Here is a 288,358-nt window from a genome sequence, read left to right on the forward strand (position 1 = left end):
TGAGAAAACTGGGTGGATGGAAATTTTTCTGCAGGAAAAGGGCACAAAACAGTACAAAAGAAAACTGACTCAGAAGGTTATTAGTGTGATAATTTAGTGCACAGTGTATGCTAATATTAATGTACAGTATTGTAAATAATTTAGTGTATAGCAGAAGTAATAATCGCCTCCCATTTATGTACCTAAGTTGGGAAAATGAAGTTACTTTGAAAAGCTGAGATGCTGATAATTGTTTTCGTGAGCTTCCATTTTAAAGAAAAAAGCATTGCTGAAGCTGGAATTGTTCCAATGAAAGAGAACAATCTGGATGAGTTTTATGAATTGGATGATGATGAAGAAAACCAATTATGTCTAAATATAAATTAAACCAATTCTTAATGGGTACAATAAGTACAGAATTACTCAACAGATTAGCCCCCAGGATGTTACCATTTTGTTCAAAATCATGCTGGTATGCAAGAGAGGCTAAACTTTTGGGTTAACAATTTTTATTGACAGTTTTCTTTCTCAAGGCTCTGAACCTGGGCACCTTGGCTCATTTATAAAGTTGATTTTCTAAGATGTTAGAGATTTCAGTGCTGAGACTGCGGGTGAACCCCACTTTTATGGACTGATTTGTGTCCTCTACAATCCCTATGTTGAGACCCCAACCCCCCAGTGTGACTGTATTTGGAGACAGGGTCTTTAAGTAATGAAGTTTAAATGAGATCATCATGGTGGGGCCCTAATCCAATAGAACTCGTGACCTCTTCTTTTGAGAAGAGGAGGAGACACCAGGAATGCACATACACACAGGAAAGGCAACATAATGACACAGGGAGAAGGCAGCCATCCGTGAAACGGGAAGAGAGGCTCACAAGAACCCAGTCCCGCCGGCACCTTGACCTTGGACTTCCTGCCTCCAGAACTGTGAGAAAATAAATGTCTGTTTTTTAAGCCACTCAGTCTTTTTTGTTATGGTAGTGTGAGAAGAATAATATACCCACACAGCAACAATTCTCAAATTTGAGTGTGGCTAGTTCATGTGCCTTATCATATGCTAGTATCACTTAGCATTCTTCTGTCAATCAGTAGAAAATGTTTCAAGATAAGTGAGCAATGGCAGGGACTCCCAAACTCTAACTACCTTTGGGTGAATTTTAAAATAAGTGATGTGAATTAGGTCTGACAAGTATCCTTCTCTCCTCAATTTAATTTTATTGCATATCATTTGCATTGATCTATATGTATTTCCTATCTGCCTCGCTTTTCTTTAGACTGAAAATAATTTTGTTGCCTCTTAGAGTTGCTATTTAAATAACATTTAAGGGGCACCTGGGTAGCTCAGTCGTTAAGCGACTGCCTTCGGCTCAGGTCATGATCCCGGGGTCCTGGGATCGAGTCCCGCATCGGGCTCCCTGCTGGGGGGGGAAGCCTGCTTCTCCCTCTCCCACTCCCCCTGCTTGTGTTCTCTCTCTCATTGTCTCTCTCTCTGTCAAATAAATGAATAAAATCTTAATAAATTAAGGCCTCCCCCCCCCCCCCCCCCCGGGATCATGACCTGAGCTGAAGGCAGTCGCTTAACGACTGAGCCACCCAGGCGCCCCTAAAAGTATTTTTATAAGGATTTGCAATATCACAGGAAAAGCTTTGGTCTTTTAATTTCATAATGCCTTTGACATTCATCTGAGAAGAGATGATCTGAGGACAGTGCGGATGAGACATACATAATTTTTAGGTTTTCTAGAGCTCACTAAAGCATAGATGAAATAAAGATGTCTCCAGGTATACATCATAAGGGTGTCTATTCTTTCAACACAGTTTTTTTAAGCACTGATATTGAACTGACGTTACAGAACCACCGTAGGCAATTTATGCAATTTACAAAGTACTCAATTAATCAACCCTAAGCCAACCCCTCCTTGACCCTTTAGTTTCTCTAACCGACTTTCAAAAATAACCCAGCTCCTTTGTGAGTGCTTAAAGGGAGGAGACTTTTTTTTTTTTTAAGATTTTATTTATTTTTGTGGGAGAGAGTATGTGGGAGTTGGCGGGAGGGGCAGAGGGAGAAGCAGACTCTCTGCTGAGCAGGGAGCCCCACACGGGACTCGATCCCAGGACCCTGGGGTAATGACCTGAGCTGAAGGCAGACCCTTAACCGACTGAGCCACCCAGGCGCCCCTAGACCTTTTTTTTTTTTTTAAATCTTATTTCTGTGTCTCCAGAGCCTCATATTTATTACACACTCCAAAATATGTATCTTGAGTGGTATTGAAATCTGACTGAACTAATTAATATCTTTTGTCCCTTAAAAACTGGATTCAATAATAAGACTACAACAGAATTATAGCTGTTTTATCCTAAGTGCTTTTTAAAGTCACATTTCTTTTATTCTTTGAGACCCAAAGAGTACATATAGTTCCCTGGAAAATGGGGCAACTCTGCAAATGCACGACGACTCCTTCAAACAAAAGAAGAGAAAAGTGGATCAGTTTAGCCAGACAATAAAAATTAAGTTACTTCTATTTTGACTAAAGAAAACATCTTCTTTTATGGGAGAATTTCAAAACTGCAAATTACAATTTAAAATGATAGCCAAAGGGCATAATCTACAGGAAGGCAATTTTTGTAAGATATATTAAACTTGAACTTTTCTATTATATTTGATGAGATGTAGAATCATAGCATTTTAAAACTTAAAATAAGGAAGGGGCCTTAGAGAGCTCCCATTGAAAAGCAAATCTCAAAAAAGAACCCTTGTCCATGTGTAAAAATGCAAATTTGCCTTTGAAAGATGGAGCGGCATTTCCCCAGAGGTCCATGTGCAGAGTGATTTTCTTTTTTTTTTTTTTTTAAGATTTTATTTATTTATTTATTTATTAGAGAGCGAGCGAGAGAGAAACAGCATGAGAGGGGAGAGGGTCAGAGGGAGAAGCAGACTCCCTGCTGAGCTGGGAGCCCGATGTGGGACTCAATCCCAGGACTCTGGGATCATGACCTGAGCTGAAGGCAGTCGCCCAACCAACTGAGCCACCCAGGCACCCCAGAGTGATTTTCAAATAAAGACACCAATGATAGAAAATTTTGTTCTCTTAATATCTGGTTTGAAAAAAACCCATACACCAAAAAACAGGCATTCATCATCTAAGGTGCCTCTGCTAAAGATACTGCATGTTGCCATGGCACCACAATAGGGCTGCTAGCTAGCTTGTTCACCTGAGAGAAACCTTGCATTGCATTCTTCATACCTTCTCAGTCTTAAGTCCCAACATTTTGTTATGCTTCGTTTTTCCCCTAATTTTCTATCCAGACACTAAATAAATAATTGTGGGGCATCACAATATAGCAGAAATAACAAGTAGTTTGGAATCAGACACACCCAGGTTTACTGTGCTATTTATTTACTAGCTAGGTGGTCTTGGACGACAGCTTCTTTACTCTCATTTTAACTTGAATGATGGAGGATGATGATTCCTGCTTGTGGCATTGTTGTAAGAGTTAGAGATAGTATATCTAGTCTAGATACTGTATCTAGTACACAGTGGGTACTCATTTATTATTATTCAGTTTGTTCATGGAATTGGCCAGTTTGTCATCTAGCTGTAGTTTCTCAGTTTCGGTCCAGATTTAATTGTGACCTCTGTTGTTTTATTTATGCCCTATGTAGATCCAAACTAGTTTGGATCAGGTCACGTGAGAAATAGTACTAGACATGTTCACCTTTATTCTAATTCAGAATCAGTGAAAGCCATGATATCATAAGATGAGGGCAAGATTGTCCATCAATCAGAATAGTCACACACACGCACACGCAAACCTACTTCTTTGAGCAATTTATCCATCCCTAAGAACTATTTGCTAAATGCACAGGAGTTACTTACTCTGATGAATATCATAAGCAGTTAAGTCTAAAAATGGTTACAGAAAACTACTCTGTGTCAGGCACTTTACAAGATGTCTGGGTAGCAGCATGAACCAGATAGTCATAATACTGGACTTCATGGTATCGAAGAGAAAACTGAAATTAAAAAAAAATAAAAATACTTACAAGACCTCTTTCACAGGATTTTTTTACCCTTCTTTCTTCCCATGAAAATTTAATAACCAATTTCCTCCAAGGCTCATTCTCAATTATAGGACACTATTTCCTGCTAACATAATAAGGCTCTAAGACCATACATATATTTGTATTAGTATGCAGTACTCTATTGCCAAAAAAATGGTTTGATAACTGGAGCGAAGATTTTTGAGCAAAGGAGAAAAAGTGAAGGGGAATAGAAATTGATGTCACCAGTTGACCCAGGGGAAATGTATGTAGTAAATAATCTGTCACAAAATGTGTTCTCATCCTTCTTATTGATCAATTTAGTTATAGAGAGTGAATGAACCCAGGCATAGCCATTATGTGTCTTACACATTTGGCCATCCAGGCTGGGCCTATTAGCAGGAATGCACTGGCCAATCTATACGAGGAAATTCTGGATTTTAAACATGCAGGTTTGGAAAGAGATCAGATGTGTAGTTATCAGAGATGGGGATGGGGGAGGCAATCGGAGAAAGGTGGTCAAAAGGTACAAACTTCCAGTTATAAGTAAGTACTAGGGATGTAATGTACAACGTGATGACTATAGTTAACAATGCTGTGTGAAATATATGAAAGTTGAGAGAGTAGATCTTAGGAATTCTCATCACATGGAGAAATTATTTTTTTACTTTCTCTTTGTTGTACCTATATGGGAAGATGGATGTTAGCTGAACCTATTGTCATCATTTCACAATATATGTTAATCAAACCATCATGCTGTATACTTTAAACTTATACAGTGATGTATGTCAATTATTTCTAATAAAACTGGGGAAAAATTTCAGATTCTAATTGGTATTGTCGACACAAAATGAACAAACCTTTTAGAATTTCTAAAAAAAAAGAGTTTTATTTGAGCCCAAGTTAGGACATCTGCTGGGGATACACAATCTTCAAAAGAAGAGAGTGCTCCCCTCCAGTAAGGGAATATTTGGTATAGGGTTATATACATTTTTAACATAAAAAGTTACAGGTTATTAGACAAAGAATATTTCAGAAAGTTGCAAACCTTAAGTTTCTAGTATATGCAGGGCATATGACTTTAATCTTATGGGAACCAGGGAAGTTTATTCCTTTTTCTTATTTTTTGTGTTCAGAATCCTCCTTTTTGGTTATTTTCTTTAATGAAGCTGATGTACAATGTGTGCTCGGGGCAGAAATAGAGATTTGAGGTTTTGCCACATCGTTTTGACCTTGGTAAATGTTAAAGTATAGCTTCCCTGGGAGCTCAGGAGCAGGGCCCACAAATATTAAAAGTTGAAGATTTCCTTTATCAGTAGTATTATTTTGGAAAATTCTTTGGCTGTATCTACAAAAGATAAATAATCATGTACCCTCTGATCTGGTAATTTTGTTCCTAGATATGAATTCAACAGAAATGCATATATGTTTTTTTTTCCCTTATTTTGTAGATTATCACCTTTGGTACTAGTTAAATTACTTTCTCTAGCCCCACATGGGAATGATTTTTATATCTACTTGGGAATAGTTGTTGATATTTTTTTTATTATGTTATGTTAGTCACCATACAGCACATCATTAGTTTTTGATGTAGTGTTCCGTGATTCTTTGTTTGCATATAACACCCAGTGCTCCATGCAATATGGTGCCCTCCTTAATACCCATCACTGGGCTAACCCATCCCCTTATCCCCCTCCCCTGTAGAATCCTCAGTTTGTTTCTTGGAGTCCATAGTCTCTCATGGTTCATCTCCCCCTCCGATTTCCCCCTCTTCATTTTTCCCTTCCTTCTCCTAATGTCCTCCATGTTATTCCTTTTGTTCCACAAACAAGTGAAACCATATGATAATTGACTTTCTCTGCTTGACTTATTTCACTTAGCATAATCTCCTCCAGTCCCATCCATGTTGATGCAAAAGTTGGGTATTCATCCTTTCTGATGGTTGAGTAATATTCCATTGTATATATGGACCACATCTTCTTTATCCATTCGTCTGTTGAAGGGCATCTCAGCTCTTTCCACAGTTTGGCTATTGTGAACATTGCTGCTATGAACATTGGGGTGCATATGGACCTTCTTTTTACTACATCTGTGTCTTTGGTGTAAATACCCAGGAGTGCAATTGCTGGGTCATAGGGTAGCTCTATTTTTAATTTTTTGAGGAACTTCCCCACTGTTTTCCAAAGTGGCTGTACCAACTTGCATTCCCACCAACAATGTAAGTGGGTTCCCCTTTCTCCAGAACCCTCTCCAACATTTGTTGTTTCTTGCCTTGTTAATTTTTGCCACTCTAACTGGTGTAAGGTGGTATCTCAATGTGGTTTTGATTTGAATTTCCCTGATGGCTAATGATGATGAACATTTTTTCATGTGTCTGTTAGCCATTTGTATGTCTTCTTCAGAGAAGTGTCTGTTCATGTCTTCTGCCCATCTTTTGACTTGATAATTTTGTTTTTTGGGTGTTGAGTTTGAGAAGTTCTTTATAGATCTTGGATATCAGCCCTTGTCTGTAGTGTCATTTGCAAAAATCTTCTCCCATTCCGTGGGTTGCCTCTTTGTTTTGTTGACTGTTTCCTTTGCTGTGAAGAAGCTTTTTATTTTGATTAAGTCCCAAAAGTTCATTTTCACTTTTGTTTCCCCTGCCTTTGGGGACGTGTCTTGAAAGAAGTTGCTGTGGCCGATGTCAAAGGGGTTACTGCCTATGTTCTCCTCTAGGATTTTGATGGATTCCTGTCTCACATTGAGGTCTTTCATCCACTTTGAGTTTATCTTTGTGAATGGTGTAAGAGAATGGTTGAGTTTCATTCTTCTGTATATAGCTGTCCAACTTTCCCAGCACCATTTATTAAAGAGACTATCTTTTTTCCATTGCATATTTTTTTCCTGCTTTGTCGAAGATTATTTGACCATAGAGTTGAGGGTCCATATCTGGGCTCTCTATTCTGTTTCATTGGTCTATATGTCTGTTTTTGTGCCAGTACCATGCTGTCTTGGTGATCACGGCTTTGTAATATAGCTTGAAATCAGGCAACGTGATGCCCCCACCTTTGTTTTTCTTTTTCTTTTTTTTTTAAAGATTTTATTTATTTGACAGAGAGAGACACAGCAAGAGAGGGACTACAAGCAGGGGGAGTGGGAGTGGGAGAGGGAGAAGCAGGCCTCCCGCCGAGCAGGGAGCCCGATGCTGGGCTCGATCCCAGGACCCTGAGATCATGACCTGAGCTGAAGGCAGACGCTTAACGACTGAGCCACCCAGGCGCCCTTGTTTTTCTTTTTCAAGTTGTTGATATTTTCTGATGAGCACATTGAAGTATATGTTTTAAACTTTAATTTGAGAAATAAATCAAATATGGAAAAAATTAGAGCATATGCCTATTGCTCTGAATCAATTTTTTAAAAAAATTTGGTTACATGGGATTCATGCATTCAATATTTCTTTTATTTTGGATAATGTCATTTATTTATTTATTTATTTATTTATTTATTTATTTATTTATGTGGGTGGCTTTATTTTCTACCTAACACTTTAGTAATCTGACAGAGAAAGATGACTATCAGACAGAAATACATTTATGCTGTACTCACTTTAATGAATTCAATAGAAGTGTACACTGTGTTTACCAGATAACATGTATAAGAATTTTCATGGCACCACTACTTTTAATAGGCCTACACTGGAAACAACCTATTTGCTAATCAATAAATACTAAAATGACAAATCAATTGTGACATATTCATACTATACCTTATGACACAGCCATGACCATGAGTGATCTACAACTGTATACGTCATGGATGAATCTCAGGAACATGAGGCTGAGTGACAGAAGCCAGATACAAAAGTGTCCTCTGAATGATTCTCCTTATTCTTTAGCAGGCTGGACTAATAGCCCTTGGAAGGGTGGTCACTGGAAATTTCTGGGCTGCTGCTGCTGTTCTATTTCTTGATGTGAGTGCTGGTTTTATAGATGTACTCACTTCATAAAAATTAATTTATGATTATTATTACAAATTAATTATGATTTGTACTCTTTTCAGTATATATGTAATATGTGTATAGAAATTTTCAAAAAAATTTCCAAAAAAATTTTAGGTCTCTCTCATAACACATGGAAGTGGGGAGAACTGATCAGAAAAATCTCTCAGAAAATCAAGTTCAATATAGTCATTGTATCTAGAAAGATCCAAGATTTAAAATTTTTCCTTTTGGAGATAATTGAATCCAGTGGCTAATGCCAGGGAGCCCTAGTAATTGAATCAACATTTGCTTGAACAAAGTTCTGTTATTGTCCTCTTTTAATTGTTTGCATGCCCTATGTCAGTGAAATGGACAATGCAACATTTTAGCTACAAGCCTCCCAGATTATGAGTAAACTATGGCTCACCAGGGATTGTCTAGTTTAAATAGAAAGCAGAATCTGAATGAATGACTTTGTTCTTCCCCAAAGAAGACCATTGTCTCATGTAGGCATTGATTTATGCATCAGTCAGTCATAAGGCACCTACTATACTCCAGGCCCAGTATTTAAATGCTGGGGACAGGAAAAAAAAAAGTGACATGCGATCCCTGTCCTCATGGAACTAATGATCTAGCTGGGGGGTTAACTCATTTAACAAATACTTAAATGATGGGCTATACCACAAGAGTGAGTTATACAAAGGACCTTGAAACAACAGAAAAAATGAGTAACTGATCCTTTCTAGGGATCAAAGGAGACTTTATGGAGACAATTGTGCTTGGTTGTAAAGAATAAGGTGGAGCTTTCGGAGAGGAAAGGGGAGTCCAGCTCAAGGGAACAGACTTTGCAAAGTCATTGCTGTGAGAGTGCATGCTTTGTGATGTGCCTGGGGAGAGGAAGGGGAGTTAAGGACAGCAGAAGAGTTTGGGGTTGGATTATAAAAGCATGTAAGATTCTTTTGATGCTCTACCCAGGTCCCCTTCCTCTAGCTGCTGTGAGTGTTGACTCATTTCTTTCCCTTTCTCCAGAGAATTTCCCTTAGACAAGAGCCACCTCACCCAGAAATGCCAAGAGGTTATAGAACCTCACCTACCGGGGAAACCTAGAGCCAAAAGTTTACTGATCTGGGAGTATGAGAGCGTGCTCTTTGCTTCATGATGGGGCAACACTGCAGTGCTGTTCTTGCTCCAGAGCTTGCAGAGGATCGGCTGAGACCACATCCTTGCTTAGCTCCTTCCACCTGTCCTATTCTGCTTCCCTTGTCTCCCTTCATTTGAGGGCACACCTCACTAAGTTGCAGGCAAAAGAATCCCAGTCTCAGACTCAGCTTTTAGGGAGCCTGCCTTCAGACTGCAATTTTGATTCTATAAATAATAGGGAGCCATTGAAAATTTTAAGTCAGTGGAGTGACTCAATCTGAATTGCATTTTGTAACATTAACACGGTCATAATGTTGAATGTGAATTGGAGGATAATTCCCTGCTTTATTTTTAATGTAAAAAATACTACTTTTAAACACTGTTCTGATATAACTTCTTGATAGCCAATTTAAGGAGGGGTGTGTATGTATGTGTGTGATTATAATTCTGTGAGGAGAATGTGATTATGTGATTGCATCTGGGAAAAGTGGAAAGGGAATTTTCTCTTCGTGTTTCTTATTTTATTGTAATTGCATTCCAGAATTTTCTGCTTTATTTAATTGTTTGCTGATAGTGGTTTTATTATTTTTTTTTGTAGCAGTAATTACTTCTCATTTCCATGTACTTTGTTTAAAAATCATTCTTATCCTATAGTTCATTATTTCACAAAATTATTAGAATTAGAGCTTTAATGATTGATCATGGGAGAGAAAGGTGACCAGTTCTCATTAGTGACCTGCGAGGGATCACTTGAATAATATTATAAGGTTTCTTTCTTTTTTCTCTTTTTTTCTTCTCCGTCCCTCTTATTCTTCCTCCCTCCCTCCCTTTACTGGATAACTCAACATATTAAGTGTATAACAGTTAGGCTACTATCACTTAGAGTAATTGCCTTTTAAATTCTGTTTTATAAAAATCCACTCTTGCTAATTAGTTGACCTTTATGAATAAAATATGCACGTTTTTACTCAACAAGTGCTGGGGTGATGTAGGTGTTTGCTGTAGAGTGTTTCTCGAGTCACTGGAAATATAATTACCTTTACAAAACTGTAAGTCTAGTCTTAATTCTTGCCATGTGAGGAGGAGAATTTATGTATCTGTATAATTTCTTCTCAGTAATGAAGGAAGGGGATAAACCTTTATTTAAGATATTAAATACATAAGAAAGCCATTGAATACTTCACATGAAGAATTACTTATTGAAAATAAAGATGTATGATCTCTTTTTATCTTTACCTGAGAAAATCTTATTTAACCTCAAGGCTAAGAAAGAATATTACTTCTTCTATGAGAGAGAGGCTGAAGGAGATAACATTTATTCCTGGTTTTCTAATCCAGAAGTCAACTTCCTTTGAATTCCCATAATATTTAGTTCCAGCCCTCTTAAACTGCCATTGAATGTCCTTTTAGATTATAACTACATAAATTTCAATTAGCTATTACTGCATAACAGACTCCTGATACTCAATGGCTTAAAATCTTAAAAATGTGTTATCTTTCCTAAGACGATGGGTCAGCTGGTCTCATCTGGGCTTACAGATGTGTTTGTGGTGAGCTGTAGATTGGGAAGTAGCTCTGCTCTTCTTCGCTGGGATCTCCCATGTCTGGGGCTCAGCAGGCTTTAGGTGGCCCAGGACAGCCTTGGACGGGACAACCAGGCTGTCTTCCCTGTGGTCTCTTATGATTCGTTCAACAAGGTTAGCCCAGGCCTGTTCACGTGGCAGCTGGACAGGTTCTGAGAGAGAGTCAAAGTGTACAAAATCCCCTTGAGGCCTAGGCTTGGAACTGGCACATCATCACTTCTGCCATATCTTATTACTTAAGTAAATCACAAGGTAGACCATGTGTAAGGAGTAAGAAATTGGCCCTACTTCTTGAAGGGAGGCATTGCAAAACCCCATTACAAAGAACATGGTTCAGAGGAGGATGAAGAATTGAGGACCTTTTGCAATGGAAGCACACACACACATATGTTTGTATACATATTTTCTATCAGTCTAAAATCTTGAAAATAAGCCAATATTTTATCATCTTGTATTCTAGTATTAATGGTGTTGCTTAGAATATACCTCTTTTGGTTTTAAGTTTACAGCATCTCTCCTTTTCTACTGAGAATACTTATCCTTTGGCTTATCCTTTGGCACTTTCCTCCACTCCCATCCAGTGTGGTCCTAGGGAGTTTATCAGGTTTTGATTTGGGTGCCCTAGCTGAAACAACTGATCAGGGGATCAGAATAAAACTAAGACTGGGACAGTAAGAGTTTTTCTGTCAGAAATTTGATCTGGCAGATCCATTTAAGGAGAGAATTTGGGGGACACTGGGTGGCTCAGTTGGTTAAGCATCTGCCTTTGGTTCAGGTCGTGATCTCAGGGTCCTGGGATCGAGCTCTGCATCGGGCTCTCTGCTCAGTGGGGAGTCTGCTTCTCCCTCTCTCTCTGTGCTCTCTCTCTCTCTGTCTCAAATACATAAATAAAGTTTTTTTTTGTTTTGTTTTTGTTTTTTTTTAAAGAAGAGAATTTGGTTGAAGCTGAGGTTTCTTGAAGCCTGATTCTTTAAGTCTGTTCTCCATTTTAAAGCATCCCGGTAAATATCCTTTATCTTTCTTCCTAAGGCAAAACATCTAGCAGTCATAGGGACCTTATATGCTCCCAACTCTCAAAAGTTTGTTGAGTGACTGAATGAAGGCAGGGATCCTATAATCACTGACTATCTTTATCACGTACGAGTATTTAGCATATACTCTCCTAGGGCATGGACAACTTTCTTTTGGTCTGCCCCACAGCCCTTTCTTCAGGAACTGCTCCTTTCCTCATCCACGTGGTTGATGAGGAGCCAACAATTTACTGCAAAGGCACCTTACCTGGTGGTCGAAGTATATTTGATTGGGGTGGCCACTGAGTCTCCAAAATTTGGAGACAGTCAGGCAATCTAAAAATATGTTAAATTGTCATGCTGTGAAACATATTCCCAGCCACATACAGAGATCTTTCCTGTGAATGTATGAATTTAGGCAAGTCACTTGACCTCTACAACTTGAGCTTCCATAGCTACCACAATTATCTACCACCCCCCCCAGGGCTGATTAAAATATTAAATGTGATAGTGAGTGTGAAGAACCTTGTCTAATTCCTAGTAGCGTCCAGTTTAGTTTCCTCTTATTGTTCTGTGTGGATCTCCTTTCATAAAATACCTGATGTGGGGGTCCCTGAATCATTTTTACCACAGATTCCATACAAAACTACTCTTACGTGCCAAGTATTTTCTTAAGATTCTTATTCAGTATGAATAAATACTGAATTCTTATGTACCACCATACTAAGTGATTTGAATATATTGACTGATTTAGTTCTCCTAGCAATATCCTGGATAGATACTCTTACCAATTTACACATGAGGAAACCAACTGAAGACTGAGGTAAGATGCGTTCATGTCAGTCTCTTACATCTCCTTCCTCTACTGTCCTTGCTCAGAGCTTCCTCAATCTTGTGCACTTTGGCTCACAGCAAAAATGATATTTCTCTGGCCCACAGAGGAAATGGATGAGGCTGCTCCCAGCTGGAAGTGACTGGACTTTGGTGCCCTGCTTGGCTCACACCCCACCTAGCACCCTCTTGTGGCAAAGAGTATAAATATTTCAATTGTCCATTTGCAGATGTGCAAAGGTATACGGTGTAGGGTGATTTTAGAGTGGTTTTTGATAATAAGGTTTGCAGGAGGAAAACAGTTTTCTGATGAAGATTCCCAGGTAACCAGAATACATGGCCTTCCACAGTTGCCGTAGAAAATGGACAGAGGCAAGGTGCAAAGCCAATCTCTAGCATTATGACATTTTACAAAGCAAGGCTGATTCTACTTGTTAAATTTATTTCTTCCTGGTGTCAGTATGTTCCATTGTGTCCTTTCCTTATGTAGTGATCAAATGCCTAGGTTTCTAGGTCTCTAGATTAGCAATAAACATAAAATTGTTTTAGAGTCTATCTCATTTCCTTACCTACTTTCTCTTTTCTTTGCCACGGTCAAGATTCTCATAAGAAAACAAAATGTTTTTGATAGGCAGCCGATGTTTGATTCTGGAAATGAAGTGTTCTGCCCAGCATTGGTGAGGAGAGCACTTTGCCTGGCTTTGTTTTTGCAGTGCCTGTGAAAGAGAAACATGCTCATAGCTTTGTTATTGAAGAGAAGGGCTGTTTAAAAATATGTGAATAATTGGGGCGCCTGGGTGGCTCAGTCGTTAAGCGTCTGCCTTCGGCTCAGGTCATGATCCCAGGGTCCTGGGATCAAGCCCCGCATCAGGCTCCCTGCTCGGTGGGAAGCCTGCTTCTCGCTCTCCCACTCCCCCTGCTTGTGTTCCCTCTCTTGCTGTGTCTCTGTCAAATGAATGAATAAAAATCTTAAAAAAAAAATATGTGAATAATTAGCTCTATAAGGAAATTCGAATGGAAGGGAACAGCAATAGATCTGTATGTAATGAGAAGCACATCCAGCAAATCATTCCTTGAATAAGCGAGGAAGGAATATACCTACCAGTAAATATTTAGAATTGACATGAATCATTAATAATGAGAGGAGACTGGAAACTTTCACAGAAGACCTGCTATGTGACAGTCACTATGTTCTCCTAATTTTACAATAAACATGAGTGGTATTTATTATGACCCCCATGTAAGAGATGCTGCTGCTGGTTCCCCAGTCTCAAGGTGGGATCGACTTTGGTATAATTCTGGCACCAGAACTGAAGCTTAACTTTCTTAGCTCTTTCCCCTGCCCTACCTTTCTTTCCCCACTTTCTTTCTCCTGAGAGCACATTCAATAAATTGCTTACACAAAATCATCCCCCTCTCAGGTTCTGCTCCTTGGGATGCTGACTCAAGACACTCCATTTTATTGATGGGATATGGACTCTCATACAGGTCAGAAACTGGGTGAGGACAACATAGCTCATATATGGAAGAACTGGGATTCAAATCTCAGTTTTTCTAACTTGACAATCAGCTACTTCTTAATGTAATTTTTATGCAGAGTTAGTAGCTGAGAAAATTAAAATACTCTTTGTCTCTGTGCATTTCAGTACCAACACCATACTTATAACCATATGCTGGTAACCATGGATCAAGTCTTAGATCTGAATTACTGGTTCCAGGTTGTTGATATTTCTACTCGGATGTCCAAGACATCTTGAACTGGGCATACAAAACTGAGCATCTTATTACCCACCAAGGCTGCCTTTTGTGCACCCTGTTACAACTCAGCTGATGGCACCTGCATCCTTCTAGCTGCCCAGCCCCAAATCCTTGGATGCACTGCTGATTGCTATTGTTCTCTTACCTCCAATCAATCAGAGAATCAGTCCTGTTTTAATCTACATTCAAAATACATTCAGAATCTGATCATTTCTCTCAACCTGCACCATTACCACTGTGATCTGAGCTGCCATTATCTTTCGTCTAAATTTGTGCAAAAGCCTGTTAACTGGCCTCCCCATCCTCTTGCCTCCAAATAGCTAATTCTCAGCACAACAGCCAAGAGAATGCTTTCAATGTGTAAATTAGTCAGACGCTCTGCTGGCTCTCATTTCCTTTAGAGTAAAAAGCAAGGCTTAAATTGGTCTACAATACCCCATCTGATGTGCCCCGCCCCACCTCCAATACCTCTGATTCCTCTCCTACTACTCTTTCCCCTCATTCAGTCACTCCTGGCACACTGGCCTCCCTGCTGTTCCTCAGATGCACAGACATGCCTCTACATGAGGGCCTTTGCGCTGGCTGTTCCTCTGCCTGGGACACTATTCCTCAATATATTTTCATGGTTCCCTCTCTCACCTTATTTGAGTTTTTGCTCAAATATCACCTTTTTAAAATTGCACCCGAACCCTAACTAACCATCAGTTTCCTTTATCCTACTTTACTTTTTAAAAAAAGATTTTATTTATTTGAGAGAGAGAGAGAGAGCAAAGAGAGCACAAGCAGGGGGAGGGGAAGAGGAGAGGGAGAAGCAGACTCCCCGCTGAGCAGAGAGCCCAACATGGGGCTTGATCCCAAGATCCTGGGATCATGACTTGAGCTGAAGGCAGACGCTTAACCGACTGAGCCACCCAGGTGCCCCTCCACCTTAATTTTTTAATAGCATTTATGTTCTTACAATATACAATGGTATTGATTATTAATTAGTTTATTCATTTATTCATTTATTAATTAGTTTATTCATTCATTTATTCATTATTCATTTATTATTAATTAGTTTATTCATTCATTCATTTTTCCTTCCTCTCTCCCCACTAGAATGTAACCACAAGAGGGGAGGGATCTTTGTCTGGTTTTAATCACTGAGATATTCCATAGGACTAGTAGCACTCAGTAAATCCGTGTTGAATGAATGAATGACACTTAGCTATTTCAGTTTGAGTATCTGTCTTTTGATCAGAATGGGAGCTGTACAGGATGACATGTTGGAGTTGAATGACTGGTGGAGTAACTTAAGCTGAAGTTGTCTGAGTATTTGATTTCATGATGTAATTTCACTGAAGTAAGGACAGCACACGTGCAAACACACACATACACAGCCATGATTTTCATTCCTGTTATCAAGTTGTTCTCTATCCCTTTTATGTGGGATTTTCTCTTTAAGGTAGGTGGGTCATCACTGAGGCATTGAATCAATCAAGGAGTTTGGTAAATTCTCTTTTGTTTGATTAGCAACTGACCAAAAACACAGTAAAAAAAAAAAAAAAAAACAGCAGTTCTTTATGAAATTGCAAATGAAACCATTCAGATAGTCTGTTTTAAAATCAGTTAACCATCAGCTCTTTCTTTCTTTCCCCCAAAGTTAGCGTTTTTCACTCTGTCAAATGACATATTATATTTCCTATATCAAATGGGGATTCTTCATAGTTCATGGGGTGTTACCAAATCCATGACAGCAGGACTGAAATGTTTAGTTTACTTATACTTATCTTGTTCCTTAGTCTAGTCCTAAGCTGCTAAAGGAGGAATTATATTATAACAAGCCTATTCGACCTCATAGGAATACATGTAAGCATATACATGCATAAGAGAGGACTTGTCAGAGTACTACAGGGTTCCCTCTGAGGGGCAACGCTCTGGGGCATTGATATCAGTTTCCCATACATACTTCTTGTGAGGATTTCTACAGGCCCTGGAACATTTTGTGTTTGGTTAGAAGAAGTTTCAATCCCCTTCACTAGTCCTTCCTCAGTTTTAAAAACGAGGATGTTTCGTCCAAACTTTAATATTCTTTCATCTTAAAGAAGGAAATAACACAAATATTCTTAAAGTATTTTAAAGAATATTTTATTTTATTTTTCTGGACACTCATCGTCTTTCAGTTATATTTTCTTCAGTGACTCATACAGCTGTGAAGTTTGGTCTTTTATACATTTCCGAAAGGCCATGTTTTTACAAGGGACACAGTTGTTCCTTGCATGGTACAAGCTCTGATCGTTGTTGGAGGGTTAGTCAGTTTTGATATCCTCAACACTTGGTGATAAATTCTGAGTTGCCCATTGGTGATCAACAGTGATGACTACCCCCATGAAGATGAAGTCCCTGACTAGTCCAGTACAATATTGAATCTGAAACTTTAATGTGTTCTTGGCTCCTCAGCCAATCAGCATTTGCCCCAAAATACCTTTGTGGAAAATAAGTGATTACTGACTTGTGGTCATGCCCCATAAATATTAGAAGTTCTGGGCTGCAGGCATGTTTCAGATTAGAGTCTGGAACTCCTCAATTATTGGTAACATCTTTCAAACTGCCAACGGCAGCAGGCCTTTCATACTAATCAAAGTTTAAGACAAATAAGGTAGTTTACTTTTTGACAATGCTTCTTTTTGTGGATGCAGCATTTTGCAAATTCCAAGAGCTTTCAGTTTATATCGCAGAGGAACACAGTGAGGGTGATCTTGAAAATATCGCTGAATTTGTCCTTAAGCAGAAGGAGGATCTCTCTGCATCCCACAACCCCCCCCCCGCCCCGCCCACGTCCCCATGACATTCTAATAACCAAAGGCTTCAACAAGATTTAATGTGAACTAGACAGGGTTAATGATAGCAGGGGGGAGAGAGAGTTAACTACAATCATTAATAACGAAACTTTTAAGAAGATGTACGTACACATATTCTGAAGTGGCAGTGATTGTACGGGCAAATCAAAACCGGTAGGGATTTTTGTGTTTTGTTGAAAGAAAAGCAAACTGTGAAGATCCATTATGTTGAGCTAGATTTAGAAATAATCAACTTGAAAAGAGAAGTTTATTTCTTGTATATGACCTGGAATTCTTCCCATCTGAAAACAGGTGCAGGCAGAGATCGCTACATCTTACGTGAGAGGCATAAACATAAAATGTTTCTTGAGGGCATTTTTCTTCCCTCTCAGATACTTGTTTTTATTTGAGATTGTTACATTGTCATTTAAATGCTAACTTCGGTTCCATTCTTTGCTGCAAGGAAGCGCTTATTCATTAATTGGAAAGAAAAGGAAAGAACCCACAGCTGCCCAAGTGGTTAAACTAAACACTTTCTGTTTTCAACATCATCTGCCAAAAATAATGTCTGACCTTATGAGAGGAAAAAAGATAAATACATTTGGAGATTTGAGAAAAATCACTTCATTTTAACATTACATTATTTTTTATGAGAGAGAAAGAAAAAGCCAAAGAAATGTTGGCATTATGTGTGTGAATCACAAACACATGTATTAAAATATAAAATGTTTCCTTATCTCAGTTCCTGAGTTCTGCCTTAGCCAAAGATAGTTTCTCCTGGAAGATGTGTAAAGACCCTTGAGTTTCTAGAAAACTCTTCAGTGAATATGTCAGTACCCTTAATAGGACTCTGATGGTTCTCTAAAAGTTACAACTACTTCCTTAAATTACTATTTTTTACTTTAGCAAGAACATAGTTTATGCATTAAAAAAGACGTGATTTCAAATTCTTTCTTAAACAATAGCTTTCTTCTTCTTTTTGCTTTGTAACAACTACAAGGGAAAAACAATTTTGAAATTCTATTAAAACAAATTTTTTTACAGCTACTTCATATTGATTTAATTAGCTAATACATACTGATTGCATACAGGGTTCTACCTGAAAATAAAAATAAAAACTATAAAAGTCCTCCATTTGTATTTAATTGGTCAGCAGTTTGTTCAACAATAGAATATTTTGGCTCCTTAGAAGTAAAATTGCCAATTGTGTCTTCTTCCCTGGCTATTTCAGTGGCAAGCAGTTATTCCTTACAATTCAACTTCATTTTCCTCTTCTTTGGTTCTCAGAGCATGGAACTGATCTGGTCACAACCTCTGTAGGATAACACTAATAAAATGTTTCCTAGGACAGAAGTAGATAAATTTTTGATTTACGTTCTTCCATGGCATTTTAAAAACTTCTTCTGTTTTCCTAGAATAATGTATTCCAATATTGTCACATTTCCAAATTCTTCTCATCCTCCAATTTTAGCTCAAAAGCCATTTTCTCTCGGCAGCTTCTCTTGGCCACCTGTTCCTTCCCCCACGCCAGCGTGACTTCTCTCTCATTCATTGTTACAACATGAACTTTAAAAATGCTTGTTGCATAGCTCTAACTTCCTCTTATAATTTTTGGCTCTGTTTCATTATGTGTATGTTCGTAATATATCACACACTTTGGGAGAGGCAGAGCACCTGTTTCATGTGTTTCCCTATTCTCCTTTCTATTCAGCAAAGTTCATCATATAAAGGAAGCCCTCCATATATGGGTGAAGAACAAACATATTTATAGTACTCATGATGTATTTTTATTTTACGTATACCAATACACTGGGGATAAGATCAGGTTAGATGTCAATGTTTTCAATTAAAACTGTAACATTTCATGTAGTCTTAATATTCTGTATTTCTCAGGGTAAAAAAAAAGGACACGAAAGTTAAGGAGACAAAGGGAAAGTAAGTTCAGGATACACAAAGAAAAAAAGGAAACTCCTAAATGCTGTAAACCTCAATCATGTTTTGTTTGTTTGAAATTTCCTACTCCATAGTAACAGGAAAAGGACTAGAACCCAGAGTCCTTTAGAGATAGAATCACTTCCCAGTAAATATAAGAATGTACCCTCAACTTCTTTAGAATAGTTTTTAATGAGTAATGAATGTCCTTGAAAGAATACACTGCAGTTTGTTTTAAGCACAACTGAAATATAAATAAAAACAAATGTGTTGTATTCCTTCTGTACTTCTGCCCTTTTTTTTTTGTCCTTTTATTAGGAGAAAGGGAGATGTGGAATGTCGGGAATTGTTTATAAAATTAGCACACATTGCTCCCATGAACATGGAAAACATCTGACCCACGGCTGCCCCACTTTGTTCAACATCGTGGATACACTATGGATGGCTGTTCTTCCACAGCCTCTGCTGGAGACAAAACTCTGGGTAAGCAAAGTTGGACGGTTTTCAAAACTGTCATCCTTAGTAGATTTACAGACACAAAGAGCTGTCACTAAATTTAGTCAGTGACCCTGAACTTGGAATAATCTGGAGCTGGTACTCTGAGCCAGGGCTGTACTAAAGTCTAAGGAGCAATTAGGGGCAAATAACAAGATTGGATTCTGACATGCGGGGTGAAAGGTGAGTAGAAAAGAATTGAAATGCTGATTGGGTAAAGTTAGAGAATTTATATCCAACTAAAGAATGATTTCTTCTTTGCTGAACAGTCGTAGAGCTACTGGGCAGGGTCAGCTGCCAGCAACGTTATTATAATCAGTGCTTCTCAATCTTGGGTGTGCATAAAAATTACCCGAGGATCAAGTGTACAACAGTGATTCAACTCTATACATGATTCTGTGCTCACAAGTGTGCTACCATCTGTCACCACACAATACCGCTGTGTTTCCCTTCGCTGTACCCTTTTATTCCTGTGACTTATTCATTCCATAACCGGAAGCCATTGTAACACCTCATGTTAACTATACTCAAATAAAATAAAATGAAAATGTAAAGAAATGATGGAAGGGAATAAGATATATACATTTAAAGGGGGAAAAAAAGACATATCTTGTGTTGATGTACTTCTCAGCATTTGTTTGGGAAAGTCTTTACATTTTTATTTCTCTAACAGAACTTTGCAAGGTTAAGAAAAATTTACCTGAGGATCTCAGTAAAATGCAGGTTCTGGCCTGGGGCCTGAGATTCCACATTTCTAACTGGCTCCCAGGTAATAATGATGTTACTGGTCCTCAAAACACACTCTGATCAAATACAAAATTACCCCATTTAAAGTGCACAATTCAGTGGTTTTTAGTATATTCACATGGTTGTGTAACCATCACCACTACCTAAGTCCAGAACATTTCATCACCCCAAAAGGAAACTCTGTACATTTTAGCTATCACCCTCTCTCATTCCCACTTCCTCAGCCTGGCAACCTACTTTCTAGGTTTTCTTTCTAAAGCAAAAGTCTATTTACTTTCTTTATGGATTTGCCTATTCTGTGTATTTCATACAAATGTAATCATACAAAACGTAATATTTTGTATCTGGCTTCTTTCCTTTAGCATACTATTTTCAGGGTTCATCCTGTTTTGTAGCATGAATCAGTGCTGCATTCTTTTTTACGGCTAAATAATATTCTGTTGTAAGGATCTACCAGATTTCATGTATCTATTCATCTGTTGAGGGACATTTGGATTGTTTCTACTTTTTGGCAATTATGAATAATGCTGCCACTAACATTCTTATACAAGTTCTTACATGAATGTATGTTTTCAGTTCTCTTGAGTATATACCTAGGAATGCAATATGGTTGGATCATATGGTAACTCTATGTTTCAATTTTTGAGGAATTGTCAAACTGTTTTCCAAAGTGGCTGAACCATTTTACCTTCCATTGAGCAGTTCATGAAGGTACCAATTTCTCTATATCCTTGCTAACACTTGAACCAATATTAATATATTATGATTAACTAAAGTCTGTACTCCATTCACATTTCCTTAGTTTTCACCCAATGTCTTTTTTTGTGTTTTAAAATCTTATCCAGGATACTACATTACATTGGTCATATCTCCTCAGGCTACTTTCTGCTCTAACAGTTTCTTGAACTTCCTTGTTTTTGAGGAGTACTGGTCAGCTATATTGTAAGATGCCCTTCTATTGGGATTTGTCTAATAATTTTCTGATGATAAGGATGAAGTTATGGGTTGGGGAGGTAAATCACAGAGATAGATCATCACATCATATCAAGGGTACATACAATGACCATATTTATCACTATTGATGTTGACCTTGATCATTTGGTTAAGGCAGAGTTTTTCAGGTTCTCTATAATAAAGTTATTCCTTTTTAAAAAAAGTATATTAGTAAGGACCCATGGATATTTATTTTATACTTTGGGTTATAATCTAGCACTATTTTATTGTGTTTTGCCCAAATTATTTCAAGTTTAACCATTGAAGATTCCTTCAGGTTGACATACTCTCCTTAATGTGAGGTTTGTTGTTGTTTTGAGCACATCTTTACTTTCTAGCACTACAGAATATCTAGGCTCATCTTGTATATTCCCCTCCTTAGTTGTAGAATTAGACACTTCTCCAAGGAGCCCTGGCTCCTTTTATTGTATAATGGTATTTGAAAATAAGATCTGGGCATTATGTTGTTTATTTGGGATCTTTCTTATTTCTTAATGTAGGCCTTTATTGCTATGACCTTCCTTCTTAGAACTGCTTTTACTGCATCCTGTAATTTTTGTAAGTTGTATTTCCATTTTCATTTGTCTCTAGACATTTTCTTATTTCTCTTTTGATTTCTTCTTTGGCCCACTGTTTGTTCAGTAGCATGTTTAAGTCCCCTACTATTATTGTATTCCTGTCTATTTCTCCCCTAAGGTCTGTTAATATTATATATTTATATATTTAGGTGCTCTTATGTTGGGTGCATAAATATTTATGAAATTATTTCCTATTGCTTAACCCCTTTAGTACTATGGATTTTATTCCAAGTGTGATGGGAAGCTGATAGCAGGTTGTATTTTCCAAAGCTGGCAACAAATATATCATCTATCCATGTGCTCTTCCAGCATGTGACCTTGCCCCTCGCCCATCAGGAGGGGGAATCAAATTTCCCATCCCATGATTCTGGGTTGCCTTTGACTGTTTCAGTGAATAGAGTATGGAGGAAGTGATGCTGTATGATTTCAGTGGCTGAGTAATGAAAGGCAATACACATTCTGCCTGGCTTGTGGGAGTGCTTATACAAGCATCCCCAAGTCTATCGTACTATATAAGGGAGCCAACCTACATGGAGAGACTACGAGCAGGTGCTTTGGTCAGTAGTCTAATCTTCATGTCACACCAGCTCAAATGAGTGAATGAGTGTTCCTATAATTCCAACCACCAGACATCAAATCACTCCAGCCTTTGGGTTTTTCCATTTGAAACTCAAGACAACACAAAACAATTAATCCATTCCCTTTGTACCCTGTCTGATTTTCTGACTCACAGAATCTTTGAGCATAATAAAATGGTTGTTTCAAGCCGCTAGGTTTGAGGGTAATTTGCTATGTAGCAATAGTAACTAGAACAGAGCCATTGAAGCCATTTGACTTAGAAAGTGATATGATTGTACTTATATTTTAAGGCTTTTGACTTAGAAAGTGCTATGATGGTACTATTTTAAGAGGACCACACTGACTGTTCTGTGGAGATCAGGCTATAACAAAGCAAAATGAAAATGGGGAGACAAATTAGGAGCCTGTTATAGTTGCCCAGAAGAGAAATGATGGTAGCTTGGGTAGGGTATTATTGGTACAAGAGAGAAGATGTGGTAGGGTTCTGAATACAGCCTGAAGATGAGGCCTACAGGACTTTGCAGATGGAGCAGGCAAGAGGCACAAGAAAAACAAGTCACGGATGGCTCTAAGGATTCTGGACTGAGCAACTGGGTGATAATAGAGGCATTTCAATAAGGTTAGTAGTGTTGAGAGATACTTATATGTGCCTGCAGCTTAGGGTAAAAGTAGAACTGGAAAAATAAAATTGAGACATCACAACATAAATGATACTAAAAACTGTATCTTTTGAATAGCATAATTTAAGGACTAATTATAGTTAGAAAAAAAAAAAAGATGTATTTAGACTGAGCCCTCACATGCTCTCAAAAGGAAATGGAAGAGCAGACATCAGAGGAGATAACAAAGTAGGAGGAAAACCAGGAGATTGCAGTGTCCCAGAAGCCATGTGAAGAAAATGATTTACAGAGCCCTGAGTCATGGAGTGATTCAACTGCTGCTCATAGATCCAGTAAGTTAGGAAAGAGAATTGACCATCGTATTTGACAACCTAGAAGTCATGGATGATGTTGACAAGAGTGATTTAGTGGATTGGCAGGGATCAGGGCCTGAATAAGAGCAAGGAAGTAGAGATGAAAAGTGTAGGTAACTTTTAGAGGGCAAAAAGAAAATGGTAGTGTAGTTGAAGAGAGATAGGGAGTTAAAAAACCTTTCATTGACATTGAAAGATGGTACAGCATGTTGGAGAATGTTTGTACACTGCTAAAAATGGTTTAATAGAAAGGGTTTAATAGAAAATTGGTGATGCAGGACAGGGATAAATACCTGGAAGCGCAAGATCCTTAGGTGGGAAGTAGTGATTAGGTTAGGTGTCCATGTGGAGCATAGACAAGGAAAACATCTTCCAGTAGAGGAGACAGAACCCATAGGTTCTGAGCAGAAAGGTTGTAAATTGGATATTGTAGAAGATGGAAGTTCTCTTTGACTGATTGTTTGTTTGTTTTTCTCAGTGAAGTAAGAAATAACCTGGTGCTGGGCATGAGAAAACTGGGGAGGTGTGAATAGTTATCTCAAGAAAAAAATAACAACTTTACTAGGGAATTGTAGAATTTGGGCATCAATTAAGTAGTACTCAAGGTCAGTGTTCATGAATATAAGGTGAGATCATTATAAAGTGAGCAGGGATTTTTCTCTATTCATTTTTAAATTTTTTTGAGAGTGAGTTCAGTGAATTTAGGCGGGTTTTTTTTTTTTTTTTTAAGTGATTTCAATAGAGGAAGAGAGAGATTAGAGTTGAGGTGGGATGGGTTGTATTACTGTTTCCAATTCTCACTTTATCCAGTAAATAGGATTGTACATCTACACTCCTTAACATGTGACTTGCAGTGCTTGCCACTAACCACTGTCTCATTGACCTTGGGTCTGACGATGTGACTTGTTTTAGCCAATGCAGAATGGGAGCAGACGTCAGGCTAGCAGAGACTTGAAACATGGCTTGCGTGATTTGACTGGTTCTGTTGAGTTCTTGCCAACGCTGTGAGGAAAGCCCGCTCTAGGCAACTGCCGTTCTAGAATAAGGACATGTGGTCCACAGGTTTATGACTTGATGCAGAGCTGCTTCAGCTGCCCTGCAGATGCATGATTCAGAAATCTGCATCTATAGACTCCTCTTACCAGCCACTGGGACTTTGCATCATTTGTAGGATTATTTCAGCAGAATTCTTATTAATACATGAGAATGTGATCATGCATACAATAATATGAAGGTGTTATCATAATGATGAATGGAATCTAAGCCAGAGGAGGAAGAAAGTGAAGCATAAAGAAGGAGATAAACAGTGACAAGGTGGGAGAGTAAGCAGACTGGAAGTCACATAATAGAGGGAATCAGGCTTTTAAAAAGAGAAGTAGGAAGATAGGGGGTAGTGGTGAGAAAATAGGGTGCTTGCACTTGAGATTCGGAGGAAGTGAAGTTATTGGTAATGTCAAAGAAATGGCAAGGTCCAGAGATGACCATGGTAATGTGTGGCTGAAGTAGGGCGAGGGCAAGGGGCAGCTTATGGTGGATGAAGAGAACAAAGTTCTGGGAGGTCAGGGGGATTGGATAAATCTGCTATGTGGCCATTGAAATGACCAAGAATGATGACTGGAATCCTTTGGAGCTCTGGAAGTAAAGAGGTTGTTAAAAAAACTTTAATAAATCAGAAAATTTCCAATAGACCTGTCAATGGCAGCAACAAGGAGAGATAGCCAGCTGGTGTAGCCTAATGGCAAGAGATTCTAAGAAGATGGAGTTGTTTAGGGAGAAGGAAAGACCAATTATTTGGAAACAGTGATAAGGAGTAAGTTTCTTCTAAATTTAATAGTAAATGGAGTGAGAATCAAATAATTACAGCCAGTACTTGGGATGGCTGCAGGGAGTCATATCCTTAGGGGAGACTAAGGTTCCAATTAGAGTCAAGTGGGAAAGGGTTCATTTCAGAAAGAAGATGAAGATATTGGGGGTTCTGCTGACAGTGCACCATATGAGTTCAAGATGATGGAGAGGATAAGTGTGAGGGGTCAAGAAGGGGTTATATTGGGTTAGATCAGAGGATAAACAGGGTTAGTTAAATATGAGAGCCGTGGACATGTAGGATAACTGATACACCTTTGGTGACTAGAGGAAAAGAGGAAACATGGCACGATGGGATTATTTCCAACATCTTTAGGGGCTGGTCTCTCAGGCAGCTTTTAGTGGGGAGTGAAGAGTGACTTGCCAGGTATTAAGGAGGATCTGCGGGGTCTCCTTAAATCCTCTTGTATATGTTGTTGAGGCAGGGGGCAGGTGGACTTATCAGGATCTCTTGGCTTTCTGGCAACACATCTGAAATTATTCAAAATATGTCTGCACCGATCCTCACTTAAGCTCTGTGTTCACTTCTCTGTTCTGCCTCCTATTTCCATCTTGACTCTCACTTCTGCTATCTTTGAGAATTTACTTTTTTTTTTTTTTAAATACTCTGATCAAAGAAATGTCCTCAGGACAGGATCGGAAGATCAGATATTATTAGTTGTTGCTGTTATTCTGTTATTATGACAAATTATCAAATACTTATTAACATTTAGTGACCATTTACTGTAGGTCAGGCATGGTGCTTACTGCTCCACTTAAACCATCTCATTTCCCTCACTACTCGATGAGGTGGGAAACAAGGATTGCTCTCATTTTACAACAGAGGAAATTGAAGCTTTGAAGACTGAAATCACTTATCCAGGGTCACTCATTGGGCATGAGGCTGAATGATGATTCACATCTGGGATGTGGGCTCTGAATCCTGAGTGATTCATTTGTCCAGTGTGTGACTGATTGCTCAGTGGAAGTCTGTGGGTAAGGCTGAACAAGTTTGGGCCTTAGTAGCAGTGGCAGGCTAGTCTTTCCTCTCTATTGTTCTAGCATGCCATTGATCTTTTTCACACTAGATTTGTTTTTAAGTGGCTCAACTTGTGGTGGCTTCACCTGCATAGGTATCTTTCTTCTTTGAACCAAATGGTCTACTTCCTCTTGGTCACAGCATCGGCAAAATGCTTTGCACACAACAGATGCTTAAAACAATATGTTGGTTGCATGAGTTAAGAATTAACCATGTGTCTGTTTAAGTCCTCAAATTAGGCATATATTAAAATGAACTGGGGAGTTTTAAAAAAAAAGTCCCAATGCTCAAGTCATACCCTGGACTGATTAACATCACTGAACCTTGGGCCAGATGGCAGTATTTTCAAAGCTCACCAGAGGATTTCACTGGGCTACCCAGGTTATGAATTACAACTCTGTGGGAGTAAGGTCCTAATATTTGTTGGTTCTGCTTAAGATATACTTATATTTCTGTGATATGGGATTCAGGATGCAAGAAGGAAGCATTGGTATCAGAAGACCTGGAATCAATGACGGCCTTTCTCTCTCTCCATACTGCATCCTAGAGCAAAGCTGTCATGTAAAAGGCTATTTATTCAATTTGGTTTATCTTCTCTCTTCTCACTTGTGTTTGCTACTTTCCTCCAGTTTCTGCATCTAGCTTTCACTTGATTTGCATCCAGTTCTGCCTCTGCTGAAATGAGCTTATTTGACTGCTTAGTAGACACAGCAATCACTCCCAAGAATTGCATTTGAAAGCAGAATGAAATCTTCATAATTTGCACTATCCCAAGATGCATTCATCCTAATGGAGGTGACTGGGTCATTTAGGCTGAATTTGAGAAGCATTCTTGGCTTTGTGTTCTGAGTCCTTCTAAGCCACCTGGCAGTTAGTGACTCTCTTCTGGCAGTATTAGCTGATGTAAGCTGACATGGAGCCTTGAACAAAAAAGGAACCAAAGTCAACCTTTGCCATTAATATTCTCAGGTGTTTGTCCAAGGGAAATGAGAGAAAAGAGAATCTGTATTTATAATTTGTGAAAAGGAATCTTAAGCACAGGTGGTAGAAAAACACTCAACCAAATATTGGGGGATTTATTTCTTTGCTACCTTGAGCTTTATTTAACTCTTTATAGGCCTTTGATAGGTGGATTGCAAAAACTTGCCATAATGATGCACCCTTCCCTGTAGCCACATTACTTGCAAGACTGTGGGGCTCCCCCCATCAGAAATGGAGTCCATTTCCCCACCCCTTGAGTCTAGGTTGGCCATGTGACCTGCTAAAACCAATAGAATTCAGAGGATGTGACCCTGTGTCAGTTCTGAACTTCCCTTCAGGAGGCCTTATACACTTCTGCTCTCCTTTCTTAGAATCTTGAGCTGCCTGCTTGATGAGAAACCACATAGCAGAGACCACAGTTGTCCCAACTCAGGCCATTCTATTTTTTTTTTTTTTAATTTTTATTTATTCATGAGAGGCAGAGAGAGAGAGAGAGGCAGAGGGAGAAGCAGGCTCCCAAGGAGCAGGGAGCCCGATGTGGGACTCGATCCCAGGACCCTGGGATCATGACCTGAGCTGAAGGCAGACGCTTAACCATCTGAGCCACCCAGGCGCCCCCAACTCAGGCCATTCTAGAGCAGCCAACCTGTGGATCCCAAATACACAAGAGGGCCCAGCTCTGCCCAGCAGAGCATCTACGTGACCCTGTTTAAATGTGTGGCTCCAAGCAAGATGCCCAGACTCAATATTTCTTATTATTTTAAGCCATTGTGTTTTGGGGGTTGTTTGTTACACAGCAATAGTTAATTGAGAATAGCCTCACCAATATCATCTTTAAAGGAAGAATTGGTGGGTTGATTTCCTAGGCACTATAATTTTAACTGAGGCTGTGCACAATAATCACCTGTGGATGTCAGTCCGGCAGCTCTGTCCCTATTCCAGACCCACTGAATCAGGGTGGCTGGGCCCTAACGTCTGTATTCTCATAAAGTTCACAAATGGCTCCAGTGTACAGCTACAGTGAAAAAACTCCTTCAAAGTTCTTTTCTGACACTAAATGTGTCCAATTCTCCCACAGGAGGCCGCCTTTTAGGGTTGCAACTCATCATAAGAAGTAAATGCCCAGATAAAGTCAGACTCACATTAGGTCATCCTAAGAACAAAAGGACCCAGACTCTATAGTGAAACTCTGAAAAGGCAAACAGCAATAATCCCTGGGCCTTGAGCTTGTTTACCAGCCTCTTCTTTTCTCTTGAATATCTCTGTCTTGGCCAGAAATTATTTTCTTATAAGAAACAGGCACTCTGAATCAGTAAGGGAATTTATTACGGAGATTGAAGGAATTCTCTACGGATACACGACAGGAAACACAACCCAGCTTTACCAGGCATGGACTTGGAAATGAATGGCATAAGGAACCAAGAATGCCTCGGTTGCTCTTGCACACTCTCTCCTTCTCCTTGCCTGTCCCGCCACAAGAATTCCCTGATTCTCCTGTGAATATCCTTCATTCTCCTTTCTTCCTTTTCATACACTGTACTGAGTAGCTCCCTAAAAAGAGGAATCCTGGAATTTACCTGACCTTCCAATTGCATATAGCTTCATGTCTTTGTGTCCTAATTACAAACTGCTAGGAAGAGGACTCTGGTCCAGTTTCAATCAGAGGTCCAAACCAGGTCAAACCACTTACAACAGGAGGGGGGGGGAGGTACCATGTTTCATGGGGCTGCCCTTTCCGGGGCTGAGTATGGATTCACAAAAAAGGAAAAGTGTGGAATTGGGGGGAAATGATTCCTGAATATAGTAAGTGACTTTTCTGAAACAGTCTATCATGTTTACATTTGCTCATCAGGTCAACACATGTAGAAACACATTGACCAAGTTTCTGAAATACTTAAATTTGTTTATACCAAATCACTGTTAAACACTATTGCATGCATATGTTTCTACAGTTTTCATTATAATTTAAGTTTTTGTAAAAGAGGGAAATACTATTTATGTCGAATGTGTAGGTAGTGCTTCCCAGTTGTCAGAATACAAATTTAACACTTTGCTTTACTCATTTTTGGCGCAGACTTGAATTTATGCTTTCCCCCTATAGAGGATGTAGGGAATCATTTTTAAAATGACCAAAAAATAAACAGAAACTTTCAAGAATAAATTTACTAGCAATCTGGTCAATCTGTTTCATGGTTTTATTCCCGGGGCAAGGCATATGTGCTCCATTAAAGAGAGGATTTGGCTGATAAATTTGGAAGGCAGAGAAATGATTGCTATTTTGCTACATTTATTTGAAATGCCGTTTTTAAAAAATGAATCCAGGTACACAGTACCACATAGTCATTTCATTTAAGTTCAAGATATAAGAAATCTTGTATTCAAAATTAAGTAAAATGGAATTCATTTTTCTTTTCTAGTTTGGTAAATGTTTTAGGAAACCACATTGAACTTATAGACATGACCTCTGACATCATGGAATTTTATAGTTTAGTGAGGGGTGGATGTTAATTAATGACACAGATAATTGTTAGTTAACTTACAAGGACAGTGATGGAAAATTAGAAAGCAGCTTTGAAAGCATAAAACTAGGATACCCCGTTATAATGCCAGGGGATTGAGAGGGGTGAGGAAGTGATGTTTGAATGGTGATCTGATGGATACAAAGAATTGAACTAGGCACAGATTATTTGACATAGAGGGGCCCACAAGTGATAGGCCTTGTGATGCGCAGAAGCACAGCTTTGGAGAAAGTGATGGAGAGCCAGCGTGGTTGGAGCCAGAGTGTACAGGGGAGCTACATAAGGTTGAAGAGAGAGGCAAGCTCCACATCCACATGGCTCAGAACCTTACATACCATATTCAGGAAGTCCGCCTTTGTCCTGAGAGCAATAGGAAACCATGGAGTGGACTTGAGCAAATGAGTGGCAAGAGTAGATTTTCTTTTTAAAAGGATTCTTCTGACTGCTGTTTTGAGAATAGTCTAAGGAGCAATGGAACAAGAAATATGTGGGCAGAACAGTCAGAAGGCTAAAGCCAAGTGGTCCTAGTGACCTGAAGTGGTGGTAGGAGTGAGAGAGAGAAAATCGGACAGATGTGAAAAATATTTCTAAGGTGGGATTGACAGGTCTTGTTGATGGGTTCGATGAGGAGGCATGGTAGATTGATCACAAACATGACCCTGATCCTTTGCTCTCCTTGCATCCACCCGCTTTACCATGTAACCGTGAAGTGTCCTCTGCCTGTCTCTGGACTTGACCATGTACCTATTGGCTTTGGCCAATAGAATAGTAGTGCCAGTGCAGTGGTTCCAAGTTTATGGCTCAAGAGGCCTTGCTCTTCCTTATGTCTCTGTCATCTCCATGAGGAGAGGCCTGAAGTAGCCTCCTGGAATGTGACAGATACACATAGCAGACCAGAAATGCCCAGTCAGCCCAGTTGAGTGTGGTCTAGGTCAATGGACAGCCAGTGGGCACAGCCAAGTGAGCAAGCCGAGTGCCCAGCCAAAAGACACAGAGAAGGTCCCCTGACCCCTGACACGTGAGTAATAAATGCTGATGTATTATGCCACTGAGGTTTTGTGATTTTTTTTTTTTTTTGTTACATAGCATTATTGTGGTAATAGATAACTGAAATAGGAGCAAGGGAGAAAAATATGTGGAACACAGTCATCCATATACATTACTATGATAGCAGAGTTTCATATATTATAATAATGCAACATTTGAGAGAATAGGAAATAGGATAAGTACATTTTTATGGGAGGAAGATGTTACCCTGAAATCTTCCTAACACATGGTAAATAATCAGTCAACATTTTTCAAAAGTTGGATTGATAAAAGTGTTGGTCCTTAGTGGTGAATGATACTAAAAAAGAAAATTTCAAAGGCACAGTTTAGATTTTTCACTTATTTTTCATAGTCTATCATATGCTTACTGTCAAAACTTTTTTTATGTGTTCAATCAACCATAATTCTAAAAAGGAAGGTAGAAAATCATATAGCATGGCAGTGCATGAGGGAAAAAAAAGTAAATTAAGCTGGCCAACTCCTCTGATTAGAGTGTTTCCTGTTTCCTTGAATTTTTTTGTTAGTTTCGACCCTATTTTTGCCCTGGCTCACCAGAGCGTCATGGAGAGAAAGACACAATTTATGGCAGGCACAAAGCAGTTCCCAGCAGCGACACTGTTAGTTCAAAGTTGCATCTCCTCAAAGAGGATGAAAGAAGAATTTGAACAAAAAGTCCGTTCCTGGGGTTTGACTTTGGAAGGGAAGCAGTTATGGACCAGGCTGCTTAAATGCAGTCCTGATCTCTGTTTATTGATGGGCATTGAGTTCTCACACTTAATTGTGGCTAGTAAGGTGAGGGCTTATGGGAAGCTTTCATTTCATATGAGAGAGGAATTCAGAAAATCAGAGGAATAAATGGTCTCCTTTTCTTTTCTATTTGAACTGTGATTTCTTGGTATTACTTTTGGATGCTCTCAAGTGGCTTTGAAATATTAGTGTGTATAAGAATCATTAGGGAAGTTGTTAAACCATAGATCCCTGGAGATTCTGATTCAGGTCTGGGGTGGGGACTAAGAACCTGCGCTACTGGTCTCTGTACCACCTTTGAATAGCAAGACCTTAGAGACTGGAGTACCTCTATTCACGGTTCCAAAGAGAAAATCACAAGAGCATTCTTGTAGGCAAATTATTTCCATCCTTTTATTATTTTTTGGTCATGTCCTATAAGTGGTCTTAAATAATGGGTCCTACTTTCTAATGACTGCCCAAAAAGCACGAGTGCACATCAGCCATGGTAGGTTGGAAACAAGGCACAGCTCTTCCCAATAATTTATTTGCAAATAATACAAATTGGTAAAAACCTGCTATTGCTTTTCCCTCCTTTCTGGAATCCTTTGCCTCCCAGGATTCCACGAAGTCAATCAAGCTGAGAAACCAAAAAATCATGAGTCTTAAGTGAAAGGATATGAAGAGTTTTGTTATATCCCTTCTATGCCTGCAGTGTGCTGTTTGGAGGCAGGCAGCTTAATGCTACAACATAAAAGAAAACCCATGGGTGGAAAGAGTCAAGAGCCTCCTCCTCAATGAAGTCACATTTTCCATTTGTTGGTAATCAGCATGTGTAGAAGGCAGAGCAGTGTGCTGCCCGCTCCGCTGCAGACTTTGCTTGTTGAGCGTTATTGGGACTATTCAATATTTTCCAGTTTCTCACATGTCACTGACATGGTCTGAGCATGTGACAAGGAGTGTGGGCGGATGGGAAAGTGTTTTCTGGTTCCTGATGTTTTTTATTAATTCTTCCTAATGTTCTTCATATTATTAAATGAGGATGCGTACCTTGTATTAAATACAGAAAAGTATAAGGAAAGAGTGGTTAGGTCCATTCCCCAGAGAAAAATCACTGCTAATGCTTAAATTCATTTCTTTCCTGTAGCTTAGGTCTGTACAGATAAATATTTCTACAAATTTGAGATCACATTTTACAGGTTTGAATCATTGTTTTCTTTTTAATGATATGGACATTTTCACATATTATTAAAACACTCTCTAAGAAAGCAAGATTTGTAATGCTGTAGGATTTTTCATCTTTATCATATATGATATCTTATTGTACTAATTTCCTATTGCTGGTTTAAATGTTAAAATCAACATTTCTCTCTCCCTCTTTCTCTCTCTCCCCACGTATGTGTGTGTGTGTGTGTATGTAAATGTATATGTCATACATTCCTGAGCTTGTGGCAGCCTTTTTTCTAAGGTCAGAAGCAAGCAAGAGAAGAGTCCAAAGTTGGAGAATCTTAAAGTGCTAGAAACGATGTTTCAATAAGGGTATTTGCACTTCCCTAATTGCCTGGAGCCCGAGTTTAAATTGGCCACTCACAAGGCAGACAAAGGACAAAGCCTGGAACCCCAACAAGTGAGAAAGCAGAGCCAAGCCCCAGGGAACAGGGGCTGTACCCATAGAGGAAACATTGAGGATACTGCTGCAGTCTTTGCTCTTGAGTACCAAGTAGTGAAATATATATATAGTGCCACCCTAAAGTGCAGAGCCTGTGGAGAACTTCTGCTTCTAGGTGCCTATAATATTCTGTTTCTTGATATGGATGCTGATTTCACAGATATGCTTAGTTTGTGAAAATTTATTGAGCCCTTTACTTATGATATGAACACATTTCTGTGCATATATATTATACTTCAATAAAAAGTGAAAAAAAAATCACATTGCCTATGTGACATTTCCCCCAAACTCAGTAGGTGAACATTTGTTTTAATTTGTGCTGGGGTGGTAGAGTTGCACATCCCTGGTAGAAGAAAATGCTAATTTGCCTAGGAGAAATATAAATTATATCCAGAGTTTTCCCAAAGTTCCAAGCATTAATAAATACAAGAGGAAATAAGCCACCATAGGAGATAGTCAGCAGAAACAACACATTTCAGAATCATGCCTATAATGACAGTCAGTATTGTAATTACCAGGTAATGAATATGAAATGTGTGATGGATATATTCAAGGAAATAAAGGAGTGTTGAAAGTGTGACTGAGAAGTAGAGAATATCAATAGTGCCTTTACCAGTAAAAAGATTGGAGGGCAATTCTAGAGATGTAAAATAAATTTTAAATTAGAAAATCAACAGCTTTTTAAATAATATGTAATTTAAAAATACCTATTAGAAACAGAAAAAGGTGGAAACAAGTGAAATTAATTTTAATAACATATTTTACTTAACCCAATATATCTAAAGTATTATTTCAACATGCAATCAATATAAGATTATTAATGGATTCACTTTCATTTTTTGCATACAAGTCTTTGAAATCCAGAGTATAATTTATACTAAAAGTACATATCGATTTGGAGTAGCCACTTTTAGACTATTCTGTCTACACACACACTGGAATTTACATTTTTCTACTATATGTAGATGGGCATTGATCCAAGTTGGAGTATATGAAGCAAAACCCTTGATTCAGGTGGTCATGTAGTGTTAATTTAATTAAACAGATGTGTGTGATTTACTGGACCATTTCCCTACTGAGAGATAGTTAGTTTTCTCTCTTTTTTTATATCAAATAAGGCTACAAGGAACATCCTTTACAAAAACCTATGTGGACTTGTGTATTTTCAAGGCATAAAGTTTCAGATATGGATTTGCTGTCCAGTGGATGGTTTAGCAGCAGATTAGACACAACTGAAGAGCTATTTAGTGAACTGGAAATGAGAGCTGAAGAAATTACCCAGAATGCAATACAGAGAGACGAGGGAATGGAAAATATGAAAGAGCGCTTAAGACATATGAAGGCTATAGTTGCATATATTTAAACAGAGAGAGAGGAAAGAAGGGGAGTCACAGTATTCTTAAAAGATAATGCTTAAGATGTCTCCAGAATTTTTTTTTTTAAAGATTTTATTTATTTATTAGACAGGTTGAGAAAGTACAAGCAGGGAGGAGTAGAGGGAGAGAGAGAAGCAGGCTTCCCGCTGAGTAGGGAGCCTGACGCAGGGCTCGATCCCAAGACCCTGAGATCATGACCTGAGCCGAAGGCAGACACTTAACCATCTGAGCCACCCAGGCGCCCCAAGATGTCTCCAGAATTGATCAAAGACACCAGTCCTCAGATCGAAGAGTTCCAATGAATCCCAAGAAGAATGAAGAAAAAAGAAACTCACCTAGACACATGGTAGTGAACTTGTAGTAAATTGAAGACAGAAGATCTTACAGTCAGTTATTTTTAAGAAGAAGACAATTAATTTACAAAAGAATAACGATTAGACTGATGGCTGGCTTCTCACCTCAACAATTGAAGGCAGGAGTCAGGGAGTAAGATCTATAATGTGCTGAGAGAAAATACCTGCCAATCTATAAATAACTTGAGAAAGAGCAAGCATGAAGCAAAGATATTTTTAGACCAAAACAGACAGTTTATAAGCACAAGGGAGCACATCAGGAATTTATTCAGGTAGAAAGAAAATGATTCCAGAAGTTATGTCTGAAATGAAAACATTGATTAGAGGTAACAATAATAATATCTAATTTGGGAGGTTAAAAAAAATCAAGATAGACCTAAATTCTGGACAGCCAAAACTAACTTGAAAGGACAAGTGCCTGGAGCTAAGTACTTTAATGTGCGTCTCTTATTTAGGAGAAGGGTTAAGCTACTGATTAAACATCTTAAGCTAAGAATGCATTTTAAAATTTACAGAGGAATCCCTAAAAAAAATAGAAATTGAATGCAGAACTTCCAAACTAGTAGATGTTTAAAAAATGGAATAGGGAAAATAAACCTCAGTTCAAGTGACATACAGAAAGTGGAAGCAAACACATCAACAAAGAAATAAAACACGTGGGTAGAAAATAACCTGAGAAAAATAAAAATCAACTTATCAGTGCTCACAATCAATATGGTAAAGAACTAAATTCCCAATGGAATTCAAAGTTTTTTTTTTTTTCCTGCTAGGTAAAAAAAAGGAATGCCTTTTGAAAGAGGTCACAAAAATTTGAAAAGTAGAAGTATAGAACAAATATATGTCAAATACTAATTAAAAGAAAGTTGGTAAGGGTATAATATCGTAAGCAAAATTGAATTAAATAAAAAGCATTACAAGAGAGGAAGAGCCTCATTTACATATTGGCCAAAGTTTTTTATTTACCAGAAAGGTAAGTTATAAACCTAATGGGTCTTGCAAAATAGACCTAAAATAAACAACTGAAAATTTATAAAGCCACATTGGAGGAAGCTAAAAAATCCATCAGCATCTTGAGAGATGTCCACACACCTAAGTGATTAATAGGTTAGTCAAGCAAAAATAAAGCTATGGAAGTTTTGCTTTTTTTTTTTTTTAAGCTATGGAAGTTTTGAACAACATAATTAAGTGATAAAACGGATATGTTTAAAATATTGTTCCCGGTAACACAGAGAAAATTTGTAAAATTTAATGATATGCTAGGCTAGGAAGAAAGTCTCAACTTTCAAAGATTTATAATCACAGGTACCATTTAGTCTTAACTTCAACATAATTAAGTTAGAAATGAATAACAAAGTGACACCAAAAGGAAGGAAGGCACGGGTTAAGCTATCCAAGACTGGTACCCTGAAGAATGACCTTGCAGAAAAGGAACTGGCCTCTTTCAAAGCTTCGTGGAATCTGGTCCTGGTTGAGCCCTTAAGGGGTCACCTGACGGCTTGGACCGCAGACCTCGGGTCGGGTCATGCCAGGAGAAGGGTAGCTGCCACAGCCCCCAGCTCTTGACTCTGAGCTGACAGGAAAGGCCTGGAGCCAAGACTCTGCTACATCTTATTTTTCTCGTGTTGGAGTCTGAACATACGAGGAGAAACCCTAGTGCTTCCTCAGGGGTAATTCCTAAAATCCCTCAGACCAAAACGTGGGAGTTTCTCTCCCAGCATTGGCTTCTGGTCATGTCAGTTTGCTGTGTGCTGCCTCAAAAGGTGATGGGAACAAAGAGGAGACCCTCTCACCCAGACTGATCCGATCTCTGTGAGTTGCCCCGGACAGAAACTCCTTCACCAGGTGTGAGGTGTGCAGTTAGGTGAGTAGCCCTTGTTTGCAGTTCATGGAGCAAAGGGACTCTCAGACATCAATGGAGCGAGGAAATTGGCAAAACCACTTTGGAAAATAAGTTGGCATTGCTAATCCAGTTGTATGTGCATAGCACCTGTGTCCAGGACATTCCACTCCAGAGAAATGTGCACATAGGTACACTGGAAGCTCCTTGCTCTGCCATTTTAAATAAGGCAGTGGGGTGGCAACATGTGACAAGTTACCATTGCTTGTAGAAATGCAGCCCTCACCGGCAAACAGAGATCCGGGAAGACCTTTTTACTGCTCTTCGTATTGGACCACAGAGAGCCAGCTTTAGGGCATGAAGTTCACAAAAGCTGGCCTCATATGGTCTGTGTAAATAATCAAGCAACACTTTTTCCTGTTGACATTATGGTTTCCAACACTTTAGAGAGATGGAAATAAAAAAAGATATATCCCTACAACCCGTTAACTTTCTATAGTATGCACTGTGCCCTTTTGGCCCCAAATAACTTGATGATCAGCATGATTTTTCAATTTTCAATTATTTGCTTTGTTGTAGCTACCCAACCAATATTTGGGGTTTGAGAATTTAAACTTTCCGTGTTTTTTGTTTTAATTTTGATTTATTTTTCCCAAAATTATCCTGTGAGGTTATGGTTTAGATATAATGAAGCTGATGTAGGCATAGTACTTCAGACAGTATTTTTTAAAAAGATGTATTTATTTACTTGAGAGAGAAAGAGAGAGAGAATGAGAGGGAGGGTCAGAGGGAGAGGGAGAAGGAATCTCAAGCAGACTTCTCACTGAGCCCGGAGCCCCACGTGGGCCTGGATCTCACGACCCTGAGATCATGACCTGAGCTGAAACCAAGAATCAAATGCTTAACCAACTGTGCCACCCAGGCACCCCTACTTCAAACAGTTTTTTAAGGATTCCTTTAAAAATTCCTCAGGAAGCTAAGTTGCAAACACCAGCATTCTAACAAACAAAAAAGGGGATACACATACCCATATTTAACTAGATATCAAAATTGGAAAACCAGTAAATCTTTGTGTTTCCACTTTATAGGTAAATTAGAATTTTATTTTGTTAAACTGATGTCCTTTAGATTTATATTTGTTTATTAGGCATAATGCTGTCATAAAAGGTATCCTAGTCTTGATCTGAAACTTACTTTTCCTTTGCTGCATTTCCCTTTGAGCTATGTACCATATGGAGAAGTAGCAAAACACAGCTTTAGTGATCATTTACATTCTTGTGGACTAGAATCCCTTCAGGGATCCCACAAACTACACATGACTTTTGTCCAAAGAAGTCAGCAGAATACACTCACAGATCAGATATTCGTCATTTGGGGCACATTCATCCTTACCTTCTTTTAAATCTTACTGCACCGGTTATGTTGGTAGCATCATGACTGTTCATCAGCACCTCCACTTTCAGTTGTGCAGGACCATTACGTCACCCCTCTCCCTTGAAGTTGGCACAGCCATGTGACTTGCTTTAGCCAAAGAAATGTGAGTGAAGTCATTTCTAGATAGAGGCATTAATTGGTAGGCTAAGGAGCCTGGAATGTTGAGTTGACACCTGTAGGTGTAGGAAAGCTGCCCTTTAGAATCATTTGTACCCAGAGGTGTACTTTCTGAAAGCAAGAAATAGGCTTTTGTTATGTTAAGTTGCTGAGATTTGGGGGATTTTTTTTGTTGTTGTTGTTGTTGCAGCTCAATTTAGCATTTCCTGACTAATAGAATATGTCATCTAATGTACTTGAGGGAGAAACACTTCTACTAATAAAAATTCTATTAATGACCCATTTCACTGACAAATATTTTGTTATCAAAATTAAAATACATTCCTCTACTGACAGCCTATTATTCTTCCAGTAATTCAGTCTCAAAATCTTAGAATTATCTGTGATTCCTCAATCTTGATCTTCACATTTAATGATTTGTTAAATTCTATTGATGTCAGAAACAAAAGTGGAAAATCTGGAAAATTAGTGAGTGTGGTTCTATGCTTTAAGTTGCTAACAAATGTTTTGGGGCAAGAGGCTTAACATCTTTGTGTTTTTCTATATTATTAACATGAAAGTTGGGCTATAGAATCTTAAAATTAATTATCAGATTTAATATGCTATGACATTTGGAATGTTCCTAAATGACACTTTTGGTGTGTGTGTGTGTGTGTGTCTGTGTGTGTTTGTAATTTTGTCACAGCTCTCCATCAGCTCATGTCCTGGGCTCTTTCCCACTCTGCATCTAGTACATAACGTTCCATCTTATATCTCACATGTATGTCCTGGAAAAGATTTTAATTTTCCTCTATTATACAGACCAGTTGCTAAATGCTATGGGCCTTGTAGAGCTGGATTTTTTAAACCCATAATTTTTTTTCAACTTTCTGACAGGTTTTGAAACCACAGCTCTGGGGCAGAAATAATAAATGTCTGCCATCTCTCCCCTGGCATGTGCCCGTGGCAGACATGAGTCATCGATGCTTCTGCTCTCCCCAGTGTAACGGATAAAAGTGCATCATAAACTAGTGTTCCAAGTCCTGCACAATCAAGCTACGTATTTCCTTCTCCACTAACTCACCCCGTGATCTGTTTCATCTTCCGTAAGGAGTTTGTTGTGGCTTCATGTTCTCACTTGTTACTCCCTACATCTAGAATGATTTCTGTGAAAAAAAAAAAAAAAAAAGTCACACATATTCCTCCAACACAAACTCAGATTTCCTTCACACCCACTGCCTTCTCCAGCCATGCCAGCCATCCTTGTTGGTACCAATCCTCTAAAAATGTTTGCTGGTATTTCCTTCTTTCTGTGTGCCAGCCCTTATGACTGTAGTTGTCTCTCTAGAATTTACCGGCAGAGTATACACATAGAAGTATATAGTTACTATTAGTTTCTGGAGGATTTTAAAACAAATATTTTATTAATCACAGCTGCACCCATTGACTGGAAAAGTGGAAGAATTTATACACACACACAAAAATTTATTCAGTCTCCTGACATTATTTGGTGCACAAAGGAATTGAAAGAAGTCTGTGACACCCCACTAATCTATGATCAGAGTGGAGAAGCACTCCATTAAGTAGTTCCTGGTGCTTTCCTTTCTTATTGGGTTATATATCTTCAGGTTGGGAACCTCACCTTATATTTTGGGGGGCATACCACCTTTCCCAGCCTCCCAGCATCATCCTTAGCTGGTTAGCCAGAGAGGAAAAAAAAAATTACTTGTTTTACTAAAATGCTGCTGTTAGCACACTGTTTAGAAATGCTGAGATATGTTACAAATGCAAAATACGGAGAAAGGCAAGGCAAGAATGGTTGTTCTATCTCAGTGCTTCTCAAAGTGTGGTCCACGGACTGGTGCCTGGCTGTGGCCAAAAAAAAAAAAAAAGTGCAGAAGTCAACAGTAAGCATTTGGAAACTTCTGTATTAATTTTCTTCTGTTATTCTTATTTTTTTAAATAAAGATTTATTTATTTATATGAGGGGGTAGAGGCAGAGGGAGAAGGAGAGAGAGTCTTCAGCAGACTCTGTTGAGCATCGAGCCTGACATGGGGCTCAGTCTCACAACCCTGAGATCACGACCTGAGCCGAAACCAAGAGTCAGTTGCCTAACTAACTGTGCCGTCTGGGCACCTCCCTGTTATTCTTTTTTCTGATAATGTTCATTGCAATGTTATTTCTTTGACTGTTGAATCCAATAATGAAAATCTAGGCTTGTAGTTTGTATGTCTTTGCTTGCTTTTATTTCACTTTCTATGAGTCATTTTTTTTATTATTATGTTATGTTAATCACCATACATTACATCACTAGTTTTTGATGTAGTGTTCCATGATTCATTGTTTGCATATAACACCCAGTGCTCCATGCAGAATGTGCCCTCTTTAATACCCATCACCAGGCTAACCCATCCTCCCACCCCCCTCCCCTCTAGAACCCTCATATTGTTTTTCAGAGTCCATAGTCTCTCATGGTTTTCTATGAGTCATTTTTATTTTATTTTGCAAATATACACATCCTTGACAGATTGGAAATTGAAAACAAAATAAATTGGTCCTTTACTACAGACCATTTGATAATTATCTATCTATCTATCTATCTATCTATCTATCTATCTATCTATCTACCTACCTACCTATATCTGTCTATCTATCTATCTATCTATCTATCTATCTATCTATCTATCATCTATCTGTCTATCCTGATTTTGTCTGGATCACTTTCCTATATGATTAGGGCCCTAACTAGCATTAAAATCCATATTTTGGTTCTTTTATGAAAACAGGAAATATTATGTCTTGCAGATTTCTCTTAGAGATAAGTTAGTTTAATAATTACGCAGTTGTTTCTCAGCTTTTAAGTCGGGACTGAAGCAACCTTACCTTCCCTCCTCAGTGTGTTATTATATTTAGAAAAATGAAGAAAACTGAATAGTGAATAAAACACTGTCCAACCGAACTTTTGAATTTCATGCATTTAGCTAGCTTTAACTTTAAATCATAAATATTATGAAACATAGATTCTTGTCCAAGAAGAACGAATAATAACTGTTATATCCTCGGAACAGATGATATATTGCACTCAGAAATAGATATCCATCCACAAATGCTGACATTTAGAGGTTACTAGCTGTATTTAGGTAGAGAAGCTATAAAGCACATTACAGGAATATAATTTTAGAGTTGCTGAGGTCATATGGGGATTTGGCTTGCCTACATTTTCACTTAAATTATATCCACAAGTAATGCCATTGTGAATGAAGTTATATCATTAAAAGTGTCAGACACTTTAGACTCCATTTCTATATGCCCTATTATATGAAGACCTGCAACTTGAAATTCTCTCCAGATTAATCTGAGAGGAAAATATAGGCTCTCATTCTGAATACATCCCAGAAGGGATTAAGTGACCTGATTTCAAGAAAAAAATGGAACAAGCTATGCAATGACTAATTTGCCTCCCAGTAAAATAAAAGTGACAAACAACAATTTTATTCATAATAGAAGTTTCCCCCAAAGCAGACTTTTCTGCTAACTCTGGCATATCCTATTTGCAAAATATTTTTAATGTATCTCATGTCATGTGCCTCTGTTTGTGAATTCAGGTTTTCTCCTTGCAGGAGCATAAAATCTAACAACTATTTTAAAGTAAACTAAATTTAAAAAAATTAAATATTTGTAGAAGGTGTAAGAAACATATCATAATGAACACATAATTTTCCTGGAAATAGGAACTCTGAATCTCTCACCCTTTAGAACACACATCATAGTTATCTAGTGAATATTATCAGTAGATTTGTATTTAATATGCAATCTATTTGTTTTATTGAACATGCTCTGATTTAATAATGAAATGAAAACAAATAATTGTGGCACCTTTCCAACTGAAGTAAAATTCTCAATATACAGCATGATTTATTTAGGAAACCTACTAATTGAAAAATAAGTATGTGCCTAGTGCTATCTCCTCTTTATAGCCCTATCATCTGGGACTGTCTAAAGTAGTTTATTTTATTTTATTTTGAATATTCATTTTAGAGAAAGAGAGAGAGCATGCACAGGGGGAGGGGCAGAGGGAGAGGGAGAGAGAGAATCTCAAGCAGACTCCCCACCAAGCATGGAGCCCAATGTGGGGCTCAATCCCATGACCTTGAGATCATGACCTTAGCCAAAACCAAGAGTCGGATGCTCAACCGACTGAGCCACCAAGGCACCCCAGAAAATAATTTACTAATGCAAAATGTTGGGGTGCCTTACTGATGATTTCATTTCAGTATAATAAATCAAATGAAGTACTAGTTAGTCCTGATTTAATAAGTTTAAAATGAATTATCTTAATCTTTTGATTTGGAAAATGATTGCTCTTTCCCAAGACTTTCTCTCAGATTAAGAAATCTTAAATCATTACTTTTAAGTGAGAACTTTGAAGAATGTGATCATTTTTTTAATTCATTAGAGTCTTTCAAGAAAAAGGGAACACAAAAAAGTGAGAAAGAACAGACCAAAATAGGACATTGAGTTCATACTTTAGTCTGAAATATTATTTCTGAATATATTGAAAAATTGGGGGTGCTTGGGTAGCTCAGTTGGTTAAGCAACTGCCTTCAGCTTAGGTCATGATCCCAGGGTCCTGGGATCGAAGCCCGCATTGGGCTCCTTGCTCAGCGGGGAGCCTGCTTCTCCCTCTCCCTCTGCTTGCTGCTCCCCCTGCTTGTGCTCTCTCTCTCTGTCAAATAAATATATAAATAAAAATCTTTAAAAAAATGACTCATCCTTCTAGTACTGATACCAGGAATGAGGTAATAACACCTGACAGGCTCCCTAAGATCTGGATTTATCATTATTTGACATTTTCAAGTGCTTTCTGAATTGTTCCTAATGACATTATTAAATGTTTTAAAAGTGGTAGTGATTAAAGACTGAGTTTAAGCAGTACCTAATGCTTTCTCAGTCGGCACCTTTGATATGTCTCAATATCAGCAGGGATTTCTAACATGGCATCTGATAATAATCAAGGAGCGAAATGCCAAACTAAAGGATAGAAAAGCTGAGAGTCTGGGGAAAGAAATCCAAACTCATCATCATTTTACTGTGTCTTGTCACAGACAATGACATGCTTTGAAAGTGATCCCTAGGAGAAGACAAATCCTGAGTGTAACAATGAGATTTCAGGAACATGGAGAAACTGAATTGATGGCTGAAATCCACAGAATGTGAAATCTCACTCAGTCAATGTTCCTTAGAGGAACTCACTGCTGGGTCTTGAGAGTGTTGTCACATGTGTGGTTATGCCTGGAGAAATATATGTGCTTCTGTGCTACGCATTGTATGTAAACATGGAATTCAGTATCTTACATTTAAACTTGAAAAAAGAGCAGAGCAACTCATGCATATACCTGGAACCGTAAGAAGGGCTTTCTATCTTATTGCTGAACTCTCAACAATCCCACCCTCCCCCATCCCATAATATTATATATATATATATATATATATATATATATATAAAATGTGTGGGCATGTCCTAAAAAAAAAATCTCACTCAAAATACCCTGTTTTGTTGTCTTTTGAGTTGATTGTTCAAATGGAAGAATTTTTTTAAAAATGAAATATATTTCTCCTTTCTTTTTTCTCTTTTCCTTGCCTGTTTTTGGGGAGCTATTTTATGCAATCACTAGTTCAAACTGCAAGTAATTTCACCTTCCATTTTAGAACTTCTGAACCAAACATGCATTTCTGTCCCATTTTCCCTGAAGTAAATTCCACAAAGATATACCCAAAAAGATTTAACCAGATGAGGAAAGAATTGAAAAGCTAGGGAAGTCCATTTTTGGGTCACTAATTACTAAGGCTAAAGGAGCAGCAAGGGCATAGGTAAGAAAATGTGTTCTTCTCTCTTTAGGATGAGATTCACTCAGATATCTCAATATATAGTAGAGGTTCCTTACAGATTGGGCCTAAGAATTAAATCTGAGCAAATTTATGGAATAAGCAACATTGTCTTTTTCTTTATCCCCTTGGGGTTTGTTCTCCTCCTCCCACTTCCCTCTGTGATTCAACATTCTTTTTCTCCTCTCCTCCTTCCCTCATGCACATCCCTAAATATAAATCCTAAAAATCTGCTTCTAAATCCCATTCACGCTCACACTCTAGAGGAGATATGAATACTTACAAGCGTTTCTTGTAGGGGTATTAATCGTTTAACAGGCATCTCGGTTAAAAGTAAGGAAGAGACTGTGGATTCCGTGGTGGGAGGAATGTTGGTGGGGTTGAGGCCAGTGGGGTTTCAAAGCCCCTTTTGTTGAATCCATTGTCTTCTATTTTGAGTGAGATTTTTTTCTGCTAGACATTTTTACTAGCACTGGCTAAAGGAAATAACCTCTTTCACTCTCTTCCACAAATAGTATACATTATCCACAATGAATATTCCCATCAGCCCATTTAAATGGCTTTTTTTTTCACTGAGCACAGAGGGAAAAAAAGGAAAGTAGAAATTATAAGTTTCAGAGTTGCTACTCTGTGCAAAGCCTCCTCCATATTAGCTCACTTAAGCCTCATTAAAGAGTTACAAAGTGAGAATTACTATGTTTGCTTAAAAAAAAAAACAGCAACCATTATTTATTGATCTTCTCCTATATGATAGCCAATTTCCAGTTTATTGTCATATTTAATTCTCGTATTGACCTTGTGAAATCAGCATTATTAGTACCCCTGTTTTCCAGACAAGGAAACGCAGGATCAGTGCACTTATCTTGTTGAGCTGTAACTAGAGAGCTGGCGTATATGCCCATTTGCATTTTTCATAGAATTAAACAATAGCCAACGGTTATATGGATGGGAAGTGGGTAAGCTGAGATGCAAACTAAGGTTTGCATTGACCCCAAGCTAATGGCAATGATATTGTGTTTATGTTGAGAATGAGTGTGTGTGTGTGATATATATATATATGTATATATATATGAATATATATGTGTGTATATACATTTATTTATTTATTTTAGAGAGAGAGAAAGAGCGTATAAAGGGGGGAGGGGCAGAGGGACAGAGAGAATCTCAAGCAGACTCTGCACCGAGCACAGAGTCTGATGTGGGGCTTGATCTCATGACCCCGAGATCAAGACCTGAGCCAAAATCAAGAGTCAGACACTTAACTAACTGAACCACCCAGGTGCCCCAAAATAGATATTTGTTTTATTAATCTTTTCTGACTTTCTAAATTTTTAGCCTTTTCTCTGAACTAATAAATGATTAATTTAAAAATAGAGAAATAAAAGGATAAAAGAAAGGAAGGAAGGAAAGCTTGGGAACAGATATTTCTACAAACAAAACCAGAACACCATTAGGCTATAAGAAGAATAAGGCATACGAGCTTAGATAGTGATCAATAATACCTGTCCATGGCATACTAATGAAGTGGTAGGCATTGCATTTTGTTAGATTTTCACACTTAAGCCTCCAATAATTACATCAAGTAGATCTTATTATCTCCATTTAACACATGAAAACAATATGATAGAAAGGTGTTAAGTAATTTACCCAAGGCCAAACTTCTAGTAGGATTCTGGGTGTATACACCAGCTTTTTAAGGTTATTTGATACCCATCTCGTTCCATCTTTCCCCAGGCTACCATATCAATCCTCTCTTCTTAAGGAAGGAAGGCAATGCTGAGAAAGAGTTCTGCTCGTTTGGACTCAGGCTAGTTGAGATAATATCATTTTCCTGTGGGCCAAAGTAGGAGAGGAGGAGAGGCCCTTGCTTTCCTGAGGGACAGGTGAGAGCACAGAGACTCTAGGCTGCCAAAGGGACAGAGTGGGGAGCTCAGAATGCACTGCCTTGCCCATCCAGGGCCATGCAAAGCACAGCTAACCAGATCATCTCAATGTTATCAGTTGATATGGAAAGATAAGAAAATAGATTAAAATATTTAGGATAAAAATTATCATAACATAAGATTCCATTTCAGAAGGTAAAATGGAATTTGATATGTTTTTATTTTTATAAATGATATCCTGAATTTAATCTTTGATAAATATACTTCTGCAGCTTGTCTCTAAGGAGGCCTTCTCATATTGGTTGTTTTTATTTAGTCTAGACTGAAGAGACTCTTCCCCTAAAGAGCTCAGGATCTTAACTGTGTCTTGTTTATAGGAAACCCAATTTGGAGAGAAAGTGCTATAAAAATATGGAAAAGATATATTTTTTATTATGTTATGTTAATCACCATACATTACATCATTAGGTTTTGATGTAGTGTTCCATGATTCATTGTTTGCATATAACACCCAGTGCTCCATTCAATACGTGCCCTCTTTAATACCCATCACTAGGCTAACCCATCCCCAGACCCCCTCCCCTCTAGAACCCTCAGTTTTAATTTAAAAGTCCATAGTCTCTCATGGTTCGTTTCCCCCTCCGATTTCCCCCCCTTCATTTTTCCCTTCCTGCTATCTTCTTCTTCTTTTTTTTTTTTTTTAACATATAATGTATTATTTGTTTCAGAGGTACAGGTCTGTGATTCAACAGTCTTACACAATTCAGTGCTCACCGTAGCACATACCCTCCTTGAATAAAAAGAAAGCAAGCAAGGGAAGCAATATTAATACCAAAGGAGAAATTAAAAGTGAAAAGTATTAAGACCAAAGGAATCTAATATAATCATTGATTAAAAGCATAGCTCCCAATAACGATGTAACAGTCCAATATTATTATATAGGGCAATTAACTATACTTCTGTTAAAAAAAGAAATATCTGGGACACCTGGGTGGCTCAGTTGTTTAAGCATCTGCCTTCGGCTCAGGTCATGATTCCAGGGTCTGGGACTGTGTCCGGCATCCAGCTCCCTGCTCAGTGGGGAGTCTGCTTCTCCCTCTGCCTGCCACTCCCTCTGCTTGTACTCTCTCTCTCTGACAAATAAATAAATAAATAAAATCTTTAACTGGGTGATGGGTATTAAGGAGGGCACATGATGTGATGAGCACTGGGTGTTATATACAACTAATGAATCATTGAACATTAAATTTTATCAAAAACTAATGATGTACTAGATGTTGGCTAATTGAATTTAAATTAAAAGAAGAAAAAAGAAAACCTAAATAAAAATAAAAAAAGAAATATCTGAGGCAAAACTATTAGAACAACAAGAAAATTTAAAAATATATATAGTGAATGTATATATCAGTTTTTCTAGATTAATTAGACACAAAAATAAATCTAAATGAACTCATTGATATAATTTAATGAACAGATACTGAGCAGAATCCAGAATAGATGAATGCATAGAGTAGATTGAATACAACAATGAAGTGTGCATGTAGAAATTATCATAGTGAAAGTGGGGTCAATAGACCTTTACAGTTTATGTAGTAAACACATCCCCAATTCATAATGAATATACAAATTAAGTAGGACTTATTTCAGGAATATGAAAATGTTTCAATATCAAGATATTGATTAATATAATGTACATTTTCGATAATACAATGAAAACAAAATTGTATGATTATTTTGATATTTAACAACATTCTCTTGATAAATTTCAGCATATGCCTCAATTAAAAAAATTATAGGCTAGAATATGTATAGAATACTCCTTTAAAATGAGTTTTAAAAATCACTATCAAACCATCAGTGTTGGCATTCATTCATCCTAGTTGTAATGCACTGAGAGCACCTCCTGTAGAATTAGGGAAATAATAGATAATATAATTTCCTTTATTATTGCCGTAACTTACCTTTAAAAAAATATATTCCATTTAGTGTAATTAAGATAGCAAACATAAATCATTGATAAGTCATTGAGGAAGGGGAGACCCAATTATTATTTGTAGATGATTTGATTGTCCATCTCAGGAATCCCAGAACATTGATACATAAATGATTGAACTTATGAAAGGGCTCAGTAATTTTCCTAGGTACAAAATTAAGTGGCCAAAATCTATAGCTTTCTCCTATAGCAAAAATAACTGGTCAGAAAATAAAATGGAAAAAAATAAAAGATCTTATTCACAGTATTAGTGAAAATAGAAACTAGACATATGCAGGTTCTATTTTAAAAAAAAAGAAAATTATGAAAACCTAAGATACAAAAGAGAATTGAATTAAATGGAAACATACAGCAGGTTCTACATGGAAAAACTCAATATCGTGAAGTTTCAGTTCATTCCAAAAGAATTCTAAAAGTTAATGTAATTGCAAAATTATACCAAATCAGGTTAGAAGATGATTAAAAATCCTAAGATTTACTTGCAAGAATAAACAGGTAGGAATTACAAGAATATTTTAGAAAAGCTGAATAATAGGAGCACCTGGGTGGCTCAGTCGTTCAGCGTCTGCCTTCGGCTCAGGTCATGATCCCAGGGTCCTGGGATCAAGCCCCACGTCGGACTCCCTCCTCTGTGGGAAGCCTGCTTCTCCCTCTCCCACCCCCTCTGCTTGTGTTCCCTCTCTCACTGTGTCTCTCTCTGTCAAATAAATAAATAAAATCTTAAAAAAAAAAGAAAAGCTGAATAATAGATGTACTTATAGCAATTGTCAAAATAAAATTTAAAAAAAAATTTTAAATGATGTGGTACTGATCTCAGGAAAATGTAGACCAAATTAGATAAATAGAAAACATAGAATAGACTTCAAAATTGAAACTGAAAGAATCAAGTGATTTTCTATAGGCTTAGATTGTCCCATTAGAATTGTATACTTGAATATGAAATCAAAGCCCTTGTTCAAAATGAAGTGCTGCTATGTTGAGTTTGGATTCCTTTGTGCATTCATTTCCTCTAGAGAACTAGACATATGTATCAATTATCATCATCATAATTGTTATTGTTATCATAGCTAACTTGTATTTAATGCTTCCTAGTTGTGTCAGAAACTATTCTAAGCACATTGCATGTATTGTATCATTTAATAGACATAATAACTTTATGAAGTTGATATAATTATTTGCCACAATTTACAAATAATATATTGAGACTTAAAAAGTTGTAGTAAAAGCCCATAGAGAGCTGATGGTGAGGCCAGGATGCAAGCACAGGTAATCTGGTATCAGAGCCCGGGTTCTTAAGAATTGAACTGTAACTTCACATGTACACATGTGCTTCTATTTTTAAGTATTATTAGGTAGCAGGCCAAAATCATGACATAGCTGCGCTAAAATAGCAATGCCAGTTTTCTTTTGGAAATGATCATTTTATTTTCTTTATACCTGAATGTTCAAAAAAATTATATAGTAAGCATTACATTTATAACCACAGAACAGAACTTTTGAAAGGTCACTTCAGCCTGGTGATTTCTTTAATGAATAGCTTGGACAAGCCTGCCAAATCAATACCATTCGACTCATTAACTCTCTAACTCAAGAAATCAACATCCACTTTTTCCATAGTGGCGACCAGAGATGCTGCTCTTTACTGCCACCATCACCACTATAACTGCCACCCCAATTTGAATAACTAGAATGTTCCATCTCTGGAAAATGCTTTATATACATTCATTCCCATTTTACAGAGGATGAACTAGAGCTTGGAGTAGTTATAGGTCTTGCCCAGGGTGACACCAGCCCATTCTTGGAATAGGCAAGGTTGCATACAGGTCTGCTCAACTCTATAGCCCCTACTATTCTGCAATACTATTTCACGAAGTTTCCAGTTGGGCCAGATGGAAACCCTAGAGGCTAAAACTAGTGTTTTAATGCCTCATTGTTGTCATTAAATTTAGGTGAACATGTAATTACCTTGTTCAAATACATCAAAAAAATTAAGAGTGAGTCTTTTTTTTTTTTTTATTATGTGCAAACTCAGTCTCTACTTGGTATTTGTGCATCTTCCTTTTCTCTTCCAATAATCTTAGGAAAATCACATTATTCTCAAAAGTCTTGATCAAATTGGAGGAGGTAATTGAGAGGCTATGATCAGCAGTTGTTCCGAGAGCTGAACCTAGGTAATCAGAGGCTCCTCACCTCTTTCCTGTCCTTGGAATGTAAGTTCTACATGCTGTTCCCCCACTAGGGGACATTTCGAGGATGCAGCCTTAAGAGAGTAATGTGTTGTTGAGACCATCTTGATGGTATATGTGACTGAATCTAGTTAAGTCCTCCATATAAACTTTTAAGATTCTGGTGGGGAGGTGTGGAAATCTGCTTATCTTGTGGCTGCTAAAGACAAGCCTCCTGTGTAAGTTCCCTTACTTATTAAATCTACCACCTACCAATCTGTAGTGGTCTGCCTTTTTGTTTGGGCTCTCCTTGCCCTCCATGTACAGGGGGCCAATTTATGAACCAACACAAATACAGATACTTGGTCCCCTCTGTCCATTCCAAAGGATGTTCCATATACCAAGAAACAACACTTTCGCTTAACTGATATGTATTTATTGAACATCTACTATGTGTTAGATACTGTGCTAGGCATGGAGAATAGAATAGTGTTTTATCAGGGCAATGCTAGCTGCCACAACAGATAAACTCCTAAATCTTTGTGGCTTAACACAATGAGAAGCCCATTATGGATGTTTTGGGTTGAGTGAATTTCCTCCTGTTTGTGTTCCCCCCATCTTCAAGACATGATTTCCAAGATCTTTCTCTGTTCAGTCAGTTTAAGGAAAAAGAGTACAGAGTATTGCATATAATTTTAAATTGGTCTGTTCTTGAAGTGGTCTATATCACTTCTACCCACATACCATTAGCCAGAACTCAGTCATATGGCCACACCAAACCGGCTAGGAAATATAGGCTAGCCATGTGCCCAAAGGATTAATAAAACATACTTTCTTCCTGCTCATTCACCACTCACAATATCATTGGAAAGGTGGACATTAACTAGATACATATAAAACCAATGGACAATTTCAGCTGTGGCAGTTATTTTTATGGAGAGGAATATAAGAGGGCCTATTATTTATAGGTTTTGATCTAATTAGAGAAAACAGGAAGGCTTCACTGAGGGAGTGAGACTTGGATCTCAAGGATGGGCAGGTGAAGAAAGGAGGGAAGAGTGCAAGGGACCTGGGGAGGAGAGCCCATGGTGAGCAGGTGGGATGAGGAAACAAAAGATAGAGGCTGGAAGAGGCTGGATGAGGCTGGAGGAGTCCTAACCTGTAGGACCCAAGAGCCATGTCAGTCTAAATCCTGTCCAATGGACAATGCAGAACCACTGAAGAGTGTGAAGTTGCGTGCTGGCCTGGTCAGATTGATATCTTGAAAAAAATCACTTGGGCTGTGTTATGAAAATAAATGGGTTGGCATTCAGGGAAAAATAAATGTAGGGAGGCCTTTGGGGGAGGCTGCTGTACAGCGATAATGGCTTAGATGTGGGAGGTGGAGGTGGGAAGAAGTAAAATAACATTTAGGAGGTGAATTCAACAGAATTGGTAATAAACTAGACTTTACTATTTATTTAGTCCTTTTGCTGGATGGTTTGCATCCTTGTAACTTCTATGCTCATACATGAATTTTAAAACTGGACAACTTTGCTGGGAAATGAAAAGCTAGCTTACATTGCCTTCAGCCAGGCTTAAGCAGACAGAAGCAGAGATATAGTTGTTAGTGGCTTAGTATCTTTTGTTACCTTCTTTGTCAAAACCTTCACCTTCTCCCTTTGATTCTACTCTTTCATCCTGATCGTGGGGTCTGTACAACTAATTTGTTCTGCGATGTATTATGTTTCCCCATGGGCATTTACATTTTAAAAGAGGATTTTTAAATATCTACTTAGAAGATATTAACTAAGGGAAATAAAACAATGATGCTTTGAATATTTGGGGAAATGTGATCTTCAAATAATGCAACACAGATACCACTTTCAGTGCCTTTAATAAAGCCATTAAATTTAGTTCTACTGGGGCCTCATAATTCTGGTAGGAGAAGTTTCTTAAGACAGCCAAGACCTGGACATAGAGTTTCCCCAGGATAACTAAGTTAGGTGCTGCTTCTGAAATAAGATCTGCAGCTTCATTCTTCTTTACAACATGACACCACAGGGCAGAATTTGAAATCCAGAGGGATGGTCCATTTCATGCTGAAAATATATGTATGCTAGAATTTTAAAATATTTTTATATATACACAAATTAAAATAAGCAAAAATATGTATTCTATTTCTGTATATGTATACTTAAGGAGGCCACAAACCACTCATGAAAGCTTTATTTATGGATGCCCTTCCACTGTGGTTAAGAATTTGCTGCTCTATTTGAAAGCAGATTATAGGAAATCATGTCCCTTTCTCTCTTACTCTCTTCTTCTATAGCTAAAAATATGGGAGCAGGACTAAGGTCCTGTGAGGTGACACCTAATTTATCCCTGGATGCCTCTACGTGTGTGTATGTGTGTGGGTGTGTGTCTATGTGAGTCAGGCTTTTTGCTCAGCCATCTCACCAGATCAGCCCCCAAGACACCCACACTCACTTTTGAGCAGAAGTTAAAGCCCAGTAAACACAGACCTCTAGCTAGAACTGGGGGAAAGAACCAGAATTTAGTTGCTGGCAGATCCATCCTCTTGGCAGAGAAAAACCATGTGCACCTGTTCAAATAGATCTTGGGTGATTTTTAGCCTTCTAGCATTTGGCTGACATAAAGAGTATAGCGTGATTCTTCATTTATTTTACAATTCAGTGAGCACCAAATTAAGTTTAATAGTATGGGAAACACACACATGCACACATACCTCCCCATCCCCAATTTTAAAAAAGATTTATCACATTCTGGCTAATAATAAACACTTGATTTCTGCTCTTTTTTGTTTTTTTTTTAAACAGCATGAAACTATTTTAGGCCATGTAATGATTATTTAATCATAGGATATGTAGCACTTTTTTTTTCAGGGAGCATTGTAATAATGCATCTACAGCCTGTAAGTGTTGCTGGTCTTTGCATTTAGAAAAGAGTATCTAGGGGTGTTCGTTAATATTGAGTGTGGAACGTGTATGAGGGTAGCAAAAATAGCACATATCCTACAAAGTAACTTAAAGCAGGAGAGTAAGAGGTTGGATGTTTAGGTGTTTGGATTTTTGTCTTTGTCATGGGTTTTGAGAGACAGGTCAAAGATGTCTTTCCCACCAGCCTGAATATTCTCCAAAACCTTGACTATTTGTCAATAGTCACTTTTGAGCCTTACACTAAAGTCAGAACAAAAACTCATTTGATTATGACTTTGTCCAACTGCTACCAATGTACTCAGTGAATGGGTGTCCCATCCAGCTCTTGTAACTTTAGCCAGAAAACATCCCCTCCCATTCCCAGTCTTCTTTCATCCAATATATGCCTGAAAGAGGGTTTAGAACATTGACACCCATATCCTGGGGGTAGAAGGAGAGAACATTTGTTTGAGTGGGGCACTGATGGAAAAGACAAGAAGGAAAATGAAATGAAAGCACTCTATTTGAATATCCCAACCATTATTAATTACAGAGTATTTAATAAAATACAGATCTCCATGTTGAGTTTTATGGTGTGGAAGACTGATGCATCAACATCATTTGGGTTGAAGAAGTTTTCAAACTTCTTTTTATCAGTAGAACTTCTTTTAAAAAATCAGAATTCTATAAAGGATACCATATATAGAACAGACAAAACAGAGTTACATTGGTTGACCTGATGGCAAAGAGTTTGAGGCCCTTGAACCTCCTACTGGAACCCATTTTGAGAAACAACATACACCTGAACCCTTTGCTTTAAAAGATCCTAGTGTCCAGGAGACAGCAGTGAACATCCAGCTATGATGTGGGAGTGGAGGCAGAGAGGGTAGAAGTGTGTCTATATGGAGCCATGAGCACTGACTATTTCAATAGCAGGGGGTTGGTATATGTGGTGGTATATTGGGCCAAACATATATTTGGTCTTCATCAGACAAAGGATTTTTCTCAGGACACAAAACCATCAATGGACAAGTTCGCTCCAGGAGAGGACATGAGAAATGGCACTTCCAAAATCCAGCAATATGTCTAACTGACTGAGCCACCCAGGCACCCCATGGCTTTCCTTTTAGACTTTAGAATGATGGGGCGCCTGGGTGGCTCAGTTGGTTAAGCGTCTGCCTTCGGCTCAGGTCATGATCCCAGGGTCCTGGGATTGAGCACCGCATCAGGCTCCCTGCTCTGCAGGAAGCCTGCTTCTCCCTCTCCTGCTTCCCCTGCTTGTGTTCCCTCTCTCTTGCTGTCTCTCTCTGTCAAATAAATAATAAATAAAATCTTAAAAAAAAATAGACTTTAGAATGAATCTGCAATTGGTTACTGACTCAGTTTCTCCTTCCAGCAATATCTTATTTGCTGTTAGTGAATGGGTAATTATAACTTAAGAAGATATAAATATGGACAAAGAAGAGTCATAATCAAAGCTAAGAAGTAACTTCACAGAATTTCAAAGCTCAGAAGCTACCATGCGGCCACTTCTAGGACAGTGGTTTAAGAGTTGTCCAAAGAGCATGGCTGAGGATAACAGAAAGTTAACTCCAAAAGTTCCTTTGAAAACAGCCTGTGAAATGCTTTTATTTACTGATTTGCTTTTCCTATTTTACAGCAAAAGAAGTAGAATTTAGTTGTGACATGAGAACATTTGAGTCAGAGCATCTCAGTAATTAAAGTGGTATTTTAAAATACAGAATAAGACTGGTGGTGGAATAATAGCTTCTTTCAATTTTTTCTCCCTGAACCCTGCTGACATGAGGGTGGGGAGGAAAGGATAGACAATTAAGAGACCCCCCAACTAGATACACTGATGATTGCTGAAGCCCATGGCAAGAGATAATAAAGAATATTAGCTAAATATGGGTAAATTTGGATAGATTTGAGGGAAGATGTCACAAATAAATACAGAAGCACTCAGATTTAAAGCAGGATGCAGAATTTTATGAAAATTAATTGGAGGATTCTGTGGGAATGATAAAGAATTGGAACACGGTGAGAGTCAGAAAGGGAGAAAAGGGTAAATCTCTGAAATGTGCTATTTGGCTTGATACAGCAGTCATAACAGGGGCCAAAAGGAAGATAGTTGGAACATGATGCTATCTTAATGTTGTTCTTTGTTGTGACCTGCACTCTTACTCTATAGAACTAGCTATGGCAGTGTGGATTCATGACAGGAAGTGGCCAACAGCATCACAGCTATTCATCAGTGTTGACTGTACAGAATGATGCTAACTGGGCGTGTGAGTAGTTGTGTATGCATGTGCGGGGAGTGGGTAGGTATTTAAAGCTGATAGAAGCTTTGTAGGGCAGAAACTAGAAAATTAGTAGGAAACTGTTCTAAAACAGCATAATGACTTTTACTCTACTGGCTGGCCCAATTCATTATATATTCGCATAATCATCCATTGCACACTCCTACCCTATAAAGCTATCTAGGTGTTTTTAAGTAAATTGGATATTGGAAGAGAGTTGTCCCATTCAAAAATTAGGAAGAAGTCAAAGGTCTCTGCATGGGAAGTAGGCAGAGATTCATTGCATGTTAACAACTGAGCAAACATTTGAGCACAGGTAATGTGCCAAGTTCTCTTCTAGGCACTGGGGACAGAGTGAAACAGAGAAGTCATAGCACTTACTCTTCAACAGGGTGAAATGAAGGTCATTTGCAAAGGACAGGTGAAGAATGCTCATGGGAAACTTACTCTGAAACAGAGGGCCCCTTCCAATTAATTAGTACACATCTAGACACTCAAAAAAATGACAGAGAACAGGAGAACTCACCTAGGAGATCAAACAAGAGAAGGAACTAGAAAGCAAGCAGGTAGCATCAAAAACTGAAAATAGAAATAACACAATGGCTGGAAGGATAAGCAGAGGAGAGGCTTATCTCCTACCTGCCATCTGCAGGCTGGGTTGCTGGGAATTCTCAGCCTGGATGTGGACTATGGGGGAGAAAGACCTTCATTGAGGCTGCCATGGGTCCTTCTGGAAGAGTGAGCAACCCTCAACAGAAGGAGGCTGGAGGTCTACTGCTGGCCTCTCCAGAACTGAGGGGGAGCCCTGTGATTAGACATGTGTGTTCAGCTATGAAAATTCGTTGAGCTGTGTATTAGGATTTATGCACTTTTCTATTTGGGGGTTTCACCTCAATAGAAAGTTTACTAAAAACAATTGAGGTGTGTAGGCAATGATGGAGAAGAATGAAATTCTTGGCAGAGAGAACGTGAAAAAGCATAATTCAACTGCTATGTTTGTATGCAGAGTTGGGGTTGGGGGAGAAAGAGAAAAATAGAGAAGGGAAGAGAGAGAAGGAAAGAGGAAGAAGGAAGGAGGAGGGTGAGGGAGAGAGAATGCAGTTCTTTATTCCTAGCATAATGCATAAAATTCATGGTAATCTATGCTTACAAAATGGAAAGTGATAGGCATAGATGTTCAGAAAAAAATTTTTTTAGGTTGCAGGAAATAGAATGACTATGACAAATGAGAGGTGTCAGGTTGAATTTCTTCCATAATAAACCAGTGGTTAAAACTAGTACAAACTTTCAGGTAATGAGAGGCTGTACCTCTCAAGGGAGCCCAGAAGAGGAAGTACAAAAATATTTTGTATCTGGTATTGTCATGGAAAATACCCGAGATGCCTGATTGCAAAGAATAATGAATCTCACTTATTAATTCATTTATTCTAGAAATACTTGTTGAGCCTTTACTGTGGGCCAGACCCTATAGGAGATGCAGGACACGTATCAGAGAAGATATTGTCAGGAGAGAACTGATGGTAATACAGAATACAGGTAGAGGAAAAGGGAGGAGACAGTGAATCTTAATCTTAGGATTAAAGGCTTTAGAAAAGCAGGAATGGAAATATGTCTAAGTGGTAAAAATAATAAAATATGGCTAGAAGGAAAAACCATATTTTCGAGAGTACACGAGACTAAGAGAATGGCATTTTAAGAGTATTGTCTCTGTAATAAAATGCTAAACTCAATGTTTCCTATTGTTTTGGAGCTTGATGGAGTTGCTACAACATCTACATAGGACAAGTACGACATCCAGGAGCCATCACTAGGTTCCTCACTCTTACCACTTCAGGGTAAAAGGGCCAGACCACCAGCACCTGCCTTTCTTGCCTGATGGTTTCCTCAGGCTGCTCATGCCTGCTCTACTTGCACATATCATAGCAGGTTGGAAGTGCCAGGGAATTACCCCACTGCTCACCTAGAGCAGCTTCAATCAATGATAGAATGATTGTATAGCAGTGCATAAATACCCCAGCTCCCTCATCCCCAGGTGGGATAATTCTGAGATCTGTGTTGTACACTGACTCCCAGAGTTTTTGCCCATAGCAGTAACTGGATTGAAAAACACACTCTGTTCTTCTCACTGTCTCTCTCCCTTGTTCCCCAATCTTGCGCTCTCATCTCCCATTGCTTCTAGGGGAACCTAAACTAAGAAAAACATGAAACTAGTTTTTCAGCCCTGACCACATCATCATAAATGGACACAAGAAGATGGAGAGAGGCTGAGAAATGCTCACAGTGAGGATTTATATGGAGAGAATTGTTTGGGGAGCACTTCCTGCACTGCATGGTGGGGAGGGGTAAGAATGGAATTAAGTGACAAGGATGAGGAACACCACCTGGAAAACGTGACCTGTGTTTTTAAAGGTGGGGAGGCACAGGGACTGATGTGACTCCTAGCTGGAGAAGCAAGAGGGAGAGCAGCTGAATGGAGCCAGGGTAAGTTGGGGCAGGCAGCAATAGACACAGGTGGGTGTTTCCTGTGGGCCAGCCATGCATCCATAGGAAGGAAAAAAGACTTAGATAGTTGGGATGCATAGTGGCAATGTTCCTTCCCCTCCTTGTTTTCATATCCTAGCAGTGTGCCTATAGAGTGTCTCCTGTTGAGGCTAGGGTCTATTTCCCCCCTCCATCTGGGCAGGCCTTGTCACTTCCTTCAGCAAATAGAATTTAGCAAGAATGGGGCACCTGGGTGGCTCAGTCGGTTAAGCCTCTGCCTTCGGCTCAGGTCATGATCCTGGGGTCCTGGGATTGAGCCCTGCATCCGGCTCTCTGCTCAGTGGGGAGCCTGCTTCTCCTTCTCCCTTTGCCTGCTGCTCTGCCTACTTGTTATCTCTCTCTCTCTCTGTCAAATAAATAAATAAAATCTTAAAAAAAAAAAAAAAAAGAATTTAGCAAGAATGCCATTGCAGCAATTCCAGGCCTATGCCTCAAGGGGCTTCAAACACTTTGACTCTCTCATGGAACCCTGCCCAGTGGGCTGTATGATTAAGAATGAGCTAGCCTGCTGGAAAATTAAAGACCACATTGACCAGAGTTGAGTCAGCCCAGTTGCTTCTGCCAGATCCCTAGACAGAGAACAGAGCTGACCATCAGCTGACCAAAGATTAATGAGGGAACCTAGGGAGAGCCTCAGACTACCTAACCAAGCCCAACCCACTCCAAATTGCTGACCTACAGAGTAATAGGCTAAATAATTAGCTGTTGTTATAAGCTACTAATTTGTGGTATGGTTTGTTACACGGCAAATTCTTACTGATGGAGTGAATGTTTTTTATTTTATTTTATTTTATTTTATTTTATTTTTGAGAGAGAGAGAGTGGGGGGGGGTAGAAGGAGAGGGAGAGAGAGAATCCCAAGCAGACTCCATACCCAGCACAGAGCCCGACGTGGTGCTTGACCTCACGATCCTGAGATCAAACTTGAGCCAAAGTCAAGAGTCGGATGCCCACTGATTGTGCCACCCAACCAATTAAATTGTGAACATTTAATATTGATGATATTGGATTTTCTTTTCTTTTCTATCTGGAAAATGAGATTATTTTTAACTTTCTGAGAGTGAGCTGAAAAATGTGTGATTTACCTAAGAGAATGTCCAGGTCTGGGGGAAAAGGGCCCCTCAGTGCTAGTCTCTCACCCTCAGTTGTGTCCCTACAGTTACATAAACTGTTATGCAATTTATAGAATCTTACTGAGTGCTAAGCATTTTTACTTTATTTTAAGTCTCTTGAGCCTGAGGATCATGGTTGATCTATCTTACTGGTGAGATAATACAAGCTTTATTATGTATGTATGTGCACATGTATGTGAGAAATAACTCTGATAATTAAAAACTAGTGAAAATGTCCTCTGGCCTTATCAAAACAATTTGTTTCATTTTTCCTCTGAAACGATTGCTTGGAGTAGTAACATTTGCTTCACAACATAAAATTTTAAAATTTGCTGCTATAATGAATATGAAAATATTTTGAAATATTAAAAGAAATGAGAGAGATGCCATGTGTGGACTAAACGGGGTACATGTGAGAAAGATTCTCCAAGAACTGGGAAGTAAGTTACGAACATCAGTATACACAATCCACCCTTTTTGAATTCGAGATGGAAGAAAGAAAGTCTCCTCCCAGACCCAGACTCGGCCAGTAAAACTAAAATGACCCTTGATGGAGGGAAAATAGGGGTAGAGGGTTGGGCATGAAGAGAAGGTGCCATATATAAAAAGGAGAGAGAAATGGTGAAACAGGGTAGAAACTGTGAAAAGTTGGTAGGCTAGGGATATCTTGCTAAAATATTATTCATTTTCACCTGTAGCCATAGAGTTACACATGGTATTTTTTTATGATGATATTAATCTCTCTGTGTCTTGGCTACATCTCATTCCCAGTCTTCATGACGTTTACTTTTGGCTTTTGCTCTTTTCCTTTATCAGAATCATAGGAATTGTATTTTATTGATATTTTCAAGGAATGAGCTTTTAAAATCGTCCCTTCTCCTATTTTTCCCCATTTTAAAAATATATTTAAATTTCCTTTTCTTAACTGCTGTTTAATTTTGCTTTTCACATTTCAGTTTTAAGATGAAAAATTACTTTATTTGGCAGGTTTTGTTAAATAATGAAGGCAATTAAGGCTATAAATTTTCCTCTGAATATAGCTTTAATGTGTTCTGTAGGCTTTGTTATGGAGGTTCTTCTTCAATGCCTTCTAGGCAGGTTTTAATTTCCTTTTTAATTTCCTTTTTGATCAAAGATTATGTAGAAGCCTGCTGCTTCATTGTCAAGTCATTAAGATATTTTTGGTTACCATTTCATAATTTATTTCTATTTTTATTAGCTTCTGATCAGAGAATATAATTTATAAAAACTCTCCATTTACACATTTTTTCTAGTTGTTTTTTTTTCCTCAATGACCACATATATGACCAACCTTTAAAAATGTTCCGTGAATATTTGAAAAAGTACATTCAAAGATAAGGTGACCTGTCCACTTGTTTGTTAATTGTATTTTCAGTTTGTGTCCCTTATTGTTTGAACTAGATCTTTCAGTTCTGAGAGAAGTATATTGATGTTTCCACTGTAATTATATTTCTAGCAAGTTCTTCTTGCTTTAAAAATAGATTTAAGTATTGAGCTTCTGTGGTGGTTGGCTCCTGCCAGTTTTGACTGCTGCTTCTACAATTGTGCCCTTTATCATCATGTGTTGTCCCTTTTGATCCTATTTGGTTCTTTTGCCCTTAAATTATATTTAGCTGATATTAATACTGCCATTTTTACTTCCATTTTGTTTACATTGTCCTGGTATCTCTTTGCTAATTCCATCTATCTTTATGTTATGTTAAAAGCATTTATGAGGGCGCCTGGGTGGCTCAGCTGTTAAGCGTCTGCCTTCGGCTCAGGTCATGATCCCAGGGTCCTGGGATCGAGCCCTGCATCGGGCTCCCTGCTCGGCGGGAAGCCTGCTTCTCCCTCTCCCACTCCCCCTGCTTGTGTTCCCTCTCTCGCTGTGTTTCTCTCTAGCAAATAAATAAATAAAATCTTAAAAAAAAAAAAAAAAGCTTTTCTGAGAGTGTTCTTTAATGTAACATCTGGCTGTGTTTTGTTTTATAAAGAAATGTGTTGCCTCTGTCTTTTCATGGTAGAATCCTATTCTTTGACAATTTATACAGTGACTGATAAATCTAGTGTGTTACTTGGACCTTATTTTATGTTTACTTCTGGATAGATGGTTGTTTCCTCTTTTTTTGTTTTACTTTTCCTGTTTATTCCCTTTGCTAATTTGGAAAGTCTGCTGTATTCTTCCTTGTCATTGATGGTTAATTTCTATTCTCTTGATGTAAGCGATAATAATGTCTACTACTTGTCAAAAAAGAGTTTCCTCCTCTTTCTCAGAAAAAAAAAAAATCAGTTTTTTTCCTACTTTGCTCCATTCCAGTTAAATGAGATTTTACAAACCTACTGCCATTCTTCTGTCTTCCTTTTTTTCCTTCCCCTAAAGAGATGCTAAAATCTCTTTATTGCCACCTTGGTAACCATTTTTCCTAGGCTTGCCAGCTAAAGTGTAGTGGTTATTAACTTTTTAAAGATGAACTTTTTCTTAAGGATGTCCTTCTGTAGTGTGTCACTAATTTTGATAATTACACATTGCTATATAGCCTATTCTTACAAATCTCTGAATCTTACTTATATGTATCTATATAGCTGAGTAACTATATATGCGCTTGTGTATATATGTGTAACATATACATAGACACAATGCATGTGTGTATATGCAACATATTATATATAATCATTGCTCACTCTTTTTCATCTTTACAGGTTTCTGAATTTTCTCATTTGTTCTTGGAATAGAGTCTTCTCAGTGCTTTTCTCAGATGGGCTTCAGAGTGATATTCTTACCAAATCCTTTCCTTTCCTAAAATAGCTTTTGTTTGCCCTGAGAGATCAATGATATTTAAGCTGGATGTAAGTTGATCCACCATCCTCTTTTATCCAACGTTGGTGATAAGACATTCTTTTATAGGGGATTATTTTTTCCATCTTTAAGAGTCTGACATGTTCTTTTTCCTTAGAGATCAGGATATATATTTTTTTTCATGTTATACCTGTGGATGTGTTTTCTTTCTTTATTCAACTTGAATCTTAATAAGCATTTTACATTTATGGGTTGTGGGAAGCAAGGGGGTCTGCACCTCCCTCCACAGGCTGCTGTGTAGAAGTAGGCAGGCTGGCACCTCCCACCTCTTCCATCTTACTGGAGTCTCTCACCTGAAGGAAGGAAATCCCCAGCTATTTGGTCATCTCCCACTTGGCCTTTTGGGGATATCAGCACCTTCACACTGAGTTGACATCAACATTCCCTTAGGGGGCACGGATCTCTATATGCCGTTTCCCCCCAGCATCCTGTGTTTTAGATCCTTGAGTAGGCTGTGATGCTGTTCTCCACTTACTTGCTCAGCTTATGAGGTCAAAAGGCCCACACCTTTATCTATGCTCAGGACCTCAACAGAAACCAGAGCTTCACTGTTCGCTGTTTGGTTTGGGAGAGGCAAAGGGATTGGAGCTGGGAGCAGTGACCCAATAGCATCATGCTCGGAATATCATGTTCCCAAACTTCTTCCCTTCTGGTTTGAATGACAGGTATAGTGTGGGTTAGGCCAGTGGTTTTTGAACTTCAGTGTGTGTATGACTTCCCTCTGGATCTTATTAAAATGCAAAGCTGATTCAGTAGGTTGGGGGTGGGGCTCCAAATTCTGCATTTCCAACATACTTCCAGGAGAGACACTGATGGTCGTCCAACCACTCTTTGAGTACCAAGGCCTTAAAGCCATGAAACAAATGGCTTCTATTTAATCAATCAAAGCAGATGGTCCTATTGAAAATGTAAACAAAGAGAGTTTAGTGTAGTTGACTTTAGCAGAATCTATTCATCAGTGGTGGTGGTAGATGAAGATTAATGTCTAGTAGGAGTGTACAACCTAATAAGATTCCACACATTTCATAACAATTTCTCATAGATGCATCAGTCAGTTTTTTTCTGTATCTTTGTATCATTCTCTCCTGGTAAAGTTTTATTCTTTTTAATCTGTGTTAGAGGTTTTCTTGGCTTAAATAAGAAAAAAATCAGTGATTTTCTTTATGGGATTATGTTATACATGTCATTTTGAGAAACTCTTGTTATTTGTTCATTTATTCAACAACTATTTACAGAGCATTTATTGTGTGCCACAGTTTACTCTAAGCTTTGGAATGGTGTTTGACTAGATTGAATGCCCAATGGAGCTTTGTCTGTTTATTGATTCATTGATTGGCCATTCAGTGTCCATCCCCCTTTCTTATAAGTGGAACCCAATTATCTTCTTAGAAGTTGCCTTCTTTCCAATTCAATACAGTCATGCCATAATGGTAAGAATTGTATCATGTTCTCCTACAAAGAATTTGAAGTGCTCTTTGAAAGCTTTTTCTTTAGCCCGGTGTTTTACAACCTTGGCTATACAATGATCTCTTAGGGTCGGGGAGGATAAAATAGCAAATGTTTCGGTCCTACCTCCACATAGTCTGATCTAATTGGTTTCTGCCATGGCCTAAGCATCAGGTTTTATAAAGCTCCGCACAAGTGATTCTAATGTGCAGCCAAAATCAGACAACCCCTTCCTTAGATCTTCACTCTCACTGACTCAGTACAGTCAAGCAGTGGGACTATGACCTCAGCTTCACCAGCTGGCCTCCCTCCCAGAACCCTGAATCTTGATAGCAGATGGAAGAACCATTTTGCAGCAGCACCCAAACCTGGCCATGCTGCATTCTCTACTCTGTACTTTCTCCGCATCTGTCATTCCAAGCCTTTGAGCTCCCTCATACCTTATCAGTAAATAACCCTTTTGCTTAAACAGGGCAGAGTTATTTTCTATTGCTGACAGCCAAATAATTTCAACAGAGACAACCCATGAGCTTTTCATCCCTCTATGTAACTGCCGAGGGCCCTCAATCTGCCCTGAAGATCATGGTCTCTGAACCTGGTTATCATGCTCCCTACTGCAGAGGAGGAAAATTCCAAAAACAGAAGGCAGGAGAACCACTCAGGCTCTTATCAAAGGTGTTAGGGACTCGGAATTCACATTTGTTCCTTCAGGTGTGTTTCTTTGCTCAACCAATCATTACCACACTTAATAATCTGGTTTTTATTTATTTGTTTTCAGGAAAAATGTAAAGATGACAGAAAAGGTCCTGCTTAATTGGATGGACAAGTCAAAAAGCATATGACTAAGCAGAAGACCTGGGAAACATGCCATAATTCCAGACAAGGAGAACACAGGCATCTGTTTACAGCAGAAACATGCAGAACTCTCTGTCTCAAATACACATTTGCATGGAAACCAAAATATAAATGGGTGAGGAAGATAACGGATAGTAGAAGTTGCTATCTGACATTTATTATTTCTCCTACACACTCATTTGGTGTTTCAGGTCAGGTTCCCTGGATGCACTGGGATTTATTGAAGGCAGGTGCCCTGGACATCCTGTGGGGAGGTGAGGGAAGCAGGATGTGATTGGGCAGGGGAAGGAGCTGCACAACAATGTGGTCACAGCTGGAGTCTGGCCTCAGCCTGATCTCACAGGGAACTCTGGAATGTGAAAAAAATCACAAAGTTGAGGCAAGGGGGCTGGCTTTTTGTGCCCCCATATCAATTTTTCATTGGTAATTTTCTCAGGCATTTCTGGGGGAGCAGGCAAATTCTCTGGAGAAGGGGACAATCCTGAATTCCTAGCCAGCAGTACTCATAGGAGCTAGGAGGTGGGGGCACCTGATGGTGAAGGTCATCCAACAGCAGCTTCTACACCTGGATAAACATTGCTGGTTGCACGGTGCCTCAGTATTTACATTTGTGAGATGCAATAAATAGTCTCTTAGTGCACATAAACTTTAACGCTGAATTATTTTGTAGATCAAGAAATTAACCCTATTCCTTCCTTTGCATACCTAAAAAAAAAAAAAAAAGACTTCTTCTTAGTGCAACGGCTTCTTAAAACTTTGATTCAAGTGGAAATGCAAGGTCTAGCAAAGGAATACCACCTTGAACACTTTAACACACCCTATTTAGCAGAAGGGACATATGTTGATACGCTGAGAGCTGAGAGCTCCAGATTCCAGTTCTGCCTGCGTGGATCTCCAGCAATGTGACTTTGCAAAAGTGCTTCACCCTTTCTGGGTGGCACATTCTTCATTTAGAAAAGTCCGGGCTCAGCGTAAATGATTTCTGAGTTACTTTTGAACTCTAAAAACTTGTCAGTGGCTGATTTGATTTCTCATTTCCTGCAGGGAGGAGGCAGAGATAATTTTTTTTGTTTACAAAGAACAAGTTTTCATCTTGCAGCCTTTAATACAAAAGCAGGAGAAAGAAATGTAATAGCGCCAAGGTAACGGCAGCCTTGCTTTGTTTGGATTCAGGGTCTCTGATATGACATATTGGATGTGTCAATGGAATGTGATTTATTTTGCTTCATAACATTTGGGAACAGATATTTGGTATTTCATCCAAGGAAAGCAATTTGCAGAAACCTTTTAGAAGGTGGCTGCAGCGTCAGTAATCGCTGCCATTTCTTTATGCCAACATTTCCTTAAAGCTCCACAATCTTTCATGTTAATCATCCCTCTCAGCAGGCTCTTTCTAGGGCTTTGGAGCAGGGCACCCACCCCTCAGAAAGGAGGTTCTATTTTTAAAGTCCACCAGCCAACAAACTCCCTATTAATCGTGTGAAATCTGCTCAGATGGCTGCTCTTCTGGATTCTCTCTGTCCCCCCCCCGCCCCCCACTCTCAAGCCCCATCTGCACAACCCTCCCCCAGAAGGTATTTTTAGCTCTTAGCAGCTACATCCTCGAGAATTACTAGGCGGATGCTACACTTTGCTCTCAAGTAAACATTTTAGAGATTTGGGTTTTCATTCCTAATATTTTTCAAAAAGATTAAGAATACTGCTCCCTAATACAGGTGCCTGAAGAATTAGTCTGGACTTTGACGCCTCTATCTACCTCAGAATCCTTCTCTCTTCCGAGAAGATAAATACCCTATTTATTCAAAGGTACTTAGTCTTTTACTTGTGTGAGTCAGCGGTGACTTTGACCCATTGTTCTAGGCAGTCTCTCTACAGCAGCCTTGGGAACTATTTTGGGAGTGGGGAAGTGTGGGATCTCCCACTCGCATACGTTTCCCCTAGGGGTTCAAATCTGACATCAGTAAACACAGCTGCCTCTCTGAGACCACTGTGTTAGGACATAGCAATTATGGTCTAAGAGCACAACATGGTACCCAGGAAGCTACAATCATCACAATATTTTCAAGCATCTGTGGGAATTCCAAGGAATACTGTATCCATAATAAGAATCTGACTAGCAAATATGAATAGCAGTACTTAACTAGCCAGCCTCCACAACAAAAACTGTATTGGTTAGCATGTTATTAAGTGTTTGGTTTGTGGGTTGTAGTCTTTTAAAATGTTTTTAAGTAGGTGGTAGATGCACATGGAAAAAATTTCTAGGAAAAAGGTCAACAGTGGAAATAGTTCCCCTCTTATATCCCTTCCCTGATCTCCTTCCAAATGTTCTTGTGTGTATATTTCTATATATTATACCACATATATAATATTACATTATATTACACACACATATACATATGCGCATTTAAAAATATGCACGTTCATAAGGTGACTCTTCATTGTTTTGCGACAACTATTTTGCACATTGTTTTGTATCTTCCTTTTCCCACTAAACATTTTATCTTGGAGAGCACTCTGTATCAAAACATAGAATCTGTCTCCTTTTTCGTAAACGGCTCTCTTACACGCTAGTACCTGAATGAGCCAGAATTCATTTAACAAATCCTGGAAACTGGCTTCTAATTGGCAAAGGGTACTGCAGGAGAATAAGTGCTTCTTCTCTACCGAGTGTCAGGTTAATTACCGTTTGGTTCCTTAGGGGCTGCTTTTTTGAGTTTCTGGGAATTCTGTTTTTGATCGGGCCACAGCCTCTTCCCATTCCCGTGCTCTTTCCTTTCACTTTTGTCTACGAGACATTCGGCAAATCCAGGTGATTTCTGCCTGGTGATATTGTTGAAAATCAGCCCAAAATGCCTCCGGAAGGTGAGTGCTCCATAAATAAATGAGTAACTCTCCCAATGGAAGATCCCTGATTGTTTAGCTAAGGTGTGTTTGTTTCTCTGGTTCATGGTTCCTAGGGTCTGTATTTGATGGGTACAGCAATCTTCCATTTGTTCTTCTTGTTCAGAGCCTGTGGTGTATTTTCTCTAGTCTGGACCCTGTTCCAGGAACCACAGGAGAGATGCATCCTCACAGAAGCTTTGGCATTTGTCAAACAACGAGCAGTGTGAGGTGATGGAGCCAGGGAGCCCGCAGGAGTCCCGGAAGTGCTGGGTGGCAGCTGTTGGGTGGCCCTGCGGACTTTGGGAGCTCAGGTATCTGTGCCGACTGCGGGCACTGTCTCCTGTCGGGATAAAGTGAGAGGACTCTTCAGTGGAAAAGCACAGCTGGCTCTGACGGGACATTTTCTAAAGCAGCTTTGGCATTCGACTACATTTATCTGCCTTGGTTTACAGAAGGAAATGAGGCTGCTTCTTCTACCCCATTTCCCTCAACACATTGTAGGTCTTGAGTCTTATGTGAATTGATGTCTGGACTGACACATTTTTGGGAAGAGCATCCCCAACACACCAGCAGATGGCTGGCACACCTGTTTTCCTGAGTCTTGGTTCAAAAAACAATCCACTTGTTCAGGATTTCTGTGTCAGATTTTGTACCTTTCCTAGAGACCATGCAGAAAGATAAAGCAAACTTTGTTAACATAAATTATTGTCATTAATAATAAATAATAAAATAATGTATTAGAGTTTCTCATATTTTTCAAATGACAGCTGTCTTAAGTTGGGTTCTTAGAAACAGAACCTGAGCTAGTGATTTTGGTACAAGTGCTATATTGGTAGGGGGAATTGATCTCAGAAGGAACCTGCATAGGAGCAAAGAAAGCAAGATGGGCAGGGAAAAAGTCAGGCATGGATATAGGCTCTACTGGAATCTCTGTTGGCTTGATCTCACCTGAAAGTTCTGGAACATGAAGTGTACCATGTAGCTGCTCCCCTTGAGGTCAGGAGCTAGTCTTTTCTACTCATGTATTGGTCAGTCATCACCTGTCCCTGGAGGGAGGGGAAAACCACCAGGCATTTTCAGGAGGCTCTCCAGAGGGCAGTTCTCCTGCAAAGGGCATAACTGAAAACTATTAGCAGCCAATGGTCAAAGCAGTGGGAATATGGGTACACAAGCCTGGTCAGTGGGGTCTGGTGGAGACCCACAGCACCACTACAACCCATAGTATAGAGGTAAACATTTTGCGTTGTGACCTATACAAATAGAGCTATGTACTAAAAATAAAAACAAAATAAAAAAAAAGATTCCCAAATAATGCTTATTTATCCACTTGTGGGTCAATGTGAGTAATCTGAATACTTTTTATTTTATTCTAGTTTATTTTGATTCATAAAAAAATTGGTAGTCATGGCCCACTATTAGGTGTTGACCTGCAGTTTGTAAAATGTTGGCTTATAGAGAAATACTACTTAAAAGCCAATCACTGGGGCCTGGGTGGCTCAGTTGGTTAAGCACCTGCCTTTGGCTCAGATCATGATCCCAAGGTCCTGGGATCAAGCCCCATGTTGGACTCTCTGCTCAGTGGAGCTTGCTTGTCCCTCTCCCTCTGCCTGCCACTCCCCCTGCTTGTGCTCTCTCTCTCTGTGAAAGAAAGAAAAAAGAAAGAAAAGAAAGAAAGAGAAAGAAAGAAAGAAAGTCTTAAGTAAAAGCCAATCATTTTTTAAAGTGATTTAATTAGATTTTTAATCCTGATACATTTTTAGTGACACTTCTGATATCACATAACTGGAGTGAGCATCTAATTGATCATCCAAATTGGGACCCTTTTATTTACAATTATGCCAGAATAGCAGGCGTTTTTCAGGCCTGTCCTGAAAAAAAAACCAGCATGCATATTCATGCTACTAAAAGTTACTAGAGGTATTTTTTATTAAGTATCTATGGACCACTTATTGTATATATTGAGCTGGCAATAAGATATGAAACAAAATCAAAAGTGTCTTCCTTTGGGGAAACAGACATGAATCAAATATAGTCACATAAGCAAAGGAAACCCAGCAACTGTGTTATGAAGAAGTTGGTTTCCATGAAGGGGATTTGAAAGAATCAGGGAAAGCCTCCCAGAGGAAATGATATTTGAGTCCCCCTGAGATTCAAAGAACAGGTAAAGATACAACCAGGTAAAGGGGTTAGGAAGGACCATTCCAGTCTGATGCAACATCTTATGCAAAGGCCCAGGGGCTGTAAAAAGCATGTTGGGCATGAGCGATTAGAAGGTGTACCCTGTCATTCATTTTATCTGCAGGTCTTCATTTTATATCCTTTATCCAGTAGCAGTGTTCTAGTACCTGGGGTATATCAGGGAATATGACAGATAAGTTTCCTGTTCTCGTTGGGTTTATATTCTGGAGTGTGTACATGCAGGTGATCAACAGGTAATAAAATAGAAAAGAAATAGAAAAGAATATAGTGACAAGAACCAGGAAGAAAATAAAATAGGGTCATAGGATGGAAAGTGATTGTGTGGTCAGGGAAGAGTGTCCCAGAGAGGGGGTACTTGAACTAGGACAGAATGACAAGGAGGGGCCAGGAAAATCTTGGTGCAGAACAGTCTAGGCAATAAAAACAGCCGGTGAAACATCCCTGGGAGGAGAATAAGCACGGTGAGTTTCAGGAAGTGAAGTGGGAGTTTTTTTAAACATTTAGACATTCAGAGCAAAGAGGAGAGATGAGGGTCAGTCATGCAGGGTCTTCAGGCAGTGTTGAGGATTTTGGAGTGTACCCCAAGTGCATTGTGAAATCATGGGAGAGCTTCAATAGTGAAGTGGCAGAGTGAAATTTGTATTTTCAAAGTTGACTGATTGCTGTGAGAGGAATGGATGGTAGAAGCAAAGAGTAGAACCCAAGAGGCTTGGTAAGAGGCAAGAGACCAAAGGGGCTTGGACTAGGGTGGTGGCATGGAAGATGGAGAGAACTGGATGAATCATGATATATTTTGAGGGTAAAACCAACTTGTGGCAGGAAGGAGTGAAATCAAGAATACACCTATATGTTTGCTGGGTCAGATTATCTCAACCTTTTGTATCTCAGGGAGCAAAAGAGAAAGCAGAATTATGGTGGTAATGAATAAAAAATTGGGAGTGTTTCAAGAAGGAAGGAGATTAAACTGTCTTGCAAGCTTCTGAGTGACCATTGGTATTAGCAACAGACAATCATCCTCAACATTGGAAAGATCTGTTTCAGTGGAATGTTGGTGACAAAATGATGACTGGAGGTATCACTCCTCCCTAAGAATATAGATGACATTTTATTTAAAAAAAATTCTTGTTGTGGGGGTGCCTGGGTGGCGCAGTTGGTTAAGTTGCCGACTCTTGGTTTCCTCTCAGGTCATGATCTCAGGGTCGTGAGATTGAGCCCTGCATCAGGCTCCATGCTCAGCAGAGTCTGCTTAGGACACTCTCTTCCTCTCCCTCTGCCCCTCCCCCCACCTCGTGCTCTCCCTCTCTTTCTCTCTCTCTCAAATAAATAAATAAACCTTGCAAAAGATTTCTTCTTGAGATAAAAAAAATACATAATATACTATCTTAATTATCTCAGGTGTACAGTACAGTAGTCTTAGATCTCTAGAACATTTTCATCTTGCAGAACCAAAACTTTATATCCATTGAAAATCATCTCTTCCTTTTACCCCTCCCTCAACCCTGGCAACAACCATTCTATATTCTAAGAGTTTGACTATTTTCAATAATTCATATAATTGTAGAATCATGAAATATTTATGATTTGTGACTGGCTTCTTTCACTTAGCATAATGTCCTCAAGGTTCATCCCTGTTGTTGCATATGACAGGGTTTCCCTCTTGGTAAAGGCTGAATAATATTCCATTGTATATATAGACCACAGTTGTTCTTCCTTTATCATTCATCTGTTGATGGACATTTAGGTTGCTTCCATCTCTTAGCTATTTTGAATAATGCTCCATTGAATATGAGGGTGCAAATATCTCTTCAAGGTCCTGTTTTCAATTCTTTTGGGTAGATACTCAGAAGTGCGATTGCTGGATCATATGGTAATTGTTTTTTATTTTATTTATTTTTTAAATTTTATTTTATTATGTATTTGAAAGTTTTTGAGGACCATCATACTGTTTTCCACAGGGGCTGCACCATTTTATATTCCTACCAACAGTGCACAAGGGTTCTAATTTCTCCACATCATTACTGATTCAATCTCTTTCCTAGTAATTGGTCTGTTCATTTTTGGTAGGTTGGATATTCTAGAAATTTATTCATTTATTCTAAGTTGTCAAATTTGTTGGTGTATTTGTTGGTGCATGTTGTACATAGTGGTCTCTTATGATCCACTGTATTTCTGTGTTTATCAATTGTAAACCAATCCTCTTTCATAATTTATGATTTTATTTATTTGAGTATTCTCTCTTTTTTTCTTGCTGAGGCTAGCTAAAGATTTGTCAATTATGTTTCTCTTTTCAGAGAAACAGCTTTTAGTTTCATTGATCTTTTCTATTATCTTTTTTAGTCTCTGTTTCATTTATTTCTGCTCTAATCTTTGTTATTTCCTTCCTTATACTAATTTTGAGCTTCATTTGTTCTTTTTTCTAGTTCCTTGGGGTGTAGAGTTATGTTGTTTATTTGAGACTTTTCTTGTTTCTTGAGGTAGGCATTTATTGCTATGAACTTTGCTCTTAGAACTGCTTTGGTTGCTTTTCATTATTTTGGTATGTTACATTTTCATTTTCATTTGTCTTAACTTTTTTTTTAATTTCTCTTTTGATTTTTTTCTCAGCCCATTGTTCAGTAGCATGTTAAACTCCCACATATTGGGGAATTTTTCCAGTTTTCTTCATGTAATTAATTTCTAATTTCATGCCACTATGTTTGGAAAAATGCTTGATATGATTTCAGTCCTTTTAAATTTATTGAAACTTGTTTTGTGGCCTAATATATGATCTGTCTTGGGAAAATGTTCCATGTGCACTTGAGAAGAATGTGTATTCTGTAGCTTTTGAATGGAATGTTCTGTAAATATCTGTTAAGTCCATCTGGTCTAACATGTCATTTAAGGCCAAAGTTTCCTTATTGATTTTCTGTCAGGATGATCTATCCATTGATGTAAGTGGGGTATTAAAGTCCCCTACTATTATTGTATTACTCTTTCTTTCTCCATTTAGGTCTGTTAATATTGGCTAAATATATTCAGGTGCTCCTATGTTGGGTGCATAAATATTTACAAATGTATATCCTCTTGTTGAAGTGACCCCTTTATCATTATGTAATACCCTTCCTTGTCTCTTATTACAACCCTTGTTTTGAAGTCTATTTTGTCTTATGTAACTACAGGTACTCTAGTTTTCTTTCAGTTTCCATTTGCATGGAATATATTTTTCCATCCTTTCACTTTCAGTGTATGTGTGTCTTTACATCCAAAGTAAGACACTTGTGGGCAGTATAAATGGGACTTGTTCTTTTCTTTTTTTTTTTTTTAATCTGTTAAGCCACTGTATATTTTTTGATTGGAGAATTTTAGTCCATTGATAAGTAGGTACTTATTTCCATTTTGTGAATTGTTTTCTTGTTGTTTTTGTAGTTCTTCTCTGTTCCTTCTTCTTCTCTTGCTCTCTTCCTTTGTGGTTTGATGACTTTCTTTAGTAGTGTGCTTATATTCCTTTCTCTTTATCATTTGTGTATTTACTATAGGTTTTTGTTTTGTCGTTACCATGAATTTTACATATAACAACTTACATCTTTAACAGTCTGTTTTAAGTTGGTAACAATTTAAATTTGATCCCATTCTAAAGTTCAACACTTTTACTCCCCCCATATTTTATGTTTTTGATGTCACATTTTACCCCTTTTTATCTTGTGTAGCCCTTAACTAATTATTTTAGTTACAGTTATTTTTACTACTTTTGTCATTTAATCTTCATGTTAATCCACTATCTTTACTATATATTTATCTTTCCAGTGAGATTTATCCTTTTTTGTGTGTTCTTTTTACTAATTAGCACCCTTTATCTTCAGTTTATAAAAGTCTTTTAACATTTCTTGTAAGGCCTGTTTAGTGGTGATGAACTTTTTAAGCTTTTGTTTGTCTGGAAAATTCTATTTCTCTTCTTCAATTCTGAATGATAATTTTCCCAGTTAGAGTGGTCTGGTTGGAAGTTTTTTCTTTCAGCATTTTGAATGTGTGTCACTCCTTTTTGGTCTGCAAAGTTTCTGCTGAAAAATCTGATGATTGTCTCAAGGTTTTTTTTTTTTATATAACAAGTTGTTTTTCTCTTGCTGCTTTTAAGATTCTCTCCTTGTCTTTAACTTTTGACCTTTTAATTATAATGTGTCTTGGTGTAGGTCTCTTTGCTGGTATCTTTTTCAAGAGCTCATAATCTCTTTCTCCCTCTGGTGTCTGTCTTCAGTTCTGCAGGTTCTCTAGTGTGAAACCAAGGAGCTCTCTCTTTTTTTCCACAACATTACCCAGACATCCAAAGTATGCCAGATCTCCATCAGTGCTCAGAGTCAGACAAGGTGGGAACCAGTCCCTCTGGCAACCCCCCAAAAACCTAGAATGTTGGACATACATTCCGCTTTTCTCCCTGCCCACCCTCCAAACCCCACCATGGAGAAGCCATGAAGTGTGCATTTATTTCTAATCGTGCTGAGATGTACCAACTTGGGGAAAGTGTTACATGGAAGAGACAAAATGCTTTTTCTAACCATTTCAATATGGTCATTCTTGGCTTTGAACATACCTAGGGTACTGCCACTTCTTAACTGGCTTCTCGAGTCCATGAGGGCTTTTGGAATATATATTGTTGTTATGTCAGCGCCTCTGTGGGAGAACAAAGTCAGGGGCTTCCTATTTTGTTATCTTCTTGTACAGACAAGATTTTAAATGCTGTGACAGAGAATAGAGGGGAAGATAGCTAGAAGTTGTGAAAACCAGAGAAAAAAAATTGTTAATGTAGAAAGTACTAGAACATATTGCATGCTGATGAAAATAAACCAGTTAAGATTGAGAGACTGATAATGCTGTACACTAGAACAATGGTTTTCAAACTTTTGTGTGCATTAGGAACATACTGCAAACTTGTGAAAACATACATTGTTGTGCTCCATCCTAGAATTCTGATTCAGTAGTTCTGGGATGGGGGCCTAGAATTTGCATTTCTAATAGATTCCCAGTTGATGATAATGTAGCTTGTCTAATGAGCACACTCTGGGGGCTACTACTCTAGAGAAGGGAGGGGAATGGTGTCATTGAGAAGAGAGGAGCTTGGATGAAGAAAATATGGATCTTTCTCTCTTGGCTTTTTTGTCTCAGGGTCATCGAGGGTCAATATTGGTCAATGTTGGTCAACAGTGTTGGTCAGTCAACCAACTTAAGTGGTATGTTTTATTGCATGATTACAGAAACTGTAGGACTAATAGAGTACTCATTTTAAACATTTTCTTCCATTGTCTATATAACCATATCTGTTCTTCTCAGATCTCTTCCCATGCAAATACAGAACAGGCGGGCATTTATATATTTCACACAGCTCAGTTCACCCACAGACATATGAAATTCCTCTTCTTTTGCCCAGAATTCTCACCTCTCTCACAACTTTTTCAGATGCCTGTAAAGTCCTAATCTTCTCCTCAGGTAGCAATTTAGAGCAGGAGTAGTGATTTCTCTGACAGGATCAGTGAGACTTGAGAAGAACTCCAGGGACATGGACCTCACCAGCTTGTCAATGAGATTCCAGCATTGGCCATGTTTTAATTTTGTAGCAATTCACACATCAGGGAAACCAGGCCCCTGGTAAGCTCAGTGAAGTGCTAAAAGTTTCAAAAACATGGCTACTGCCCAGGGGTTTTGACAGAATCTGAATATTGCCTTCTCAACCCACCATAGGACGATTACATTAGCCACACAGACACAAAATAAACACAGTAAACCTATGATGTGTAAAGAAAAATGTCAAAATTTTCACACTTTAAAACTTATCTCATCAGGGAAAAGGTTTTTTTTTAGAAGAAAAATCAGCAACTTTTGGTTAAAAAAAATAACCTCTCCCTACGCAAGCTGCATCTGTTCAGGCGTCTGTCTTCTCCTGTCAGATCTGCTTGAGTTGAAATTCCCAATGTGTTAAAGTCCAATTCAAGTTCTTTCAGAGTCTGAGGGTATGGAATGTACTGAGCACCCAACCACAGTGAATTGAAGTGGAAATGAAAGGAAATCCATTTTGAAGACATTTTTCCCTCCCTCTCCCCCACCGCTTGATGTGAAGAAAGGAGCTCAACTTCCAGTGTGGTGATAATGGAATTTCTTTTCCAGTCAGATTCTTTATCATATAATCCAACTGTGTCTTAATCCTTCCTACTTTCTTTATACCCTCTGATGTAGGCCCCATGCAGGGGAAGCCTGCACTGGAAAGAGAAAAGAAAAATAAATGTTTTACATCAAAATAAAGACAAACAAAAGGATGTGGAGTGGAGGTGGGTGGGGAGTAAAAACTATAAAGCCTTTTTTATAGTACATCTCATTACTTCAACTATATTCTAGAAAATCTACCTCAAAAATTTCTTTGAAAAGAAATGGTATAAATAATCACTATTGTACAAAGTATGAAATAGAATTATAATATCTGTTTGACTTTAGGTTATAAGATATCTATATTCAAATTATAAAACATTTACATTATAAAGTAATTATAATATTAATATTATTATATTTTATAGCAATCATAAGTCAATTATATACCATTTATAAAATATATTTAAGTATATACAATAATATTAAATAAAATAAAAGAAATACTTAATATCAGCCTGAGAATGTTGAAGTTGAGTTCTAAGAAATGATCCTGAATTTATTATTTGAGAAAAATAAATCTTTTAAAAAAGATTTATTTATTTATTTGAGTGGGGGCAGAGGGAATCTTCAAGCAGACTGCCTGCTGAGCGTGGAGCCCTATGCAAGGGTGGATTCCATTACCCATGAGATCGTGACCTGAGTGGAAACCACAAGTCAGTCACTTAACCAACTGAGCAACCCAGGCCCCCTAAGACATTTTTTAAATCTCTTCCTTTTTCCCAGTTTATATTTTTGGCATAATGAGATAGACTGTGGAGAAAAAGAAATGCTTTTGAAGGATAACTTGGAAGACCAGTTTCAGTCCTTTCCCTAAATATTATCATTAGCCAACATTTCTAAGGTTAAAATTACCAGGGAAATGGAGTGGATCAACTTAGAACAAATGAACTTGAAATTTCTTTGAAAGTTTTGAAACTCAATATAAATTCAGGTATTCATCATTAAGCATCTCCTACATATAGAACTCTGTGCAAGGCTTTGAGATTTAAAGAACTGTGATCTCCAGACCTGCCCTTTTAGGGAGCTTGCAGTCTAGTTGACCAGAACAAAGAATGCCAACTGAATCCATGGGTGATTAATGATAAAGCCAGTCAGTGGAATGTGAGGTCCTTATCAACCAGAGTAGCCAAAAAATAGCTTTGAAGGGGGTATAGAATTTGAAGATGTCATAGTATGGCTTAAATGGGTTGAGAGAAAGATTTAGGGGTGGCAATTCAGGTGGGTAAGACGAAAGGCAGAAACTCATACTAATTTGGAAGATGTTAGAAGTTAGAAAAGGAATATATTGGCTAAAATCAAAATTGATTTTGCTAGAGATCAGAATCTAATTCTTATTAGAACTATAAGGAAATGGCTGTGCTCTTTTCTAGAATTTTTATGGCTCCAGTTCTCATATTTAGGTCCTTAATCCATTTTGAGTTTATTTTTGTGTTTGGTGTAGGAAAGTGGTCCACTTTCATTCTTTTGCATGCAGCTGTCCAGTTTCCCCAGCACCATTTGTTGAAAACTCAAAGGGTATGAGAATACTAATTCAAAAGGATATATGCATCCCTATGTTTATTGCAGCATTATTTACAATAGTCAAACTATGGATGCAGCCCAAGTCTCTGTGGATAGATGAATGGATATATATATATATATATATATATATATATATATATTCACATCTTCCATGATTTATATAGTGGAATATTACTCAGCCATGAAAGAGAATGAAATCTTGCCATTTGCAACAACATTGATGGATCTAGAGAGTATAATGCTAAGTGAAATAAGTAAGTCAGAGAAAGATAAATACCATATAATTTCACTCATACGTGGAATTTAAGAAACAAAATAAATGAGCAAAGTGAACAAAAAGAGACAAACCAAGAGACTCTTAACTACAGAGAACAAACAGATGGTTACTAAAAGGAAGGTGAGTGGGGGAGGGAATGGGTGAAATATGTGAAGGGGATTAAGAGTATAGTTATCATGATAAGACTGAGTAATGTATAGAATTGTTGAATCACTATATTTTACACCTGAAACTAATATAACACGGCATCTTAATGACACTGGAATTAAAAAAAAAACCCAAAAAACTCTAAGGAAATGGAGGTACAAAAGGCTAAGTGACCTATACAATACCTAATTTTGTGTCAGAACTGAAGTAGCTGAACTTCTATTATCAACTTTACATTTCAAGAGTTTCCCTACTTTAATTCTAATTTCTGCTTGTAATGGCATTTTTGACTGCTTTACAACAGAAATGGCAGATAGATTTAATCTCAGCTATTCATTCTATTTGATTGTTAATAGTGAGTGGCTGCTTAGATCACTTGTTAAGAAGGATTCAGAGGCATTTGAGGCTCAGCTAGGTTGGTATGAGATCTGAGCTTGATTATCAATGTCTGCCATGGACAAGGAAGGGAGGAAGCTGTGACACACGTGCCTTGCATTTTCTATCTTGGCTGTGGGATCCTGGGTAAGACGCTGATGACACAGTGAGAACTGTGGCTACTGAAGTTTGTTCTGAGATACAAGAGAAAATAGTTCAGTACTTTAGTGCCAGAATAAGAGATAGCATTGGGGAACAAGTTCTGGGCAGATAGCCACTACCTGTTGTCTTACCCAAGTCCTGAGGGAAAAAAGAGGATGGTATTACTTATAACATATTTACACATCTTGGGAGTTTACAAGGCATATTTATATTCATTATTTCATTTGATCCTCACAAGGGGCCAGTTATCAATACTGGTATTTGCATATTACAAATAAGGACATTGAGGTTTAGAGAGGGAACATTGGACAGTACACCTCTTTATAAGAGGTGAAAAAGTAGAATGACTTCTTGAGGCTCTGACCATGTTTATTCGTGTTCATTTCCTGTTTATTCATTACAGTATAGGTAGCATGTGTTCTGGAGCTTGATTTCTCATCTTCAAATCCTGCTCCCCTTTCCTTCATTTAAACACATTTTCTGATTATCAAGATAACACATATATACTGGGGAAAACAGGCAAGATGTGGGAAACTGCCGAAAAGAGATTTTTAAATACCCTTCATTTTATAATATATACATTTTTACCTGAATAGGTGAGCTCACATTTGGGTGAGCTGTCGACTGGGAATCAGTCATGGTAATGAGGGAAAATATTTTCAAACAGAATATCTGAGGCATGAACCCAGAGGGTGAGGTTGAAAATGCCAGATCTCAGTTGATTCCTGTGAAATTGCCTTTTCTCAGATCTAAAAGCCAAGAGAATTGCCATAATTTTATGCATCTAAGACTACTTTTTGATGGTGACCCAGTAACACTCCTTTACATGGTACAGCTAATTTAAAATTTAAGCTGATTATAAAGCCAGACAGTCTTCCCCTCTTTGTGTCCAGAGTATTTTGCAGAGATCCTGGAGGATTTCTCTGATACTAACTTGGTTATCCCATCCCACCCATGTGCTCAACTTGGCTGAACCTGGAGTTTAATTTACTCATCAGGTAAAATGTGAAGCCTGTTAAATTATTGAGCATTCATATTCAAAAGCCTTGCCTGTTACCATTTTAACAGGTTCACATGTGTTTCGCAGGCCAGTGTTTTATATGAGGAAACAGATAATTCTTCTGCTTATCATATATCATTGAATCTAAGACATCGATTGTAAGATTCACCACTTTTTTATAGGCCATTAAGAAAATGCTGCCAAATAATTTTAAGAGACCGTCAATTTTAAGATGCATCCCAATTTCAGAGATGTTAAAATATGAAAAACAAGCATCTTAGAACTAATAAAATGTGTAATGTATTTTATACTTTGTGAAGAAATTCTTTGGGTACATTTGATCCTTTGAAGCTTGTACAGATTTTTCTTCAGCTTTACTCCCTGTGGACAGCCTTCAGTTACGAATTATCTTATTTAGAATGGACCCCTGGCTATGAGGGCACATAATGAACCTTTATCATTATCAGTTCATAAGTGAGAAACCCTGGGAATGATCTCCTGGCACAAGAACTAAACACACCCAGCAGCTAAGAATAGAATTATGTTCTTCACTCCCTTTTGTGATTCTCAGTCATTGGGTGTCACATGGAGATAAACAAGTTGCATGACCCACCCCTCCAGCCCCCAACACACATGTAAAATGGACAGAAAATAAGCCTTGTTGAATGTATCTAGAGGGATAAGCTATTGGGAGTAATTTCTCTCTTGTCTATGCTGCCAGGGAGAAGAAAATATGAACTGAACTCCCCCTCCCTACTTTACATGACTGTGACGGTTTGTTTTATGCGTGTACCTGATGGGGCTAAGGGATGCCCAGGTAGCAGGTAAACAAGATTTCTGGGTGTGTTTGTGAGAGTGTTTTCAGAAGAGCCAATCCTTCATGATAAGTCTCTTTCTATAGATCTCTATAAACTCTATTGGTTCTGTTTCTCTGGAGAACCTTGACTAAAACATCACTCCAGAGTAGAGAAGATATTACAACACTTGGAGTATAGCATCTTTGGGTATCGGGAGACAAGATGAAGAAAACCTCCCCCTGGGCCTTGGTTTGGAAGATTAGGCTTATCCTGGAATTACGTTGATGTTTCTGGGAGTAAGAGGGTTACACATTGAGAGGCTGTGTTGTGTTGCAATAAATATGTACAACTGTTTATATCTGTGTCCATGCCCTTTGGAATATGACTATACATCTTGTTTCCACCTCTTGAATCTGGCCTGGTTCTGTGACTTGCTTTGACTAATAGAATGTGAAGGAAGTGACAGTGGGCTTCTTCTGAGCCTAGACCTCAAGAGGCCTTACACACTGCTACTTGTTCTATTGGTGTCCCTATTGTGGTCATGTGAGAAACTTGGGATAGCCTGTTGAAGGATGAGAGGACATATTCCATGTGGAGGAGACATGAATCATTTCAGTTGTCCCAGCTGAGACCCCAGGGATGAGATAGGGTACACCCAGGATTAGCAAGCCTCCTACCTGACCTGCAGCTGACCTCAAATACATGAGGGAACAGAGCAAGACCAGAAGATCCCCCAGCTGAGTTCAGTTCAGCTTGCTAACCCATAGACTCCTACACTAATAATTGGTTATTGTTTTAAGATACTTGAATTGTCCTTATGACTCATTATGTTGCAGTAGCAGGATTGAAAAGAGGGGAACCTGATGAAGAGAAGATAGGGAGTGTCCCTCCATCTGGGAGTATTGGCAAAGCCTTGGGAGTTACTACTGGGGATAGTTGGGGTGGGCCTGGGAGCTCCTGACACACTACTGCCTATTGGGTTCTGATGGGATGGAAGGAGCACAGCTGGAGGCTGTTCCCCCAAAAACCCATCCTTAGGAGAAGCAAAGAGGGCCCCTTGCAGCTGATTAGATGAGCAAGATGATCGGTGCAAATACCTGGCACCTGCAGTCTTCTTCATAGATCTACTCTTGGGCTACTGGAGATGTTCTGCCCAGACATACTGGGAAGCAGAAGTGCCTGGGAGGTTGTGTCCCTGGGGGTCACCAGTAGCCAATGACTGGTGAATATGAAAGCCCAGCTCCTTTGTTTGAAGGAGAGATTAACTCAGAGGGGTCATTTACAGTGGGAGCTCCCCCAGAGACCTGAAATCACCCCCTTATATGGTCTTGACCCCTTCTCTGTCCTGTTTTCCCATTTCTTACCAGTTTCTCCAAGGCCAGGTCCTTAATAAACAACTTACCTTGTCTCAGAGAACTTTGCTTCCAGAGAACTCAACCTAAGATAGATGATTTGGGGGAGAACAAGAGAAATTGGTGTATGAATTACTTTATGCATGTGGCCCTATATACTGGGCATCCGTTTATTCCTAGTTAGCTACAAATAATAGAATTGTATTTATTATTCAAAGCACTTATTACCTGGGAAGTGAGTAGATGGGTAAAGCAACTCTTGGTGCAGTGGGAAAATAGTTTCTGCTCACTTTCTAAGCTCATTCAATATATATTTAAAACATAGCATATATCTTTCACTTTTTTTTTCAATTCCCAATCCATACTATTTTTAAGCTGTTCTTTGCTTTAGACTTTATTTAATTTTTATGTCAAGAACTGTGGGAAGTTCTGTAGGAAGATACCAAATTTATGATGTAAAGATTGCCAATATTAATGATAATATTAAAACTAAAAACATTATTAAACTCATACAGCCTTAGGTCACAATATTCAGAGCAGCAACAATGAACATGAAAATTAGACCGAAAAGGAGGAAATTACATTATTTTTCGGGAGCAGAGAGGAGCTGGGGCTGACTTCTGCTAAAACAGTCCCAATTAACTCTCCCCATTTAAATACATCTAGCGAATTCTTAAGAACATTACCCTATAAATAAGATGTTTAAATTAGAGCTCATGAAAAGTGAGAAGATAATGGATTCGAGAAACAGATTTAATCACAGCCTCTATGCCTCCTCCACATCTCCCTCAGTATTTCATATGTCAAAGATATGAAGAGGAAAAAACAGAGTTAAGGTCAAGATTTTATTTCAGATTAAAATAAACTAGCTCCCGTAAATGTTGATTCAAACCAAGATAAGGCTCGGTGTTTATATGGTGCCACTGTCAAAAATTGCCATTATCTTATTGTTCTTACGTTAGACACAATGCTTGGTTTACAGCCTTATTTGGTGCTGGTTTGTTTTTGAGGTGATACAAATTTCATATCTCTATGCTTCCCTCCCTACTGAAGAGATGAGGATAAACTTTGTTTTATTCTTGGAAACCTAAGGAATTAATTAAGCAAATACTTCTAGTATTATTCTTCGAGGTGGTAGATAAGGAATTCAGGTAACTGGCTCTCCATTGAGTGAAGTCTGCCAAATCAAGTGTAAGCATCACTGCCTATCTGTTACAGTACTTTTTGTTTAATTAGAAAACAAAAGTATTCCTCAGCTCTTGCCCTCTAGTCAGGACTATGTGAAATTCTGAAGGAGTAGAGAAGTATTTTAAGCCTTATCCCTCTCCTAAGTGAGCTTACAATTTAGTGAATAACAATGAAAAGATACCACATTGTGGATTCTGGGATAATGTGAATAACAAAAACCATAAAGGGATGGAATACTAAGGTTTATCTTCTGTGCACACTGTGATCGGTAGTAGTGGCCTGGAGTGTTGGTTAAGTAGGATTCAGAGGTAGTATCTGGTAACTCAGCTTGAGTTACCCTTTTGACTTGCAATGTGTGCTGTGGACAGGAGGAAGTGGTGGCTGGTATGCAAACCTGGGCTGGAAATGGCACTTAATCTGGGCCTTGAAGGATGTGTTGGCTTTAGATGAGAAAAGAAGAGCGTTCCAAGTGAAAGACAGTAGCAAGGATGAAAAATGAACTTACTTGTGTGTGGCTCCGTAAAAGGACCAATTTGAGCAGAGCAGAGAGTGAGAGAGTGAGTGAGCAAGAGGACTATTTTTAAAGAGAAATTAGATAATAGAGGGTCTTGAAAACCAGAAGAAAGAGTTTAGATGTGATATGGTGGGAACTAAAGAGTCCTTGAAAGTTTTACAAATGGGAAGAGAGGCAACCAAAATGTGGCTTAGGGAAGGTGTGTCTGGTGATAGTGTGAAGAAGACAAAAATGGAATGGATTTGGAAGCTGAAAGGACCAGCTTGAAAAAATAACCAGCCAAAGGAGTCAAAAGATGTGTCAGAGATTTTGAGGGCCACATGAAAAGGTTTGGTGGCTTCCTTTCTATAGAAATGGAAGAACCAGCTCTGAATAGATATCAAAGCAGCATAGGAGAACCTACATCTAGTGGGAAATTCAGGTATCAAAACAATCCTCCAAATCATGGATTTTTTTTTTTCCCTTTTGGCAATACTCCCGATTCAAGATTTCATATTCAGAGAGAGAAAAGAAACCAATGAATTTACCTTTGGATGCGTGACAGTACAGCAGCTCTCAGATCATGTTCTCTGACCAGCGGCACCAGTACCACTTGGAAGTTTGTGAGAAATGCAGATTCTCTGGCCCCTTCCCAAACCTGTGAATCAGACTCTGGGGGTGGAGCCTCGTAATCTGTTTTAACAACCTCCTCCAGGTGAGTCTGATGCATGCTCGGGTTTGGGAACCACTACTGTACCAAAGTGCTTCTAAAATTCTAGTGTGTGTCAGAATCACCCGTAGGGCTTGTTAAGGGCAGACTCATGGCCCGCATGGTAGAGGTTCTGACTCAGCTGCTCTGGTGTGTGCTGTCGATGCGTGTGCCTCTCAAGCCCCCAGGTGCTACTGGGGCTGCTGGTCTGGGCTCCAAACTTGGAGGGGTAAGGCTGGCAAGGCCACTGAAGCCTCTTAATGGTGACCTTGATTTGCTGAATGACTCTTTTTCTGCAAAACAGGGAACTTGTTCTCTCTCTTGTTTAAGATGTTCATACATTAAATCTTAGCCATTTGGTGGTGATGGTGGGGGGTGGTAAGGAGGAAAAAAAGCCTCTACTCTGTAACTCAGGTAGATGTAGACTCGTGATCCTTTAGAAATGAGTGTAATTCAAGAAAAGGACTTCTATAAAAGCAGGGGAAGCAACAATTGAAATGAGAAGGGAAAATTTATGTTCTCATAGGATCTCAGTTTTCTTTATTAGCTGTGTGTTGGAGAAGGAAGCCAGGACTGAGGAGGGTGGGAGATCTCTGTTGAGCATTAATGGGTGGAGAATGTGAAGCTCTCCAGGTGCCTTCTTCCTGCAAATACATAAGGAAGAATACGGGTATTGATGTGTACTGGGTCCGATGAAGGTGATTCTGCTTTTAACTCAATTATTTCTTAAACAGTCATGTGAGCCCTGTGGGAACGTGGGAATTTAATGGGTTAGGAATCAGTCTTAGAAAAAATTTGTGACTTGCCCAAATTCAGGAAGCTAATAAGAGAACACCGTGAGGACTCCAGCTACTTCTGCAGGACCCAGAACACTTGTTCCTTCTAATAGGACACTCTAAACTGCAAATGAGGGTCCGTCCAAGCCAACCTAAACTCTTCTAAATCTACTGTGCTCCTAAGAATATTACTCTTTGCCTTGTACTCAAAATAGTAACCCAGGGATCAAAGTGAATTCCTTCTTGTTGGAGAGCCTTCTGATTCTAGGTCCTACAGGGGACAGAAGCAGAATAGAAATACCAGGGTTGCAATAGTAAAGGTGAAAAATTAAAGCTCACTCCAGCCTCAGTGTCCTCAGCTGTAAAATAGGAATGATAATATCTCACAGGGTATGTCTGAGACATAAGAAAAATGCATTAAACAATGGGTATTTTTTATTATTGAGGTATATTTGACATAACACATATTATCTTCAGGTGTACAAATGATTCAATATTTGTATACATCCTGAAATGATCACCACAAGAAGTCTAGTTAACATCCATACATGATTACAAGGTTTTTTTCTTATGATGAGAAATTCTAAGATCTTTCAGCAACTTTCAGATATGCAATATAGTATTACTAATTATAGTCACCATGCTATACATTATGTCCCCGTGACTTATTTATTTATAACCGGAAGTTTGTGCCTTTTGACCACTTTCACCCATTTTCCCATCCCTACCCCCGACCTCTGGCAACCACCAGTCTGTTCTCTGTGTCTATGAGCTTGGTTACTTTGTGTTTTGTTTTAGATTCCACATATAAATGAGATCATACTGTATTTATCTTTCCCTGCCTGACTTCACTTAAGATAATGACCTCAAGGTTCATCCACGTTGTCACAAAGGGCAAGATTTAACAGTGGGTATTATTGTCCTTATGTTTGTTATGGTAATGAATAGGTTGTTTAGTTGAAAGATCTAGGCAGACTGACTTGATATAAAAACATAAGAAATATTATATAGAATTAGGGAAAAATTTGGTGAATGTAGGAAACAGAATGATGCCCCCCCACACCAAGGATAGGTCTACCTCCTAATCCTTGGAATGTATGAATGTTTCCTTGTTTGAAACAAGGATCTTTGCAGATGTGATTAAATCAAGGACCTTGAGATCATCCTGTATTATCTGGATGAACCCCAAATCTGGTGAAATGTGTCCTTTAAAAGACACGCAGAGGAGAAGACAGACACAGTGGAGAAGGTCACATGAAGTCAGAGGCTGAAATTAGAGTGATGTGGCCACAAGCCTAGGAAGCCAAGGATTCCCAGGAGCCACACAAAGCTGGAAGAGACAGGAAGGATTCTCCTCTAGAGCCTTCAGAGGAACCATGGCTTTGTCAACACTTTGATTTTGAACTTCAGGTCTCCAGAAGTACGAGAGAATAAATTTCTGTTATCTTAAGCCACCTAGTTTGTGATCATTTGTTACATCAGCCACAGGAAACAAATACAGTGAGTGAAAGGAATTGAGAGCATTTTGTTTCCTTCCTATAGAATTAGGAGCTGGCGCCCAGACAACTCTTTAAAGTAGGCAAAACTTGTCTTTGGCATATTTCCATCTTCCTAGGTGTTGTGGTGGTAATGTGGATGAAATTTCTTTTCTACTCTCTCCAGACCTCCTTTTTTCTACCAGCACCTATATTCGAGACTTCTGTTAAATATTTTTCTTCTACATCAAGAATCACTTTGTTATTTCCCAGTCTTTTAAGTAGAAGAAAATGCCTGCACATGTCAGTAGTAATGCATGCCACACCTACAGCTCTGCCTTAGTTTGGTTCCCTAGAAGCAGAGGCTGAGATGGGGATTTTTGCCCAAGTGATTTATTATCTCAGGACATAATAAATGATCTCAGAAGAAAGGAGAGGGAGAAGTAGAACAGGGCAGGAGAAAGTAAGCAAAAGATGTGGGTTTATGTGAATTTTAACTTTGGCCTGATTCCACCCAGCATAAATGACACTGATTTTTTTTTTAATTAATAGACTTTATTTCTTAGAGTAGCTTTTAGTTCACAGCAAAATTGAGCAGAGAGTACAGAGAGTTCCCATATAATCCCTATCCTCAAACACATAGAACCTCCCCGACTATTGGCATCCTGGATCACAGTGGTACTTTTGTTAAAACTGATGAACCTACATTGACATATCATTATCACACAAAGTCCATAGTTTAAATTACAGTTCACTCTCAGTGTTGTACATTCTATGGATTTTGACAAATATATAATGACAGGTGTCCACCATTGTATCATACAAAATAGATTTGCTGCCCTAGAAATCATCTGTGATCTACCTATTCATCTCGCCCTCCCTCTGAACCCTTGGCAACCACTTTTTTTTTTTTTTTTACTATTTCTGCAGTTTTGCCTTTTCCAGAATGCCACATAGTTGAAATAATATGTAGTCTTTTAAGATTGGTTTCTTTTACTTAGTAATATGCATTTAGATTCTCTCCATATCTTTTAATGGCTTGATAGCTTATTTCTTTTTAGTGCTGAATAATATTCCATTGCCTGGATGTACAACAGTTTGTTTATCCATTCACCTACTGAAGTACATCTTGGTTGCTTCCAAGTTTGAGCAATTGTGAATAAAGATGCTATAAACATCCATGAGCAGGTTTTTGTGTAAACATAACTTTTCAAGCCATTTGGGTAAATATCAAGGAGTGTGATTGCATGATCACATGGTAAGAGTTTATTTTTGTAAGAAACTACTAACCTGTCTTCCAAAGTGGCTGTACCATTTTTGTACTGTCACCAGCAATGAATGAGGGTTCCTGTTGCTCTACATCCTTACCAGCATTTGGTATTGTCAGCCTTTGGGATTTTCACCATTCTAATAGATGTGTAGTGGTATCTCATTATGGTTTTATTTTGTTTTTTTTTTAAAGATTTTATTTATTTATTTGAGAGAGAGAGACACGACATGAGTGGGAGGGGCAAAGGGAAAGGGAGAAAGAATCTCAAGTAGACACCACACTCAGTGTGGAGCCTGACGTGGGGCTCGATCCCAGGACCCTGAGATCATGACCTGAGCTGAAACCAAGAGTTGGATGCTTAACTGACTGTGCCACCCAGGTGCCCCTCATTATGGTTTTAATTTGTAATCCACTAATGACATATGATGAACGTCTTTTCATATACTTGTCATCTGTATATCTTCTTTGGTGAAGTGCCTGTTCAGGCCTTTTGCCCATTTTTAAAAAATTTTTATTGTTACGTTAATCACCATACATTACATCATTAGTTTTTGATGTAATGTTCCATGATTAATTGTTTGTGCATAACACCCAGTGTTCCATGCAGAACGTGCCCTCTTTAATGCCCATCACCAGGCTAACCCATCCTGCCACCCCCCTCCCCTATAGAACCCTCAGTTTGTTTTTCAGAGTCCATCATCTCTCATGGTTCGTCTCCCCCTCCGATTTTCCCCCCTTCATTCTTCACCTCCTGCTATCTTCTCCTTTTTTTTTTTCCTTAACATATATTGCATTATTTGTTTCAGAGGTACAGATCTGTGATTCAACAGTCTTACACAATTCACAGCACGCACCATAGCACATACCCTCCCCAATGTCTATCACCCAGCCACCCATCACTCCCACCCCCCTTCCAGCAACCCTCAGTTTGTTTCCTGAGATTAAGAATTCCTCATATCAGTGAGGTCATATGACACATGACTTTCTCTGATTGACTTATTTCATTCAGTATAACACCCTCCAGTTCCATCCACATCGTTGCAAATGGCAAGATCTCATTCCTTTTGATGGCTGCATAATATTCCATAGTATATATATACCACTTCTTCTTTATCCATTCATCTGTCGATGGACATCTTGGCTCTTTCCACACTTTGGCTATTGTGGACACTGCTGCTATAAACATCGGGGTGCACATACCCCTTCGAATCCCTACGTTTGTATCTTTGGGGTAAATACCCAGTAGTGCAATTGCTGGATCGTATGGTAGCTCTATTTTCAACTTTTTGAGGAACCTCCATACTGTTTTCCAGAGTGGTTGCACCAGCTTGCATTCCCACCAACAGTGTTGGAGGGTTCCCCTTTCTCCTCATCCCCGCAACATCTGTCGTTTCCTGACTTGTTCATTTTAGCCATTCTGACTGGTGTGAGGTGGTATCTCATTGAGGTTTTGATTTGGATTTCCCTGATGCCGGTGATGTTGGGCAATTTTTCATGTGTCTGTTGGCCATTTGGATGTCTTCTTTGGAAAGATTTCTGTTCATGTCTTCTGCCCATTTCTTGATTGGATCATTTGTTCTTTGGGTGTGGAGCTTAAGAAGTTCTTTATAGATTTTGGATACTAGCCCTTTATCTGATATGTCATTTGCAAATATCTTCTCCCATTCTGTCGGTTGTCTTTTGGTTTTGTTGACTGTTTCTTTTGCTGTGCAAAAGCTTTTCATCTTGATGAAGTCCCAATAGTTCATTTTTGCCCTTGCTTCCCTTGCCTTTGGCGATGTTTCTAGGAAGAAGTTGCTGCGGCTGAGGTTGAAGAGGTTGCTGCCTGTGTTCTCTTTTAGGATTTTGAGGGACTCCTGACTCACATTGAGGTCTTTCAACCATTTGGAGTCTATTTTTGTGTGTGGTGTAAGGAAATGGTCCAGTTTCATTCTTCTGCATGTGGCTGTCCAATTTTCGCAACACCATTTGTTGAAGAGACTGTCTTTTTTCCACTGGACATTCTTTCCTGCTTTGTCAAAGATTAGTTGACCATAGAGTTGAGGGTCCATTTCTGGGCTCTCTATTCTGTTCCATTGATCTATGTGTCTGTTTTTGTGCCAGTACCATACTGTCTTGATGATGACAGCTTTGTAATAGAGCTTGAAGTCTGGAATTGTGATGCTGCCAGATTTGCTTTTCTTTTTCAACATTCCTCTGGCTATTCGGGATCTTTTCTGGTTCCATACAAATTTTAGGATTATTTGTTCCATTTCTTTAAAAAAAGTGGATGGTATTTTGATGGGGATTGCATTGAATGTGTAGATTGCTCTAGGTAGCATTGACATCCTCACAATGTTTGTCCTTCCAATCTATGAGCATGGAACGTTTTTCCATTTCTTTGTGTCTTCCTCATTTCTTTTTTTTTTTTTTTTAAAGATTTTATTTATTTATTTGAGAGAGAGAGAATGAGAGAGAGCGAGTACATGAGAGGGGGGAGGGCCAGAGGGAGAAGCAGACTCCCTGCCGAGCAGGGAGCCCGATGCGGGACTCGATCCAGGGACTCCAGGATCATGACCTGAGCCAAAGGCAGTCGCTTAACCAACTGAGCCACCCAGGCGCCCTTCCTCATTTCTTTCATGAGTATTTTATAGTTTTCTGAGGACAGATCCTTTGCCTCTTTGGTTAGATTTATTCCTAGATATCTTAAGGTTTTGGGTGCAATTGTAAATGGGATCGACTCCTTAATTTCTCTTTCTTCTGTCTTGTTGTTTGTATATAGGAATGCCACTGATTTCTGTGCATTGATTTTATATTCTGTCACTTTACTGAATTCCTGTATGAGTTCTAGCAGTTTTGGGGTGGAGTCTTTTGGGTTTTCCACATAAAGTATCATATCATCTGCAAACAGTGAGAGTTTGACTTCTTTGCCAATTTGAATACCTTTTATTTCTTTTTGTTGTCTGATTGCTGTGGCTAGGACTTCTAGTACTATGCTGAATAGCAGTGGTGATAGTGGACATCCTTGCCACATTACTGACCTTAGGGGAAAAGCTCTCAGTTTTTCCCCATTGAGAATGATATTTGCTGTAGGTTTTTCATAGATGGCTTTTAAGATATTGAGGTACGTACCCTCTATCCCTATACTCTGAAGAGATTTGATCAAGAAAGGATGCTGTACTTTGTCAAATGCTTTTTCTGCATCTATTGAGAGGATCATACGATTCTTGTTCTTTCTTTTGTTAATGTATTGTATCACGTTGATTGATTTGCGGATGTTGAACCAACCTTGCTGCCCAGGGATAAATCCCACTTGGTCGTGGAGAATAATCCTTTTAATGTACTGTTGGATCCTATTGGCTAGTATTTTGGTGAGAATTGTTGCATCCATGTTCATCAAGGATATTGGTCTGTAATTCTCCTTTTTGATGGGGTCTTTGTCTGGTTTGGGGATCAAGGTAATGGTGGCCTCATAAAATGAGTTTGGAAGTTTTCCTTCCATTTCTATTTTTTGAAACAGTTTCAGAAGAATAGGTGTTAATTCTTCTTTAAATGTTTGGTAGAATTCCCCTGGGAAGCCATCTGGCCCTGGGCTTTTGTTTGTTGGGAGATTTTTGATGACTGCTTCAGTTTCCTTAGTGGTTATAGGTCCTTTCAGGTTTTCTATTTCTTCCTGGTTCAGTTTTGGTAGTTGATACATCTCTAGGAATGCATGCATTTCTTCCAGGTTATCTAATTTGCTGGCATAGAGTTGCTCATAATATGTTCTTATAATTGTTTGTATTTCTTTGGTGTTGGTTGTGATTTCTCCTCTTTCATTCATGATTTTGTTGATTTGGGTCATTTCTCTTTTCTTTTTGATAAGTCTGGCCAGGGGTTTATCAATCTTGTTAATTCTTTCAAAGAACCAGCTCCTAGTTTCATTGATCTTTTGGTTTCTACTGTTCTTTTGGTTTCTATTTCATTGATTTCTGCTCTGATCTTTATTATTTCTCTTCTCCTGCTGGGTTTAGGCTTTATTTGCTGTTCTTTCTCCAGCTCCTTTAGGTGGAGGGTTAGGTTGGGTATTTGAGACCTTTCTTGTTTCTTGAGAAAGGCTTGTATTGCTATATACTTTCCTCTTAGGACTGCCTTTGCTGCATCCCAAAGATTTTGAACAGTTGTGTTTTCATTTTCATTGGTTTCCATGAATTTTTTAAATTCTTCTTTAATTTCCTGGTTGACCCATTCATTCTTTACTAGGATGCTCCTTAACCTCCATGTATTTGAGTTCTTTCCGACTTTCCTCTTGTGACTGAGTTCTAGATTCAAAGCATTGTGGTCTGAAAATATGCAGGGAATGATCTCAATCTTTTGGTACTGGTTGACACCTGATTTGTGATGTAAGATGTGATCTATTCTGGAGAATGTTCCATGGGCACTAGAGAAAAATGTGTATTCCTTTGCTTTGGGATGGAATGTTCTGAATATGTCTGTGAAGTCCATTTGGTCCAGTGTGTCATTTAAAATCTTTATTTCCTTGTTGATCTTTTGCTTAGATGATCTGTCCATCTCAGTGAGGGGGGTGTTAAAGTCCCCCACTATTACTGTATTGTTGTCGATGTGTTTCTTTGCTTTGTTATTAATTGGCTTATATAATTGGCTGCTCCCATGTTAGGGGCATAGACATTTACAATTGTTAGATCTTCTTGTTGGATAGACCCTTTAAGTAGGGTATAGTGTCCTTCCTCATCTCTTATTACAGTCTTTGGTTTAAAATCTAATTTGTCTGATATAACGATTGCCACCCCAGCTTTCTTTTGGTGTCCATTAGCATGGTAAATGGTTTTCCAGCCCCTCACTTTCAATCTGGGGGTGTCTTTGGGTCTAAAATGAGTCTCTTGCAGACAGCGTATCAGTGGGTCTTGTTTTTTAATCCAATCTGATAGCCTGTGTCTTTTGATGGGGGCATTTAGCCCATTTACATTCAGGGTAACTATTGAAAGATAGGAATTTAGTGCCATTGCATTGCCTGTAAGGTGACTGTTACTGTATATTGTCTGTGTTCCTTTCTGGTCTATGTTGCTTTTAGGCTCTCTCTTTGCTTAGAGGACCCCTTTCATTATTGCTTGTAGGGCTGGTTTCGTGTTTGCAAATTCCTTTAGTTTTTGTTTGTCCTGGAAGCTTTTAATCTCTCCTTCAATTTTCAATGACAGCCTAGCTGGATATAGTATTCTTGGCTGCATATTTTTCTCGTTTAGTTCTCTGAATATATCATGCCAGTCCTTTCTGGCCTGCCAGGTGTCTGTGGATAGGTCTGTTGCCAATCTAATGTTTCTACCATTGTAGGTTACAGATCTCTTCTCCTGAGCTGCTTTCAGGATTTTCTCTTTGTCTCTGAGACTCGTAAGTTTTATTATTAGATGTCGTGGTGTTGACCTATTTTTATTGATTTTGAGAGGGCTTCTCTGTGCCTCCTGGATTTTGATGCCTCTTTCCTTCCCCAAATTAGGGAAGTTCTCTGCTATAATTTGCTCCAATATACCTTCTGCCCCTCTCTCTCTTTCTTCTTCTTCTGGGATCCCAATTATTCTAATGTTGTTTCGTCTTATTGTATCGCTTATCTCTCAAATTCTGCCCTCGTGATGCAGTAGTTGTTTATCTCTCTTTTTCTCAGCTTCTTTATTTTCCATCATTTGGTCTTCTATCTCACTGATTCTCTCTTCTGTCTCATTTATCCTAGCAGTTAGTGCCCCCATTTTTGATTGCACCTCATTAATAGCCTTTTTAATTTCAACTTGGTTAGATTTTAGTTCTTTTATTTCTCCAGAAAGGGTTTCTCTAATAACTTCCATGCTTTTTTCAAGCCCAGCTAGTATCTTTAAAATCATGATTCTGAACTCTAGGTCCGACATCGTACTAATGTCCGTATTGAGTGGGTCCCTGGCAGTCAGTACTACCTCTTGTTCTTTTTGTTGAGGTGATTTTTTCCGTCTTGTCATTTTGTCCAGAGGAGAATAAATGAATGAGAGAACAAAATGCTAACAGGGTAACAACGTCCCCAGAAAATATACTCTAAACAAATCAGAAAAGACCTGAAGCCAGGGGAAAAGAAAGGGAAAGAAAGCAAAAAGAAAAAGAAAAAGATAAAAACAAACAAAAACAGAACAACAACAACAAAAAAAACAGAATATGATCAAATATGATCAGGCTGGTGCACAGATCAGTGCCACACACTAGATTTTGGGTGTATTTTGGTCTGTTAGAAGAAAGTGCCTCCCAAAATTTTAAAGAAATTAAAACTTATATATGTACAAAAATAAGGGTTGATATGATGAAGGGATGGAATATGACTGTAAAGATGAAAATTATAAAAATTTTTATAAAAGGAATTGATAAGAAGTTGTTTGAAAAAAGAAAGAAGAGGATTTAAAAAAAGAAAAAAAGGGGAGAGAATGTGATTAGGCAGGAGACTAGAACAATGCCATACACTAGAGACTTAGGGTATATTTTGATCTGTTAGAAGAAACTGTATCTCAAAATTTTAAAGAGAGAACAACTTATATATATATGCCAAAAATAAGGGTAACTACTATGAAGGGATAGAATATGACTCTAAAAATGCAAAATAAAAATGTTTTTTAAAAAAGGATTGATAAGATGTTGGCTGAAAAAGGGAAAAAGAAAAATTCAAAAAGAAAAAAAAACAGTTAAAAAAAATTAACTTTGAAAGACTAATGAATCATGGTAAAAAAGCCATGGATTCTATGTGCAGTATTCCCCTAGCACTGGAGTTCTGCCGTTCTCATTGATCGGTAAACTTGGTCTTGGCTGGTTGTTCTTGCTGATCTTCGGGGGGAGGGGCCTGTTGCCATGGTTCCCAAATGTCTTTTCCAGAGGCGGAATAGCCCCGCCCTTGCCTGGTACGGGGTAAGTAATCTGCTGGGGTTTGCTCTTGGGAGCTTTTGTTCCCTGCAAGCTTTCCGTACAGCTTTGGAGGACGAGAGTGAAAATGGCGGCCTCCCAATCTCCGCCCCACAGGAGCCGAGAACTTGGGGCCCGCTCCTCAGTGTGCCCCCAGAGAAAAGCAGTCAATCACTCCCATCTCCCCAGTCTCCGGCCGCACTCCGTGCTCACCCGGTCTGTGACCGAGCATTTCTATCTCTGGCACCTGACTCGGTGTGGAGTCTCCAATCCCAGCAGATCCCTGCGGTGCGCTCCCGTGCCACTCCTCCCAGGGGAGGGAGGGAAGTCTCCCTGGATCTGCTGCTTGTTGGGTCCCTGCTGGAGGAGTAGTGGCCCGACTGTGCCCCGGATCACGGTTTATGACAACCCCGAGCTGAGAGCCCGCTCCTCGGCTCCATCTCTGCAGCCGGCTTCCCCTCTCTGATACCTGGGAGCTCTGCCGCACTCAGGCACCCCCGGTCTTTCTGTGACCCCGAGGGTCCTGAGACCAACTGTCCCACGAGGGTTCCACCCCCCGCTTAACCACTGGAGCAACGTCCCTCAGTGGAGCCGACTTCTAAAAGTTCCGATTTTGTGTTCCGCTGCTCTATCACTTGCCGGTAGCGGCTGACAGAGGCCCCCTCCCCTGGTGTCTATCTTCGCAAATATTGCCTTGGATTCACTTCTCCGCACGTCCTACCTTCCAGAAAGTGGTCACTTTTCTGTTCAGAGAGTTGCTGCTATTCCTTTCTTCCATCTCCTATTGAGTTTGTAGGTGTTCAGAATGGTTTGATCCCTATCCAGCTGAATTCCTGGGACCAGATGAAATCCAGGTCTCCTACTTCTCCACCATCTTGCTCCTCCCCCCTGCCCATTTTTTAATCAGGTTGTTTATTTTCTTATTGTTGAGTTTTAAGAATACTTTGTATATTTTTAGGGGTGCCTGGCTGGCTCAGTCAGTGCAGCATGCAATTCTTGATCTCCGGGTTGAGTTCAAGTCCCATGTTGGGTGTAGAGATTGCTTAAGAATAAAATCTTTAAAAAACATAGTACTTTGTATATTTTGGATAACAGTCCTTTATTAGATGTGTCTTTCATAAATATTTTTGCCCAGCCTGTGGCTTTCATCTCTGTCGCTGGAGACACTAGAGTTTTTTGCACTGAGATTTAAGATAGCAATGCTGTTATACTTATCCCTCCAGTGGGCCACAGTCAGTCACTTGCAACAGCAAAGGGCAATTCTCTTGGGAAGTTCTTCTAAATGGGTATCTGTATCTGCCATCAAAAAGGACTGATGGCATAAAGTGATGGGTGACATAATCTGGAAAAAAGCGTTTGAACTCCATGTGAATGGATGGTGAAGGTTAGAACTTCCCAAATACTCCATTTATTTAAATAAAACCATTCATACTTTAACTTAACACTGCTTAATGGTTGAATCTTCAGGTAATCTGGAAAGATTTATTAGCCAAGATCTTTCCATCATCCTTTCTGTTGTGTCCATCCATTTATTAATGTACAAATATTAATTGAGCGCCTGTTATTTTCCAGGCACTGTTATTTTCCAAGTCATATGTTTGAGCTTCAGTAATCAGCAAACCTAGAAGCATTACATGCTCTCAAACATCCTGTAGTCTAGAAAGGGCAGGAGATAAACTATCAGATAATAATCCTACTGAGTGGTTAATTATATGCTGAAACAAGAGCTCCAAAGGAGAAATAATCAGTTTGAGGTTAAGCTCTAGAAGATGGAGTTAACAGATGCTTTCTCTCAGGAATGGACACTTACATTGATATGAAGGATAAATAGGAGTTTTTAAGTGAGGAGATCATGTGATCTCACATTTGGATTTGGGATGTAAGAACATTGCTCTGTGATGTAGAGACAGATGGGGAAGAGCAGAGAAGCAGAGGTAATGTGGCATAACATCTAGGTATCAGATGACTCTAGTTGGTCTACAATGATGGCATTGACCATAAAAAAGAGAGGGAGAATTATTCAAGATTTATAAAAGAGATAAAATCTACAGATCTTGGTAATGAATTAGCTATTGAGATGAGAGGTAGGTAAGTGTTCAGAATAATTCCCAGGTTTCTGGCTTCTTTGACTGGAAGAATGGTGACACTTTTCCTTGAGATAGAAAACTCAGAGGGAAGACCAGCTTAAGAGGCAGGCCTGGGTTATTAGCCTGGGCCATGGATTTAGCATGAGTCATATTGACTTTGAGGAGACTCTGAGTGAGATAACTGAGCTAGACCTTGGAGATCTTCGAGAGAGGTTAAATTTTGTGACACATCTATGTATACATGTTATTTGAAACCAGGGGCATAGGGAGATAATAGCAAGGACTATGTTTTCAGAAATGCCCATGGTTAATGGTCTCCTAATGACAAGGATCCTATGAATGAGATAGAAATGGAGGGATAAGAGAGTAAGGAGGAAACCCAGGAAAGCCTGATATTGTGAAATTCAAAGCAATCGAGGTATCAAAAAGCACTGAATCCGGTGCCCATTATTGGCACCCTGTGTTCCAGTGGTACTTTTGTTAAAATTGATGAACCTACATTGACACATCATTATCACACAAAGTCCATAGTTTACATTACAATTCACTCTCACTGTTGTACTTTCTATGGACTGTACAAATGAGATGGGCCCTGAAATATGTTCAGTGGATGTAGAGACATGGAGGTTGCTGAAGTGAGGGTGAGAGAAGACAGACTGAATTAGACTGAAGAGTAGACAAATAGAAAGGAATAGAGAAAATTCTTTTGAAAAACTTTAGTGTACTGGAGTTTTAGGTATCTTTTAAATTAATAGCAACTAATTCTGACCACCAGCCTAATATAGGGTCTCAATTAAGTGTTATGAATGGCTTAAAGTATGAGGTAGTATCTTTGTGCTCAAAAAAAATGCAATTTAGTTTTGAACATAAGACATGCACCCTTTATGAGAATATAGTAAGAATTCATGAAGAGATGAAAGAAAATATTTACTGAGCCTTTACATTTCAGACATATTTTATTTAGTACAAATAACCTTGTGGATTAGGTAGTCAGCATATTTGTGTTATAAAAAGGGGTACATATTTGATGTGAATAATTTTAGAAAACCTAGGTAAGGAAATGAAAAAAAAATACTACCTCTTATATAGATATAAACATATTTTGATGTATTTCCTTTTGATCATGTTCTCAGAGAATTTAAGTCGTTTTCACAGTGCCACTCAACTGTAAGTTGAGAAATCAGAATTTGAGCATTATTCTGTTTGATTTTAAAATTTCTATTTTCTCCTCCAACTCTACTGCCTGATAGAGGCATTCATAAATGTAAGAATGCCTGCTCTACAAATTGCATAAATTAGACATTCCTAAGAGAGAGGAGAATTTTGGATTCGGAGTGTCAAATATATTTCACACAGCAACTGGAGTTTGAGCTAGGTCTTAAAAGACAAATAGGATTTAGATTGGGGTCAGCAAACTACAGCCCTCAGGCCAAATCCAGCCTGCCACCTATTTCTGCATGGTCCATGAGCTAATAATGATTTTTACAATCTTAAGTGTAAATGTAAACAAGACTCTTAACCCTTCAGCAAGAATAGTTGTGCTTCTTGGTCCACAAAACCTAAAATATTTACAATCTGGCTTTATACAGAAAAAGCTTGCTGATCTCTGACTTAGAGAAATATGTGGGGAGTGGGGCCCCAGATGAGGACAATGACATTAGCCTAAGTCTAAAGGAAGAAAAGACAAGGAACATTCCAGGGAAAGGGAGTGAACTAACTGGGAAACCATGTGAGGGACCTGTCTACTCTGGTCAGGTTCTAGATTGCCTTCATTACCAGGCAAAGAATTGGGGTCAATACATTGCTACATAAATGTTTGCATAGTTATCTCCCTAGGTAGATTTTGAGGTTCTCCTGGGCCACAAACATATTTTTCTTATCTGTGCACCCTCAAATAGTCTCACACACGTGGCTGGTCACAGACTACCAGCTCAACAAATGCTAACTGGTAAATAACCTCATGCATGTAGGCAGCTAGTTAGAACCAAGCTTTTAATCATTACCAGAGTAGAGTTTTGCTTCCCTTTCCATGAGAGGATCTATTGTTATCAGTAATCATACACTGGCAGTCATGGCTTTCCCTCAAATACAGCACTCTGAGGGACAATGAAGTGCATCCTTCACTTGCAGCAAATGGTGGGAGGATGGGGGAAAGCAGAATTCCCCAGCAGGCTCTTGTGCCTGATGCACACCTAACTGTGATATTGACAAACCAAAGGTTGGGCAATTGGCATGGGCAAGTGTGATCTTCTAGCTGGATTATGCTATTGTAAACAAGATGGCCATGCCCATGTTGGAAAGAAGCATGTTCAGCTGCAATAAATTCTGTTTGGAGCCCAAAGTTGAGCCCAGAGACCCAGAGTGGCATAATCAAGGTCATGATTGATGAGATGTCGGCAACACTGAGACACTGCGTGTGAGGCATCCAGTCACTGAGGGTTTGTCATAATGTCACAGCACCTGCTGCAGACTGATAGCTGGGATGCAGGAATGAGCTGGAGTGAGGGATGAGCCTGACAAGGCCAGCCCCACCCCCAGTGCCCTGTGAGTGCTGGGAGGAAGGCAGCGGGCATCTGCCATTGGGAAAGACAAAATGGAGCCACACAGGGGAAAGCAGCATGAGGTGGGGGAAAGTGGCACATTCCCGATGCAAGGAGAGGAAGAACAGGTGCACTGAGGAAGGTTGTCGCTGCTCCTGGGCTCTGTTATCCTGCCTCTCTGCAGAGCTGCACGCACGCTGCCCTCTTGGCAGCCACACAACCACCACCGTGAAGCATTCTGTCCCCTCGCAACTCTGCTTTCTGAAGGACTAGAGGGCCTCCAAGAGGCAAGATAAACCCACACGTGGCAGCATCGTTTTCCAGGAGAGGGGAATGCATTTTACCTCTACACAGAGTGGTTTTTAAGATCCTTGCCCTAACCTCCAATGCCACCGTTAAGGATTGACTTGCTAGCTAAATGCCTTCCTCTTGGCATTTGCAAGGCATGGATTGTTCTATGTTCTCTCTCCTCTGCCAAATTTGTCTCCTCTGAGGCTCTCTGGGAGGGTATTTGTAACTCACAGTTCAGTTCGAGGAAGGAAAAAAAAGGAAGACAATTCCCCAAAGCAATCGTGTTTTTAAAAATATTATTATGTAAATCAAAGTGCTATGTCTCTAAATTCATTAGGCATATTGGAGGGTTAGTCAGCCTGGACGACTGCATGGAAATTGTCAGAGGTATTTCCCTTCTGAAGACTGTGGTTCTTGACATTTACTTCTGCTCTGCTCCTCTGCCCAGTGCACTTCCTCTGCGAGGGAGTTGCTACCAAGGAAGGGGCTTATCAGAATCACAGAGGGAGAGCTTCCGCTGACAATATGTATCTTCTGGTATGTACCTTCTTGTAATGGCATGCCCCTTTCAACTCCTCCCAGGCCTCCGAGGAATCCCCAAGTGTAGTCCAAACCAGTACCAGATCAGCAATGAAGGAAATTGAAGCCACCAAAACAAAGTGTCTTTGTGAGGGTTTCACAGTCATTTCTCAGGTCTGGGACTCCAGGAAGTAAACATGAGGAAAGTCAAGACGCTGTTTGAAATTTGCAAGTATGCAAAGACTTCTGGCTTCATTCAGAGAGCAGTGAGGCCATATAGGTCTTCAAAGGTGCCTGTTTCCTGCCTGGACCCTCCCATGTACCAGCGGGGACCAGCCAAGGAAACTGCAAGGGGCTGTAAGCATCTGTGGGGGCCTGTGCCTTAGGAAACCAGGCTGTCAGCTGAGTCTTCCAAGGATGGACATTCATCGTCCAACCTGGTTTGTTTTCCTTCCAGTACTCTTATTTTATTAAGGTGTAATTTACATAAAATACACAGATGTTTAAGTATATGTATCAAAGAACTTTGACAAGTATGTACACCCATGGTACCCTCTGCCCATCAAGATTCAGAACAAGGTGCAGATACACTCATCACTTCAACAAATTCCCTCATGCCCTTTTGCTTTAATGTCCCACCCATCACAGGACACCACTGATCTACTTTCCAACTGTCAGATGAGTTTTCACTTTTTAGAGTGTCATATAAATGAAATGATACAGGATACAGTCTTTTTGGTCTGGCTTTGTTTGCTCAGAACAATGTTTTCGATGTTCATCCATGTAGTAGTATGTTATCAGTAGTATTAGTAGGATGTTCCTTTGTCGAGCAGCATCCCATTGTAGGACTATACCATGATTTGTTTCTGTATTCATTGGTTGATAGATATTTGTGGCTCTTAAGAATACAACTGCAATGAATATTCTTATACATTTCTTTGGATAGCTATATGCTATCATTTCTCTTGGGTAAATACGTAGATATGAAATTTCTGAGTTGTAGGGTAGGTAAATGAATTTAACATTATTGGAACTACCAAACAATTTTGCAAAGGAGTAGTACTATTTTTCACTCCTTAGAGAGGCATCTGAGGGTTCCAGTTTCTCCACATCCTTCCAGTCCTTGATATTACTCTCTTGATTACTCTAGCTATTGTAGCAGGTGAGAAGTAGTATTTCATTGTGGCTAAGCTTTTTCAAAGCAGTGGTTTTCCTGGGGACCTAGTACTGAATTCTAAAGAAGCCTTAGTTGGGTGGTGAGAGGCAGGAATTGAAATAGGAGAAAGGTTTCTATTTAGAGTCAGTCTGTATATTTCCATTTTAAAAAGAAAACCTCCAAGCAGCAGTCTGAGTTCAAAATTCCTCCCCACAAGTCTAGTTTCCTTACCAGCTGTTTATAAATATTTACCTTCACATTTTTTAATGATGACAATGTATACAGCACAAATACCAGACACTTTAAAGTACAAATATTCATCACAGAGGTTGCCAGTTGTTTTTATAAAAGTAGGACACAGAGAACTCTGTCTGGCTCCACGTAGAGGTCTATGGAAAATGTTTCTGGATATGTAAGTGGATAAGAACAGATACCCTGGAGAATAAATGTTCATGGTTTGAGTTCTTTCTCTGCTAGGGGTGTGATTTAAGGTAAGTTATTTTGCCTCTCTAATGGACCATAATATCCTCCTTCGTATACTGCTGGAATAATACATCTACCTCCCGGAGTTGTTTTGAGTATTAGATGACACGGTGCATTGAAAACATGAAGGCCATTTTCTGGCACATGGGAATGTATAATAAATACAAAACATTCAAAAAACAAATTTCCAAAAAAGATTTCCCCTCTCTCATCCTCCTTTTCTCCATTCAACACAACTGAAAAGCTGGTTTGGTATCTTTAGGGCCACACAAAATTAATATGCTGGGTCTAAGGGTCAATAGGCAGTTGGTACATGACATCATTTCGGGCTTCTAAAGAAACTCTCTCTGAAGGAATAAATCTCTGGAGGACAGGATCTACAGAGATTTCTGAAGCCCTTGACATTTCATGCAAAATAGTGTAAAGCTCTGAAATTGTATTGAAAAGTGCGTAAAGATTTTTTTTTCTAGTATGCATAGCTTGCAACAGAATCTCAACGGGACTCAACAGAACCCTTTGGAGTCACTGGAAATGGCCATAGTGGGGTATGGAACAGGCTTTGGGAAAAAAGGTTAGGACTGAGTTTCAGCTCTGCCACTTACCAACTAATTGTCCCTGAACAAGTTGCTCAATTACTCTAAATTTCAGTTTCCACATCTTTAAGATGAAAATAATAATAGTTTGTACCTTACAGGATTACTGAGATGAATAAAAGAATGATATGATTGGCACCCAGGAACGGGCACCCAGTAAGTGCCAAATAAATGTTAGCTCCTTCTCCTTCACTGATGTAGTTTCTTAATGATAGAAATCCCCCTGATGCCCTCTTTTTTCCCCCATTCAGTGCTAAGTAGGCTTAGTCTCCTTATTAAATTGCAAATGACTTTGGGAATGGTAATATATCAAGCTTGAGCTTCTTTAGTCATTCTCACCTTAGTATGAATGCATCACCTTGTTTCTTTAAAACAGAATTCTTATATCAGGTACCAACAGACCACAGAAGAAAAAAAGATAAGAAGGTGAATTTATTACCCATTTTCCTTTAACTAACAATACTGTTAAATTAATGGATAAAGTCCAGGACCCTTCTTTTGCATTTCTGTGTCCCTGCATCTCTAAAATCTCTACCCATGACTATAGCAGCTCAAAGAATTTTTATCTTTAGATATCAGAATTCCCTCATCTTTTAACTCAGCAAATTGTGGTCCAAGGGCCAAATCCAGCCTCTGGCCATTTTGTAAGTAAAGTTTTATTGGAACACAGACACATCCATTTGTTTATATATTGTCTATGTCTGCTTTTGCATCACAACGCTGAGTTGAGTAGTTGACAGAGACCAAATGGCTTGCAAAGCCTAAAATTCTTACCATGTGGTCCTTTACAGAAGATCTTTGACTCCTGATTTAAATCCATGGCTAGTCTCTCCCTGACACTTTGGGGATATGAGAAAAAGCAGAAGGATTCAAATGGTTTGAGACATGGTAGTGAGGCAAGGGGGAGGTTGTGATCCCATACTTGAACTGATCTGGGTCCAAAGTCAATTATTTCATCATGATTGACCAGCTGGGTGCCCTTCTGCTTATTTAGGACTTTAAAATCTTACCCAAATCACTGCCCTTTATAAAATCAAGAAGAGAAACTAGTTGGATCAAAAAGAACTCCTAAAACAGTGGATTTCAGAGAATTTATTTCTTCTCATATTTTTTTAAATATTTATATTTTATATAAATCTCCTACGAATTTGAGAACTATAAATCAGGGACTGAACATAAGAAAAAGATAAACATGCCAGCATAGATGATGTGGAAGGAACAAAGTGAAATTTAAAGAGTGAAAAATCTTAGGGAATGAAATATAATAGTAATTTGAGCTGAACATCTATTATATGATTGTGATACAATGATAATTAAAATCAACTGCCAAAAAGAAAACAAGGTGTTTTTTTCTTAATGGAAATAAAGTATTGAGAAAGGAGGATAAATGAGTTTAAACTTTAGCAAGCATTATGTCAAAGAAATGTTTAGGTCTCTTAATAAAAAGGATATTTCTTTTTTCCCCAACAGAGAGACTTTTTGATTCAAATCCTTTGGGGGCTCTGTCTTCAGAACTGTCCAGAGTAAAAGCAACCAACAAATTATTGCTGAATGAGGCAAAAGAAGGGAGTTAGGAAAAATAAGCACCGTGAGGAGGGAAGGAGGCAAAACAGAGCTGTGCACAAGTAGGTCTGCAATCACAACACAGCTGGCCTGAGGGATGGGACAGTACATAGATGATGGGACTCAAAAGAGCCTCCTTCTAAAACCACATAGAAGATGATACTTACTAAAAGGATAGATAGATGTCGGAAAATCCAGGGTTTCCAAAGTGACTTTTCCTTAAGACTTTCTCTGTAAGCTCCGAAATTATCTCTAGGCAGTGGCTGAGAAGTCGCTATTTCTTTATTTCCTTACTCCAGGGTAGATGGATAGAGGATGCAGCTTGAAGTTGCTTCTCCCCATGAGACAACAGATGCAGAGTTAATTTTGGTAAGGTGAAGCCAGGTTTGTCTTCCTGCTTTAGATGCTGTGAGCAAAACCAACTGCACATAGAGAGAAAGATGAAAATGCAAAGACCTTTGGGATCAGGTTTACTTTTGTCTTAGCTTCCCTTGGGTCTGGAGCTAGATGTGGGGATTCTTGTCCGGGTGATTTACTAAGAGGGGAGGCTCTCAAGGGAGATGTGGGCAGGGGAAGTGAAGGCAGCAAGTTAAGGCAGGAGAAGGGATTAAATAAGGATAGGAGTCTAGGTTTTAAGTATAATCTCATGGAAAGCTCTGGAGCGTGAATTGCACCACAGTGTCATTCCCACCTTGGGGCAAGGGAGAGCTGATTTGTACTGCCCCCTAATATCATTGGCTGAAATCATTGGCAGCAGGCCATTTCCAGGTGATGGGGGAGTAACCAACTTACCTATTTACCGCTTTCTACCTACCTACAGGTGAAATGACTTAAGTTGTCCAAGGTAAATTAAAGTAGAGGACTGCCCTGAGCTATTAGTAGCCAGTATTCATGCAGCTGAGGAATGGGTAAAACAGCCCAATAAAGGGGGTTTGGGTGGGGTGCCAATAACATCCACCATATATACTAAGGTTTGACCTTAGTCAAATCGGTAGGTCATCCAGTATTGGGTACAATGTCACCCCGTATTGGGGTCAGTACGGTTGGGATGAGATTGGGAAGCAGTTGACTCATGGCATGGAGTGGAGTCAAGGGAAATCCTCTTCCATCTAACCCAAGCATCTCCCTTTCTGAACCCTCTATGTACATGGAATACATGCATGACATTTATTTGAAGTTCACTTTTTTTTTCAAACAACATAGTTGAATATGCATTGAAAAAGCAGCATTAAATACTTTGTCTCTATAGATGTAAATGTTATTTTCTCTTTTTCTAAAACCCGGAACACTATGTGCTTTCATGTGATTCCTTTAGTTGAAAGAACAGTTAACCCCATTCCTATTTTCTTCTACTCCTTTTTATAAAAAGTCTTTGTTCTATTTTGTACTTAATTATAAAATAGTATGATGGAAAATCCTTTTCAAAATAAAAACTAATTGCAGCTACATTCATATATTTCATCAATGCTAAGATGCCTGTTTTTCCACATTCTAATATTGCCCAAATCATGATTCATCTTGCTTTTGACAATCCCGGTGGGTTGGGTGAAAGTTAGTACCTAGCAGCATTGCCTATACCTGAGAAAACTTGGTCATCACTTCATATACTTTATGTATCATGTTGGTACTGTGTTCTGTTTAAATTGTCTTCAATAACTTGACCTTGAAATATTTTGAAGGCAAAAATGCATAATAGAGCTTTGGGGTATAAATTCAATATTAATGAGGCAAATATTTGATGTGAGTGGAATGGACAAAATTCCACATTTTCTTGCAGAGTCAAGCCAGCTGCTTTATGGGAAGGTATAAGTAAAGTAGCAAAATTTTGTTACTGAGGCACCAGTAAAAGTATTATCTATCTTATGCCAACCAATGCAACTGAAGTCATGAGAAATGGTCATGTCCCTTGGAGTACGTGAAAACAAAACAAAAACATAAACCAAAGCCACAAGAAGCTGATGTGAATGGCTCATGTCTTGCACAGGTCTATCATAAAGTCATTATATCATAGTTTGATTGGCAGAATGTTTTCTTATTTTTATGGGTACGTGTGCTTTTTACAATTAACAGAGCCCAACGTTTCATGAAACATGGTGCTAGGCGATGGCATAATTATTCTTAGAAGAAATTATTTTGAAAAATAACCTGTTGGGTGATAAAACCTAGATAAAGTTACCATAAGGAACATACCTAAAGTAAAGGAAGGCTGGTTGATTTAGGTTGCTGCTGCAAAGGAGAATAGAATTTAGAGAAAGCCTGAGAGCATTATAGTAAGGAGGATTGGGAGGGAGGGCTTCTGAGAGGATTTGGGCTTTGGATGAATCTAAGGAGAAATTAAGGAAGCAGGAGCTGCTTCTAGATTAGATGCTGTCAAGAAATTAGGGTAAATTTTGTCTAGAAGGCAGGAAGGCCAAAGTGAGGCTAAGGTTGTTGTTGGTAAAGAAACAGTCACTCATGTTAGTCAAAAGAGATGTTTAGTCATTTTTGTGGCTATGGACTGGCCTCGTCTCTGTCCTGTTGCAGACATGATCATGATGTGGCTTGTATGGGCATTACTTATATTCAGCTGGGAACATCATGTCCTAGGTCACTGTAGCAAAATATGTGAGAAATTCACTGGACTTGGAGTGAAAAGCTTGGCTTAATGGCCTTGCATCTTTTGGGTGTGGGAATTTATTTAATTTGTATAATCTTTCTGAACTTACAGTTTCCTAAGTTATAAAATAGACCTAGTTTTTTGTGGAGAGTGTTAGAAAGTAGTCCAGGTTCATTCTTTTACATGTAGTTTTCCCAGCACCGTTTATTGAAGAGACTGTCCTTGTTCCATTGTATATTCTTGCCTCCTTTGTCATAGATTAATTGACCATATAATTGTGAGTTTATTTCTTTTTTTTTTTTTTTTTAAAGATTTTATTTATTTATTTGAGAGAGAGAATGAGAGAGAGCACATGAGAAGGGGGAGGGTCAGAGGGAGAAGCAGACTCCCTGCTGAGCAGGGAGCCCGATGCGGGACTCGATCCTGGGACTCCAGGATCATGACCTGAGCCGAAGGCAGTCGCTTAACCAACTGAGCCACCCAGGCGCCCTGTGAGTTTATTTCTGGCTCTCTATTCTGTTCCACTGATCTATTGTTCCAGTACCATACTGTTTTGGTCACTGCAGCTTTGTAGTATATCTTGAGATCTGGAATTAGAGTACTTCCAGCTTTGTTTTTCTTTCTCAAGATTTTTTTCAGCTATTCTGGGTCTTTTGTGATTCCATATAAACCTTAGTATTATCTGTTCTAGTTTTGTGAAAGATGCTATTGGTATTTTTATAGGGATTGCACTGACTCTGAAGATTGCTTTGCATAATGTGGACATTTTAACAATATTAATTCTTACACTCCTTGCTTGGAATATCTTTCCATTTGTTTCTGTCATTTTCAATTTCTTTCATCAGTGTTTTATAGTTTTCAGAGTACAGGTCTTTCACCTCTTTGGTTGAGTTTATTCCTAGGTATTTTATTCTTTTCTTAATTTCTCTTTCTGCTACCTCATTATTAGTATATAGAAACGCTACCAATTTCTGGTATTCATTTTGTATCCTGCCGCCCTACTGAATGCATTTATTATTTCCAGTAGTTTTTTTGGTGAAGGGGAATGGGAGATATAGGCTTCCTGTTATGGGATGAATAAGTTACAGGAATAAAAGGCACAGCATAAGGCATATAGTCAATAGTATTGTAACAGCATTGAATGGTGACAGATGGTAGCTGCACTTGCAGTGAGCACAGCATGATGTTTAAACTTGTTAAATCACTATATTGTACACCTGAAACTAAAGTAACATTGTGTGTCAATGACACTCATATAAAAAAAAAAGTAATTAAAAAATAAAAATAAGGCTAAATAAGTCCTGGGGATGTAATGTACAGCATGGTGACTATAGTTAATAATACTATAGCACATATTTAAAAGCTGCTCAGAGACTAGATCTTAAAAATTCTCATCACAAGAAAAAATTTGTGGCCATATGATGACAGATGCTCACTAGGCTTATTGTGGTGATGATTTTGCAATGTATAGAAACACTGAATCATATTATACACCTAAAACTAATACAATGTTCTATGTCAATTATACCTCAATAAAAAAATCTATCAAAAACAAACAAACAAATGAATAAAATAGTTCCACTAGTATGTACTTGAAATGGTTGGTGAGGAGGGGAAAGGAAGTACATACCTAAAAGGCAGTAGTAAGCAATATAAAAAAAAAAGTTGATTCCTTTAGGCTGTGTTGGACAGGAGACCCAAGCTGCTGGAGGACCCTGGGCTTTGAGTGGAAGTGGAGAGGTTTGGGAGGATACACAGTTTGGGCTTCTAGGTGATCTTGCTGTAGTGGAGCAAATTCAGGAGTAGAATGGCCAGCCACAAGGCTTGCACACAGCTGGAGAGCCAAGAGCCTGCCTAATGCATCCGGGTTCGGTTTCTCCCAGAAGCGGACCTTGAGTCAAACATTCATTCCCGTGAAAGTGATTTATCAAGGAAGGGCTCCCTGGAGAGGCCGGTAAGCATGAAAGCAGGAAAGGGAAAGGGAGGGAGCCGGCACGGGTATGATTCCAAGTGAGACCCCAGCTGCGGCTGGAGCCTGCGAGGGACTCTGGAGCATAAGTGACCCCTCAGACTTCATCCAGCCTCAAGGCCAAGGAGCTGGGCTTTTGTTCTTCTGCACCAGTCGGTCATCAGATGGGCTCCTTTGTGGGGCAGGGTCTGGGCAGCTGCAGTGTCCACAGTGGCAGGAGACAGCTCTTAGTAGCAAGGTATGCAGAAGCTAGGGAATGGGTGCACAGTGCTCCGTGTGGATGGAGCACCAACGGTGTCCACCTGCGCTGAGGAAATGCCTTTAAAGGGGGCTTTCCTGGACGTATTTCCTGCAAGTCTTCTCTAGCCCTCCAATACTGTTGTGACACCTTACTCAGACCACGTCCACCTAGAGAAGCAGCTCTTCTTTAATCTATCACTTCCTGGAGCATAGCACTAATAGAAAGGCTAGCATTTCAAATGAAGTATGTCAGAGAAAATATTTAAAAGCTGTCGTTCTGTCTGGTGTGTCACTGGAGTGTGACACGACTATGGGAGTCCTGTTAGGAGTAATGAGGCAAGATGAGCCCTAGCAGATTCATTCTGCAGAGCACAGCTCAGATACTGAACTAATATTATTACTGACCATAAATGTTGTTAGGGAGATGTGGAGAGGATGTTAATGCCACTAAGCATTACAATCAAATCTCTGTAATGACTAGTGAAACAGGCTAATAAATTGTAGATTATGTGTGCCCTGCATATTCATTCCTTCAGAAACTTCAACTTCCTAGCTGCAAGAAGTTCAAAGCCTCCCGCTGCAAACACTGGGCTGAAAGCCACACAAGGGGAAGAAAAATTAAAAGCTGGCAATTCTGTTAGAATTATCTGAGTCTTCTCCTCTTGAGTTACCTTCCTTTCTTCCTTCCCACTAATGAACATGGAAAAATAGGGTAAAGGTGTGGATTTGCTACTAGGCAGGAAGCTCCTGAGTGCTAATGCAACACAGTGCTGTCTTAACAGGAGGGACTGGGAACCAGAACAGAGTCGACTGTGGCTTGTAATGCATTGTGTAACATCAGGCCTCCTAGTCCTGTTTCTCTGGTTTTGGGGCTTTCTAAGCACATTTTGGAAAAATAAAAAGTCCTTGTCGTCAAGCAAGAGGATGTGATGTGTGTGCACTTGTTAAAAATAAATCTGCTCTCACCAAAAACCCATCCAGGAAAATCTAAGGAAAACCCTCCAGGAGAAATATTGTCATTGCACCAATGATTTTCATGTTCTGAGAATTTCCTGGGAGCCATAGTTTCTTGAGAATTGGAGCATGATTTTTGAAGATTTTATGTTTCTTTTGTAAAGCCCTTTTTGGTGGACCTGTCTCCTTACCTTAGGGTTTAAGAGATGGAAGATGACAGTATACCCTATAAGCGGTCTTATTGCTTATTGACCTCGCTTTACCCAAGAAGCTGCTGCCCCCTGGAGTCAGACAAAGGAATGTACACATACTCCTGCTCTCCATCTCAAACCAGTCTACTCCTACGTCAAGTAAATGGAAAATAACTCAGCAGGCTTTTCTTTAGCCCATGATAGAGCCTTCACATAGTAATGCCTTTGCATTTTATCTACCTGTTCCCATTCATCTTTTTATAGGTGAGAAAACTCAAATTCAGAAAGAGGACCTGAGTGCCATCAGCTACTGCAAGTGGCAGCGTTGCTAGAAGAGTTGTAACTTCCAGTGACAAGAGCCTAGAGTTTTAAGCCAGAAGCTATTGCTTCTAGCTTTGTCTCCTCCAGCCCTCAGGATATGGATTTTGAACAGAGTAGGCTTGGAGATCTCTTTTGTTCCACAGCAGCAGTTTCATATGGGGTCTAGCACAAGAGAAGAGAACCCCGTATCTAGAGACCGAGTATGGTGAAAATCCTCCCAGAATTTGTGGATTTTCTCCAACGTGAAAGCCAACTTTCTCAGGTTCATGTTTGGTCTTCTCTGGCCCCAGGACTACCCCAGCATTCTGAATTCATGTTGCAGGAGCTGAGTCACCTGGTCTAGGTCAGTGATTTTCAACCCTACGTTTTCCTCTAAGAGGTCTAGGAGGGTAGAGCTCTGTGGTTCATTAGGCAATTATTGGTGGGGAGGAGGACCTTATACAACTATTCCAGGAGTCATGGGGTGTTTATGTTAAACAAAAAGGAAAGGAAAGGGAAAAAACACCTTAAGTTAATCTGATACAAGTCTCCACTGTTTCCTGTTTCTTCCCCTTCAAAATTATTAGTTTCACATGGAAGCATACTCTTAAACATTAGGATGAGTAATTTATGTCTTAGCATTTTAGAATTTGTGAGAATCTCTTCTACCACTATTAAATATTGGATGAACATCTTCATGGAAATTAAATATTTCCTCTTTCATCTTACCTGACTGACTGTCTTCCTTCCTGCTTTCCTTTCCCTTGAAGAGAATACACAGTTCTTGGATGATGTTAAATCTTCTCCTTGATATTCTGTAAATTAAATACAATGATGTAAAGTTAACTATTATTACTACATCTTATGTTATATGGTAAGGGAATAAGAGAAAAGAAAACAAAAATATTTGCTATGCATACACCCAAACATATACATAACAGAATGAGGAAGACATTATAACATTGAAGTCTTAATTTCTGCAATTGGCCACATGGTTTAAGCCACATAGCTAATATTTATAACTGCCTTCTTCCACTACCCATTCTTTTATTTTTTTAAAAAAGATTTTATTTATTTGTCAGAGAGAGAGCACAAGCAGGGGGAGCGGCAGGCAGAGGGAGAAGCAGGCTCCCCGCTGAGCAAGGAGCCCGATGCAGAACTCAATTCCAGGATCCTGGGATCATGACCTGAGCCGAAGGCAAATGCTTCACTGACTGAGTCACCCAGGCATCCCTCCACTACCCATTCTATATTCCCTATGCCCTCAGCATGCACCTCAGCTAGTCATGGTTCTTTGCCTGGTGGGGTGAACCAAACCTTTATTCCTGATGGGTCTGGGCCATTAGCAGTCCTGCCTTAATTGGATTGTTGTAATTTTCCATTGACTTTAATCACAGGGTATAGTAGCATTAAGAGACCCCAAAGGGATCTCCTGTTTTCTAGACATGCTCTTTTTTACTTTCAATTACAGTCCATGATCAATTAGCCAACACCATAGGTTTCTGACAATCACATTACTCTGATTACTACTGCTTTGATTTTCACTATCCTGGTAACCACACCCACCTTGTCTTTAGCAATAAGGTTGTGCCACTTGAATTCTCCCACTCTGGGATCTAATTATCCCCACTGAATTTAGAGATCAGAGTTCAGTAGCAGGTAGCAGCTCCCAGTGTAATTTCTGACATACAGAGAATAGCAGCCACAGAGCTCTTCAGAGATGCTGGGATTCCCCTCACAAATTTATTTCTCCCAGTCTTGGTGAAAAGACTCTCCCAGAGCATGTGAGCAGGTCTTAAATGATAAATCCATTTTAACATTTTAATCTCCTGGAGACTTTGGATACCTTCCTCTGCAGTATACGAAGACAGTATTCCACTTCATTTAGTGTAGATTACTTTTGGCCTATGTTTCAGCAAGCTGACCACCTGGTAGGCTTTTCTAACCCCTTGAGCTGCAACATTAAATGCAGAATCTTTGCTTAGTGGACCCATATCAGTAAATCTGGTCCAATCCAATTTTATTTTCCTGCACCCCTAATATCTATTCCCACATTTCTGTCTATATAAATTGGAAAAACCATGCTGTTGTTTTGGTGTGTAGTACACTTTATCACAGGTCATACTTTGCATCTCATCCACTGAGGCCTTTTGGGAATTCAGTGTAGTTATAGGTCCATTAGCAAAAAGGAATGGTGGAGATAGTTCCTGAGGGGAATCAAAGTGTCTTTCAAGGCAACTACCTCAGGATTGGCCATTATGGCTTCTTCAGACAAAGCAGATTTAACCTCCTCAGACAGAAATAGAATGGCTTCTGCTGGCAAAGAAGATTCAGCAGAATTTAGGGGTTCACTATACCCAGCTTCACTGGGATCTTCTCATATGTTCCCATTCCAATTTTCAGGACCCCTTTCCTTCTCAATTAATGACCTCACCTTAAAAGAGGATATCCATAAAGTTGAGAATTCAATTTGCATTGTAATTCAATCACTCTCAGGATGAGAATCTAGGTGTGGGTTATAGAAATTTCAGCCCTGCACCTACAGGAGATAAAGGTTCCTTTCAGGGCAGACATAGAAACTTCCAAGTCATTTATGCAGAGCTTGAGCACTGAGCTCCTCATTGCCTTTCCTTACTTTCTCCAATGCAAGTAGGAGCAATCAGCCAATCCCATTATATTCTTTAGTTCAACTAAAATGTTACACAGCATCAAATACATAGTTATGTAGAGCCCTACCTTTTATAGGTGTTTGGTAAAGAATATCCAATGGTGATATTTTGTCTATCTGTATTACTACATACAATGGATTATCAGTACCCCCTTTACCACTAGAAATATTCATTAGTTCCTTCTCTAGAACTCATTCCAGAAATCTCAGGATCAATTCTGAAAACTCATTCTTAAGATTCTCTTCCTCTCAAAACACTTCTAGTATAAAAATCTGTATCAGTAAGTATTCCTCAAGAGAAATAGAACTGGTGGGATACACGCACACACAAGTTCATACATAGACACACACACACACAGAAACACACATACTTATACATCAAGAGATTCATTGTAAGGAATTGGCTTTTGCAGTTATGAAGGCTGGCTAGGCAACTCTGAAATCTATGGAATGGGCCATCAGGAAGAGAAGGCCAGAAATTCTTGGGCACAACCTAAAACTACAGACCATAGGCAGAATTTCTTCTTCATCAGGAAAACATCATTTCTGCTTTTAAAGTCCTTCAACTGATTGTGAGAGAGACCTACTCAGATTTTTGAGGATAATCTCTACTTAAAGTCTACCAGTTGTAGATGTTAGTAACATCTCTGATATACATTCATGGCAATATTTTTAGTGTTTGAATGACTGGGGTATATGACACATTAAAGCACATCCATGCTTTACTTCAATTTTTGTTATCCCTATTTCCAGTGTACTTACTTTTAAAAATGTATATTAAGATAGAATTTTTTTAGTTAAGTTCATAGTTACTGTTATTGATGTATTCAGATCAGCCATGGGTACCATATTATGTTTGTCTCATTTCACAGGCATCAAAGTCCACATGGAATCTGGCTCACCTGAGCATTTGGTATGTCCTGGAAGTGTTTCAGAAAGTCAGCCAGAAGAGAAAGGAAAGTGAGCAAATCTTGGATGTGAGCATAGTGACCAGTTCAGCAGGTATGTATTTTAAAATACCACGTATTGGAGGATTCCCTGTCTTACTACTCAGATGTCATCTCTTTATCCAACCTCACAAAAGCTGAGACCTGGTCCTGTATTCACAGTCCCCACGGGATAAGTCCACTTCTATCTCTTCCTCTTCCCATTATGACAGCTGCCTTCCTCCCTGCTCCTCATTCCTCAGAGCCTGAGGAATGCTGTATTCTCCTCCTTATTTTTCTCAAGTTTCTGTAGTTGACACACCAGAGGGAATAGAAAATCCTGGAGGAAGTCAACAAGCCATATTAATTCAGTCTCAGCAGTTGTTTCTAGAATGGTCTATGTTTAATTCCGGGCACATATGAGTGACTTAAGCCAGGCTTTGAAGCATATATCTCATTAAGGAAATATATAAAAAAATCTCAAAATAGTAATTTTTGAGCTTTTACTTTTTGTCATTTCCTTTTCATCATGACCTTTCCCCTTCTCATCCACATTGCCTTGAGGATAAGTAGATCATTAGAGAGAAAATACAAAGAGGAAACAGTCAATGTTCAGCTTTCTGACTTCCAAAACAGCGTTTTGAGAATCAAAAGGGATGGCTTGAGAGAGACAGAGCAATGTTTAGGCCATAATCATAGAACTAGAAAGAGAATAGAGAATCTTCAGGTCAAGATGGCATCTTTGCTCCAATCATTTAGCAAAAGGGAAAAAAATATATACATAAAGAGACATGGCTGGACTCAATAAAAGACAAGCATTTCCATAGTCAAGTACCAGAACAGAAAGACAAAATAGTGAGCAGAGCAGAAGGTTAAGACCTCATTGCACTTTGAATGTGAAGTGGGCAGAAATTAGAAGGGCTTTTGGTTACTTCCAAGTCAAGAGGACTAAAAGTGTTCAGTAGGAGATGACACCCCCACTTATGATAGGAAAGTGTAATTCTTCTGCCAATCCTTTCTTGGGGATAGAGTTACTAGTAAGCTGGAGCCTAAGAAAGGTGGAGACATGGACACATCTGCATACTCAGGAGCTGTGGCAACTGGGTCACTTCTCTGAGCCCGGATCTGCCCCATTCCCAACATGCCTGGTGGTGATGGAACCTAGCTTCAGTTAGGACCATGGAGGGCCAGATGATGCAACTGTGAAACCAAAACAAACAGACAAACAAAACAATTTATTGCAAAGCAAATAAAAAAAGGGAAAATACAACATTTTACCAAACCAGCAGAAGGCAGAGAAAGAGGGTAACAGCAAGAAAGAAAAAGCATTGTTATCTCAAACCAAAAATAAGGTAATACAAATATACCCTACTAGGCTCACAGAAAATGTAAATCTATTGAACTTTCCTACTAAAAGTCACAGTTTGTAAAATTGAATTTGAAATAGGCTATTAAATAAGACAAAAAAAAATACACCTAAAAAACACCACATGGAAAGATTCGAAACAAAGCCATGAAAAACAAAATAAATATTAAGTAAAACAAGCAGCGTGAGAAAAAGTAATGTCTGGCAAAATAAAATTTAAGACAACATTACTAAGATACCATATAATTATGAAAAAAGAACAAGCCAATGGGAAGTTATGGTGATCATGAATTTGTAGGCACTCAACCATATAACCTTCAAGCTATTAAGAATAAAACTTGCAGAATCACAAAGATAAATTAACAAACATAGAAACATTGGAGATTTTAATAAAACTATCAAAAATGGATAAATTAAGCAGAAAAAATAAGAATGCATATAATTTATATGCATTTATATAACATTTTATAACATTATCTATTATATATAATTATTTACTCACTGGCTGGTAATGTGACTTCTCACATATGCCTGTTTTCCTTGTTCTGTTTTTCTTCGTTTCACATTCTACACATATTTATGGATTAAAAAAACCAAACAGGTACTGAAATATTAAAAATTTTAATGGTAATTATAAACACTAAATTTATGATCATGATATGCTGGAATTGTTTTTTTTTAAGATTTTATTTTATTTAATTAATTAGTTAATTAATTAATTAATTTATTTATTTGACAGAGAGAGAAAGCACAAGCAGGGGGAGCAGCAGAGGGAGAGGGAGAAGCAGGCTCCCAGCTGAGCAGGGAGCCCAACATGGGGCTTGATCACAGGACCCTGGGATCATGACCTGAGCCTCGATCATGACCTGAGCCAAAGGCAGATGCTTAACCGACTGAGCTACCCAGGTGCCCTGGAATTGTTCTGAAGAAACAAAAGAAAAAGCCAAGCTAGGGGAACATTGTCTGGGTCAGGAGGTGTGGTATAAGGGTACTGACCCTAGGGAACCACAAGGAACACTTGGAATCAGCACTAGGTGAGAGCCATGCTTGCTAATGTTAAGCACTGAGAGCTAAACCAAGCCACCATTTTGTGCTAATGCTGTATGTTTCCAAGGTAAGAGCCATAATAGTTGCTCATCTCTCACTGTGGATATTGGAACTTCCGTCAACAATTATCAGCAGAACACCTATGGATGTCCTAGTAGTGGAACGCCACTTGTGCCTTGGGACTTAGCTTAACCTTATGTGAACTGCCTGGTGTGGACTATCAGTCCCCCAAGTGTCAATATTCTATGACATAAGCACAGACATGCTACCCTGTCACCTCAACAAATGATGGAGCCCTTAATGTCCAGAGGGACTGTAGTGGTAAGCCCAGGAATGGTCACTTAGGTGGTGAAAGCTCCCCCATTACAAAGGGAGCTGGAGAGAATTCACTACTTCAGGATGCTACTGTTTGCTGGAAATGGTTTTCCTTCTAAGGCTGAAGCTAAATGGAATACACATAATATGAAGAACATTTTTTTTTTCAGAGAAAAAAATAGCTTTCATTGTCAACTCTTTGAAAAGAACACCCTACTTACATATATATTATGAACTAAAACCTGTCTTTTTGGGACACACACCTAATTTCTACTTATTCAATAAAAATCTAAAAGGGAGGAATTTTCATTGGGGATCAGAGAAAGATATGCTTGTTTCATCTTTTTTCTGTTCTCCCCCTATGTTTTCACAAACCCCTTCATCCATCTCTCCCTCCACTCTGCAGAACCATCTGTAACTACTGAAAACTCATACTGAGACTTGAATGAGGCTTTCTCTTCATTCATTCATTATGAAAGGGATCTTTGGGACCCCTTCTCAGATATTGTGCCCAGCAGTCTACCTGTTATGGACTGAATGTTTGTGTCCCCCCAAATGTCATATGTTGAAACTCTACCCCACAGTATGATGGTATGAAGAGGTGGGCCCTTGGGAGGTAGTTAGGATTAGACCAGGACGTGAAGGTAAGCCCTTATGAATAGGATTAGTGACTTTGTAAGAGTCACTAGTAAGCTTGCTTCTACTGCTCTCTGTTCTCCATCATGTGAGGATACATACAAGAAGTCTACAATCTGCACCCTGGAAGAGGGTTCTCACTGGAACCTGACCCCACTGGCATCTTGATCTCAGATTTTCAGCCTTCAGAACTGTGAGAATTTATGTTGTTTATAAGCCACCTCATTTCTGGGTATTTTGTTGTAGCAGACTGAGCTGACTAACACTCTACTCCTGTGGTTCTTTTTCCCCGGCTGACTACTCCCCACCAATTCATTAAAATGTGCAACTCTGTTCTATTCCTTCCCTTCCCTTCCCACCACATTTATTGGGTATGCTCTGCCAGACACTGTGCTATTTACTGTGTATAAGTGGTCAACAAAATAGAAACTGTGCTTGCATTTATGAGTCTTATGACTTGATATGGAAGATTGATATTTAATGAACACAAATATATAAATACAATTCTGAAATATGCTATGAAGGAAAATGATTTTTTCTGAGAAAAAGAGTAACTTGGCAACATGCTTTAGTTTGAAGGTCCAGGGAAAGAACTATATCATTGAGCTGATTCTAAAGGAGATTAAAAAGAAAAAAAAAAGAAGAAGGAGTTTCCAGGTAAGGAGAGGACTAGGACCTTTGCAGGCTGAGGAAATAGGTTCTCTCAGTTGGCAGAACACTTTTTCCCAGTAGAAAGAGAGGAGACTATCTTTCTTTGATTTATGCACATGATAGAAAACTTGGTTTATTTTAAATTATGAGAATCTCAAATTTTCTAGTCAAAACTTTTACATGTTTCTCAGAGTGGTCTGGCATCTAGATTTCATAAAACAAATCAAAAGTCAGCCTAATTTTCTTCTTTAAGTATACTTCCCCTCCACCTTTGTATTATTTCTATTGAGTGCTTGGATAGTCATAAGTTATTTCTTTATATTTAGGTTTTCACCAGTATGTGTTAGAATCATATCTTTATTTCCCGGGTCAGATCTTTATTCATGTCAGAATATTTCTTCATGCTGTTTAATTAACTTGATTTGATATCAACACTTTGTAGTGTGCTCTTTTTCTTTCTTTTTTAAAGAAAGGTTGATTATTTACATCTTTACTCTTCATTTGCTGCTATAAAATTACACTATATTCTCTTCAATCATTTTTAGTTTGACTTTTTTCCCTCCAAATTCTGGCAGAAATTCTCAAGAATTTTAATTTTAAGTTTATTGCCAGATAAATTTTCCTTTTTATGAAATTGCTATCTTTTTTGCCTCCAAAAATTGTTGGCCCTACATAAAGCAATTGATCTAGAAACTCCTTTTCATACTGTCCTTATCCTATCTCTATCATTGATTAGACAACGAATAGGCATCTGCCCCAAGCTATGCTCAATAGAGTTTCCTCTCTCTTGAGAATTTATAGTGGGGATTTAGAGTGATATTTGGGCTCTAACAGCCTATAGGTAGTTTCAGGCTTGTAGTTCTAGACCCTTCTCAGACCTAACAGGTCACAGAGTCCACAAGAACCCCCTGATTCTTACTAATAAATCCCCCTTTTTATGTTTATGTTTGTACAATTTTGTTTTGTTACTTGCAGTCAGAATAATTTGCCTAAATACAGGTATCAGGAAGAATTATTTCAATCTTCTAAATGGCTGCTCACTCTAACCTACATGTGGAGGATTAGGAAATAATTAAAGAATATAAAATTGATGAAAGACATTTTTTTCTGCTTGAACAGCAGAAATTTGAATGCAAGTTGCATATAATGAATACTTACACATTGCAGGTTTGAAAAAGAAAGAGGATTTAAAAGGCATTATGAGACTTTTCTTCAGCTCTATACAGCCTTTGATATTCATGAAGCTTGTTAAAGCTCTGTCACACAGACATAGCAAAAAGGGAGGGGGTCTGTTGTTTCCTATAGCAATGGTCATTTCTACTTGGTCTAAAAGACACTATTTTCTTTAATTAAAAGTTCAGGAATAAAATAAATGTTTTTCTAATGTGTGTGGAGACAGAATCCAAGGACTTTTAGATCAAAGCATACTGATACTACCATCAGTATATATTATATATTACATTATTATATATTACATTGGTCCAATAAAGTGAGATAGAATGGTCAAGGTAAGATTGGCACTTTCTTAGTTCCATAATTTATAGCTGTGAAGTGTATCTACTGAAGTTCAAATGATCACTAAGCTTAGAAAGGAATAGCGAAAAAGACAAATCATTGCTTGTGTGACCAAAAGACCAATCAGACATTTCTTCAGTGAACTGGGGACTTTGAGACTCACCATTAGTCTGATATGGAAGGTAGAGTCTTGGAAGAGAAGTAAAGCACAGCGTTAAAAAGGCAAAATCATCCTATTTTGTGTGTTCACATGTTTGTTATAGACCAAGAGAAGAAGCAAAGGACTTTATGTTTACTTAACAATTTATTAGTATTAAATAATTATAAAACTACTCATTAAAATTTGTGTGACACAAATAGAGGAAAAACAATAGCCCCAAAGGCTTATGCTAGAAAGGAAGGAAGACTGAAAATTAATGAGCTAAGATTTCAGCTTAAGAGAGATGAACAACAAAAATAAAACTAATCTAAAAAATAGAAGGAGGTAAATAATAAAGTCTAGGAATTCTTAAAAGAAACCAAATGTGCATCAGTACATCAGTAGTGCCAAACCTTTTTTTTTTTAAGGTTTTATTTATTTATTTGAGGGGGAGAGGGCGACAAGCTGTGGGGAGGGGCAGAGGAAGAGGGCGAAGCAGACTCCCTGCTGAGCAGGGAGCCCGATGTGGGACTCGATCCCAGGACACTGGGATCATGACCTGAGCTGAAGGCAGATGCTTAACCAACTGAGCCACCCAGGTACCCTAGAAAAATATAATTTAAAAAGATGCCATATACAATAGCTATATATATACACACACATATATATATATATATATATATATATATATATATATATATATATATGGTACATAGGGGGAACATGTCTTTTTTTTAAAACATTTTTTATTTAAATTCAATTAATTAACATATAATGTATTATTGGTTTCAGAGGTACAGGTCTGTGATTCATCGGTCTTTTACAATACCCAGTGCTCATTACATCACATGCCCTCCTTAATGTCCATCACCCAGTTACCCCATCCCTCAACCCCTTTCCCCTCCAGCAACCCTCAGTTTGTTTCCTATGATTAAGAGTCTCTTACAGTTTCTCTCCCTCTCTGGTTTCATCTTGTTTTAACTTTTCCTCTCTTCCCCTATGATCCTCTATTTTGTTTCTTAAATTCCACATCTCAATGAGATCATATGATAATTGATAATTGATAATATGATAATTGTCTTTCTCTGATTGACTTATTTCGCTTAGCACAATAATCTCTAGTTCCATCCACATCGTTGCAAATGGCAAGACTTCATTTTTTGATGGCTGTGTAAAATCCAGTGTATGTGTATGTGTGTGTGTGTATCACATCTTCTTTATCCGTTCATCTGTCGATGGACATCTGAGCTCTTTCCATAGTTTGGCTATTGTGGACAATGCTTCTGTAAACATTGGGGTGCAGGTGCCCCTTCAGATCACTACATTTGTATCTTTGGGGTAAATACTCACTAGTGCAATTGCTGGTAGGGTAGCTCTATTTCCAACTTTTTGAGGAACCTCCATACTGTTTTCCAGAGTGGCTGCACCAGCTTGAATTTCCACCAGCAGTGTAGGAGGGTTCCCCTTTCTCCGCATCCTTGCCAACATCTGTCGTTTCCTGACTTGTTAATTTTAGCCATTCTGACTGGTGTGAGTTGGTATCTCATTGAGGTTTTGATTTATATTTCCCTGATGCCGAGTGATGTTGAGCACTTTTTCATGTGTCTGTTAGCCATTTGGATGTCTTCCTTGCAGAAATGTCTGTTCATGTCTTCTGCCCATTTCTTTTTTTTTTTTTTTTGGAAAGTATTTATCTGGATGTTTTATGTATTTTTTTCTTTTATTATGTTATGTTAATTACCATACATTACATCATTAGTTTTTGAGGTAGTGTCCATTTCTTGATTGGATTATTTGTTCTTTGGGTATTGAGTTTGATAAGTTCTTTATAGGTTTTGGATACTAGCCCTTTATCTGATATGTCATTTCTCTCTCCCATTCTGTCAGTTGTCTTTTGGTTTTGTTGACTGTTTCCTTTGCTGTGCAGAAGTTTTTTATCTTGATGAAGTCCCAATAGTTCATTTTTGCCTTTGTTTCCCTTGCCTTTGGCGCTGTTTCTAGGAAGAAGTTGCTGCAGCTGAAGTCAAAGAGATTGCTGCCTGTGTTCTCCTCTAGGATTTTGATGGATTCCTGTCTCATATTTAGGTCTTTCATCCATTTTGAGTCTACTTTTGTGTATGGTGTAAGGAAATGGTCCAGTTTCATTCTTCTGCATGTGGCTGTCCAATTTTCCCAACACCATTTGTTGAAGAGACTGCCTTTAAAAAAAAAGACATAGGGTGAACATTTCACAAAAGGTATAGAAGATCCTATGTATATACTTGTAAAACTTTAGTAACAGTAAAGAAGGACTAAATATAAACATGCTCTTTCCATGAATAGAAAAACTCACTATCTTATAGATGCCATTTGTTTTCAAATTGATTTATAGATTTAGTATAATAGAAATAATACCATTTTTTAAATGAAATGTGATAAGCTCTTTATAAAATGAATATGGAAGATGAAAGGGCCCCAAATAGTCATAAATACAATTTGTACTATAGGTAGGTATTATATATATAATATAGTCTGGTATTGTCATAGGAATAGATAAATATCTACCACAGGCATAGAACAGAGATCCAAAAGAAGACTCAGGAATCTGGAGAGCTGATGTGGTTCAAACTGGTTCAGTAGATTAGTGGGGAAATGATTGAACATTACTGTGAATCAGTAATAAAAAGTCCCCTGAAAAAGCGTTGCACAGGCGAAGAAATACAAATGGCATATAAACATGGAAAGTTGCTCTTTGTCATTAATAATTCAGAGAACTGCAAATTAGAAACTACAGTTAAATATCATTTCACAGTCATTAGTCTGGCAAAAATTTAAATCCTGCCAATACCATGTTTGGCGAAGGATGTGAAGCAAAGAAAACTCTCTTGATTGCTAGTGGAAGTATGAATTGAAATTATGTCGGAAAATAATTTGACATTATCCAGTAATGTACATATGATGTAACTGTTTAATTCTATTCTATTCCTAGGTATGTGCCTTAAACTCTTGCACATGTGGGCCAGGGAACATGTACAAAAGTGTTCAGAGCAGCATTGCCTATAATAGAACAATCGTGCAAAGAACCTTTGTTAGTTTTCCATTGCTGTATAACAAATGAACAGAGATTACATGGCTTAAAATAACACCCATATATTATTTCATAGTTTCTGTAGGTCAGAAATCTGTGCTTGGTCTAGCTGAATTCTCTGCTCAAGGCATCATAAGGTTGGAGTCAAGGTGTTGGCCTGGTTGCGTTTGTTCTCTTCTAGAGCTCAGTGTTCTCTTTCACGCTTGTGTGGTTGGTAGAATTCAGCTCCTTGCAGTTGTGGACCTGAGGTCCCCATTTTCTTATTGGCTGTTGGCTGGGAGCTTCTCTCAGCTCTTGTGGTTGCCAGTGGTTCCTTGTTCCATGGCCTTCTCATGGTTTGAATCTCTCTGACCTTCTTTAAGGGCTCACTTGAATAGATCAGGCCCACTTATGAATATCTCCATAATTTAAAGTCAACTGATTAGGGATTTTAATGATATCCACAAAGTCTCTGCACAGCAGCAGTAGATTAGTATTTGATCGAATAGATAGGAGAAAGTATGTGTCCACCAGCGTTGGGAATCTTGGGGGCCATCCTAGAATTCTGCCTGCTACACAGTCCAAATGTTCAATATCATTAGAGTAGATCATTGTATTTTTTATAATAGAGTCATATGACAGAATAACGTGTAGCAGTGAAAACAAATGAAGTTAAATTATATACCTCTATTGATGAATGTCAAAAGTATGTTGTGATAAAAAATTAAATCAGAATATTACAGTATGATTCCACTTGTACACATGCAAAAATGTGAAAAATTACACAAAATTTAGCTTTACACTACACTTAGGTGGGGGAACTCTAAACATAATGATGAAAACTATTGGCGCAAATTTAGGAGAAGATATTTCTAGAGTGAAGGGAAGAAAGTGGTGTAATAAAGGATGGAAAAACGGGGATTTAAAATTATTAGTTTTATTCCTTTATAAAAAATTTTATTTATTTATTTTAGAGAGAGCGAGAGACTGCAAGCATGGGGAGAAGCAGAGGGAGAGGGAGAGAGAATCAGAAGCAAACTCCCTGCTGAGCATGGAGCCTGATGCGGGGCTCAATTCTACGACTGTGAGATCATGAACTGAGCCAAAACCAAGAGTCAGATGCTTAACCGATTGAGCCACCCAGATGCCCCATTAATTGTTTATTTCTTAAGCTGGGTGTTAAGTATTATAAATTTTCTTAAAACACTACATGTATGGGGCGCCTGGGTGGCTCAGTCGTTAAGCGTCTGCCTTCAGCTCAGGTCATGATCTCAGGATCCTGGGATCGAGCCCCACATCGGGCTCCCTGCTCCGCAGGAGGCCTGCTTCTCCCTCTCCCGCTCCCCCTGCTTGTGTTCCCTCTCTCGCTGTGTCTCTCTCTGTCAAATAAATAAATAAAATCTTAAAAAAAAACAACAACACTACATGTATGTATGGTAGGCTTCATATTAAAATATCTGAAGATAAAATTAAATATGTTGAAAGAAAAGATCCCATTTAAAAAGTAACAAGTATAAAATATATAAGAAATGTGCCAGTTGAATATAGAAATCCATTGATTAGCACAAATCATGACTTAAATAAATAGAAATATGTTTTTTTAAAATAAGATTCTATAAGGATGTCAAAGATATAGTTTATAACACCAAATTTGTCATCATTTTCTATTAAATTTATAGTGTATGTGTCTTCCAGTTTAATACAAACAGGAAAAGGATCAATCTTAAATCCTTTCATTATTTCCATGAAATACCTTCTCTCATTTCCTAATCTTTCCTTGAAAAATGAAACTACAGGGGCTCCTGAGTGGCTCCATTGTTAAGCATCTGCCCTGGGCTCAGGTCATGATCCCAGGGTCCTGGGATGGAGCCCCCGCATTGGGCTCCCTGCTCAGCGGGAAGCCTGCTTCTCCCTTTCACACTCCCCCTGCTTGTGTTCCCTCTCTTGCTCTCTCTCTCTGTCAAATAAATAAATAAAATCTTAAAAAAAAAAAGAAAAATAAAAATGAAACTATAGCAATTTGATACCATTTTACTTTCCACCTGAAGCAAATGTGCAAAAAAAAGCACCGTTCGTTGTTGTGCTGCCCTATGGGTCCATCCATGGCAGCATGTTCAGCTGTAACCAATGCATTTCAGGAGTGTGAAGAGGAACTGGACTCCATGTTTGCTACACGAATTTCCCAAATAACGTCTGTGAATATAGAGTCTTCACAACTTGATTTCCTAATTAAGAAATTAGGACATGTTTGGAAAGGATTTTAAATGACAGCGTTTGTCAAGCTGTTTGTTTAGTGTAATCTCTGGGTGTGCTGTTACACAAGAACTGTCTTAATTAAGGTTAATCGGTGCATAATTAGAACCTCTGCTGACTTAAAATATCCCACTCATGGTAAAGTGATGAGAACTCTTAATGTCTAGACTGAAGGACAAAGCAATCACAATTAACCAAATTTCAAGACACACTCTTTCTGTCTCCAACACAGGGGCCATACTCCTGGTCTGACCTGTTCAGAGGAGTGCATCTCATCCAAGTGTTTGGGACCCTCTTGTGAGCTTTGGATAAGCAAGTGTGATTCCAGCCTCGTGGTAGTTATGAAAAAACAAAAAACAAAACAAAGAAAAATGAATTCAGTGGTGGGCTGCTGCTGCTGCTTCTTTTTTTTAATTATGTTATGTTAATCACTATACATTACATCATTAGTTTTTGATGTAGTATTCCATGATTCATTGTTTGCATATAACACCCAGTGCTCCATGCAGAACCTGCCCTCTTTAATACCCATCACCAGGCTAACACATCCTCCCACCCCCCCACCCTCTAGAACCGTCAGTTTGTTTCTCAGAGTCCATCATCTCTCATGGTTTGTCTCCCCCTCTGATTTCCACCCTTCATTCTTCCCCTCCTGCTATCTTCTTCTTCTTCTTTTTTTTTAAACATATAATGTGTTATTTGTTTCAGAGGTACAGGTCTGTGATTCAACAGTCTTACACAATTCACAGCGCTGACCATAGCACATACCCTCCCCAATGTCTATCACCCAGCCACCCCATCCCTCCCACCCCCCACCACTCCAGCAACCCTCAGTTTGTTTCCTGAGATTAAGAATTCCTCAGTGAGGTCATATGATACATGTCTTTCTCTAACTGACTTATTTCACTCAGCATAATACCCTCCAGTTCTATCCACATCATTGCAAATGGCAAGATTTCATTCCTTTTGATGGCTGTGGGCTGCTTATTATTCTAAACTATGTTAAAATTTAGCTCAGGTAAAAATCAACTCCACTTTCTGTCTTTCTCTTGCATAAAGGGGGCATGGGGTAGGCGGGGAAATAGGCACAGAGAACAGAGGCAATATTTTTCTCAATATTGGAAAATGGATTAGGAAGCATGCAGTAGCCTGCTCCTCATGTCTATCAAGGCGCCCCATAGTACATCACAGTGCAGCCCCAGACTTACCTTAGCTACCAGCCTGGGGTTCCTAATAGTGAGTGCACCAAACACTAATATGAACTCCAAGGGGGCAGTCTACTTTTTTTACTACTAAAAAAGTAAAATTACTTTTCACCTGGTGTCTTTAAAAACAAGATGAAAGCATCTAGCAATGGCTAGCTTTGGGAAAGCCTTATTTGGAAACTGGAGATTGACAGGAACTTCTGTAAGGAAGGAACTGTTTTTTGTTCTTGTTTCTGATTATTATTTTTTAAATTTCCAATACATCGTGGACCGGTATTTTTGTGGAATCCAATGAGTTACTCAGATTTAAAAAGACAAAGTTTAAGTACAAATATATTAATACTAGATTCAACAGACATAAAATGATTCAGCTGAATTGTTATAAAGGTTGCATTTCTTTTCAATGTCTGTTCTAACCTGTGTGCCTAGTCATACAAGTCTGGATTGGGGCCCCAGGGTTGGCCGCCAGAGGCCCCCAGAGATCTCCCAGTCCTTCAGGCTCCTGGAAGGTTCTAGATTTCCCGCGGAGGATGCACAGGCCACGCCCCTTTTGTGGCCTCAGGCAGTGCCTCCCCTGTACAGTTGTGCCCCGCCTCTGGGGCTCCAGTGAGGGGTGAGGCGAAAGGTGCATTGCGGTTTGCGTTATAGGTGGTGTGAGTGGAGACCTGAGGGAGCGTCTGGGAGGTGGGGCCTCATGCACCTCCATGCACGCAGGTGTTTTTATCCGAGGACTCCCTGCGTCCAGGCATGGAACTCCCGAGATTCCGCGAGATCCGGCTTGCCCTGGGAAGAGCGGTCAGGGCTCTGGCGTCCCGGGCTTGGTTCCGCGCTTCTCTGAGCCTCCTCTGTGGCTCAGCCCACCCTCTCCCAGCCGCTCCATCAGGACCCACATACAGCCGAAGTCACAAAGTGCACCGTGTGGGCTCCAACTGCGCTCTTTGAAAAAATACGTGCTTAGCTGCGAACCCCACCTTGAATACACCTGGACCAGGTACTGTGTCAAACTATATCCTTCTTGAAAGTTTTGAGCAAACTTCATGTTAGTTTGCACTTTCTGTAGTTGGTTGTTGCTTAATAATTGTTTTAAATTATTTCTTGCATTGTGAAGATTTGAAGTGCCCATAAATTCTTTTTTTTTTTTTAAAGATTTATTTATTTATTTGACAGAGAGAGACACAGTGAGAGAGGGAACACAAGCGGGGGAGTGGGAGAGGGAGAAGCAGGCTTCCCGTGGAGCAGGGAGCCTGATGCGGGGCTCGATCCCAGGACCCTGGGATCATGACCTGAGCCGAAGGCAGACGCTTAACGACTGAGCCACCCAGGCGCCCCTGAAGTGCCCATAAATTCTTAAAGCGTTTTCTCAAATCAGATTCGCTTACCTTTGTGACATATTTAGATATTCTTCCAGGACTACTGCTTCATGGATATGATTTACTCCTCTGTAAAGAAAGAGTAATAGGTGTTAATAGGCTCCTTGCTTACTTTTGTGTTCAGTTTGGATATGTTGGATTTTAAGCAGATTAACCTTTGATAAATTCAGGTTTTTGTTTTGTTTCGTTTTTTTCTGATAATATGTTTAGGTGAAATAGCAAGCTTGGGATCAGTTTCTTCTAAGTGGTCAGGCCTTGCCTGTTTATCGCTTCCACCTGGAAATTGAGCCTCTATCTGGAACACTCTGGGAGGGCTTTTCTTACGTGATGACAGTGGTTACTGAGTTTAAGAAAACTTTGCTACCCACTGCAGAGTGGGCTAATAGACGCTATCTTATTAGGGTGAGGAACTTCACGGGCTACCTCTGGGTCTGGCAGGTGAGTCTATCTTCTGATTGTGCATCCCAGTTTGTGAGTCGTTGGATTATAAACACATGCTCTGAAAGCCAAGGATTTCATTTATCATCTGAAAGAGGTGGGATATTACAAGGCTGTTTTCAAAAGAATTTTTTCATTATTCAGAACAGTAGTACATATAAACTTTTGGTTATCCCACATCAAAGTTAATTCTGTATACCATCATTCTGTAAAAAAAAAAAAAAATCAAGTCTTCAGGAAATTGAGAAGCAATGAAATACATAAACGTCTATTGCTCTGCTGTACATGACTAAATCTCCTTAATGGCTTTGAAGGCAGTTCAGGATTTTACCATTCCTCTGTGTAATCGTTAAAAACAACACTTCATACAGTGCTGGACAGCAAACATGATGGATGGATGGGCTGATTTGTTCTCTGTGACACACTCCAGCTATTTATTGAGCAAAATTCTGATAACTTTATCATTCAATCTTTAAAGCTCGAGTTGTAGAATTAGGGACATGAATAGTTATTCAAGCTTTTCCATTATAATTGATCCATGTGTAAGACTTTTTTTGGTCAAAGCACTTACCTGAAGGGAAAAATTTTTTTAAACCATGTTGTTAAATTTTTCCAAATGAAACTTTTACAAAAACCACCCTAGTTTGTTTTCTCCCCTTCTAATGTAAGGTAGTGCTCAACTTCCTGGCTGCTGATGCAATTACTAAAAGTTAATCAGAACAGGACAAGACTGGTCCCCTTACCAGGCAAATTAGGGACTTCTAATTTATGTAACCTAAGGATTGCCAGAAAACAACTTAGGTTCTTGGCCATTTAAAAATACATTTTCCTAACTGACATTACAATAAATAGAAAATGTCTACGTGGAGTGTCTCTTTAAAGTGTGGATTAAGGAAACTATTAGGTTGAGCCATATGAAATCACCAATATCATGGGTCAAGAATTGTCAAATATTGGCAGTTTCATGTGGTGCAACATAACAGATTATGTGGCATGTGTTTTTAGAAAATTTTTAAAGTTTGAATCTAAAGTGATTCTACAAAGAGCAGCTTGGATACTTTAGGGAGAGGTCCTGAGATTTGCCAGGGAGAGAGAGAGAGAGGGCACGCGTGTGCGCTATATTTTCTTAAAAGCAATTTGAAATTAAAATAGATTATAAAAAAGAAGAAAGGACATATTTAGCTCTCCTGTTAGTATTGAGAAGGAAACATAGGGATAATAAATGAAGTGGCTTAATGAACTCTAGGTGTGGCATTTGAAAGCAATGGGATTCCTTTCCTGGTATTCAAAATGATAGAGATACATTAAAGTGGGTGATCATTTGGGGATTTTTCCCTTTATTATTGATTTCAAGATGTAGATCAATACAAAGATTTATATAAAGATATTTTTGGAGATACACAAAGCTTTGTATAAATCTTTGTATTGATTTTTTTTTTAATGCACTGAAGTGGGTAATCATGCTGAGCTTTTTTGTTCGTTGTTGATTTCAAGATACACAAAAGCTGGTTTGTGGGCAATTAATATTGCTCAAGGACAATCTCAGTTTGAAAAGGGACCTACCTTTCTGTAGCCACATAAGTGGGGTTCCAAGAAAACTTTAAACTCCAGGTGATTTTGTTTAATCTCTCTCCATTGCGATTGGATGCTTTGAAAATAACTTCTACTCAAACATCTTGCTGCCATCAGCAGTAATTTGGCTTTTTAAACCTCTGTATACTGTATTGGAAAGATATGTTAGGCTATATTTGTGAGCACAAAGCAACCATGTAAATTTTGGGACAGTGGTAAAGCAAACGTCTCTGATATCCCATATCTAGCACTATTCAAGGTATGGTAGTATTTTCAAATGTATACATTTGTATGCTTTTTGAATGACAAAAAGTCTTTTAGTTCCAAGCTAAGAAAGCAAACCCTTGAGAATTATACATTTATTACTCTGTGATCATAAAGTACTATTTCTAAATGTTTAATTCTTTTGTCAAATTTTATTCTTAAATGCATTTTCAATTCAGTATCTTTTAACATTTTTCATCTTTCATTAAGCAAAACAAATTATTTATTCTATGCCACCAACATGCCAGACACCATGTAAAATGTTTGTGTATCTTAATTCATTCCATTGTCACTAATAAGTAGCTGTATCCTCACTATCCTCAGATATAAAGGATCATACACCTAGTGACTGGAAGAAGCAGTTTGAAGCGAGGTCTTTCCTCTATCATAGTGTAAAAGTTGCCCTGGAATGCACACTGCAAGAGTAGCTAGGTGTTTTGAAATTTCTACACTAGTATGTTTCACATTTTAATAAAAGTCACCTGGGAATCTTGCTAAAAGGCTGATTCTAATTCACTGGGATGGAGCTGGAGGTTTACATTTCGAACAAGCTCCCAGGTGATGTTGATGCAGCTGATCTACGGATCCCACCTAGAGCGTTGAGGGTCTGCACTGTTGAATGCATGGCCTGGTAGAGAATTAATGCCTGCTTTTTAAAATGAAATAACTGCTCTGAGGAGAATCAGGTGTCAAAGTTGTCAGCTATACTGTAGCAGATCTGCCAGCAAATGTAGCACTGTAGGTGTAGGGGCTCCGGGAGCTCACACAACTACATAGGAGTTGGGAGATTTGGGAACATTGGTCAACGGTTTCTTAATTTGGAGGGTCTATGCAAGGCTGGAATAAGGGAATAAGAGATGGCCAGAAATAGGAGAATTAGGGATGAAACAAGGAAAAGTGAAAATTTTGGAGGTCCTGGGGAACCACCATTGCACACTGTTAGGAGTGACTTCCGGTGAGTGAGTTCTTAAAAATAAAAGATGCTGTACTTGGAAATACACTTTTACTGGAGTAGCCCTCACAGGGACTATCAAAGCTAGTCTGATCCATTGTCTCCTTCTGGAGGGTAAAGGCTATGATTTGCTCACCTGACTATGAATAAGAACAGGAAGATTTTAAGTGAGATTAGGCACTCTCTAATTCAGGTTATCCATCAACCAACCTTTAGTTAGTAGGGATTAATTCCTTTGTCATACACTAATTTAATATTCAAAATGTTATACTGGGAGCAGCAGTATTAGTGTCACCTGGGAACTTGTTAGAAATACAAATTCTTGGTCCCCACCCCAGGCCTGAATCAGCATCTGCAAATTAGCAAGATCCCCAGGTGATTTCTATGTACATTAAAGTTTGAGATGCACTGATGTAGCAGAAAGCAGGAGTCTAGAAGAAAGGTCCAGTTGGCTGCTAGATTTTGGTGGGAACACGGAGAAGTTCAGGAAAGGCTTTTATTTATGGGCTTACCAAAGAGAGGATACTCAGAGAACACAAGGATGCTGGCTTAACTGAACCAGAGCTGCAAATCCAAAGCTGCTGCTTAGAGCAGAAAAGAGCTCTTTGGATAATACTGTTAGCTTGGACACATCAGACAATTCACACAGGCTAAGTAGTATTGCCTCTCAGGGCCAGACTGCCTATGCAGTTACTTCCCTGGCAGCATAAATGACCACCCATTACCACAAACCAAAACAAGAGGATTTGTAGCTCAGTTCAGCCACCTCCATCACTTGGGTAACCTTGCATCCCAGCCCAGGGAAGGTACATATGGAGAGTTAACATTGTTTTAAGGAAAGAAAAAGAGAACTTTGTTTAATCTCTTTATCAGAATGTTTTCACCCTTTTGTAGAAAGCTCTCTGAAGGATGTAACACTACTTGAAACTCTGTCAACAAGATCAAAAGCAGCTGAGGAAGAAAGAGAAATCAACTACTTTCAACTCCTTTGCCTCTTTGTCTGTAATGATACCAAGCATATTGCTGCAGCTGGTGTATGGGCTGTATTAATTAGCATCTCCTGTGTTACAAACCACCCAAACATTCATTTAGCTCAGGATCCTGGACTTAGGAGGGCATTTCTTCTGGCCTTAGTTGGCACGTGTTGTCAGTTGCTGGCTTCCTGGGGGCTGGCCATTCGAAGGTGATGTCTGTAGCCCACTTCATCTCTGGTCATCCTCCAGCAGGCTAGCTCAGGCTTGTTCGTACAATAGCAGGGTTTCAAGGGAGCAGGCAAGGTGTATGACGTTCCAGAGTCCCAGACTGGAATGAGCGCATAGTCACTTATGGTGCATTCCATTGACCGAAGCAAGTCACATGGCCAGCCCAGACTCAAGAGGTAGGGGATGGACAGAACGTGCTTTAGCATCACACTGGCATTGTTGTGAATACAAGGAGGGGAAGAACTGTGCACATTTTTACAGTGCGTCTACCACATGGGCCAAATGAAGGATCAAGAGACTTTCACAGACCATACATTTTTCATTCATTTTGGTTTCTCTAGTACCATCCTTGTGTTCTCAGTGCCTGACACATTTGGGCATTTAACAGATGTTTTAGAAGCAGTGTAATTCATTTTGTTTTACTCTTTAAATAGGCTTTGAAATCTCTGACCAGAAGCAAAATTTTGTTCAAATGTGATGATCTCCATACTCACAAAGATTACCTAATTACCCTGACTAGGAGAAACTTCTTTTCAATCGCATATTTAACAATTGTTAGAGTAAGGAAATTAGAAAACATAAAATTTGAATGACTGTTGAAAATAGCCCTTGTGCCACTTAAGAAAAATTCTGACAAACTTTTGCCCAAAGGTCTTTATTATAATATTATAAGGACAAATTTAGTGAAAACAATAAAAGTATAATTTTAAATTTAAAGGATGGCTATGGGATATCCATGTGACAGAATACTAAACCATTATAAAAACATCAATGGAAAATATTTTATAACGTAGACCTACTATAAATAATTTAATATATTTAATTCAATATGTATCTTACAAATATATTTAAGTATATTAAATGCTTAAATATAATAAACATTAATTCATATTAATGTAATATAATTATTACAATTATGATATTCTTATATAATGTAAACATGACTATAATACAGGGACTGACTGGATGCAAGATGTGGATACAGTTGGGCGAAGGAGCTATAGTTATGTTTACTTTTTTTTTTTTCCCAGTTTTACAAATATCCTGTAGTATAAATGCTATGCTTAAAAGTAACAGAAGGAGAAGGAAGACCATCCCTTATCTCTTCTGTAAGGACTTTTTCTATAACATCACAGGTTGCTATTATAGGCCATTTAATTTATGCCCCTAATTTCCAGTGGTACCACAGCAAAGTTATCTAAGAAGTTCCACCAAGGAACAAGTTCAGTGTTTCAGCATTTTCCAGGAAATCTTCATTGAGTAGAGCATATAGATCGCAGTCATCAGAACAGCTGATATATGGGGACAAAGGCCTAATGTGACTTTATTGGAAAAGTTGAGTATCTGGACAATCCTGAAGATAAAAGTTACACAGGAAATGTGTGGAAGGCAGCAGGACTGATCTGTTCTGAGGGTCTTGGTGGAAGTGGAGGATGGGGGTGAGAAAGAGCATAGGATGCCAGCCTTAACTCAGGAAGCCATGTGATGGATGCAAAAGAATGCAACTGACATAGGGTGGGAGTGGGAACAAAATCTCACTCCACATGCCAACCAGGATTGGAGGGGGATTTGAGGATGACTATTAGTGAGGACAGAATCAGAAGGTAGCTTCAATTTGGAGTCCTTACTGGGAGGTAATTGCTTCTTGGACTGATTTGCAATGGAGAAATGCCAGTTTCATCAGCATTATTTTTAAGCTCAGTCAAAAGATCTCCTTTTCCTTTTCTTTCCTCTTAGCTTTCCTCTTCTTCTCCCTCTTCTTCCCCCATATTTCACTTCCCAAGTTACTGTCAACCTCCAGCACAAGGAGGAATCTCCAACATGATGGATGTGTGAACCCCCAATCATGATTTTGATCATCTTTGAGTGTAACTACCCTCCTCTGATGGCCAACAATTATTCCTACTCATTTCCACTTCTGTATTCTCTTCTAAATCATTTAGGATCTCTCCACTTCAGACTTCTTTTCTCCCTGATATATAAACAGGGGAAGTCAGAGACTTTCTTGAGGCTGGTTCATTTAAATATTAAAACATTTCAGCAGTGTGCAATTGCCTTCAAATTTCAGCTTTCATAGCTTGTGCTTTTACTAAATTAATAGTCAGCACTTCCATAGCATTTGTGATTTTCAAAGCAGTCCACAAACATTAATTAATGTTAATGCTACCCTAAGAGAATGCTGTAACTAGCTAACTGAACTTTATCTCAAATTATTTTTAAATGGTTTTCAACTTGGGAGGGAAGTTGGAGAGAATGTGCAAGAGTGTATAGTGTTTGCTATCATTTGCTGCCTCCTAAAAGTAATGATGCAGCAAATTGAAGTGAATCATCCTCAGGATATTAAGGTTTGATCCACCTGGAATTAATCATTTCTAAGAATTACCTGTTGCCTAAACTGAATTGACCAAAGCAGTGCTTGGAATACACATTTAAAGACAAAAACTGTTCATAATCCGGGAATTTTTTTCTCTCAATATTAATTGCAACCCTAAAATTCTAATCATTCCACTTTCTTTGGTTCTTACCACTATTTGCAAAACAAAAACAAAAGATGAACAGAACAAAAATACGGTTTGCCCTGTGATCAGTCAATAAGTATTTGTTTAATACCTAAGTGACATATAAACTGCTTAGTTCTGGGAGAAGGGAGAAAAACAGTAAAAATAAAGTAACAACCCACTATTCTTATCTTAGAGTAGCCTTCAGTTTGGTCATGAAATCAAGCTTACATGTAGAAATGATAAAGGATTGCTAGGGTCTACAACTGGGTCTACAATGTCAGTAGGAAAAAAGTCCTTGTGGACTGGAGGAGCTGGCTGGGGCTTCAACGAAATGTTAGCTGTAGATTTGGCATTATTACATAGTGTGGTGGATTTTGAACCACCCTGAATTATCAAGGGAGCCACTGTGACTTCTTGAGCAGGAGGTAGAAAGGTGGAACAACAGTTATAGGGTGAGAGTCCTAAGCAGGATGTCCTGCAGGTTGGATAGATGGGACATCGGCTTGAGGACTTGGTGGAAGGTAAGCTAAGGTGGAATGGTTCAAGAATTGTGATTAGAAAGTGCACATTGGACTCAGATGAACGTGTGTTCAAATCCTAGTTCTTTGTAGATGAGTGGCCTTGATAAAACTCATCTACAACGCGGGGTGTGTGTGTGTGTGAGATTTAAATGAAGTAGTATGTGAAAAGCACTATATTTGACCCCAGATAAAAGTATGGTAGAAACTTGTTATTAAATGATACCATTTTTGTCTCTTGGTCATCAAATAAATGATTTTTCCATTTATGCCCTAGTCATGTGTTCTCTTTATTTTTTATTTTTTAAAAATTTAAAAAAAGATTTTGAGAGAAAAAAGAGCATGAGTGCAGGGAGGAACAGAGGGAAAGGGACAAACAGACTCCTCGCCAAGTGGGGAGCCTGACACAGGGCTTGATCCCACGACCCCGAGATTATGACCTGAGCTGAAGTCAGATGCTTAATCAACTGAGCCACCCAGGTGCCCCTTTATTTTTTTTTAAGATTTATTTTAGAGAGAGTGGTGGTGGGGTGGGGGGGGAGACAGAGGAAGAGGAAAAGGGAGAAAATCCTCAAGCAGACTCCCTGCTGAGCACAGAGCCCTATATGGGGCTTGATCCCAGAACCCTGAGATCATGACGTGAGCTGAAACCAAGAGCTGGATACTTAACCGAGTGAGCTACCTAGGGGCCCCAGGTGTGCATTCTCTTTAATGATGAAACTGAAAGTCTTCAGGCTTGGATTTCTGTGTCTTGGAGTATATCAGACTACTCTAAGTGACTGTACTGCTAGAACAAAAAATACTTGAGTATTTAAAAACAAACTGTTCAAATTTATCACCGAGGTAGCAAGAAAGCAGAGTCTTTGAAAGCTAAAAACTTAGTGAAGGTAAGAATCAGGCAGGGTGGAGGAGGTGGTGGGAGATTTGCAGAAAGCATCTGTTGAGCCAATATGATGTGGAGCCTGGGTTTTCATGGCCTCCTGGGCATTCAAGAGTTAGGAGATAAAGTTGCAGCCAGTGGGCAGTGTATTAGGAGGTTCCCCTTTGTTCTTAAAATTGATCACAAAGAACTGTCTCTAAGCTGTAAAGGTAAAACATGCCCCACCTCCTGCTTCCTAATGGGGCTGCAAGGAAATTTGCCCCTCTTGTACCTGGTTGTGGGTGGAAGGGAAAGAAGTTGTCTTTGAGCCCACATGTGAGTTTGCATCTTGAATTAATATGACTTGTGTGCTCCAACAAAACAAAACAAAACAAAACACCTCCGGCTGAGAATTTCATATAAAGTGTGGTGATGCCTGTAGGTGCCTGGCAGAAAAAACTCTACAAAGCCAGTTCTCCTCCCTAGACTAGCTCTTTTCAAATTCTAATATACATGGGTTATGAGTAAAATGCAGATTCTGATGCAGCTGGCCTGGGGCTTGACTCCGTATGTCTCTTAATCTCTCAGGTGAAGCAGATGCTAGTGGTCCATGGATCACACTATGAGTAAACTAAGAAACCCACCTTCAAGTCCAGGTCTCAAAGAAGGTCCAGAAGACCTCTCAAGTATATGAAATCACAATCCATAACTTTAAAACACAAAGCAAAAGTCAGCAGGATCAAGAGAGAATTAGACCAGCAAAGACTTCAGATACTAGAATTATCCAACTCAGAATATAAAATGGATATTTAATGCATTTCAATTTCAATGTGAGATTGAAAATATGAGCAAGGAGAAACAAAGTTCTGTAAATACCTGATAATGTTTAGTGAAATGGAAAACTTCTAGATGTGAAAAAACATACATATGTGATTATGTAGAGTTCAATAGCAGATTAAATCCGGCTGAAGAGAAAATTATATTTAACTGCAATGTAGATTTAAAGAATATATTTAGAATGAAGCATAGATAATGGAGAAGAGGAAATATTTGAAGAAATATTACCAGAGAGTTTTCTAGAACTAAAGTAACATCTTCAGGTTCAGGATGCCCAACAATTTTGAAACAGAATAATATAAATCTGTGCTAAAGAAAAGATTTTCAAAGTTTAGTGAATAAGACAAATTACACCACCCTTCCCCCCTCTCCAAGAAAAGGATATTTTATTTATTTTTAAAGATTTTATTTGACAGGGGGAGAGAGAGAGAGGCAGAGAGCAAGCACAAGGAGGGGGAGTGGCAGGCAGGGGAGAAGCAGGTGAGGACCCTGGGATCATGACCTGGGCTGAAGACAGCTGCCTAATCGACTGAGCCACCTAGGTGCCCCGAAAAGAACATTTTAACTGCCAACTTCACAGCAATAACTATGGAAGCCAGAAGATAGTAAAATTATACTTTCAGTGATACGGGAGAAAATAATAGTTGATTTTGAATTTTCTCCCCCAAAAATCCTAAAACTATTTTTCATAATGAAAACAAAATAGAACTTTCTCAGTATGAAAACATAGTTTATCACCATTAGAGTCTCACTAAAGTAATTCTAGATGATGTATTTCAGAGAGAAGGAAAACTATTCCAGAGAGAAATTTTATGAAGCAAGGAGGAATAATTAGCCAAAAAAGTCTTTTTTTTTTTTAAAGACATAATACATGGTAAAAAAGAGGGGGGTGATGATTGGATTTATAAGTGTTTAATGTCCTTTTATTATCTGAAGATGTGCAGAAATACTGGTAAACTTGAGTTTGGTAAGGTCTCATTTTCAGTTTCTGGGGAAACCAACAGAAGGAGAGGCAGAAAATATAATTTCTAAGCTAGTGGAAACAAAATGAAAAAAATCAATCTAAAGAAAGATGAAGTAACATAGGAAAGGTAGCCTACATTAAAACATGCAAAGAGGGGTGCCTGGGTGGCTCAGTCGTTAAGCGTCTGCCTTCGGCTCAGGACATGATCCCAGGGTCCAGGGATCGAGCCCCACATTGGGCTCCCTGCTCCGTGGGAAGCCTGCTTCTCCCTCTCCCACTCCCACTGCTTGTGTTCTCTCTCTCTCTGTCAAATAAATAAAATCTTAAAAAACCATGCAAAGAGAAGTAAATTCAAATATAATAGAAGTAGACATAATAGATGAGGGTGGATAAATGTTGATTAAATGTTTCAAAGACTGTAGGACATGAGAAAAACTTAAAAGGAAACCTCTAGCTGAGTGGTTCCTACGGTGTGATTCCCTGGACTAGCAGCCTTAGCATCACCTGGGAAATTACTAGAAGTAGTATAGATTCTTAAACCCACTCCAGACCTACTGAATCAGAATGTCTGGTGATGGGTCCCAAAGTCCTGTGCTTTAACAAGCCTTCTAGATGATGCATGCTAAAGTTTGAGAACCGCTGCTCTAGCTATATGTTCTCTGCGAAAGACCTGTGTAAAACATGCATAGAGGCATATGAAAGGAAGGTAGTAAATATACATACCAGTTGTTCAAATGGTTTTCTGTGGAGAGGTTGCAAAAGAGAAATCTAATATATTTATTGGAAATGCAGATTTCAGGGCTCTACCCTACAACCGATTATCAGTCTTTGGCCCTAAGAATTGTCATCTTAGTGTTTAATATGTACCTCGAGGTGTAAGAGCCGCTATTATACTCAAGTGAAGGATAAAATCTTTTAATTCCTAGGGTGATTAAGGGCCTGGTGATAGATGAGAAAAGGAAGAGAACAGCCAGGAATATAGTGTGGAGCAGGGTGAATACATGAAGTGAAGTGGCTAGTGGACAGTTACAGGTAGTGCAGAATGTAAAAGAGTTTAATGAGTGGTGATACCTAATATTCCATGTGAGTTTTTTCCATGGCTACAAGAAAACCCCCAAATTTATCATTCATTCTAAATCCTAAAAGTAGCTACACACAGATGTGCATTCTGGGTGCTTTTGTTATGCTTTTTTCTTGAATGTTGATGAGAATGAGTTCCACATGTTAGGCGTGTGTGTGTGTGTGTGTGTGTGTGTGTGTGTATGTGGCGGGGAGGTGGTAGTGGTGGGAAGTATGTAGGTTAATGGGTGCTAAATATATAGGATGATGATTTCTTTTTTTGTTTTCATTTTCTTGATTTTTTTACTTTTTAAATTAGCATATAATGTATTATTTGTTTCAGGGGTACAGGTCTGTAATTCATCAGTCTTACACAATTCACAGCACTCATCATAGCACATACCCTCCTCAATGTCCATCACACAGCCACCCCATCCCTCCCACCCTCCCTAGGATGATGATTTCAACTTATTTTAGCAGCTGAGAGCTCAGAGGGAGGATATTAAGAATGCAGGCATCCTTGGACTCCTCAGATGTCTTCAGGGAAGACTTTGATATTCCATTGAGGATAGACTGGAAACATGAGCCAACTTTGCTAGCTCTGAAGAGTTAGGGACACCCCAGATGACATATGACTCCACAATTGTGCCAATATTGGGAACACAAAGCAAGAGTTCAGTTCATGCTTGTTGACTTGCCTTTACCAAGTCTTGATCTTCATTTCTGAAAAGGAAATGAGATTTTAGATCTAGGCCTGTGAATTCTCTGGCAGCAATGAGAATGATGTTCACCTTCAGTGGATAACCAAGTTTGGGAACATGGTCATACCCTTAGAATGAATACTTTCTCTCCTATTACCAAGGCAGTGTTTCTTGCAACTATCTCGGAACCAACTCAGTCTTTACTGTTATCCATCTTTAGGTTATTCAAGGATTCAAGCACAAAGCAAGACATATTTTGTCCTAAATCTGTCAGTAGCAAGTGTTAAGCAATATAAAATACCAGATAAACAACTTAGAGTAATAACTTGGATTTAAGATGCTGTTGGAAAAGGTTATGTAGTCAGGATGTATTCAGCCTGTTCGCTGAGTAACCTTTCCCCCCTCCCCCCCAGCACCATGTGGAAAGAAAATGAAGTTGGTTTTTTCCTTTCTGGGATCTGTCTTGCAAACTGAAATATAGAAGTAAGATAGAATTTGAATTTCAGATTTCCTACTTGACAGATTTCAAACCATTGGCAAAGCTATATATTAAGTGGTTTCATAGGGGGGAAAATACAAATTATAGAAGTACCAGCTGTGGTTTAATATTTAGGGTGAACTTATATCCAATGTTGACCTTTAGGTAGAGCATATTTTACTGAGAATCCATCCAAACCCAGAAGTTCTACTTTACTATAGCCCCAAACTTGAATAAATAATAATCAGGAAAATTCAGGAGAAATGGACAGATGTGACTTTGTGCTTATTTTAGTTCAGTTAGATGTTATCTGAGGTCTACCAGATCTTAAAAATGTAGGGAAAAAAAATGCAACCTGCAATTTCATATTCTCAGCCATTCCATATCTTGTGAAATCTCAAAGTTCATCCCATGATTTCTAGGAGTCTTAAAAAGATTACACTGTCTTCTGTTTCTGAGCTTCTGTTTTCATCTTCACCATTTATACTTCATTCCACGTTGACCCCAAAATATAGTCTCTTGATTTCCACAAGACACTATAATCAAAAAACCATACAAAAACTTCACACAAAGCATGTAAATAGTTTTACTCATGATGTGGGATCCTTGGAGAGGTTACACGTAACATTGTGCGTCATGAAAACTCTGGATCATTAACATAACCTTTATTGGCTTTTCTCTCTTCCTGTCTTACTGCAAACACCACATGCCTCCTGGGATTGCCTCTTGAAGAGACTACTCCCAGATTCTGTCAATGGGTTCTGCTTTTTGGAGGAATCCAGTTTAAAACAACAATATCCTATCTCATAAGTGGGTATTATAGGTCAGGTAGTTGTGAGAACTCAATGAGGTAATTTATGTGAAATACACGAACTGTGTCTGGCACTTAGTAAGCCCTCAGTGAACTATTTGGAATTCATAGAATCCTAAAGTGATTCACTTCCTTCACTTTCCATTCTGTGAACTCCCATTCATGATTCAAATTTGGAGAAGAGGATGTGATTGGATTAGAGTGTGTCACTTGTCCTGTTGTCAGGGTTATGACCTGTGACTGATAGTCCTGTGAGGATGACATGGGGTAGGAACAGATTGTCACTAAGGAAGGGTCAGCTGGGAAGACAAATGACCTCCCCACTGGAGTTCTAAGCCCTGTTCTATGTATGAGGGAATGAAGGCTCAGAAAGATTCTGGCATTTGCCAAAGTCACACAGTCAGCAATGTGGAGCAGACCTTGTATTCAACTCCTTTGATTCTAGATCCAGTATTCATTTTTCTACAGTGTTAGTGCCAAATCATAATAGTACTTTTTTTCACCAAGTGCACCTATGACCCTGAAAATGTATTTAATGTACCTATGCCTGAATTACCAGCATTAGTGAAATTGTTTTTTTAATTATGTTAATCACCATACATTACATCATTAGTTTTTGATGTAGTGTTCCATGATTCATTGTTTGCATATAACACCCAGTGCTCCATGCAGAATGTGCCCTCTTTAATACCCATCACCGGGCTAACCAATCCCCCCTCCCCCCTCCCCTCTAGAACCCTCAGTTTTGTTTCTCAGAGTCCATAGTCTCTCATGGTTTCTTATTTGTGCTATTTTGCTTCAAATGAGTTGGAAAGAAAATAAGCTATTGATATTTCCAAATCAAAAAGTTATTGGTAAAAAATAGTACTATGATTTCCAACTGGGCTTTAAAATATTGACAATCAAGAAACATTACAGTGATACCACTAAAGAATTCCTTTGAGCATGGAGAATGGATATTAAAAGGTTATTAAAATCTGTGTCAAGGCAGATTGGACTCGAATCAAGAAGGAAAAAAGCTGAATTGTGGATACAAAGATAATACAAGCTTATAATGAGATGTGTTTAAATTCTAGTGGGAGAAAGAAAAATCTGGCATGTAGTGACCATAGTCCACTTTATTTTTGTATGGGAAACTGTTGTCTACTTAAGACAAATAGTACCGATGAGCAATAGGAATTAGACCAGTAGGCGCAGTTATAACCCTAAGGCATTGTATGACCATTACATGCTGTAGAAAAAGACTTTTGGGTCTCTATAAATCACACCAGGTATCCCCGTTCTTGACCTAACCACGAGCCAAGGGGTTATCTTTGAGTTCAAAGGATAGCACTGGTGATATGTAAAAGGACTAGCTTATTCAGGGAATAGGCACTATATATAAATGTAAAATAACATAGTCCCTGAGAAATAATCCAACTTTTAGCACATAAAAACTTTGTGGATTCCAAGAACAAATGTCACCAGCTGCGGTGAAATTATAGATTTCTATAGCTTGGTTCAGTGTAGGAAAGTTTTTAAAATAAACTATGGGGCTATGACCCCATTTCACAACCTACCCACAATAAATTCACCTTATAAATTCCCCAAACAACAATTACTAAACTCCTCAGATAAAGTGACCTTCTTTCATAATCAGATACTATTATTTTTAGAACCTATTTTACAGAACAATTTTCTGTTTTTGCAATAAAGAAAATTATTTTGACCTTTGTGCACCTACGTTTGTTTAAAACACACACACACCCCACCCCACCCCACCCCACCCCACCCTATTTCTAGCTATAAACCAGACTTTGGGGGAGCTTCTTATTTTGTACTGAGTTGGCAACAAATATTTTGATCCATGTTGAATCTGGGCAGTCACAATTTTTGTGTATTCAGTTAGCTTTCACATAATTATGCATACGTTTCTGATGCAAAGGATAGCTAAATCTGCATTCCTTTTGAGATGAGGAAGAAAACTACAAAAACAGTATAGTAACACCTTAATTGATTCAATTATTGCAGTCATGGAGAGGTTTATGTTTAGATTTGCGGCTAAACAGAAGTCAATCAGGAACTCCATTTTTTCCCCTCAAACATTTTTTTTAATTAAAAACTCTATTAAGTATACTGTGATGATACACTAGATGCTTTCCATTTAACGTAGTGCAGGATTGTTGGGTAAAAGCATACGGGTTTGAGTTTAATTTATACTTACCTACAATTGTGCCTTTGAAGATTTTGAAAAATTTTAGTACACAGCTCACATTTACATACTACTTTGTATGTTCCAGTTACTTAGTTCTGTATGGGTATCTATATGATTATTTGTGTGTGTGTGTGTATAAATAATGTATAAATACACTTAACCCTTATACCACCCGGGGAAGCCAGGTACTATTAGTAACATCCCCACTTTACAGATAAGGAAATAAGTACTGAGAAGCTGAGTAACTTGCCTAAGACCACGCTGTATGGAAGAACTAGGGAGGGAATGTCAGCACTTTGGCCCCAGGGCCTATGCTCTTAATCACCACACTATATTGCCCTGAAGTCAAGTTGGTCCGTTCTTCAGGATAATTGAGGTGGTGTGGGATAGAGTGGGCATAGATTAAAGCCCCTTTTCTTCTGTAATCAGCTGCATGACCTTGGGCAAGTCACTTTGGGCCTGGGATTATATTTTTTGCCATTGATGTGAAAGGATTAATCTAGACTTGAGCATCCATTATGGTCATCATTGGCCTCATTTGGCTAATAAGCACCTGAAACAAATTGACATTGCCCTAAGTGTAAGATACACAATAGGTTTCAGGCCTTAGTATGAAAAAAATTTAAAATGTCTAGTGTTTTTTATATTGTGTGTTGAAATGATATTTTGGATATATGGGGAATGAAATAAATATATTAAAATTAATTTCACCTGTTTTTACTTTTTTCAGTGGGATTACTAGAAATACTAAAATTCCATATGTGATTTAACTTTGTGGTCCATATGTATTTCTGCTGGATTGTGGAGTTTGTACCAAAAGTTCTTTGTCTACATGCCCGTTGATATTTCCAAGTGAAATTCCGTTATAGGCATAGGCAGGGAGATACAATTCCAGAAACATCTTTTGTATCAAGATTTTCTCACTTGCTCAAGAAAATTTTAGAATGCAAGTGCAGGACATTGACATAAAAATAACCCAGGTCCACTCCAAGTCATTAAAGTTACTTGTAAATGTTGCTGTCTGTTATTAAGAACAAATTATTTGGTCATGCTTAAAACTGAGGTGCCATTCTGGTGTCAAGATGTCACAAGTATCCTAGATATTTCCAGTAATCCTTCAGTTCTGAGATTCTGTAGTTCCATTCTTATAGAAACCTAGCCATGGACTGTCTATAAGATGAAAATGGAGAAATAAAGATGCAAAGATAGAACGCACAACATATTTATAAGTTGGAGAATGTCAGGAGTACTGTCATTTTTCTCCTTCTCAAAGGGCTAATGATCTCTGGAGGCTGCCAGCAGTGGATTCCCTGAAGGAAAGAAAATTCAAGGTGCTGGGATTAAATGGCCCAACCTGGCTAGAGCACAGACTTGGCATTCCAGTTCTGCCACTGTTGTTTGATTGATTTCACAAACAGCTCTGTTTCCACCTGCACCAAGTTGTGGCAAGAGCAGCTGTCCTCCCAATTTCCACTCAGTGCATGTTAGAGGTGAGCTACCTCTTGCAGCTGTCCCAGGAAGCCCTGGGGGTAATCTGATAATTTGCTTTTGCCCCTGCATCATACAAGTTGGATGATAGGATCAGCTTCGGGTTAAAAGTTACACTTTTTGATAATTTATTACCTTAAAGATGTTGTGGGGTGATTCATGGAATGTAGAAGGTGTCAGCAGTCATAAGTAGGACACTAGTAAAAAGAAAATTATTAAATTTTCTTTAAATAAGATAGTGAAGTATTAAATCCATTTGGTATACTACAAATGTATCTCAGGTAAAAGATTTATTGAATAAGTGGAAGTCGAAGTCAAAGAGAATAAAAACCATTTGAAAAATTCTTCCTTCCCTTATACTTTCCCTCTCATCTTTCAGATCATAATACAAAGCCATAGTAAGGCTGTTGGATCATCCAAGCTTTCTGCATTCAAGGGATTAATACTGTAATATAGTGGTTCTCAAAGTGTGGTTCCTGGACTAGCATCATACATAAGCATCACCTGGGAACTTAGAAATACACATTCTTGGGTCTCAACCCAGACTTACTGAAACAAACTCTGGAGGTGAAGCCCAGCAGTTGATGTTTTAACAAGCTCTTCAGGGGATTCTCACACAAGTTAAAGAACCTGTGCTGTGTAGACACCGCTGGTACCAGGCTTGATTCCCTTTACCACTGGTGCAGTCATTTGTGAGTATCTGTGAGCAGCTCACAGCCCACAGCTGCAGCCTCCAAACAATTGTCCTTGGTTGAACTACCTTGTCCAGACATGGAGACCCCTCAGAGGTATGCCACAATCCCCACTCTGGAGCCTGCCCAACATCTGCCTGATATGGGCATATAAAAGCCCAGCCTCTTTCCTTCAAGGCAAGACAACTCTATCGTATGGTATGCTCCAGAGCTCTTCTGTGAGATCATGCCATAGATTTTACTGCATCCTTGCTCATCTCCTTGCCATTCCTAGTCTTGCTCCCCCACTTCCTTATAAGAGTCCTTCCTCAGTATAGCACATGCATCCGAATTCTTGTCTCAGACTCTGCTTCCAGGGCATCTGTTCACCTTCAGTCACAGGTCAGAAAACTAGCCTACAGTCCAGCTACCAGTTTGTGCAAATAAAGTTTTAGTGGAAAATATCTATACCTGTCCATTTACACATTGCCTGTGGTTGCTTTTGCACTACAGTAGCAGACCTAAATAGTTGTGACAGAGACAGTGTATAGTCCACAAAACCTACAGTATTCACTGTTCAGCTCTTTAAGGGAAAGTTTGCTGATGTCTACCTAAGACATGAGCCAAGGTCAGATGGACGAAAGCCTTTTAAAAGGGAACAAAAGACCTCTGTGTATTAGGCATGTGTTATAAGCAGAGATGTGCTGGAGCCAATTGTGGAATTGTGTTTCTTTCCAGCTCTACGTGTGACATCATGTTGGTAGCTTGAAATCAGCCATGACAGGAATATTTCCACTACAGGAATTGGCAAATTCTATAAATCAGATTTTTTTTTCCCCCCCGGAGTTCCAGGTGTTAAGTATTTACCAGCACATCACTGGTTAGGAGCCAGATGTCTTATGCCCTTAAGAATGGTACAAAAAATCAAGACTCTTTAATGGAAAATAAGGAAAAAAAAAAAAAAAGATTGAGATCTCTCAAATGTATGTGAAAGCACTTACAAGAGTCACTTTAATTTTCTTTCTTCTTTTTTTTTTTTTTTTTTTTTTTACAGAAAATAAATCTTTTTCTTGTGGGCACACATGATCTTTAGGGTCTGTCTCCATGCTCTGTTTTTGTTTTTTATACTAGTCTGTGCTGTTTACTAAATTTGCTCTGAGATGGGGCACTCCCTCAACTGTCTTTATTGGGTTGCTTCATTGTTGTCTTTATGGTCAACCACAGCTTTATTAACAGATTCTCTTGGGCATAACTTTGGTCTCAGCACTTCAAGAATTTATACAAGTCTAAAATTGTTACCCCTAAATACTCCTATTCTCAAAAGTCTCTTATGGTCTAATAGGAGTGACTGAAGTGCTCTAGCTGGTTAACACTTTGAACTTGAGGGTGTCTTTTATTCTTCTAAAATAGAAGAGAGGAGAAGAATGGGGTTCACAACTGTTTCTTTTGGGGGAATGTGGTATCCAGCCTATAAGATGACCCCCAGTGGTCCCCATTTTCTATTTATGCTCTGTGTAATTCCCTCTTGTGTGAATCAAGATGACCAGTGTAACCAGGGAGATACTGCAGAAATGGCAGTGCAGGACTTCCGAGGATACATCATAAAAGATACCGTAGCTTCTCCCTTGCTCCCTTGGATCATTCATTCTTAGGAAATCCAGCTACCATGTTGTGAGGACACAAACAGGCCATCAGAGAGAAACTGTGACATCTCACCAATAGCCAGCACCTTACAAGTGAATCCTCTAGCCCTGGTCAAGCCTTCAAATGACTACAACCTAACCCAGCTAACTTGTTCTTGAATTCCCGATCCATAGTAACCATGTGAGATAATAAATACACTTGTGTTAAGCTGCCAAGTTTTAGGGTTATTTGTGATGTAGCAATAACTAATACATGAAAAGTTTATCCCCTTCAGTGGTGGTTCATGAGCAATCAGAATTTGAAATTATCATCTAAATTTGAAAGCTAGTGCATCCCAACAGTCTTTGGGGGACAGATAATTTTTACTCTTGTATGTTTGCATAACTAAAAGCATTTTTGACTCAAAAGCCAAGGGAAGTCATATTAACTTGTGAATTCTCTGATATGTGTTACTGTTTCACTGCCAAACAGAGCTCAGTAATGTGGCAGCCTATCACTCCAGGTCAGAGATAGCAATTTTGCTTAATGATTCTGGCTTGTGTTGATTTTATTTAATCATAGTATGTTCTTTTTGTAGCTGAATCATCTGGAAATGGTTTTCCTATCACTGGAATCATGACAGACATTTATGGCAGCTAAAATGCCCCATGAGTTGGTATGCTATTGCAAGCCCTTTGCCCCCAAGGCTACCTCTTCAAATCTGGCCTCGATAATAAACTGTACTGTTTTTCTGAGAAGACAACGGGTGTATTAAAAACCCAGTGTGTTTGGACTTTCACCTGGATTACTGATTACACAATTTATTTTCTACCTTTGCTGAGTTGCCACTGAAGTTACAACTAATTTTTTTCCCCTAGTTATCGTGTTCCGTACATTTTTCTCATCCTAATTTGACTCATGTCCTTAACTGAAAGTTTAACTTTGCATCTTTTTTTTTTTTCCTTTCAAAAACTGAAAGAGAGTGGGGCACCTCGGCTCAGGTCATGATCCCAGGATCCTGGGATTGAGCCCCATGTCAGGTACTCTGCTCAGCAGGGAGTCCGCTTCTGCCTGCCACTCTCCCTGCTTGTGTGCGTGTGCTCTCTCCCTCTCTCTGTCTCAAATAAATAAAATCTTAAAAAACAACAACAAAAAACCAACCTAAAAGAGAAAGTCACTGAAGTTCTTTGAAGCATGTTTAATGATAAAAATTATTAACCATTTTTGATTTCCCATTCTGTTTGGAAAGCTTATCAGTTTTGGCTTCCTAGGTGTCAGCTTTTATCCATGGTGTAGAGTCATCTGGTCTAGGATGCAATTTTCATGTATGATTGTAGCCATGAAAAAGTCTCTGATCACATATGATTCCTGGATGAAAAAAAAAAAAATTCTTACAGCAACACCACCAATTTCGCACTTGTTTTGAAATTTTATTGCATCAACAGTGTCTGTCTCCTGGGCAGAGGTTCTATCTGGCAAAAGTTGGCAGGAAAATCTATCTTTGCCATCTTTTTTATGCTCATCTCCAGTCCTCTCTTGTCGCCTCCTTCCTTCCTCAGGGTCCCTTCTTCCATATTGCCCCACATCTCTAGCCCAGGTGTCATCTGAATCCCTGCTCCATGCTTTTTAATCAAATTCCTCCTGCCTTACCACTGTGGTTTGCAAATGCTTTTTATAGTGAGATCCTAACAAAGTCTTATATGCTCCTTCAGTAGACAGATAAAAGCAGTGTTGTCTTACATACTTATTTGCAGTTTCCAGTTCATTAGATTTACTTATTAATTGCAACCAGGAGATTATTAAGGATCTTGGCTGAACACTGATGCAAAATCAGGGCTTGTTAAGTGGTGTTCGGAGTCTTATACCAACCTTATCATGTAGTTTCTCTCATTTTCTAAAGTATTTTTTGCATATAGAGTTAAAAAAAGATCCTGACTCAAATAGGTTGTGGCAAATGGTAACAAGTTTGTTAACAATTCATCTTGAAATATCAAAATGCACTTCAAACATATCCACAAATTTGAAAATGGCATAAAATAACATTTTGTTTCAAAAGAGAATTATTTTAAATATCTAATGATCTAATTATTTTAAATATCAAATATTCATTTTAACATTCATTTTAGAGCAATGGAAAATGCCTTTCAGATAATAATCTAAGATATTCAGCAATCTCACTTAAAAAAATTCAGAGTTCATCTCTTCAGCAGTGCACTCAAAATTTCAGGAAAGTGTTTTTTTCTGACGTCCTATGAAATGTTACCTATGCCAGATGATTTTCTTTAAGGCATGATAGAGGTCATGCAGCTTAGGAAAAAGAAAAATCCAGCAAAGTGGGCAGCCATGTTAACTGGAGGTACAGTTAGTTAAAGGAATCTCTTTATACTTCAGGAATCATTGACCCTATCCAACTGATCCCTGTTTATGTGGAGTCAAGTGCAGTGGTCGACTTCAAAGGAATTGCCTTCATTTTGCTCTTAAGTGTCCTTCCACCTGTGGCAGCCAGTGTCCAGCTCCAGGTCAAAGAAGAATCAATAAAGTGGGGGACCCTGGGATTCATTCTCTTCCTCCTTTCCACAACTTCCTTATTCCCACCCTTTCATCTGGCATGGCTCCTCCTCTCACCCACATCCATTAAGTTATCTTGGCAACGTGAAGCTCCACCTCATCTGACTTATTGTCTAGAGTAGGTCATCCAGGTAAACTTACTACAAGAAACAGAGCACCCATGTGCACATACAAGGTGATGCCTTCTTAGGCTCTATTCATAGTTCATGGATAAAGATATACAGGATGTATTATTTCAACAGAAATCTTACGAACCCCTCACCTTAGGGCTGCCTAATAATGCCTGCGGGTTATGATAAAATTTGGGTATCATCATTTGTGTTGTTTCAGGGAACTCACAAAAATCTAACTGGAAGGCCACCTTGTTATAAAAATGACAACATTGGTGCTATCATCCAACACTTTTGACAGCTGTTGGCATCAAAAGTTAGCACTCCCCTCACACGAGTATGTTTCAGCAGTGTTTTGACGAGAGCTTCTACTCCTGTCATCCTTTGTGCTGTTGCCTCCGTACCATCAGCACAGGGAGTCTAACATAGAGGTGCCAAAATATATGATGGCGAAGTTGAAAGCAGACATAAATGTTTAATAGTATATTCCCCACCTGGTTGTCACAAAAACATGCTTCTCAGAAAATAAAGCCAAGATGGTCAGAAGGTCAGTTCTCTTTATGTTCATCTGAATTAAAATGAAAATAGTCACAAACTCCTCGATAGACTATGTTGGACAAAGGTCAGATGTTCCCTGTTATCAGGCAAAGGTACTGACAGTGTGTTGTTGCTGTTTGTCCATGCTGTTCGCCTTAACTCCTTTGAATGATACTATAGTGTATTTTAGTTAAAATTTTGTGTATTTATAGTGTATGAGTGTATTTTAATCTTCGTGTCTAAACTTTGCATGCATTTTTAAAATATGAAGCTGTGCAATTTTTATGCTGAGAAGCTGGAATCCTTATTTTATTTTTTAAATTTTTTATTGTTATGTTAATCACCATACATTACATCATTAGTTTTTGATGTAGTGTTCCATGATTCATTGTTTGTGCATAACACCCAGTGCTCCATGCAGAACGTGCCCTCCCCAATACCCATCACCAGGCTAACCCATCCTCCCACCCCCCTCCCCTCTAGAACCCTCAGTTTGTTTTTCAGAGTCCATAGTCTCTCATGGTCGTCTCCCCCTCCGATTTCCCCCCTTCATTCTTCCCCTCTTGCTACATTCTTCTTCTTCTTTTTTTTTTCCTAACATATATTGCATTACTTGTTTCAGAGATACAGATCTGAGATTCAAGAGTCTTGCACAATTCACAGCTCTTACCAGAGCACATACCCTCCCCAGTGTCTATCACTCAGCCACCCCATCCCTCCCACCCCCCACCACTCCAGCAACCCTCAGTTTGTTTCCTGAGATTAAGAATTCCTCATATCAATGAGATCATATGATACTTGTCTTTCTCTGATTGACTTATTTCGCTTAGCAGCTTAGCATAATACCCTCTAGTTCCATCCACGTTGTTGCAAATGGCAAGATTTTGGGTTTTTTTTTTGATGGCTGCATAATATTCCATTGCATACACACACACACACACACACACACACACACACACACACCACATCTTCTTTATTTATTCATCTGTTGATGGACATCTTGGCTCTTTCCATAGTTTGGCTATTGTGGACATTGCTGCTATAAATATTGGGGTGCACATACCCCTTCGGATCACTACGTTTGTATCTTTTAATGTTCCATTGTATTAATGAAACAAAATATCCATTCTCAGTGGACATTTATTTCTCTTATTTTGCTATTGCAGTTACAGTGACAGTCCTTGTACATGTTTCTTTTTGTCTGTGCATGAGAATTTTTTTTGTGTGTGTGTGCATGAGAGTTTCTCAGGGATGTTCATATAGATGTGAACTCTCCGGACTGAGGGATAAGGATATTTAACTTGACCAGTATTGCCAAATTGCTCTCCTAAGTGGTTTCCCACATTTAATGTTCTGTCAGTAGAATATGGGATTTTCCACTGTTTCACTTTTTTTTTCTTTACCAGCACTAGGTGTTGTCAGATAGTGATACACAATTTTAATGTTTATTTCCATTGTTTACTAGTGATACGAAGAACCTTTTTGTATTATCTATTTGAGCTGCTTCGAATTTCTTGTTCATATCCTTCATTTTTAACTGGTAATTTGTGTTTCTATTATTGTTTGTAAAGTGTAAATATAGAGATAGATACATCCACAGGTGAAGTAATGGCTCCCAAAGATGTCTGTCTTAACACCCGTAACCTGTGAATAGGTTATCTTACATGGAGTGATTTTGCTGATGTGATTAAATTAAAAACCTCAAGATGGGGAGATTATCCCGGATTATCTGGGTGGGATCAGTGTAATCACATGAATCTTTAAAAGTGTAGGGGAGAGAAGCAGGGGTGGGTAGAGAGATGAGATGGAAGGAGAGATTGAAAGCCTGAGAGGGATTGAACCCACCATTGTGGTCTTTCAAGTGGAGGAAGAAACGTGGATGGCATCTAGAAGCTAGGAACAGCTCTGAGTTGACAGCTAGCAAGGAAACGATGACCTCAGTCATACAAATATAGGAAACTGAATTCTGTCAATAACCTTAATGAGCAAAGAAACAGATCGCCTCTAGAGCCTCCAGAAAGGCACAGGGCCTGCCAACACTTTGATTTTGGCATGGTGAGACCTGAATCCTACTTCTGACCACAGAACTACAAGATAACTAGTTTATATTGTTGAAGCCACCAAATTTGTGGTAATTTGGGGTGGCAGTATTAGGAAACTAATGCATACGTGCGGAGGGTAGTATTCCTTTGTTGTGTACCTGGCATACATTTTCTTCCAATCTATGAGGTGTCATTGCACTTTTTAAATGTCTTTTAATGAACAGAACTTTTTCAATAGAAGGTGAGGTTAGATTCATTATTTCCCTCTCTATGGTTTGTACATTATAAAAACAAATTCTTCCTATTAAACTGAGGTCATAAAGACATTTTCTGCCCTCAACATTGAGATTTTTAATCCAACTGGGAAGTTTTTATATGGTGTGTTAGACATGTGGTTTATTTCCAGTGGATAACAGTTTCCCCGACATGATTTATGATCTAGTACATTCTTTCCTAACTAGACTGCACCTCCGTCATAGATCAAGTTGACCTTCTGTGGTTCTGTTTCTGAGCTGTGTGTGTGTGTGTTATGTCCATCGTGTTCCTAAACCAGTATTACAATATCTTAATTACAATACTTTCATTTTAATAACTGTTTTGTAGGCTGGAACCCCCACCATGTTCTTCAATTATCCTGACTATTCTTGGTCCTTTACTCTTCTTTATGAATTTTAAAATTAGTTTGCAAGTTCCTTAAAAACGCGGTTGGTGTTTTGATTGGATTAGATTGAATTTATAGATTTATTTTGGGAGAACTGACATTTTTACCATATTGAGTTTTCCCATCCATGAACTTGGTTTATTTTTCAATTACTAAAGTCCTCTTTTATGTCTTTGAATATTATGTTTTAATTTTTATCTGTATTGCATATGATTTATGGACATTTTATATAATGCTTTTAAAAAAGTATGTTCTCAACTATTCCTATATCTAGAGATGCAATTTTTTATAAAGATTTTGTACCTAGTAATATTCTTGAACTCTTCCATTAACTCTACCAACTTGTGTTGTTTCCTATGTTGACAGTTAAAATAATTATAGTATCTATAACAAAATCCTCATTGTTCATTTACAGTATTTATATTTTGAATTCCCTTTTCTCATTTTAATAGGCTCCTTTTAGGACCTCCTGTACAATATTAAAACATTCACAGTGAATGTCTTCATTTTATTGCAGACTTTAAAGTAAATACTCCAATCATTTACCTATAAGAATATATTTGCTCAATCAGGTTTTAATAAGTTTCTTTCTATTCTTGGATTGCAAGGATTTATTTTTTAATGAACAGATGATGGTTTCATCAAATATTTTTTTTCTCATCTGTTGAAAATTATTTTCTTTTAATCAGCTTATATCAAATTACATTAATAGATTTTTTTCATGAAAAAAGATCTTCACATTCCTAGAATAAACCCAGCTTTTCCTAATGTTTTTTATATGGATGTACAAATGCTGTGTATGCAAAAGCAAGATTTACTTTGCTTATGTTTTATTGGGAATTTTTGTGCTAATGGCCATAAATGATACGGGTTTGAAGTTTATTTGTGCTATAATATTTAAATTTGCCTATCAAGGTTATATCAGCCTTAAAAATAAAGAGGAAAAGAAAGAAAATGAGAAAGAATGAGGGAGTGAAAGAATAAATTAGGCAAGAATGGTAAAATACTGATAATTATTGAATATGGATGATAAGCATACAGGATTTCATTATAGAATTCTCTCCACTTTTAGGGAAATAAAAACAAATGATTATTCTTTTTTTGAATTTCTTTAAAAAAAATTCTCAATTCCAGTATAGTTAACATAGTGTTATATTAGTTTCAGGTGTACAACATAGTGATTCATAAATTCTGTACATTACTCAGTGCTCATCACAATAAGTTTACTCTTAATCCCCATCACCTATTTCACTCATCCACCCACCTACCTCCCCTCTGGTAACTATCAGTTTGTTTTCTATTGTTAAGAGTCTTTTTTTGGTTTGCCTTTTTTTTTCTTTTTCATTTGTTTCTTAAATTCCACGTAGGAGTGAAATCATTGCATTTGTCTTTGACTTATTTAATTTAGCATTGTACTCTCTAGATCCATCCATGTTGTTGCAAGTGGCAAGATTTTTTCTTTTTTATGACTGAGTAATATTCCATTATGTACATATACACCACATCTTTATCCCTTTATCTATTGGTGGACAGTTGGGATGCTTCTGTAGTTTGACTGTTGTAAAAAAAATTTGACTGTAAATTGACTGCTGCAATAAACATAGGAGTCTGTGTATCTTTTCAAATTAGTGTTTTCATATTGTTTGGGTAAATACCCAGTAGTAGAATTATTGGATCATATGGTAATTCTATTTTTAATGTTTTGAGGAACCTCCATACCGTGGCTATACAAGTTTGCATTCCCACCAAAGGTGAATAAGGGTTCTTTTTCCTCCATATCCTCGCCAACACTTGTTTAAAAACAAATGATCTTTGAGAAGTTTCTTGAATCATTTTATCTATAGAGTTGCTATAGAGTACAGTTTCTAAAGAATACCTGAAGGATACTCATTTCTTGAATACTTATTTTGAACTTTCATAAATGGTCCACTCTTCCATGGAAATAGACTCCAACACAATACTTAAAGGTATGTAGGTATTTGTTATTGGATCTCACATTTATACAAAATTATACTGAGTTGTATAAATAAAATCTTTATTCCTGTAACCTAATTAATTTTTAATATTCCTCCTGGAGGCTCATCCTGCAAGTTGCCAACTCTCACTTCTCATTTAAACCCTCAGTTTTGCATGATTTAATCTCTTTTGTTGTCCAACCTCCTCAAATGGTGTATGAAGGGAAGAGTTTTGTGGAGTATTGGTGGAACCGTTGGAGACAGCTGTCCTCAAATCATCAGTGGTTTTATCTTTTCTGGTATTGGATTAGTCCTGCTGAGGTGCGACAAGTCCTGCCTTGCCTTCTGAATTGTTTTTCAGGCCCCTACTGCTGACTGGGTCAAATCTTTTGCCTCTGCTTGTAAGATACAGTATGGCTTCTTTATCACATACTCAAGCCATTGCCACATACCTGTTCCCTCTTCTCTGAGGCACAAGGGGGAATTTCTGGGCTTTCTAGATGCCTCCTGAAGACCACGAGGAAACAGAAGATCTTTGGACTTAACTCTTTGCAAATGCTAATTTTTCCACGTTTGATAAGACACCAGGGAGTACATGGAACTTCTTTTATTTATTTTTTTTTTTTTAAAGATTTTATTTATTTATCTGACAGAGAGAGAGAGACAGGAGAGAGGGAACACAAGAAGGGGGAGTGGGAGAGGGAGAAGCAGGCTTCCCGCCGAGCAGGGAGCCCGATGCGGGGCTCGATCCCAGGACCCTGGGATCATGACCTGAGCCGAAGGCAGCCGCCTAACCGACTGAGCCACCCAGGTGCCCCATGGAACTTCTTTTAGAGAAGTGCCCTCTCCTTAAGGATGCACCTATAAATTGGGTCCATTCATCCTTTTCCTGATGTTTTCAGGTTCTCCTAATAACTCTGTAGGAGTTGATATATTCGGTGGGTTCCTTTCCCTACTGACCTGTGTTCTACCCTAAGAAGGAGAGCACATATAGATGCTTTTTTCTTCCTTCTTTTTTCTCATCCTAGAAATCCTAACATTGCCTCAGAATTCGCTATTTAGCCCAGATGGGGAGGCTATATATCATACTTTTAGAACATATCTCTTCTTTTACAGGTGTTTAAAACTTTAGTCAAGGTTAACAAATATTCTACCTCTTTATTTTTTTGTTTTAGATTTTTTTTGCAGTTTATTTTTTTGAGTTTTTAAATTTAAATTCAGTTAATTAACATATAGTGTATTACTAGTTTCAGAGGTAGAGTTCAGTGATTCATCAGTCTTATATAATACCCAGTGTTCATTACATCATGTGCCCTCCTTAATGTCTATCACCCAGTAACCCCATCCCTCCATCCTTTTCCCTTCAGCAACCCTCCGTTCATTTTCTACGATTAAGAGTCTCTTATGGTTTGTCTTCCTCTCTGATTTCATCGTTTTATTTTTCCCTCCCTTCCCCTATGATCCTGTTTTGTTTCTTAAATTCCACACATGAGATCATATGATCGTCTTTCTCTGACTGACTTATTTCGCTTAGCATAATAGCCTCTAGTTCTATCCATGTCATTGCAAATGGCAAGATGTAATTTTTTTGATGGAATACTTTCCATTGTGTGTGTGTGTGTGTATATGTACATACAGACACACACATACACACCACATCTTCTTTATCCATTCATCTGTTGATGGACATCTGGGCTCTTTCTATAGTTTGGCTATTATGGACATTGCTGCTATAAACATTGGGGTGCAGGTGCCCCTTTGGATCACTACATTTGTATCTTTGGGGCAAATTCCTAGTAGCGCAATTTCTGGGTTATAGGGTAGCTCTATTATCAACTTTTTGAGGAACCTCCATACGGTTTTCAAGTGGCTGCACCAGCTTGCGTTCCCACCAACAGTGTAAGAGGGTTCCCCTTTCAACTTCTTTAAAAAATATGGTAGGATTACACTTACCAGAATCTTTAGAATTTGGTATAGCTGCGTTAATTTGACAAAACGTAAGCAGAGGCAACCTGTGTCACCTCTTGCAGAAGTTTTAAGGTAGAGGGGCGCCTGGGTGGCTCAGTCGTTAAGCATCTGCCTTTGGCTCAGGTCATGATCCCAGGGTCCTGGGATCGAGCCCCACATCGGGCTCCCTGCTCCGCGGGAAGCCTGCTTCTCCCTCTCCCACTCCCCCTGCTTGTGTTTCCTCTTTTGCTCTGTCTCTCTGTCAAATAAATAAAATCTTAAAAAAAAAAAAGTTTTAAGGTAGAATGTACAATATGCCAAGTTTCCTTTTTATACCTTGGTAGTTAATGGAGTATGTTTCATGGAAAACTATTCATCATTTTGGGTTCCTGAGTGACTACACTGAAAAAGCCCCCTGCCCAACCACATAAGCTTGTACCATGAACAAAAAATTAAGTTTTTTTGTATTAAGCCACTGAGATCTGGAGGTTATTTGTTACAGCTGAATAATCTAGACCATTCTGACTGACACACAGACCTATGTTTATTAACCTAGAAAATAGTCATCACATGTGTTTGTATAACAAAAGCCAGTATGATCTCAATTATGTAAAGCTTACTATAAAATTACTGATTAGGATTAATAAGTCAAAGAGTTAATCCTTTCTTTGAGAAGCTTTAAGAAGCCAGAAATTTTGGGAGTAATGATTGTATTCATGACTGCCTTCTACCTTTTGAATAGCCTTTCTGTGTTTGTGAAAATTTCTTGCGAGTTCTGTCTTTCCAAAGTAGAAATCAGAACTGAGTTCCCAGCTTCTCTTAGAGCTAGCATATAGGTTTACACATACCTATGGGAGACATTGGTTTGGAAGTGGGGAACAGGAGAAAATTGTTTTGAGTAGGATTCTATTTTGCTTATAGGCAGCCTTTGGATTTGGGAGATGGTTTCAAAGTCCAAATCTTGTCATAGGGTGGTCGGCAGTCAGGATTCTCTGTATAGCTACCTAGAGAAATAGGTTACAAGGAACTGATTTATGCAGTTGTGTGAGTTGAATAAGCATGTTTGGAATCTGTAGGACAGGCAGTCCGGAAGGGAAGATCATGAGCAGGATGGAACTACATGGGCATGGGCTGAAACTGTTGTCAACAAGCAGAATTTTTCACTTTTTTTGGGGGGGGGAATCCTTATCCCTGTTTTTTTTAGGTCTTTTAATTGATTCAGTAAAGCATACACAGGTTATCCAGTAGAATTTCTCTTATTCAAGTCAATTGATTAGGGACTTGAGTTACATCCCCCATATCCCTTCATAGCAACAGCCAGACTAGTGTTTATTTTTTTATTTTATTTTTATTTTTTTAAAGATTTTATTTATTTATTTGAGACAGAGAGAGAGAGCACATGAGATGGGGGAGGGTCAGAGGGAGAAGCAGGCTCCCTGCCGAGCAGGGAGCCCGATGTGGGACTCGATCCAGGGACTCCAGGATCATGACCTGAGCCGAGGGCAGTCGCTTAACCAACTGAGCCACCCAGGCGCCCCAGACTAGTGTTTAAATAGATACCTGGGGACTGTAGCCTAAGCAAGTTAACATATTATTAAAAAAAATCACAAGTGACATTAGTGCATGTGGCAGAAGTCCTTGCAAAAAAGCCAGGTTCTTTCCTTTCACTGTGTGATGTGACAATGGTATTGATTTTTTTTTTTTTTTAACCTAGCCTATTCAGCATGGTTTGTGCTTTTTTGTCTGGAAGGTCGTCCTTGTCTGTTCCTTTAGTTAACCACTAATTCTGATGCCTACTACTTTGACTAAAGTACTTGCCTAATACCAAAATTATGAGGAGAAAAATCACCTTTTTATCATAAGTCTATGGTCCTTGGTCAAAATGACATTAGAGATGTCGGAGTTCTGCTTGCAGGCTAGCTTTTTCTATAAGCTGTATTCATTTGCTTTTGGGTTAGTAATTTCTGGAAGTCATGCCCTCTCTATGGAATGATGCTCCTCTGCTCTGCTCCTCTGTTTTTCTCTGTGGGTGTCTTTGCAACAGAAATGGTTGGTGTAGTTATCGGAGATTTTAAAACCTTTTGGTCCATGGAGATGTCAATATCTCCCTTTTTCTGCTTGGCATGCTCACAGCAGAGGCTGAACTATAGATCATGTGGAAAATGGAAAAGGAAGAAGGAGAAGAATATAATTGAAAATAGAAGATGGAGGTAGACTAAGGAACAAAGTTTCTATTTTTAATTGAGAAGATTGAATGATGGATTATAATTTTTTCATACGTATATACACACTATATCTTGGCTTGATTCTTATTAAAGGTTGCTTTGTGAAATGTTATAAGACAATCATAATTGAATGCTCTTGCTCTAAATAAGTTAATCTGTACATCTCTGTATATTCATACATGCACATATTGGTTAAAATATACCTTATTACAACAAAATGGTGAAGAGCATGACTTACGGAGACAAACTGATGAAGTTTATTTTGGTAAAACATATATAACAGTTACTGTTTTAAGTGTACATTTTGTCACATTAAGTACATTGATATTGTTGTGCAACAATAACCACTATCCATCTTCAGAACTTTTTTTTATACCATAGTGAAACTTTGTACCCATTAAATAATAACTCCCCATTTTCCCCTCTCTCTAGCCCCTGGCAGCCACCATCCTACTTTCTGTCTCTATGAATTTGAATAAGTAATTCATATAAGTGAAATCATACCAGTATTAATCCTTTTGTGTCTGGCTTATTTCACTCAGCATGATGTCTTCAAGGTCATCCATGTTGTAGCACATGTGGGAACTTTATCCTTTTTTTAAGGCTGAATAACCTATTGTGTATATATACTATGTTTATCCATTCATTTGTCAATTGACATTTAGGTCATTTCCATCTTTTGGCTCTTGTGAATTATTCTGCTGTGAATGTGGGTTTATAAATATCTGTTTGGTTTTCTGCTTTCAATTCGTGTGTGTGTGTCCAGAAGTGGAATTATTGATCCATATATATTGTTTGATTTATTGAGGAACTTCCATACTGCTTTCTATAGCAGCTGAGTTGTACTGTTTTTTTTTTTTTTTAAGATTTTATTTATTTATTTGACATAGAGAGCACCAGCAGGGGGAGCAGTAGTCAGAGGCAGAGGGAGAAACAGACTCCCTACTGTGCAAGGAGCCCAATGCGGAGCTCGATCCCAGCGTCCTGGGATCATGATCTGAGCTGAAGGCAGACGCTTAACCAACTGAGCCACCCAGGCGCCCCTGAGTTGTACAGTTTTAGAATTCCCAAGTGTCCCAATTTTTTCAGATCCTAGCCAACACTATTCTGTTTTTTGGACAACAGCTATCTTAATGCATGTGAAGTTGGAGTGAGTATATTTTTGTATATTCTTGATGCTTTGGTATTTGACATTTGAGCCTGGAGAGATTGCATCTCCTAGGGCTAGCTAGTTCTAGGTTAGAGTAGTGACTCTCCTGTGAGTGCACTTTTGATATATAAACCAAACAATCCAGAGCCTACATCCCCAACATTTCCCTTTATTCTTTCTGCTATAAGCAAGCCAATATTCTTTCTGCTATAAATCACCTGAGGGCCAGGTACTGGACAAATAGGGACCATGTCTATAGTCTAAAGCCTGCTGAAATCATTCAAACTGTCCAATCTTAAACTTAGTATACCTATACTACCTTGTCCATTCCTTCCCCAGGAAAACCCCAATAAAGACTCTGGGCCATGCTCTCTCCCTCTCTCCTCTCTTCTTCTGCCTTCTGACTCACCTCCGTCCTTCTCCATGTCATTTTGAATGGGGTGCCATACTTCCTGTTTCTAGAAATCTTTGAGTATAAAGTTCTTCATGACCATCATTTCCATGTCTAGGTATCTTATCATACATGATTAAAACAGATCCCAGGTAGATTTTAAGAACCGAAGTGTTATTGTGGTTTGATACGCATTTCCCTAATGACTAGTGTGGGGCATGTTTTTATATGCTTATCTGTGATTTCTATGTCTTTGGAGAAATGTCTATTTAAGTCCTTTGGTTTGAGTTGTTGGGTTTTCTTTGCTATTGAATTAGTTGTAAAACTATTTACAAGTATTTTCTCCCATTCTATCCTGTTGATAGTATCCTTTGCACACAACTTCTTAATTTTGATAATTCAATTTGTCCATTTTTTCTTTTGCTAACTTTGGTGTCATGTCCAAGAAATGATTGCCAACACAATGCCATGAAACTTCCTCCTATGTTTTATTCTAAGAGTTTTATAGTTTTGGCTTTTATGTATCGATCTTTGATCCATTTTGAGCTAATTTTTGTCTGTGATGTTAGGTAAGGGTCCAACGTCATTCTTTTGCATGCTTCATTCTTACAGTTTTCAGTGTACAGGTTTTTCAGCTACTTGGTTAAGTTTATTCCTCAATTTTTGATGCTACTGTAAATGAGAATACTTAATTTCTCTTTCAGATAGTTTGTTAATGTACAGAAACATAACTGATAATTGTTTGTTGATTTTAGTATCCTGCAACTTTACTGAATTCACTTATTTTAATAGCTTTTCTTTTGGTAGAGTCTTCTCATATTTTCTATATGTAAGATTATGTCATCTGCAAATAGACAATTTTACTTATTTCTTTCCCATTTGGATACTTTTTATTTCTTTTTCTTTGACTAATTGCTCTGGCTAATACATTAAGTACAGTGTTGAATAGAAATGGCAAGAGTGGTCATTCCTTGTCTTATTCCCGAAAAATCTCTTAGCTTTTACTGTTAGTATGCTTTTTTTTTTTTTTTAGCTGTGAGCTTATGATATGTCACTTTTGTTACGTTGAAGTGCTTTCCTTCTATACCTAATTTGTTGAGTCTTTCTCATGAAAAGATATATTTTGTTAAATGCTTTTACACCATCTTTTGAGATCATATTTGGATCCTTCATTCTGTTAGTGTGATATATCCCATTTACTGATGTGTGGGCATTAAATCATCCTTGTATCCCAGGGATAATGAACATGGGTTTGTGATCCTTTTAATATGCTGTTGAATTCAGTATGCTACTATTTTGTTGAGGATTTTTGCATCTGTGGTCATCAGAGATACTGGTCTGTGATTTTCTTTCCTTGAACTGTCCTTATCTGACTGTGGTATCAGAGCAATCCTGGCCTTGTAGCATAGATTTGGAAATGTTCTTTCCTCTTCAATATTTTAGAAGAGTTTGACAAGGATTGGTATTAATTGTTCTTTAAATGTTTGGTGGAGCTCACCTGTAAAGCCATCTGGTCCTAGGATTTTGTTTTTTGGGAAGCTTTTAATCACTGATTCAATCTCCTTCCTTATTATTGTTCAAATTTTCTATTTCTTCATGATTCAGTCTTGGTTAAGTCCTAGGTTTCTAGAAATTTATTTAGTTATTTGGCTTGTAATTGTTGCTGTGGTGGTTCCAAGATCTGAGGTAGAGTCATGTGAGGATCACCCATGGAGCTGGCGTCTGGGTCTCTGGAGCTTGCCACAGTGACTCCGGCCTGGGGGTGGGGTGGAGTGCAGGAGATGCTGAGGTGTGGGCCCAGGGATGACAGGGTGCAGTATTAGTCTGGGCCTTGGGGATGGGGCACAATGGCAGCACAGCCCCTGGAATGGGAGGTTGCAATTGTGTCTCAGGCCCTACAGCGCAAGGCACTGAGCAGTGGCAGCCTGGCCTCAGTAATGGGGGTCAAAGTCATGACTTGGGAACCAGGGGACAGTGTGCATCAACAGTGACAGCTCCTCAGGGTGGCTGGGTGGCCCAGTTGGTTAAGTGGCTGCCTTCGGCTCAGGTCATGATCTCATGGGTCCTGGGATGGAGCCCCGCATTGAACTCCCTACTCAGTGTCTGCTTCTCCCTCTGCCTCTTCCTCTCCCCAACATGTCCCCCTCCCCGCTAATGCTGTTTCTGTCTCTCAAATAAACAAATAAAATCTTAACCCCCCCCCCCCAAAAAAAAAAACAGTGGCAACTCCTGCCTCATAGGTGGTGAAGCACTGTGGCATCCCGATCTTGGAGAGAAGCGCACAACCACAACTCAGTCTTCTGGGGCAGATCTCAGTGGAGCAATATCTATAGCCCGGGGGGGTGGGGGTGGGAATAAAGTGATGTGGACTCCAGGCAGCTTTATCAGCTGGGTTCAGCATTAGAGAATACTGGGGGCTTCCTTGGTAGAAGAAGGTATATATGTCCATGGTGGTGATGAGGATTGCTAAGGTCCTCTTGCTTTTCTGTCCTCCATAGGGTGAACTCTCTCCAGGGGGCTCCTCTTGGCTCCAAGGTGCTCCAGACTAAAGGATGGGGGGATGTAGGTAAATTTCTTCCTATCTTTTCTATGTGACCATCCTCAGGTTTTGTGATCCAGTTTCTCCTGCTTCATTGCAGTTCAGAGTTTTCCCAGACTTATTTTCAATCAGTTTATAGTTGTTTATTCATTGCTTTTGTTTTTGTGGGGCAGAGGAGCATGACTTCCTAGTCTGGCATCTTGCTGATGTCACTAAGCATTCATTCATTCATTCATTCATTTTTTACTGCCTTATTCCACTGGCTAGGACTCCACTGTAATGTTGAATACAAGTCATGAAAATGGACACTATTCATGTTAATGATCTTAGTGGGAACACATTCTGTTTTCAACATTAAATATGTTAGCTGTGAGGTTTTTGTAGATGTCCTTTGTCAAGTCCTATTCCTAGTTTGCTTAGAGATTTTATTAAGAAAGTTGGTTAGATTTGGTCAAATGTTTTTTCTGTCTACTGAAATCATGTTTTTTTCCTTTGAGTATTTTTTAATGTGAGCTACATTGATTATTTGAATATTAAACCAGTAATGCATTTTAGGTAAAATATCATCGATCATAATGTATTATTCTTTTCATATATTGTTGGATTCAATTTCTTAAAATTTTATTTATAATTTTGCATATTTGAAAGACATGGTCTGTAGTTCTCCTTTCTTATAATATCTCATTCTTATTTTGATACAGAGTCATGCTGACCTCATAGAATAATTTTTTTCATAGAATGAATTTTGAGGTATTCTTCCTCCTTAGTTTTTGAAAGTTTCTGGAGAATTAGTATAATTTTTTCCTGTATGTGTAAGAATTCAATGTAGAGCCATCTGGGACTGAAGTTTTCTAGTTGGAAAAGTTTTCAGCTTTAAAGTCCATTTCAGGGGCGCCTGGGTGGCTCAGTCATTAAGCATCTGCCTTTGGCTCAGGTCATGATCCCAGGGTCCTGGGATCAAGCCCTGCATCAGGCTCTCTGCTCTGCGGGAAGCCTGCTTCTCCCTCTCCCACTCCCCCTGCTTGTGTTGCCTCTCTTGCTGTGTCTCTCTCCTGTCAAATAAATAAATAAAAATATATAAAAAAAGTCCATTTCATTAATACATACAAGGTTATTTGGGTCATAGGTTACCTCTTTATTGAATTTTGGTGGTTTGTGTATTTTAAGGTTTTTTTTCCCTATTCTGTTATTTAACTTATTCGCCTAACATTTTCTATAATATTCCCTGTATATATTTTTATTATATATAGAAACAGTGTGATTTCACACAGTAAACTGTGCCTTCCCACTTTCTTTCTTGAGAAGTGTGGCTAGGTTTATCACTTACTGGTGTTTTCAAGGAACCAGCTTTTAGTTTCATTGATTTGTCTCTATCGTTTTTCTGTTTGTATTTTATTTATATATACTGTTATCTCTATTTTTGTCATTAATTTGACTCTTTTGCTCTTTTTTTCTAATTTATGTATAAGCTGTGGTCATTCATTTGAGAGCTTTCATTTTTTTTCTAATATACAAATTTCTTTCTCTAAACTTACCCCTGATTACTGTTAGTAGCATTGCACAAATTTAGTATTTTGGTTTTAATTTTATTTAGTTTAAAATACTTCATAACTTCATTTTTAAATTCTCCTCTAAACTATGGGATTACTTAGAACTTTGTTACTTATTTTCTATATATTTGAGGGATTCTCCAGAGTCTGTTACTCTAATTTAATTACATGTTGATGAGAGAAAAATACTTTGTGTGATTTTGATTTTTTTAAATGCATTTAGATTTGTTTTATGACCCATAGTATCTATTTTGGTAGGTTCCATGTGCCCTTTTTATTTTTTTTATTGGAGAGAGAGAGAAAGAGACAGAGTGAGCACAAGCAGGGGGAGCGGCAGAGGGAGAGGGAGAAGCAGACTCCCCACTGAGCAAGGAGCCTGATGTGGGGCTCAATCCCAGGACCCTGGGGTCATGACCTGAACCGAAGGCAGACGCTTACTGACTGAGCCACCCAGGTACCCAGTTCCGTGTGCCCTTGAAAGGATATGCATCCTGCTGTTGTTGGGTAGAGTGTATAATTAGGTTAAGGTTGTTGATAGTGCTGTTCAAATATTCTATTATTATATCTACTTCTATCATTATCGATGGAGGGGTATTGAAATCTCAAACAATAATTGTAGATTTGTCTGCTACAGAGTTTCATTTTAACATTCTATTACAAACAATAATGTTGTCTGTGTATCTGTGTAAATGATTGTGTAATAGTTTTCTATTGATGCCAAAACAAATGACCACAAACTTAGCAGTTAAAACAACACCCTTTTATTATCTCACAGTTTTTCTAGGTCATAAATCTGGGCATGGCATACTGGGTTCTCTGCTCATTGTATCATAACGTGGAAGCCAAAGTGTCAGCTGGGCTCTGCTGAGGTCCTATTCCAAGCTTGTTCATAGAATTTAGTTCCTTGTAACTGTTGGACTGAGGTCCCCCCTTTTTTTTCCGGCTATTCGGCTAGGAGTTGCTACTAGACCTGCTGAAGGCCACCCTCAGATTCTGCCATGTGGTCCTCTCAAAGCATGGCAATTTCCCTTCTTCTAGAAAGGGCTCAGCACCACTTGTAAGGTCATTATGTCAGGCCCACCTAGGATAATCTTCCTTTTGATTAACTCAGAATTAGCTGGTTAGACACCTTACTTAGGTCAGCAGAGGCCCTTCAAATGACCATACGATGGAATCTAATTACAAGAGTGGTATCACATCATATTCATAGGTCCTACCCACACCCAGGGAGTGGGAATTACATAAGGATGTGTTTCATTGGGGGTCATTTTAGAATCCTGCCTACCACCGATTGTCTGACTAGAAAAATAATCTGAAATAATACAGACCAAGGTCCTAATATTTATTACATTAAAGATGGGATGGGTAGAGTAGATGGGAATGGAAGCAAGACGTAAAAAAAAAAAAGAAAGCTGTAGGAAAAAGGGGGGGGAAGCCATAGTAAAATTTAAGTAAACATATAGACTATAAAAATCCCACTTGTATGATCATTGTATAAAACTGTAACCTTTTAAATCTGCACACAGACTAAAACTAGAAGTTGTATTAGAAAAATAAAAATACTGTCTTTGACTTCAGGATGGAATGATGGTTGATGTTTCCCCCCCACCTTGAATTTTTACTTCAGTAGAAACTTTTCACTTTCAACAAAACATTTTAAAACCCAGCATCAGTCCTAAAATCTTGGTTCCTTTTAGAGATCTTAGAGATAATAGCAGTTCATGGGAAAAACTTATATTTTATTTCAAGTGTTTTCCTTATTCAGAAAATCAAAGTTTATTAAGGCAGGTAAGGGACAGTTTCATGATGGCAGACAAAGAGGTAAAGGATTCTTGTGAGAAATCAGTTTCTGAACAATAACAACACAGCGTGCCTTTGATTTTCCATGGGATGCCACAAATTGAGATAATCTAATTCATCTCATTCGCTCATACTTGAGTGAATATAGATGCTAAAGCACCTTAAGTTAAAGACTTATTTGAAGATGCAGTTATTCTGTATGGCTGTCCTTGGGCCCATGGAAGCCCTGATCTTGAGCAAGAATTTCTCCTTTTTTTCTCCTCTGTACACATCACATTAAGCTGTCATTCACAGCCACAGCAGGAATTCAAGACTTTCTTGGAATAACTTGGATGACAGAAGCTCTCTCACGGTTTGTAGCTCTCAAAAAAAAAAAAAAATTGTCACATCACAACAGATCTTTCTTTTGATGTGTTCAGTATTTCCAGATCCATCTTACAATGACAAATTAAGACATTTGTACACCAAACTCTGACATTGGTGTGAATACAACTGTCCCTGGTCCTGTATAGTTTTTCATTTTTTTCTGGGATGCATCTTTGATAATACTCTCAAAATGCCCTGAATCCCTTCAAAAGCAGCTCACCAACAACTGGTAGTTGAGAATAATCTCTACATTTTCCAGCCCAGTCAGTGTACCTCCCTGTTGAAAGAGACTTAGGTATGAAGCTGAACTCTGAAGAATGTGGCTATGGAAAATCAAATTCTGGAATTATGACTTTGCAAAACCTATTATATAATAGCTTTGAAACACCATACCATTTAACATAAACTGTGGCTTACTAGTAAAATCAGCTACAAATTTTTTTTTGTGACCACAAATATTTGTTTGCCTTTAATTTTATTGTATATAGAAGTCCACTGTGATTTTTGTTTTATGACAATGGTACACCAAGATGGTATTTGGCAAATTTTTTCTTAAATCAGCTCATTAATCAGGCATAGGTAATCTGTGAATTGTACAGAACCCATCCAAAATGCAAATTTACTACTATGTTGAATGGAATCAAATATATAGAAAAATCTAATGTGTTTTTTGTTACTTTGAAATTCTCACTAGAGTTTTACATTTTCATAAATATTTTTTTCTTTCATGTAACATGTATTTATTGAATTTCTAATTTGTTGTATGCATTTGCTTAGTATTAGGGAATGAAAGTGAATACAGATAGGATCTTTACCTTCAGAGAACACACAACCTTCCTGTGGGAGACATTTAGCAGTCGCAGGGTATATAAGTTATGATCATAAAGTTATGATTTTCTGCTAGCATTTGGTGAGTGCCCATTGATGCATTTCATTGCTCAGGCAGTCATCATTCACTGCCTGATATGTGCCAGGCACCATGCTGAAATTACATAAATACATAAGGAACTAAAAAAGCAGCAGGAAAGAGACCCCTTAAATATAACTATAGTTCCACATTGTAAATTCAAACAATGTAATGTGTAAAATGTAGGGGGTTATTGAAGAAAATGGAGCATACTCTTGCCTGTCTTATGTTTGTATGTGTATGTATTCTTTCTATCTTCCTACTTACCCACCCACCATCTATTTATTGGTGGGAAAAGCAGACAAGATTGAATAAGGAGGATTCCACAGAGGAGATGGACCCATCTTATATGTTGAAGGTTGGGGGAAAAAATCAGTTTCTAGAAGAGAATGTTTAGGTCGGGAATAGAGTATACTTGCCAAGATTAATTACATGTGTTGCATATCCCAGGTATAAGACCAATCTTGGCAGCAGATGCTGTTGGTGCTTTACTGTTTCTGCCTTGGTCCTTGCCATTCCCTATCCAACTACCACTGTCCAGCACCCCTCTCTCCATTTCAGTGCATTTTCTACTTAACAGAGCCTACTCTGTCCGTGCATGTTGCTGGAAATAAACTCCTTTTAGGATCAGCTTGCAACCAATGGTAGATGGAGGTTGGTGGGATAAATAGCCCACCTCTCTTACTTCTGGGGTAGGATCAGTTTAAAGTGTGCATTCTAAACTGTTGTCCAGAGCTCCCCAGCAGGATGAAAATCTAATTGTCCACAGTGGTAACCTATTTGATAATGCACCCTTATGGCTGCCTTCCCTTCTCTGTCGCTTGCCCATTCCCCAAGGGATCTTATGTCACTTCCTAAATTACTTGCACTTGAGTCTTTGCTCCAGGTTTTGCCTCTGGGAAAACCTGACCTAAGACACTACCCATTCCTCATAAGCCACAGTTTCTGCCTTTAGGGTGCTCCCTGTCACCTCATTCATCTAGTAGTACCCAGACCAAATTCACTGTTCAGAACCAACAAATAAATGGGGCCCCCATTACAAGATTAATATACTCATGAAAGTATAGATTTATATTTCTGAACAGTACTTCAAAGGTGGTTTTTCCAAATCTTTCATTTTTCTACCTTTATAAGAACTTGAATCCAAAGCTCTTAACTTCCAGGCTAAGGCTGTCACCAGTGAAGTGGTGTCAGAAAGGAAGGTTAGCAGAAAATAATCAGGTGCAAAATTGAGATTTCTGATATGGCTGTAGCCATTGTTGCATAACAGATCACCTTGAGACTTAGTGGTTTAAAGCAGTTATCATTTATTATTGCCAATAAGTCTGAGTCACGTGTGTGGTTCTGCTGACCTGGGTGAGGTTCATCTGATCTTAGCAAGTCCGCTTATGTCTCTTTGGTCAGCTGGTGGGTATGCTAACGGCTGGCAGTTGGCAGGCCATTGTATAGCTTCTCATCTTCCAGTGGGGCAGCTTTGTTCACATGACAGACAAGCACACAAGAAAGAAAGTGGAAATGTGCACGGATTTTTGAGCTCTCAGTTCAGAACTAGAAGAGCATCACTTACACTGCTTCCTGTTGGTTAAATCAGGCCATAAAACCAACCTCAATTCAACAGGTAGAGATATAATTCCACCCTTTGAATGGAGTTTTTGCAAAATCACATTGCAAAAGGATGTGCGTACATGGAGGGAAATAACTGCAGCCATTTTTTTTTAATCAAAACAACCTGTTTCTGGCCAGTGTGGTCCTAAATACATTCTCTGCTTATCAGATGCCTGGGACGTTTTGTAAAGAGGGGGAGGGGTGCCACATTAACTACAACATAACTTTATTCAGTCACCCTGCAACCCATATTTTTCTGTTATTCTTCCCCTTGGGCATTGCCTGTGATAATTTTCTAATGTTTCAGAAATTCTGGTGTCTGGTCCGCTGTTTTTTTCTTTTTCCTATTTTAGTGTTCTCAAGTTGCAGATTAGTCCCCTAACTTAATTGAACTATGGAGCATTTATTAGAAATATTATAGCATAAGAAACTGCATTCTCCAATTTTTGTAATAGCTACTCATAGGGGAACCTGCACATTGTGAAAAGGATTGGGAGGGAAAACAGAAGGGCAGTAAGGTTAAAGACATCCAGAAGTAGCATTCTTGCCACCCTGTGGAAGTTTCTGAAATTGCATTATTCTAAAGCACTGGAAATGTGGCCACTGTGCGTATCTTTGTGTAAGTTTCTGTGTTGGGTGCCAGTGAGGGTGAAATGAACTGTGCCCAGTAAAGAGCGACCTCTCCAGGTGGCAGAACTGAATGGAGCCAGTCTATCCACCTAATTTTGTCATGTTTCCAACCCTGCCATCAGCCCTCATTTCTGTAGTGTTGGGCAGATGTCTGAGTCTCCTCCCAGGATCAGGATTTTAGAGGCAGAAGAAACCTTTGAGTTCATCTAACTCAACTCTCCGAGCTCTTTGTCAGGTAAACTTTTTTAAAAATGACAGTGTGCATGCAGAAAAATACATGGATCATAATTTGGTAGTTCAGTGAGTGCACAAAATGAGCACAGCATGTGTCCTGCACCCAGATCAGGAAACAGAAAATTACAGGCATGCCAGAAGCCCCGCTCATGTTCCGTCCAGTCACCATGCCTCCTTCTTTATCATGACTTCTATCAGCATGGATATGTTTAGCCTTTTTGTGACTTCTTAGAAGTGGAATTATACCATTCTCTTTTGTATCTGTCTTGCCTACTCAGTATCATCTGTGAGATTCATTCTTGTTTTATATTCTTGTAGATTATTCATTTTCATCACTATAATATTTTAATACATGATTACATAAATTATTCAGTTCTATAGTTTATGGTCACTTGGGTTGTTTGCAGTTCTGTCACAAATAATCCTATGAACATTTTAGTACACATCTTTTAGTACACATAAGCTTGTATTTTTGTTGTGTACCTGTCCATGAGTAGAATTTTTGGGTCATGTATATGGACGTGTTTGGCTTTAGTAAATTCTATCAGTTTTCCAAAGTGGTTGTACCAAATACAGTCACATTGGAGGTTATGAACTTTGAAGGGACAATTCATTCCATAATCTTATGGATGCCTGTATTTTTAACTTTTATTTTCAGTGATTTATAGGAAATTGCAAAGACATGTACAGGGAGGTCCTGTGCACCCTTCATCCAGCCTCCCCTAATATTAAAGTTGTGCATATATATTTTTGGGGGAGAGTTTAGCCTGGAGCCTGGTATAGGATCAGTGTTCAATAGATAGTAGTTATGTAATACAGCAACAGCATCATTCCATGTGGTGGGCATTTTAATGTCCATTTCTTAGAAGGTTGTGATGCCCAATGAGGGATATGGTTTTACGAGGGACCAAGTTGATAAGCCACAGAGCCTGAACTTGCACTTGAACCTCTGACCCCACACTTCAGGAGCCGATAGTAATAACTTCCTTGATAATACACACTGTATTGCCTTTCTACCCTTCCCTGTCTTAGTTGCTCACCCCCCTCCCAACATCATTTGGCATCACATCCCAAATAGAGTATTTCCAGGAAAATTCTTGCTCAAGATCTGCCCCTGGGAGAATCCAAGCTAAAACACTCATCTTCACTAATTTTTCTCCTTTCATCTATCTCCTTAATTTTAGTTCTGGTCAAAAATAACTGGAAAGAATGTTTCTGTGTGACCCTTTGAGGACTTCTCCATTGTTGCTGAAATGTTAGCATATGCATGATCAGTTCTTTCTGCAGGATTGATATTTTCTGTGACCACCATCCTCATCTCATGGTTTTTATCTAGTTTAATTGCTTAAAGGACCCTGGTTTGGGAGAAGATTGAATTTTTTACTTGACCTTTTTACCAGGAGTATTTGTGTATTACAGGAAAGTCCTCTTTCATTCCTTAACCTTAAGTGCTCCAAGAGAAAGCCCTTCTATGTTAGAATAAAGGTCATGCCTCCTTCAATTATAGCTAATCCTGAAGCATGAGAGTTTAACTAATGGTTAAATCCATATTAAATTTAATTACAAATAGATGAGTATATAGCATTCCAATCCATGCCCCAATGATTTATGGAATACAAATGTGCTGGAATATTGCTGTTTAAATCCAAAGCAGGAGAAGAAGCTCAGCAATCAAAAGGACAACTTTAGGACAAAAGCCATTGCTAAGCATTAGTCAGGCAGTTAAGATTAACATGGGACAGCACAACCCTCCATTAGTTACTCATCAGCAAACACAGAAAAAAAGAAGAGCTAGATTATAGCTCTTTGGTGTATTTTGAAAAATGAAAAAATAGAAAAGCACAGAGGCTGAGCAAGAACCCAGTGTCATGCAACCAGCTGAGTTGCTGAGCTGTCAAACAGTAAGTTCTCTCAGTCCTAATCCATTGTACAAATAGGCATTGCAAGGAATGAGAAGATGCAAGACACTAATTCAGTCATTTCAAACTTCAGTGTGCATCAGAATCACCTAGGGGGCTTGTTAAAACACAGATTGCTGTGATCCATCGCCCAGAATTTCTCATGCAGTAGGACTGAGATGTGGGCTTTGAGAATTTGCATCTCTAACAAGTTCTCAGGTTATGCTGATGTTGCTAGTCCAGGGAATGATTTTGAGAATGATTGCACTAATGGAATAGACTTACTCTAAAATGGATCTCCGATGGTACTTCTGCAAGGAGCTTGGCCCATCCCACTGACAGACTCAAGGAAATGCTGTTGCTGGAAGCATAAGGTTTAACTTTCAGGTTTGGGCAGAGAATGTTAGATAGAGGTGGAATGCCAAGGAGTTAGGTCTCAAAACTAGGCTGCCAGGAGGAATTTGGATTTGTAAAGATCAGAAGGAAGCATAGGCAGAAAATGAGAGTGAAGTTTAGAAATGCTGAGCCCAGAAAGGCTGAAGTTCTGAATCACCGCTTTTTTTTTTTTTTTTTTTTTTTTTTTTTAAAGATTTTACTTATTTATTTGAGAGAGAATGAGAGACAGAGAGCATGAGAGGGAGGAGGGTCAGAGGGAGAAGCAGACTCCCTGCCGAGCAGGGAGCCCGATGCGGGACTCGATCCCGGGACTCCAGGATCATGACCTGAGCCGAAGGCAGTTGCTCAACCAACTGAGCCACCCAGGCGCCCTGAATCACCGCTCTTGCTCTTCCATCCAGTTTGCTTTCTACTTGGCTTTTGACAACAGGGGAAGAAAGGAGTTTGTCATCCAAAGTAAATGCTGGACCATGAAGAATAAAGGCACAACATTAAAATAACCTCGCTTTTTTTTCCCCCCCTTCAACACATATACCTGAAGTTTCCTCATAATGTGTACTTTGATGAATGCTTGGATAAAACCCCACTCCATAAATGTCCTGGATTGGCCATGCTCTTCTTCCTCATCATTTTTAGTAGTCCCTTGCATTCTTCTGTTTTCTGTTCCAGATTTTGTTGATTTAACTTATTTTTGAAAAGAAGCTCTTTTCCATCTCTTTTGTTTAGATATAACACCTCCGTTCACTAATACTAGGTAGCGAATTGAATTTAATGCAAATATCTTGGCCTTCAGAATTTTACATAATTGATTTTTAATTCCCAGCTCTGCAATTCACTGGCTTTTGAAATTTGATCAAATTATTAAACCTTCTTGGGCTTGTTTTTGCATCTGTTTTACTCAGCTTGGACTGCCACAACAATATTGCAGATTGGGTAGTTTAAGTGACAGAAATTTATTTTCTCACAGTTCGGAGGCCTTGAAGTTTAAGAGCAAGGTACTGGTGAATTCAGTTTCTGGTGAGACTCTTCCTGCCTTGCTTGTAGATGGCTGCCTCCTCACTGTGTCCTTACATCACCTTTCCTCTGCATGAGTGGAGGAGAGCGAGAACAAGCTCTGGTGTCCTTCTCTTCTGATAAGGATACCAGTCCTATCAGATTAGGGCTCCACCCCTATGACCTAATTTAACCTTAATTACATCCTCAAAGGCCCTATCTCCAAATATAGTCACTTTGAGGGGAACACAGTTCAGCCCATAACATTACATAATGCAAATGGAAATAATAAAATTTAGGTCAAAAGTGTATTGTTGGGGAGCACCTGGGGGGTGCAGTTGGTTAAGCATCCAACTCTTGGTTTTGGTTCAGTACGTGATCTCGGTCGTGTAAGGAGAATTGAGATGATATAGGTCTTTGCTAAAAGTGAGATCCTTTTTTCTCTTTTACTGTCTTTCTGTTCTTGTACAATGAAATTTTATTCATTTAATCATTCAACAAATTGAATACTTATATTATGCTGGTTCCATTTCTCAATGCTGAAAACATAGTTAACTAGCCACATAGGGTTGCTCTTTGGTTGGGAAGACTAATTACGAAAAGTAAAGTAAATACATCTGTTTCTATGCTTGTGATAAGTAATGGGGAAAGATCAAGCAGGAGGTGATTTTATATATGGTGATCATGGAAGGTGTCTCTGAAGAGGTAATATGCATCTGGTGTAAAAGGCTGAACAGTCAGTTTAAAGAACCTGATCCTGGAAGTGGTGTCTTTCCTTTTGGCAATGCTGACAGTCTTCCATAGGCATTCCCACTTATGGCAGAAGGAAAAGAATATAAGTTCTTAGATTCTGTTACATCACAGGCAAAGAAGTTTGATGATTAAGAATGACTGAAGTTCACAGACTGTTGAATCACAGACCTGTACCTCTGAAACAAATAATACATTATATGTTAAAAAAAAGAAGAAGATGGAAGGGAAAAATGAAGGGGTGGAAATTGGAGGGGGAGACAAACCATGAGAGACTATGGACTCTGAGAAACAAACTGAGGGTTCTAGAGGGGAGGGGGTGGGGGGATGGGTTAGCCTGGTGATGGGTATTAAAGAGGACACATATTGAATGGAGCACTGGGTGTTATATGCAAACAATGAATCATGGAACACTACATCAAAAACTAATGATTTAATGTATGGTGATTAACATAACAATAAAAAATTAAAAAACTAATGATGTAATGTATGGTGAGTAACATAACAAAATAAAAAAAAACTAATGATGTATGGTGATTAACATAACATAATAAAAGAAAAAAAATTCTAAAAAAAAAAGAATGACTGAAGTTGAGTCCAGGTTCTTTCTTCACAAGCTGCAGGACTGAAAAATTATCTCTTAGGGCCTTGGTTTTCTTACCAGGAAAAAAAAGGGTTAAAATACTGTCTTCCTCATATAGCTGCTGCAAGGATTAAGAGAACTTTGCATGAAAAGCACTTGGTGGACACAGGATTCAATAAAATTCTGTTGCATCATCATTTTTACCATTGCTGCTGTAAGCTGGTAACTTTCCTAAGACAACTGCCAAGTCCTGGTAATGTTTATGGTTTATGTGTGATTTCACTTTTGGAAAACTGGTGGTATTTGAATAATTACCTATGAGGATAGAGAAATGTCTTTCACTTTAGGGGTTAGAAAACTTAATGAATGGACCCTCGGTGTGTGTGTGTATTTACATCAGTTTAAAGTGTTTGGAATTAACTTGTAAAAGATAAACGACATTAGTAGAAAATATGGTGAAGTGCCTGTGGTGTATTTTATAATAGCATTGTGCCAATGTTAATTTTGCAAGTTTTGTAAATGAACTGTAAGATTATGTAATGTAAGATTTAAACATTAGGAGAAGCTTGTTACAGGGCATACAAGAGCTCTCTGTAATGTTGCAGCTCTTATGTAAATTTAAATTACCTCAGTTTTTAAAAAGTATTAAGAAAGAGCTAGAATGGTAGTGTCTTAATTTTTTTTTTAAAGGTTTTATTTGTCAGAGACAGAATGTACAAGCAGGAAGAGCGGCAGGTAGAGAGAGAAGCAGGCTCCCCACTGAGCAGGGAACCTGATGAGGGACTCAATCCCAGGACCTTGGGATCGTGACCTGAGCTGAAGGCAGACTCTTTTTTTTTTTTTTTTTTTTTAAAGATTTTATTTATTTATTTGACAGAGAGAGACACAGCGAGAGAGGGAACACAAGCAGGGGGAGTGGGAGAGGGAGAAGCAGGCCTCCCGTGGAGCAGGGAGCCCAACTTGGGGCTCGATCCCAGGACGCTGGGATCATGACCTGAGCCTAAGACAGACGCTTAACGACTGAGCCACCCAGGTGCCCCTGAAGGCAGACTCTTAACCAACTGAGCCACGCTGGTGCCCTGTGTCTTAGTTTTTAATAGCCTTGTATGGGACAAATATTTATTCTTTGAAGGCATGTTTGTTTTTTCTGGGAATAGCTAAAACGCATCCAGAAACAAGTTGTGGCAGAGAAATGCTGTGTGCTCACTAAAACCAATTTCCTCTTTCCCCTGGGCTTTACCTTAGACTACATTTCCTAGCCTCCCTTGCAGTTAGTTGGTCATGTGACTGCATGTGGTGAGAGGAATGTCATCAGTCAGTATATACGGTCTTCAGGCCTGGACCATGAAAACCTCCTACAATCCACTGTGCTCTCTCCTCCCCATCTGACACCCTAGGTGGAAGAAAGTGAGTAAGATGAAAGGAAACTGGGCCCTGAATGAGCATACAAACCTGCTGTCCAATCAGACATTCAGTTTGGGCTTTGAGGGGAAAAAGGAACTTTTGGGGGGATTGAATCACTGAAATTGGTTACTTAACTAATGCAAAAATTTCTGAGCACCATGCTGTGGAATTTAATTGGATAGTATTTGGTTAAACATAATTAGGCTCTGAAAAAAATCTCAGAGGTAAATATTCCCAATATAAAATTCCATGATGAATATTTTGAAGCAAGATACATTAGTTGAATGTGTCCATTCTGGTATTTGTATTTTAATGGTTTTATATTCAGATGTAATTTAAAGACTGTAAGCATCGTGAAGGTAGGGATCATGACTATCTTGTTCTTGGTTGTATTCCCAGAACTAAACACAGTACCGTGCATTCAGTAAAATTTAATTGAATCAAGAAAATATGGAAATAACTGAATGATTGCTTGGCTCATACAAATGAGGAGAGGGTTTTCCATTGTATATTTTGAAGTGAATATAGCAGTGAGGCTTTAGTAGTTAAAATACATTGTTTTATATCTCAACTGTCTTTGAATCAATGAGTGAACGTACATTGTGCTTTTTGTCCCATACTGTGTTTTGTCTTGTAGTTTAAAATTTTTTGCCTGGCACTTGGTAGGTGCTACATAAGTACTTGTTGAATGAATTAATGAATTTTACAAATATTAGTCAAATTTTACTTTAGATTGGGGGGGATATGTGGAAATGAGGACTACCTTTTTTTTTTTTTAGGTCCTAATTCCAGTTAACAGTGTTAGTATCAGGTGTACGATATAGTGATTTAACAATTCAATACATCACCCAGTGCTCATCATGACATCCTTAATCCACATCACCTATTTTAACCTATCCCCTGACCCACCTCCCCTTTGGTAACCAGTTTTTTCACTTAAGAGTTTCCTGCTTTGTCTTATTTTTTTCCCTTTTGTTTCTTAAATTCCAAACATAAGTAGAATCATATGGTATTTGTCATTCTGATTTATTTCACTTAGCATTATACTCTCTGGCTCCATCCATGTCATTACAAATAGCAAGGTTTCATTCTTTTTTATGGCTGAATTATATTCCATTGTGTATATATACCGCTTATTTATCCATTTATCAATCGATGGATACTTGGGCTGCTTCCATGTCTTGGCTATTGTAAATAAGGCTGCTATAAACATAGGGGTGCATGTATCCCTTTGAATTACTGTTTTTGTATTCTTTGGGTAAATACCCAGTAGTGTAACTGCTGGATCATAGGGTAGTTCTATTTTTAACTTTTTGAGGAACCTTCATACTGTTTTCTGGAGTGGCTGCACCAGTTTTCATTTCAACCAGTGGTGTATGAGTGCTCCTTTTTCTCCACATCCTCGCCAGCACTTATTTCTTGTGTTGTTGATTTTAGCCATTCTGACAGGTGTGAGGTGATCTCATTGTGGTTTTGATTTACTTTTCCCCAATGGTAGGTGCTGATGAACATCTTTTCATGTATCTCTTGGCCATCTGGATGTCATCTTTGGAGAGATGTCTGTTCATGCCTTCTGCCCATTTTTAATTATGTTTTTTGGGTGTTGAGTTGTAAAATTCTTTATTTTGGATGCTCACCCTTTATTGGAAATGTCATTTGCAAATATCTTCTCCCATTCTGTTGGTTTTCTTTTACTTTTGTTGATTGTTACCTTTGCTGTGCAGAAACTTTTTATTTTGATGTTGTCCCGAGAGTTAATTTTTCCTTTTTTTTCCTCCTTGCCTCAGGAAACATATCTAGAAAATAAGTGCTACAGCTGATGTCAGAGAGGTTACTGCCTGGGTTATCTTCCAGGATTTTTATGGTTTCAGGTCTCACATTTAGGTCTTTAATCCATTTTGAATTTATTTTTGTGTATCATATAAGAAAGTGGTCCAGTTTCTTTCCTTTGCATGTTGCTGTCCAGTTTCCCTAACAACATTTGTTGAAGAGACCAGCTTTTTCCCACTGGATATTCTTTCCTGCTTTGTCGAAGATTAATTGACCATATGTTGTGGGTTTATTTCTGGGTTTTCTATTCTGTTCCATTAATCTATGTGTCTGTTTTTGTGCCAGTACCATATTGTTTTGATTACTACAGCTTTGTAATAGAACTTGAAGTCTGAAATTGTGATGCCCCAGCTTTGCTTTTCTTTTTCAAGATTGCTTTGGCTACTTGGGGTTTTCTGTGATTCCATGCGAATTTTAGGATTTTTTTGTTCTAGCTCTGTGAAAAATGCTGTTGGTATTTTGATAGGGATTACATTAAATGTGTTGATTGCTTTGGGTAGTATAGACATTTAAACAGTGTTCTTCCAATCCATGAGCATGGAATGTCTTTACATTTCTTTGTGTTGTTTTTAATTTCTTTCATCAGTGTTTTATGGTTTTCAGACTACAGCTCTTTCACCTCTTTGGTTAGGTTTATTCCCAAGTATCTTACTATTTTTGGTGCAGTTGTAAATGGGATTGTTTGCCTGATTTCTCTTTATGCTGCTTCATTATTGGTGTATAGAAATGCAGGTTTCTGTACATTTATTTTGTATCCTGTGACTTTATTAAATTCATTTATCAGTTCTAGCAGTTTTTGGTGGAGTATTTGGGGTTTTCTTTATATAGTATCATATCATCTGCAAATAGTGAAAGATTTTACTTCTTCCTTACTAATTTGGATGTCTTTTATTTCCTTTTATGATCTGGTTGCTGAGGCTAGGACTTCCAGTCTATGTTGAATGAAGTAGTGAGAGTGGACATCCTTGTCTTATTCCTGATCTTAGGGGGAAAAGCTCTCAGTTTTTCCTCATTGAGGATGATGTTAGCTGTGGGTTTTCCATATATATCCTTTATTATGTTGAGGTATGTTTCTTCTAAACCTACTTTGTTGAGGGTTTTTATCATGAATGGGTGTTGTACTTTGTCAAATGCTTTCTCTTAATCTATTGAAATGATCATATGGTTCTTATCCTTTCTCTTATTGATGTAATGTATTATGTTGATTGATTAGGAAATACTGATCCACCCATGCAACCCAGGAATAAATCCCACTTTATCATGGTGAATTTTTTTTTTAATGTGTTGTTGGATTTGATTTGCTGGTATTTTATTGAGGATTTTTGCATCTATGTTCATCGGGGTATAGGCCTATAGTTCTCTTTTTTAGTGGTGCCTTTATCTGATTTTGGTATCAGGATAATGCTGGCCTTATCGGATTAATTTAGAAGTTTTCCTTCCTTTTCTTTTTTTTGGAATAGTTTAAGAAGAATAGATACTAGCTCTTTAAATTTTTGGTAGAATTGGCCTTTGAAGCCATCTGTTCCAGACTTTTGTTTGTTGGGAGTTTGCTTACTGACTTGATTTCTTTGCTGGTTATTGGTATATTCAAATTTTCTATTTCTTCTTGTTTCAGTTTTGGTAGTTTATATATTTCTAGAAATTTATCCATTTCTTCTAGGTTGTCCAATTCGTTGGCATATAGTTTTTCATAATCTCTTATAATTGTATTTCTGTGGTGTTGGTTGTTATTTCTCTCTCAGTTGTGATTCTGAGTGCTTTCTCTCTCTCTCTTTTTTTTTTTCTTGATAAGTCTGGCTAGAGGTCTATCAATTCTTTTTTAAAACAATCAGTTCATGATTTCATTGATCTGTTATATTGTTTTTGTGTGTTTTTTTGTTTCTGTATCATTTTTTCCCAAAGATTTTATATATTTGAGAGAGAGAGAGTGTGCATGAGCATGAGTGGGGGAGAGGCAAAGGCAAAGGGAGAGGGAGAAGCAGACTCCCCGCTGAGCAGGGAGATGGTTGTGGGGCTGGATCCCAGGGTCCTGGGATCACAACCTGAGCAGAAGGCAGACACTCAACTAACTGAGCCACCTAAGTGTCCATATATAATTTATTTCTGCTCGAATCTTTATTGTTTTTTTTTTCCTTCTGCTGGTTTTGGGTTTTGTTCTTTTTATAGCTCCTTTAAGTGTGGGGTTAGGTTGTTTGAGATTTTTCTTCTTGAGGTAGGCCTGTTTAGCTGTAAACTTCCTTCTTAGAACTGCTTTTGCTGCATCCCAAAGGTTTTGAACAGTTGTGTTTTCATTTTCATTTGTTTCCATGTACTTTTTTATTTCTTTGATTTCCTGGTTGACCCATTCATTGCTGAGTAGCATGCTGTTTAACCTCCACGTATTTGTGGTCTTTCCAGATTTTTCATTGTGGTTGACTTCTATTTTCCTAGTGCTGTGGTCACAAAAGATGCATGTTATGACTTTGATCTTCTTGAATTTGTTGAGGCTGGTTTTGTGGGCTAAAAGGTGATCTGTTTTGGAGAATGCTCCATGTGCACTTGAAAAGAATGTGTTTTCTGCTGTTTTAGGGTGAGATGTTATGAATATATCTGCCGAATCCATCTGTTCCAGTGTGTCATTCAAAACCATGATTTCCTTGTTGATTTTATGTTTAGATGATCTGTCCATTGATGTAAATGGGGTGTTAAGGTCCACTACTTAGTTCCTTTATGTTATTAACTGCTTTATGTATTTGGGTACTCCTATGTTTAGGGTGCATGAATATTTACAATTATTATATCTTGTTGGATTGTCCCCTTTATTATTGTAGTGTTCTTGTCTCTTTTTAACAGTCTTTGTTTTAAAGTCTGTTTTGTCCAATATAAGTATTGCTACTCTGACTTTCTTTTGACATCCATTTGCATTATAGATGTTTCTCCATCCCCTTACTTTCAATCTGCAGGTGTCATTAGGTCTACAATGAGTGTCTTGTAAGCAGCATACAGGTGGGTCTTGTTTTTTATCCATTCTGTCACCCCATGTCTTCTGACTGGAATGTTTAGTCCATTTACATTCAAAGTAATTATTGATAATGTATTTATTGTCATTTTATTAATTGTTTTTGAAGATTTTCTCTGATCCTTTCTTGTTTTGCTGATTTTTTTTCTTTTGTGATATATTTGGATTTCCTTTTTTTATTTGCATATTAGTGGTTTTTGATATATGGTTACTGTCAGGTTTGTATATACCCTCTTCTGTATATAACTGAAGGCTACATCTTATATTGCTTTAGATCAGGATGATAACTGAAGTTAGTTACATACCTTAGAGATCTGTGTGTGTGTGTGTGTTTGTGTATGTATGTTATAGATCCTACATATAAAATTTAATTAGTGGTTGACATAGGGTAGCATTGGAGAAAAGTTTAACATTTGTTTTGACTGAAGAAAATTTCCAGCATTTCATATATTAATTAAATGACTAAGAATGAAAAAAAATTAGCATGCAGTTTTAAGAATGAATTAAAGTTTTCCTCTATTATAAATCTAGTTATTGCAAGAAGATTGAAATGTGCTCTCATTTTTTAGTGCTCTGTAGTTTATTTTAAAAGAAATTAAAAAGCTGTGAGGTATCCTCTTGTGAGATCTTGACATTCTAGTTTTTGCTGTGTGTGGGGTTTCTCAGAAGCTGCTAAAATTAATTTCTGGTCTACCTTCAGATTGAAACTGCTGAGAGGAAAAAGAAAGGAAATAGACAATAGAAATGTATATTGTAACTAATGAATAAAGAATGTATTTATATTAATAAAGCTTTTTAATTAACAGTTCCACTGAATAAAATAATATGGAAGAAATGGAAGCACATAAAGTAATTTCATTCTGAAGCTGACATAAAATATAGTAAAATAAATAGGTTAGTGACAGGATAATTATAGATTTATTAATTTGTGCTTTGAATCCATTGATATGTAATAAGCAAACAGAACGAAGGTCAATAGCATTTTGCACTGTGTATTCCCACCCAACACACCCCCTTTCGGAGTAAGTAGACCTCTTTTCCCCGTTTCTTTGCCTCAGCTGAAACTTTTGTTTTTGAGCAAAAAACAAATCCCTTGGAGAAAATATGTTTTGTTCTGTGTTTTAAAAGCTAAGACTTAATAAGATTATGCAATATCCCCCAAGAAGGTAGTCAGGTATTTCAGTTTGAGGAGACGAAAACTCAGCAGCAAGATAGAGGTGATAACTGTGTGGTGCCTCCAGGAGGCTGGATGGAGTGGATGGAATTCCACAGCTCATGCAGGTTTTTGTCCTGAGGTGTCTGGAAAATTGCAGAGCTGTCAGGCTTTAGGGACTAGGTTAGCTGGAAGATGAAGAATTTACTGGTTACTAATGTGTGCTGGAGATCAGCATATACTCCCCAAGTGTTTTGTTCTGCCTAAGATCTCCAGTACCATTCAAGGCATTGCCAAGTGAGGGTGGAGGAAATGAGGCAGGGTGAAGGGAGAGTTATGGGATAGCTCCTAATAATGAGTAAGATTTAATTTCCCTCCAGATTTGAAGTTAGATTTAATGTGATTGAAAGAACATAAAGAAATGTAACATTTCTTTGACTTTGAATTGTAGTGATAGCAAATTCATACCTCCTACACATTTTCAAGATTATACTATATGGCATATTAGACAGTAATGCATCTTACTTGAACTAAAGACTTTTTGATCTGGGAGGCAGTTCTTAAAACAGAAAATGCATGCTTGAACAGAAATTTTCTTTCAGTAATTGATATCAAAGCTGTTTCCAGTTATTGGTGCCATTTACAAATTAAACAGCTTTTTTTCGTGAATAATTCAGCTGAACGGAAGAAAAAGGGGTAGAAATGTATTTTCTGTATTGCTATCTAAAGTACATACTACCTAGGGATTTAATTATAATGCCATATTTCTTTTCAAGTAACCCATAGCCTCGAATGTATCTAAAATAATGGATTTATATATATATATTCAGTGATGATGAAGCAGCATCTTGGAATTGAAATACTTGTCTTAGTTCTAGTGAACTCCAAAAACTTCTGCTTGCCATTCATTAATTTCCCAACCGCAGGTGTTATATTACTGCTCCCCATGATTGACCCCTTCCTGGAATCCTGCTCTCTATGTATTTATAGCTATTCCCACTGCAGTGAATAGTTTACTTCCCTCACCCTTGATGTTGAGCTTGGCCGTGTGAAGTACTTTGGCTAGTGGAATGTTCATGGATCTTCTGCATGAAGAAGTTTAATATGCCCTGTGGCTGAGCTTGACTTGTGCTCCTGTCTTTTATCATGAGGAGAATCTGCCTCCAATAGCCACTGATCCCTAAAGGATGGGAGCCATGTAGATCAGATCTGGACCAAACTGCGTGGATTCGAGTATGGTTGAGCCCAGCCTAGTTCAGTCAAACCCCAGATCTCCTGAAAACATGTGAACAAGGAACAAATGTGTGTTGTAACCCACTGAATTTGGGATAGTTTGTTATACAACATTATATTATACATAGCAGACAGATGCATTTTTCCATTCTTTTCACTTCAGTAGATCTCCAAGCTGCTTGTGGTGTCTTGAATTTTTTAGGTTAGCTAGCTTTTAAAATTTATTCCTTATTTAGGACCCAAGGAAATTTATACACTATGGCTCCAATATAGCATGGAACAAGCTTTCATTTGTGACTGTGCTTCAGTATTTAAATCCAATTTATCTCAAAGGTTTTATGGCACTGTGGGATGGAGAAAGACTTGAGCATTAACACTATTCCAAAGGTCACACAGATAGACAATTATAAAAAATGCAGAAAGGTAACATGCTCCTGGAGAGGTACAAATAATGTGTTGTGATTGTCAAACTGGCTTTTACAAAAACACAAAAATTAAAAGATGGAAGAGTGAAAAGTGATCTTTTCACTGGGGAAAGCATTAATCCAATTTTTATTCTCACTGAACACGTGTTTTAAAAGCACTTAAAAAAAAAAACACTTGATGAACCAGCTGTTAGTGATACAGTGGTGAAGAACACAGTCATAACATCTGGTTACTGGCCTGACAGGAGGAAGAAACAGACTGGGGAGTGGAATAGATGCCAAATCCTCTGGATGATACAGGGCCAGTTTAAGAACAGGAGCCGAGTAGTGGACAACATTGTGTCCACAGGCCTTTTCAGCTTTGGAGAGAATCAGGAAACCATTGCAGTTGTGTGATCTGACCCAGAACTAGTCCCTAGACAGTTGTCCAACCCAGAAGTCAGGCTGGACATAAGCTGATATTAGGAGGACTCTTCATGTGGCTTTTTCCCCCTGGAAAAAGGCATGGGAAGTGCGTTCATCCCAGCAGATCCACAGGACCTCTACATCCAAGTCACTGGGACATTTTGGATTGCTGATTGATTAGACTTGTGTTGGAGTACTGGGAGAGAAAGGAGTTAAAATGGACAAAGAGGTTTTAATTTTGATTTTTGGTGAATAACATTGAACAAACTTTACAGTCATTTCCCCCAGTTCCTTCATTTATACAGTGATGTTGTAGAACAACCCTAAAACCTAGTAGCTTAAAATAATAACCATTAACTGCTTTTCAAGAGTCTGAAGATCAGCTTTTTGGTTCCACTAATGAGGGCCAGGCTGACTGATCTTGGCTGGGTTTCCTCACACCTTTGTGGATAGTTTCAGGTCCATAAGGTTGATTTGCTGGCTTACTCTGAACTATGCATAAATCTGAAGACTTCGCCAGGGTAATGGCTGATTCAGCTTTGCTCCATGAAGTCTCTCTCATCCACCAGGCAAGTCTGAAGACTTATGCATATGGCAGCTTGGCAGGGATCTAGGAGACTGACTAGAAGCTCATAAGGCTTCTTGAGGCCAAGACTCAGAACTGGTTTCCATCACATTTGCCGTATACTTTGGCCACTTCAAGTCTCAGACCATCCAGATTTGGGAGTTGGAGGAACTCTTGATGGGAGGAGCTGCAAAGTCACATTGTATAGAGGTGCTGTGGGCTGAATTGTGCCCCCACTCAAATTCAGACATTGAGGGTCCCTGATCTCAGACATACAACCTCCAGAACTGTGAGAAAATTTTCTGTTGTTCAAGCCACCCAGTCTAAGGTATTTTGTTATGACAGCCCAAGCTGACTAATATGGGAAGGGCTGGAAAACTAGGGCTCCTTTTGCAATCACCTACTACAGTGACCATTTTCAATTCCCCGTTTCATGCCTGGCACTGTGTTAGGAACTTTACCAACTTGATCTCATTAATGATCACAGCAGTTTTACTAGATGAGGAAAATGAATCTTGGGGATGCTAAACTTGTGTATGATCACACAGATATTGGGTGATAGAATGAGGATGGTAGTTCTGATTCTCTGAAGTTTAAGCTCTTTCTGCTTCCTCCATACTTCTTTTCTGAATCACTGGCTCCCAATTTTCCCCCAGAGAGTTCACCAGTTGAAACAGAATCAATTCTACCACAGCACGAATCTGAAGAGTGAGATGAGAAGGCTGTGTGTTCTGAGATTGTCGTAGTTGGCCTGGCCCATGCTGGCAATGCCTGACAGAAATGAAGGATTATCTGAGACTGACTGAGAGAAATTAACCTTTTGCAAGCAAGTAATTACCATTTGAGGGGCCACAATTCCAAATCTTCTTATCCATGGAGGCCTAATGAATTCTGGTTCCCAGGGGTCAGTATTGGAAGAGAATGGGAGGTGAGAATGTGACTTATAGGCAGGGACAGTCCTTGCCCTCTAGTGGGATGTCTGTATCATATCACAGTGCTATCTAGTTGATGACAAGGATGCTGAAAATAGGATCTACCCCAGGGAAAGGGGTTGTAGGCATGAGGTTAGAGGTTTGTAGTTCCCCCAAGTAATTGGGATTCTGAAATAGCAGAGAGAATTATAAGTTGATGCAAACATTTTATATTCTCTTCTTCACTCTGCTTCCAACACCTTGAGTGATGTCTGGTGCTTGCAGGCATGGAGTAAATATTTATTGAGTTGTGAAGATTAGGATGTAATCTAATGCAAGGGGCACCCAGAGGACTAAATTACTACCAAGTTTAGGGGACACTAAATGGGAAAACTTCAGATATTTTCTAGACCCTAGTTGGTAATGGGGAAAGAAAGAAAGAAACTGTACATCAAAGTTTCTCACTTACTGATTTAGAGACCAGCACTAATTTCTTAAAGTGTGGTCTGTAATCTACCAGACAAATAAGAATTTATGGTGTTGACATTCTGCAGCTTCCATTTCAAGCGATCTCTTCCATGATTCTGTTAAAGATTTAGACCTTTGTCTTCAGCAAAACTGAACTTGCCAATAGATAGGAGGTTATTATTTCTATCAAATAGACCAGTGCTACTCAAGGTGAAGTTATAGATTAGCAGCATCAGCATTACCTGGTTCCTTAGTAGAAATTCGAATTCTTTGGCCCAGCCCCATACCTATTGAATCAGAATATCTGAGGATGAGGCCCAGGATCTGATTTTTAATGAGCCTCCTAGATAATTCTTATGTGTGCTTATGTTTCAGAAGCATTGAACCTAGAGGTTGGAGAGGTTTCAGTGATACCATTAATAGTATGTCAGATTCCTTTGTCCTCTGCTCTTGTGTGCTATAACACATATGTGTCATATAACCTGAAATTGATCATCTGTGGCATAAACATTGATTTTTGACTAAAGAGTAAAGGGAAATTGACATATATCTGAACAGATTGTGAATGTGTTCTTGGTCATCATTAGAAAACTCCCTCTCTTTTTATGAACTTTCTTTGAATCACTGTGAGGAAATTGAAGGACATTCATTGGGGTTGTATAAAATAATGGTTCACAGCATGGGTTGGGGGTTCTGGTGTTAATTTCCACTCCACTGTTTACAAACCAGGAGACCTTGGGCAAGTTCATCTCTTTAGTATCAGTTTATTTACCTATAAAGTAAACAGCATTTACCTCATACGACTGTTCAAAGGATTTTAAAAAATGGAATGCAGGGGCGCCTGGGTGGCTCAGTCGTTAAGTGTCTGCCTTCGGCTCAGGTCATGATCCCAGGGTCCTGGGATGGAGCCCTGCGTCGTCGGGCTCCCTGCTCAGCAGGAAGCCTCCTTCTCTCTCTCCCATTCCCCCTGCTTGTGTCCCCTCTCTCGCTGTCTCTCTCTCTGTCAAATAAATAAATAAAATCTTTAAAAAAAAAAAAGTGGAATGCATATTATTGTACATAGTACCATGCTCCTTCCATGCTAAGTGACCAATCAATGTTAGTTGCTATCAGTAATACTGTTGTAGCTACAGTAAATATTGATTTACTGCCCCAAGAAAATTTTCAGTTATATAATGAATCAGTTTAAGTTCATGGCACAGTAAATATTTTTTTAAATAAGATCACAGATATTGATCACTAAAACATAAAAATCATATCCTTTCATTGTGTGCGTCAAATTTTGCATTCACCATATAGTTTGAACTTAGTCTCTTGATTCCCTCTTTGGGCTCAGCAACATTTGTGGGCAGAAATTTCTTTCTGATAAGTCTTCAGTATGACATAGGAGATCAAACAGAAATGACTAATAAAAAAAATGAAAAGTAACAAAGGATACATTTGTTAATGAGTTGATGAATGTTGTTCAGCCCTGAGAAGAAATAGCATGTGGAGCAAAGCAATGGCTTTTGTAAAACTCAGCATATTCCTTTAAAATATTTTCTTTCAGGGGCGCCTGGGTGGCTCAGTCATTAAGCGTCTGCCTTCAGCTCAGGTCATGATCCCAGGGTTCTGGGATCAAGCCCCGCATCGGGCTCCCTGCTCTGCGGGAAGCCTGCTTCTCCCTCTTCCCACTCCCCCTGCTTGTGTTCCCTCTCTCGCTATGTCTCTCTGTCAAATAAATAAAATCATATATATATATATATATATATATATATATATATATATATTTTTTTTTTTTTTTTTTTTTTTTCCTTTCAGCTCCTAGGTTCTAAAGGATCTATTTGTGTGCACAGTGAAAGAAAAAGCACAAGCCAAGTAGGGTAAAGATGAATCCCACTGATGGGCCTTCTTTTCCTTCTCCCCATCCTGGTCTCACTGATGGTTTAAGAAAGAAAGCAGATGCTGCAGCCTCGCTGGGAAATAGAATCCTTGCCCCAGGCAATTCTTCTGTCATGAGAGGTCAAGGTCAGCCACCAAGAGCATCAAAGTGGAGAAAGTTCTTTGGGGTAGAAAGGATTGCATCCCTGGGAAGAATAAAGAGGAGGGAAGCCAAAGTCCATATTCTGTTGTTTTCTCATGAAAAACACACTGCAGATTTTCCCAGAAATAAGATTGACTTGTGTTCCTCCTAATTTGTATTATCTGGAATCCCTTTATCTTTATTATTGAGGTGTGTACATCAGTACAGGAAATAAACCTCTGAGCATCTTTATAAACATTTGTACTGATGAATTATTTTGAGACTTTCCTAAAAATACCAAAATTGGGGTCATTTAGATTCAGAGATTTCCATCTTTTTGAAATAAAATAAATGCATCCCGAAACATCATTTTTAACTATCTGGTATAGCACGTGGTTAATGAGATGGATCAATAACTGACTTCAGTCTTTAAATTTTGTTGATATTTTTAGTGATAGGATGATATAGAATAAACCTATGGCCCTGTATTACTGGTTAGAGTTTAGTATGGAAGAAGGAAATATTAGAAAGTTTGGTCTAATAATCTCATAAGGACTCCTGCCAATTTTCTTTTTCTTTTTTGATGGTTCTTTGATTTTAACAGTTAGGGGAAAGTTATAAAATCCTACCAATTTTCTTAACAGTGATGCTGTTTTTTGAAAATGATCAACCTCTGGGTACCATGTGTTCAGAACATTCAGTATTTTATTTCTGTATAGAGTTTTTTTCTTGATAGACTATCCTTTTGATTTTTTTCTAGTGATGAGGGAGGGAAAATTGATTTGTATTTTCAATCCAATGCTTTATTTTAGAAACTTCTTGGATTCTTGTGGGGAAATGGCTTCATATACAGCTATCATTTAGAATTCTAATGATTTCTTCCTTAGAATTATGATAAATAATAGCTAGCATTGATGCCATACTAGTATATAACCTTTTGGGTTTGACAGAATGAATATATTTATTGTGATACAGCATTTAAGTTAAGTTTATTTATGTACAATAGTCTATATAAAGCCAGATTCTTTTGGAACCCACATATTTTTGCATACTTGTGTTGACTGTTGAAAGAGACCACTGATACTGTGTTCCAGGACCTATGCTCTCTGTTGTTTGGAGGAAGATCATGTCAAAGCTCTTTGTGATGTACTCAGGGAGCAACTAAGGATAGGCCAGAGTTGCCTGGGAACCAGGATTTCAGTTGTTAATTTTCGGTATCCTTAGGAATTGTCATTGGTTGAAGAAGGCAGAATTGGGTTCATGGGGGGAAGGGGGATTCTTTATCCTCCCGATGATTTTAGATCATTTTTTTAACTTGCCATTTTGAGTAACTAGTTATTAGATAGACTAGGAAAAAATTTACCAAGTCTTACAGGATCCTAGAGAAAACAATATGTTCACATACCAAAGCAGAGCATTCAGAAAGAAAAAAGACATTGAGAAATGGAGATGAGAGAAAGAAATTTTTCACTGGCTCTGTGTTTTTATACAAGTTAAGCAGCCTGTCTACATCTTCATTTCCTCTACTTGCTTCATGTGGCAGCCATGAAAATGAGTCTTTCAGATTTCTGACTGTGTTCAATGAGTCTTCTCCTGGGCTGCTCCCAGTCAATGAATGAGAACAGCAGGGATATTAAGGAAGATGCAGGGATGCTCTTAAGGATGATTGAACTTGAAGACTCTGTGGTAAACAGAGTAATAGTTCCTCCTAAAGATGTCCACATCTTAATATTCAGCACCTGTGAATATGTTATACATGGCAAAAGAATTTTGCAAGTGTGATTAAGGATATCAAGATAGGAAGATTATCCTGGATTATCTTGGCTGCGGGTATAATAAGAGTCTTTTTAAGAGGGAGGTAAAAGCGTCAAAGTCCGAAAAAGGAGATGGGATGACAGAACAGAGGTCAGAGATAGTGCAGAGAGGGACGGATTTAAAGATGCTACCCTGCTGACCTTGAACATGGAGAGCTACAAGCCAGGAAATCCAGGTGGCTTCTAAAAGCTAGAGAAGGCAAGGATATGAATTTTCTCCTAAATCCTTCAGCAGGAATGTAGCTCTGCCAATAACTTTATTTCAGGATTTCTGAAGAGCTATAAGATATTACATTTGTGTTGTTTTAAGCCATGAAATTTGTGGTGGTTTGTTATAGCAGCAGGAGAAACCCAGTATAGACTCCCCACTGGCCTTGAGACAGTGTCTTAGAATGGGCACTGCAGACAAAGATCCATCCACTAAATCTTCATATCTTTCCTCTCTCCTTTACCAGGGGTCTGATTGCTTTCTCATCCTCCTCTGACTCCTAATTTTCCATCATAGGAATTTCCCCTAATAAATTGCTTGCACATCTAATCCCATTTTGGTGTCTGCTTCTTAGAGGACCTGGACTAATTCACCTCATAAATTTGATTTGATGATTAAGTCATGTAAGGTGCCTACCACATGGTTTGTGGGTTCAAAACTGTTATCTGTTATTATGATTAGTTACAATAGCACCAATAATGTAGGGGAAAATGCAATTAACCTGTTCCTTGGGCAAAATCTTAGCCTCATAGTTTACTTGCTTACATTCAAGCAATTAAATTTTCTCCAATTATTTTAGCCCCTTGCATGCCTTGTTTAGTAGTTAGTATGTCCAATCCAGCATGAGAGTAAACTCCAAACTTCATTAGGAGTTAATGCTGCGATTGTTCAGAACTGCTCTGGATAGGTTGGCAGGTCTAATTTTGGGGCTTGCAGTTAGGAAGCCCTTTGATGCTAAACATCTAAGTTGTGTCCTTTAATCCAGCTTTTATCCAGCAAAAAGCTGGTATTTTGAGATCCATCTACTTCAGTTCTTTATCTTATAGTCAGTCCCAAACTCAGGGAAGAGAATGTTTGAGTGGGCATTAGAGGAAAATAATAGTTTTTGTCTGCTCTTGCCTCATGAGTTCTACTTAATCAATGTAATTGTTGAATATGAAGAAGTACCATCACAAGTCACTGAAATGATGAATGCTATTGGAAAGATTGGTTATACATATCAAAAGACATGAAATTAGTTCACACCATACACAGAAATCGTTTCAGTTGGATTAGATACCTTAAATGTATAAAACAAAACTCTAATTTAAAAGAAAACATGGGTAAATATGTAATCAGAATGAGGATATCTTATTGAAAACATTAAAAATATAGAATTTGAATTAAAATATTGAGAAGTACATTATATTTATAGTAAGTAGATTGCAAATTCTTCTTATCCTGGCATGACTCCTCTTTGCCGTGTGATGTTAATGCTTTGCCCATCAAAAGGCTGTGGCTCTACTATCTTGAATCTGAGCTGGTTTTGCAACTTGCTTTGAGCAATAGAAAGCAGTGGGACTGATATTGATGACTTCCAGGCTGAGGCCTCAAGAGACACAAAGCTTGTAACTCTATTCTCTTGGAGCCAGTGTGCCACGTGTGGAAGTCTGAGCTAGACATGGCTAGACACCATGTAGAGGAGGACCAAATTTCCCCATCCAAAAGTCTCATCCAATTGCTAGACATATGAGTGAGGCCATTTGGGACCAACTGTTCCCCAACAGACCTGCCAATAGCCACAAACACATGAGTGAAACCAGCTGAAACCACAGAGAGCAGAGATGAGCCCTGCCCAAATTGCCAATCCACAGAATTTTAGCAAAGTGATTGTGGTTTCATGATACCGAATTTTGGGGGGATTTGTGTAGAAATGACACTATAAGTAAAGATTTCTATGCTTCGTAAGATATTCTATGCAGAGTAAAAAAAGATAAGCCACAGACTGAGACACTATTTAAACATATCTAAATTGTCAAAAACTTACTTTCAAAGATATATATATAAATGTTGACAACTCTAAGAAAAAGATTAAAGGAATTAAGCATTAAGAAAGGTTGTGAACAAACAATTCATAGGCAAGGAAAAAGTAATGTCCAATAAATATATGAAAATGCCTAACCTTAGATATAATCTAGGAAGTTAAAATTAAAACAGATAAGAAAAATAATTTTATACCAATCAGTATAGTAAAGTAAAATATGACCTTTTAAAAAGAAGGTGGAGTAATAGAGTGTCTCCTATGGTAATTGTGGTAGAATAAAGAGGTACCACCACTTTGGAAAACTTTGGCAATAAGGTAAAATTGGCAATACCTATTCTAGAAGGTGTATTGTCAATGAGCACAAGGAGATAGATATAAGAATTATTATTGGTGCATTATCTACCAAAACAAAAAATGGAAAACAACCTCAATGTGTTCATTAAGAGAATGAATTTTATGAATAAGCACTATGTAGAAATGGAAATGAGTAAATGAGTATTAGGTCTAACAGTGTGAAAAAGTACAGAATCATGTTTAAGGAAAATAACATATGTGATGTCAGCTAATGTTTAAAAGCATAAAGTAGAATTCTTTTTTTTAAAGTAGAATTCTATGTGTTATTTGCCATTACATAGGTAGGAACATGATTTAAAATGAGTATGTGTGATAAACATCACTAGCTAGTAGTTCGTTTGGAGGAAGGAATGCATAAAGGAAATGGGATGAGGGATGGGATAGTTTAAGTTTGTTGGTGGCCGTATAAAGGTCCATCAACTTATTCTGTATAAATTCTGTCTTTGAATTATTTAGCAATTAAAAATATAGAAAAACAACCCAAGTCAAAAACAAAGACTTGCTTTAGTTTGTGGGAAAGCTACTGATACCCAAGAAGGTATGGAGAGACAGTATAGAATCTCCTGCCAACAAGTCTACTCATCTCAGGTCCAACAGGCATTTTCCTTATTACCCATCTGTACCAAGACAGGAGAATCCTTTAAAATCTTTAATAGATTCAAGAGTCAAAAAAAAAAATCACTGGATTTTTTTTTTTTTTTTTAATCAATATCTGCAAACTTTTGAAGCCAGTTAACTTACTTGACCTTGGTTCTGGAAACTACTTCCTAGGCTTTTATTTGTTATTGTATGAATGTAAATATGCAGGAAAATATTTTAAAGATGTTTATTTCTATGACTGATGGGCATAACTAAGAGTGTGGAAAACGTGTCTCTCTTCTATTTTCCACACCAGTAAAAAAAAAGCAATCAAAATTTTTCACCTGAAGATGAGCAAGAGATCGCATAAAGAAAGAAGATGGAGCATTTGATGTAAATACGTGAGATTATCTTTCGTGCATTTTCAACCAGAGTGAAGGAAATAGATTTTCATAAATTAGAGCAGCTCTCTGATTTAAAGCAAGCATTCTTATTCAAGGCGACAGAGTTGGGGAGAGAGGTAGGGATGCATTTGATGGGTGTATGCTGGCTTAGCTGCTCATGTAACTTGGTTGTTATTTGTGGGATGGAGACTGGGGGGAATGTGGGATTTTAGAAGATGGAGGATAAGTACTGTAAGGGAGTGAAGGAAGCAAGTGGAAGAAAAAGCCAGAAAAAAGGAGGGGGTAGTTTCAGCTGAAGTCTATTCTCACTGTGATCCCAGAAGTTGCTGTTGAAAGTAAATGGTGCCACAGACTTCTTTAATCTTGAGGCAAGGGGGCCTGGTTGTACTTCGAATCAGTCAATCATTGGCTGTAGGCTGCTTCTTGGAGTCACGGGTAGAGGAGTGTAATATCTCAGGAGGGGCATCTTCTATCAGATGAAGAAGGGGGCACCTGTGAGTTTAGCAAACAAGACCCAGCAGCTTAGGATAGAGGTACTGCTGGTGGAGGGGATATGAGCAGCGCATCAGCAGTAGGGTATGTGATCTGATAAATCAGTTGGATGCTACCCTTCACCCCCCGGAATCTCACCATAGGCAGGAAAAAGCTCAGGGCCCTCTCAGATTAATATCCAACTCTCTTATTTCCTTTTCTCAGGTCTTAATCCTCCCACAACAATTCCCATTAAACCTAGCTCAGGAAATTACTTTTACATTCTTGTGCATTCCTTCTTATGCTACAGCTTATGGTATAAATGTTACGCTCTGCCTCCAGCCTCCTTGGCTCTTGATATTCAAATCCAGGCTTTGGACTCAAAAGGTCTGTTTTTCTCTCAAAAACATAGTTCTTGTTATCAGATGTCTCCCACTTCCAATACTTTAATCTCCACAATCCTTTGTAAGAAGTTCTAGTCAGAAACTCACTTCTTTGAAAAAATCAACTCTGTCTTTACTGTTCTTTTCAGGCAATAAATACCATTCCTTTATGAGTGATGAGCCACCAATAGGTATCTGAAAGAATGGTACCAAGCTATCAGTGGTGATTATTTCTAGGAAGTGATTTGCATGATGAAAAAATGAGTTTTAATTGTTACACTTTAGTTCTGTCTGAGTGAATTTATAAAGAGTACAATTGAAAAAGAAAAGGTTTGGGGAAGAGAGAAAGCATGGGATTTCCAGAAGACCTGCATTCACGAGAAATGTGGTACAAAGGATATTCTGAGTCATGTGAATTCAGTGTCACAATCATGATTGGATCTTGAGGTTGCTCCATGCTGACTTGTCTGAGTTGATGGCTTCGCCATCCCCCAAACCTGAGGATGGATGTGGAATGGAAAGGGAGAGACTGGAGAATGCAGAGTCCAGATTGGAGGTCAATGGCAGGATTAATGGTCAGTAGTAGTCATTCCTAGACTGTACCAGGCAGGAAAACAACAATTCAGAGTCTTGTGATGACCCATAGGAGAACATGTGTTTCCTAGGACAATCCACAGGATTGTAATTGAATTATATCCAGAATCTTCCCCAATACTGAGAAACTTTTAGAAAAGAAGGTGTTGAGACCATTATAGGGACTGTGGAAAAGACAGAAGACTATTTAAACAAGGAAATAGATTACAATGAAATGGCAAGTCTCTGCAGTCTTGCCATCAGTAAAAGTTGGAATTAGAGAATATTTATAGGAAATGAAGAATGTGATACTTTTACATTGTTGAAATTTTAGGTTTCTTACAAGGAGAGACATCATAGATTGCCAGTTCCTTATGGAGAGAGTTCATGATTTCCTTAGCTTTTACTGAGTCATTACGGGCATATAACATTACATTTAAGATGTACAGTGTGATGGTTTGATGCATGTATATATTGCAAAATAATTACCACAATAAGGTCAATTAACATCTTCATCCCTTTATATAGTTACCATTTTTTCTGTGTATGGTGGGAACATTTAAGATCTACTCTTAATAATTTTGAGGTATATAATATAGTGCTGTTTATTATAATTACTATGCTGTACATTAGATCCCCAGAACTTATTAATCTTATAGATGTAAGTTTATAACTGACCAACAGCTCACTGTTCCCTCCTTCCCTCCATTTCCGGCAAACACTATTCTGTTTTCCAATTTCATGAGTTTGGCTTTTTTTTTTTTTTTTTTTAGATTCCACATGCAAGTGAGAACATATAATGTTTCACTTCGTCTGATATTTCACTTAGAATAATGCCCTCAGTGTCCATCCATGTTCTTGAGAAACACAGGATTCCTTCTTTGCCATGGTTGAATAATATTCCATTGTATGTATGTATATATACACACGTTTCTTTATCCATTAACGATCAGTGAACACTTACATTGTTATCTTGACTATTGTGAATAATGCTGCAGTGAACATAGGGGCGCAGATACCTCTTCAAGATAATGATTTCATTTCCTTCAGATATATATCCAGGTATGGAGTTACTGGATATGGTTGTTACATTTTAAATTTTTTGAAGAACCTCCATACTGTTTTCCATTATGTCTATACCAGTTTACATTCCCACCAATACTGTACAAGGATTCCCTTTTCTCTACTGCTTCGCCAACACTTGTTGTGTCTTGTCTTTTTGATAATAACCATTCTAATATTATGAGGTGATATCTTATTGTAGTTTTTCTTTGCATTTCCCTGATGATTAGTGATGTTAAATATCTTTTCCTGTACCTTTGCAATTTCTATGTCTTTGGAAAAATGTCTATTCAAGTTCTCTGCCCACTTTTTAGATTGTTATATTGCTATTGAGTTGGAGTTCCTTATATATTTTGGAGATCAACCCCTTATCAGATAGAAGGATTACAAATATTTTCTCCCATTCTGTAGGTTTGCAATATTTTCTCTCCTTCTGTATATTGCCTTTTCATGTTGTTGATTCTTTTCTTTTGCTGTGCAGAAGCTTTTTAGTTTAATATAATCACACTTGATGATTTTAGTTTTTATTGCTTGTGGTTTTTGTGTCATACAAAAAAAAATCCTTGCCAAGACTTATTTCAAGGAGGTTTTGTCCTCTGTTTTCTTCTAGTAGTTTTATAATTTCAGATCTCTTAAGTCTTGAAATCCATTTTTTTAAGATTTTATTTATTTGACAGAGTGTGAGTACACAAGCAGGGGGAGCAGCAAACGGAGAGGGAGAAGCAGGCTCTCTGCTGATCAGGGAGCCTGATATGGGGCTTGATCTCAGGACCCTGGGATCATGACCTGAGCTGAAGGCAGATGCTTAACCAACTGAGCCACCCAGGCACCCCTTGAAATCCATTTCAAGTTAATTTTTGTTAGTGGTGTATAACAGGGGTACAATTTTATTTTTGTGTGAATATCCAGTTTTCCCAACATCTGTTGAAGAGACTTTCCCCTTTGAGTATTCTTAGCTTCCTTGTCAAATACAGTTGACTAAGTATGTGTGGGTTCATTTCTGTTCCATTGGTCTGTGTGTCTGATTTTATGCCAGTACCATACTATTGTGATTACTATAGCTTTATAATAAAGTTTGAAATCAGGAATTGTGATGTCTCCAGCTTTGTTCTTCTTTGGCTATTTGGGGTCTTTTGTTGTTCGATATAAATGTTAGGATTTCTTTTCTCTTTCTTTGAAAAATGCCATTGGAATTTTGATAGGGATTGTATTGATTCAGTAGATGTCTTTGGGTAGTATGGACATTTTAACAGTATTCTTCCAATTCATGAACAATTCATGAACAGAATTCTTCCAATTCCAATTAACTTTCTATTTGTGTTGTCTTCAGTTTCTTTCATCAATGTCTTGTTATTTTCAGCATACAGGTTTTCATCTCTTTGGTTAATTTTTTCTAAGCATTATTTTTATGGTATTATAAATGGATAGTATTTTTTTAAAAGATTTTTTATTTGAGAGAGGGAGCATGGCGGGGAGGGGCAGAGGGAGAGGGAGAAGCAGACTCCCTGCTGAGCAGGGAGCTTGGTGTGGGGCTTGATCCCAGGACCTTGAGATCATGACCTGAGCTGAAGGCAGATGCTTAACTGACTGAGCCACCCCGGTGCCCTGGGTAGTATTCTTTAATTCTCAAATAGTTTATTGTTGGTGTATAAAAACACCACTGATATTTGTATGTTGATTTTGTATCCTGAAACTTTACTGTATTATTTATTCTAACAGGTTTATTTTGGGGAGGGCATTGGTGGAGTCTTTAGAATTTTGTAGATATAAGATTATATCATCTGCAAACACAGTTTTACTTCTTCCTTCCAATTTGGGTGCCTTTTATGTCTTTTTCTTTCTTAATTGCTCTGGTGAGGACTTCCAGTACTCTGTTGAAATGTGTGCACCTTTTGCATTTTTCTGGATTTTAGCAGGAAATATTTAAATCTTTCACTACTGAGTATGATGTTAGCTGTGGTTTGTCACATATGGCCTTTAATTATATTGAGGTACATTCCTTCCATACCCAATTTGTTGAGACTTTTTTTTTAATCATGAAAGGATTTTGAGTTTGACCAAATGCTTTCTCTGCATCTATTGAGATGATCATGATTTTTATCTTTCATTCTATTAATATATGAACATTCTAATAATGTTACATTTATTGATTTGCATATATTGAATTATCCTTGCATGTCAAGATGCAAGGGGAATAAATCCCACTTGGTCACAGTGTATAATTCTTTTAATGTGCTGTTGAATTTGGTTTGCTAGTATTTTGTTGAGAAATTTTGCATCTATATGCATTAGAGATATTGGTCTGTAGATTTCTTGTAGTATCCTTATCTGGCTTTGATATCAGGGTAATTTTGGCTTTATAAAATGAGTTTCGGAGTATTTCCTCTTCAGTTTTTAAAAAAAGAGTTTAAGAGGGAGTAGTGTTAATTCTTTAAATGTTTGGTAGAATTTACCAGTGAAGCCATCTGGTCCTGGACTTTTCTTTAACCATTTCAGGGACTTCACTTTCTCCAGGACGCACCCAGCCAACTTTGAGGGCAAAGGGCATCACAATGTCTGGGAGACTCTTGAATTAATCATTGGTTTCATCTTTTGAATGGCTGTGTTATATTTTCCTGTTGTTGTCATATTCAGAGTGACAGCTGTGAGTAGCTGTTGTCCATCAAAGATATCACCATCACTGATCCCTGGGGAAATTTTCACTACTGACTGTTGGTACTCATAGATGTTTGTCCTATCTTGGGGATCATCCCTATTTAGAGAGCTGATGTTGTGTTAGCCCTTCTATTCCATCACTGCTGAACTATTAACAGGTCATCTCCTTTTAGAAGAAGCTGAAACTGATGCCGTTGAGTGATTAAAATCTTGTTACTTTCATTTTTGGCTTGTTGCTTTAATCGGCTACTTTAATTTGGATTAAGAGCAATAGGAGATAGGAAATATAGCCAGATGGACTTGTGTGCTATAAACCTTCTCTTTTGAGGGGCGCCTGGGTGGCTCAGTCGTTAAGCGACTGCCTTCCGCTCAGGTCGTGATCCCAGGGTCCTGGCATGGAGCCCCATATCGGGCTCCATGCTCTGCGGGAAGCCTGCTTCTCCCTCTCCCACTCCCCCTGCTTGTGTTCCCTCTCTCGCTGTGTCTCTCTCTGTCAAATAAATAAATAAAACCTTAAAAAAAAAAAAAAACGCATGCACACACAGAGGTTTGTATGCAATCTCAAGGGCTTAGTCAGATATATCAAATAATCTTTTGCTACAGTAATGTTCCAAAATTCAACAGGTTAAAAAAAGTTTATTACTACTCATGGTATTTATTACTACTTGGCTGCAGGTAGGTTGTGTGATTTTGCTGATGTTGGTTCAGCTTGGCTGGGCAGGTCTTTGGGTCTTGGTTAAGGCTTATTTACATATTGGACACTCAGTAGGCTGCTGCCTGATGTGGGATGGCCTTGGCTGGGATGATTGGCTCAACTGTACATATTTCATCCTAACATAGGCAGATTCTAACATAGGCAGGGCATTGCAGAGGTCTATCAGAGGAAGAAAAAGTGCTTAAGAACTTAATCATCCTGCTCACATCAAGTTTGTCCATTTCCCATTGGCAATTCATATGACCAAGGTCAGTCAATTTGAGAGGACATTGCCAAATGGCAAGGTTGCCAAGAGGCAACCTGGGAATACAACTAGACTCCTTAGTGACTGGCTGTATCATAGAACTTTCTTCTAAGGAAGCTTCTAAACTTTTGAAGTGAAACATAATTTAAATGTACACTGTGTGCCATTCTACCACTCATATAGAATGCAGGCTTTGTAACACTGCTCTCTCCTTCTCTACTCTCTGAGGGGAAAAAAATGCCCTGTTGAGCATGCTCAAGGAACAAAAATGTGTCTAGCCATTGAAGAACTGCTCAGCATCGATGACACAATTTTAGGAACGTAGAGGTAGGAGGAAGTTTCCCGTAATCAGTTGTTCAAAAATGGCATGAAACGTTGAGAGCTGAAAAGGAATCTGACTTTCCAGAATTTGGACCCTGTGATAAAGTAATTCTCAATTTCTTGAGGGATATTGACTCCTTTGAGAAATGTAATACAGACTTGGAACCTCATTTCTTAAAAATTTACACATTCACAGCATTTTGCATACCATTTCAAGCATTTCATGCTCTCCCTAAAAGACTTAATCTCTAATAGGGAAAACAGAAACTTCTCTAAATATTTCAAATTGAGAGAATTTAATGAAGAGAATTGGTTACACAGATTCTGGAAGGGATAGAAATGCAAAATGAAAGAGTGCCTGGGTGAGCTGAAAGGAGGAGGAGTAATAGAAATGAGAAACTATTAAGGACCCTGGGGTGGAGCCCAGTGAGCTTTTACATAGGAGTGCGTGGTTGGAGACTCTGAGCTCTTGCTTCTGCTGCTGTTGGAGGCATACACATAAGTCAGAAGCCAGAAGACATTTACCTGTTTCTTCCTCTGGACTCTAAATATCTCACCAAGGTCTCCCATCAGCAGAAACTAGTCAGATACCACTGTCAAGGAAGTCTTCAAACTCTAATGTGCCTACAATGCTGAGTAGAGCAGAGATGGGTGGAAAATGGGGATTGAGAATAGGCAAATGACCATCACAGTAGCTAAAGCACGAACAGTAGATTTAAATAAGGATATGTGAATATTTAAGAAAACTAATGGACACGAGTAATACCAAAATATGTGTGTGTGTGTGTGTGTCTAAATTCCAACAACATGTTCCCTTCTGGCCATTGATAGAACACTAACACTTAATACCTGTTATGTGCCAGACACATAACTTGAGTACATTACTAATATATTCACAACTGTTGCATCCTAATGACTTCTTACTTGTTTTACTGAAAATCCAAATACTAGTGTCTTTGGAATGAGACACATTTATTTGCATTCCCAAATCAATTATTTACTTAAATTAGGGAAGTTACTTGATATCTGTCTCAATATCCTTACTTGGACAACGCTATCCATCTGTGGTATTTTTAATGACAGTTTTTTATTTAAGACCATTAAGGGGCACCTGGGTGGCAGAGTAGGTTGAGTTTCCAACTCTTGGTTTCAACTCAGGCCACGATCTCAGAGTCCTGAGATGGAGCCCCACACTGGGCTCTGTGCTCAGCACAGAGTCTGCTTGAGTTTCTCTTTCCCTCTCCTTCTTTCCCTCTCCCTCTGCCCCTTCCCCTCGCTTGCTTCCTCTCTCTTTCTCAAATAAATCTTTTAAAAAAGACCATTGAAACAAACTAGTAGAGCATCTGTTGGATGTTTGGTGTAATAATTGTTGCTTCTCCTTTAATATCAGGTAATATTGGTGAATTTGAAATATTGATTGCAGTAATGGTTAGTCTTTCATTCTTCCCAATGTACCTGCCCTTTGTAATGTGACTTTGCAGCTTCTCCTGTAAAGAGGAAGAATCTGTTTTCCTACACTTGGAATGTGGCAGAGTGACAGTGTGCCCATTCTGAGCCTTGGCCTCAAGCAGTCTTGCATTTTTACACTCAAATTTTTGGAACCTTTTTTAGTTACCATGAAAAGCATCCTAGGTAGGAGGTTGAGGGACTACCATGGAGCTTAGTCAAACTGATTCAACCCAGCTAAGGCGACAGACATGTGGAGACCCCAGCCAAGATCAGAAATCCAACAGTCTGCTGACCAGCCAACTGACCACAGTTATATGAACAAGGCTGTCCTAACACAGCCAGCCTCCAGCCAACTTCTGTATTGCTTCTCTAAATAAATGTTCAGTGTTTTGTCACTAAATTTTGATGTGATTTGTTATGTTGCCAAATACAGTATACCAAATAGTATGAATACTGTATTACTAATACTGATAGCTCATATACTGTTTCAAACATGGTAGATGATATACCTCTATAATTAACCAAAAGAACTAGCCACAGTGTAACTTCTTAAACTTCCTCATCTCCTCTGTGTCTTTCTCAGACCATGTGCCAAACTGAGGCAGTTCCCAGCAAAGTGGTAGTGTTTGCTTTGTAACTGGTGCTTGCTATATGTGGATGATAAGCAGGATTTTTAGAATGATTCAGGAGCTTTCTGTTGCCTGGCAATGGCTTAGCAGGACCTGGGCACTGCCTAGACTCCCAACAGTAGAGCTTGCTGAAATCCCAAGTTCTTGTTCCCCCTGTGGTATCCTCCCAATTCAGTGCTGCTAAAGCTTCTCATAAGCCCCTAAGATTTCCAGGAGCCAGGAGGCTGTTTTCCCTAGACTGCATATATTAATCTGAATGCTTGTTATTAGTCATCTGAAGGCTTGATTAGGGCTGGATAATCCACTTCTGAAGTGGCTCACATACAGGGCTGGCAGGTTGGGTCTGGTTGGCAGTAGGCCTCAGTTCCTCTCCACACGAACCTTCCCACAGACTCCCTAGATATTCTCATAACATGGGAGCTGGTTTCTCCCAGAATGAGTGAGAGGGGGAGCAAGGCGGAAGCTGCAGGGCTTTCTATATCCTAACCTCATACATCCTCATTTCACCACTTTTTTTTTTTTTTTGCCAGGAGTGAGTCACTAAGTCTGAGAATCAAAGAGTTTCATTAGGCTTCACATTTTGAAGGAAGTGACAATTAGTGGGCTTATTTTTTGAAAGAAGTGACAATTAATGGACTTATTTTAAAACTATTACATCCTGTAAATTCAGATGACTTCATGTGTGAATCCCCAGTTTTTTCTTCCCCACATATAAGTCCACTCTCATGCTTGTACTGTAAGAGGGTGGAGTAGCAGGAGTGCATAGTTTCCCTCCCTGTGAGCTACTGGGAGGACAGCGGATCATACACTTTTTCTTGTTGACCCTTAGCTTTTATGTATACCCAGTATGGCCTTGTCCTTTGCTCTGTAATGAGTAGGATGTCATAGGTATGCCTTGTCCCATCTTTGTACTTATCAAAACTACATCAGAAACACGACACTGGTTCTCTAGAAGTACTTCTTACTTGTTCTAGTGGGACTTTGCATGTGGCAACAGGTAGGGGCACCGATATTGTTCAGTGACGTCCCAGCCATGAGGAAGTGGCAGTGACAGGAAATGTAGCTTTTTCTCCTGTTTACCTCTCTCATCACCCACATCCTTCTTTCCCTCCCCCATCAGTCAGTGCTTGAGCACTGAACTCTGCCAGCTACTGGGAAGGCAGAGCGGTGGCTTAGTCCCTGCTCTTCAGGTATTGACTGTCTGAAGTTTTGTCCCTGAAAATTTCCAGGTTCTATATCTAAAAGGAAGGTTCATGGAAGCCATTCTAGACCTATTGAATTAAATCTCTTAGGTGGCTGTTGGAAACCACATTTAGTTATTTTGAGAACCACTGGCTCTTGTTTGGTAAAATTTGGTCATTGTTACCATGATGATGGCTTTTGATTTGTATTTTATGAATCAGTGGATCTCAAACTTTGGCAGGCATCAGATTGCTGGCCCCCGTCCCCAGAGTTTCTGATGAAGTAGATCTCGGGTGGAGCTGAAAATTTGTAGCAACAAGTCTTCAGCTGATGATGATATTGCTGTTTCAAGGATCATATTTGAGAACCGATCATATAAATACTAATTAGTAATATTTTTCAAAGTAGATATATGTTTCTTCTAATCTGGCCTAACTAAAACTTCCAGAGACACAGTATTTTGGAGATCATGATGCCAGACTCTTTTGATTTTTGAATTAGAAGTTCAATGACTTAATTTTGGTTGTTAAGCAAGTTAAAGCAGACGTAGAAAGATAGGGTTTTCTGACTCCTAGTCCAGTATGTTCTCCATTGATCACTCTACTTTGGAAGATGTATTTTTGTGTTTCTGGGGCCAAATTGTCAGTGGGTTATAAAAGGATAATCATCTCAGCTTAAAGGTCAGAGAGGATGATGAAATTAGAGGTTCTCATAAAAACGAATACAAAGCAAGAGGTCATCTGCCTCACAGTTAAAGAGGATATTGTTTTGCCTTTTAGGTGTCTTAGTTAAATCATCAGAGAAGCATTTTCTTTTTATGAAAGATATTAAGAGAAGTACTGAAATGTGAAACTGTTGTAAACAAAGGCTATAGTTTTGGTTGCAGAACCTGCGTCCAACTGCCAAGAAAAATATTAACATAGAAACAGATATTCTGAGAGTATATGAACAGTGACATTTCAGATAAATATTCAGCACATGACCCCAAGAGGCAAAAACAAAAGATAACTTTATAAAATGTGTGGCTGCACAGACCCAAGGGCAATATAGTGACTATGTCCAGCTTGATGTTGACTAAATAAAAAGAAGTTTGATTCCTCACAGATGAGCAGTAATTGTCCTCATAACTAATTATTTATATCATAAGGCCATCTGTGATGTTTTTATGATTTCCAAAAGAAAATGCACTCAGCTTGAAAGGGAGGAGATCTTGCCAGTTTAGAAATGACATCTGGAAGGGTTTGGAATTGAAAGGCTTAGCAAGAAAAAGTAGAGCTGCTTACAGATGCCAAAGTTGAAGCAGGTCTCTGAGTAAATGCATCTGTTCTAGACCCCTGAGGTAGCTTGGGTTCCTCAGAAGTGAACCCAAGGCAGCGATGTGTACCTATTTTAAATAAGTAGTGCTCCCAGGGGAAGCCAGTAAAGGGGAAGGGGAAGCAGAACAGATAGAAGGCAGTTGAGCAACAGAAAAGTTCCAAGGAGGGAAGATTCACCTAACCCCACAGGGGAACTGGCATCTCTAAGTTCTGCCTCAGAGTTGTCCTGAATCTGAAGAAGTTGGGCTTTCATTCCCTCTACCACCAGCCATTGACCAAAGGCTGCCCCAGGCACTTCTACCTCTGTAAGAACATGCAAATTCCTTCAGTAGTCTGGGGAAATACTCTGGAGAGGAGCCACGGTTTCTGAGAGTTAGAAATCACACTAAAGCTGGGGGAGGGACACACAAAGCCTGTCACAAGTGTTCTGAAGGGAACTCATCATGTCCACTTCGAGACTCAAACTCTCCCTTGGTGTTAGGGCTGTTCAAAGGAATACATTTCTGGAGGATTATTAGCAAGTCTGTTAACTCACACATAAGTTAGATTTCAAATACAGCCTTCCTGGTAATAGAACTGATATTTTGATCTCCATCTGATTGATCCTTAAACATTTTTCTCATTTTTGTTTGTTTTTGAATCTCCTTAAACTCTTCTAAATATGTATCAGGGTTCTTTTATCTTTGGAGCTTTCTATAATGAAACATGTCTTCTTACAAAATGTCCTTAGATGACTGACACTGGTGGGTACACAACACTTGGATATCTCCTGACAACTCCACCTACTTCTCTTACAGTCACACCTCACTTCAGCACATTGAGGAATCAGGAGCAGATTGCTGAAGATCAGTGCAGCTGTACACCAGCCCCGACAATATGCCTCCCTCCCTGAATATTTAATGTAGAATTCTGGCATCCAGATGTAATGTCCTGATACCCCACGTAGGCGGGACAGGAAATAATGTCTACATTATAGGACGTGGATTTGTCAGTCTATAAAGAGACATTTGAATCATTTGTCAATGTGTTGTGTCACTGTAAACTTGCAATTATTTTTCCAACCACGGTGGAAATGGGAAACAGAGAAAGGTCTGAGAGCCATCTTCTGGAGAGATCTGTTAACAATCATACTGGATTGTGCACCTCTTCACTGTATTTGTCCTCCTGCACCTCTGCCAGAACTGGACCCACAATCCCTTTGACCGGGCCTGTTCCTCCATACATGCCGTGCTTCAGTGAAAGAACCATCCAGGCAGTTGCTCAGCCCCAAATTCTCAGAATCCTTCCCAGTTCCTGGGTCTCACTGATCCATCCATATATTCTGCTAATTATATCTTTGGCCACTTTTCTTCCCATACCACCCCGTGCCTTTTATATACTTTCTCACCAGTAACTATGTGAACTATTGGCCAAACCTCCTGTAAGGTCTCCCACATCTAGTATTAACAACATCTAATCTGTATTAATAATGCTGTAGAGTTCTTACTTTCTCTAAGCCTAAATTTGATCACTGCTGATTCTGATTTAAATGATCACATGCATTCCACTTTGGAAGGCTGATAATGGCTCCCAAAATATGCCACATCCTAATCTCTGGAACCTGTGATATTACCTTATTTGGAAAAAGGGTCTTTGCAACTGTAACTAAATGAAGGATCATGAGATGAGGATATTATTCCAGATTATCCATCACAAGTGTCTTTATAAGAGAAAGGCAGAGGGAAACACTCGGGATGATATGAAGCAGAGCAGAGAGAGGTGAGGCCACAGCTGTGTTGCCAACAGCTACCAGAAGCTGGAATAGAGGCAAGGGACAGGTTCTTCCCTAGAGCTTCCAGAGAAAGCATGGCTCTGCCCGCACCTTGATTTCAGACTTCCAGCCTCTATAATTGTGAGAGAATAAATTATTATTGTTTTAAGTCACCCAGTTTGTGGTAATTTGTTACAGCAGCCCCAGGAAACTAATAGACCCATTGTCCTTAAGATAATGATCAAACCATTTTTATATTATTCAAAGCCTTTTGTGATCTGGGCTCTGCCTTCATTTCCTAACCTAATCTCCCATCATTTCCCCAAATGAATTCTGTGCTCTAGCGATTGGGAATGACTGGAAGGTCTTGAATTGTGCCATTTCCTTCCTGCACTTCCTGTAATTACGTATGCGCTTACGTTTCTCTAGAACTCCCGAACTCTTCTTGATGTACAACAGTCCATTTAAGTTCACTAAAAAAGCCTATGTGGTAGGTGAGTGAGATGGAAAGGGGATGTGGATATGCCAATCTGAACTTTTAAAGATGAAATTAATTATATGGTGCAATTTGTGTAAAAATACATTGACACATGTGTGACTTATTGTCACTCAAACATGAATGAAAAATTATCCTAAATTTATCTTACACTTACCAGATCTATAATTATAGTGCTAAGTCCTTCCAAGGATGATGGTTGAGGTTTCAGAAAGGGGACTTTTCACATTTTTAAGGATTAATCCCTGCACCTCCATGGCCATTGTGATAGATTATGTTGTTTTCTAATCCAGATCCTGTCCCATTTACTGGACTATATAATGGGGCCCCAGCAGCTGAGAGTATTTGATGTCTTTCTTTCCCTAACTTTGAGATAAAATGGACACACAACATTGTATAATTTTAAGGTCTGAACTTGTTGATTTAATATACTTCTGTATTGCAATATGATTACCACCATAGTCTTAGCTAATGCCTCCATCACAACACACAGTTACTACCTTCTTTATGGTGAGACTATTTGAGATCCACTCTTAGCAGCTTTCAAGTATATGGTACAGTATTATCTGTCATCACAGTGCTGTACATTAGATATCCAGAATTATGTATCTTCTAACTGGAAGTTCATGCTCTTTGACCAACAGCTCTTCCATTTCTTTCACCACCCCCAAGCCCCTGGTAACCACTATTCTACACTCTCTATTTCAGTGAGTTCGGCTTTTCAAGATTCCACATATAAATGAGATCATATAGTATTTGTATTCTCTGACTTATTTCACTTAGCATAATGTCCTCAGGGACCATCCATGTTATTACAGATGGCAGGATTTTGTTCCTTCTCATGGCTTAATATTCCATTGTGTGTGCGGGATGCCTGGGTGGCTCAGTCGTTAAGCGTCTGCCTTCGGCTCAGGTCATGATCCCAGGGTCCTGGGATCGAGCCCCACATCGGGCTCTCTGCTCAGCGGGAAGCCTGCTTCTCCCTCTCCCACTCCCCCTGCTTGTGTTCCCTCTCTCACTGTGTCTCTCTCTGTCAAATAAATAAATAAAACCTTAAAAAAAAAAAAAAAATATTCCATTGTGTGTGTGTGTGTGTGTGTGTATACACACACATACATATATATGTATATGTTTACATATAAACACTATACACACATACATACAACATATATGCATACACATACACATATACACTACATCTTCTTTATCGATTCTTCTGTTGGACTCTTAGGTTGTTTCTAGATCTTGGATATTGTGAATAATATTGCTATAAACGTGGGAGTGCAGATACCCTGTTTTCCTTTCCTTTCCTTTCTAATTAAAAAATGGGCAAAGGACCTGAGTAGGCATTTTTCCAGAGAAGACATACAAATGGCCTTCAGGTACATGAAAAGGTGCTCTGTATCACTAGTCAGGGAAATGAAAATCAAAACCACAATGAGATATCGCCTCACACCTGTTAGAATGGCTGTTATTAAAAAGACCAGAGAGAACGAGTATTAATGAGGATGTGGAGAACAGAGAACTTTTGTGTACTGTTGGTGGAAATGTAAATTGGTGCAGTCAGTGTGGAATATACTATGGTGATTCCTCAAAAAATTAAAAATAGAGTATTGGCTATTAAAGGCTCATAGCTGTCCTTTCTACCCCAGTAGCCTGCATCTATAGACTGCCTGACAAGGAGGTACAACAGATCAGTACCTGTGCCTCAGGTTAGACCAGTCCTGTGGTGCAGTACAGCTCAGGGCCACCTCTGGTATTAGCTGATGCTTTCCACCTAAGACAACACCCTTGCTCAGGTCCTTCCTCTGTCCCATCAGCTCCCCTCACTCCATTTCTCTTGAGAGTACTGCCTCAAGAAGTTACTCACACTCAAATTCCCACCTCAGACTCTGCCTCTAGGAAACGTGACCCAAGACAGGCAGAATTCCAACATTTATTACTACCAGTCCTTACAGCCCAAATCCAAAATCAGCCAAGGATTGAAGGAAAACCTCAGTTATCTAACACTTATAGGCACCATGGTAATAAATACAAAGGTGTCAAAGAGGTTGAATCACTTAAGAAGTAAAAAGTTCTTTCTGCACAGTTTTTATGGAATGCCATCAGTGAGTACATAAATGAATAAATGAATGTTCTAAAAATATAAATGGACTGTAATAACCTGCAGTGGTGGTTTCCCAGAAGTATACACAAGTGCTAATCCTTCTTGGTGAAAATGCATCATGAAGCAGAGTTTGAAACTCAGCATCTCCCTCACCTAAGTGACCAACTGCAACATCAAGGCTGAACTCCACTTCCTCTTCCATGAAGCTGCTTCTAGAAATTGGCTAAACCCCTGGAAGGAATCTTGCTTTCCACTAAATGCTATGTTGTTTGAATAATTTATTTGTCTTTTATCAAATACCTAAGAGATCAAAGTTACTGCTGCTGAAATAAGAGTGTTTTGAATGTTGCAGACAAAGCAAAATGACTGATAATAACATGAAAACAATCCCATTGTTAAAGGCAAAACAGTCCTTAGGGGAATTGCTGCTTCAGAATTTGAATGGAGAAAGGTGAAGGTGGGGTGTTCCGAGTAAGTACTGGGCCTGCCATTTGTAGTTTGTGTAACCTTGAGTAGGTTCGTTGATGACATCACAGTATCACTGGGAAGAATAAATGGCATAATGCTTGTGCATTGTGAAAACATTACAAAGTGCTGAGAGCTCTACAGATGTTTATTATTATTTCTGCTCTCTTTCATGGCCCAGAGGGTTATTCATCTTTCATTCATTATACTTACATGAATCAAATTTCAGGATAGCCAGTGAATATTGTGGATGTGTTAAAATTAATTTCTATTATAGGTCTTAGATTTAATATAAATTCATCCCACTATTCTACACTGAATAACCAATAAAATTTCCATGTTAATAACTTTGTTATTTAACTTGAAAATAAAATTATATTTTTCAACCTCTCTAGTCCATTACATATAGAAAAACGATCTCCTATGTACTGAGCACTACCGTAGGCCATCCTAAGATGCTAAACATCATGCATCTTATTGTGGAGAAGGAAGGAGAGGCATTATACTGATATATACAGAAAGGATTATGCATTAACAAATTGTGCCAACTTCTAATTAAGAACAGCATGGATGCCATGAGAGAAAAGCAGGACCTTCTGATAAATGGTGGTCAGAGAAGGCCTCTCTGAGGAACGAATACTAGCTGAGGTCTGCATGATTAGTAGGAATTGGCCAGATGAAGGTCTGGGAGAGGAATCACTAAACAGAACAGCTTCTGGGATGGCCCTGATTTTGGAAAAGCTGTGTGCTAATGGAGCGGCTCGTCAGAGTCAGAGTGTTTATTTTAGGGTTGGTAATTATGGTAACATTTGAGAAGAGTAATCAAATCGTTTTGCACAAGATATTAAACCTCTCAATGTCCCAGTTTTCTTATCTGTAAAATTGAGCTAATAATGTTTACCATTAGGTTGACATCAGTTAATATACAGAACTTAGATTTTGCCCTGTACATAGTGAATGACTGTACAAATTATCACTATTTTTTAAAGATTTTATTTGAGGGAACGAGTGAGGGAGCACAAGCAGGGGGAGGGGCAGAAGGAGAGGGAGCCCAATGTGGGGCTCAATCCCAGAACCCTAGGATATAACCTGAGCTGACGGCAGATGCTTAACTGACTGAGCCACCCAGGTGCCCTTATTATTTTTCTTATATTCATATAAACACACTTTGTTATTTTCTTTTTTTTAAAGATTTTATTTATTTATTTGACAGAGAGATAGCACAAGTAGGCAGAGAGGCAGGCAGAGGGAGAGAGAGAAACAGACTCTCCACTGAGCAGGGAGCCCGACGTGGGGCTCGATCCCAGGACCCTGGGATCATGACCCGAGCCGAAGGCAGCCACTTAACCGACTGAGCCACCCAGGCGCCCCACACTTTGTTATTTTCAAGTTGTTGACTAACTGTTAGTGACCACTGAATATTTAATTATTTTTAAGAGCATAATGCAAATGTTTTAAATCTTGGGGCACATACAGCACATAGAGAAATAGGTAGAAAAGAAGGGGGAAGAAATGTAGGGAAAGTAGCATAATTAATAACTCACTTCACAAGGTGAGAGTCAAAGGCTAAAATTGATAGAATAAGAAAATGAGAGTTAATGAAGCTACTTAAAGTTTCCAAAATAACCACAAGGAACATTAAAAGAGTGATAGCTGTTGAAGGGGTAGGAAAGGAGGATGGCAGTGGGAAATAAGTGGGCTAAGTCTCATGTAGCTGAGAACACCTGCATCAGTATTACCCAGCTGTTAGGACAAAGCACTGAGACAACCTGTGTCAACATGGCTTAGTTGTTTGTACCAGAAAAACTTTGCCTGAGAAAGATAAGATTATTCATAAATAAATAACTATTGCCTTCAGGAAATTCCAGCTGATCAATATTTCTGAAATAACAGCTCATTTGGGAAAACATGTCACTTGTCAAACATTTTCTTATCCAGACTCATTTTAAGACCTTTACCTCACTATTTAACAATTAATGTCCAATCTCAGTTGCTTAAACCATTCAGGTGTAGACCTCAAGAGCCTGTAAATATACATTCTGACCTAACCCTCTGAGACACTGCTAAAGCTCTATCAAGATGGCGTTCTCTCTCACTGAACTAGTTTTTAGTAAATTTAGCTTTGCTTTGTTTACAGGTCATCTAATTCAAAACAAAAAGTCAAAAGGTAAGGTCTAATTGATAGTTCAACAGACATTGGTAGAAACATAGTATTTCTACTATGAAACACCAGTAAAAGTACAACAGAAATGTATAGAAATAGTCACCTCAGAAAAGAAGCTTAGAAGTGGTCTCCTCAAGAATAGAGTTAAGAGGGGCGCCTGGGTGGCTCAGTCGTTAAGCATCTGCCTTCGGCTCAGGTCATGATCCCAGGGTCCTGGGATCGAGCCCCACATCGGGCTCCCTGCTCCGCGGGAAGACTGCTTCTCCCTCTCTCACTCCCCCTGCTTGTGTTCCCTCTCTCACTGTGTCTCTCTCTGTCAAATAAATAAATAAAATCTTAAAAAAAAAAAAAAAAGAATAGAATTAAGAGGATTGCTTTCATTCAAATTTTATGCATTGTTTCAGTTTAACATAAGGATTCTGCTTTGACAAAAATTAAAGTTATACTACACGAGAAGATAGAAATGATTGGAAGCACAAAAAATCACTAAAATATTGTTTTCCAGAAAGTGACACCCTATTGTCCTTTCAAGATTTTGCCTGATTTAACTTGATTCTGCTGAACCAACAGAGGATCTGAACCACAGTAGGTATTCAGATTCGTTAAACTTTGTGGAATTGAGCTTACACTTGAATCACACAGCAGTTAAAAATCTTAGATATTTACAGTGGTTAAGATGCTAATTCTTGGGTGCCTGGGTGGCTCAGTTAGTTAAGCGCCTGCCTTCGCTCAGGTCATGATCTCAGGGTTCTGGGATTGAGCCCTGCATGGGGCTCCCCGCTCGGTGGGGAGCCTGCTTCTCCTGCTCCCTCTGCGGTTTCCTCTGCTTGTGCTCTCTGGCTTTCTCTCTTTCTTTCTGTCAAACAAACAAATAAAAATCTTAAAAAAAAAAAAAAAAAAAAAAGATGCTATTTCTTGATTGGTCTGTTGATTTAAGTTTTAATGGAATCAGCTGTCAATTTGGGGGGTTTGCTTAGAGACCCTCCTTTGGGACCAGGAATAAAGTAGCTGTGGAAGAGAAATGGAGGGAATTAAACTACTTATGTGTCTTTTTAAGTTCACTCAGTTCATTCTTGAGGATTCAGTGTGGCAAGTTAAGCATGTATGTCAGTTAGATCTCCCTTCAAGAGAGAAGCTTCCATGAGCAGTGTATTAGATGACAACCTCCAGCTGCTTCACCTTTGGAATCCACGGCATCCTTCATGCAGAGATTTGCTCTCTCTCGGTATCCCTAGCTTGTTACGGAGTACAGTGAGGAAATGGAGCCAGATCGTCCCTGCTCAAAGCAGGACTCCTTCTAACAGGAAATCTTTGCTCTAGGGGTGCCCATTGGCCCAGCCAAGGCTCTCAGTGCTCACACCTTCTACCTTATCTTTTTTCATAGTTACTAGACTCGCATTGTGAGCCAAAGATTTTCCCTCTCCTTTTTATTCTTTATAGGAAATTTCCCCCAAGAAACCTTTTGCACATCTATTTCTCTGTAGGCATATGCTTCTCAGAAGACCCGAACTGATAAATGTGTAAAACCAAGGAATTAGCTTACGGTGGTGAGGGGAAAGCAAATGTTTGCCTTCCCCTTTCTGAGGGATAGAAGTGTGTTCTATGGCCCCCTTCTCTTCTCACTTCTTACAAGGAACTTAAGCAACCTTTGGAAGCCCTTCTGAAATTTTCCTGAAGAAGTGGAGAGGTAGGGCTCTTAATGTGCCATGCTTCCTTTTCTGGTTGGTTCCTCAAAGGATCAAATTCACACAAAGATTATGACCATTGGACAGCTGCTTTATATTTTAGTAAAAATAAGTTGTATTGGTTGTAATGTTCCCTCTTTAACTTCTGATTTTAGTCATTTAGTCTATTTCTATACATTTCTGTTATACTTTTTTTCTTCATCTAGCTGAGGGTTTGTCAATTTTTTGATCCTTTCAGAAAACCAACTCTTAGTTTCTGTTGTTTTTTTCTTTTTTTCTGTTGTATTTTAGTAAATTTTCTAAAGAGAGGGAGCCTATGCATCAGTAGATTGGTGAGCCCCTGGTTCCATGCAGAAGCACAGCTTATATAACATGGATTATAGGGAAGAAACAGCCTTGTGTGTGAGGTATAGATAGGGTTCATGCCACCCTGATTGTTGGGGACCTGGGTGTCACATGTCCCTCATCACAAAGGGCTTGCTGCCCATTGCGGAGTAGCCTCATGAAGCCACAGTAGCTAGCTCCTTCAGGATCTGCCTCACCAAGTTCATGACTTCCGGTGTAGCCCCTCAGTCCGAGACTGAGTGAGGCAGGGGCATGAAGGCCTGGCTGTAATCACGCATTGGGCACAACTCTGATGGACAGTAGTTCAGAGATTCCTTTTGAGTTGATGCAGCTTCCTTGGGTCTTCCTCACAGTTCAGTGTCCCCTCAGCCTTCCACAGGTGTTGATCACAGATAAATGTCTTATGCCCCAGACTGTGTTTTGGCATCTGATTCCAGAGAATGCAATCTGCAACAGTCACGGAGCATAAATGTGAAAGAAAGGAAAAACAAATAGAAAATGTAAATGAATTCAAAGAAAAGGAATTTGCAGCATGTGGGGAAATAAAAGCAAATATAAGTGAGTTGGTTTCTCCAAAAACGTTTTAGAACCTCGGGAAGCTACTTTGAATTATAAGTGTACGCGGTGCTATAGAACAGAGACAGTTGGCCGACAGAGTCCGATAACACAGATGCACACATACAAGTTTTTCTTGAGACCTGGACATTTTCTTATGTTATGAGAGGCACTAGTTTGTGGAGTCTTCATTTGCCATTTATGTAGAAGCATCAGAAGAAAAATAATCACTTTCTGTCCCGGGAAAGTACACTTTGACAGTGGAGGGAAGTCAAATACATTTTTAGTGAACGTCAGAAGGACACAAAGCAGATATACTGCTAGATGAAATTTTACAGGACAAGCATATTCTGAGTGGTCAGAAAGAACATGAAAAACTTCGGTATAATCGGTTAAAATCTCTCCTGTGTTGACTACAAAACCATCAGGGAGCGCTGAACACCCTTAAGAGTGAAGTGTAGAGGGAGACAGGTGCATTTGCATTTGTGGTCCCATCAAAGTGGAGAAATCCACAAGGCCTCAGAGAAGGCCACTTCCGATGAACCACTGCCTGTGTCCTGTCTTTTAACAGAAGTTCTCCTTAATTGATGCAGTTATTTGTCCCAGTCTCTACTTCATCTTATTTGTGACAGTCACTCCATTGAATGAATCCCCTACCAAATTACAGACTGGGGGAGCTTGAATACCTATAGGTGCTTAAAAATATACTAAATTAGAATACTGGAAAATTCAGTGCCTGCCTGCTGTGTGCGTGCGTACACACATTTTCCTGATGATGGCACGTGTGCCTGTTCTTTGGAAAAAAATTCAGAAATGCAGCCAGCAGATGGCGACAGTTGATCACATTTGAACTTAGGTAAACTAGGTTTCCGGTGGTGGTTATTGGAGACCTCATTCTCCTCTCAATTACTTTTTCTTACTTGTTTGTTTTCCCTTCCCTTTCAGTAAAGTCAGGCTCCTATGTAGGGTCAGAAATAAAAGCAACTGTAAAGAAAAATACCAACTCAAACTAGGTCTTCAAAAATGTTTGCTTTCATGCTTCCTTTGGGAGGGCAAGATTTAAAAGCAGGGAGGAGTACATGAGCCTCGTATTTTGGACAGTTGCCCAAATGCAGGTATCTCAGTTAAAATGGCTGTTCATTCCTGGAGTACTCACAGACACTGCTTCCAACATGTGTTGTTTGTATTTTACTCTCACGTAGAATTATTGGTCAAAAATTGTGGGCTCAACCTCTAGAGGATACATTTTACAGATCATAAATGTTTTAAATGTTTAATTCCCTTGAAAATTAAACACAGAAAGTCACAAAGCAGCATGAATTCCAGGACTGAGTTTTGCTTCAGGTTATCTATCCACCATCTTCACCTGTGTGCCTGCACATGAGGTGCTGAGGGGTCACTGTGTGTCTGGACTTGGTAAGAAAAGCCATTGGAATGTTTCATTTCTCTCTGGACATAAAGCTTCTTTGTGCACAATGTATTGTAATGCTGGGACACAGAGTGATCCTTGGGGCAAAAAGAAGGGCTAAGAGGAACACAAAAAATAAGCCGAGCATATAGTTTTTTGTGAAGGTCAATGTCAAGATTGAGGAAGTTTACAGGATATGCCAATGACAGAAAATAAGAATTGTTTACATGCTGACAAAATATTTCCTCACTTTAAAAAATTACGTTAAAAGGGAAGATCCTTAGCTGTTCTCTAAGTGTTAATGTTTGAAGTATTCTATTGCTTCAGAATCGTGACACCACAAGACTGAGAGGATGCCCATATGTCTAAGTAGGCAAGGTCAAGCTGGAAGGCCAGAGACAAGAAGCAGAGGAAGTGTGTATATGCGCGCATGTAAAAAATATTCCTGTCTTTGTGTCACAGATTCTAGGCCTGGCTGTCTTTTAAGTTTTGGCTCGAGTATAAAGCTTGCTGTTATTTCTATATCTAAATGTAAGGTATTTGTGTCCCCACAGAAAATCCTTCTAGTTATCTGGCTAGTTATGTCATCTAGTAAGCAGTTATTGAACAAAACAACAACATAGAAACAGTTTTTATTTTTTAATATTTACTTGAGAGAGGGTGAGAGAGAGAGAGAGCGCACAAGCAGGGGGAGGGGCAAAGGGAGAGAAGAAGCAGACTCCCCACTGAGCAGGGTGCCCAGCTCGGGCTCCATCCCAGGACCCCGGGATCTTGACCTGAGCTGAAGGCAGATGCCCAACTGACTGAGCCACTCACATGTCCCTAGAAACAATTTTTAAAGAAAAAATTCAGTATTATACTTCATAATTTTATTCCATTTGATGTCTTTATTGAATATCCTGAGCAGATTTTCAATAGTCAACTACAGAACAGTACACTTTTAACATCTGTTTATTTGTGGAAATGTAAAGACTGTAGTGTGGCTGCATAAGGGAGAAGAAGAAGATGCAAGCAAGTGGAAGAAAGAGTTTCAAAGGAACTCCTTTAAAAATAACATCCAAATATCTTTTAATAAAAACCTCAATCTAAAAATATTCTCTAGAGCATTGGTTGAGTTCAGCCAGTTTTCTTTTAAAAAGCAAAAAATAGACACATAGTCCCCTCTTGTCCACGAGAGACACAGTCCGAGACCCGCATTGGTTGCCTGAAACCATGGATGGTACCGCACCCTATGGGTGTTTTTTCCTATGTATACATACTTGTGATAAAGTTTAATTTATAAATTAGCAGAGTAAGATGTTAACAATAACTAATAAAATAGACCAATTACAACAACATACTGTAATAAAAGGTACATGAATGCAGTCTTTGTCTCTTTCTCAAAATACTGAACTGAACTCACCCTTCCTGTCCTTGTGATGATGTGAGATGATAAAATGCCTACATGATGGGATGAAATGAAGTGAGTGACGGAGGCACCGGGATGTAGTGTTAGGCTCCTGTTACCTTCTGACAATACATCAGAAGGAGGAGCATCTGCTTCCAGACCACGATTGACCTCAGGGAACTGCAACTATGGGAAGTGAAACCATGGGTAACGGGGAATACTGTACAGACATTTGAACACAGTACTTGTTATGTTCGTGTGACACTGGAAACCATCTCAAAGTTAAAAGTCAGGGGAATTATGTAGCAAATGAAGTCATGTTTATTCATGAAAACGTTTTGTCAGAATAAGTAATTAACATGAACGCTTATATTCTTAACATCATTTTAAAATGTAAGAATACAAACAGAACGTGCAAACAGTATGAATGCAGAAACACCCTAAATTTAATAATAATTTCAAGGAAACTAAGATGGGAAGAAAATTCACCAGTGTGCTATTAGTAGAAATACTTAAGAGTGATGTTATGGGTTTTTTTTGTCCCCCTGAATTTCTCTATAGTTTCCCCCCCAATTTTAATGGTTCTGTGCTTTCTATTAGAAAGACACATACAGGGGCGCCAGGGTGGCTCAGTTGGTTAAACCTCTGCCTTTAGCTCAGGTCATGATCTCAGGGTCCAGGGATCGAGCCCTGGACCTGGCTCTCGCTCAGAGGCGAGTCTGCTTCTCCCTCTCCCTCTGTGATCTTTCTTGCTTTCACTCTCTCTCAAATAAATAAAATCTTTAAAAAACAAAAACAAAAACAAACCACATACAAGCATGCACATATGCAGTTTAAGTTTTGAGTATTTGTTTCCAGCCTCAGTTTACTCTTTGCAAAATGAAGGCATTCTGGTATCCCATGGGTCTGTATCCTAACAACCCTCTGAGTATTAAAAAGGAAAAAAATAAATATTAAAAATGACTAGTAAGAGTTGTATGAATTTTGGAGTTGGCTTAGTAACGACAAGTTTATCAGCTGATTTTTCCCTTATTGTAAGGCTTTTGTGTCCCACAAGATACCACAGTGTCAAACTTGGATCCTTAGTTGTTCCTTTTGGTTAAAGACTTGCCTCTAGAATCTTCTTTGAAGGTGAAAGTCTAGCCTGGTAGAGTGCCAACTTTGTGAGTTTTTTGAATCCTAAAGAGCAGCGTGAGAATTCTCAGACCAAAGGTAGAAGTGGGCAGGAAGGTCTAGGTTTTGGGGAAGGGGGGCTCCAAAGTGTTTGGCTGGGGAGGTTTTCCCCCTATAGTTCTGCCCCAGGCAGTTTCCAGATAACACTGTTTGATCACCACCCACTCTGTCCTGCTCAAAACTAAAACACAAATAAGCCTGGGTCCACATTGCTTGGGCAATGTGGGGGAGGGGCAGGACTTCCTAATGAGATTCAGGCACTCTGGCCCGAGAAATGCTAAACTAATGCCTGTCCTTCCCATGCCCTCCTCCTCTGCAGTGCAGAGAAATCCCCCCAGGCCCTTGTTCCTGACAGAGCTTGGTCTGTGATTGCTGGGGGAGAGAACAGTTGAAGCGACAGCAGTTAAGGGCAGCTGGGCTCCATACTCGTGGCCATTAAGGAAGCTTTATCTGGGCCTTGGATCTGCTCTTTGCCTCTAGCACTGGTGTAGACAACCAAGAGTTGACTAGTCTTCCAAATGGAGATTCACTGATTTTTAGTATATTTCCCAGAGTCCTCCCCTCTCCTTCTAAAACCTTCTGTGTGTACTTTTCCTGCCTATATTAAAAGTCTGTGAGAAGGTAAGGGACAGGGCACCGCAAGGTCATTCAAAGGACTTTCTATGCAAACCCAAGAAAAAGACATCTATTTGCAACTCTGTAGTGGGGACTGCCCCACATCTTGCCCCAAGCCTGTCATTCTCTGTCCAGTTTCCTGGGCTTTTGCGGGAATCTCTACAACTATTTGTCTTTTTTTTTTTTTTTTTTGCGTAGAGAGGAAGGGGGCAGGAGGATGGAAAGGAGAAGAAAGGAAAGCACAGTTGTGGCTTCTGGACAACATGTTTAGTCATCTTGTTTATGGGTTTGTGTAGTAACTGTACTTCCTACAAATTCCAGTCTGATTTCACATCTCCAGCCAATATGTTCATGGTATTATTTGTACTGCAGAATAGCCACTGAATCGACAACTCTATCATACTGTGTTACCATAATCATTTAGAGGAATGAAATTCAGCATTAATATATGGTGATGTATAATAAAGCAAATGCCCAATCTGTGAACCAAAAATCTTGTGAAATTACAGGCTTTTCTCCCCTCCTTTTTTCTAACATACATTTGATTTTATAGGATCACAATGGATAATACAAACGTAATTGCTGAAACTTAGAGTGTTTGCTAGAGGGCAGAGTGAATTCCAAGGACATACACCAAAAACACATTTTTAACCTTGTTAATTTAAATCTCTTGCAATCCAGGTACTGGAGCCAAGAATTAAAATCTTTAGAAACCATCTTAAATTGGGATCACATGTGTACAAAGCACTTCTATGCATTATTGAAAACTTTTTGTCTTATATGCCTATCTTAAATGTATAAGGCAGTCTTAAGGATATGTATTTGTAATATTTATAAACCTGTTTTAGGTATTTATGCCGCAGGAAAGTGCCTGTAATTACTTACGGCTTTTTGGGAGAGTGTGTGTGTGTGATTTTTCAATTAGTTTTGGTGGCTCATTAGGTCTGTTTTCCAATCTCTCTCTCTCTTCCTTTCTCTCTCCCATTCTCTCTTTACTAAAACAAGGGAGCTATATTGCCCTTGAACCAGTTTCAGACTTGAAAGATTTAGTAAACAAAAATGCTTTATAACCTTTTCAGTGGGAGTTCTTAACAGATGTGTTCTTCCTCGTGAGGCTTTCCCTGCTGTTTGATCTTTTCCTCCAAAACAATTCGTTATAATGGGCAAAAACCCAGGCGGGATAATTATGCTGAAATGGGCCAGCGGCCAGGACCCCGCCTCCGTCCTTCAGGATGCTGGCTGTCATCCCTGCAAGGCTGCTCTGGCTGGGGCAGCTGTGGGCCACTAAGAGACCCAGGGAAGGGACGGGAGGGGATGTCTGTCTGAGCTAGCGGATGGGGCACAAGGTTGTAATGGGCTGAGTTTCTCTAAAGCTACTGGAATAAGCATCACCCGTTTCCTTTAGGGAACAAAGCATGGAGTAAGGCCGAGGGGGCAGGGACAGTATCATAGAATCAGCATGTCTGGTCAAGCAGAAATTTTGTTTTGTTTTTAGTTACTCCAAGGTACCAGCTGCTGCTCTTTCTAGAGGGAAGTCACCAAGTCAACAGAGAGACCACTCTACTCTTCCAGGAAGAAGCCCCAATCCGCTCTTCTAAGCTATGCTACCGTAAGGCAGAAGGGTATTTGTTCCTCAGGATGGTTGTGTAAAGGGACTTTTTCAGGGGAAGACTCCAGGTGATCATGGAGTCCTGCCACTCCCTGTGATAGCCTGTGGCCCAGAGAGGTAGAAATACATTTCGTTTCTAGTTTCCATGTACCATTGCCCCCCACCCCCAACTCCCTACTATGTGTCACTCACCGACAACTGCCACACTGAGAGCCGAGGCCTTCTTCAGGCAACTCCGGTACTGGCCACTGAAGATACTGCGGTGTGCCTTGGTCAGGCAGGACTTCTGACCTTCAACCATGGACAGTGGATTGGAAGGGAGTGGAATAGAGGTGGGCTTCCCTTCAGGAACACCAGTCTTTGTTCTGTTCTACGGAATCTGACTGTAGTAACTTTCTATCACTCTCTAAAAAATTACCACTGATTTAGCAGCTTAAGACAACATAAAAATATTAGCTCATTTCTGTGGGTGAGTAGTCCAGACCTGGGTTAACTGGGTCCTCTGCTCAGGTTCTCACCTGGGTGAAATCAAGGTGTGAGGGCTGCCGTCTCATCTAAGGTCCTCTTGCAAGTTCACAGGTTGTTGGCTAAATTCAGTCCTTACACTGGTGGACTCAAGATCCTCAGCAACTAGAGGGTTCCCACTTTTCCCTGCCAGGTAACTCTCTCCACAACATTTGTGTCTTCAAAACCAACAGGACAGTGTTTCTTCTGGCTTCTTCCTTTTCTGATCTGTACATCCTCTTTTTTTTTTTTTTTCTTTTAAGATTTATTTATTTATTTTAGAGAGCACGAGTCGGGGGAGGGGGAGAGGGAGAGAAAGAGAGAGACTCTCAAGCAGATTCCCGGTTGAGTGCAGAGCCCCGTGTGGGGCTTGATCTCACAACGCTGAGCTCATGACCTGAGCAGAAATCAAGAGTTGGATGCTTAACCAGCTGAACCACCTAGACACTTCTGTATATCCTCTTTTTAGTGACTTACCTGGTTAGGTCAGGTTCACCAGAATAATTTTCCTTATGATTAACTTAGTCAAATAATTAGGGACCTTAATTAGATCTACAAAATCCCTTTACTTTTTCCATAGAACATAGTTAACTATAGAGTGGTGTTCTGTCATAGTCATACCTCCTGCTCATACTCAGGCAGCTGGGATTATACAGAGCATGTTCCCCAGGGGTTGGGGATCTTGGAAGAAATCTGTCTGCCATGCTGACTAGAATGTCCCTTTGTTTCCAAGGTAAAATTTTAGTGTTCAAACCAGCCAGTTGCCACTTGGTTTGGATATCCTAACTAGGTATTGTAAACATTTCCTTATCTGTTCAGTAATGAAAGAGATTTAAACTAGAAACCCAACTGGCATAATGTCACATTCATTGAGAATACTTCTAACTCTATACTTAGTTGAAAATTTTGTTACTGTCACATCACCTTTATGCAGTCTAACTTGAATATATCAGAGAAGCCCGAAGGCATGAATTAGGGATGAAAGTAACTTTAGAAATATTTAGTGGTTCCCGGGGCACCTGGGTGGCTCAGTTGGTTAAGCGTCTGCCTTTGGCTCAGGGAATGATCCCAGCATCCTGGGATCGAGCCCCACATTGGGCTCCCTGCTCAGCAGGGAGGCTGCTTCTCCCTCTCCCTCTGCCTGCCTGCCTGCCTGCCTGTCTGCCTACTTGTGATCTCTCTGTTAAATAAATAAAATCTTTAAAAAAAATATTTAGTGGTTCCAAATTTTGGGGGTATTAGAATATATATATATGATCACCCCCCACAAAAATAAATCTATTAACTTAAATAAAACACAAATCTAAAATGAGTTCAATAACATTTTAATAACCTTGTATTAATCACAAAATATCACAAACATTTGAAAAATTGTGTTGTGTATGTATATATATTTTAATTTATTTTAATATGTTATATATAATGCAATTTATTTCTGCTGCTGACAGTTCTTAGTCATATTTTTATACCTTAAACAATAAATCTATACCTGCCTAGGGAAGAATTGATCTATATTAGTTTACAGGTGAGGACTGCATCATTAAATAAAAGCCTAAGGAAAACTAGATAGGTGAGTTATGTCATGACCCCAAGTTTCATGAGAAAACTGAAACTAGAATAAAGATCTCCAAGCCCCATGAAACTTGGAGCATATCATGTTGATTAAACTTTGAACCACAAACATCTAAATCTCTCTGCTCAAAGTCTGCAAGTTAATAGATCCTCTTTGCTTGACGTGTTCAAGAAACCCACAGTGGTTGGGAGCTGAGAACAATTGAACAGGCAAGATAGAGAAGGGTAAAGGGTAAAGGAAAAGGGGTTAATTCCAAGTTTCTTTTGAATGAGGTTTTCCTTCCATTTTAATTTTGTGGGAAGTGAATTAACTGAATCTGGGGAAATTCACATTCAATTATGATTCAGATAACATGCTTTAAAGCAAAGTGCAATGACAAATTTTAGGTAGTCTAGAGTTTGGGATTTTGCATATGGCTTTTCTCCTAAATCAAATGGAAAATAGAAATTTGATTATAACTCTTAATGCATTATTAAACAATTTTATTGAGATAATAATTTACACCATAAGATTCATCTGTATTATGATTTTCAGTAAATTTAGTGAGTTCTGCAACAATCATTATAATCCACTCCTAAAGCATTTTTATCACACCAATAAGATCCCTCCTATCTATTTACAGTTAATCCCCATCCCACTCCTAAACCCCTTCATTTGCCCTAGCTCCAGGCAATTATTAATTTACTTTTTGTTTCTATAGATTTGCCTGTTCTCAACATTTCACATGAATGGAATTGTACAGTATTTGGCCTTTTTGCATCTGTGTTCTTTCACATTGTATGTGTTTTTGAAGTTTATCCATGTTGTAGAATTGGAACTACATCCCTTCTTATTGCTAAATAGTATTCCATTGTATGCCATGCATTTCATTTAGTCTATTCACCAGTTGGCAGACAATAGGTTTGATTCCATCTTATAATGATAATCCTATTATGAACACTGGAGCCCAAGGCTTTTGTGTGTGTGCGTGGACATGTTTTTAATTCTCTTGAGGAGATACCTAGGGGTGGAGTTGCTGGGCCATGTGGTAAATTAAAGCTTCATAAGAAGCTGCCAAACTGTTTTCCAGAGTGGCTCTTCTACTTTATTTTGTGTTCTCATCAGTAACTTATAAGGTTCCTGTTTCTCTATATCCTCAACATTTGTTATTTTCTAAAAAATCCTAGCCATCCTACTGGATGTGAAATGACATTTTATTATGGTTTTTTAATTGTTATGTTAATCACCATACATTACATCATTAGTTTTTGATGTAGTGTTCCATGATTCATTGTTTGTGCAAAACACCCAGTGCTCCATGCAGAATGTGCCCTCCTTAACACCCATCACCAGGCTAACCCATCCCCCCACCCCCCTCCCCTCTAGAACCCTCAGTCTGTTTTTCAGAGTCTATTGTCTCTCATGGTTCGTCTCCCCCTCCGATTTCCCCCCCTTCATTCTTCCCCTCCTGCTATCTTTTTTTTATTTAACTTATAATGTATTATTTGTTTCAGAGGTACAGGTCTGTGATTCAACAGCCTTACACAATTCACAGTGCTCACCATAGCACATACCCTCCCCACTGTCTATCACCCAGTCACCCCATCCCTCCCATCCCCCACCACGCCAGCAACCCTCAGTTTGTACCCTGAGATTAAGAATTCCTCATACCAGTGAGGTCATATGATACATGTCTTTCTCTGATTGACTTATTTTGCTCAGCATAATACCCTTCAGATCCATCCACATCATTGCAAATGGCAAGATCTCATTCCTTTTGATGGCTGCATAGTATTCCATTGTATATATATATACCACGTCTTTATCCATTCATCTGTCAGTGGCCATCTTGGCTCTTTCCACAGTTTGGCTATTGTGGACATTCCTGCTATAAACATCGGGGTGCATGTATCCCTTCAGATCCCTACATTTGTATCATTGGGGTAAATACCCAGTAGTGCAGTTGCTGGATCATATGGTAGCTCTATTTTCAACTTTTTGAGGAACCTCCATACTGTTTTCCAGAGTGGTTGCACCAGCTTGCATTCCCACCAACAGTGGAGGAGGGTTCCTCTTTCTCCACATCCCCGCCAACATCTGTCATTTCCTGACTTGTTAATTTTAGCCATTTTGACTGGTGTGAGGTGATATCTCATTGAGGTTTTTATTTGGATTTCCCTGATGCTGAGTGATATTGAACACTATTTCGTGTGTCTGTTGGCCATTTGGATGTCTTCTTTGGAAAAATGTCTGTTCATGTCTTCTGCCCATTTCTTGATTGGATCATTTGTTCTTTGGGTGTTGAGTTTAAGAAGTTCTTTATAGATTTTGGATACTAGCTCTTCATCTGATATGTCATTTGCAAATATCTTCTCCCATTCTGTCGGTTGTCTTTTGGTTTTGGTGACTGTTTCTTTTGCTGTACAAAAGTTTTTTATCTTGATGAAGTCCCAATAGTTCATTTTTGCCCTTGCTTCCCTTGCCTTTGGCGATGTTTCTAGGAAGAAGTTGCTGCGGCTGAGGTCAAAGAGGTTGCTGCCTCTGTTCTCCTTTAGGATTTTGAGGGACTCCTGTCTGACATTGAGGTCTTTCAACCATTTTGAGTCTATTTTTGTGTGTGGTGTAAGGAAATGGTCCAGTTTCATTCTTCTGCATGTGGCTGTCCAATTTTTCCAACACCATTTGTTGAAGAGACTGTCTTTTTTCCACTGGACATTCTTTCCTGCTTTGTCAAAGATGAGTTGACCATAGAGTTGAGGGTCCATTTCTGGGCTCTCTATTCTGTTCCATTGATCTATGTGTCTGTTTTTGTGCCAGTACCATACTGTCTTGATGATGACAGCTTTGTAATACAGCATGAGGTCCAGAATTGTGATGCTGCCAGCTTTGCTTTTCTTTTTCAACATTCCTCTGGCTATGCGGGGTCTTTTCTGGTTCCATACAAATTTTAGGATTATTTGTTCCATTTCTTTGAAAAAAGTGGATGGTATTTTGATGGGGATTGCATTGAATGTGTAGATTGCTCTAGGTAGCATTGACATCTTCACAATATTTGTTCTTCCAATCCATGAGCATGGAACGTTTTTCCATTTCTTTGTGTCTTCCTCAATTTCTTTCATGTGTATTTTATAGTTTTCTGAGTACAGATCCTTTGCCTCTTTGGTTAGATTTATTCCTAGGTATCATGGTTCTGGGTGCGATTGTAAATGGGATCAACTCCTTAATTTCTCTTTCTTCTGTCTTGTTGTTGGTGTATAGGAATGCCACTGGTTTCTGTGCATTGATTTTCTATCCTGCCACTTGACTGAATTCCTGTATGAGTTCTAGCAGTTTTTGGGGGGAGTCTTTTGGGTTTTCCACATAAAGTATCATATCATCTGCAAAGCGTGAGAGTTTGACTTCTTCTTTGCCGATTTGGTTGCCTTTTATTTCTTTTTGTTGTCTGATTGCTGTGGCTAGGACTTCTAATACTGTGTTGAATAGCAGTGGTGATAGTGGACATCCTGCCGTGTTCCTGACCTTAGGGGGAAAGCTCTCAGTTTTTCCCCATTGAGAATGATACTCACTGTGGGTTTTTCATAGATGGCTTTTATGATGTTGAGGTATGTACCCTCTATGCCTATACTCTGAAGAGTTTTGATCAAGAAAGGATGCTGTACTTTGTCAAATGCTTTTTCTGCATCTGTTGAGAGGATCATATGGTTCTTGTTCTTTGATTATTGTATCATATTGATTGATTTGCAGATGTTGAATGAACCTTGCAGCCCAGGGATAAATCCCACTTGGTCGTGGTGAATAATCCTTTTAATGTACTGTTGGATCCTATTGGAGAGTATTTTGGTGAGAATTGTTGTATCCATGTTCATCAAGGATATTGGTCTGTAATTCTTTTTGATGGGGTCTTTGTCTGGTTTGGGGATCAAGGTAATGGTGGCCTCATATAACAAGTTTGGAAGTTTTCCTTCCATTTCTATTTTTTGAAACAGTTTCAGAAGAATAGGTGTTAATTCTTCTTTAAATGTTTGGTAGAATTCCCCTGGGAAGCCATCTGGCCCTGGGCTTTTGTTTGTTGGGAGATTTTTGATGACTGCTTCAATTTCCTTAGTGGTTATAGGTCTGTTCAGGTTTTCTGTTTCTTCCTAATTCAAATTTGGTAGTTGATACATGCCTAGGAATGCATCCATTTCTTCCAGGTTATCTAATTTGCTGGCATATAGTTGCTCATAATATGTTCTTATAATTGTTTGTATTTCCTTGGTGTTGGTTGTGATATCTCCTCTTTCATTCATGATTTTGTTGATTTGGGTCATTTTTCTTTTAGATAAGTCTGGCCAGGGGTTTATCAATCTTGTTAATTCTTTCAAAGAACCAGCTCCTAGTCTCGTTGATCTGTTCTACTGTTCTTTTGGTTTCTATTTCATTGATTTCTGCTCTGATCTTTATTATTTCTCTTCTCCTGCTGGGTTTAAGCTTTATTTGCTGTTCTTTCTCCAGCTCCTTTAGGTGTAGGGTTACGTTGTGTATTTGATACCCTTATTGTTTGATACCCTGTGGATAGGTCTGTTGCCAATCTAATGTTTCTACCATTGTAGGTTACAGATCTCTTCTCCCGAGCTGCTTTCAGGATTTTCTCTTTGTCTCTGAGACTCGTAAGTTTTACTATTAGATGTTGGGGTGTTGACCTATTTTTATTGATTTTGAGAGGGGTTCTCTGTGCTTCCTGGATTTTGATGCCTGTTTCCTTCCCCAAAGTAGGGAAGTTCTCTGCTATAATTTGCTCCAGTATACCTTCTGCCCCCCTCTCTTCTTCTTCTGGGATCCCAATTATTCTAATATTGTTTCGTCTTATGGTATCGCTTGTATCTCGAATTCTGCCCTCTTGATCCAGTAGTTCTTTATCTCTCTTTTTCTCAGCTTCCTTATTTTCCATCATTTGGTCTTCTATCTCACTGATTCTCTCTTCTGCCTCATTTATCCTAGCAGTTAGCGCCCCCATTTTTGATTGCACCTCATTAATAGCCTTTCTGATTTTGACTTGGCAGATTTTAGTTGTTTTATTTCTCCAGAAAGGGTTTCTCTAATAACTTCCATGCTTTTTTCAAGCTCTGCTCGTATCTTTAAAATTATCATTCTGAACTCTAGTTCCGACATCTTACTAATGTCTGTATTGATTAGGTCCCTGGCAGTCGGTACTGCCTCTTGTTCTTTTTGTTGAGGTGATTTTTTCCGTCTTGTCATTTCTACCACAGAAGAATAGATGAATGAGAGAACAAAATGCTAACAAGGTAACAACGTCCCCAGAAAATATACACTAAACAAATCAGAAAAGACCTGAAACCAGTGAAAAGAAAGGGAAAGAAAGAAAAAAGAAAAAAAAAAAGAAAAAGATAAAAATAAAAACAAAACAAAACAAAACAATATGATTAGGCTGTTGCATAGATCAGTGCCACACACTAGGTTTTGGGTGTATGTTGGTCTGTTAGAAGAAAGTGTCTCCCAAAATTTTAAAGAAAGAAAAACATATATGTACAGAAAAAGCGTTAATACAATGAAGGAATGGAATATGACTGTAGAGATGAAAATTATAAAAGATTTTATAAAAGGAATTGATAAGAAGTTGGTTGAAAAAAGAAAGAGGAGGTTTTTTTAAAAAAAGGGAGAGAATGTGATCAGGCAGGAGACTAGAACAAAGCCATACACCAGAGATTTAGGGTATATTTTGGTCTGTTAGAAGAAACTGTATCTCAAAATTTTAAAGTGAGAACAACTTATATATATATATACCAAAAATAAGGTTAACTACTACGAAGGGATAGAATATGACTCTAAAAATGAAAAATAAAAAAAGATTTTTTAAAAAGGGGTTGATAAATGTTGGTTGAAAAAGGGAAAAAGAAAAATTTAAAAAGGAAAAAAAAGACAGTTAAAAAAAAATTAACTTTGAAAGACTAAAGAATCATGGGAAAAAAGCCATGAATTCTATGTGCAGTATTCCCCTAGCACTGGTGTTCTGCTGTTCTCATTGATGGGTAAACTTGGTGTTGGCTGGCTGTTCTTGCTGATCTTCTGGGGGAGGGGCCTGTTGCGGTGGTTCCCAAAGGTCTTTGCTGGAGTCGGAATTGCCCCGCCCTTGCCGGTTGGGCTAAGTAATCTGCTGGGGTTTGCTCTCCTAGCTTTTGTTCCCTGCAAGCTTTTGGTCCAGCTTTGGAGGATGATAGTGAAAATGGTGGCCTCCTAATCTCCACCCCCGAGGAGCCAAGAACTTGGGGCCCCGCTCCGCAGTGCACCCCAGAGAAAAGCAGTCAATCACTCCTGTCTCCCCGGTCTCCGGCCGCACTCTGTGCTCACCAGGCCTGTGACCGATTGTTTCTGTCTCTGGCATGGACCCCGTGTGGAGTCTCCAAACCCTGCAGATCCCTGTGGTGCACTCCTGAGCCGCTCCTCCAGGGGGAGGAAGGGGAGTCTCCCCGGATCTGCTGCTTGTTGGGTCCCTGCTGGAAGAGCAGTGGCCTGACTGTGCTGGGGATCACAGTTTATGGCAACCCCAAGCTGAGAGCCTGCTCCTTGGCTCCCTCTCTGCAACCGACTTCACCGCTGCAATACCTGGGAGCTCTGCCGCACTTAGGTACCCCTGGTCTTTCTGTGACCCCGAGGGTCCTGAGACCATATGGTCCCAGCAAGGGTTCCACCCCCTGCTTAGCCACTGGAGCGACGTCCCTCAGTGGAGCCAACTTCTACAAGTTCTGATTTTGTGCTCTGCTGCTCTAACACTTGCTGGTAGCAGCTGACGGAGGCCCCCCTCTCTCACCGTCTATATTCTGAATATCACCTCGGATTCACTTCTCCGCATGTTCTACCTTACAGAGAGTGGTCTCATTTCTGTTCAGAGTTGCTGCTATTCTTTTCTTTGATCTCCTGTTGAGTTCGTAGGTGTTTAGAATGGTTTGGTCCCTATCCAGCTGAATTCCTGGGACCAGACAAAATCCAGGTCTCCTACTCCTCCGCCATTTGCTCCTCCCTCCTATTATGGTTTTAATTTGTATTTCTCCAGTGACAAATGATGCTGAGCATCTTTTTATATGCTTCATATTCTATTAGGCACTTGTATCTTCTTTGGTGAAATGTCTATTCAGACATTTTCCCCATTCTGTGATTAGGATGTTTGTCTTATATATGTTGATCTATAAGAGTTCTTTGTATGTTTTGAATATAAGTTGTTTTTTTTTTATCAGATGATTTGTAGATATTTTCTTCCCGTCTATACCTTGTCTTTTTTTTTTTAATGGTATCTTTTGATGCACAAAAGTTTTGAATTTTAGTGAAGTCCCATTTATTTTTTCTATTATATATCCTGCTTTTAGTGTCCTGTCTAAGAAATCTTTAGCTGAAGGTCTTTTCTCCTATGTCTTCCTCTAAAAATTTCATAAGTTTAACTCCTATATTCAGGTGTCTGATCCATTTTGAGATAATTTTTGTATATGGTGTGAGTTAAAGGTCTAAGTTAATCTTTTGGTATGTCACTATTCAGTTGTCCTATCACCATTTGTTAGAAGACTATCCTGTCCCCACTATGTGCTTTGCTACTTTTGTTGAAAGTCAGTTGACCATAAATAGAAGGGCTCAAACCCACCTTTCAGTGTGACTTTGATCTTGGCTTTGAAAATGGGAGATGTTCTCGGATCTAAGCCCATCATTAGGACAGTGCTAGGAGGAACTGGAGGGTGGTCAGTTTCTATCTGCTTGTTTCCCCCTCTTCCCCATTTGGAGTTAGGATAGTCACAGGCACCACTCAGATCTGTGCAGAAGACCAGCATGATGTCAAATATATTTTATTTCCTTAATCACCTTCCCACATGTTAGCATATACCTTTCCAAGAAAAATTCTATGACAAAATGTTATTTCAAAGAATTTCCTTTCAGCTATAGATTAGTTAGAAGCTACATCAAATAAGGTAATGCATGTAAAAATGTCTTGAAAATCATAAAATGCCAAACAAGTGTTAGGAATTATCATTACTGCATGCAGGAAATGAGAGTAAACAGAAGCAACAGTAATGCTTTTTAGAGGGCTTAGGTAGACAAAAAGAATGACAGTGTCAACATTAGAAGGTAAAAACCAGATTTGCAAATAATCCACCTGTAGATTGTTGAAAGTTGACTTTATCTGCATTACCTAAAATATTAAGAAGTTGGGTCAAGATCAAAGAGGTTCCTCTTGCTTGGTTGGATATGGGAGATAAAGTTGTCTTAGTAATTGGTATATTCTTTTGAAGTAAGGTAGAAACTTTGCCCTTAGGTATTGATTTCTTTTGTTAATGGATGGCCCTCCTTCAAGGATGTAGGTAGAATTAGCAACTGCTTTAATAATGCCAATTTAAGTATGCTTGAAAGCCCCAAATTACCTAAAATCTCTCCTTTACACAGTGAGATAGTTACTTTGCTTGAAATGTTCAGGATTAGTCAACACTTGAGGGCAATTTGTGAGAATCTACATAGTTGTACTAAGTTGAGACATTGCTACTTAGACCTAATAAAACACTTTGCTAGGATTATAGCCCCTATTAATCCCCTTGCTATCTGCTGTTATCCAGCAGACATATAAGTCCTGGAGGTTTGCACATAGGCCAGATCAAATTTGGAGAGAAGGAATCGGGAAAGTTGGGGAGCAATGCAGATTGTTGCTGGAGTGGGTAGTATAGAGATGGAGAGGTCCAGGCCTCTTTTATTCAGTAGGAATAAAAAGGGTATTGCTGTTCCAAAGGTTGGAAAAGAGATCTCAAATGGAGGGAAGGTGGAGGCTTATGGAGTACTGTGTTCCTAAGCAGAATTATGCTTCTGAGAAGTCCTGAATCTATATAAATGATGGACATTAGTATTTTTTTGGCAGACTGCTCTGAGTTCTCAATTCTTGGACTGTTCACTACATCATTTTATTTAGCATTCCTCAGGCACCCCATTCCTATATCCAAATCCTGCCTGTTTTGTATCAGTGTTTATGAGCTCTTATTGACCACAGCTCTTCAAGGATGGTTATTTTTGTGCTCCCCATTTTGTAGAACAGAGAGGTTTGGAGTCTTGCTCTAACAGAGGGCATTAGAGGTAGACCCATGATTATAACTCCAGAGACTCTTAAGTTGCACAGCATTAGACAGTCCTGTCTAAAAAGCTTGAATATCCAAACGTTGTGAGGAAACTGAAGCCACTGGAATTTCACAGTGGCCCCAAATTCGCTCCCTAAAATAACTTTCTGTGAATAGTTAGGCAGTTCATGTCTAGGGCCTGTGGGCTCAGGAAGATAGGAGGAATGTAGCAATCATTATTTTAGTTCTCTTAGTTCCAGGGCTCCCTGGAGATTTGTTAATAAATCAAAGCACATATGGGGAGTAGAGAGGCAGAGGAATGGGGAGGGGCTTCAAATTCAGAGATAAAAATTGCCAAGAAAGAGCCTGCCCTTAGAGAAGGGGAAACAAGGAGCCAGGAAGACAGAGGAGGGAAATAATAAACAAGAGGAGTCTTCATGGTGTGACACACAACAGGAACTGGAAAACACTCAACATTTGATATTAGAGAAGAGAAGGCAGGAAACACATTCTGAGAATAACCTTACCACCATTGCAAAAGCTTCCATGCTGCGCTCATAGACAAATACAAAACAGCCCTCAAGGGTCAGTGCCATACCTCCAAATGGTCTTCTTACCAACATCAGTAGGTTAGTCAGTCTGGAGTAGGCTTTGCTCTGGTCCCTTCTGCTCTGTCCAGAATTGGCTCCTAGCCATCTACTCCTGCTTCTATGCATATTTCTTTTTGTCATGCTGTTAAGATCACTGTATGCTTCTAATTCAATAGGGAGCTTTCATATTTCCCAAGCCTACATGTCTATAAAAATTGGAATTAAAAGGAGCTATTCTCTTTGATTTGGCCCTGGTATCCTGATTACCTTCTGTTGGGCCCATCTTGATTTTGTCTTGGCCCTAAGCATTTGGGCAGGTACATTTTTTATGGCTGACTTGGATTCTCTTGTACTATCTCCAGCATTTTTCTCATGATAGTTTCCTTTGGCAGCAATTCTTTCATCCAACTTGCTTTTATAGTGACACTGGATTCTTTGGCTGGTCTGGCCAGGTAACCACATTCAACAGAGTAAAAAGACAGGAAGATTTAGAAATGTTTAGAAAACTATTGGTGCCTTTTATTACCTATAGATCCTTATGCTTTTACCTTTAGGCACCCGTCCTTCTCTGTGCCCCACCCCATGTAACTAAATGACCCTGTGGTTCCTCAAGTTTTGGTATCTGGTTTACTATCTTCCTTTCTAGCTCTCAGTGATCAACCATCATCCTCTCTTCTTGATCCATATGGAGAAATTCTTCTTATACTCCAAGAATCTCTATCCCACTCCTTAAAACATCCTCTGCTAGGATCCCTCTCAGGACCTGGGCAAGGGTTGGGAAACCGTAAACTCCAGTATTCCAGTTTCTGACTATAATTGTTCATATTTTTCTTATTTCCTATAATAAAGATTTTCTAAATGCCCTGAGACTTCTAATTGTTTAACTCCTTTTATTTCTTTAAGTCCACTATTTCCTTCCTTCTGTGGCCCACCTCTCCAGTGAAACACTTGTGGTCCCCTCACATTCTCTTGGTTTTGCCAGTCAGAATCAATTCTGTTTACCCTTCCTAAAAAGTAGCAGATAAATAACCACCTGAAGTCATTCAGCTATGTAGACCTCTGTTACTACAAATTATGATCTCCAATGAGCCTACATTTTGGCTGTGAAATTCTTTTACAAAACTCTAGCTTCTTCAGTTACAAGGATATTCTAAGCTGTTGGCGCTGTTCTCATTCTCACCTACCTATTTGCCCTTCACTGATGTCACTTGCTGCAAGGTGACCTTGTTTTTCCTTTACTGAGAAAATGGAAGTCATCAGTTATAAACTCTTTCACTGTTCTACTCTTTCAGTTCAGAGGGGAGAATAGCTTTTCCCAAAGTTCAGCCTTCAGCCTGCATTGTGGATCCTGTTACCTCCCCACATTATCTCCCATCTCCTTGCTCTGTTATCTGTTTTGATGGTCTTTCTCCTTTTCATTCTTCCTCCAAACCTGTAAGTACACTCACATTTATCTTACTTAAAATAATAAAATAGAAAACCTTCCATGATCCTGCACCTTTCTTACTACTCTAGTACTATCTTTTTTGTACTTTTAAGCAAAAATCCTTGAAAAGACTATTTATATTCTTTGTCCACACATCCTGTGTCTAAATAACTTATTTTTAATATTTCCTATTCTTATCAAATTAATATATACATAAAAACTTAAGTGAAATAGTCTACATTGACAATAATGAAAAACAACATTCTCTTAATTCACAACCCCTGCCCCCCTTGAGTTTCCATTCTCAGACACTTTCATTCTTCATGTAGTCCTCTCCAAAAGTATGTTACCATTGAGCCTCCTTTCCTATCCCTGTTCCTGCTTCTTGGACATAATCTATTTCCTCTTTGTTCTGTGTTGGCCTCTCTCTGCTGTATTTGTGGCTTTCCTCAAGTGACTAGTGGTTTTTTTCTTGTTCATTTGCATTTACGAATGAGTTACCCATTAGCTTTTTGGAAACTCTGTGGTATGGATAGACTTTGTCAACTGGTCATTGTTTGGGCAGGGACCTGTCCATCTGGGTGGAGGAGGTTCAAATGGCAGTATCTGATATTTTTTTGGAAACAAAATAAAACTCCAACTTGTGTATATATATCTAGGCACCAACATTCTAGCACCCATATATAATCAAGGGGGCTTGGAGATTTCATCACTTAGTATAATGACTTTTACTTGATCTAGCTGTTTCACATATATATGTTTTTTTGCCCATATCATGACCAATTTCTGAGCCTTTTCTTGGTTCCATATTTGTCTTAGTCCATTGAAGCTGCTATAACAAAATACCACAGACTGGGTCGTTTATAAACAATAGGAAGTCATTTCTCACAGTTCTGGGAAGTCCAAGATCAGGATACCAGCATGGTCAAGTGAGGACCCTCTTCTTCCCAGACTTCTTGTTGTATACTCACATGGTGGAAGGGGCTAGAGAGCTCTTTGGTGTCTCTTGTGTAAGAGCACTAATCCCATTCCTGAGGGCTCTGCCCTGGTGATCTTAGCACCTTGCAAAGACCTTACCTCCTAATCCCTTCACATTGGACATTAGGATTTTAACATATTAATATTTGGGAGCCACAAACCATATTGAAGTGACTTTTTTCTCTTTTGCACATGCAGGCAGTTGCTATTTACTTTTCATATTTTGTTGACTCTTCCATGTGCTTCTCATCTTCCAAAAATTTGTCAACAGTTGTCATCCATTGTATCCTATCCTGTGCTGTACTCCTACAGTAACAGTTTTTAGCTTCTTTACTCTCATTATAGGAAACATAATGTGGAAAGTAAGTTCTTTTCTCTCACATAATAAGTAACAACTGTATCATGTTCAACCCACCACATTTAATTGAAAATCTCCCAATTCACCTTTTAAACCTATTATAGTTAGATTTCTGGCCCCATTCTCCATGAAGAAAAGCCAATGATATCCTAGTTCCTAAAACCTGTAGACTACTTTCAATTTTATTTCTTGTTCTCTGCAGTTAGTATGTACTCCTTTTGTTAAACTTTCCTCTTTCTTGTTTTCTATTGGACTACTCTCTTGGTTTTCCCTTTTTCCTTTTCCTTCAGTCATTCTCAGTCTAATTTGCTGGTTTCTCTTCTATTGCCTCCCTCTTAAAATACAGTTTTATCAACCTTCTATTCTTGGCTCTCCCTTTCTTCCTCTTCTAAATGTCCTAACTTTCCTCAGGCTCCAACCAGCCTCTTCTGTTTTATTTCTCATATTCAAAAGGTAACTTTGCTTTCCTCCTCTAAAAAGGCAAAAGAAACAATCAAATCAGTACTCCTGCAACTTTATACTACACATCATATAACACTGTCTAATCTCTATCTATTCTTGTTTCCATTTTTTTGCTATGTTTGTTGTGTTAAAGGTACCCATATTCTTCTCTAAACCCAATTCCTTCAAGGCCACCCTGGTTTCTTCTCCTCTCACTGTCTCAGTATTTACCATAGTTTTGATGATATCTTTTCTCTCTTATATCTTCAACCTCTGTACAAAATTTTTGACATCCACGTTACCATGGTCAAGACTTTTCCATCTTAAAGACAAAACAAAATGATAGCAAACCATTTTTTTTTTTATCTACCAAAGAATTTTTTACACATTTTGTTCTCATTTCCTCACATCCACTCACATCTCAACAATCAGCCTTAATTTAACTCTCATTGGTGAGATGTCACAATAGGTATCACAACAACCGCAATGACCTGTCACCAAACCCAGTAGACAGATTTCACTTCCTATCTTAGGTAGGTTTTCAGTAACATTTGACTCTTTTGACTCTTCCTTAATTTTTTAAACAGATTCTGGCTTCAGTTTTATGTGAGCATATATTCTTGATTTTCCTCATATCTCCATGGCCTATTCTTCATTGTCTTCTTGGTAATATTCTCTTCCTTTACATAATTATTAAATGTTGAGGTTTATATTACTTCATCCTGGCCGCTCTTGACTTCTCATTTACTGTCTTCTCCCTAAAGAGTCATTCTCCTATGGCCACATCTATTTATGCATTTAAGGTCTTTACTTAAAAACAAAACAAAACAAAAAAAATCCCAGCCTAGCAGGGTGCTGGGCTGGCTCAGTTTGTAGAGTATGCAACTCTGGATCTTAGGGTCATGAGTTCAAGCCCCACATTGGGTATGGAGCCTACTTGGAAAAAAAAGAGTATGAGATTTGTAAGGTTACTTGTTGCAATAAGCATTTTAATTGCATTCATTACAAATCTCAGCCTAAGTTAAAGGAAGAAGCCACCATTTATTAACTGAAACACAAAGCTGAATTTATTACTCAAATAAGGAAGAGTTACGATTTTTAAATGCAGTCTCTCCAAACAAAGTGGAATACTGATTTTGCATTGGATTTTTAGGAAGTAGGCAGTTAAGAGAATAGGTTGACATCAGCTATGGAAGAAAGGTTGCTTGGGTAAGACTACTGTGAATTAGTTGACTTTCCAGTATGTTCCCTGGAGTGAAGCTCTTGCCAACTGACTGTCTTTCAAAAGAGGGACACTGTTGCTTATTGGCTGGCTTTCAAAAACCTGTTCTCTATTGAACATGTTATCATTGATTGATTAAGCTGATTTAAAATGGGTTATAATGGTAACTTGTTACCATGGCTACAAAACAGTCTCTTCCAAGGAGTATGGGAAATTATTAAATTCCTCATTTGAGCCGTTTAAAAAAAAAAACAAAACTGAACTTCAGATACCCAAACATGTGTTTGCTGTTCCAAAACTTGAATATCTCAAAAGCACTTAAATTCAATATGTCAAAAACCAAAAGTATGTTCTTTTTTCCAAATTTGATCCTTCTACTGAAAGACACATCTATCCACTTGGACCAGGAATTGGCAAACATTTTCTGTAAAGGGTCAGATAATAAATATTTTAGGCTTTAGAGGCCATACAATTTCTGTTATGAGTACTCAACTCTGCCATTATAGTATTAAGGAGCCAGAGGCAATATGTAAACCAATGTGCATGGCTTTGTTTTTAGCAAGACTTTATTTACAAAAACAGGCAGGCAGGATTTAGCTCATGAGCCATTGTTTGGTCATAACGATCTAGATGGTCAAGCCATTGATATACGGATTATTTTGAACAGCCCTTTGTCGTGTGCCATATCCTACATATGCCAACATGCTATCGATAAACTTTGCTTTTTTGTGCTGAACACTTACTCTGTTTCCTCAGAACAACATGCCATATTTGCTGAGAAATATGCCTGGAAATTAGCAGGCCTTGCAATATTAGGATCTTACCCCTAACCACAATTGTTTTTCTAGGGATAAACAGGTGATTGAAGTTTAACTAATTAGATTTTTTTAATGGAGTTGAATTAAAAATAAAATTTCTTCTCTGGCTATAAAGATGGGTATCTTGGACTATTGGCAGGATAGCCCCCACCTCTGCCTCCATCCTCACTCTGGGTTTGCCTGCTCCATTTACAGGCAAGGAACCCATTGTACTTGAGAGATGAGTGAGAAGGCCCCTGGGCACTTGTGTCCCTGGCTTCAGTCAGTGCCATCCCTAGTTTCCTGAATCTGGGGCAGTTTCTTCAAGAACTCAGTACTCTTCAAGTACTCATCTATCAAACTATGTTCTCTTTTGCACCCATATAAGAGTTCAGCTTACACATAAGCAAGAATCCTGATTAACAGACCTCCTAAGCATCTTTTAAATCCATCCATTTTCTTCCATTTGACTGTCTCGCTGCAGTCTGAAGATCCTTTCATCTTATTCTGGGACCACAGAACTATATTTCTAAGACTCTAGCTCTCTAGGCACTTGCAATACTTTGTTTAAACTGCAGTCAAAATAATCATATAAAAATTAAAATCTGAACATGGCAGTTTCTGCTGAGAACTTTTCAGTGTCTTGGCATCGTTCTTAGGAGAAAAGCAAACACTTTTCCCACATCCTTCCATCTGCCCAGTCTCCCTCTCCTCCACCACCTCTCTTATTTCCATTGCTTCAGCCACTCCTGCTTTCAGTTCCTTATGCCACGTTCACTTCCAGCCATTTGTATGTGTTGTCCCTTCCTTCTGAAATGCTTTTCCCTTAGCCCTTTCCATCTGTTTAGCAGCCCACCAGCATTCAGATCTCAACACAGTTTCTTGTCGTTGGTGAAATATTGCTTCTCTCTACAGATCAGATCAGCTGGCGTTTTTCTTCACCAAATCTTTTATACTCCAGTGTTCTGTCAGAGATTTCAATTATATTTTATAATTATATAATTCTTTGGTTAGTCTTGATTTAGATCTGAACATCCTCCTGGCCTACTCTGTAAACTCCACAAAGGCAGTGATTGTGTCTGTTTTGCTAAATGCAGAATCTGTCATTACCTGTGATAGGCAGAATGACCTTCAAAGATGTGCACGCTTTGAGTCTTGGATTCTTTGAAAATAGCAGAGAAGACTTTGCAGATCTAATTAAGGTTATGGCCCAGTCTACTCACATGACTCCTTAAAAGCAGAGAAAATTCTCTGAGAGACACCTCAGAAGATGACCGCAGAGAGGTGTGGCAGAAAGGAAGAGGGATTTGGAGCCTGAGAGGGTCTCCACCCAGTTGCTGAAGGATGCCTATGGAAAGCTAAAGAATGCAGGCAGCCTCTAGGTGGAGACCAAAGCTTGGCTGACAGCCAGCAAGGAAATGGGGCCTTCAGTCCTGCAACCACAAGGAACTGGATTCTGCCAATAACCTGATTGTGCCTGGAAGCAGATTCATCCTCAGAGGCTCCAGAAAGGAACACGGCCCTGCCTACACCTTGATTTCAGCGTTGTAAAATTTGGATCAGAGAAATCAGTCCAACCCATTCAGCTTTCTGACTAAGAGAAGTGTGAGATAATAAGTGTGTATTGTTTTAGGCTACTAAATTTGTGATAATTTGTTCCCACAGAAAACTGATAGACTTTTCCTATGTGCCTTACATGTGCTAAGGTGCTCAGTAAACATTTCATGAATAGATAAACAAAAAGGTAATCGTATTCACTTCTAAGATTCAACTTCTGATAGGTCAGAGTTGAGTATCAGCCCAAATTTGTTTCCTGGACTCCAGGCCCTATATGTCCAAATGACTAAGAGATCTACCTCTGTGCCCCATAGGCACCTCAAATTTGACAAGTCCAGATATGAACTTTTGTTCCCCCATCCATGCTAATCTTCCATCCTTGATTGCTTCTCTTCCTTCATTCCCTTTGTTCAGTCATTCTTAATTCCTGTGATTCTATCTCATTAGCACTTTTACATTCTTTGTCCTCTAGCCCATCGTTTTTTTGTTTTGTTTTGTTTTGTTTTGTTTTTAGGGCTCCTGTTCTAAACAAGCTTTGACTACCTAAGACTGTTCAAGTCTTACATTCAGTCTCCATCCTCTCCCTCTTTCTCAGGCTATATATTCCTATGGATCCACGTGCATTCTCTCCTGCAGCCTCAGGCCACTAATCATGGTGCTACCCTGCTGGTGATTCTGGACTCCCCTTTCAAGATGCAGCCCAAATATTGTCTTGTCTTCAGACTTTCAGGCCAGGTCCTGGCCCCACCTACACATCCAGATAGACTTGAGCCTCCTTTGCACCCCATTCTATACATATTTCTATTTATACCACCCATAACATATTATTAAACTTATGTGCCTGTCTTACTGCTCTGGGCTTTATTCAGGTGTGCATTGCAGAACCTGGCAGAAGGCCTGAGCATGGCTATATGTGACTGATACTAGAGGAATGAATCCATGAACCAATGAGTTCTCTTACTGTCTGGTTTTGTGTCTGTGAACAATTCTAGACAAGAGCTACTCAAGTGGGCTCAGAACAGCAACAGAAGCTGTACCTGAGGACTTGTTAGAAATGCAGATTCTCTTGTCTTTTCCAGTTCCCCACCGTTACCAACCAGAATCTCTGAGAGCGGGGCCCAAGAAAAGGGGGGCAACCGGAGACATGCCAGTCATGGACAAGAGTGCTCCGGTACCTGGACAAAACCAGGAATCAAATAGGCCAAAGTTCATATACAGTCCAGGTCTGAAGGTAAACCAAGAACCACTTTAATGTTCTGGAATTCAAATTGAGGCAGTACATTTTTGTGGCTTTGCTTTTATGTCTAAATGACACCACTGGAACTTTGCCTTGCCACAAAGCATATTAGAATAAAGGAGAGAAGGGTGGAGATTTGTTTTAAGAACTCCACAGAGAGTAGGGTGAAGTATCTACACAATTTTTCCTCTAATGGTAGAATCTGGCCACAGAGGAAAGTAGAGAACTACAGAACGGATTTCTCTCTCTCATCCCCCCCCCGCCAAATCTGGTTTTTCCCCTACCAACAATTGACTTCTGGACCCTGAACCTGACTTGTGTGGTCCTGGTATTCTTACAGGAGTAGTTTTTCATGAGTCAGTACGACTATCCTGGGGCACACTGGAAGGTGGCCTTGCTGTGAGGAGAAAAAGGAACCCCCATTTCTTCTTTCCAAAAGTCTGCATGTGACAAAACATTTCATATCTTCTCACACAGGACAAGATCCAGCCAATAGAATAACCATGTGCATCTCAGTTTTCTTACAAATATTGGTGGTGTGCATGTGTATGTATATGCATCCAAGTATTTATCTGGGACCATTATATTTTTTTTGTTTGGCTTTTGCTGTAGACAGTAGCAACAGAAGCACATACTTTTTTTTTTTTTTTAACCTATGCTTCCATGACCAAGTAATCACAAATGGTGAAAGTAAAATCTCTGAAAGTTTTCCCAATTTACTGATTTATCCTTTCGGCTTCCTTCTTCATTCTAAGTAGTATTTATATAACACTCTCTGAAAAGCAGTGCTTGTAATTGTACCCAAGTGAATCATTGTAGCTTTCAGCAATTCCAGGAGGCAATGGAGAAGTATCAAGCCTTTGAAAAAAAGACTGGCTCCATAGAAGTAATTATACTCGCTTGGCCCAAGTGAGGCTGCCATGGAAAGAACGCTAGCATTCCTCAGACCAAGGCATGCTATTTTCCATTCTTTAGGATTTAAACATGTTCTTCTAGTCAAAATATTAAAATTTAAGAAGTATCTGTTGGGTTCTTTTAAATGAGATTTTAAAGCATTTATTTTCTTTATTGATTTGTATACAAGTGTTTGGGTGTAAAATGGAAAAAACTTTATGTGGTTCTAGAACAGTAATAATTTTCACCTAAAATAATTTGATAAAATTGCCACTTGCATTTAAAATTTCACTAATTATCCTCATGGCATTAGTTAATTATGTTGGCCATTGCCTTCAGTTTGACCTTACAGGTTAAACAACAATAATGATTAGATGATGTTCCTTTTTACTAACATCTGGATGGTTAATGAATTAGCTTCAGATTCAAGATTACTTTTTGAGGAGATAACTCCCTTTTGCTTTCTATGTGAAAGTCAAGGAAATCAGAGGAACCTGTATTGCCTTGCAATGCTCTCTGTATTGCAAGAAATAAATGAAAAAAAAATACTCCTTTTGGAATTTTGCAGAGTAATCAGGCTTAGTGGTGTTGGGCTTTGACATCTGGGGCTCCAAGTTAGATTGGTCCATGTGCCATTATACCAAGGAGAGAAGGTCCCTGTTCTATACCCCAGCTGGTTGTGACACCTATAAGAAGACCAGGTTGCAGAAGTAATTCTATCCAGCAGAAAATTCAGTGTCCAAGGAAATTTCCACATTTTTTTTCTTTCCAGCATGCACTAGAAGTGATGGATTTTTTTTAGTTACTGTTCAGCCGACTCTCAGACCACAATAGAAAAAATTCTTGTACCATTAATTTCTCAAGGCAGAATTCTCATGAAACATGAAATAGCTGTTTTCCAATTAAAAAAAAAATTCAGGGCTTATTCTCAGTTCTCAAGATGGCTTTCCATTCATGTGAACCTTTGACATTTTTGTTTTCTGCCATCACTGATATTTTCTTTTATTAATTTCTGCACTCTTGTGCTCTTTGAGCAATTCATAGAAGCTGTCTTCCTCCTTTTTTTGTTACCATTCCTGCTGCTGACCCTAACCTTCTCTCCCATCCTCCTGCATTGATCCACAATCATTAAATTTTCTCTGGATGAAGTGCTGTCCTCTAGACCTTGCTGCTCGTCTGTTTGGTCTCGCTTCTTGGATTGAACAGCATCAAGGAGAATCCCGGACAAGTGCTTCACTGGAGAGCTTCTGGCCAGGGAACACTGTGAATCCATCAAGTGCTATAGGGAAGAGACTGCTGTGAATACTGGTCCAAAATGTGTAAGAACAGCTTGTTGATAATGCTTTAAAGTAACATTTGACTCCTTAAGGAGAGTTCTTAGAAAGATTGGAATATAGGTCAGGTATCCGCACCTATTTGTTTTTTTCCTGTAAAGAAAAAGTAATGTTAATTAAACTCTCTAGTTTGGAAACACGTTAGCATTTTAAAGGAGAACCTTCCTGGGACAGTGTGTTGATAGAAAGGAACCTCCTGGGGAGGAACTTCAGGCTCTGTGGGAGGCCATTGAAGAAGGTACTTTGGGCAAGGAGGGTCCTCAGATTAGCCTATACAGAGCTTCTCATTTGCCCAGTTCCCCATGTAGCAGAACCTCCTGAGAAGATGAGTTATTTCATGTCTGGTTGCACTTCAGAGATGTGAGCCTATTCCAACAACATCACCTTAGGCTTTTCTGAGTGCTTCATATCCCTTCCCATTTCTCATGCTGTAGGCTTCACCATGCAGAGGGAAGGCTCTTTTTCTTTCTTCAGTATGCTCATGTGATCTTCCTGTTTCCTAAAGCAACATGTCTCCAAGTCTTCACTGGAACAAATAACATGAGGGTGATATTTTTGCGCTTAAGACACTTGAACTTAATACAACACATCGTATCATACACTCATAATATTTTGGATATGCCAAGACTCCCTTTTTGTATTTCTTTTTGCAATATGAACAATGAGGTTTATTTAGCTTCTCAGTTTGTGAGCAAGCCAAATATATGTGATATACTTGCTGTATTCTGTAGGGGAAAGATTTTTGTGCCCAGTGGACTTCCTTACTTGGTCACTGTCTAGCTGTGGAAGAATACCCATAACAGGGTGCATTGGGCTGGTGTTGGCAAATGATGTTATGGCCAGAAACTGCACGTTTCTCCAGCTCTTGTAACTCCAGGCATCTTCTTGAACTAATCAGTTGGATTGTTATCCTGGAATTGCAGTTATCCTCCCCTTCATGTTGGAAAGTTGGAACCTTCCTTGCTGGCCCCAGGCTTCATAAAGAAAGAGATACAGCTCTCTCTGACCAAGAATAAACAAATGACTCCTTAGAAACTTCAAGTGGATAATCTTTTTTTTTTTCCTTCCCCAATGAACTGCTTGTGTCTGAGTTTCTGAACAAATGCTGAAAACCAGTAGGATTGTTGGTTCATTGACTTAAAATATTTGTAGAAAATGGCTGAAAAAATAGCAATATATTTTTATATACTAAATTTACTTATAGTCAATCAATATAAAATATCTGTACTTCTAATAATGTGTACCCTTTTAACCCCTGGGGGAGTTTGAGGAAAAATTTTATTCTAAGATTATCTTGAATTGTTGATATTTGAGGTTTCTGTGTAGTAAAGCTGATTACACATGAAAACTTTTTACATATGCTTATATTCAACAAACGTCCTAGGAATGTTAAGTAAATTGGATCTGGAACCTATGGGGTTTTTTTTTGCATAGCTCCTGTGATATTGTGATGTTGTGATTTATAACATATACTTGGACTTAGTTCCCTTTCTTGGCAAAGAGCTACTACTAAAAACCTTGCAATTTCCTCTGATGAGAGCAATCAGGGGGTCTTTTGTTATGTTAATGAAGTGACTTTTGGCAAACCCCTAAGAATGGGGTGCTTGCCTTGGGAGCCAATCAGGTGATTTGAGGGTTGGAATTTTCAGGCCCACCCCCAGAACTCCAGGGAAGGGAGAGTGGCTGGAGATGGAGTGCAGTCACCAGTGGCTGATGATTTAACCTGTCATGCCTTTTTAATGAAGCCTGTGTAAAAATTCAGTGGATAGGCTGAAGAGAGCTTCCAGCTTGGGAACAAATGGAAATTCAGGAAGAGTGGTGCACTCAGAGCTTGGGAGCACCACACTCCTTCCCTCATATCTTGTCCTCTACATCTTCTCCATCTGGCTCTTCCTCAGTTCCTTTTAAGATAAACCAGTAAACTGGGTATTTACCCCAAAGATACAAATGTAGGGATCCGAAGGGGTACGTGCACCCCGATGTTTATAGCAGCAATGTCCACAATAGCCAAACTGTGGAAAGAGCCAAGATGTCCATCGACAGATGAATGGATAGAGAAGATGTGGTGTACATATACAATGGAATATTATGCAGCCATCAAAAGGAATGAGATCTTGCCATTTGCAACGATGTGGATGGAACTGGAGGGTGTTATGCTGAGCGAAATAAGTCAATCAGAGAAAGACATGTATCATATGACCTCACTGACATGAGAAATTCTTAATCTCAGGAAACAAACTGAGGGTTGCTGGAGTGGGGGTGGGTGGGAGGGATGGGGTGGCTGGGTGATAGACATTGGGGAGGGTATGTGCTATGGTGAGTGCTGTGAATTGTGCAAGACTGTTGAATCTCAGATCTGTACCTCTGAAACAAATAATGCAATATATGTTAAGAAAAAAAAAGATAGCAGAAGGGGAAGAATGAAGGGGGGGAAATTGGAGGGGGAGACGAACCATGAGAGACGATGAACTCTGAAAAACAAACTGAGGGTTCTAGAGGGGAGGGGGGTGGGAGGATGGGTTAGCCTGGTGATGGGTATTGGGGAGGGCATGTTCTGCATGGAGCACTGGGTGTTTTGCACAAACAATGAATCATGGAACAGTACATCAAAAACTAATGATGTAATGTATGGTGATTAACATAACAAAAAAATTAAAAAAAAAAAGATAAACCAGTAATACGGTAAGATGTTTGTATGAGTTCTATGAATCACTCTGTCAAATTAAACGAACCCAAGGAGGGGGTCATCAAAAACTTCCTATCTATAGCCAGTCAGTCAGAAACACAGGTGACAACATGGACTTGAGACATGCATCTAAAGTTGGCGGTCTTGTGAGACTGAGCCCTTAACCACTGGGCTCTGGAGCGATCTCCAGGTAGATAGTGTCAGAGTTGAGTTGAATTATAGGACACCCAGCTGGTGAGCGTGTTGGGGGGTGGGTGGGAAGGCCACCCATTAGATGCAGAATTGTGGTTCCTGTGGGCATTTGCTTGCTCAGTAAGGACTTCCTACTGCTTTACCTGTGTGTCCAATCTGTTTCTCTGTGGCAGTCTCTGTGTCCTCCATCTGTTCACAGCCTTTCAGCTCTACCACATTTCACTGCTGTTCTCTAAGTGCTGCATTGAGGTTGGTGGCTCTCTTGTATTTTCCAGCTCCTCTTCCTTGGCCAGTTGATTGGGCCATTGGTGGTGGGTCAGGAGCAGGGGGAGTGGCACCTCTGGTCTTTTCACATCCCAAGGGGCATTCTGTGCTGGGCCCATTGCTCTAAACCCAAAGCTCCACACACACTTCTGGCTCACACCCTTTTCCTAAGAAGTACCCTCAGTTGGGGGAGCTCCTTCCTCTCACCCTACCTTCTTTGACTTGCAACTTCTCTAATGAACCATATATCTTCTTGGAAATCATGTTCCCAAAAAGGCCTTCTATAACCCCGTGAGACCAAGTTGACAGCCTTTTTGGGCTAACCTTTGTTAGCCTGATAGTAACACTTAACTCCATATTTTAGTTTCTGATCAATGTATCTCCTACCCCTGTTAGGTGAATAAGCTGTTTGAAAGTCTAGGACTATCAATTTTTCAGAATAAGCACAATGCCTTAATAAACACTGAGTGCCTAAATAAAGGAAAGAAGGAGAGAATAATGGTGTTAGAAAGAAAAATGGAGGGCGATTCTAAACCTTAGTGTGACTCCTCTTCAACTTTGAAAATAACCATGCTACAGTTCAGTGACAATGAATAAACCAGTATAGGCCTTTCCAATTCAGTCCGACTCAAATACTAGAATTTTAGGAACATGTGGATGAGAAGGTTTCTATCAGAGAGGTTGGGAGTAGGATCTAGCCATAGGTGAGATCTGCTTGCAGTACTGAGATTGAGGATTCCTTCCGTTCTGTTCCCTTCCTTTTTTTTCTTTTTTCTTCTCTTCCCTTCCCCTTTCCTTCCCTCAGGCATAGCAGTCTGGAAAATGCAGTTTTCAGGCTTCTGACTTCCATGATACAGGGGAGAGAATTAGAGACCTAACAAAGTTCTTAGTTGACAGTCCCTTAAAGGGGTGTCTCTGGGCATCCCATAGCAGCATCCATGCCCCGGCAAACATTTCCATCTTTCCCACTGGAGTCTTAAAGACAAGCAGCTCCTGCATGTTACAAGAACTTGAGGAATCAGCGGACTTATCTTAGGTCCTTTGTCTGCTGAACAGTGGCACACAGTTTCAGGTTTCCTAATCTAAGGAAGGCCTCGTAGACTTTCAAACAACACAGTGTTTGAATTTTCCTACCTCTGAATCACTTAGCCTAAGAGAAGTTTTTGTGAATTTGTGTTTTTATACAGGGTAGCAGGAAACTGTACCACATCATATCCTGCATCATCTTTTTCCTCAGGCTAAAAAGTAAAATCTAGCTTTGGGAATACTAAGAAAACATTCTTCTAGCCCAAATGCTTGTGCACATCTCTTTGCTAACTTTGTGTGCAATGATGTCACATTGGTGGATTGAAATCAGGCGTGGTAGGAGTATTTTCACCATAGAAATCATTAGGGGCTACAAATAAGGACTTTTATTAAACATTTGGCGGCATACTACAGTGCTTTCTATTTTAACACAAACCTGAGCATGGAAGCAGTGCCCTCTTTGTTCTTGCTGGGGATCTGCCTTGTACAATTGGTGCTTTAGTTTTCATGGTCAGGACTATAAATGTTACTGAGAATGAACAATATATAGGATATTATTTCAGAATTTTATTCTACAATAACTACTTTGTGTTTGTTACTGTATTGAAATATACCATTATATATCTATTGACCCATTTTTTTTAATGAAGAAATAGATGACAGATAAGCAAATTGCTGAAAGTTCATTTGAGTAAAGATTGCCATTGAGAAGAATCCAACCAGGCTGATCTGACATCAAAGCCTGGGATTATACCACTCCTTCAGCTTCCCTGTACATACACTGGTCAAGAGGATACTTTATTTCTATAAGGCTAGGATTTCCAGTGTCTTTACCAACTCTTCTGCATTAAGTACAACCATATTTTCCCCTTCTGAAAGCCCAGTTATGAGAATCATTGAGTTTTGGTGTAGTGTTAAAACATTTGAATAGTAATTTGAATCTGAAATAAACCCATTGGAAAAGAATTCATTTAAAAGTTTTCAACAGGGGTGCCTGGGTGGCTCAGTTGGTTAAGCATCTGCCTTCAGCTTAGGTCATGATCTCAGGGTCCTGGGACTGAGCCCCACATCGGGCTCCCTGCTTCGCTGGGAGTCTGCTTCTCCCTTTCCCCCTACCCCTGCTTGTGCTCTCTCTCTCTGACAAATAAATAAATAAAAACTTAAAAAAAAAAAAAAAAGGTTTTCAGCATTTTAGGTTGTTGTGTTTAGACAGTGGAGAGATTTAAGCAACCCAAGAAGGAGGAACACTGGCATCATACAAGTTTTTGTTAAAGAAAATGCAAAAGGGAGATGCATGGGTGGCTCAGTCAGTGAAGCCTCTGCCTTCAGCTCAGGTCATGATCCCAGGGTCCTGGGATCAAGTCCCACATCAGGCTCCCCACTCTGTGGGGAGCTTGCTTCTCCCTCTGCCACTCCCTCAACTTGTGCACTCGCACTCTCTCCCTCTGACAAATAAAATCCTAAAAAAAAAACAAAATGGAAAAGAATAAAGCTATTGATATTTTCTATAAGAATGGTGACAAAGTAGAATTTGATGATGGTTTTTATTACCCAATGTGGTACTTCCAGTAATACAGAGTTGCCAGATTTAGCAAATAAAGATGCTGGACACCAAGTTAAATTTGAATTTTAGATACACACTGAATATATTTTTTGTATAAGTCTGTCTCAAATATTGTGTAAATCATACCTGGCAATAACAAAGTAGGAGGCTAGAGTAATAATAGAGTTAATATCCTACAGTAATAGGATATTTGCTTTCTGCTTTCTGTAAACAACTGGGTGATATTTTTGGATGGGTGAAATTTTCCATTACCTGTGATATGTAGATATCCTAAAAGTTATTTGGTTTATGTGTTTTAGTTGAAATGTAAGGTCAGGGTTCACATAAGTATCCAAAGAACCAGTTGCTCTTTGTCATACTTCTATCCCCTTTATTTTTATTTTCATTAAAAATTTGGAATTAGGGGAAAAAACAATTATTATTAAAAAGTTAAAAAAATCACATGCCTATACTCCCACCTACTTCCCCTCTGGCAAGTACTAGTTCTCTGTATTTAAGAGTCTGTTTTGGTTTTCTTTGTTTTGTTTTTCAGATTCCATATATAAGTGAAATTATATGGTAAATGTCTTTCTCTGTTGGACTTATTTCACTTAGCATAATACTCTCTAGGTTCATCCATGTTGTTGCAAGTGGCAAGATTTCATTTTTTTATGGCTGAGTAATATTCCAGAGAAAGAGAGAGAGAGAGAGAGAGTGTGTGTGTGTGTGTGTGTATCACATCTCTATCCATCTATCAAGGGACACTTGGGTTGCTTCCATATCTAGGACATTGTAAATAATGCTGCAATAAACATAGGGGTTTATTTTCAAATTAGTATTTTCATTTTCTTTGGGTAAATACCCAGTAGTGGAATTACTGGAAAGTACGGTATTTCTATTTTTAATTTTTGGAGGAAACTCCATACTGTTTTCCATAGTGCTTACACCAATTTACATTTCCACGAACAGAGCATTAGGGTTCCCTTTCTCTGCATCCTCACCAATAGTTATTTCTTGTCTTTTTAATATGTCATTCTCACTAGTGTGGGTGGTATTTCATTGTGGTTTTCATTTGTATTTCCCTGATGATTAGTGATGCAGAACATCTTTTCATGTTTCTGTTGCCATCTGTATGTATTCTTTGAAAAAAAATATCTGTTCAGGTCCTCTGCTCATTTATTAATCAGATTTTTTTTTTTGGTGTTGTATAAGTTCTTTAATTGTTTTGCTAATATTTTGAGGATTTTGAGGATTTTTGCATGTGTTCATGTGGGATATTAATCTTCACCTGTGATCTGTTTCTGTTATATGTCATATCTGCTTGCTTAATGAGTCTTGTTTCCTTCTTTTCTAGTAGTTTATTTTTGAGTGGTGGATGGTACTTTAAAATATTATTTGTAGGGGGGCGCCTGGGTGGCTCAGTTGTTAAGTGTCTGCCTTCGGCTTGGGTCATGATCCCGGGGTCCTGGGATCGAGCCCCGCATCGGGCTCCCTGCTCGGCGGGAAGCCTGCTTCTCCCTCTTGCTTGTGTTCCCTCTCTCGCTGTGTCTCTCTCTGTCAAATAAATAAAATCTTAAAAAAAAATTATTTGTAGGAATGTTTTGAGTCCTAGAATGATGATGACTTCTTCATAGGGAAGCAGAGAGGGAGAACTCTGGAGATCCATCACCCTTAGAAAACCTTAATTCACTAAGGCCTGAGGTACCCTGAATCACCAGATGAAAGGAAGTACTCAGGGAGGACAGTTATTACTATGTTATGCCCTGTTACTATTACAGTAAATACCTTAAAATTTGAGAGACTAGAGCTCATGGATCTTTGCTCAAGGAGGGGTGATTTTTCAGGCTTCCCACCCTTGGTAGAGTCTATGCTTTGATTTCTTCCCTATTCCTATGGGGCAGTGAAAAGTTCAGCTTAGGTTGAATTGGCTGTTTTCTTAGAATCAAAAAGATTGTGCTCAAGACAATGTGAGGTACATTTTGTATGACTTCTGTATGGTTCCACTGGCTCTCATCTTCCATATTTTATTCTCTCCAATCCTCTACTTCTATCCTCTGGGATTACTTATCAACAAAATCTACTTGTGTGACATAGGATTCAGACTTCTTTAAAGGGGTTTCATCAAATTCTGTGTAGTTTTTTTTTTTTTGACCCCAAAAGTCATTCTTTGAGAAATAGTCCTTAGGGAGGAAAAATCTCCAATACACATCTACTATTGTGTCTGAAATTCCCATCCTTGAAATGACTGCTGTTGTTTTATCAGGTGTTAAGCTGAAACCTGAGAAACCAAAATTGAAAAATATTCTAGGGAAAAAGGAAGTCAAGCCTTGAGTGGGATGCTACAACATAGATTCTTAAGCAACTCTAGGGTATTTTGCACCAGATAAAGAGAAAGTACAGACAATTCCATGCATGTATTATCTGCTAACGTCTTAAGCTATATACTCTGACTTTCATTCTTCTCCCCATCTATGTCCTAACTAATCCCAGGAATTCTGTTCTCTGATCTTTCTGCCATTAGCTTGTAGCCAGCTGAACAAAACTGTTATCTTAACCACTGACATAAGAGTTCCTGTTAGAGAAGAACTCTTTTTTTTTTTATGAAAATGTTTAAATAAATTGCATGATGGAGAAGGTGGCTTCATAGAGGCAACAGATTCACAGTCAAGGACATAGCATACAAAGGAGAACTCTTAAGGATGAAAATGAGCTGCTTTTGGGGTGAGGGAACAGAGAAGAGAAGGGAAAAATTGGAGGATTGTCCAACAACAGGGCAAAATTGAAAGGATTTGTTCAGAGCAGGTATCTTCAAAATTTAACTTAAGGTTGTTTGTGTTTCATGGCACTTTGTGGGTGACTGTAAAATTATGCAAAACTTGGATCCTTGTAGCTTAAAATGGGGCTATGTCAGGATGACTGAAGACCAAGGGTAGAAGCCAGAGTTTAGAGTGAGGGGCAAACATGAGTATATGTCCTTCTCTCCTTAGGAGCTAGGAGAAATGATGATACGACCTCTTCTAAACCATGAAGGGGAGTTGGATCCACTCTTATCTAGATCTAAGAAGTGGATGCCTTGAGCTGGCACCAGTGGTCTCATACACCTTTGGTAATCTCAATACACAGCTTGGTGCTAGAAATACAGCAGGTGATATCACATCTAATGGTCAACATCATGAAATTCATTCATCAAATATTTATTGAGAGCATATTATGTTCCATACCCTTGTTCTTGGTACTAAGTGTACAACTGTGAACAAAGCAGATAAAAATCCTCACCCTTAGAGAACTTACAGTTTAGTGGGAAAGACAGAAATAAGATGCATAAGTGAAATCTACGGTATGATGATAGCAATGGTAAGAAGGAGAAACAGCTGGACGGGGGATAAGAAAGCAATATGCTATTGTTAAAATAGATATGTTATCAGTGAGACAAGGAACAGAATAATGTATTTTATGGGACGCCTGGGTGGCTCAGTCGTTAGGCGTCTGCCTCCGGCTCAGGTCATGATCCCAGGGTCCTGGGATCAAGCCCCACGTCAGGCTCCTTGCTCAGCAGGCAGCCTGCTTCTTCCTCTCCCTCTCCCCCTGCTTGTGTTCCCTCTCTCACTGTCTCTGTCTCTCTGTCAAATAAATAAATAAAATCTTAAAAAATATATAATGTATTTTATATTTTTAATTCCAAAAGGATTGATTATGTTGGGCTAAAGGATCAAGAGCATTAGTACATCAATTCCTCTTATTTTTGTCCTTCACATGAAAGTCATAGAGGATTTTTTAGAAGATTTTTTTTCAAGGAGACCCTTGGAAGACCTGGAAGAAAAGTGAACCCTTGTTTCTTGGAATGGCTGTCTTTTTTAGGAGTTTGACCTGGGGGGATTTTTTTCCAGCCCTAGGGTTTGGAAGCAGAATGAGAAGCCTTCCCTCCATTTCCAGAGAAGGAGACATATGGGGAATAAAAGCTCAAAAGACACCAGAGGTATCATTAGGACTTGCAGGTCAGGAGAGGCCAAGAAAAAATAGAAAAACTTTGAATTGCTAGGCAGGCCCTTACAAGTGTTCATTGCAAAATTTAATTGCAGCAGGAAGGAAAGATAGTTTGAACACTTCCCAAACCCAGAAGGCATTAGGAGGGAATAATTGACACATTGACCCATTCAAAAAAAAGGACAGGCAGAGTTAGCGCTGAATTTTAACCATGCAAATATCATGAGTAGTATAAAAACCTTTCCCATTAATGGAAGATGTTCCTGCTAAAATTAACAAAAGGATATGTAGTTCAAACCTGCACCATCTTTTCGCTGGGAGAGTTCCAGCCTCATTGAACTATAATTGCAATGGTCTAGGCTAAGGGACTGAAATGTAGAGAAGTCTCCATGTTCTTTTTAGTTCCATTTGGAAAACCATTGGTCTCTTTTCCTTTTACATGAAACCCAAAGCAAGGCTCTTCCTGCTATTCAAATATAACGAAAGCATTCTCTGCTTGAGCCCAACGATTTGGCCTGCTAATGGATGATTACCAAAAATGCCTAAGAAATTTTGGTCTCCTATTGCTTCTAGCAACTTTCACATTGTCTTCTTATATGTTTGGTTGCATACTTTTCCAACACACCAAGCAGCAAATTTCACCCTAAGTTACTGCAATATGAGAAGTTCAATTGGAAACTTGTTTTCAGAAGCAGCCCCGTTGGAGAGGATGACTCAAGGCGGGGAAAAAAGAACGCCCTCTCCTTCCCCCAACATTAGGATGCCCTGAAATAAACATGAGCTTATACTCTGTCTCTGAAGATAAGCAGAAAAAGAGATTTTTGATTAGCATTTTGTTCATGCTATGGGTGAAATTGCAGCACTCCCATTTTTACTACTTTTCATTTTAATTGTGAAATACCATTGGGAAATCTCCTTGTTGATGTGGGGTTATTTGAATTTCTTTTGGTTTTAGAAATTGTAAGAGGTGTCCTTGGTAAGCATTGGGTGACTTTGGCTCTTTCTACTTCTTTGATTTCAAGATGAAATGAGATGGGAACCTTCCATTCATTCCCATAAGTATGCTTAAGGAATTATTTTGTCTATATGGGGTCAACTATTGAAGGCTGGGCTGATATTGGTAGGAAGAGGTGTCACCCCTGTCTCCAGGTCTCGAATAATAGCTCTTCAAGTCCCACAGGTCTGAAGGTGCAATGTGCTGTGTTTTCAAAATAGAAGCAGTGAACCCTCAAAGCTGGTAGTAAACAATTATTCAACACTTAAACGGGAAGCTCCAAAAATGGACACTTGAGATATTGATCAAGATTGGCCTTCAGGGAAGACCAAGGCAGGAATCTTCTTTATGATTTGATTTATATGATTTAAGATTCTGCATCTGGCACAGCCTGCCATGCTACTGTTAAAGATTCACCTGGTTTAAAAGCTTTCTCTTCTTAAATGCGGGTCTGGGTAGAGGTAATTAAGTCTTTAAACCAGCTTCAATGCCTTCTTATAATGACTCAGGTTTTTGTTCTCCTGACCTAATCGTAGCTTAACACCAGCTCTTTATAAGCCCTGGAATTTTTATCAGAAGTAAAGGTGGAATCCTAAGCTAGAAGGAGAATGTTGGAAACCCAAAGAGAACATCAGTCACTTCATGTTTTGTTCATGGCATTCTCCATTATCCATACAACTTATCAGAATCTCCTATAGGAAGACCTTGATTACGTTAGGAAACAGTACTCCATCCAATGAATCTTGGCCTTGGGATGCTGGTAAAAATGTATGTGTCCTAAAGAGGGCACGTTCTGCATGGAGCAGTGGGTGTTATGCACAAACAATGAATCATGGAACACTACATCAAAAACTAATGATGTAATGTATGGTGATTAACATAATAATAAAAAATAAAAAAAATGTATGTGTCCTTTCTAGGCTGTTAGGGAAAACTTAACAAGCTTTATAGTGGGTGTTTTCTTCAGATAATAGAGAATGCTCATTTCAGTCTAACTTTACACAAAGACATACAGTAGCAGTCATATGTTAGGATTCTCCCTGGCCAAGATGTGTTCTCTGTCCCAATATTCCCAAGTGGCTCCTGGCTCCCCACATGCATGTCAAACTATATAATGGGTACTAACAGATGGCAGTGTGAAAATATGCCTTTCTAATCCTAGTGTTAACAACACAACCCAATAAGATGGCAGAGCTTTCTCTGGATTGTGCTGGGGGACAAAGTCTCCAAGACTAATAGTATCAGAGCATGTTGGATAGGCAAGCTCCAGGTAGAGGTGCTCATATTCTGGGCTACAAAGTTGGCCAGCTGAAGCAGTGACTCTGGGCAAAATGATGAAGAGAGGAGGTCTTGTTTCCTCACCTGCTTTCAGGTGGAGCCAAAGAGAATCAAGAGGAATTTTGTTTATCAGAAATGAGTGGGAAGCAATGTAACTTTGAATGACCCTGGTATCCAGAGAAGGTACAAGTTTTGGCTGCAACAAAGAATTTATAAAGTGTTTCACCCCTTTTTTGCCCAGCTGGCAGAGTCTTCCCTTCAGATTATCAATTGGAACAGAATGGAATTTATTTTCTGGGCGATGAAGTTAAGAACACAAATGAATTCCTACAGATTAATGATAGGCTTAAGGAATTCTATCCTCCCTCCCTCCTTCCTGTCTTTGTGTCTCTCTCATTCTCTTAACCTCCTTCCCTTCCTTTTTTCTTCCTCTGATTTTGGTTAGAGAAACTACCAAAGAGAAGAAGACCACTTTTTGGAAATGTTAACATAATTCAGGGGAACTGCATACTACTCTTTTCCCAAAAGCCCCCTAAGGAACCTACATCCATAAGGTCCTCCAGGGTTGTATTGCCATCAATAACACCCTTTGTACATGGAAGAGCCCTTGGACCGAATTCTTTATTAAGATAAAATTAAGATTTGCACTGAACACATGCACATGGGTAATGCAGAATGTGTTTTCTATTAAGGCATTTTGAAGAGAGCTGAGGAAAAAGACCTCTTGTTTTTGTTCATAGGAGCTGCCACCGAATGTTGAGGGATCACAAAAGTAACCCAGTTCAGTTCAAGGAGAACAGAGTCATTAAAAGGTCTTTATTTTCTGGACCCAAAACTCGATCAGAAAGATGGGCAAAAATGTCAGTTAGGTTGGAAAAGCATTTGGAAATTGTGTTCTGACATCATTATAAGGAGAGACCTTTTGGCTCTCTCCCAGGATAAGACCAAAGTAAGGAAACAGAGTCTTCAACCTGGTCAAAAGCAGTACAAGACTAAGGTGACAAAAGTGCCATTTAATCAGGGTGCTAATCCTCCTGAGTATACAAAGCTACCAAGACACTGCCTTTGATGAGTTATATTCTCTTTGGTATAGATTAACACACAGGAACATTGTGTGCATCAAGGATGCATCCAAACTACTTTTAATACATTTTTGTTGAAACTCTTTAGATTACCTGAACTGTTTTCCACATCTACTATAAGCAAATTGGGGAAGAGAATTCCTCATCTTCTTTTAACCTTCTTCCTCTCATTCTTCTTTCTTCCTCTTCCTGTTCCTCTTCCTCCTTTTTTCTCTCTTGCTCTTTTTCTTGCTGTTTTTTTTTTCCTCTGTCTCTCTGTATTTCTAGGACTGAACTTAAGTTTGTTGTCTCTAAAGTAAACACTGTTACGGGGGATCTGCAGCCTCAGGCTGAATGACCCTCAAGTTTCTGGTTTCATTACAAACTAATATCTGTGTTTTCTTTCTGACTCATAGAAGCAGAATTTGCTTTAGAAATCCCTCAAGCAACTCAACTCTTTTTTAGTTTCCCATAAATTGGCCAGCTTTTATTTATTCTCTGTGGAGATACTCAGTAGAGAGGCATTGCTCTGATTGCCAAGAGGACAGTGAAAACTCAAAAGAAGAAAAAAAAATTAAATAGAAGTCATTTGGCTCAGAAAAAGAGAGGGAGAAATATTCTTTCTTCAGAGTTTTAAGGACCCAACCAGGTTGCCACCTCTTACCAAGAAAGCAATCTGTCTCTATGACAGGTAGCAGCATAGGCCACTTTGATGAATAACATCTTTGGGGGCCTGGCATTGGAGAATTTTTGTGAGATGAGGTGACAGGGGATGGCAAAGCTGTGAGAAACCCACAGAGAAGTTGCCATCAGCTGACAGATGTTGGCTCACAGTCATCACAGAACACCAGAATGTTGACTGCAAGTCAGCTTCAACCACAGCATCCACAGAAGAATGAGACTTTAGTGTACAAACGAGTTGGTCTTGTGTTAATTGGGATAAGGTGGGATCACAATTCTTGGAGCTAAAGGTGAAGGCCCAGCCAGGGTGGGATCAGCACTTCCAGGAATAAGGCCATACTGTTTACATCTCTCTCCTTAAGGCTGGTTTGGAGCTCAAGGTCATGCATGTGCCAAATGACAAGGCTTAAGGAGACCCAAGGTGCAGGAATGCTGATCCCATGACACAGACACATGAAGGGACATTTGTACACTAGGACAAAGCATTATTACAAGGTTTACAATTAATTACATGAACACTGTTGAGAAATAGCAGCTAAAAGCAATTCTCATGATTATTGAACCAGTACTATGGCTGTCTTTTCCAAGTTTTATTACAGACTATTACAAATCATGTAATGTTTCCTAAGGGAACAAAGCCTTTAGAAGGTCATGTAACAGGGTTATTAAGGAGGGGGGACAAAAAAGAGCAGAATTTTGTATTGCTACAATGCCAATTCTCCAAACTCAAAGATCTTTAATATTTCACAAATCCTTACAACTACCCCATGAGATTTCTACACAGTACTTCAAAGAAAAAACTTTTTTGGCTTTATTTTTTTAGGATGGGAGTTCCGTTCTTGAGTATTGGGTGCATGCAAGGTCCTGGTCCCAGTCCCAGATATCAACACACTGGACTCAGTTGGACTTGGACAGAAAGTAAATTCTCTGTCTATGGACATTGCATTGAAATCAATTAGGTTCAATTTCTAAACTCTAAGCCTGGAAATCACTGGAAGGAACTTCTGGGTGGTATGCCTTAAGGTCAGTCCTTGATGGACTTAGAAGGGAAGCAGAAGTGCAGCATCTTGACTCATGCCCAGATTAAATGTGGCTGGTTGGATTACTGATCCAAAGGTGTAGCTGCCCCTGAATGTCCTGTTTTTTGAGCCAAGGGACTATATGTTTGCTCCAAATGGAACTATTCCAAGTGGAACAAATCTAGCATTTTGAGGTGGTGTCTATACAAACAGAGATAAAGAGGAAGGGGCACCTGGGTGGCTCAGTCATTAAACGTCTGCCTTCGGCTCAGGTCATGATCCCAGGTTCCTGGGATCAAGCCCCACATCGGGCTCCCTGCTCCGCGGAAAGCCTGCTTCTCCCTCTCCCACTCTGCCTGGTAGGGAGATAGGCCTATTTGTGTTCCCTTTCTCGCTGTGTCTCTCTCTGTCAAATAAGTAAATAAAATCTTTATTTATTTATTTTTTTAAAAGAGGAAAAAATACAGTCCGGCAAACTGTTGGCATCTTTCAGATAAATTCTCTTTTCCCCAGCACAAGGTTGTTAGCATTAAGGAAGGTAGCCATACTGGTTATATGGATCTAAAGGAGGGTTAGGCTAAAAATACTTTCTTCTATATACCCAAATAGGATGGTATTTTGGAACACAGTGAGACAGTGCCTTTTCCTATTGGACCTTAAGAGATAATAAATACTTTCTCTTATCCCCTCTCCCTTCTACCCTATATTTGCCCCATCACTCAGAAACCATATACATACACCCATCTTGTCTTGGCTTATTTATATATCATTATATTCCAGACAGGTCCTTCAGAAGACTTTCGGATGTACTCACAAAATGGTAAGTGAATCAGAAATCCTCGTGAAGGAAAGTGAAGGGTTTTTGTCTCTCTAAATTTGCTCTTTTGGGGCATTTTGTATAAATGGAATCATACAATATGTAGTCTTTTACTCTGGCTTCTTTGGCTCAGCATAATATCCTTGAGGTTCATCTCTGTTATAACCTGTGTCAGTACTTTATTCCTTTTTATTGTTGAACAGTGTTCCATTTTGCAGATATAGTACATATCCACCAGTTGATAGACATTTATTTGGATTGTCTCCCAATTGGAGTTATTAAGAAGTATCTAATACATTTTGCACATCATATGTTATTTCTTTGCCCATTCATGTTTTATACTCATCTGTTCTTGATTCTTATCTCCCTTCATATCCACTTTCTTTTTTTGTGTGTTTTTTCCCCACTTTCAATATTGAAAAAAGTTATGAACATTTTTATTACTCTCTGAGGACAGAAATATACTTTAAAAAAATCATTTTGAGAATACTGTCATTTCCAGTTTGTCAAGAATTATTTCATCTCTTGTATTTATTTTCTTGTGTTAGTTTCATCATTTGCTTTGATATTTTGTAAATTTGTCTTAAAGGTCTTTTAGGGTATTTTTTTTTTTTTTTTTTTATCTTTCTCTGGCTCGTTTTCTCTCTCTCGGTTCTGCAGTTGCCTACACCTGGGTCCCTGTGGATTCTCAGTCAAGAAGTAGGGCTTATATTGGGTCTTGGAGTGCCTGTTCCATGGTGATGAAAGCCAGCCTTAGGTTTCCCCAGATTCTATATATGACTGCCTTGTGTCAGCCTTTCAACCAGTCAGCTTTAGAGTCATCATTTTAGGCGGGGACTTAAGCTTTCTTGTACCTCCCCTCATGAGCAGTGAACCCACCCAGGCCCCTCCAGTGTTGCAGACTTCAGTTAGTGAGTCTAATTTTGGTACTTTGCCACTTCTGGAGTGCTTTTGGTCCCACTCAATCCCTAGAAATTGAACTCTTCAGTGCCTCCAGGTGCTTCTGGTGTTGGAGGCTGGCAGTGTGATGGCTACAGCTTTACTTAGTACTGTGGATTTTAGTTTTACTTGGATTCAGTTAGATTTTTCACTTATTTTAGAACATGGGTATTTTTAGAAAAAAATATGCAGAAAAACTCACATACTGTAACTGAACAGCTGGATGAATTTTCATAGATTGAGCACACCTTCTCTAAAATCAAGAAACAGAGCATTGAAAACACAGACCCTCCCCCTGTGTCAGCTTCCAGTCATCCTCCACCAAAGGTAACCATTACCCTGATTTCTACATGCATAGATTTGGTTTCTGTTTAGGTTTCTTACCAATAGTGCTACTATATACATGCCCTTGGTGAACATATGTGCTTATTTCTATTGGAGATATTCCTAGAAGTGGAGTTCTGAGGTCAAAAGGAAGACGTGTTCAGGTTTAGTAGATAATACTAAGCATTTTCCCAATGTGGTTGTGACAGTTTACACTTTGACCAGAAGTGTATGAGTTGCAATATCCCTACATCCTTGCCAACTTTGGCATTATTAGTCTTTTTTCTTTATAACCTGGCTATTTTTTAAAATTTTTAAAGAGTCCTCTCTCATTGCTTTTTTTTTTTCCAAAGGGAAAAAGTGATGGGAGCTCTCAATGCAGTCTCTCAGCTCATCTAGACCTAGTTAGACTGCCATGTTTTCTGATGCAGCCTCAACCCCCAACACAGCCCCCTCTTCCTACTTTACTTACTTTTCTCTGACTCCACAGGATGCCTCTTTCCAAGCAGAACAGTTCTACATGTGGTTGATATTCTTCAAGACATAAGGAATTAGGTGAAAAGAAAGTAATTTTTTTTTTAACCCTGTTACTTCATTTCAAAACTTACTTTGGCATTCCTCAAAATTGATTATTCTGTTCTGCTCTCAGGAAGGTGGTACAATGAAAATAATAAAAAAGGCAAAAGAGCACTTACCTTATTTGTAGAAGGCTGCATCAGCTGATTTAACTCTTTCAGAGGTGTTTTGTTTTCCCTATTCAGTGGTAGGCCTTGGTAAAGAAGGAACTTCGTCTCATTCTCATATTTTGAAATATATCTATATATTTTTGAGGCATCTATTTTAAAAGTTTCCAGTTAATCTCAATGCCTTATGGGGCTGTTGTAAGTGGCCACATAATGGTATAGGTCTTCTTATGAAATTTTTACTCTGTAAAATGCAGTTGTTCACAAGGTGGTAACACATCAAGTGTATTCATTCATTTATACCTTAGTGAGAACAAGTTTGGCTCATTTTTAGGAGAGTGGTGTGGTAAAATATTTTTTTAAAGGAAATATTCTCTACTCCTTTGCAGTATATCATAGCTCCTCATATTAAGAAGTGGATTCTATTTGCCACCTTTTTGAATCTAGGATCCCCTTGTGACTTGCTTTGGCCAGTGAAATGCAGATAAGGGTTAGTGTGCTAGTTCCAGGCTTTGGCCGCAAGAATCCTTGTTGCTCTCTTGGACCTCTGCCACCATGTTAACAAGCCCAGGCTAGCTAGATGATAAGAGACCAAATGGGAAAACAACGAAGTGTCCCAGCCAACAGCTCACTGACCCAAACATAGGAAAAATCAGTGTAGAGCTGTACCCAACCCACAGCTGATCACAGTTGTGTAGATCATCTCAGCCAAGATCAGAAGATGTGCTCAGATGACCCCTAGACTTCTGAGCAACATGAAATGCTTATTGTTTTAAGCCGTTGGCTTTGGGGTGTTTTGTCACATGGCAATGTTACAGACGGAGTACAAGTCAACTACAGGAAGGGACACCTATGGGAAAAGTGGTCCATCACAACGTTTTCTCACGTCACTGTTTTCTTTCTTCTTGCTGGCTGTTATTCTTCTTCCACAAGGTAGAGGATTTTACTCCTTCAAAGGGAAATTCAACATATATTAATACTCCAAAGCTATAAAATTAGCACACATAAATGTTTTCTATAACTGAGTTTTAACCCAGATTCACATTTGGGTCCAAATTCTTGCCTTTCTCCGTTGTCAGTTTGAGGGAAGTCATTCATGCTCTCTAACTAAACCTTGCTTTCTTTTCAGGAAAATGGAGACAGTGACAATATTAACCCTGCAGGGCCATTGTGAAAAAACAGAAGAGTAGCCAAGAACCTAACATTAGGGATGTGAATTTCGGTGCTTGTTCTGCGATAGATCAGCTCTGTAACCTTGGCCAAGTACTTCAGTCTTTCAGGATCTAGTTTTCTCAGCTCTAAATTGGTCGTAATAATAATCCTTATCTCACAGGATTGATTTGATATTAAATGAGAGAAAGCATCTAAAAACCAGTGTCTGGTCTGATAAATAGTACCCCTCATTTGATTGCTCATAATTGTATATTCTTTTCGTCAAGCCCTAGGGTATTGTAATTGCTCTTAACCTTTCTCCACCCATCCCAAAACACACCTCCAATTATGCTGTCCCCCACTGTTCCTTGCTTTGATTTACTCAACACATTAGGCCGAAGACCGGTTCTGCTTGCACAGAACATTTGTGATAGTTGCCTTTTACCTTGTTTTTCTTGTTTCTTGTTCAGATTTTAGGGTGTATGTATATGGGGGAGGGGCACAATAAATGTGAGCTCTCCTCTATGTACCCTTCCAAAAGACAGAAGTCATTTTGAGATGTATTTGTAAGACAACAAAACAAACCCTTTAGCAGAACCGGAGGTATTAATTAAGCGATATTCTCACTTGCTAGGTAAGGGTTAGCACAAAGCAGCTGCCAGGACAGAAACGGCTAATACTGGAGAAGAGTAACCAGATAGAGCCAAACATATTCGGGCTCAGTTTCTTAGCTTTTATCAAAGACAAGATCTGAACGATACAGCCTAAAGATAGATTTTGACTTCGATAGCAGACATGAGGAATGAGTGTAACAAATTTTATCCTAATAGAGCCATTTAAAAAAAAATGGAGGTCGTTATTAGGAGGATACTTAGAAATAGACTATACATATGCGAGTGTATATAGATACTGAGGTGTTACAGACATACTGTTGTTATGAGCTCTGGGCATCATTGTCTCTGCAATAATAGCTATTTACTGAGAGCCTTTTGTATGCTAAACATTTGGTTTTAATTATCTTTTTGGAGTCCTTGCCACGTTCTGTGTGGTAGAAAATATAATTTCCTATTTTACAGATGAGGAACCTAAGGCACAGGGCTATGGTAGAACTTGCCCATGATTACACAGTTAGTGGTCGATTCAAGATTCAGATGGAAATTATCTAATTCCAGTGCTTGTGTCCTTGCAGTTGGGCAGCATTGTTGCTTGATATCTGTATTCATAACATCAAATATATACATATGTGTATATATATAAATATATAGAAATATATTTAAAATATATAAAACCAGTGTGTTTATATATTTCAGTTCTACTCCTGTCTACTGCCACTTGTCTCCATACTTAATTCAGATGGGGAAAAATAAGGAAATGAAAATTAAATTTGGGCTATGATGTAAGAGGCATAGATAATAGGAAATACACTTTAAATATATTATCACATTTAGTCTGTAAAACACCCTTAAGAAGTTAATTAGAACTTACTTTATAATTGGGAGAACTGAAACTTCAAGGATTGAGTAATTTGCCCAAGAGCACATAACTAATTAATGGCAGAAATGAAATTTGGACACTCTGTGTGTCCAAAATCCACACTTCTTGTACTAAATCACCTTTTCCAATAACTTTTCTTTCCATAGTTTTGGTGGTGTCTGTTGCACTTAAATTTCCTTGCTTCATGCAGAAGGGTCTATTCTGACTTTTTTTTTTTCTTAGAAACAATTTTCACCTGGTTTTCCTGATCCTCTGTAAATCCTCCTTAAGTACTTTTTTCTTGCTGAGTTTCAATTTGATTTGTTAGGATTTTCTCTCCTTTAGCTAGAGGGTGAGTCAGTGTTTAAAAGAAGTTTTAAGTGCATGCTTTTGCTTTTTCAAGTTTCTGAATGCCTCCAAAAATTTACTTCTAAAGTTCTGAAGCCCAGAGGGGCAGAAGCCATAAATATTTAAAATGGGAGTATATTGTTTTAGTTAAAGTTTATAGAGTGATTCATGACTCCAATTCAGTTTTCAAAAATCGGCATCATAAGGTCTGGATGGGAAATCTGCCTTCAAATTACCATGGGGCTCTCTGGAAGATGAGCCTTTTTTAAATGCCTTTGTTTCACTTGTTAGCAAGTTCATGACTTCAGGCTCAAGCAGATCCAGGAATTGAACAGTTCCATCCCTGTTTTCTTTATCTTCTGATCTCCCTGTAAGCAGTTCTGATGGAGCTTCATGTGTAACTGCCTCCACCCTTTAAACCATGTACTCAGGCTGGCAAGGCAATCACCATAATTTATCTGAACAGAAATTTCTTTCCAGTTTTAGAAAAGTGTCTCTTACTTTTCATGAAACCCTTAAGAAATCTAGGAAAGAATCAGAACTAATTTTAGGATGCAGGCTGTTTTCATTCATTTATGAGTGCCTTCCTCTGGTGGTGGTGTCCCTGAATTAGTTCATTGTTTGTCACTGTCTTGACACACCTCAGTTTTCTGAATTTGACCCCAAATTTGGAAGTTTGGAGTTTTATTAAAATATAGCTGAAAATTCTAGGAGCAATCAATCTAATCCAACTCTAGCTTGAGCGACAGCAAAACCATTAGCTAGGTGAAACCTCCACAAGGCCAGATACTATATTAGTGAGCACTGTGGCTAACGTAGCAAGTACCAAATAGCCATTTGATGAAAATGAATTAAGTGGCCCTGAAATAACTCCACATCCAGGAAAATAAATCTGTGTTTCAGTATTTTTTCCAGAGGCTCTCTGATCCAGAACCTTCCCTTTAATGCTGTTATTCTCAATCTTGGTAGATTTTTGTCTCTTGGGGGACATTTGGTAGTGTCTGGAGACATTTTTGTTTGCTCTAAATGGAGGAGGGGTGCTACTGGCATCTAGTGGGTAGAAATCAAGAATGCTGCTAAGCATCTTATGGTGCATAAGACAGCCCCTTGCAACAAAGAATCCTATGATGGCTGCAAATGTCAGTAGTTCCAAGTTGAGAAAACCTGCTAGTTTGCCTTCGACTTAGCTAGACTTGAAATTCCAGGATCTAGAATTTCAAAGGTAAGGGTATGGGGCAAAGAATCTTTCTTATACTCAAATACTACTATTTCAAGAGTTACAGGGGAAGCAGGCGTAACTTCGCTATCCAGGAACCCCTAGAGGAAGTGTGAACTTCAAGGTCATTTACTAGACTCAGTAGGAAGAACCAAAATTTATTTTTCTGTCTTATTCTTTTGGCAATTTGCCTCTCAAGTCTCCTCCCCTACTCTAAACCACAGCATGTCCCCCCCCCCCCCCCCCCCCCCCCCCCCCGCCAAGCATTCTTCAAGTACATAGCTTGTAAAAGCTGAAAACTCTTGGGAACTCCCTGGGTGAGATGAAGATCACATCTCAAGTAGAAGTTAAGTGGATTGTAATTTACTTAGGGAAGTGTATAATTAGTCTGTACACCTTATAAATCATCTTTAAAACATCCCATTGTTCTTTTCTCTTTGTTTTTAATTGAAAAATTAAAGAATTACCTCAGATGTCCATTTCCTGTTTAAAGTAGGATTAAGTAGTTATATGGTCTATATATTTATCATAACTATTTCTGATGCAGTCCAGAAAGAAATATAACATGCTCTTATTTGTCAAATATCAAATGGAATGATTGGACTGACTTCTAAACTACCAACAACACAGTTTAAACTCATAGGAAAAATGCTGGTATGGAACACTTGGGTTCAACTTCTGGCTCTCCCATTGACTGTGGCTGTGGGAACATTGTATAATCTCTATGTGCTTCAGTTTCTTCATTTGTAAAACAAGGAAGTTGGATTACAGGACCCAACTCTTTGATTTACTCTGTGGAATAATTTCAATCTGAAAGTATGACTAATGGAGGAAAAAACAAACGACTTATATTGGTTGGTTGTTCTCTCTCAAATGATTACTGCAAATACTTATTTAAGAAGATAATCTTTTGGAAATGTGAGAGATTAGGAATTTACTGTGGACACATGCCATGGATTTTAAAAAATGTGGTTTTGGTCCTAGTCTCACCAGCATTCAAGTTTGTAGAGTGTTGTTATTAAAAGTTCCCAGGATTTGAGGACATCATTACAATTGAAAATTTTGTAATCACCCTAATCAAAGTTGAATGTCAGGAATACAAAAATATATTGTTTCCAAGGGATACTCCTAAATTTGGGGGACCTTTTCTCTCAGAAGTTAAATTCTTCTACCTCTTAGAAAGCAGTCTGCACTTTTTCAACCTAATTGGGTACACCAACTGGGTTTTTATGGTTACAAAACACAGAAACCCCAGGGGGTTGCTGGGTTTCAAGATGGTCCCCTCCCACACTGAATCAAGGCTAATACCATGTGACCAATAGACTATGACATAAATAACAGTGTGTAACTCCTGAAGCTAGGTCATGAAGAAAGCTTTTCAGCTTCTACTTTCCTCTCTTGGATGCTTCCTCTGGTAGAAGCCTGCTATCATGCCATGAGGACACTCGAGGAAGCCACTGAGGAGCAGAACTGAGGCCTCCTGATAACAGCAACAACCTGTCAACCATTTGAATGAGCTACTTGGGAAGTGGACCATCCTTCTCTGGTCAAACTCTGAGATGACTGCAGGTTTGGCTGGCAGACAACTGCAACCTCACGAGAAAGACCTTGAGCCAGAATCACCCAACTAAGCCACTCCTGAATGCCTCACCCATAGACCTTATAGGAGATAATAAGTATTTATTGTTGTTTTAAACCATAAAATGTAGTAATTTGTTTTGCAACAATAAATGACAAATACACAATGCTGACATAAATACAAGTAAAAAGTAATGCACTGAAAGGAAATTCAGACATTTAGAGAATTGAAAGAAACACCAGAAAAGACTCAGGGACTGAGGATAACTCTGGGGCTATATATGATGATATCACCAAGAAAGAAGTTACTGAGTAGGCAGAGGAAGAGATGCCAGCTACCAATAGCCTGATAGTTCTAGAAATTGCCAAGTGGCTTGGTAACATCAGCGTTTATCTAACCCTGTGCAGAGCAGCCATATTCATGCATAGAAAATTTTTAAAACACTATATATTCTCAAAAGTTTAATGCCATTAAAAGTGATAAGGAAAAAATAAAAAATTTCTGTTTAATTTTGGAGATATTAGGGGTGGTTTTCATCTTAAGTGATTTTCATAATTGCCATATTGTATTAATTAGAATAGGTTCTAGTAAGTAACTTAAACACAAGAGATTCTTTTTTCTTAGACAGTACTGGACAGATAAATAGGGCACCAGACAGCTCTCATCTATATGGCAGTTTAAGGACATAGACTACTGGAGGCTCTGCTGTCTTCACATGGCTTCCAAGATTTTCTTTTGACATATCCACATTTCAGTAAGTCAGAAGGAGAAAAGATCATGGAGAAACATACATGCAAGTTTTTTTTTAATGGTTCAATTTTATGAATCCCCTTTATTTCTGCTTAGATTTCATTGGCTAAAACAGTCCTACATGGCTCCACCTAACTGCAAGGGGGAGCTGGGAAATGTAGTCCCTGGCTAGGCAGCCACTTTCTAATGCAACTTTATATTAAGGAAAGAATAACATGGGTGTTTTTTGGTGATCTAGCCATTTTTGCTACATATAAATCCCTTGGTCACTTTCTGGTGTCAGCCCAGTATGTATTATGTTACTAGTTTGCTTGGAAAGTAATCAAAATCCTTGCTCAATTGTTACGTACGCACAAATGAAATCCAGGGTCACCTCAAGATACTTACAAATCAACCGTTGGTTTCAGGACATTCCTCTGGAAATATTATGTAGGGCCTATGGTGCTTCTGATCCCATCATCATTTTAGGAATCTTAGAGAGATTTTCACCCCTGTTGAGTAAAATATGTGAGTTGGAAGCTTGTCCTCATCACTTCTGCATGGAAAAAGTGACAGATCTGGTTGCCATGGCACTTACAGCTAATGACAGATTTGCTTCATTAACTCTTCCTTCAGCTGTAGGCTGGCGTGAATCCTCCAAAACTAGGGTTATTTCAGTTTTTAGAATCTGCAGAGGCATCTTGGCTAAAGATACCAAAACAACAACAACAACAACAACAAACAACAAACAAACAAAAAAACCCCAAAACAAAACAAAAAGTATAGGGTCTACTTAAGGTCAAGTATTGCACACACTGAGGTGTAGAAGAAGGCATTCCAGGCAAAAACATGAGTTTGGGGAAAGGGCTTGCCAGTTTCTTTAAATTCATATGACTGTTCAAACAAAGTCACTGGAGGAAGTCCACTACATAAAAGTGAAACTCTTGGGTTGCAGTTTGTGTTGTGTGTAAATATATGGGAGGCAGTGGAAAGAGGTGGCTGGGGCATTTAGGGAGCAGATCTTTAACTGCTGTTTCTCCATGCCTGCTCCACTATCTACCCCATTAAATAACTCCATGGAACAAAAATTTTTAAGTCACCAAAACTAGTATCTCAGGGCAAAGTAAGTAGGGCCTGCCTTAAAAATAAACTACCTCTGGCCAGTGTTGCATTTTGTAACTGGGTGTCATGAACTTTTCAGAGTCTTATTAAATGAATATATTGATTGTGGCAAATAATTAATCTGATAGAATTTAGAAAAAAATAATTTAAAACGTAATTATATTTCTGAGACATGCTTAGCACTGGAAATGCAAATGACTTGTTTTTCCACATTAAACTCCTGAATTCAAATTTCCCTACATTTGTCATAGCTCAGTTGTGGATGTCAAACTTGCATTTCAAAAATGATACCTACAGAACAGACTGATTTCTCCCAGAATCTGCTCTACTCTCCATATTTCTCATATCAGTTACTGTATCATGATCTCCACAGTATCTCAGACCATAAACTCAGGGTTATCTTTGAGATTCCGCTCTCTGCTTCTGCACCTTTATCCAGTCTACATACATCCTGTTGGCTTTGCCTCCAGAATTCTGATTTGACCACTTCATAGCATCTCAGCTGTCACCATCTATCCCAGGATATCTGCAGTAGCTTTATATATGGTCTCTTTACTCCCACTCTTTCCTCCCTACAATCCGTTTTCCATGTACCTGCTACAGTGATGGTTTTATAAAATAGCCAAATCAAATCAGATCACTTCCCTGTTTGAATCCTACCAATACTACCCATTAACAGAATAAAATACAAACTTCTTACTCCAGCTTATATGACCTAAAATTACGTGGTCACAAATTCTTTGATCTCATCTCCTACTTCTCTTCCCTTTGTTTACTGTGCTCAATATAGACCATTTTATTCTTCAGAATCTTCAACTGTGTTCCTGATTCAGAGTCTTTGTGCTTATCCCTCTCTTGCTTCTCCTCAGATCTTACTATGCTGGGTTCCTTCCAATCTTTCAGCTCTATACTTCTTTCAGATGTCCTTCTTTGACCACTTTAAACTTTACCTACATAACTTTATTTCATTGCCCTGTTCTCTTTGCTTTATTAGACTTAGCACTGTCTGAAACTATTGCACTGAAATTCAGTTCTTTATAGTTTATTTCCCACTACTAAAATGAAGCTTCTTAAGAACAAAAATGGTGATCTATATATTAATCTCAGATATACAGTATATCCCTGGCACCTGCAAGAGTGTGTGCCATAAAGTAGGTGCTTACTTTGGAAAACTGCTTCCCTAGCATGCAGAACTTAGTTTGCAGCCTAGAAATTTCCTAAGGTATGCAGCAGAGTCCCTAGAAATTGAGAGCAGATCAAGGGGAAACCATCTGATAGACCTCACCAGAGGAAGGACATATCCTATCAGAAATGGTCTTTATGCAGGTTTACGAGTACTTATGTGACACCCAGAGTCTGAAACCAGTGGCCTTTTCATCTGTTCACTACTCTTTCCCATAAGGAAGTGACAACATTGCCAAAACAAGCTGGAAGTCATTGGATCCATTTATTCTCTTTCATTTCTTTCCATATCTTCAATAAATAATATTTAAGGGAAGTGATGAAAAATTGTTTATTGTCTCCACTGATAACAGAATTATTGTAGTCAGGGCACCTGGGTGGCTCAGACAGTTAGGCATCTGCCTTCGGCTCAGGTCATGATCTCAGGGTCCTGGAATCAAGCCCCACGTTAGGCTCCCTGCTCAGCGCGGAGTCTGCTTCTCCCTTTCCCTCTGCCCCTCCCCCCTGCTTGTGCTCTCTCTCTCCCCGTCTCTCTCAAATAAATCTTTAAAAAAATTATTGTAGTCATACATGTTTTACTATACTATTGAAGTGAAAGCTGCTAAACAAGAAATGCTTTGGAAAGTGATCTGCCTCCTAACATTTCTTGACAACAGTCTGCTATACTTGGGGAAGCAGTGTATGCTTAAAAGTAAATGGTAATGGAGAGATCTATCTCTCACTCCAACATGAATGTTTTCATGGAGAATGATGAACTTATATTCAGATAGGGTATTTTTAACATGTCAGCAATAGACCATGATATCCCAAGCATTTATTCTCAGCAGCATCTGTGAGTTGGCTGGAGGTTGGTGGGCCTTGGATGGCAGTTGGAAGCTCTGCTTTGAGCTAATGGTCTGGCTTAATTTAGCTCCTCACTGAGGACTGGACTCTGGCCTGTTCTACATTGTGTTTCTTCTGGAGTCCAGAGCTGAGGGACAGTGGTTGTCTGGAGAAAGTTAACCATAGTGATGACAGAAGTTCTAGAAGCCAAGCAGAGCCTCTTAAGACCTAGACTCAGAATTGTCACGTTACTTATACCTACGTTTGATTTGTTAATATAAGTCACATGGCCATGCTGCCTCAAATCAAGAGTGGATACACCCCATCCATGATGAAGCCACAGACAGGATGTGGGCACGGGGAGGGATGATGAATTAGAGTCCCAAATTCAATCTAACATAATGTATAATCTAATAAGACCATAGAAAGTCCTACCTAGTAGTGGAGTATATTCACATGTATGTATAAGCTTATACTTTCCATAAAATATATGGACATTTAATACCATTCTAACAAGGTAACTTGATCTCCCTCAAAACCAGGTTTCAATGATGAGTAAATTTTAAGACTAAATTATGATTTCCATGTAATTATTTCTAACTAGGGGTGCCAGTGGCAAGACCTCTTTTTGAAGACTTGGCTTATGGCTGGTTCTCCTACATAAGCATTTTAATAACTCCCAGTTGTGAGACGTTAAACAATTTTGTATTTGCCTTAGGACTTTGAAACACTTCATATTCTTCTTCAAAATGTATTTCCTTTTTTATTTTTTTATTTTTTTTATTCTCACCATTCAAAGGGAGGCCTCACATATCAATAAGGTTTAGTATGGGTGGCAGATAAAGGTCTTTGGAAGCATTTGGCAGGGACACGTTGGTTTAATTTGTATGGACTTTCCCTGGTGTGTGCTGCCTGGTTGGGGTCTGGAGCTCTAGCTTCCACGGTAGATGAATTGTGGTTTGTTTTTCTCCCTCTGAAAAACTAAACTGTTACTTCTACTACTCTCAGGATGAGTAGATTCTAGGTCTTCCTAGAATCCCAGAAGAACCACCCTATGAATGACAGTGGCAGGAGGAGACTGGATGGGCCTCATGTTGGCATTTCCCCTCACTCCATGTCTCATTCTGTATTCTGCCATCTCCTGTGGAGACTCATTTCAGGGCTGGGTGGCAGTTATTTATACACAGCAGTGAGTCAGTTCTTTAAAGGATATTAACTTTTGAGACTCCCTAAAAAATACGAAATAGAAAACTTTACCTGCAGCTGTTAGAAGTTAACTGTATAGATGTAAACAAAGAAGCATGGGTGGATTTAAAATCTAGAACAGGAAGGGGTCCTAGAAAACCAAACTCTATGTACCTGATTTGTATAAACACATCTATACCTTACTATGTAATTATATACAAGTTCTATAACTTAGGAAATTAAGTAAATTAAAAAGCAATATATAAAAATACACTTGTTCCAAGAACACCTACGAACCAAAAACTGCTCACTAAACACAGTCATGTTGCCTGTGGGGATAAAGGGTATGAGGATGGAAAATGTAGATAAAAAGAATAAATGAATTAAATAACAGAGGATGTGTGACAATTATGATAATAGTCCAGGAAATGAAGAATGTGATCAGCTCAATCCTCTGCACCTGAGATCAAAATAAAAGAAGAAAAGGAGGGAAGGAAGCTAGAAAGGTAGGAAGGAGAAAAGCAAGTTTTGCATTCTCCTTACAGCATTTTCAGGTAATGGCCTGGCAGGAGGGGGACACTGCTTGGGGGCTGACTGGCTGACTGATGGATCCACAGCATCTAGAATAGTGCCTACCACATAGTAAGCACTCAGTGGGTACTTGGTGAAACAAGCTGCTTTGAACTTAATTGCCTGGAGAAGGCTGGTTCCTATGAATTCTTAAATCCACATCCTTTAGGCTGATTTCATTCTTTCCATGAAGAACAGCCGGAGCATTATGTTAGAGGGGCACATGAAGTCCTTTATTCTGTGTCCAGTGGAGGACACATTCTCTTTTTGTTTGGTGAAAACCCACTACTCTTGTTTTCTGGTGATACCTTCATATTTACATTGGGGAAGCACCTTACCCCAGTCTTACCCCTGTGTAATTTGGATTTGGCTGAATCTTCCCTACTCAGTCATCTCTGCATTTGAACACATGACCCAAGTCCCACCGTAGGAGTGGGCATTTTTTGTTTAGGGATGGATGTGTGACCCAATTCAGAACAATATGGACTCAATTCTAGAACTTTTTTGGGGGAAAATATTTGAGAAATAAATGTGTTTCTAATGGGATTCCTATAGGATATCTAAGGCTTGGGAACCTAGGACCAACATACATGAAGAAAGCTTGTTTGAAAATTAGTAAACACAGAAAGAGAGCTAGGGAAATTAAGAGATGGAGTGGGAGGAGGGGCCAACGGGGAGAAGGAGGGAGAGGGAAAGAGACGGAAGGTGGGAGAAAGCAAGCAAGCTTGGATCATTTTTGCTTAAGCAGATTTGAGTTGGATTTCTCTCTCTCTCACTTTTTTTTTTTTAATCACTTCAAACCTTGCAAGTGGTGATTAACACATCCCAAAGTGCCCAGAGTGATTACATTCTCTTAGAGAGCTCACCCTTCAGTTGACCTTCACAGGACTCATAGTGACAAGAACTACACCCCCCCCCCCCCCCTTTCCAGGCCACCTTGCCCATCTCTGTACAGTTTGGATTATCAGGAAGTTTTATCCAACATCTGTCTTCCTCAAACTTTCCGGTGTTGGTAGCCATCTTAGACCCTGTGGCTTCATAGACTAATTTAATGCTACTTTTAGCTATCATGTACCCCCTTAATCTCTTCTGCAGTGAAATCCCTACCCTATTCCCAGCATCCACACTACATGCCACCAAGAACTTCTCTCATATATTAAACTAGTCTTACATTCCCTGCCTTAGTTATACTACCTGTACATACAGACTGTATCATTAATTATTGCTACATAACAAAAAACTCCAAATCTCAGTGTGGGTCAGCTAGTTGGTTCTTCTGGTCTTGACTGAGCTCACTGATGCATTTGTGGTCAGCTGTAGAAGGAGCAGAAAGTTCTGCTGATCTCGAATGGACTGTCTAGTATATTTGGGGATCATTTGTCTATAGGTTGGTCTAGGATGGTCTTGACTGAGGCAACTGGTTTGTCTTCCATTTGGTCTCTCACTCTCCAGCACACTAACCTGGGGCTGTTCATGAGGTGGGGGGAGTTTTCTGAAAGAGTGAAACATGCATGGCCTGGGAAGGTGTGGACTCAAAGGCCCATCACTATGCCACTTTCTGTTGGTCAGAGCAAGTCACAAGGCCAATACCGATTCCCAGGGAAAGACCCCACCTGTTAACTGGAGTTACTTCAAACTCACTTTGCCAAGGGCATGGATTCAGGGAGGGGTGGAACTTTGGGGCCAGTTTTATAGTCAGTGTAGCACAGAGACTAAAACAACAAACAAGCAAATCTCTTAGGAGTGTGATTTCCTTCAATGATACTCTGTTTGCATCTAATCCTAAGGTCTTAATCAGGATCAAGAGTAAATCAAGTAAATTTGGCAAATCATAACTTACATTCTATCTCTTTGAACAGTAACTAAGAAGAAACATAAAAAAACAAAGCTCTAATGTCTATTTCAAATTCACACTTAAACATGGTGTGTTGAATCAGGGTTTGGTTGAAGGAATAAAACAACTTTGGCTCCTGTTAAGATGTGTTGAATACTTCTGTTTACTTCCCAGCAGGAGCATGTTACCAAAACCAAACCTTGGACACAGCAGATTTGTAAATAATGAAGACCTGCTCTAGTATTCTTAAAACTGCCCTTGCTGGCATAACCTTAAGTCTACATTGGATGATGATTTAATACTTAATAGATACCTTCAACTACAATCAGCACTCTTATCAGATAGGGTTGTCTCTTCTATAAAACACTCGTTCATTTATCCATCGATCAAACATTTACAAAGTAGATCTTGTATAGAATAATATCAAGAAGACACATAATAAATTAGTGACTTGTCATGAGATGGCAGGGTAGACTTTATTTAGCTGCTATTTTTTTTCCTTGAAGAAGTAACCAGACATTAATATGACTTTTGATTTGGAAAGAGCCTGCTAAGTCTGCAATGACTGATATGAATGCCATGGCAGGGACTCACCAGTGTTTGCTAGGGGCAAGGGGTTGGTGTGGCTCCTAGTCTTGCCTGATATAGTGTTACTTGGTCTGGAGCATGGAGCTTAATTTTAGACCTGAAGTCCTCTAATATTTGACATTAAAATATGTTTAAATCATGGAATAATATTCTAAGCCTGATATGAAGTTTAAAAAATCTTTTCATCGGTCTCTGAAATAAGCAAAGTGGGAGATGTATCTGCTGCTAACTTTGTTGGAATCGGTTCCTGTAGAGTCTGTCAAAGTGAGTGTGCAGAACCAAGTACCCCATAACTTTAAGACTTTGCTAGTGGGAATTTTGACTATATATAATTTTACCCTTACATCTTAAATTTTAAATCTCTTTAGATCAGAGGTCAGGGTGAAGGGATCTGGACCATAATACCTTAGAGGTTATGTCTAATCCTTCATTGTAACCCTAGAGAATTCTCTCAACTGCTCTGAATTTATTTGTCAATAAGTAAAACGAGGATACTGAATCATAAATATTCCTCTTAGATTTATAAGAATGTGTGTGTGTGTGTGTGTGTGTGTGTGTGTGTGTGTGCATGTGAACCTCAGAGCAACCCTGCCATTCTGGCATTAGTGGATTCATTTTACACATGAGAAAAGTGAGGTCATGGCCAAGGTGAGTTTTCTAAGTGTAGAACCTGATATGGGGATTTGAAAAGCTGTTAAAGTCTAGTGGGTTTTACCCAACTCTTCTGCAGATTTCAGTAGCACATTGCTCTGGGGAGCTAATGGCTCCCAAAGATGCTTTGATCATAGCACAATATTTAGTCAAGTTACCACTACCCCAGGGGATTGATTACTGTCTGATGGGCCTACCAGATGCAGTGACTCTTTCAAATGCTTGTAAGAGACCTAAATAAAGCTGTTTTGCCTGGTCATTAATACAGTTAGTATCACAGAGAAAGGAAGACACACAAAACCACTGTCTGTAAGACCTTGACCTGTGTAGATGCTGGTTTCCTTATCTGTAAAATGAGAGGGCCAGACTAGATGACACCCAAGGTCCCTTCCTGCTCTGAAATTCTGGGATCTCCTTTCTTAACAAGATTAAAAATTAAGAGTTGTAAATAACAGTAAATATTTCAGATTTCTTTCCCTTTCTACCCAAATTTAAGAAAAACGTAGGTTGGGAGTCATTGCATACTAACTCATTTTTATTCTCTGTTCTAATATTTTAATTAAATATTTACCTACTAAATGTCTATTCTGTGGAAGATACTAAGAACACAAAACTTTCTCTGAGCACTCTGATATGGAATGTGGGCACTCCAGGACCAGTAAACCATATTACTCAGGCTTCTTCTCAGGCTTACTAGAGCTAGATTCACAGTTTCCTAGGAATGAAATAAGCTCTGCAAAGGCTTCTCTTGGAAGGACTTTTCATGGGAAAGGAGGCTGTGTTTTTATGAATTATGTGGTGAATGCTCTTGGTCCACCATCACATTCTCTTTACTAAATCATGCATGTTGTCTTCCAGCTGCTGAGAGTGTTGAGTGCTAGTTGCTCATATCTGTCCCCCACCCTGTTGCAGAAGGATTGCCTTTTACCAAAAGTGCCAACTCTCCCAGAAGTTTATTCTCTCAACCTAGGGCGTCCTACAGCTGATACCTAACTGATGGGGATTATAAAAGCCAACTCCTCATCTCCAGGTGAGACAAACTCTGGTATAATACTTGCCAGAGTTTCCCAGGGGATCAGGCAGAGGCTAGAATTCAGCTGAGACCACATTTTTCCTAGTCATTCTTGTGCTTTTCTCTTGCCTGTTCTCCTGAAAGATCTCACTGAGTGAATCACGTACACCCAAATTCTCTTCTCAGGCTCTGCTTCTAGGGAACTTGACTTGAGGCCTCAGAACCATATAGATCAGATCTTCCCTAGGATTCAAGCACTGCTTCCTAAGAATATTGCCAGGTTTTTATAAGACTCCATACCTCTTTAGGTCTCTACATATTTGGGAGGCTTTGTGGGGTTAGAGGGAGGCTGCCACCCACTGCCTCAAGAACATGAGGGCACCATAAGAAGTTATTCTGGACCCACACAGAAATTAACCTCAGGTCACAATCTGAGGGAACAGGGCTTTGATGCTAAGTGAAATCTCTCAAGACTCCGGAGTTTGCAAAGCAAATGAAGGCAGAGCTCCTTCCTAAGGCAGTAAGTCTCTGGTCTGGCCCTTCCCTCTAGTTTATCATTAAACAAAATCTTATTTGGAGATGTCATCCAGAGGGTAGGACTATCTTGTGGTGGACTGTGGGGCCCTAAAGCCAGGATATCTACAGGGGAAAGTCCTGTTTGCTGGAATCCAGTGGGAAACCTTCCTCTTTCTACTCTCAATGCCTCATTCAGTTTCTGTGGCAGTAGGGGCTGTAGCGGGATGGAAGAAAGGAAGAGACTTTAAGGGAGATGGGATTTTGTTTCCAAAAGCCAAAGCAGCAGGGAGAAGAGAGGGAGGATTTGTGAGAATAGAGCACAAGACAATGCTGAAGGCTGGCGCCACCTAGGAAGGGCCTCCTTCTAGGCTGGGGAAGGAGGGGATGAAGGCAAGGATCTCATCCTGTGGGGAATGTAATAAGAAGTGGCAAAGCTGTACAAAGAAAAAAAAAAGCAGAAATACTGGATTTAGGGTTTATGAAAGCTTAGATGGCAGAAACCTGAGACATTCTGCGTGGGCTGATGAATGAAGACCAGGCGACATTCTCTCTCTCACAGTGCCTGAGAAGGCTTTAAACAAGGACCCTGGAGCCTACAGCTTGGGTTCAAATACTAGCTTGGAGACCTATTATCTGTGTGGCCTTGGGGAGGTCAGTTTTTACATCCCTGAGCATTTCTCCTCATGTACAGATGGAGGTAATGGTACCTTAACTGCTTTGTCTATGTAAAAGGCATAGAAGCATCTGTAAATTAAAGGATTTTGCGCTGCTGAAGATCCCAGAATTCTGGTACTGTCCTGGACTGGGTTGTTTTTCCCAGCTGAGAGAAGTGAGGTCTTGGAGAGATTGTAAACTGAGTAAGATTACCTTTTATTAGTGAGCTCGTTCACAGCCACCACAGCAATTTTCTACCATAGATGCATTCACTTAAACTCTCTCTGGTTTTGCCATAAATTTACTTATTAAAATTCTCTAGCTTACTACCTTCACATGTACCTTTGGCCCTTGGAATGGATGGTGAAAGAGAGAGAGCAAGTGCTTCAGTCTCCCGGTGAAAAACTCTTGAGTTCTTTATTCTAAAGAAGGCACTAATGCCATTTGCTATCTGGCAAGGAAGCTGTTTACCAAAAGGAAGTGACGGGCTAGAGTGGGAGGCAGGAAACTGAGGAGAGGAAATGGTTTTATAAGTCCCCAGAAAATATATACAGATGGAAGTTGATAAAAAGCGATGCCCCATATGATTCTTTTTCTAAAAGTTAAAGCATATCATTTGATCAGTACTTACTTATCTCTGCTGTTTCTACATTCTTAGTGTAATGTTGCTAATTTTTAAAGGCAAATCTAAATGCTTCAGAATCCTCAAAACCCTACTGTTGGTCAACAACTAAATGACTCGTGTGAATTTGAATTCTGCAAAGGATAAAAATCAACAGGAACTCTGAGAAACATGCAAGGAAAGGAAACTCCAAGGACTTATTAGAGGTTTTACAAGCCAAAGCTAGGCTCCCTTTTTTCTTTTTTTCTTTTTTTCTGGTGCATGATCACAAGCCAGTGCAGAGCAGGGAGCAGAACCTGAGGTTCACACATATATTTATTTAGTTAGCAAGACATTCCTATTTTTATAGCTCAAAGTTCTTAACTTTCTTGTTAGCAAATGTTAACAAGGTTTAAAATGTATAAAGTGAGCTGTGGCATGTAAAAAATTTTGGCCTATCCTGGCTCCTTCTTTTTTTTATACCTATGTTCAATGAAAACGTCCTACTGACAGGCAGAATGTCTGGGCAACTTTATAGATAGTGTTCCCACCTCGGGGCCACAAGGTCACAGATTTGTTCCTGATTCTATTTAAAAAACACTCAACAATGGTAAGTTTGTGTGTGCTTTTATGAGAGGGAGCTGTTTTATATGATTCAAGATCTTAAAGATACTCCAAGGAATCTTGCATGTCTGCTGGCCTGTGAATTGGGAAGGTTGCTGTAGTGCTTGCCGCAACATTGGGGAGCTTCCCTGAATCACAAGCAAAGACTGACTATAATAATTCTCAGACATTATGTCTACTCAAGGCCAAAAAGCACTTTGATTTCATGGTGGTAATCAAAGTGCTTGAAAGGCATTTCAACCTGCTGTTCCAACATCAGTTTGCCAGTGGTCATAAAATGAAACAAGGCAGAGGCAAAGGAAAAAGAAAAAAGCAGACCCCACTCGAATCACACAGACATTTTATAACTATTTTAGACACTGCAGGCCTTTCCCTCTTGGGTCATGCATAAATATGGCTTCTGAAAAGTCGCTCTCAGAATCCCCAAAGGCCCCCTAAGTATGGAAGTGAAATAAGCCATCAACACTATAATGAGCAAACACAGGGGCACTCCTAGCAGAAGGGGATAAGGAAATAGCCCAGTTGAGTGGTTACCATGATTTCCTGAGGCATGCTGACAAAAGAACAAAACAGTCCAAATCTGACTCCTGGGTTCAATAGCTGTGTGACCTTAAACAGTGGATTATCCTTTGAGTCTCTGTGTTGTCTCCTCTAAAATGAAGAAGAGTGAAGAAGAGTGAAGGTTTCTTATAGGTCAATTTACCACTCAAGAACTTCAAATGGAGTGGTCACTTAAAATGTGGCAGTTATCCATCATTTTGTGTAAATAACACATACACAAGTGTCTCACCCACGGTCGCCACACAGTCTGCGTGTGGATGATCCTCCTGGAATTGTGCACCATGGTGGTCTTGCTTTTACCTCTGACCAAGAATCCCAGATTCCCCACCCAGTGGTAACTTCTCCTACTTATGGCTTGTGAAACTTAGAGAAGTTCTACGCATATACAGTCATATACACCCTGTCTCACAACTTGATTTCCATACATATTCTGGATTATAATTCAGGAGTGTGTATGTGTTCACAAGGCCGAGAAGCTGATAACCTCCAATCAGCTTCCTCTGCAGGTTGCCCCATCAGTCAAATCCTACTCCTCTGTGGAAAGCAACTAATCTAAAGCAGTTGCTGATTCTACAGCCCTTCCCCCACAACATAGAAGTTAAGTTACCAGCTTTCCTTCCTCTAAAATTGTTTTTCAGACATGCCCATACATAACCACCACAAGTAATTATTAAACCTTTCTGCCAAATAACCACAAAGCCAAATTCTTGTGTTAAATAATGTGCTCCCAGTGGCATGGTAACAGTAAAATGGCCCCTTCAGCTTTGAGCCTGTTTCTAGCTCTCTGGCATGATTCCAATACTATAGACATATATTAAGGGAAAGGAATTAGTCAGATTTGAAGGTCTCATCCAGATAGGAAAGATGCGTGACTGAAACATGTCAGGAAATAGGATTCACTTCTAGACTATTTTATATGGAGGGTTCTAGACTTAAATTGCAGAGCTTTGTGTAATTAAGGGAAGTAGTTCATGATAACTATTCCTCACAGCTGTTCAGAGTTTTACAGTTCACAGAGCATTTTTTTTCTTTTAAATTACTTAATTTGAGCCTTTGAGATGAGCAGATTATGATAACTGGGGAAGAAAAGCCAGGGCAGGGGGGAAGGCATGTTAGAATCATCTAAGGAGTTGTTTGAAACACAGGTGCTTGTTTCCTTCTTCCTCCTCCTGGAAATGAAAATATGTCTCAGAATGAGGGTAGTTAAATAATTTTGAAAACATTCTTCGGGTAATTCTAATATGCACTGCCTGGTTGAAAAATAATACATCAAGTTTTTTTTCTTCTGAAATGGAGGCATTTGCTTCCCAGATCTTGCTTTGTCAGTACTCTTTGGAATGGTATACTCACTATACCTGTTGTATGATGGATGATGAATTTTACTCAGGTCTGCCATGAAAGTGAAGAAACTAACGATATGAAGGAGGAAATAAACAATGTCAATTTTGGGGTAGCCCATGAGTAAGTATGTGGGCAAGATTGTGCATGATAGATCATATCCTTTTCTAAAACAACTGAACAGTAAGATGATATGTGGATTCATTCTTAACTGGTTCACTTTTTACTTTCCTAGATGATAGCAATATGTATCTCCATGGTCATGTCAAACTTCATGGGGAAAAATAGCTCTCCCTATATTCCTGCCCTTTGCAATGTGATTTTGCACCTCCTGCCATCCAGAGGTGAAGTCTGTCCATTCCTTAAATCTGCGCTGGCCATTATTACTTTCTTTGTCCAATAGCTTGTAGGAGAAGTACTGTTGTACCAGCTCTGAGTCTAGACCTCAAGAAGGTCTTGTGCTACTTCCATTCCTGCTCTTAGACCCTGTCCATGTGAATAAATTGGGCTAGTCAGCTGGAGGATGAGAGACCACATAGAGGCAAGGAGCCATCCCAGCTGAGGTCACCCTAGACCAGCCACTTTCTGGCTCACCTCATTGGCGACAGAGCCATTGGGAATGAGCGCACATTCAGAAGGTAAGGATATTAACTCTATTTCTTGGTACAAAGTCATAACTTTGCAAAGTCACATTTCAAAGGGGCAAGGCTACAGGGAGAGGTGGAGGATTGCAGTTATTGTCCACCATCTAGCACACCAATTGCATGGGGCGGCTGTACATATTAACTAAATATATGTGATGTATTTAGAACAGGGTCTGACACAGAATATAAATACCTAATAAATATGAACGATTATTACTATTTCTAAAATGCCTATTTCTAGCCTGCCTATGCTTCTTACTTTTAGGAGCTGATACTGACAATTCTCACAAATGTGTGGTTCAATCCAACAGTACACACAAACTTAAGTGAGAGAAAATGCAATCAAATCACATATTGAGTATTAACGTACCCCTATGTTTTTTTTTCCTGAATTGAAGCATCCCCTACCCCCAGAAAAAAATAGTATAGTTGCCCTTTCTATTCAGGCTTTGATCAAAGGTTTCAATGGTAAAGATGACTCATACTTAAAACAACTGGAAGAATTTTTTTTATTGCTTCTCAATCCATTGTGTTGCTCTCATGAAATTGCTGAATGACACGAGAGAATATAAAATCCATCAAAGGAATAAGCATTGAATGACATGTGGCAGGGTTTCCAACTCATCAGGAAAAACTCAGGATCAACTTGTTTCTCTGGAGAAAGCTCACATCCGGGGCTGTTCCTGTTCCCTGGGACTCATAAAGCTCCTATCTCCAGGGCACAGGTGAGGCCTTCACATTCTTTGAGAACAACAGCCTGTTCATTTCCTCCGTGGCTATAAAGTGACTTTATTGGACTTCAGTATCTAAAGGAAACAGAGCTCTGGGTCAGAGGGCGGCTTCAGAGAGTCACTGGCCCCTTTTAGAGCTTCAAACCTCAAGGATGTTGGGTTGGGAGATGCTCTTGAACTCTTTGAAATGTAAGTTAATTTAAAGTTCAAAGGAAGCTTCCTGGCTTGATCAGTGCTGTTGGGGGCAAGATGCATTTATGTAGTTAAAAAGTGCTTAGATTTAGCTGTACAGCTTCAGCTGTTATTAAATGAGGTTTCCCTATGATTTAGCAACATATATATTGTATTGCTCCAGGGTGGAAAGCAGTTTAGATATTGAGGAAACCCTCTGCCAATTACAAGGGGATTCAGTATTTGACAAGTCCAAGGAGTGGTTGTCTTCAACATGCTTTTGCATTATATACTAACCTCTGTTCAATTCCTATATGTGATCAGAGAAGCACATCTTCTGCTCAAAGTATGATTCAAATGACTTGTTTGATTCTAGGTCTGTGTTTCCTAAAATATGGTCTATGTCACACATGTGTCCAGACAGGCTCCAGTAACAAATAGTTCTCTGTTGGAATCGGTTGGAGAAACACTGCATATTATGTTTCACTGTTGTGCATTCATAGCACACTTCGGCATATTAAAGGTTTGGAGAATTCATGCAATATAGAGACACGTTGAATACCAATCCACTGTTTCCAGAAGATACATAACTAAGGAATCTCTTTTGTTTTCTCTTTCAACTATGTAAAATAAAACATTTTGAGAGATCAAGTAGACTTTGAGCGATCAGTAGATTACCATAATGTATTTCGGAGGATGTTGTTTTAGGTGTTTAACACAGTGAAACATCTTCAGAAAGTGGTAGGCACAAGTGATCATGACTTTCATAGCTTTAGACTTTTAGTTATGAATTGTTTTATAATTTAGGCCTTCTGTTGGAATCTGAAGAAGTCTAAACAATGTACTGGAAATCTTATTTAAAAAAGTCTGAAACAAATTATCAAATAAGATGAAGGTACATATACCTAGGGTGTTCAGCATTGCAATTATTGAAGGTAGGTAAGCTATGATGTTGGGGGCCACCATTTATTCTAGAAATAACTATGAAAGGTAGGGAATTCTTCCCCATGATCTCCCTTGTTCTTTATTACACTCATCTTATTTGCTCTTTTGCTGGACTCCTTTTTCCAACCAACTACTTAGTCCTTCAGCAACATGGGTATGTGCAGTCAACCTGGATGGATACAGAGTTAGTACTCAGATTTCTTTGCCTGTTGGTTCCTCACACCCATTATTCCTGGTAATCTTTTGCCTTGTGCTTTTGAGGTTCTCAGTACCGATGCTGCTTAAAAAAGAAAAAAAAAAAAAGATGCTGCTTTTCCTAAGTTTTTCAGTGTTAAAAAAAAAAAAAATCACATTTGTCTGTAATGTGGTTGAAGAGTTTCAATCAGGTTTCTTTGCTTTGGGCTGCAATTTTATCACCTCATCTTGTTTTGATTATAAACTCTAAGATTTACATTTTTTAAGTAAGAAAAATAGAAAAATAGACCAAGTTTTTTTGTTTTGTTTTGTTTTGTTGTTTTAAACATGATCCATATTGGTGGTAGGGATTTGGAAATACTAACGGGATCTTTGTAGGTTTAAAGTTTAGAGATCAACAGTCCTTCTACCTTTCTTCTCTCTAGTTTATTTTTCCCCTTTGGGTTCCTAATAGAGAATATATAAATAGCAACTTACCCTTTATGTTGCTTGCTAAATCAATAAAGTTGATTTAAACTTTATTTCATGTGACTCTCACAAATGTTTTTTGGAGTATCAGCTATGCCCCTGGTTGCTCTTACATAGTGCCGTAAACAGTGAGACCATCTCAACAAAGGAAACAAGTGCCATTTTTAAATAGCTGGCATTTCTTTTCCTTTTTTTCCCATTTCTAAAAATGCTTAATAGAACTATCTCTCAAATTCAGGACTGGATTCCCAACTGGTTTCTCCTTCACCCATTAAGATGAATAAGCAAAAAGCCAATCATCAATCACATACACATCCCTGATTTTTTGCGAGGGTTAGTTAAATTGACGCATTTATTATGCTGTGGAAATTGGCAAGATATATATGAAAAGACATTTTCTTTTAAATTATTTTCTAAAAGATTTTTATTTGAGAGAGAGAGCGTGTGAGAGAGAGACAAAGAGCCCAAGAAGGGGGAGGGTCAGAGGGAGAAGCATACTCCTCGCTGAGTGCGGAGCCTGATGCGGGACTCCATCCTGGGACTCCGGGATCATGACCTGAGCCGAAGGCAGACGCTTAACCGACTGAGCCACTCAGGCGCCCTGAATAGACATGCAGAAGTTTTTGCACAAATTGTGATTTCATGTCCCTTTACTGTTTTATAAGTACTTCCAATAAGGTAGACTCTGTGGAGTGCTTTTTTCTCCTTTAAATAATCCATTCTAAATGACTCAGTGATAAACACTTCAATCTAGTGCCATCTCTTAGTGAGACTCTCTTTTATTCCACTGATGGATTCACTTATTGAGATTAGCTTTATAATCAGAGGCAGGTGTGGGGGTAGAGAAGGGCATGCATGTGTTCATCTTATTTGTGAGCGCTAAGGCCCAAGCTGACTGAACTCTTGGTTGTGTGTGTGTGTTTGTGTGTGTGTGTATGTGCATGCACGTGCGTGCGTGTGAAAGGGAGAGGGAGAGTTTTCATTTGCTTGGCTTACTTTTTAACTGAAGCTATTTGATTACTAAGGAACAAATTTGAAACTCAGCTAACTGACTGGTTTTGCATAGTTCTCCTGTGGCTAAATTTAAGGTCAACCTTGCAGTCTGCAGTATGTTATCTGTCATATACATCCTTTGTTTCCAAAACTTGTTGATCATCACAGAACATGTAATTTGCCTGAGGAACTTTTCAAAGAAGTTGGGGTGGAGGTGGAGAACTTTTAAAAATCTACAAAATCGCTGAGAATCACATAAATAACTGAGTGTCCGCCACCAGAACTGATCGATTATCGGGCTGCTCAAATGGTTCAGTGAATATTTACTGAGGAGTTACTATGTGACAGACTCAATTCTAGACCGCAGTGAAATAAAACTCCAGCCCTCTAGGAGCTGATACCCTCCTAGTGGAAGAGATGCAAAAGTATACATAGCTGATAGATAACATAAATAATGCAGGTATATATGTATAAATATATGTAAGCAAAGGCAAATAAAGCAAGTTTAGGAGAGGAGAGTGATGGGGAAAAGGACTGTCCTATATTAGAGAATACGTTCAAGAAAGCCATATCTGATAAGATCACATTTCAGGTAACAATTATTTGCATTTTGTTAGTCTCTTTTTAAGGTCCGCTTAAATATAAATGCAATATTATAGATACAGTTGAAAAAATTATATAACAAAATATTTTGGCATATATTTCATCATTTTATTTCCATGTACTATATATTGTCTACATTGTAGATACATCTTGTTTTCTTCATTCAGCCTTAGGTTTTCTATATTTATCAGTGTGGATCTACAATGTGTACTTCATTTATGTTAACTGATCTGTAGTGCTCAGTGGAGTGACTACCTCACAGTTCATTTTAGTATTTCCCCATTGGTGGCCTTTCGGGGTGTTTTCATTTTTTCCCCATCATAAGCAGTGCTTCAGCACACTTCCTTGGGCCTGTCTCTTTATGGACAAGTGGATGATTTGCTCTGGGTATATGTTTTGAAGTAGAATTACTAGGCTATAAGAAAGTTTTTTTTTTTTTTTTTTGGTGGGTTTTTTGTTATGTTTAATGCAGACTCCAAAATCTCATCCCAGATATCCCGAATCCCGATATCTGAGAGCATGGCTTTGGCATCTATATTTATAAAAAGCTTTTTGGGAGATTTGGATGCAACTTCCCAAGGGACCAATGTTTTGGTCCACATGAATCCATCCAACACATGGATTAATAAAAGAATGAGAGATGAATAGGCACTTCTGGCAGTGAGAATAAATTTTGGCTCTTGCTCCATTAGGCCCCAGGAGTGGATACTGTTGGTGTCCTCCCAGATACCCTTTACTGGCTTGCTCACCTATCCGTCAGCGGCTGTGAGTACCAGCTGCTGAGGTCTCACAGCTGCCCCATCTCCAGAGAACTTCCGTCAGCAGGAAGAATCAAATAGTTATGACCCTATTTGCCCCTTTCCAGTAAGCTCAGCTCATGATTGACTGACATTGGTGTTTAAAGAGCTGGTTCTCCTGCCTCAAGGGGAAACCACCTCTGTGGTTCAGTTCAAATTGCTAAGCTAGGCTGGACCCAGTCTCAAGTCCACTCCTCTGCCTCTTCCTGCTTCCCTCACTCCCCTTCATGTGCACCTTTTTTAAGTCATGCTTTGAGGGAACCTAAGCCAAGATACCCCTTTGCTCTTTTTTTTTTTTTTTTTTTTTTTTTTTTTGCTATTTTGTCTTTTTCTCTACTTTCTGTTCTGTTGCTTTTGCTTACCATCTTTCTTTTTTGCTGCTCCTTAACTCATACTTATCTGTTCCATGTCACCTCTGAAGAAGACAGAAAATGAAGCAATAATTTTCATTTTAACTTACCTTTAAGAAACGCACTGAGCTCATTCTGGATCAAGGACCTGCAGATCTATCATGCTTGAATTATACCCTGCCATCTGATAGCCTGGTGCGTTGATGAGGGCCTGAGCTTTTGGTTAGATTAACGGTAACATTGGGCTTCCCTAGCTCCTTGCAGCTTCCCCTAAATTCTCTGAATCACAAGTGTGTTCTGTACTCTCAGAATGTGTCAATGTAGCAAATAGTCATGTGGTCAGTGACCATTTCCTATTAAACAAATGCACTGCCCGCCAGAAATGAAGAAATACTGCTGTTTCTCTTGTGCTTCAGAGGCATTTTACTCCATGGGATTGAATCAGCCCCACTTGGGCTTGGAGGCCTGTGGCAAAGCCCCCACCACCTCTTGTGTAGGTATAGCCTCATGCTACATCCTTAACTAGTGAGTTTGCTGTCATAGATGTTGATAAATACATGGCCGACTTGCCCTTATTTTATTATAATAACAATAATAATAATAATAATAGACATGTAGGCCTTGGAGCTCTAAATCAAGCATTCATCTAGGCTTTGAAGTCACAGCCAGGAAGTAAATCTTGAGGCCCTTCCAAATCAGCCCTCTTTCAAAGGGAGTGGCAGGAGGACTTGAAAGATGAGCCTCTTCCTCTCCAGTAGGCTATTCTGGGGGTGTGTTGGGCACACTCACAACCCCGGTCTTTCCCCAAACAACAAAAGCTTGTAGCTTCCAAAGACATGGGCTGGGTGGAGAGAGACCTCCTAGGGAAACCACAGGTTTAGCTATGCCCTGGAGAGCTTTTTGTCCAGTAAGAAATGTGATTCTGAGCCTCAAGCTGTTAAAGAGGGAATTATCTGGTCTGCCTGGCAACTCAAATCTAATCCCCCCATGGCTGTATCCCCACAGTTGCAGCTAGGGCAACTACCCGAAATTGATAGGCACAGATGCGCTTTCACAGGTAGAAAGGGATTATCTCAATCCCATTGCCTTAGTTCATATATTCACTCAAAATTTTCCATCCTGCAGGGTTTGACAAAGAAAGTTGGTTGTAGTCCTGATTCTAAGTTCCTGTCTCTGTTAGAGAGAGGATTCATCTCAAGTCCCCAGTGTCTTTCCTACTACAATAAACTTGTTATAAACAATAAATAAATTTTGTTAATATATATTGTTATAAACAATAAATATTATAAACAAATATTATAAACAATAAATATTGTTATAAACAATAAATAAAATCCCCCAAACTCTTTCCCACTACAATAAACCTGGGGCCCCATGTAAGGTCAGATCATCACGCCAGTCGCAATGCCACATACGCTGCTCTTAGCTCAGTCTTGTCACCTCTTTAATGTGCCGTGTAGTTTTGGCCACAGTCCATTGAAGAAGGTGCAAAATGTGATTTTTTTAATTTAAATGATATGGAGTATAGCATATACACATTTTTGAGTAAACATTAGTTAGCCCAGATTAGGTAAATGAGATGAATGAGCAAAACAATCCTGTCTGCTCCCCGCAATACTTCATCATTAGAGTCCCATCTTTAGCGCAGCTGAGGTGGTTTGCTCTTCTGAATCTAAACCCTTAGCATCCTTACTGTCACACATGAACCTTTGTCTCATAAGCTTTTATGGCCTGTTACCTGTCCACACAATCAGGATAGATGAGTGTAAATGCTCACCAGGGAGTGTGATGGCTTACTGAGCAGTGTAATACAGACTTTTGTGTCTGGAGACCATTTTTAGTGGTTTAGATTATCACAGCCCCACTTGTCCTCCTGATAGAATGCTCAAATGTTTCTTGAGCTTCTTCCACAGCCTTCATTCTCTGTCCTTTTTTGACCATGCTGTGAACATGTGGAGTGTGCCTCCCCCTGGGTCCATATGGCTTTGCTTTCCTGAGCAATCATTTTATCATTTTCTTTTTCTTTTGTATAATTTTTCCAAGGAGAGTGGTATTTCTCTGTTCTTGAGATGCTGGCAGATGGTGATATAGCTGTATTTTCTTTTTTATGTGGCTGCTGTTGTAGAAGCCAGGAACAAACCAAAGGAATGAAGGAAATATTTCAGCTATTAAGGTGGTACTGGCTCCAGAGAGGCAAGCTAGGCAGCTGGCACAACATGGCATACCCCAGGGCAAAGGGTTTGAAAGGGCGATTATTTGACTAAAGAACCAGTAGGAGAAACATTTGCCAAGAAGGAACTTCAGAAGTTCTGCTTGAACGTGAGTTTGTGGAAGTGAGAATACTTTAGTTAGCAGGGATTTCTGTTACTGTAGTTGACAGTGGGCTGGCTAGCTCTGTGCTGGCAGATGGTGCCAGGGTGTTCCGCTTGAAGCAATACACTGGGGCAGCTCTGAACCATTCATGATGCTCCATTGTTGCTGAAAAGAGGATGGCAAATGTGAGGGTGTGAAATAAGAGTTCCTCTCCGATTAGAAGACTGAGCCACCCCTGTAAAATGGAGTGGTCACACTGATGACTGGTGGAGATTTAGTTATTTACTGCTTCCTAACAAGTTACCTTCAAACTAATGACTTAAAACAATATTTATTATCTCCGTTTCCATGGGTTAGAAATTCAGGTACAACTTCACTGGATGCCTCTAGCTCAGAGTCTCTCACAGGTTACATTAAGTGCTCTCTGGGGCTACCTTCAATTCCAGACCTGACCTGGGGAGGATCTGATTCTGAGATCACTCACATGGCTGTTGGCAGGCAAGAGGTCCTTGCTGGCTGTTGCTGGAGTAATCTCATTGACACATTGGCCTCTCCATAGGGTTACTCACAAAATGAGAGCTTGCTTCCTTCTAAGACAAAGAGAAAAACAAAAAACGAGAAGCAGAATGTGAGGGACAGAAGCCATAGTCCTCTTATAACCTAGCTTTGGAATTGACAGCCTATCAATTCTACTGTATTCTCTTCATCAGAAGTGAGTCAAGAAGTCCAGCATACACTCAAGGGGAGGGGCTACACAAGGGTATGGATGCTGGGAGGTGAGGGTCATTGGTGTCTATCTTAGAGGCTGCCTACCACAGATAGTAACCATATTCCATTCAAATGGATGCCAAAATTATTTCCCACCCTTCAGTATATGAATGTTATTGGCATGAGGTGAAATCATTGTTTTGAAAAGAAACTAGTTGACTATATGGATCATAGTCTTCACTTAGCATATTGTTTTGGTTCATGGTAAGTGGCTGGTATGGAGGTAATGAGAGGATACGTTATTAATCGTACAGATGTGTGAGCTAGAGTCCTTAGCCCTAAGTCAGGAAGGTGGGAGACCAGGTGTCAATCTCTCACTTTATTCATCTGTGGAATGGACTTGGCTATGAGAAAACTTTTTGGTAATCTTCAGCTAAATGAGAAGTGTCAGGATAGAGTAGAGCTGTCTCTAGAAAGAGCTTCTATCACTTATATCATGCCTTAGGCTCCAGACTCTTCCCACTATAGGGCAAAATTTACTGTGCGTGTGTGTTTATATTGACTGTCAATACAAACAGATACTTAGTTTCATGAGTCATTTGCTAACTTTGGTTATGACTTATGGAAAAATGGTAAGAGCCTTGATCAAAAGGCATATTGTTTTCTTAACATATTAGCTCCCTAACAATATTTGCCAGATGATTAACTACAAAAGGGGCACTGTCCTAGTAGAATTTATATTAAATAGCACCATAAAACATTAAGGTTGATAAGGACTTTGAGATCAGTTTCCTCAGCTCCTTCATGTTATGGATAAGGAGACAGGCCAGAGCTGAGAATGAACTAGAACACTAATTCACTGCTTAACGTATCATAGGCTATGTGCCCATCAGTGGTGCAGGAATTAGGAAGGCAGAAGGAGGAAAAAGATGGCTTTACTTTCCCCATAGTAATATGGAAAATCAGTTAGGCAGGGAGACCTTTTCCAAATAACACTTCTAAGTTAAATCCTATAGGGTTTATAGCTGTATTTCCAGGAACTAGTCCAAAGCATAAGAGGTGCTCAGTAAAGGGGTATTGATCTTGATGATAACTAACCAATGGCGAACTGCCTACAGCAGTTGCTAAGCAAGTGCTGGTCTTAATGGCTTCTAGACTCTGGTGAACTGCATATTCAGTTACTGTCATCCAGGTTCGGAAACCCATTACAGGGACTAGGTTGACTTCTGCAGTCATTACTGTGTGGTCTTACTGGGGGGATGTCAGCTTTGGGAGTGATTAGGATGTAAAAGTAAAAATGGGGAATTTGAACTAAAAGCAGAGAGGCATTAGTTCTGGACCCACTT

This window comes from Halichoerus grypus, chromosome 10, assembly GCF_964656455.1.
Source record: "Halichoerus grypus chromosome 10, mHalGry1.hap1.1, whole genome shotgun sequence".
NCBI classification, from domain to species: Eukaryota; Metazoa; Chordata; class Mammalia; order Carnivora; family Phocidae; genus Halichoerus; species Halichoerus grypus.